General features: G+C 41.3%; 1 protein-coding gene, 1 non-coding gene and 1 pseudogene across 7 annotated transcripts; 1 reads left to right on the forward strand and 2 right to left on the reverse strand.

The window, feature by feature from the left end:
- Positions 1-48,182: 48,182 nt before the first annotated feature.
- On the forward strand, positions 48,183-48,285 carry LOC116583802. The gene has a single exon (XR_004282907.1). It is a non-coding gene; the product is annotated as a U6 spliceosomal RNA (small nuclear RNA).
- A 21,110-nt stretch (positions 48,286-69,395) lies between these two features.
- Positions 69,396-70,655, reverse strand: LOC116582325 (annotated as a pseudogene).
- Positions 70,656-95,960: 25,305 nt separating this feature from the next.
- On the reverse strand, positions 95,961-216,805 carry CHRDL1 (chordin like 1). Of its 6 annotated transcripts, none has more exons than XM_032331188.1 (12): positions 216,345-216,805; positions 212,678-212,826; positions 185,779-185,891; positions 183,058-183,151; positions 141,087-141,229; positions 139,288-139,381; positions 119,810-119,877; positions 112,689-112,857; positions 108,880-109,074; positions 103,573-103,740; positions 101,415-101,504; positions 95,961-98,353 (listed from the first exon to the last, which is right to left on the reverse strand). In XM_032331188.1, exons 1-12 carry the CDS (start codon positions 216,494-216,496, stop codon positions 98,223-98,225), a joined length of 1,566 nt encoding a protein of 521 aa, XP_032187079.1. In that variant the 5' UTR covers positions 216,497-216,805; the 3' UTR covers positions 95,961-98,222. The 6 variants fall into 6 exon arrangements, with proteins under 6 accessions (XP_032187079.1, XP_032187075.1, XP_032187077.1 ...); XM_032331184.1 differs by having other exon boundaries at positions 108,865-109,074; positions 141,087-141,232; XM_032331186.1 differs by having other exon boundaries at positions 212,678-212,829.
- Between the last annotated feature and the right edge of the window lie 9,884 nt (positions 216,806-226,689).

Genomic DNA, 226,689 nt, shown 5'->3' on the forward strand with positions numbered 1-226,689 from the left:
TCTTACAGCCCTGTGGCCTTATTTCCCAATTATTCATTTTGTTTTGCTTTATAATCTCATACCTCCAGTTCTACTTTGTCTGTATCTTCATGGGACAGGAATCCTGTCATAAATCCCAAACCCAATGGATGGGGCCCTGATATCTGCCAACATATTTCCTGGATATTGACTTCTTATCTGGATTTCTAAGTGTTACCTACCTTTGGATAACAAGTTGTTATATTCCATTCAGTCTGGGGGTAAACATTATTTCATTTTATATTCCCCCAGTACCTACTGTTGGACCATTAAACAAATAATTACTGCATCCATGCTGAAGATTCCCTTTCTTATTCTTAGAAACCAATATTGATTCCATTTGGGAGTTTCTACCTCCCTGATGGTTCCCCCGGGCCTCCCCAAGGTGGCTTAGAGCCTTGGAGATCCAAGAACACCAACCTTGGCTGGGAAAAGTAGTATCATATAGTCAATGAAAGCTCATGGAAAATTTGACTGATCTGACCTTTTTGAGGCTAATGTGATTTTCATGGCTATTTTTTTGTTCTCCCTTGTTTACATTCTTAGTATCATTTTCATGTACTTTTCCCAATTTGTTTTTAGTCTGTGTCTTTTTCATAAATTTGTGCACCTTGCCTCTGATGACTGAGAAATTGTGTGAAGACTGCAGGGTGATGATTTACCCTCTAGGATGTGTTACCCTGGCATGAATTGTAAGGTTTTGATTTAGAGGCCCAAGGAGGTTAAACTATAGCCCTAACCTCCCCCAGCATTTCATCATGGCGTCTGGCAGAGGCAGTTTGAATGAGGGAGAGAGTCCTGGATGGAGATGGATGAAAGAACACTACTTTGTTACCTTCTCAAGAAGCACTTAGCATAATTCCTGATAAAGTATCTACTCATGAAAGCATTTGTTAAATGAATAACAGTGTGAGTTTTTTTTTTGTTTTTTGTTTTTTTTTTTTTAGTAAAAATTACCAACTTTATTAAGTTTTGACCCTTGGGAACAAATGTTTTTAATATCCTGTGTGACAAAATGAGAACTACTTAAATAATTTCTGCATTGTAAATATGAAGGTTGTCTTGAGGGGAAAAAGCACTCATGCAACCGAATTATGAGCTACACTCATTGTCTTCATGGAACATGTTATTTGAAAGAATGTCTGACAGAAAATGGCCATAGTTTTTGACAAATATTTTCTCCAAAATGAAGAAGTGAGTCCATCTCAGTGTGAGTTTTTTTAAAAATATTTTATTTATTTATTTGACAGAGATCATAGATAGGCAGAGAGACAGGTATAGAGGGAAGGGGGAAGCAGGCTCCCTGTTGGGCAGAGAGCCCGACGTGGGGCTTGATCCCAGGACCCTGAGATCATGACCTGAGTGAAGGCAGAGGCTTAACCCACTGAGCCACCCAGGGACCCCAACAGTGTGAGTTTTTAAAATGCTGGCTCAACCCATTCATTCAGTTAACATTGTCTTTAGGTTGTTAATAGTGGTTTTCCCGTGTGTGTGTGTGTGTGTGTGTGTGTGTGTGTGTACTCTTCTCTGACCAAAGTAATTCATCTTCATCCCTCTGTTTCCTCAGCACATAAACAGTGATAAAACACAGTTTGTGCAATTGAAGAGCATCTGAATTTTTCCCTAAAAGAGAAGTGTTTTAAGCAACACCAAACCTGAAAGCTCTGAGGTGGGGTAAGAGCTCATATTTATGACATTCAATAAAAGTCCTTGCTTGAAAAGAACATCCCCTTCCATGAGACTTGGATGACATGAGGGTGAACTGAAGATAGTGAGAAGTTAAACACTGGCTTGGGTTTCAACACAGCTTGGGTTCATAAGGCATGGTGTGCCTGGCCTTGTCAGATTAATGAACCCTATGGCAGCAGACTGTTCCTGATGCCTATCAGCTGCACTTGGTGGGCTCTAGCTGTGGTGCAGCCAGAACTGGTGGAGGAATTTTCCTGCTGTATGTTCAGACCATGTCTCAGCCAGTTTTAGGATGCAATGATTCTTTCTCATCTTACAGCCTTTTTTGGCTATTGGTCATATTTTTATATATAAGGAAACTCAGAATCAAAGAGATGAAGTGGCCAGTTCATCAACTGCCCAGGTAAGACTTGGGACTAAACTTGAACTTGGCTTTCCTGATTTCTCAGTTCAGGGTTGTTTTTTTTTTTAATCTCCCCCACTTTATCATCTTGACTGTGGTGACACTAATCATTCTTCTTGGATATCTTGGCTCTATTGTCAAACCACTGGGATTAAAAGTGTCTGATGTTATAACCACTGGTTGAAAATCAGGAAATAATAGTCCATAAACCCCAATCACTTAGTTGATTATCTGACCAAAATGACTGCATGTACAAATGGACAAATAAAACAGAAGTCTTCACCTTCCTTCAAAGTATCCACCTCTCTACAATTTCTCCATGTAGGGTGAACCAATTTAGCTAATTGTGCTAGGATGTGATTTATTAGTGATAGAAGCAATCTGTTATGTTTTGTTTCCTTCAGTTTTCCTCAGAACAACTCTGAGGCCTTTGTTCTCATTAAGAGCCTACCTACCTTCTTAAGACTCTCCAATGACCTCTACTGGCACATGGATAATTAATATTTACTGTCTGCTATGTACAAGATGCTCCTCTGGGCACTGTGTGTGCATAGAAGGGAAAGTAGTTCATGAGCAACAAGATCTTACAATCCAGTTAGGGAGGCAAGGTTAATACTTAAGAGACAGACATAGAGCAATACAAGAGATGTATAGCCAAATGCTGGTGTGGGTGCTACTGATTATGAAGAGGGACAGATATCCTTAGTCTGTGCAGTGAAAAATTTTCTGAGAATATGGGACTTGATCTAGACCTCAAAAACTTATTAGGATTTTGAATTTTTAAAAAAGATTTTATTTAATTATTTGACAGAGAGAGAAAAAGAGGGGGGGAGAACAAGCTGGCAGAGCAGCCGGCAGAAGGAGGGAGAAGCAGGCTACTGAGCAGAGAGCCAAACTTGGGGCTCAATCCCAGGACCCCGGGATCATGACTTGAGCCAAAGGCAGATGCTTAACCGACTGAGCCACCCAGATGCCCCTTATTAGGATTTGGATAGACAAAATCCAGGTAGAGAAATAGCCTAGAAAATATAAGGGTGAGAAACATTGGAGTTGGGGCAACAATAAGATAATCAGTATAAATGGAGTAGAGAGTATGTCTGGGAGGGGTAAACTCAGCCCAAACTCCTTTGCCTAATCCTCAAACCCTGCATCATCTGCCCTCATGCAGTCATGCTACAATCCAGAGACATTTCTTCTTCCCAAAGAATAGCCTAAAAGAACATTATCTTGATAAAGTCTAATGCCCTAGTAGTTTTACCTTACTCCACACCCAATTGGTACCAAAACCAATTGCATTTCAAAACTGAGTAGCGGGTCACCTGGGTGGCTCAGTGGGTTGAGCTGCTGCCTTCGGCTCGGGTCATGATCCCAGGGTCCTGGGATCGAGTCCCACATCGGGCTCTCTGCTCAACAGGGAGCCTGCTTCCTCCTCTTCTCTCTCTGCTTTCCTCTCTGCCTACATGTAATCTCTCTCTGTCAAATAAATAAAACTGAGTAGCAACTCCACCAAAGCCTATTAAACCAGTGTGAGCACCCAAAGAGCAGATGTAGGACATTGCTCCTTAAATGAATGTTTTGTCCTAGAATGAGCAATGTTGTTAGGGATGATAGGGAAGGTCATGGAAACAGTTTTGGAAACTTTGTATGCTGGAATTAATCGCCTTCAGTTTTGAAAGGGCCTATTTATCTTTCTCATTTACAGTAAAAATTCGGTGAAAGGGAAAAGTTGCTTCTAAATAATGGCAGGAAAATACCCAGTCTTTTAGAAAATTAGCTGGCTCTTGGTGGAACTGATCCACCTCTTGAGCAAGCTGTGTGGTGTAAGGTCTGAGACATTCCCTAGTGCTCCCATTACTGTTTCAGATCTTTGTCATGCCAACTGCTTGGGGGTTTCTTCGAACAAGCCTCCAGTGCTTACTCACGAAAAAGCCCTAACTCAGCTGCATGGTCTTTCACCTCAAGGTGACACATCTCACCTGTGTGTAAATGTATTTTCCCATAATTACTCCAATAGCTGTATTTTGATGATATCCCTGGGGAATAATTGTCAATGGCTAAAACACAGTCAGCTCATCTCACCAGTGAATAATGCGCTTCCTGGATTCCACCAAGTTAAAACGAACCTCTCAGATCCTTCGTGTCTGGAATGATTTCTAGGGAAGAACGAGTGACTGAGACTGCTGACACTTTTCAGAACAAACACTTGATGACTTTGACACTTGCTCCAATGTACTTGTCTTGGGATAATCTTGCACACCATGTAAGGTGATCCAACTGTTTCCTTGTCCTCCTGTTTGCACACATCAGTGTTTGTGTTTGAATGAAAGCTCCTAGCAGGCAAGGACCATGCTCCTCAGAACTCTGCTCTTTAGAGCTCCCAAGACAGAACAAAATATCTTCCCTCATTTAAAAATGTCTGTAAAGTTGCTTGGAGAGAGATTTGGGGCAATGTTGTTGGCTGTGTCAGGCTCCAAGTTCCAGACAGATATTGGAATAGGTTAGCTAAATAAGAGATGAGGTCAAATGAGTAGCAAATGTCCAGATATTTCTTTTTATTAGTTTATTTGCCTAATTCTACCCATGACCAATTAGGAAAATGGTGACCTTTCTTGATGCAATTAGATGTGGATTTGGAGAGCAGTTGTGTTTCAAACACAAGTAGTCCTTATATCCAATGGCAAAATGGTATTTATGTATTTAGGCATAGGAGTTAAGCTTGCTTTTCCTCTAAAATAAGGATTCATAACTTCTTTCAGAGGAGGAATTACATGGATAGAATCTTTAATCTCTTCTGTGCCTATAGGAGTGTTGAAGGTGTCCTTCTCAGGGTTCTTATCGGGTAGATATTTTGGAAACAAGTCATACGTGAGACATGTCCTTGGGAAATCCATTTTTGAAACTCTAAGACATGCATATATTTCATCAATTCAATTTCACTTATTCAGGGAGGAAGTTCATTGCTGACTGGCTGAGGCAGCTTGGAAAGAATCCTTCTCTTGTCCTTTCCTGGTTACAAATTACTCAGTTCATCTGTTCATTACAACCATTCTCTTCCATTTCTGTAATTGACCTCTGGGAGTTGTGGTGTAGTAAGGCACCTAATTAGTTCATATCTTCCTGTTGCATGCCCTCATAAAATCTCCTTCCACACTCACTCTGGGGTTGGTTGTGTGATTTGCTTTGGCCATTTGGGCAGTAGCACATGCAATACAAGCAGAGACTTGAAAATTCTTCCCATGTGGGGCTTCCTTGTTTTCACTGCCTATAAGAATCTATCAAGAACACTAGATGAAGAAGCTTGTGCCAGCCTGCTGAATAAAGTTGTATATGGAAGCCCAGTACACCCACAGCTTTGCCGCAGTCATGAGCCTACAAAATGTTAGACACGTGAGTGAGGTTGTCCTTGATCATTAAGCTGTTAGTTGACTCATGACCTCATCACTATAGCATAGCATAAAAGAACACAACAGAGATCACCCCAATTGCTTAGTTCAGAAGAATCATCAAAACTAGCACCAGGATGAGGCAAGTGAAGTGCCTAGGACATAAAATTTAAGGAGGCACTCACTCTCAGAATCATACATGTACAGGGTTGACAGTTGCATTACCCCAAGAGTGAGTGGCTCCTTAAATTTTGTGCCCTAGGCACATTGCTTGCCTTACTCTAATCCCAGTCCAGTGAGCCACCAGGAGACCCACAGAATTATGAGCCAAATAAATGCTGGTGGTTTTAAATCATGAAGGTTTTGTATGATTTGTTACACAGCAATAGATAACTGGTATCTGTTGACTATTTCCAACATCCCCCCCCCCCCCCCCCCCCCCCCCCCGCTTTGTTTAGAATGACAGAACAAGCCTGCTAGGAACTGAACTGCAAATCCAATCAGGTCGTTTAGCTCCTCCAGAGAAGAACCCCTGATGCAGTGGATGAACAAAAGGTTTTCCACATGAGCTATGGATCCAAGTTGTCACTTGTTGTTAGAATCCTTAGTCTAGGGGTTGATGGTGCACCATTTTCATAAAGCTGGTATCCACTGAGCTAATGGCAGGATGTAGCTGGTTCTTTTTTCTTTTTTTTCCCTATACCTAGCTATGTCTAATGAGCCCACACCCACACCCTTAGTCTCCTCAGTAACAATCATTAACCTAAGCCATCTTGAAGGCTTTGTGCATTTAGACCCTCCCCACAGTCATCTTCTGAGGTGAAACTAAAAGAAGCTAGATTAACATGACCTAACCTCTCTTTACCCTATGAAAGAAAACCTTTTTTTGAAATAACAGCATCAATTGTTGTCTTTCAATATTCTGTGTCTTCTTAAGAAGAGGTAATATGAAGTAGGGTTTAAGGAAACATACATTCAGAGATATATTCAGTTCCTTTTATCACAATAAACTGCAAATAATCTACCCTAGATAGTACTTATTCTGTGTTATACAGAATCTTTCTCACACACATCAGATGTCAGTTCCCTGTTTGTGTATTTCAAGCAGTTCGAGCAACTTCTGTGCTCTAATGGTTTTGTCCTGCTGGCAATTCATCAAGTGCTTTGCTTTTATTTCTAATTGCATTAGTGGAAGTTTCTAGTGAGTGACCACATCATACTAATTTCTGGAACTTAACATTTTCTCACCTTTTTTTTTTTTTCTTAAGAAAAGGAAGATTGTGCTCTTTTCACATGGCTTTCTTCATCTTTTCCTCCTTTAGGAACTTTCCTATATCTTATAATTTCTAGATCTAACTAAAATGCTTAAGAAATCAGGATCTGTAGGGCACCTGGGTGGCTCAGTGGGTTAAGCCTCTGCCTTCAGCTCAGGTCATGATCTCAGGGTCCTGGGATTGAGTCCCGCATGGGCTCTCTGCTCAGCAGGGAGCCTGCTTCCTCGCCCCCCTGCTTTCCTCTCGTTCTACTTGTGATCCCTCTCTGTCAAATAAATAACTAAAATCTTTAAAAAATAAATCAGAATCTATGACAGACCTTTAGACATGTTGAGATGGTCTCTTTCCAAACAAGTCTTCTCTGGACCTAAAACAGCTGTCTTCCCTTGCTGCCAGTCAGGACTGGAGTTTTCTCATACATGCTCCCAAGCATCCCTGGCTCCTGGTATATATTATGTTGTCCTGCTACATTACACTTGTGGCTGCTTATTTATATCCTACAATGTAATGTAAGTTTCTCAAGGATGAGAATACTATCTCATCTTTCTCTGTATCTTCAGCACAGTGCCTTACACATAGTAGGTGCTCATTAAATTCAGTAGGACTATTCTATGAAATAATGGATGAATCAAGAAATAAATAGGACCAAGAGCTGAAGCTGAAGAACCACTTTGGCTCTTTAGGGCTTATAACAAAGAGCTTAAGAACAAAGGGCTTTTGAATCAGACTGGTTTCAGTCTCTAGCTCCAAATCATACTAGCCTTGTGGCCTTAGGCAACTTACTTAAGATCTTGGTGAGATGATTTTGTTGCCACCTGACACAATGTCTGGCACATAGTAAAGAGGCACTCAAAAATGGTGGCCTCTCTCAGTAGTGTGGGTAGTAGAAACAGGCATGACAGCATCTTTTGAGCTTTCCATATAAGGTCAATTTTCACTGTGCAGGGCTCAGGACCCTGAGAATGCTTGTACCAACGGGATAACTCTCCATTATGTCACCAGAAACAGTTGAAGCCATTCCCTTCAAGGTGGAGATAAAAGTATAAATATCCAGGGTTAGGTATTTATTGCACTGAGAATTGGTGTGCCCATAAAATGAGAATGCATTTAGTGCTTTTTATATCAAGACAGCAGAACACTTTAACACCAACAGATGAGAATGACTTTGAAGTGGTTGAGTATTGACATTTTAAGTCATGACCTTACTTGATTACCCACCTACACCAGAGTAGCTGCTACTGTTCAAACATTTTAGACTTCCTTTTTGGGAAATGTCATTAGAGCTGGTTTTGAGACACATAAGAAACCAGTTTTTGTCTGTGTGTGCGTGTGTGTGTTTTAAATCATTCAGTTGCAGTCACACAACCCGTGCCATGAACATACACCCTGTCATCTGTCCATGGACATTAGCACTGGCCTTTGACCTGGATTCCACAACATAGTTTCCCAAGAGCCCAGCTTCCACTGTGACAGACTTTCTAATCAGTGGGGAGAAAGGATTCTTTCTCTTGGATTTGCACAGAATGGTTCTAAGAGTGGGTAATTGCCATCTGTTGTTTCCTAATAGACCTTGGGGTATTAAATGTGGAACAAGCCTTTAAGTATTTTTAATTTCTGCTGACCAAAAAAAGGTGATCTTTCCTCCATATTAAATAGAAACACTGATTTTTTTTTTACTTCAAAAACATAATGTGTTTCATTGTAACAAAAAGTAAAGTGGTATATGAAGGGAAAAAAGAGTTATTTCCCATCTTCTTCTTCCTCCAAATTTCCAATTATCCTCCTAATGAGGTCATGATGTGTGCATTTCCATACTGTTCTATCTACACACACACATAAACACACAGGCTTCCCCCCTTTTGTGGTTTGCAAAAATGAGACCACACTATATACATTATTCTAACAATCAATGTCTACTTGCCAATACCTTATGGACATTTCTCCTCTGGTCAGTACTATAGATATAATGCATTAAAAAAAATCTACAGAGTATTCTGTTAAATGGATGTACTTTACTTTATTTTACCATCACCTTATTGATGGATATTATGTTGTTTCCATCTTTTATGCCATTATACATAATGCTGCTTTATAGTCCATATAAGCTTGTACTTGCAATTCTACAAATTATATTACCTGCCATGAAAATGCTGAGCTAAAGGGCATGTGTATTTAAGATTTTTTGAACCACTTCCATAATACAAAAAGTTTGATCAATTCACATTCCCACCAGCAATGTGTGAGGGTACTCACCAATACTGAATACTAACAATCTCTTAAGTTTTTATTTTTATTTATTTATTTATTTGACAGACAGAGATCACATGCAGGCAGAGAGGCAGGCAGAGAGAGAGAGAGAGAGGGAAGCAGGCTCCCTGCTGAGCAGAGAGCCCGATATGGGGCTCGATCCCAAGACCCCGGGATCACCACCCGAGCCGAAGGCAGAGGCTTTAACCCACTGAGCCACCCAGGTGCCCCTTAAGTTTTTATTTTTATACTCAAAGGTAAAAAGTATTTCCTTGTGATATTAAGTGAAGTCACTTTGCATTGTCACATGTGGCTTTGCCATATGCATTCTGGTACACTTTCTGTTGATAATCTCAATAAGCAAGTTGAGATTTTCTGCTATGATTCACCTGTTCATAATCTTTGCTCCTTTTCTATTACATGAGTCATCTTTTTCATATCAAGTTGTAAAAGCCTTTAAAAATAGGAGGGATATCAACTCAGCCTGTTGTATGCATTGCAAATATTTTTCTCCCAGTTTGTTTCTCTACTGAAAATTTTCCATTGTCTTCTGCTTGTGAAATTCCTTTCAAGGAGCCATTTGGACATCTCTTTATGGTTGGAAAACTTTCCCTTTTAACCTCATTCTTTGTGTTGCAATTCACCTCTCTTTCCCTGGGTTCTGTGCTTCATTATTGCTCTTCATGTCCCCAAAGACAACTGAGCTGTGTCTTTTGGAGCTTTTCTCCTGACAGAATGCAGTGAATTGACTGACCAGTTTAGTCAAGTACATCCTTTGACTTACTTTTTTTCTTTCCGTTATGTTGACTGGTTCACTGAATTGACCTTGTTAGCCAGTCTTTTTGGCACTATAAATCTGTGTGTGCACCTGTGTGTGCATGGGTACGTGTGTGCACACATGCAATAGCAGAATCACTACACTGTGGTTCCAGTTGTTGCCTTCATTTGAACTGGCCTTCCTTGGTCCATTTCCCTGGCATTGCAATCAGCAGCCTCATGGTGGATATATTCTACTTCAGTTACCTCAGTGGGTAGAGAGAAGATGAGTTTGATTGAGAATTCTGTTATGATTCTTCCTCTGAGCATATAGAGCATATAGAGCAAAACTGTGAAAAAGGTCTATTTGGTTGTTGATATCCCCCTGTCTTATCTTTCAGGGCTGTGCCTCTGGTTACTTTCCTGGCACCGTGTTCATGCTCTCTACACCTTTCTTTCTCTCCCTGTAGCCAAATATCTGTCTTATTTTCCAGCTAGGTTCTTGGCACAGTGACTGAAAGTAACACCTTTTCTGGGTGATTCTGGGTGTTGAGAGCTGAGGCAGTAAGAATAAGGTGAGGTTATGGTTAAGAGATTGGTGAATGGGGAAATTACATTCCCCAGATGGATTCTTCAAAAGGCTAGTTCTGTGGGGGTATAAAGAGGGCTTGTAGGGAGAAAATTTCAGTAGATAAATATTGCATAGAGTCAGACAGCTGGATTTAAGAGCTTCCTTGGTTGTGTGTCTACTATGTAAACTTCAGAAAGTCATTTTATCTCCCTGGGCCTCGGTCTCATCATTGATAAAATGGGGACAAGCACAACACAAAGATCCTAAGAATGGTTAGTGGATAGAATAAGCTACTATTGGTAAAATACTAAGCATGAGGCCTGATACTGTAAATACTCAATGTGCACTCTTCTTATTCATAAATATCTTTTGGAAACCCTGGGTTATATAGATCACATCTCTGAATCTCTAATATGCTGATTTTCCTAGTGTATCAACATAAAAGAAGTAGAAAAAGAAGTAAATGATTTATTAGATCATAGATCCCTCTTTCTATTAACATAATTCTCAATCAACTTGTGCTCTGTGGAGAATGTTTTGGGAAATATCAACGTAGAAAGAAGGCATGATTTTGAGAAAGAACACTTGAGTTCCAGATAGCTCTCTTGTTTATGTGATTTTGAGCAAGTCATTTAATTTCTCTGGGCCGCAGGTTACCTCTTTGTACAATGAGGAGCATGAGACTGTCTGTTTTTACCTGCCTTACATGAGACTGTCTGTTTTTACCTGCCTTACAAGTTACAAGGAGGGAGCTTTATAAGCTTTCACCCACTATACCAACCTCAGGGACCAGGAGCAGGAGTGATTGTCCTGAAGCCATGTGCAGAAAGAGATAAATGGAGGACTCCTTGTGTGTCAAGTTCAAGGGCATGATTAGTGAGACCTTTTGATGGCAGTGATTAGGAGTGAGGTGTGCACACAGCCTAGCTTCCTGAACTTGCAATATGAATTGATAGACCCTCTGGAAATCAAATATATACACAATACATACTAAAATTTTAGGGGTTGGAAACAGTCTCCAGTATTTTCTCTTCAGGGCTTTTTAAAAGGCAGCCTTCAAGAAAGGCGATACTTACCTGAAATAGCAGCCTGAAGGGGAAGATCATCTGGGACAGAAGAGCCTCCTCAGTACCCTTCAAATCAGATCTCAGAGGCAACGGTCTCCTTCCTCTACAAAGTGGAGCAGGCACAGGTTCAAATTAATTTTTCCTCTGCCTGTTGTTCCCAGACTCATGCAACCCAATGGAAAGACTATACAAGAAAACATATGACTGACCCTTGTCTGTAACATTTTGGCTGGATGTTAAGCTTCCCTGCCTTGGATCCACCCACTCTTTCCTTAATCAGTAACTTTCAGCATTCTCCCAACTGGTCTGAAGGCTTGATGAGTATTCTGGAAAGAGCACTGGGCTGGGAGTTGAGACCTGGAGGTCCTATCTGTGCTACTGACTCACTCTGTGACATAAGGCAAGCCATGACCCCTCCTTGAACCTCAGTTTTCTCATCTGTTACACAAGGCATTTGAACCGGGGTGATCTTAAAGTTCCCTTGCAGTTCAGTCTACAGTTTCACTTGTCTATACCCTCAGATCAGAGTCACTTGCATTCCATCTTCCTGTGTGGAGCATATCCATTTAAGGCTAATTGCAGGATGTTGGAGATCTGTCCAGGAACATATGAAGCATTGGAATATTCATTTGAAATTAATCAGACACAACCAAACATGCAGGTGGCTGCTCTTCCCCTTCGACTCCTGGCTCTTGGGATCTATCCTCCTGGAAGGTGTTCATGGTTTACAGCTGCAGAGGACAGCCTGTGGATTATTGCCCAGAAGAGCAACTTCTGTGAATGGGAGGGGTGAAGGCAAGACCACTCACTGGGCTTCTTCTCTGGTGGATAGGGGTAAGAATGTTGCAGGATGGGGTGCAGAACAGGAGTCAAGAAATGCAGTCCTACCAATAATAAGAACTGAGGTTACAGTCCTCATTTTTTGGCCCTTTGTCTTTCTATCTGGGAATTGGCTGGGACTGGTATCATGAAGGAGACTATCTCATGCTGGCCCACTCCAAACCTTTTCAAATATACTGATGCCTGGTATCACATAGGTCACATAGTGGTCTGGAATTTTTCATATCTCACCAGTGCTTGAATCCCTATGGACCTCCCCCAACCCTTTTGCCTTCTGTTCTTCAGCTATATTCAACTTGAGTTCTCTCATTTGGGGGGCCTTTGCATATACTGCCCTCAAGGTGACTCACTGTCTCTTGTGGGGAATCTTTTTCCCCTTCAGTACTCAGCTCGAACGTTAGAGTCTATGTGATATCTTCTGCTATTATTCTTGACCAAGTTGATCATTCCTTCTTCTGTTTCCCTAGGACTCCGGACATTCCTCTGTTGTATACCCACTAGAGGCAAAAACTTGGGATTGATATAATTCTAGTTTCAGTAAGAGACAAATCCCCAAATCTCAGTCTCAATAGTTTAAGGAAGTAGTCCATTTCTCATTCATATAAAGTCCAGTTGATGTTGGTAGGGTGGGTATTAGTATTATGTATTCTGTTTCATGAAATCATTCAGGACCCAGGCTGACAGAGGTGCTAGCATCTTTAACATGTGGCTTCCAATGTCCTCTTGAGAGTCCATATCCAGCCCACTAATGGTGGAGGAGAAAGAAGAAAGAAGATCATACACCTCAGGTGCTTTTCATAGGTTAAGTTGGTTAAGTGGCACATATTAACTTCTGTTCACTTTCTATTTGCTGGAACTCAATCATATCACCACCTCTAACTATAAAGAAGGGGACTGTAGTCTAGTTATGTGCATGAGAAAAAGAAGGAAAGGCTTTTGGCAAACACATAGCTATCTTTAGAGACCATAATACTTTATTCACTGCGAAATCCCCAGGACTGAACACAGTGACTGGGAGTTGGTGACTACATTGGATTGTGATTGAAATTCCACCTCTGGATCATGACTTCATGGTCTAGTATCTTATTACCCCAATCAAGCATGGACATATAGTAGGAGCTCACTAAATAATGGCTGGTCGTTATTTAAATTGCAGTACCCCAGGGGTATTTCTTCTCTAGAAGAATTTTTGTATAATTCACCTCCTAAGGACAACTCATGCTGTAGAAGATTGTTCCTCATCAGGTTGGTTTATTTTTCACTTGACCTTTGAGCCAACATTCTCCAATCACCGAATTCATCTGTTACTCAAACTTTTTGGAAACTAGGTGTCAATTCCTGTCTAGCAAAAGGCAATGTCTTAAGCCCTGAGCCTCTTCCTGTTTGATGGCCTGTCATTCTCTCTATTTTTTTCCCCTTTTCCCAAAAACACACACTTCATTTTTGCATCTTATCTTTTTCTTGGCCAACTCCAAGTGTATTTTAGCTACCTTCTGCCCATTATTTTCATATTTGGAGGGATAGAGGTGAATGGAATGAAGGAGATGATGATATCCTAGCCAACGTTAGTGTTATGAATACCTTATAATGCTTATCTCTGCTCTAGTCTAATCTAATCCAGCCCAGCCCGGCCTAGTCCAGACTAGTCATTGTGCTTCAGGCATCAGCACTTGGAGACACATTTCTGTGTCTCCAACAATAAATTTCTGTGTCTTCCAGCAATAAAGAGGATATTGACTAATGGTGACTGGGAAATGTGTTCTTGTCTTTCAAAATGTCCTGGCAGTTAAAGGTCCACTCAATCACATATTGCTGTTCCATAGAGACCTCTTCTCTGTGATAGAAATATAATCTATAGTAGTCATGTAGGCCAGGAAATGCCAATACTTCTAAACAGGTTTGGAGAATCAGGGGCGCCTGGGTGGCTCAGATGTTAAGTGTCTGCCTTTGGTTCAGGTCATGATCCCAGAGTCCTGGTCAGGCTTCTTGCTCCATGGGAGCCTGCTTCTCCCTCTCCCACTCCCCCTCCCCCTGCTAGTGTTCTCTCTCTTGTTGTCTTAAAGAAAAAAAAAAAAACAGGTCTGGAGAATCATCTGTACCTGGCAAGCAGTAGCATTTGACCAAGGAGGACACAATATTTGGGATTAGAGACTGCGTAAAGTAAGCCTGAATCAATTTTGTAATATGGTCACAGTAGCCTTTGAAAGGCCTCAGGCTCTTCCTTCCCTGAGGTCTTCCTCTTGCTACAAGGTGATTTTTTTTTAACAAGGTGATTTTTGATGGATCCCTTTCATAGGCTCAAAATCCTGTGCCCCTAAAATCTCTCCCCTACTCCCCTTGGCCATACCTGCTCAGGTCGTTTCCACTCCTAGGAAAATGACAGTCAATGTGCTTTTCCATTTCCCCCAAATTTCCTTGTCCACCCTTTGTAACTGAGAGAAAAAAGGATCTAAAGTCTGACTCAATGAGTAAGTAGGAGAAAGGGGGATCTAAATTCTGACTTGATGAGTAAGTAGGAGAGGTGGTTATTAGTCTCTGAAAGGCAGCTCTTTGCTTTGCCAATGCTTAATGGTAGCTCTGGCCTTCCCCAATTATTTTTTCCAGAAAAGGGTCCTTTTTCTTCCATAGAATTTGGATCACAGACAACTGGATACTGGAGCATGATTTATTTATTTTTCTTACTTCTCCTTTAGGTAAACATATGGTAGCTTATTCAACTGGCTAAGGCCCTCAGATGCAAATTTTCCTTGGCCCTCAGATAGTTCAAGGAAAATCTCTCAGGCTTTGGGTTTACTGAAGGGAAAAACCAAAAAATGACCCCCCTTTTCTGACCCTTGAAGGTGAAATGACCACATACTGCTATTGAATTGGTGGAGGTCAGAGCTTTTGAGGAGAAGGAAGGTAAGTACAAAATTTTAAGCTACTGAGCAATATAGCACAAATCATAGTCATTAGAGGCATTTTTGGGAGAAGAAGAACTGGAGAAGCTGAAATGTGGCTTTCTCTGAAGTTAAAAAGAAAACTCCTCTGAGTTAGGGAAGGAGAACTTGTGAGATTCCGGAGGTAGGGGTCAGAGGTTGGGAAAAGAGAGAAAAAAGAGAGGGAGAGGGAGTGGGAAGGAGGAAGAGAGACTGAGATTGAAAGGGACAGAGAGAGAAAGATTGAGAGACAGAATATAAAAACTTTGGCCCCAGACACTTTTTTCCTTTAAAAGAGGAGAGAAATGTTTATTTGGATTAACCAAGAAAACAAAAGGAAATCTAATAAACACTGTAAATTCTGTTCCCAAAGTGTTTGTGTCAAATGGCTTTCTTGTCTGTGGTATAGTAATAACGAGATTAGAGAAAAAAAAAATCCTGGGGTTGTTTACTCGAGAAAAAAAATGAAAAAAAAAAAAAAAAAACAAGAAACCCCAAACCAGGGAAAGATGTTTAATTTAATCATTTGGAGAAAGAAATTGCATGAAGTTGCTTTTCTCACTCTGCTGTGAAAATCCCGTCGGAGTCACCAGAGAGTCCATAAGTCACTAAAGGAGAATGTCAGATGGATTTTGCATACACATTAATACTTTTAAGGGCAGCTTGATAGGCAGTATCATTTCTGGGGTGGGAGGCTCTGACAGCCACCCTTACAATGCTGATCTTGGAACTTAGAAAAATTGGACTTAATCATTATTATCTCCTGCTACCCTCACCCACCCCATGGTTCCCAAGAAGGCATTTCTAAGAACTTTGGCCCTGATTCAACACTAGTTTTGATGACTTACAGAAAAAAGAACATTGTTCAAATTTAAGAACATGAAAGTAGAGAGAGGATCCTTATCTTAAAAGCCTACTTAGTATAGTCAAGTTCTCCTGTTTATTTACACAATGGTGGAAGCTCATATGCTAAGGAATTTCTGATCAACACCTATAGGGAGGTGAGAAGACTGAGAGTACAGAAGAAATGGTATGAACCAGTCCTGGGTTCAATTCCCCAATTTGCCCCAAGTCATTTAACTTCTCTGAGCTTATTTTTCTATGTGTACAATCAGGCTGATACTAATAGTATCTGTTCCACATGACTGTTGCAAGGTTTAAATGAGATAAGGATGTAAGTGTTCAATAGCTATTAGGCATAATAATCATAAAATAACTACATTCAAAATCAATCTGTACAGTCCACCATGTCAGCAACCCAAAGAAGAAAAATCATACGATCCTGCCAATTGATGCAGAAAAAGCATTTGACAAAGTCCAACAAATTTCATGGCAAAAACTTTCAGCAAGTTAAGAATGAAAGAGAATTACCTCAGCCTGATAAGGAGCATCCATAAAACAAAACAAAACAAAAACAAATAAAGAAAGCTACACATACACATAAAAACTACAACTAACATCATAATGGTGAAAGATTGAATGCTTTCTTTCTACGATTGGAAACAAAGCAAGGATTTTTAGTCTCAGCATGAAATTGCTATAGAAATATAAACATGGATGGAAATTAAGATGAACACACTAATGTTTTAGCAAGCCTTAACTTTAAACTACAAATTTTTCTTTTTCTCATTCTTGAAGCTCTCCCTTCCCTTCATTTGTTTTTCTGCAGAGTCTTTTGTTCCAAGAACTCCGTACCAATATCACTATCTTGCTGACCTCAAGGTATACTTAGTAACAAGGCTCAGATGGCTGGTGCCAGTGCCAGTCATGGGAATATCTTGACTACATGACATACTCAGTTGGCAACACATACCAGATTCTTGTTGAAACTGTCCAGATCCTATATTTTACTGTAAAACCATTTAGCTTTTTACCCTAGGCCAGCTTGCAGTCTTGGAGATACTAGCCTGCTGTAGCCTCCTTTGCCTGGCAAGGTAAGAAACTACCTTTCTTCCTTATACCAAAACTCTGTATTGGCATTATGTATTTTGGCTCTGGAGAACAGAAGCTAGTTTTCCACAATAAGCACTCTTGTTCACCATCATACTGGAAGTCCTAGCCACTGCAATAAAACAAGAAATAAAGAGCATACATATTGGGAAGGAAGAAATAAAATTGCCCTTATTTATAGATGACAGAATTGTCTTTGCAGAAAATCCCAAGTCTGCAAAAAAACTGTAGAACTAATAAGTGAGTTTGGAAAGGTTGCAGGATACAAAATCAACACCTATATATCAACTGCATTTCTCTATACTAACAAGTGAATGTGTAGAAAGTTAAATTAAAAAATAAAAACTATAGAGAGAAGGGGGTTGGGGTAAATTGGAAGGGGAGGTGAACCATGAGAGACTGGACTCTGAAAAACAATCTGAGGGTTTTGAAGGGGCAGGGGTGGGAGGTTGGGGTACCAGGTGGTGGGTATTATAGAGGGCACGGATTGCATGGAGCACTGGGGTGTGGTGCAAAAATAATGAATACTGTGTGTTGAAAATAAATAAAAAATAAATTAAAAAAAATAAAAACTATTTACAGTCACTCCAAATAAAATTAAATACTTAGCATAAACTTAAAACATGTACAAATTCATATGCTAAAATTACAAAACAGTAATGAAAAAAAGAAGACCTGCATAAATAGACATAGTATATTCAGGGATTGAAAGACTCAACAGAGTAAAAATGTCAATCCCCTTCAGATTTATCCATATGTTTTATGCAAATCTTATCAAAATTCCAACAAGATTTTTTTTGTAGACATAAACAAGCTTATTTTAAAATTTATATAGAAAGGTAGAGGCCCTAGAGTGGTTAAAACAATTTTTAAAAAGTGGAATAAAGGGGCGCCTAGGTGGCTCAGTGGGTTAAGCCGCTGCCTTCGGCTCGGGTCATGATCTCAGGGTCCTGGGATCGAGTCCCGCATCGGGCTCTCTGTTCAGCAGGGAGCCTGCTTCCCTCTCTCTCTCTCTGCCTGCCTCTCCATCTACTTGTAATTTCTCTCTGTCAAATAAATACATAAAATCTTTTTAAAAAAAGTGGAATAAAGTTGGAGGAATTATTCTATCCAAAATTAAGACTTTCTATATGGCCATAATAATCAAGATAGTGTGGTGCCAATGCATAGATATGTGGAATATAGACCAATGGAACAGAATAAGTAACCAACACAATTAAGCTCAATATACTGTTAACAAAGGTGCAAAAGTAGTTCAACTGAAGAAGAATAAATAGTCTTTTCGGCAAATGGTGCCAGAGCAACTGGACATCCATAGGCAAAAAACCCCCCCCAAAACAAAAAAACAAACAAAAAACCCCACCTTGACCTAAAACTTACTCCTTATACAAAAATTAACCTAAAACGGATCATAGTCTTAAAAATAAAACATAAAACTTTTAGGGGAAAAAAACCTTTAGGATCTAGGGCTAGGCAAAGTGTTCTCAGACTTGACACCAAAACATGATCCATAAAAAGGAAAATTGATTAATTGGACCTCATCAAAATTAAAAGTGTTTGTTCTGTGGAAGTACACATGAAGAGAATGAAAAGACAAGCAAGAGACTGGAAGAAAATAATTGTAAACCACAGTTGCCACAAAGGACTAGTGTCTAGAATATATAAAGTAGTCTTAAAAACTCAACATTTAAAAGCAGGCAATCCAATTGGAAAATGGGCAAAAGACGTGAAGAAACATTTCACCAAAGAAGAAATACAGATGTCAACTAAGTACATTAAAATATGTTCAATACCATTAGCCATAGGGCAATGCCAATTAGAACCACAATGAGATGTCACTACAAAAACCTACAAGAATTAAAAAAAAAAAACAAACAGTGAAAAAAATAGTGGAAGGATGTGGAGAAACTGGAGCATTTGTACAGTACTGGTGAAAATGTAAAAATGGTACAGCCACTCTTGAAAGCAGTTTGAAAGTTTCTTACAAAACCAAACATAAAATTACCAATGACCTACCAATTTCACTATTAGGTATTTATTCCAGGGAAATAAAAAAATCGTGTGAATATAAAAACTTGTACAAGAATCTGAATAGAACTTTTTATTTATTTATTTATTTATTTTTTTGTTTTTAGTCACCAAAAACTGAAATAATCTCAAACGTCTTTAATTAGGTGAATGATTAAGCAAACTGTGGTGTATTCATACCATGGACTACTACTACTCAGCAATATAAAGGAATGAACTATGTGCAACAACTTGGATGAATCTCCAGGGAATTGTGCTGAATGAATAAAGCCAATCCCCCAGAGTTACATAGTATGTGATTCCATTTACATAATATTTTGATGTGACAACTTTTAAAATGGAGGACAAATAGGAGGTTTCTGGGGGTTGAGGATACGGGGAGTGTTGAAGATAGGTATTGGGCATGGTTGTAAATAGGTACAGGGAGGGATCCTTGAAGTTTTAAAACTTGCACTATCTCAACTCTTATACATACGCTGAAATTGTATAGAACTTAATGCACCTGCATACACACATATACAAATATGAATGAGGGGAAATATAAATAATATTGGCTGATTGTACCAATGTCAATATCCTGGTTTTGATTTTATACTATAGGTTTTCAAGATGTTAACACTCAGGAAAACTGGGTAAAATGTACATGGGATCTCTCCACATTACGTCTTATAACTGCCTTATAACTGTAAGTCTACAATTATCTCAAAAATTTCATTTTAAAAAAATCAACATTTATGAATCTTAACGTTATTATTTATTCTCTAGGATATAGTGTCACCCAAAACCACATTGCTCATTTGTTGCAGTGCTGAGGGTTGAGAGCCTATTTAAATTGGACTGTAAGTATAAAACTTAACCGTTTTATGGTTGCCCATTGGGGAACTCCATAATGAAATTGTGGAGTCAAAACACTGGGTCTCAGCTTTGCCACTTATTAACTGGTGTGACCTCTAGCCAATCTGTCTCTTTTTCCTCATCATTAAAATGGAAGTTACAATTTTTTCCTTCCCAAAGAAAGAATAGGGAGGCCAAGTGTAAACATAGAAGGACTGGCTGCCCTCTGGCACCAATTAGCTCTTGAGAGCAATAATGGAATATTCACGTCAGAATACTCCCTATGCCCCAGCCTGGCACAGTATTTCTCCCTGGGAGTACTATGGACATTTTATGTAGTAGAGTTCCATTGTGTGGGATTAGCTCACACATTGCAGAATATTTAGCATTCCTGGTTCCCACCCACTAAATTCCAGTAGTGTCATTACCATCCCCCTTCCTTGCACCAAATGTCTATATGTTTCTGGTTGCCCTTTGGGGAACATGCTTGCTCCCTAGTTGAGAACCACAAGCAGGTATCTCATTAGTATACAGTAGGTGCCCAATAAATATTTGACTAACAGCTTGATTGATGGATTTTTTTTCTCTTGGCTATACCTTGGGCTCATCTTATCATTGGTCTCTAGAGCTAATGTAGGTTTGTTTGCTGTGCTCTGCCCAACACCCAGACAATTATTTGCATGGGAATAATTTCACTAAGATCTTAGCTGTGGAAATGAGTGGGTGATTCCCAAGCCTGGACCCCCTGGGAGATGTAACTGGAAGGTGAAGGTGAGGCATTCTCCCCTGTGCATTTTAGAGTCTATGTGGGTAAATCCTGCAGAGGGCTACAAGCCCGTCACCACATTGTTGAGCTAATGCATTCATTGCAGGTATAGTCAACTCTCAGTTACCCTCAGATGGAATATCCAAATGACAGTGAAATAATTAGGTACAGTTAGTAGATAATGAAGCACTTCAGGTGCCCTATTTACTAGTTTTTGCTTTTCTTTAGTCTCTCATGAGGACTAAATCTAGCCCCAAATGCTTAATTACCTCTTTCAACCCCACAAAGATATAAACTAGAAACTCAATAAGTTGAGAGAAAGAAGGACGGTTTTTTAAGAAGTTCCTGCCCTAGCCAACGCAACCTCTCCTTGTAGCCCCAAAAGCTAACAAACTTCCTTAGTTGCCCTGCAGGAAAGGGAGCATATCTAGGTGGACAACAAATATACCTCCAAACAACTCTCAAATCCCTCTCCTTCCTAATCCCTCACCATTTCCATTGTCTCCACCCTAACCCAAACCACAAATCTTTCTTGCTTGGACTGTTGCAGTAACCTCTGACAAGGTAAGTAAGTACTTTGCTCAGTGCCTTTCAGCATTCTGACTGCAACTTTATTATTATTGTCTAATATTTGCAGTTTTTCAAATTAAAACGTCCACTGTAATACAGGTAAGGAGTGGATAAGATTAGGAAAAGTTTAGAGAATATTTTGGACAGTTGAGATGCATTAATTATTTGTATAAAAATTGTTGCCATTAGATGTGTCATTTTCCTAATGCCTGAAACTCCTCTTATATTTTCCATATACTACTCACTAGCTTAGAAAAATCTGATTTTTACGTATTGCATGGAGCACTGGGTATGGTGCATAAACAATGAATGCTGGAACACTGAAAAGAAATAAAATAAAATAAAATGGAAAAAAATCTGTGATTTTTAGATGGAGGAAGGAGTAACCTACAATTTCTTCAAAAAGCTAGTGTTTCTTATCTCTTTCTTTTTGTGATAGAGCATCTTTTAAGAATGTAAATGCATACCACACTTCTCCCATCCTACCTGCCTTCTGGGCCATCACACTTGCTGTGTTCTTTACCTCTACAATGGACTGAATGTTTGTGCCTCCCCCCTTCTGATTCGTATGTTGAAATATAATGTCTGAGGTGATGTATTAAGAGGTGGAGTTTTGGAAGGTACTTTGATCATGAGGGTGGAGCTCCTACGAGCAGGACTGGTGCTTTTATAAAAGAGACCCCACAGAACTCCCTTGGTCTTTCCACCATAGAAGGACCTGGCAAAAAGTTGTTCAGGGAACACCTCCTCACCAGACACCAAATTTGTCAGTACCTTTGATCTTGTACTTCCCAGCCTCCAGAACCATGGGAAATGAGTGTTTTCTGTTTATAAGCCACCCAGTTTATCATATTTTTGTTATAGCAGCCTGAACAGGGTAAGACAGCTTGCAATTCACTGTGTTGAGTGCTGGAGATGCAGTGGTGCTTCAGGCTGCTGAAGCCATTATGAAGTTTAAAGTCTTACAGAGCAGTTAGCTAATAGTCAATCACTAATAAATATCTAATTACAAATTATCTTAAGTACCCAAAGAAAAAGGAAGAATGTTGTAAGTAAGAAGGTTCTTAACCCCACTGTACCTGGTTGGCTCCTTCTTTTCTTTTTTTAGCTTTTCATTTGAAAATAATTTTAGATTTATGGAATCGTATGCCCTTTATTCAGATTCCTCTCATGTTGCCATTTTGCCCCCATTTTATCATTTGCTTCTTTTATGTTTAATTTAAAAAAATCATTGCAAAGTAAGTTGTATACTTTATAGCTCTTTACCCCTAACTTTAGGGGTACATTTAGCATGTAGTTCCAAATTATTGGGATATTCTCTTATATAATCACATTACAGTTATTTTTTTAATGTGATTTCTTCCTTTCTTTCTTTGAGAGAGAGAGGGAAAGAGACAGTGCAGGAGTGGGAGGGGCAGAGAGAGAAGGAGAGAGAGAATCTCAAGCAGACTCCATGCCGAGTGTGGACCCTGATGTGATGCATGGTCTCAGGACCCTGAGATCACAACCTGAGCCAAAACCAAGAGTCAGGTGCTCAACCATACAGGTGACCCCACATTACAGTTATTAATCACAAGGATTTAACATTGATGCTATTCGTTAATCTGCTCTCTGTACTCAAATTTGTTGGTTGATCCAAAAATGTCCTTTATAGGATTTTCCCTCCTTCAGTACAAGATCCAGTCTACAATCACACACTGAATTCATTGCCATGCCTCTTTGATACTCTTAAATCATTTCTCAACCTTTCTCTGTCTTTTATGATATTGACAATTTTAAAGAATGTAGGCCTCCTGTTATGGACCGAATTGTGCCCCACTCTCAACAAATTCATATATACTGAAGCCCAAACCACCAATGTGATTGTATTTGAAGGTATCCTATAACAAGGTAATTAAGATTAAATGAGAGCACAAAGGCACAGCCCTAGTCCAATAGAATTAGTGTACTTATGAGAAGAGGAAGAGAATGTTCATACATGTACAATGAGTACAATAGTACTCATTGTAAGTAGTACTTACAATAGCCAAAATATGTAAACAACCTAGGTGTCCATAGATGGAAAAATGGATAAAGAAGATAGAACACACACACACACACACACATGCACACACACAGAGGAATATTACTCAGCCACAAAAAAGAACGGAATCTTGCCATTTACAACAACATGGATGGCCCTTGGAGAACTAAGTAAAATAAGTCAGACAGAGAGAGACAAATGCCATATGATTTCACTCATATGGGGAATCTAAAACCAAAACAAACAAATTAAAACAAAACAAACAAAATACCAAGTTCACGAATACAGAGAAAAGATTGGTGGTTACCAGAGGGGAATGGAGAGTGGAGCAGGGTGAAATGGGTGAAGGGGATCAAAAGGCACAAATTTCCAGGTGTAAATAAATAAGTCATGGGGAGATAACATACAGCATGGTGACTAGAGTTAACAATACTGTATTGCATATTTGAAAGTTGCTAAAAGAACAAATCTTAAAAGTTCTCTTCAAAAGAAAAGAATTTGGGACTATGTATGGTGATAATGGTACCTAGACTTATTGTGGTGATCATTTCACAGTGTATACAAATATCAAATCATTTTGTCATACAACTCAAGTTAATATATATAATTGATTACATTATACCTCATTTTTTTTTAAAGAAGAGCCAAGATGCCCTTCAACACACGAATGGATAAAGAAGATGTGGTCCATACATACAATGGAATATTACTCAGTTATCAGAAAGGATGAATACCCAACTTTTGCATCAACATGGGAAGGGACTGGAGATTATGCTGAGTGAAATAAGTCAAGCAGAGAGAGTCAATTATCATATGATTTCACTTATTTGTGGAGCATAAAGAATAGCATGGAGGACATTAGGAGAAGGAAGGGAAAAATGAAGGGGGAGAAACAGGAGTGGAAGACAAACCATGAGAGATTCTGGACTCCAGGAAACAAATGGAGGGCTTTAGAAGGGAGGGCAGTTGGAGGGATGGGTGAGCCTAGTGCCCCCCTCAAGGAGGGCACAGATTGCATGGAGCGCTGGGTGTTACATGCAAACAATGAGTCATGGAACACTACATCAAAAACTAATGTTGTACTGTATGGTGACTAACATAACACAATAAAAAAAAGAAGAAGAAGAGACACCAGAGAGTTCTGTCTCTATATGAGCACAGAAGAAAGCCAGGGTGAGGTCATAGCAAGAAAGTGGCCATCTATAAGCCAGGGAGAAAGGTCTCACCAGAAATCAACCCTGATGACACCTTGATCTTGAACTTCTAGCCTCTAGAACTGTGAGGAAATAAGTGTCTGCTGTTTAAGCTGCTAAGTCTGTGGCACTTTGTTATGGTAGTCTGAAGAGACTATTACACTCCCTTTCAAAAATAACATGTGCCTCATCTGGAGCTTGTTGGATATTTCTTCATAATCAAATTCAGATGTGCCAGAATACTATGTAAATGATGTTGTGTCCTTAGGATACCACATATGGGGACATACAATGTTAACCTGCTCCTCATTGGTGATGATGATTTTATCACCTGATCAAAATAATGTCTGGTTTCTCCACTGTAAAGTTACTACCTTTTCCTTAGCAACAAATATGCAATCTGTGGAGACATGATTTTTTAAATATTTTATTTATTTATTTGAGAGAGGGAGAGTGTGCATGTGAGAGAGAGCACAAGTTGGGGGCAGAGGGAGAGGGAGAAGCAGGTTCCCCGCTGACCAAAGAGTCTGACATGGGGCTCAATTCCAGGACCCTGGGATCATGACCTGAGCTGAACGCAGATGCTTAGCTGGTTGCACCACCCTGGCACCCTTACAGAGAGATATTTTAAGGCCACATAAATATCTTATTATTTATCATGTTGGTTCTTTCATATCCTTCAAATCTCTACCTAATGTTAGCTCTTCAAAGATGCCTTCTTTGACCACCCTTATCTAAATTGAACCCTCCCCTTTGGCTCTCATGTCACCTCTGTTTTCTTCACAGCACTCACCTTAACTTGTGATGATGTATCATTTGTGTGTTTGTTAATGTCTGTCCTCCACCAGCTCATTATTGTGCGGGTCAAGTCTTTTTGTGCTGGGAATGCAGTAGGTGCTCAATAAATATATGTCACATGAATGAATAAATGGAAGCATGCATGGTGTGGGATTTGTTAAACAGCTTAGTATATCTCACCGGTGCTGCCCTTTGAAGAGAAATTCTCCTCTTGATCTTTACTTACTTTACAATCCATGTTGGGTGTGTGTGTGTGTGTGTGTACGAGCGTGCATGCGTGTGTATGCACTCACACACCAGAATCAGATGTGTACTATCTTTATGGCTCTTAGACATCATTTTCTTACTGACTTATCAGCTATTCAGCACACAAAGCTAAAAGTCAGCCCATGTAATACATCCTGGCAGGATTTATAATTCAATAAATCCATAATCAAACAAGGGTGCCAGTAGCCCGTGGCAGGAGGCTGATTGATTAGCAGGCCAGATTGCACTAATAGGTGTCTTCTAGAAGAAACCTCTCCAGCTCCCAGGACATGGCTCTGGGAAACCAGATTATTTCCTCCCCTCATTTAGAAGAACACCACCCAATCTCAGGTGCAGAATAATAAAGAGTTGACTCAAGGAATAATTGTTAAGTAGGTCAAACCTGTGGTTGGGATTTCTTTTTTGGGTAGATTTCTCCTGTCCTGTGGGGTACAAACCATCCCTTCATCTCAAGCACCTGGTATCATGCTATTGTCCCCCTTCATTGTCCTCTCCAGGTGGCACCCTAAGTTCTGGACCTTCCCCCAGCACTCATTATCACTTTCTAGACAAACAGTTATGACCTTTGGCATTATCTTTAAACTGCTATATGCATAGCAATAAAGTGAGATATAGTGTGTTAAAGAGCCTGGCATAGTGCCTGCCATATAGGAGGTATTAAGTAAAATGTCTCAGGACTCTGATGCTCCCTGCTTCCAATAATAACAGCTTGCTGTGGTACAACTAATCTGAATACTATATTAATTTGATAGAAATCAGTGTGCTGTCCCACCTCAGGCATTTGTACTTTGACCACCCTGTGATTCCTGGAACTGTAATACTTTAACCCCAAGGAACGAGTCTTGAGTCATAGATTCTAAGGCTCAGTGGCCAGCTGGGTCAGTAGATAATTTCATGACAGCTACCAATACCTTTGTGTTCAGAGAGTACCTTTTATGCAGTCTATTCAAAGATTAACACATATTTATTGTGGCTTCTCTGGTAGACTCTCATATTGCACACCTGTATTTGGTGTCCCTCCCAGCACTCTCTCTACCTACAGAAGAATTATGTTTCCCCCATGCCTTTAAAATCAGGCATAAAATATGAACATTAGGGGTATGTGTTACCTCTAGGTAGAAACGTGGAGAACCAGTCACTTTCCCTTTTCCATATGATGTATTGATTGGCACAATCTAACATGGCTCCTTCTCTATCAGCTGGGATCCCAGAGTGAGGACAACTAAGATCTGCTAATGAGTAGAATTCTCCCCACTGCTCTCCTACAAACCTGTTTGGGACATGTAGTGTGAGCAAGAAAGAAATGTTTACTATAAGCCATTAACATTTTGAGATTGCTTCTTACTGCAGCATAATCTAGTTTATCCTAGCTTGTTTCACTGCCAGAGATGCCGGAAGAGGGACAATAAACAACTCATCCACCTTTGGTACATAACAATTGTTGAACTTGGGCTGAGAGACCAATTTGCTTTTTGCTTCAGTTATGGTATAAATATTGAAAAAATCCAAGTCACAGAGCTCAAGGAGTGCAGGTGTGAGAGGTGGCATTCTTAAAGACAAAGCCTGTTCTGTGACTAAACACTCTCTCCCTTTGCCCTCTCTCCCTGGATAATGAGGTAGAACCTTTGAGCTGCCCCCCAGAGGTCCAAGCTCAATGGCTGTCAAGATGTTATAAAAACATATTATAAATTTTCACTTTCTCTCATCATAAACCAGTGTGAGAGTGGACATCTGTGTTGCAAGTGGAGTTTTCTGCTTTTAGTGACTTGACACTTTAGCCCTTTTGTTACAAATCCAGTTTTAATTTTTTTTTTTTAACATAGTCCAGGCACCACACATAAACCTCTGTACCCAGGGGAGGCCTATGTGGTCAGTTCCATTAGGGGCCTAAGCTTTTGATTTTTCTTTATTTTGCTTGAATTGATTACAAGTGTTCCAACAAGTAGTCAGGTGATTTCCTTGTCTGGAAAGTTCAAGGGCAAGGGGGAAACCAAGCTGTTGAGGCACACATAGTAATTGATGAACTTGGGGAAAGCATATTAGTGACCACATGAGTGAAAACAGGGCACTGGTGGTCAGTGCTTTTTCTAGTTTTCAGGTTTGATATTTGCAGAGTCCTTTGTGTCCAGAAAATTGCAATTGAAAACTAGATATTCAATAAATATTCAATGGGCACTTGTCAGTCCTCATATTACTTGATCTCTCAGTCTTTGGCATTTCACACAGTTGACCTCCCCTCCTTGAAATACCCTCTTCTCTTGGTTTCTGACACTCCTCCTGGTTCTCACCATATCTCTCTAGTTCTTCCTTGATCTCTTTTGCTGGATATTCCACCTCTGCCTAGTTGCTGAATGTTGGTATCACAGTGGTTCTGTCTTTGTACCTATTCTGAATCTTCACACTATCCCAGAACAATTTCACCCATTTCCATTACTCTATCTACTACCTCAATATCTCCAACCAGAATCGCCTCCTAGAACAACAACATCTATATATCCAAATGCCTACTGAACATACTCATTTGGATGTCCCATGGGCATCTGAAAATCAACATGTCCAAAAGACTATCTGATCTCCTGCTCACTCTGCTCCTTCTCCTGTATGTTACTTACCTCACTGAAGGCACCATAATCTACCCAGTCGCCCAAAGAAGAACACAAATATTATTCATGATCACTCTCTCTCTCTCCCATCATATCTAGCTAATACCTATATACTGGTGACTGTCAAATCTCTCTATATTTATGTTCCCACTGGTTTATAACACTCAAAGAGAAGTTTCATAGGCATCTTAAAGTCAATAGTTTCCAAATATAATTCATCACTTCCCCTTTTTAGTCTATTTCATTCATATTAGTTCTGACCAAGCCTAAATATTATTTTCACCATACATGCCATGTGATTTTATGCCTCCATGAATTTACTTAATAGGGTTTCCTCTGTCTAAAATACTCTTCTTTTCTCCATCTCATTCCATGTCCAGCACTAATGTTGTTTCTCTGTGAAGTCTTTCATAACATCCCTTAGAATAAATTATCTATTCATCTGTGTTCCTTTGCCATATCATATCTGTCCCCAAACACCCACCATATTATAACACATTTATTTTTCATGTTTGTCTTTCTATTAGACTTGAAGTTTCTTGGTGGCAGAGACCATGCTTTACTAATCTTTGTTCCCCTAGTGCCTCATAGTGTGCCTTACACAAAGTCAGCTCTCAATTCATGTTTGTGAAATAAGGGAATTTATTAAATAATATTTTACCAATCTCCACATTTTCTGAGGAATATGGACAAGGTTAGAGACCAAGTAGGCTTGAAGGGCTACAGTGAAGAGATTGTTTCATATATTTCTTCAAATAACTATGAATCCCTTATATTTATAAAGCCCTTTAAGCAATCAAACAATAATAAGGCACATCATTTTATGCAATCCTGGGAGGTGGATAGGTAGGGTAGGAATTATCCTCTTTCAGAAGACACAAATTACTAAAAAAAAATTTACTAAAGGACACCTAGCCCACTTTTCTTGAGGCATTAGTACAAGGATGGTAAACTTGTTCCTCAGTTCTGTGATGGTCCAAGCTAGAGTAAATAAGCTTCATCATATAAAGAGAAAGCACTGAATTGGATAAGAAACTAGATCCTGGATTAAGTTACTAGGAGAAATTGTAGTTCTAGGTCCTTGAATTATTTGAGGACACATTTAGTTCCATAGGTCTCTGATGATAACAATAACTGCTAATATAGCTATGTGCAGATGCCATCTTATTTAATTCTTGCAGAAACCCTATGAGGTATCTTCATTTACAAAATAAGAAAACTGAAGCTCAAGGAACTTAAGCAAATTGTCCAAGGTTACACAGCTAGTATTTAACATAGCTGGAATTCTAGGCCTGTCTGACTTGAATGCTGTTCATTCTTTTTTCTGTATTTTTAAAGTTTTTAAAAAATAGACTTTATTTTTTAGAGCAACTTTAGGTTCACACCAAAATTGAGTGTTAGGAACAGAGAGTTCCCATATATCTCCTTCTCCCACGTACACATAGCTTCTTTCAGTATTAACTTTTTCCACCGGAGTGGTATATTTGTTACGATCAATAACTCTACATTGATGTATCATTATCACCCAAAGTCCAAACTCTATGACTTGGATTCTATGACTCTATGGTTTGTTGTGCATTCTGTGGGTTTGGATAAATGCATAATGTTATGAACACACCATTACAATATTATACAGAATAGTTCTACTGCCCAAAGAATATTCTATACCAATTCATCCCTCACTCTCTACAGCCACTGGCAATCATGGATCCTTTTACTGTGACCACAGTTTTGCCTTTTCTAGAATGTGATATAGTTAGAATCACATGGTATGTAGTCTTTTCATATTGGCTTCTTTCATTTAGTAATGTGCATTTGAGGTTTATCCATGTCTTTTCATGGGTTGGTCACTCATTTCTTTTTAGTGCTAAATAATATTCTATTGTCTGGGTATACCACAGTTTATTTATCCACACCCATATTGAGGGGCATCTTGGTTGCTTCCTTATTTTGGTAATTATGAATAAAGTTGCTATAAGCATCTATGTGTAGGTTTTTATGTGGATATAAGCTTTCAACCCATTTGGATAAATACCAAGAAGAATGACTGCTGGATTGAATTGTAAGAGTATGTTTAGTTTTGTAAGAAACAGACACACTGTCTTCCAAAATGGCTGCATCATTTTGTATTCCTTTCAGCAATGGATGAGTGTTCCTGTTGATTCACATTGTTACCAGCATAAACATTTTCCAGGTTTCAACAACAACAACAACAAATTATGAAGCATGCAAAGAAACAAGAAAATATGCCCATTCATAGGAAAAATAAAGAAAATAATAGAAACAGTCCCAGAGGAGGCCCATGCAAAAAAACTTAATAGACAAGGACCTCAAATCAACTTTTTTTAAGTTTAAAGTTTGATTAAGTTTAAAGAGCTAGAAGAAATAAAAGAAAAAGCACTAAAGAAAACCAGGAGAACAATGTCTCACCAAATAGAGAATATAGATAGAGATAGAAATTATATAGACATGGGGAGATGGAGAGGAGAAGGGAGTTCAGGGAAATTGGAGGGAGAGATGAACCATGAGAGACTATGGACTCTGAAAAACAATCTGAGGGTTTTGAAGGGGCAGGGGGTGGGAAGTTGGGTCAGCCTGGTCATGAGTATTATGGAGGGCATGTATTGCATGGAGCACTGGGTGTGGTGCATAAACAATGACTTCTGGTACATTGAAAAGAAATTTAAAAAAAAGTAGACCTAAAAATTCTCATTAAAAAAACAAAAAAATAAATAAATAAATCAAATCAACATTTAAAAGCTAAAAGGCTCAATAAAAGACATGAAAATTTTATTACAGGATTTCAACAGAAATTTTGAAAAGACAGAAGAAAGAATCAGCCAACTTGAAGATAGGCCAATTAAGATTATACAGTCTGAGGAAGAAAATGAAGAACAATGACTAGAGTCTAAGAGACCACTGGAATGCTATAAAGTATACCAATGCGTGCATAATAGAAGCCCTAGAAGGAAAAGATATAGAGAAATAGGCAGAAAGAATATTTAAAGAAATAAAGGCCAAAAACTTCCCAGATTTAATCAAATACATGAAGACACATATGGAAGACCTCAGTGAACTCCAGACAGGGTAAATTCAAAGAGATCCACACTAAAATGGATTATACTCAAATATATCAGTCCCACCCCCTACCTGTGGTTTTGCTTTCTGTGGTTTTAGTTACCCATGTCAAGTTTACTAAGGTAACAGGGAGATGATCCCGTTTCTGATGTGTTGTCAGAAGGTCAATAGTAGCCTAATGCTATATCACAATGCCTATGCCATTCACTTCTCTTATCACATAGGCATGTTACCATCTCATATCAACACAAGAAGGGTGAGTACAGTACAATAAGATGTTTTGAGAGAGAGAGACCATATGTACACAACTTTTACTAGAGTATATTGTTATAGTTGTTACATTTCATATCAGTAATTGTTTTTTGAACAAATGTTGCTGTGACAATTGGATATCCACATGCAAAATAATAAAGTTGGATCCCTACTTCAAAATACATACAAAAGTAACTCAACATAGCAGCCTAAGTACAAGAACTAAAACTTGAAAACTGTTAGAAGAAAACAAAATTTTATGACCTTAGATTTGGCAATGGATTATTAGATTATTAGATGACCTCCAAAGCACAAACAACAGAAGATATGAAGAAAAAGTAGATAAATTTTACTTGGTAAAATTAAACATTTTTGCGCATCAAAGGACATTAGCAAGAAAGTAAAAAGAGTTGATATCCAAGATCTATCAAGAACTTCTCAAACTCAATACTTAAAAAACAAATAATCCAGTCAAAAAATGGGCAGAAGACATGAACAAACACTTCTCCAAAGAAGACATACAAATGGTTAACAGACACATGAAGAAATGCTCAACAACACTAGCCATCAGGGAAACACAAATCAAAACCATAATGAGATACCACATTACACCAGTTAGAATGGTGAAAATTAACAAAACAGAAAACAAATGTTGGTGAGGATGTGGAGAAAGGGTAACTCTCTTACACTCTTACACTGCTGGTGGGAATGCAAGCTGGTACAGCCACTCTGGAAAACAGTATGGAGGTTCCTCAAGATGTTAAAAATAGAGCTACCATATGGCCCAGCAATTGCACTACTGGGTATTTACACCAAAGATAGAACTGTAGTGATCTGAAGGGGCACATGAACCCAATGTTCATAGCATCAACGTCCACAAGAGTCAAACTGTGGAAGGAGCTGAGATGCCCTTCAACAGATGAAAAGATAAAGAAGATGTGGTATATATATACAAGGGACTATTATTCAGCCATCAGAAAGGTGCACCATTTGTATCAACATGGATGGAACTGGAAGGGATTATGCTAAGTGAAGTAAGTCAAGTACAGAAAGACAATTATCATATGGTTTCAGTCGTATGTGGAACATAGCAATAGCATGGAGGACTATAAAGGAAAGGAGTGAAATCTGAAGGGGAAGAAATCAGAGAGGGAGACAAACCATGAGAGACTATGGATCTGGGGAAACAAACTGAGGGTTTCTGAAGAGAGTGGGTGCTGTGGTGGGGTAACATGGTGATGGGTATTAAGAAGGGCACGTGTTGTGATGAGCACTGGGTATTATACTCAACTAATGAATCGTTGAACACTACATCAAAAACTAATGATGTGCTATACGGTGGCTAACTGAGCATTAAAAAAACATGAAAAGACAATCTACAGAATGTTAGAAAATTTTTTAAGTCATACATCTGATGAGGGTTTAAGATCTAGAATATATGAAGAAATATATTTGAGCAACAGCAAAAATCCCAAACAACTCACTTAAAAACTGGGTAAAGGATTTGAATAGACATTTCTCCAAAGAAGATATACAAATGGCCAAAAACCACATGAAAAGTTAATATCATTAGCCATTAGAAAAACACAAATTGAAAACACTATGAGCGGGGCGCCTGGGTGGCTCAGTGGGTTAAAGCCTTTGCCTTCGGCTCAGGTCATGATCTCAGGGTCCTGGGATTGAGCCCCGCATTGGACTCTTTGCTCAGCGGGGAGCCTGCTTCCCCCCCTCCTCTCTCTCTACCTGCCTCTCTGCCTACTTGTGATCTCTGTCTGTCAAATAAATAAATATAAAATCTTTAAAAAAAACAACAACACTATGAGCTCTCTCTTCACACCTACTGAAGTCTATAATAAGAAAAAAGGAGGGAGGAATAGCAAGTGTTAACAAGACTTTGGAGAAAACTGGAACCCTTTCATATTGCTAGTGGGAATGCAAAATGGTGCATCCACTGTGGAAATCAGTTTGGTTCCTTACAAAGTCCAACACAGAATTACCACATGATCCAGAAATTCCATTCCTAGGTATATATTGAAAAGAATTTATAATTGGTACTCAAACAGTTGTACAGTTATGAATGTTCATAAGAGCACTATTTGAAATAGCCCAAAGGTGGAAACAACCATCAACTAATGAATGGATAAGCAAAAGTGGTATACCTACACAATGCAATAGTATTCATCCATAAAAAGGAATCAAAATGATACATGCTATACCATGGATGAACCTTGAAAACATTACGTGGATTGAAAGAAGCTAGACACAAAATGTCATAGATTATATGATTCCATATATATGAAATGTCAAGAATAGGTAAATACACGGAGTCAGAAAGTCAGTAAGTGGTTCTCAGGGGTCTGGTGGGAATAAGAGTGACTACTTAATGGGTATGGGGTTTCCTTTAGGGTTATGAAAATATTTTGGAGCTAGAATGAGGTTATAATTGCACAACTTTGCAATGTGTTTGTACACTTAAAACTGATTGGTTTTGGGGCTCTGGGTCTCTCAGGTGGTTAAATATCTGCCTCAGTGTTCTGGGATCAAGCCCTGTGCCAGGCTCCCTGCTCAGTGGGGAGCCTGCTTCTTCCTCTCTCTGCCACTTCCCCTGCTCATGCTCTCTCTCTCTCTCTCTCACATAAACACATAACATCTTTTTAAAAATGATTGTTTTATGTTACGTATATTTTACTTTAAAATTTAAAAAAATACTGTAATTGACATAATAGTGATATTGTTAGTTTCTACATTGTTTTTGAGATGTGTACACGTCGATATACACAGATCTAACTCATTCATTTTATTGTATGACTATACCACAATTCATACATATATTAATATATGATAAGATTTTTTCCTTATTTTTCACTATTTAAAAAGGTGCTGAGGGGTGCCTGGGTGGCTCAGTGGGTTAGGGCCTCTGTCTTTGGCTCAGGTCATGATCCCGGGGTTCTGGGATCAAGCCCCATATCGGGCTCTCTGCTCTGCTCTGCTTCCTCCTCTCTCTCTGCCTGCTTCTCTGCCTACTGGTGATCTCTGTCTGTCAAATAAATAAATAAATAAAATCTTTTAAAAAAAAGGTGCTGAAGTAGACATCCTTTTACATTTTTTTCTGGTGCATATGTACCAGAGTTTCTCTAGGTTATGTATGCAGAAAAGGAATTGCTGATTTGTATGGCATGCATATTTTAAAATTTTACTAGACAATGCCAAGTTGTACTTCAAAGTGGCTATACTGCCTTACATTCTCATCTTCTTTATATTACCAGATTTTTAAAGCTTTATCAATCTGATGGGTGTTAAATGACATCCAATTTATGCTTTTTTAAAGTGTATTTTATCTGATTACAAATAAATTTGAATCTCTCTCTTCTTTCTTGCCAGATTTTCTCTCCCATGAACTACCTATTCATAACATTTGTTCATCCTTTCTTTCTCTTGTGATACTTGTATTTTTCCTGTTGATCATAAATTCTTTATATATTATGGATACTAATTTGTTCATTACATATGTTGCAGATACCTTTTCTTGTTTTTTGCTTTCCTGTTTGTTCCTGTTTGTTACATTTTATTTAGTATGCACTACCTATTACTACATAGAAGTTTTAAGTTTGGTCAAACCTATCAATATTTCCTTAATCTTTGGAGTTTTTTTGTGTTTTAAGTAATCCTGAGGTCATAACAATATTCATCTTTTCATCCACTCATATTTTATTTTAATAAATTAAAATTTGTTTTTCTTTTTTTTTAAGTTTTTATTTTAGTCCCAGTTAGTTAACATTAAAATTTTGTCTTTCATATGTGGATTTTAAATATATCTAGAATTTACTTCCCTGTATGGTGAAAGGAGTCTAGTTGATTTTTTCCATATGTAAAGCCAATTATCTGAATCCCATTTAAAGTTTGTCCTTTCTCAGGTCTGTAAAGCCATCTGTATCATACAGAAAATTTTAGTATACACATGAATGTATTACTGGACTTTCTTTTCTGTCCTATTGATCTATTTGACTAATTCTGTGCCAAACTACTTTGGTTTTACAAAAATTCATGCTATTTTGTTGACAATGTCTTTGGTAGTCTAGGATTTTCTTGGCTGTTTTTGGACATTTATCTTTCCATACACATTTTAGAATAAATTTGTCAAGTGATACCAAAAAGTACTGTTGGAATTTTGTTTGGCATTGATTTATATTCATGGATGAGTCTTGAGAAGACTGTCATGTATACCCTGATTTATTTAGATCCTTTATGTCTTTCAAAAAAGTTTTTTAAGATTTTGCATAGAGATGTTCTACATACATACTGTGATATATTTATTGCTAAGATATCTATGCCCAGCCTCTGATGGGCACAAGCTGAAGGAGGAGTAATGACACAATCCTGGTTGTTGACATAGGGGTCTGCTCTGCCTGCTAATGAAGCTTAATTGTATCCTCTGGTTTTGTTTTGTCTCCATCCCCGAATACAATTTTGTCTTATGATGGGTGACTACTGGATCTTACTGACTTTATGACTTGGTGAACATGACAGAACTCAGTCAGCTCCTGAGCAGTTCTGAATACATTGTCACTTAATGTCCCATAGTTTAGCTTTCCATCTCTACCAGGGTCCAGCAAAATTCTAACAGATGTTTCTCAAAATATTTAATTAATGCGGGTAGTGTGGTCTTCCTCCAGAACCTTAGAGCCATGCACTGTGGTTTTGCCATTAACTTTTCCCACCATTGACATCTCCAGTAACATAGGGTCTTTCAGCCTTGACCTGTTGCAGAGCCCAATTTTTTTCCCTAGCTCCCCTCAAAGCTATCAGCCTTTTATGTCACCAACTGTATGGGCCACTGTGGAATGTGTTAACTCTAGAGCTCCCCCACCCCCCAAAAAAACTATCAAGTGTTGTACTTGCATTTCTATGATAAAGAAGGCAAAGTGTTACATATTCTCTTTTGCTATGGAAGGGATGTCTTGGCATGTTCTTTACCACTGAACCCCTAAAAACTGTAACAAATTGACAAGTCTCTGAATCTTTCTAGGATTTGTCTTTCATGGAATGCAGTACATGTGTCCTGACAAGTCCTTGAGTGTATTAGTCTCCTCTTTGCTTAGGTTGCCTAATCAGCATGATGTCCACAATGCCATATTTCTGTGTGATGTCCTGAAAGGTGCGTACACTCCAAGTATCTTCAAATTGTCTTAGGACAGAGACCAAAAGAGTTCACATAAACCTGTAAATATATATGTGCTATAAATATATGTTTTTGTCCATTCTACATGAGAGTTCTGTTTCTGATACTCTTTTCTGAATGGAACAGGGAAAAAACCACATTTTCTAAATTATTGGCCACATAATTTATACCTGAGGCCACATTAATCTGCTCTACTAGAGACAGCTGACCAACATGGGAACTGCAATGGTAAGTGCTCAGTGCATTTGTTAATGCAGAGACTTGATAGGTTTGCTAATGTCAAATTATCCTTGTATTCCTGGATAAACCTGGTCACGATGACTGTTGTTGTGTGTTTCAATTGGGAGATTTGATTTGTACATTTTTTTAAATTTAAGATTTTGCTTTTTACTTCTGTACATGACCTACACTTTCCTTACTCATTTTTGTTCATTTTTGGTATCAAGGTTATACCAACTAATAAAATGAAATGGGTATCTTTCTCTCTTTTTCTATTCCATAGAGGAGTTTCTAAAAGATGGGATTATCAGTTCCTTAAGGATTTAGTAAAACTCCCCTACAAAAACTGGACAGATTTTTTTTTCCTGAGGTATATTTTCAATTACAACTACAATTGCTTTCATGATTGTTGGTGTATTTATATTTTTCGTTTATATTTTTTATTTCTTCTGGAGTCAGTTGTTAGAATATATTTTTCTAGAAAAATTATCCATTCCTTCTAATCATTGGCATAAATCATTAGCATACATATTATTCTTTAGTGATTAAAAACTCTCTATATGTATGCATTTGTCCAATTTTACATTCCTAATACTGTCTATTTGTACCTTTTCTTTTTTCTTTATCAGTCTTACCAAATACTTGACCATTGAGGTGCCTGGGTGGCTCAGTTGTTAAGCATCTGCCTTCGGCTCAGGTCATGATCCCAAGGTCCTGGGTTTTGGCCTACATCGGGCTCCCTGCTCAGTGGGAAGCCTGCTTCTCCTTCTCCCATCCCCTCTGCTTGTGTTCTCCCTCTTTCTGTGTTTCTTTCTGTCAAATAAATAAAATCTTAAAAAATTTTTTTGACTATTACTTTAACCTTTGCCAAGAACCAGCTTTTTGTTTTGTTAATCATCTCAATAGTTTGTCTATTTGACATTTTATTAATTTCTGCTTTCACCGTCATTATTTTTTGCCTTCTACTTTCTTTGAATTTACCAGTGGTGTGCAGGAGCAGCTCATATCAGCTAATGAGAACTAATTGTTACATTTTCAGGAAATTTGCTATCTGGTTGTTAAAAATAGCCATTAAAAAATTAAATTATATAAAATTACAATTAAATAAATTATATTAAAATAAAGTTAATAAACATTCAAAACTTGTCATTTCTTAATTTTACTACATTTTACTATTATTTATGCTCTTGAGATTATTTACTTCTATCCTATGGGTATGAAGGAAATGCTGTATAATGGTGTGCTACTACTATGCATCTTTTCCCAGTGATGTTATATTGCCAGTTTGAAATTGGCCACAATTTAAAACACAGAAATTTGTATATATGCTGTAAATCAGAGTTTGACTTATTGTGTTGGTGATCGTCTAGACTGAAAAAAAGTAATGAAGAAAATATTAATAATGCAGGTTGAAATTAAATTTGTGCTGTGTCTGTAGCTATTGCATTTCCGAATTGCATAAAATATGATGGAAATATTCTTCCAGTATTTGAAAACTATTCTCTGAGTCAGCAAATAAGTTACTCATATTACTGACAAGTGAGTGAGGTTCCTATATCAGTTTCTGTTGTTTCATTTTTGTCTTACTAACAACAGATGAAAATATCAACCAACATTCATGGTGGAACCACTCTAAAAAATCTGATTGTTTAACATTTATCAGTATAGGTCTGCTTTATTCTCTTATTCTTTTACCTTCTTGAGTTGAACATTTTACTTATTAATTTTCAGAGTTTCTTGTTTTTGTATCTTTATATTTCTTTCAAATTACAACTTTAGCCAGTGGTGTGCTGGTAAACAGACTCTGAAAAAAAAAGAGAGAAGGGAAAAAAAAGAGAGAAGCCCTGATTTGTAACATTTGCTGATTTTCATAGTATAAATGCTCCCACCATGTTTGATTTCAAGCAATGTAACAACTGTCTGGCAAAATTCCTGAATACTTAAAATCAAGGTTTAGGAGCTCATGTAAAGCAGTTTTAGTCAACTGCTAATAAGCTATTTGCCACAGCTTCTGATACATGATATTTCTTCTATCAATCAATTATAAATATTGATAATTTTCAAAAATGTTTATTTGCTAACATATGAAAATTTAGAAGTGCATATTTATAGTTTTGAAGTCTATGCCTTTTTGAGGGGTTTCTTCTGGTTATTAATTTCTCATTTTATTGCATTATGGTTGATGAATGAGGTATGATATTCATATTTTGTTTTTTGATTTTTTTTTTGGCCTAGAATGTGTTCAGTTTTTGCAAGTTTCCCTTATGTGCTTAAATAGTATTTGTTTTTCATTTGTAGATGCAGGATTTTTTTTTAAATATATGTTTTATGTTTTATAGAAGTTTTAGGTTCACAGCAATTTAAGTAGAATGTACAGCGAGTTCCCATATACTGCCTCCTGCTGACACACACAGCCTCCCCCAACATCAACAACCTGCACCAGAGTGTTAAATTTGTTACAATCAGTGAATTGACTTTGACGCATTAGCACCCAAAGTCCATAGTTTATATTAGTGGTCACTCTTGGTGTCACAGTTTCTATGGGTTTTGACAATGTATAATAACATGTGTTCACCATTATAGTATTGTACAGAAAAGTTTCCCTGTCATAAAAATCCCTTGAGGTCCACCTATTCATTCCTCCTTTTCCTCAATCCCCTGGCAACAACTGATCTTTTTATGGTCTCCAGAGTTTTGTCTTTTCTAGGACGTTATGGTTGAAATCATACAGTATGTGGCCTTATCAGACTGGCCAGTGTTTTTTATATATCTACCTAATAGCTGAATTTTACTGTCTTATTCAAATTTTATGTTCGGATCCCTGGTAACTTTTGTCTACTTTGTCAGTTCCTGAATGAGATGTGTTAAAATCTCTCATGATGATTGTAGATTTGGTTATTTCTCATTTGAGTTCTGTCAACTTTCACTTCATACATTTTGGAGCTTTATTTTTAGATGCACCGAAATTGTTTTCTTTTAGTGGATGACCATTTGTTAATCATTAAGTGATGTGTCTCTTTGTCTTCATTAATGCTTTTCATCTTAAATTCCATTTTGCATATTGTGTCCTTTTCCACCCCCCATTTTTATTTTAACTTCTCCAATTCATGATGTTTTAGTTGCATTTCATATAGACAACATATAGCTGAATCTTTAGTATCTAATCTAAGTGTCTCTGTTCTCAAATAGGTGTTTCCAGTCCATTTATATTTATTGTGACTATTGATACACTACTTTTGTGTTTTCTGGTTTCCATATCTTTCCTTCACTTTTTTCCTTTTCTTTCATGTCACATTGTCCAGGGACATTGAGTTTTTCAGGTTGACTTTTTTTTCTATCTATTTTTCTCTATGAGTTGGAACAGGGACCACATAATTGCTATCCTCAGGCCAGTGATTAGGTTTTCTTTCAAAGAATGTACTTTTTCCATTTCTTTGCTTTTCATCTTCCCCAGTATTATATCACATCTAACTCAGCTATACCCAGAACTTGCAACCTTGACTTCTATCTTCTTTTGAGTATTAAAATTCCAGAGTCTAAGAACTATATCTGGTTCCCTCATCCCCTTGAGACACAAGTCTTCAAATCCTACCTACTACTTTGGGTGTTTTCTTTGTTTCTGATACAAAGATCTCGAGGTGGTGATTTCCTCTCTTCTTTTCAAGATCATGTATGCATTTATAGTTTCATATCTGGCATTTTTACATATCTGAAATTTATTAGTTTGTAGTGCATGTGTGTATGTCTGTGTCTGTGTGTATTGGTGAGATATTGGATTACTTCCTACATCAGCCTAGGCTTTGATCTTGACTGAAAAACAAGCTTATGCTCTTAACCACTAGACTCTACTGCCTCCCAGTGTTGTTTTTCCTCTTAGGCTTCCAGTATTATCCTTAATGCTTCTTTATATTTTATAAATAGAGACACAATTTGTGAGATGCACTTTCTCCATATAATATAAATAGACATATCTGTCACATTTGAAGTTATCAAGTATGGAGAACAAGTCAGCAAATTAATTATCCTTTGTTTACTTTCCAAATGAGCCAATTATTCCCTTCATTAGCTAACACTTTGGTTTTTTATTCAAGACCTTAATAAATAAAGACATTTCCTTCTTTTAGTTCTAAATCACCTTTCACTGGACACCAGGGGTCCAAACTGAGACAATTCCTTCTTACAAAAATAAAGCCTAAAGTTTGATAAAGAAACTAAAATTTGGCTCTTAAAATTGTAGTGTAAGCAGGATTCTATATAGATATGCTGACTGTTTTTTCCTGCTATGGACATTTTGCTTTGACTAATATATTTAGAAGATTGAAGATCAACACCTGTTCCTCTAGTGGTTCTCTTTTGTACAGTGACCTTTGCCTCACCCATATAAATATACACATGGTAATTAAGCTGTCAGATACCATAGGGGACTTTTTCAGGGGTGAGGACAATGAATCACTCCTGGAATTTCTCACTTATGGTCCCCCAGATGTCTGCCATCTACCTTGCCAGCTATTTCTTTGCCCACTCTTTTATTAAGCCAGAGTCTCCAAATGGGCCACTAATATTGTGATATTTGAGGATTCTCTATCACGTATAGGCTTAGGCTAGATGATCTCTTACTAAGAGCCCTCCCAATTCTGGCATTTAATGGTCTCATATTTCACTGCCAGTTTCCATGATTGAGGGCAGATATCACATGACATTAAGTTTGTGCTTAGGAAAGTATCAATGCTCATGTTTATTGCTACAACAGGACTTAACACAGAGTTATTTATCAGTAGAGAACTCACAGTACCCCAGAGCTTTTCCTGTTGGTGGAAGAAAAAGGAAGGAAGCTAACATTTACTGAGTTATCATATAACATGTATTGTCTCAGTTAAAACTTACTAGTTATTGGGACGCCTGGTTGGCTCAGTGGATTAAAGCCTCTGCCTTTGGCTCAGGCCATGATTCCAGGGTCCTGGGATTGAGCCCTACATCGGGATCTCTGTTCAGTAGGGAGCCTGCTTTCCCCTCTCTCTCTGCCTGCATCTCTGCCTACTTGTGATCTCTGTCTGTCAAATAAATAAATAAAATTAAAAAAATAAAAACAAAAAAAGTATTACTTATCAAGAAGATGCTATTTCTCCCTTTTATAAGAAAATGAGATTGATAGAATGAAGATAACTTGCTCGATACTGCTTATCTAGTAAGCAGTGGAGGTGAGATTTGAATCAAAGTCTTTCTGGTTTCCAAGTTCTTCCACAGCTCATGCTACCCATCTATCCATCCATCAGTTTATTTCTCATAATATAGTTATTGAGCACCTACTATGTATCAGGTAGGCACTGTGGATACAATGGGGAATAGCATAGACAAGATCCTTTCTGTCTACCAGGTTGTTTTTTTTTTTAACAGTATTAAATTTTCTTGAATATGGTAGACCACAGGACAATAAGCAAGGCTACAGTAAGATTGAAACAGATGACTTGGTTTTAAAGATCCTGGAGAGCAGAAGGCAAGATCTGGTTAACATTGGTCAGGAGAAGAACTAATCCTTTGATCCGTTCATCCTCTTCTTAGGACTCCCAAAATACTCCATCACATTTTGACCAAAACTAACATCAAAGTGTTATGGGAGGAGCTTAACCCTTCTCACGTGTTCATGCCTTTAAGAAAAACCTAATTGTGGTATAATATACATACCATAAAATTCACCCATTTAAAATATATAACCCAATGGTTTTTAGTATATTTCCAGGGTTGCACAACTATCACCACAACCCAATTTCAGAACACTTCCATCACCTCTGAAAGAAACCATATAAACATTATCAATCACTCTCTGTTCCTGTTGTTTTCCCCTTTCTGCTCCAGTCCCAGGAAACTATTCATCTATTGTCTGCCTCTATGGATTTGCCTATTCTGGGCCTTTTACATAAATGGAATCATGCAATATGCTTTGTGACTAGCTAGTTTGACTTAGCATAATGCTTGCAACATTTATCCACACTGCAGCATATATCGTACTTCATTCTGTTTTATGGCCAAATAAAATTCCACTGTCTGAGTGACCACATTTTATCTATCCATTCATCAGCTGATAGACATGGGGTTATTTCCACCTATTGTTAATAATGCTGTTGTGAGCATTTGTGTACCAGTTTTTGTTGGGAGAGTATTTTAATTCGCAGTTTTGAGTATATGTTTAGGAGAGGAATTGCTTGATTTATGTTAATTTTATGCTGAAAATATTAATGAACATCAGACTCCTTTTCCAGGGGCTCCACCATTTTACATTCCCAGCCACCATGTATGAAGGTTCAAGTTCCTCCACATTCTCACCATTTCATAAGCCCATTTCAAGTAGCCTTTATAGCACTTTAAGAACAACAATGGCATTAGTAGCCAACATCTACTTTGTGTCAGATACTCTTCCAAGCATTTTACATAAATGAAGTTATTGACTCTTCATAGGAACGCTATGACATAGGAACTCTTATTTCAGATGAATAAATTGAGTCCCAGAGAAGTAAATTGCCTAAGTTCACACAATTAAAGAGTGTCAGAGCCAAGACTTGAATCCAGAAATTTTGACCCCAAATTTGTACTCTTGACACAGAGACAACAGGCCTCTTTAGTAATAGATAATAGGTCACATTCTAAGGGCTTTATACCCATTTTCTCACTTCATCTCACAAAATGCCAATGAATTTGGTACTGTTTTTTCACCTCCTATCCCGTAGATGAAGTGACTAAGCCATAGAGAGGTTAAGTACTTACTCAAGGTCACATGGTTCGTATTTGTGAAACAAAGATGCAAATCCATATCAAGCATGCTTTGCCCCTTTGTTCTTTGGAACAGAGCTGAAGCTCAAGCAACTTTAGTGGTAAATGTAGAAAGGCAAACAATACTTTAAGTAGTCTGCACACTTAGAAATAAAAGGTGTAGGAAACAGAATCATCTTGACCCTACCGAATTCTCAGCGATGCTGGCAAATATTTGCAATTAAAAAATAAAATTAGCTGAGAGGTTTAGGTGGAACTTAATGACATGGGGGATGGGCTTTTTTGGTAGATAAGTGGAACATTGTCCAAATAAGAATGCATTTCCACTGGATTGTCATCAGCTGTCACTGGTGTTAAAGCAGAAGGAATGGTTCACTTTGAAAATGGTTTCCAATTACAATATTGTTTTAAAAAGCTAACAGTTACAGCTCAGTCAGTCCAAACATCCGACTCTTGATTCAGCTCAGGTCGTGATCCCAGAATCCTGAGACTGAGCTCTGCATCGGACTCCACGCCATGCATAGAGTCTGCTTGGGATTCTTTCTCCCACTCCCTCTGCCCCTCTCTCTCCAAAAAACATTAAAAAAAATCAACAGTTACATTTGATATTTTGTATTTTTCAGGTAAAAAATAAATGAAAGACTCCTTGGATAATGTGCTTGCTTTGATGAATGAAACGGTGAGAACGGATTTAGATAAAAATTGGGAAATACTTTACAACTATGGCTGTAGACTAGAACTTCAAATCTTAACATTGACTTTTGCTTTATCAAATTAACAAAGTCTATGTGGTGGTTAAGATTATAGGATATCATCTTTATGAATTCATTCTGGACCTTGCCACTTGTTAGCTTTAATCAAGTTACTTAATTTTTCTATCTCAGTTTCCCCATTTATAAAATGGGCATCATAATACCTAGCACATAGACTTGTACAGAGGATTGTAATAGGTGAATATGTATAAAATGCTTAAAGCTGTTTCTGGCATGTAGTAAGATCTAAATAAGTGCTTGCTGCTTGTCTAGTAGTAGCTGTAGTAATAATAAAAATCATGATACAGTAATACTGAATGTTGTCAGAGAAGAGATAACATCATAAGTATTAAAATGTACCTACCCTGAAACCCCACTTTTAGATAATTATCTTAAATAAACAATTACATTTTCAATTACAAGTATGTTCACTGCAACTATGTTTACATAACGAAAAACTGGAAGCCATAAATACTGTTGGCCTGCATGTCTCAACAAGGAATAATCCGTACAGTGTATGGTTGTGTGAAAAAACTCAGGCCATAAAATAGTACATTATAATTTCTTGTTTTGAAAAAGATGTGTATATTTATGCTTGAAGAAAGGCCTGGAATATCAGTTTATGAACATTAGCTTTCTCTGGGTTGTTGATCATTTTTATGCCCTCCTGGTTATTTATATTCTATTCATTTTGTTCTCAATGAGCAGGTATTATTTGTGTAATTTTAAACAGTCATTTTAAACTGTTGAAGCCTGCCAGTGTCTGGTCGTCCTCACCTAGCAGCGAGCTTAGACACTAATGGATTCAGCCCAGACTGTATATGAGGCACTTTACACTCTCCACAGCCTTCCAGGGACAGAATCTCAATTAAAACATCAAGGTCTGCCTTCTGTGACCCCTTGCTGTGTGGGTTCCACCTATGAGCTGCTGTGGATTTGCATAGTTTAAAGCTCACTGGATAGTTGCCATTGTCTTGAAAAATGGAATGTGATCAGCATGGGGGAGGGAAAGAAAGGGAAAATTTGCCTTTGTTTTATCACACCCTCTTCTTCATGACCTGAGCAGAAGGCAGATGCTTAACTGACTGAACCACACAAGCATCTTTCTTTGTAATTTTCTAAAATTTGTACATGCTTTAAAAACTTGAACCCCATATTTATAATGTTAAAAATGCTTCACCCTGGTGTATGTGCTCAGGATTGTCCACAATGCCATCACATGTAACAGGAATCATTGGTTTAAGCCATGCCTCCTTTCCCATAGCCATCCCGCTCATTCAGTTCATTATTTAGTCACTACCATGTTCCAGGGAATGTGCAAACTTACATGCCCTCCTGTGAAAAGAGAAGCTCTACAGATATGATGAATTAAGTCTGGGTTCATTGTGAATTAGATTCGTCCATCCATCCATCCATCCATCCATTCATTGAACAAATACTCCTTGAGCATCCATTATGTCCCAGCAATGCCCTAGTTTCTACAGGTACTAATAGTGAGCTGGAGCTTACATTCTAGTGGAGAGAGAGGCAATAAATGAATAATATAAAGCCAGGCAGTGATAAGTACTATGAAGAAAACAGAGCTGGGTTTGGGATGCTTCTTTAGATGGGTGGTTGGGGAAGGGTTTTCTCAGTGTTGCTGGGTGGACTGGCGAGACCCCAAGCTCTGGGGCCTCAAACCAGCCTGTCCTAAAGATATTGCTGAAGGTTCTTGGTCTTGTCAGGAGAAAGAATTCAAGGACAGACACAACAGAGTGGATGAGTAACCCAAGAGGGGAAGTTTATTAAAATGAAAGTATACTCTTGAGATGTGAGAGCAGGAGAGAATGCTGTATGCTCTGGGGATGGGTTTCTCTCTTTTACTGACAGTTGTTAACTAGGAATTGAAATATTCATTCCTTGGGGTGGAGATTTCTTGGAAGCAGGCTTTCCCATCTTTTCTTCCTTATTTGGTCAAGGTTTTCCCATCATGGCATCCTCCATCTTGGTTTGCTCCAGCTTCCTGTGAAGTGTTGTCTAAAGAGGACTCTGACTTTCTTGATACCTGGCCATGACTTCCTCTTTGCTGACCTCCAGGTATTCTATTACAACCTAACTAACTGCCTACTCTAATACCAGAAGTTGACATGTAAGCAGGTAACTGAATGGAAGAGACTAGAGCATGATCAGAGCCAATCCTAGGACTGAAATGTGTTTTAAATAGTTATCTAGTATCTATTTCCAGAATTTGTTACGACTCATGGCAGAAAGTTTCCCCGGACTCCAGAAGGAGAGATGACCGGATTTAGGCAAGCGACAGGAAGCTTTTCACAGTCTGTACCAGAATCTAAGCATCAGAACATTACTCAGGCCACAGTTAACAGATGAGAATTCAGAATGCCCATACCAAGATGGCCTGAGTCAGGAACAAAAAAATCAGCATTAGAACTCAACTCCTTTGGCTTTCAGGCTTTCTGCATCTATGATGGAAACCTCCTCTACTCTTCCTTCTTACCCTCACCCCACCCACCCAGTGCAGTGATAGAAGTGTCTGGAGGAGCTCCAGGTTACACAGAACAACATTTTAAAACCATCTAGACTAGAGACTTTCAAAAGCCTGCTCCAGGAAAGTTGCCAGGGCATTGAAGGAACATCTAAAGGAGAGGATGGGAGGAGCCAAGCAGAAGGCATTTCTGCTCTTGAGAGCCAAGGCACAAGCCAGTGGTGGGAAGAAAAGGAGAGAAACTAGGTAAAACCAGGGAAAATAGTACCAAGATAGAACTAGCTTTGAGCAAACAGGGATGTCAACAGTGACTGTGTTTGTAACCTCCCATCTTTCCTTTTGGTACCCCCTTTGTTTCTGGCACCCCTGATTTAGCTTCCACCCAGATGCTTAGTTTTTTCTTAATCAACGGTCTACTAATCTCACCAGAAAGAGTAACTTAAAACATCTCTAAGCACTGCATTGTAAACTGAGTTTCCCAGAGTCCCAGGGTTCTGGGATGGTACTTTGGGGGCCACTGTGGAAGATGAGTAGGGAAGGCTAAGCAGGTGGGCTTTGGGCTCCCTGGTTTTGCTAAACACATAAATTTTATTCCTATCTGTTATACACACAGGCTGCTATGAGAAGGTCTAGGTTCTTTATTTTTTAAAGATTTATTTATTTATTTTAGAGAGAGATGGAGAGAGAGAGAGACCATGAGAGTGAGGGCAGGGAGGGGCAGAGGGAGAAGGAGAGTGAAACTTCAGCAGCTTCACTGAGCTCCCAGCTTGACATGGGTCTCAATCTCACGACCCTGAGATCACGACCTGAGCTGAAATCAAGAGTCGATGCCTAACCAACGGAGCCACCCAGGGCCCTGGCCCAGCTTCTTAGAAAAAAAAAAAAAAAACACCACAACACAAAAATTAAACTAAAACTGTCACCCTAATGTGTCATTCCTTCTGGGAGGGAATGGAGTCTAAGAGTTACAAGTTAGGATCTGGGATGAGGCAGCCTGCATATAATTCCAATTTCATCACAGCAGTGGCCTTGGGCAGATGGCTACGTATTCTCTGGATTTGAGATTTCAGCAATTTTCAAATACAAGAAAATCCTCATTGCCTCCTAAGGCTGTCATGAAGATCAAATTCAGTGGTAGTATATGAAGGGCTTTGTACTATCCCTGCCATATAAAAAGGACAAGGTTAATGTTAGTTCTTACTAGGTACATTTATTAAGGTCTTCTAGAACCTTGCTACTCAAAGTGTGGTCCAGAGCTTGCTTCAGCAGCATGTGTACTAAAACTAAACCAATACAGGGAGGATCAGCACAGCTCCTCTGTAAGGATGGCATTCAAATTCATGAAGTATTCCATATGTAAAAAAAAAAAATTATAAAGTGTGTGTGGTCCATAGAACAACACCCCCAGCATTCTCTGGGAGCATGTTAGAAATGCAGAATCTCAGGCCCAACTACAGACTGACATCATCAGAATCTGTACCTTCATGACATTCACAGATGATTCCTATCCACATGACAGTTTGAGAAACACTGTTTTGGAACACACGCCAGACTAAAAGAATCGATCTTTAATAGTGGCATTCTAGAAGCTGTTTGCGAGGTGCTGGATGTGTTTGCTGGTACCCCTTGTGTGGAAAACTTGTTCATCTGTCAAGGCACAGCTCAAGCATTTACTCAGTGCAGCCTGCCTGACCCACCTATCCCACCACCCACGCCCTCCTGGAACGGAACACTTCTCCCTTTGTCCTCTCCTTGACTCCAAACTGATTCTATCTCATAGTGCCAAAACACATACAGCAGAGTTGGAATGCATACCCAGCAACTCAGATGTGCAAAAATGTTCTCTAGAACTGAGCTAAACTACCCCCAGGAGCTTCCCATCCTGCTGGGTGGGGTCGCGGGGTGGGGGGATTACAGACACACAATTCATTGTGTCAGTTGAAAGAATCTGCCTCTGGATGAATGCTGAGTCTTGCATATTTTAACTTCATTTTCCCTCCTCTTACAAAACTCATGGTGTCTGGGAGCAGGGGGGCTGAGGAGAAGAGAGCCTTGGATCCACGCTCATTCTTGCGGGTGCTTAGTGTTTTCTGCTACAGACTGGCTCGTCGAACAGTCCCTACACCGCTGTGCTCATATGTCTCCTGAAGTGCAGTGGGTCTTTTCTGGTCTTTTAGGGACTTCACTGGTTGTACCTGTTGTTAAATCTAGAGTCCTAGCTGTTTGCTCCCCTTTGGTTTTGTAACCTCTTCCTTCCCAGCCCAGGTCTCTGGTGGCCCACGAGGCCTCTTGGCTCCTTCAAATCTTGGATGTTCTACACGCCACATGCAGGCTCTGAACAAACAGAAATGGTACATCAGGCCCCTGAACTGAGAGATCTCCCTCCCCTGTGGCTGTCCTCCCATCAGGAGGCCAGATTCTTCCAGCACCAAGGGAATCGCAGGTCTTCTCCGAGGGGATCCACATCTTTGCAGTTTGCTCCAGCTGAGGAACACCACCCCCCACCGCCCCCACCGTTCACTGCTTTGGTGGTTTCTAACCGGTCCTTCTGGTATCTGCTCACTTGCTCCTCTCCTTGCCTACTTCAACAGTTCTGTATCTCTTCATTTGCCAGGCAGGTGGAAATGTCCCTTGCATCTTAGACTGCATTCTCTTTACTCACTGTGGCTTATAGCATAATCCCATGGTTTGCTTTGAATATGTAAAGGGAGCTGCTGGTATTTGAAACTTCTTTCCTTCCCTGTAGAAACCTCACCCTCAAGATGATTATCAATCAGAGCTTCTCCACCGTTTTGTGACCTTAGCTGTCTGATGGCCCCTTATGGACCCCTTCTCAGAATAATATGCTTCAGTAGATAAAATGAACTACAAAGGATTCCAATTAAAGCCAACCATACTGCAACATAGTTACAAAAATATTTTTAAAAGATTTTATTTACTTATTTGACAGACAGACAGAGGTCACAAGTAGGCAGAGAGGCAGGCGGAGGGAGAGGGGGAAGCAGGCTCCCTGCTGTGCAGAGAGCCCAACTCAGGGCTCAATCCCAGGAACCTGAGACCATGACCAGAGCGGAAGGCAGAGGCTTAAGCCACTGAACCACCCAGGTGCCCCTACAAAAATATTTTTTAAAAATCATGACAGAATAGTACCTGTGCCTCTTTGTTAATGGCTTAAAAGTTAATGGCTTAAATGATAAGGTCTTGTGGCAGATCAAGTAACTACCACAATTTCAAACTAATCATGAGGGTAAATAATGTTTTGAGAGAACTGTGGCAGTATTATTGTGACAAGAAAGTGTCCGTGATAGCTACTGACAGCCAAGTCACAGGTCTGGCTAATATTAGTGTGGTCTGTTGCTGGCATCCATAATGAAAGTTAAAGCTAATTTTTGGCAGGAGATTAGTAAAAATTAAGATAGACTTTGTCCTTTGGGTACTTTATTTAGCTGGGGATCTCATGTTTAAAAAAAAAAAGCCTTGTCTGTAGCCTGAAAATCTGAAGCCTAAACTGACAGTCAGAGCTAAATAACGACTTCTTGTTCCAGCTGGTATCCCCCTCACCCACAGATTTGGTGACCCCCCGGGCATCAAGATTTACAGAGAATGAATGATATTTCTGGGCAACACTTTTAAAATGGCTATAGCCTTTAAACTATTTTATTGGCATGGATTTGTTTTCATATCTCTTTCACCAGGACCATAAGTCCTATGAGAGTGGGGACTGTGTTTTAGTCATTGTTGTCTCCTAGGAGCTCACCTGACACATGGCTGGAGATCACTGTCTAACAGACTAACTAGCTTTGCTGGCAAATCTGCAGGACCTAGCAGCCTGCTTAGCCATTCATCCTTCACACTCTAACTGTTGCAAGCTCACCATCAAAGACTTGGTCACTCATCTCAATCCCAGGGCACTCCCAATACTCAGCTCTTGGTCTGTCTTCCCTTCAATGGTCATGCACAGGCAAGCACTCACATCACAGGAGCTGGATGAGTCCCTCAACCAACAACAATTTTCACAAGACTGGTACCTCCTATTCATTCCACATATGATTATGATACCCTTACTATGCACCGGGCACAGAACACACTCCTCCACCATGGAGCTTACAGTTAAGCACAGTGACCTTTGAATTATGTTCTTCACCCTCTTGGGTTCATGGGTAGTCCTCAGAGTCTGAGGTAGAGAGACAATGCTGTCAGAGCTTCTATCTAGGTCCCCCTTCCTACTTTATCCAGAGTGACTATACTTTCTATTTTATATATTGAGGTTCACTTTTAAAAACCATTTCACAGCTAAGAAATATTTAAAAACCACTGCCCTAGTAAAGTTTTTCTCATCCTTAAAGTCTTCAGGGAAGGAGATTCTAGAAGGCGAGTCTCTGTCCCCTTAGATATCCGGGCATCAGTACCTTTCTGCCTTTGATAAGGTAGGGAGAGGGGCTAAAAGGAAAGGGGCTGTGTGGCCTCTGTCCCTCTCTGTGGGCCCCAGCCACAAGACCTATAGGAAGGAGATGTAGATTTTTCAGAGAATGGAATTTCTGGAGTATTCATGCCACAGACGCCAAGCTGATGCCTTCTCCGTGGCACCCCACTTCCTTTCTCAGCCTTTATAAGTGAGATGGCAGAGAGAATCAGGAATGCAACCTTTCCAAGGCCAAAGTGTGGTTAATTCCATTGATGGCTGAAAATCAAGACCAAAATTTTTAATACAGAATGGTGCCCTTTTTAGGCTGCCTTGCTTGGATGGGGAGTGCAAATTGCAAAACATATGGGGCCTGTGGAGACTGTGTTTGGAAACATTTGAGGCACGTGGTAGGAAAACATTTTCCCAAGAGCTGCTTCTTCCAGGATTGCATTATCTTGTTCTCTCCACAAGGCAAATGTGGGAACAAAGAATTTGAATTCAATTTTAAGCAATTCGAATTCTAAGTAACCTCTTCCTTCCACGGCCATCCCACCCTAAGCCTTAAAAGGTCAGACAGGGATGGTGGCCCAGTTTGAGTGGTGAGGGATGAGACAGGTGAGGACCGGACAGAGGTGAATCATGATGGCTTACATGTCCTGTGACAAGAAGCTATTGTTTGCTCATTTTTTGCGTTCATTCAACTACTTCCTGAACATCAGCTGTATGTCAGGTTCCCTGTGAGTGCTAGAGATGCAGAGACACAGACAAAGTCTGCCTTACTGGAGCAGGGGCAAGTTACAGTAGCTAATACAGTACTACTACTAATACTACTACTACTAATAATAATAATAAGTACTACTACAGTACTTACTAATACAGTAAGTATTAGTTCACTCCTTTATAAAGCCAGGTTAATCGGAGTAGCTCCCTCATGGGGATGGTACAAGGTACAAAAGGAGTTAAAGCCCGGGTATGCTCAACTGAAATATTTTGTGGATTTCATATTAAAGAGAGATTTTTCTCTGTTCACTTACCTGCTTAAAAGTTTATAAATGTTCTAGGAAAAGACAGAATTTGGAATCTATCCATAGGAATTTACCTGTGAATTCGGTCAGCTGCCGACCAAGGATTTATTGCCTGGCTTTGTGAGAGGGCCTGAATTTCACAACTACAGCTACTTTTTCACAGTTAGTTGTTTATTTCCTGATTAACTTTTGTCCTTGGGGGCATCCTGTCTATCCAGAAACTCAGGTCCTGGCCTTCCCCGGAAGTTATAATATTAGTGGTATTATTCCTAAGAGTATGGATATTCTGCTCCTAAGGCCTATGGGTCTTTCCTTAGAGTTCAATTTAGGGTTTGCCTGGTGAGCATTCTTGCTTTAGGGTCCCCTCTTTCTTGAGTATAAATAGGACACACCCTGAAGGCAGGCTTAGGTGAGCCCACGCAGTTGGGGGCTTATTTCTAGCCTAGGAAAGGGGAAAGTTAGATTACGTGCTGTGCTTAATTCCAAGACTGGCAGCAATTTTTATAAATATAAATATATATTTATATACATGTTATATATATATATAATAAGTATATTATATATATGCCATATATATATGTCATGTCATATATGTCATATATATATGCCATATATATGTCATAGCCTTTGGTATAGTTTAATAACCTATTGAAAACACTCATTTTGGGCTAGGGCTAAAGAGGAGTGCCCATGGGTTTGGTGAGAAGCCCAATGTAAATGCAGTAATATGGTGTTTAAAAGCAAAGGCTCTGGAGTCAGACTGGCTGGGTTCTAAATCCCAACTTGGCTACTACTCAACTGTGTGACCTTCAAGAAAGTCATGAACTCTGAGCCTTCATTTCTTCATCTCTAAAATGGGGTAATTATAGTACCTACCTTATAAGGTTGTAAACATAGATAAAGAGAGCCTTGCACATAGTAAGCATGGTAGATTATAGTACTGTTCGCCTATATTTCTTATCCCTTCTTGAAGTGCCTCTCTCTGTGGAATGATTATACATCTCTGTCCAGTTGAATTCAGGCATGGCCATATGGCTTACTTTGGCTGATAAAATATGAGTAAAAACAGCATGAGTCACATACAGGCAGATATTTGAAGAGCCAGGGTACACTTTATCATATTGCCTTTACTCTGTGCTGTTAACTGCAACGCTCCAGATAGAGGCTGATCTATTAGCTTGGGTCCCAAGAATGAAAATAATATGGAGCAGACTCAACTGAGCCATAATGGGCACATAGCATGAATGAAAAATAACCCTTTGTGGTTAACAACTAAGGTTGTGGAATTATCTGTTACTGCAACAAACCTCCTCTATTCTGACTGATGTAAGAAGGGATAAATAAATGTTAACTCTTATTATTAAGCAGAATCTTCCTCTCTTTCATTTACATAAAATCTCAACACATTATGATACTGACAAATTTAGTAATTCAACTAGCTACCTCATTTCCACCAATGGTTTTCAAACCTTTTTATTAGTGAAGCTTTCGCTCTGAAACAAAATTAAAAATTAGTTAAATTAATTAAATTGAAATTAAATAATTTTTTTAAAAAAGGAAGCTACCTTTACAAATAAAATTTTATACAGGTCTTCAATATATTAAAACAGAGAAAAGCAGTATTTTATTAACATAAATGTATTTGATAAACCAAATACACACTTACTTTTATAAGGAAAAATTAATCAAGCTAACACTGTTATGATAAACACAAACATTTGAAATTAAAATTTATGATGTAGTTGTATCAATCCAAATCTGTAATTGGTTTTGGTTGCATAGTAGTAAGAATATTTTGACCCACAAAGTTAAGTATTTGCAAACGGTAGTAGTATTTTTTTAAAGAGTTGATTTTTAGCTAATCTCCATACCTGATGTGGGGCTCAAACTCAACAACCCCAAGATCAAGAGTTGCATGCTCCACTGACTGAGCCAGCCAAGTGCCTACAAATGGTAATAGTTTTTATTCTCTTATCCAACCACATGCTGTTGAGTTACATTATATTCTTTGATTAAACTGAATGGCAAACGAAGTTTATCTTGACTTGTACATGGAAAGTTCATTTGTACATGAAAAATCAATCTATGGAGCTGCTCAAGTTAATGCATCGTTGGCCTTCAATATGTAAAAATTTGGCATGTATAACGTTCTTTAGTGTATGCATTGTTTTTAGTTACTTTTTTTAGTTATAAATTTTAAGCCATTTCCAAGTATCTTTAAATAATAATCAAATTAGCTGTAGTACTCCTGGGTCATTTCTTAAGAAATGACCTTGGGAAGGAAACAAAAACATCTAATTACATCAGTATTTTCCAAGTATTGCTCATTTACATATGACCTTCACTATTTTTGCTGTATCTGAAAACCACCTGTCCTATTCACTTAATACTTGTCACCTAATATTTTTCATCAAATTGACTCACTTTTTCATTAAATTCACTCATCCTAAGCAATGATATTTCTGAAATAATGAATCTGATATAATAGTTACATTTTTCTAACATGTGTTAAAATAAATACATACTTTTTAGAAAAAGATTTTATTTATTTTATGGAGAGGGCACAAGCAGGGGGAGAAGCAGAGGGAGAGGGAGAAACAGGGTCTCCTCTAAGCAGAAAGTCCAATGCAGGGCTAGATCCTAGGACCCTGGGGGTGTGACCTGAGCCAAAGGCAGATGCTTAACCAACTGAGCCATCCAGACACCACTAAATACATACATTTTTTTAAACAAAAAATTTAAAGTGAGTTTGTTTACCAGCTCTAATTTTGCATTTGTTGTTCATAATAAACATCACACTTACGAGAATTGTTGAACACAGTCCAGTAATCCCTTTCAACCATGGTTTTTTTTTTTGTATGATTATGTGACAATTTTTACAAACAATACTTGATTTTGTATCATGTAGAAACAGCTTAACTTTCTCTGAGAAAGAACTGGACTGTGGAGCAGGAAACAGATTTTGTGTGTGGAATGGGGCATGTAACTTGTTAGGGTAACTGAGGATGCCTGCTTGGTTTCAGGCTACATACCTACAAGCAATTCACAGAGAAAGTATGTAGGTAGCAGTAATATGACTTATTAACAGGTAGTACTTAATCTAAGAATGTAAAGATGTCTGTAAGAGTTTAAATTGTAAGTTTTTCAGATGCATATGTTGCATCCAGGGATCCAGGGATGCCATATGTAGACAAAAGAATTGTGGTGGTTCTTTGGGTTTTTATGGACAATGGCATCAGACACTTATGAAATAATGGGTGTCATGAACAGAGGTTCAGACATGGTCCATGCTTCTCTGCCATGGAGCTTACAGGTAAGGGCAAACAGAACATGAACAGAAGCAAAAGGGTAGAAAGTATCTCTATTATATCCTGATAATAAAGTGATAATATCAATTGATGTTTCAAAACTCCTTTTCCCCTTTTCTATCAGACCCTGACAATTGACAGTCTCTATCAGCAGCTCTATGAAGGGAGTAAATGTGAACACACTGAGGAACAGAAAATCTTCAGGAAATGTTCTACGAAAAACAACAACAACAACAACAACAATCCACATTAATGTCAAAACTGTTGAGATTCTCACTGACTTATAACGTGAGTCCTTTTGGTAGAAAACCATAAACATCAGATACTTTTTTGTCCAGCTCTGTGGAGCAACAGCAGGAAACACCTGGAGAACAACTTGGAAATCCAGGGGGTGGCTGGCTATTCAGTTACCTTCTGCCTTTGTACCCTAAGACATTCTAGGTTTGACTCCACAATCTGGAAGCCTCCTGCCACATGTGATACTTGACAGAAGACATTGCAACCCGATTCTTCTTGGCCACTGAAGTCTCCCTCCATCATGGACACACGTGAATCCAGGCCCGAAGAGTCTGTGACCAAACAAAAATATTTTGCTTTGACACTCCAGATCCAAGATTCTGAACTGAGAGTCAAAGGAGAAGGTGACCTTGACTTTGTCACTTTCGCTTCTCCTGGCTTGGTCATTTTCATTTAGGTTGAAACTCTTTACCCAACTGCAGTGAGATAAGAGGTTCAGAAGGCCTTTTCATGTTTTGTTTCCGGAGGGCACTTTATATTTCTACATATGCCATTGTTACACAGAATGAGGTTCCATGGACATTGGGGGGAGAACTCAGAAAAATAACAGCACTTCATCTCTCAAATATGGTATCAGGAGATTAAACCAAAATGTTCACTGTGGCATTTTTTGAAATAGTATAAAACTGGAGTCAGCCTAAGAAATCATTGATGGGCGAATGGTATATTCTTACAATAGAAGAGTTTAACTTAGTGCCAATGAATGCACTTTAAGTGTATGTATCAATTATGGATCAAACTTGAAAACGTATTTGCACTATTATATCACTGATACAAAAGTTGTCAGCATTCAAAGCAATACTATATATTGTTTAGGGATGCATTCATATGTATACATTCATAAATTGGAAACCTTTAACAATTTATAACTGGATTAGGTAGTCACCCGGCAGGACCCTGAGAAGAATAGGACCTGGGTTGTGTTAGTTGCCTTGTGGGAGACAGAAGACAATTCTAGAGCAGTGGCCAGTAACATTTTCTCCTAAGGTCATAAGGGTAAATTCAGGAAAAATTAAAATGCTTACAAATCACCTTTCCTTCCCCTTATTTGAAGTGAAGGGAGTTTTGAGTCCCAACTTGGATTAGTCCCTTTATAGAGTAAAAAAAAAAAAATGCCAATGAGACCATTGGTTCTGCCACTAAAACATTAATATACAGCCATATTTGAGAGATAGCCCCCCAGAGATACCTCTGGGTATCTCTGAGAGATACCTCTCCTGATATTTCATCCTGAAGTTTGGTTGTAAGTGTGTTACAAGGTTGAGTGGGCAAGTGAGACCTATATTTTTGTGGGTAGCTCTTCACAGGTCTAGGGCAGGGGATTACAAACTACAGCTCATGAGTCAAAGCAGGTCAGGGCTGCTTTTGAAAATAGGATTTTATTGGGCTACAGCCATACTCATTGACATACATATTGTCTATGAGTGCTTTTGCATTGCAGTGGCAGAGTTGAGTAACTACAGTGGTGCCCAACTGGCTCTCAAAGCCTAAAGTCTTTACTCTCTGTATCTTTACAGAAAACTTATCATCCCCAAGACTATGCATGAGGGACTGACCAAGCAGGATGGAGCTGAGTGAGCCTGTGGAAGCACCAGATTCCAGGCAGGAGAAGGGAGAGGTGGAAGAAGAGCAGCTCGTGTCCAGCTGGGTCCGTTTCCCCAAATCTCCACCAACTAGCTCTACCTGAAGCTATAATGAGGTTTGTTTCAATCTATCTTTCACTGTGACTCATCCAGTTTGGCTGCCAGTGGCTACCTTTTTTCTAGTACCTTTAGATCTGTGCAAACTCAAGTCTGTTAATTAACAGACTCAGATGTTCTTTCACCTCTCAAATCTGTTCCTCTACTTGTCCATCCCATCTTGTTGCTGACAATTTGATCCTTCCAATGGGTTAGGTCGAAATCCTTGCAGTCCTTCTTGACCTCTTTCTTTACATCATCCATATCCAATCCATCAGCAAATTCAGTCAGCTCTACTTTTCAAGTAAATCAGTGTTTAACCACTTCTCATCTTTCTAACACTGCTTCACTGGCCCAAATCACCATACTCTCTTGCCCAGATGACTACAATTCCTTTCGAAAGGTCTTCCCATTTCCACCCTTCCTTCCTTATAGTCTATCCTCCGAACAGCAGCCAGAATGTTTTTTTTTAAAACCAGAAATAATATTGTGTTACTTCTTTACTGAAAACCTTCTAATGACCTCCCATCTCACCCATAATAAAATTAAAATTCTTAATTTACAAGCCATTGCATTGCATTGCATCTACTATTTGGCCCTGCTATCTCTTGAACCACAGCTCTTATCATTTCATTCCTCCCTTGTATCAGTTCAACCACACTAGCCTCCTTGTTGTTCTTCAACTATGCCAGACCTCTTAGAGCACATGATCTTCCCTCTGCCTGGAACAATCTTCTCACAGATATTCTCATGAATCTTTCTTTCACTTCCTTTAAAATTTTTTTTATTTAAATTCAATTTAGCTAACATATAGTATATTACTTTTGGGGTAGAATTTAGTGATTTATCAGTTCCATATAAGACCCAGTGCTCATCACATCACGTGCCTTCCTTAATGCCCATCACCCAATTTCCCTGTCCCCTCAACTCCCCTCCAGCAACCCTCAGTTTGTTTCCTAGAGTTAAGGGTCTCTTATGGCTTGTCTCCCTCTCTTGTTTTCATCTTGTTTTATTTTTCCTTCCCTTCCCCTATGTTCATCTGTTTTGTTTCTTAAATTCCACATATGAATGAAACCGTATGATAATTGTCTTTCTCTGACTGACTTATTTTGCTTAGGGTAATACCCTCTGGTTCTATTCATATTGCAAATGGCAAGATCTCAGTTTTTTGATGGTTGAGTAATATTCCATTATCACATCTTCTTTATCCATTTATCTGTTGATGGACATATCTTTCCATAGTTTGGCTATTGTGGAAATTACTGCTATAAACACTGGGGGTGCATGTGCTCCTTCCAATTACTATGTTTGTATCTTTTGGATAAATACCTAATATTATAATTGCTGAGTCATAGGGTAGCTCTATTTTTAACTTTTTGAGGAACGTCCATACTGTCTTCCAGAGTGGCTGTGCCAGTTTGCATTCCCACCAACAGTGTAAGAGTGTTCCCCTTTTTCCGTGTCCTCACCAACATCTGTTGTTTCCTGTCTTGTCAATTTTAGCCATTCTGACTGGTGTGAGGTGGTATCTCATTGTGGTTTTGATTTGTATTTCCCTGATTCTGAGTGATGTGGAGCATTTTTTCATTTGTTTGTTGGCCATTTGCATGTCTTCTTTGGAGAAATGTTGTTCATGTCTTCTGCCTATTTCTTAACTGAATTTTTTGTTTTTTTGGGTGTTGAGTTTGATAAGTTCTTTATAGATTTTAGATACTAGCCCTTTATTTGATATGTCCGATGTGAATATCTTCTCCCATCCCACTTGTTGCCTTTTAGTTTTGTTGACTGTTTCCTGTGGTGTGCAAAAGGTTTTTATCCTGATCCTTCACTTCCTTTAAGCCTCTGCTCGAATATCCCCATCTCCATGAGATCTTCCTTGACCTATTAAATTTCTGAATCCCTACCACCAAGCTTGTACTTCCCATTCTTTCCAACTCTGATTTTCTTTTCTTCATAGCATTCATCATCATTTGACACTATTTAATAAATTATCTTGTTTATGGACTGTCACCCTTATTAGGGTATAAGCTCTGTGAGGGTAAAGATGTCTGTCTGATTTGTTCACTGTTATATCAATTGATCTAGGACAGCTCCTGGGATATAGTAGACATTCAAAGAATTATTGCCAAATGACTTATTAGAAGCTAGGTTCTAGTGGTGACCACTGGTCCTTGAAAATCTCTTTGAAGCCTCACTGATGTAATTACCACGTTTTTCCCAAGGTAGCTACTTGTTCTACACACCTCTAAAAAGGAGCGTCTAAGAAGAAAAACCTAGGACTTTACGTCTCTGAGCATAAGGCATGGTGTTCTCCCGGTCAAATGTGATGCTTTGCTTACCTTTATTCTGGAATGATCCATTAGCCCCTAGAGGGGCCCTGTCTTTCTCACTCTCCACTCTTCTTCCCTCCGAACAAGGAGGTTAGGGCATAGTTTTCTTACTTCACCTTACTCAGAGTAGTAAGGGCACTTGATTTCTTTTTGATTCCATGGGAGAGTGCCCCATCCAGTCAGCTGCCTGAGAACAGGAGCGGCAGTCAGTGACAACAGCACCACAGGCAGCTCATTAGGCTTATTAGGCCCAACAAACCCTTCAATCCCCTCCCCCCTCTAAACTCATCTCTCATCCCCAGGCCCTCCTCCCTCTAAAGGAGCAACCTCTTTTGTTCAGCCCAAGCCACAGTTCCTGGGGGATAAAAGAATCTGTGGCCGCTTGAATTTGAGGCCAGCATCAAGCAATGGAACAGGCTTAAAATAGATCCATGAGGCCATAAACTCTTAATGATCCCATCTCTCAGCAGCTCTGGGACACTGGAGAAAATCCAACTCCAAGCCCCTGTTCATTGGTTGCCAACCCCACCTACAGTGGTCTCTTTGTTCCTTATCAGCCTGGAAAATTATGCTGTGGCAAGTGGGCCCTTTCACTATTTCCTCCCTTTATAAGGCTCCTCAGAGAATGAGTAGGCCAGATGGACACAAAGGGTACACTTGCTCTTTTCCACCTCAGAGCTGGCCTTGCTCTTCAGGGATGATTGATTTCCAAGAGGCTCTGCTCAGGAGATTCTCCAGAGGCACTGGTCTCTCTCCACTGAGCTTTTCTACCTCCAGCCTTATCGCTGCCACTTGCCTCAGAGACAGGTTAAGAAGACTGCTATCTTAGAACCCTGGGAACCAAAGGAGACATCAAAATGCCATTCTGACCAGTGTGAAGTGGTATTTCAGTGTGGTTTTAATTTGCATTTTCCTGATGCCAAATGATGTGGAACATTTTTTCATGTGTCTGTAGGCCATTTGCATGTCTTCTTTGGAGAAATGTTGTTTCTGTCTTCTGCCCATTTCTTGACTGGATTATTTGTCTTTTGAGTGTTGACTTTGATAAATTTTTTATAGATTTTGGATACAAGGTCTTTATCTAATATGTCATTTGCAAATGCCTTCTCCCATTCTGTAGGTTACCTTTTAGTATTGTTGAATGTTTCCTTTGCTGTGCCGAAGTTTTTATCTTGATGAAGTCCCAATAGTTCATTTTTGCTTTTGTTTCCCTTGCTTTTGGAGATGTGTCTAGCAAGAAGTTGCTACGACCAAGGTCGAAAACATTGCTGCTTATATTCTCCTCTAGGATTTTGATGGATTCTTGTCTCAGATTTAGGTCTTTCTTTCATTTCGAGGTTTTTTTGTGCATATGCTGTGAGAAAATGGTCCAGTTTCATTCTTCTACATGTGGCTCTCCAATTTTCCAAGATGCCACCTCATACCAATCAGAATGGCTAAAATTAGCAAGACAGGAAACAAGTGTTGAGGATGCAGAGAAAGGGGAACCCTCTTACACTGTTGGTGAGAATGCCAGCTGGTACAGCAACTCTGGAAAACAGTATGGAATTTCCTCAAGAAGTTAAAAATAGAGCTACACTCTAACCCAGCAACTGCACACCAAGGATACAGATGTAGTGACTTGAAGGGGCACCTGTACCTCAGTGTTCATAGCAGCAATATCCACAATAGCCAAACTGTGGAAGGAGCCCAGATGTCCATTGACAGATGCATGGATAAAGAAAATGTGGTTCATAAATACAATAGAACATTACTCAGCCACCAGAAAGGATGGATACTTACCATTTAAATCCATGTGGTTGGAACTGGAGGGTATTATGCTGAGCGAAATAAGTCCATCAGAGAAAGACAGTTACCATATGGCTTCACTCGTATGTGGAATATAAGAAACAGGGAAGAGGAACATAGGGGAAGGGAGGGAAAACAGAATGGGAAGTCATCAGAGAGGAGGAAAACCATGAGAGGCTCTTAACTATAGGAAATGAACTGAGGGTTGCTGGAGCAGAGGTGGGTGGGGAGAAGGGGTAATTCAGTGATGGGCATTAAGGAGGACATGTGATGTGATGAGCAATCGCTGTCATATGAAACTGATAAATTATTGAATGCTGTATCTTATAAGTTGGTTAATTGAATTTAAATTTAAAAAAAAGATGCCACGCTGACCATTCTCCTGCTTCTAGACCAAGGCAAGACAGAGGGGGTAAGAATGTCTGCTACTTAGTATTAAAAAGAAAATGTTTCAAAAATAGTGATTGGGGTACCTGGGTGGCTCAGTGGGTTAAGCCTCTGCATTTGGCTCAGGTCATGATCTCAGGGTCCTGGGATCGAACCCTGTGTTGGGCTCTCTGCTCATTGGAGAGCCTGCTTCCACCCTCTCTCTGCCTGCCTCTCTGCCTACTTGTGATCTCTCTCTTTCTGTGTCAAATAATAAATAAAATCTTTAAAAAAATAGTGTTTGTATAACTTACATCTGTGTTGAGCATCAAAATGATGTTTCTCTCCATGAACAAGAATTTCAAGTCCCTTAGATAAGTTTGTCAATTTCACTGTCCACGCTTCACAAACGAAGTCAAGAGTAACATCACTTTCAAGCATGTGAACACCTTTTTTTTTTCCCTGATGAAATTTATTATTTATTATTTCCTCCCAGCTTAATTGAGATAGAATGGACATGTAACATTGTACAAGTTTAAGGTGTACACCATAGTTATTTGATATATTTATATATTACAAAATGATCACCACAATAAATTTAGTTAACATGCATTACCTCACAGGATTACACATTTTTTCTTCTATTTTTCTTCTATTTTAAAGATCTATTTTCTCAACAACATTCAAATATGTAATCTAGTATTTGTTTACCGTAGTCACCATGGTGTACATTATATCCCCAGAGCTTATATTCTCTGACTGAAAATTTTTACCCTTTGACCAACTTCACCTATTTCCTTTTGCCACCTCTGGCAATCACTAATCTCTTCTCTGTTTTGATAAGTTTGGTTTTTTGAGATTCTAGATATAACTGAGATCACACAGTATTTATCTTTCTCTGTCTGACTTGTTTCATTTAGCATGATGCTCCCTGAGTTCATCCATGTTGTCACAGATGGCAAGATCCCCTTCTTCCTATGGCTGAATAATATTCATATGTAGATACTATATACATCACATACATGTCACATTTTGTTTATCCATCCATCTGTTGATGGGCACTTAGGTTGTTTCTATATCTTGGCTATTGTACATCATGCTGCTGTGAACATGGAGGTGCAGGTATCTCTTTAGGGTAGTGATTTCATTTCCTTTACAAATATACCCAGAAATGGAATTGCCAGATCACATTGTAGTTCTAGTTTTAATATTTTTTGAGGATCCTCCATACTGTTGCTCAGAGAGGCTGCACCCATTTACATTCCCACCAATGCTGCTTAAGAGTTCTCTTTTCTCCACATCCTTGCCAACACTTGTCTCTTGTCTTTTGATGACAGCCATTTGAACAAAGGTGAGGCAATACCTCATTGTTTTGATGTGCATTTCCTTGATGATGAGCACCTTTTCATGTATCTATTGATCATCTGGATGTCCACTTTGGAAAAATGTCTATTCAGATCATTTGCCCATTTTAAAATTGGGTTATTTGTTTTTTGCTACTGAGTTGTATGGCTTCCTCATATATTTTGGCTATAAATCTCTTGTTAGATATATGACTTGTCAATATTTTCTCACATTCTAATTGTTGTCTCATGAGGGACCCTGAGCCAGAATCACTCAGATAAGCTTCTCCTGGACTCCTGACCCCCCAGAGATTGTGATGCAATACAAGTTTGTTTGCAGCCCTTAAGTTTTGGAATAACGTGTTACCTAGCAATAGGTAACTAATACAGGAGTTCAACAGGCAAGGTCTCATATAGGTAATGATAAGAAGTTGTTATCTAGAGATAAGGCTGTAAGTATTGCCTCTGGTTCCTAAATAAGGAATGTCCAAATTTGGCTGATAGTAAGGTGGGGGTATCATCTGTGTTCTGGCTCCTCTTGACTTTAGGTTGGTATAGTAAATATTTGTAGTATCAATAGGGAGTCATATGGTCAAGAGGCAATAGCTCGTCTAGGCACAGGAAACTTGGAATGTGTGTGTTAGGTTTGGGAGGGCAGCACATTGTTCCAAACTTCTCAGTCTTTTTTTAAAAAGTTCTTTTTTTCTTTATTTGAGAGAGAGAGAGAGCACACGAGAGAGGAGAGGGTCAGAGGGAGAAGTATATACCCTGCTGAGCAGGGAGCCCAATGCGGGACTCAGGGATCATGACCTGAGCTGAAGGCAGTCGCTGAGCCAACTGAGCCACACAGGCTCCCACTACTTAGACTTTTAAACTATTCCTTCTGGATAGTCCTCAAGCTTTGTAGATGTCTTCATCAGATAAGGCAGACATATCATCTTTTCAATAAACACATGGTTATTTGATTTCCTTTTATTTCAATTAAATAAGATGATTAAATTAATAAGAACTATGTCATTAGTAAAGCCTTTCTATGAAATCTGTGTATAGCCATATAGCTCTACATTTCATATCAAGGTTCTTGCTTTAGGCCATTCTGAGGTAACTTTAACATCCTTTGGGTCTGAGAGGAGATGAAAACCAAGGCACAGAACATGAAAATGACTTGCAAAGGGACACAGACCACATCCATAACCATATTGCAAAACTAGAATTCTCTCCCTACCCAGAACTCTGTTCTTATTCTTATCGTTGTTATTTTCTCTGCTTCTTCTAAATTCTTTACCAAAGAGTATACTTTAAGACATGCGGATGGCCGGGGCGCCTGGGTGGCTCAGTGGTTTGGGCCTCTGCCTTGGGCTCAGGTCATGATCTCAGGGTCGGTCCTGGGATCGAGCCCCACGTGGAGCTCTCTGCTCAGCGGGGAGCCTGCTTCCCCCCCTCTCTCTGCCTGCCTCTCCGCCTACTTGTGATTTCTATCAAATAAATAAATAACAATTTAAAAAAATGACATGCGGATGGCCAAAAAAACACATGAAAAGATTCTCACCTTCACTCATCACCAGGGAAATAAGAATCAAAACGACAATGAGATACACCTCACACCTGTCAGAATGGCTAATATCAAAAAGACAAAACAACAAGTGTTAGTGAGGATGTGAGGAAAGGAAATCCTTGTGCACTGTTGATGGGAATGTAAATTGCTGCAGCCACTCTGCAACCTCTGTCTATTGATAAATGGATGGATAAAGAAAATGTGATCTATCTATATCTATATCTATCTATCACTTAGTACTCAGCTGTTAAAAAAAAGAAATCTTGCCATTTGTGACAACAAGGATAGACCTAGTAAGTATTATGGCTAAGTGAAATTAATCAGATAGCAAAAGAAAAATACCATATGATTTCATTTATGTGTGAAAGGTAAAAAATAAAACAAAAGGCAAACAAAAAGAAACAAACTCATAAAAGCAAAGAACAAACCGGTGGTTACCAGAAAGTGGGGTGTTGGGGAGGTGGGTGGAATAGGTAAAGTGGATTAAGAAATGCAAACTTCCAGTTATAAAATAAGTCACAGCAGTATAAAGTACAGCATATATAGTCAATATATATACATATATACAATAGTCAGTATATATACAGAATATAGTCAATAATATTGTAAGAGTTTTGTATGATGACAGGTGGTAACTACACTTATTGCAAGCACTGCATAATGTATATAAATTTAAAATCACTATGTTGTACACCTGAAACTAATATAATATTGTATGTTAGCTATACTTCAATTAAAAGTAAATAAAAAAAATTCTAAGTGTATCTTAAACTAGTAGGAAATAAAACACAAGGTTGGTTTAATAATATAAAATCACTGTTAAAAATGATTTTAAAAAATACTTTCTTCAAAAGCAATATAAAGTTTCAATGCAATCCCAACAATATTGTATGTGTGTCCATAAATAGAAAATCCCATCCTAAAATTCATATAGAATCTCATGCTAAATAGTCAAAATAATTTTTAAAAAGACAAAGTTAGATGTCTCATACTTGATTTCAAAACTTACTACAAAGCTATGGTGATTTATCAATGTGGTACTAGAACAAGAATGAGCATACAGACCAATACCATCCAATAGCTCAGAAGTAAACATTGGGATATGTGATCAAATGATTTTTGATAAAGGTATCAAGACCATTTAATGGGGAAAGGATGGTCTCTTCAACTAATGGTGCTGCTAAAACTGGACATCCATATGCTGAAAAATGAAGATGAAGGTTTACCTTACACCATATACAAAAACTGAAATGTATCAAAAACTAAACTTAAGAGCTAAAACTATAAAACTCTTAGAAGAATACATAGGGAAAAAGCTTCAGGACATTGGATATGACAATGATTTCTTGGCTATAACATCAAAAGCACAGACAACAAAAGAAAAACTAGATAAATTGGATTTCACCAAATTAAAAATTTTGTGCTACAAAGTATGCTAAATAGAATAAGAAAGTAACTTATGAATAGAGAGAAAATATTTGCAAATTTTATATCTGAAAAGGTATTATTATTCAGAACATATAAAAAACATCCCCAACTCAACAACAAAAAATAAGGAACCCAACTCAAAAGTAGGCAAAGGAGGGGCGCCTGGGTGGCTCCATTGGTTAAATGTCTGACTCTTGGTTTCAGCTTAGGTCATGAGATTGAGCCCTGCATCAGGCTCCACACTCAGTGTAGGGTCTGCTTGAGACTCTCCCTCCCTCTCTGTCTCCCCCTCCTGCTTGTTCTCTCTCTCCTCCTTCTCTCTTAAAAATAAAACAAATTTTGGGTGCTTGGGTGGCTCAGTGGGTTAAGCCTCTGCCTTCCGCTCAGGTCATGATCTCAGGGTCCTGGGATCGAGTCCCACATCCGGCTCTCTGCTTGGCAGGGAGCCTCCTTCCTCCTCTCTCTCTCTGCCTGCCTCTCTGCCTACTTGTGATCTCTGTCTGTCAAATAAATAAATAAGTAAATAAAATCTTTAAAAAAAATAAATAAAACAAATCTTAAAAAAAAAAAACAGGAAAGGAATTCAATGGGTATTTCTCTAAAGAATTTATACAGATGTCCAATAAGCACATGAAAAGATTCCCAATATCACTAATCATTAGGGAAATGTGAGCCAAATCATAATGAGATTCCACTTCACATTTATTAGAATGACTATTTAAAAGAAAAAAAAAACAGAAAATGACAAGTGTTGGCAAGAATGTGGAGAGAGTGTACTGGTGGCGAAAATGTAAAATGGCAGCCATTGTGGAAAATAGTATAGTGGTTCTTCAAAAAAAAAAAATAGTATTATTGTATGATTCCACAATTCCACTTCTATGTATATACCCCAAAGAATTGAAAGCAAGAATCTGATCAGATATCTGTACATCAATGTTCACAGCAGGCAAAATGTGGAAAGTGCTCAAGTGTCAATCAGTGGATGAATGGATAAGTAAAATGTGGTAGATACATACAATGGGATTTTTTTTTTTTTTTTTTTTTTTTTTTAATATTTTATTTATTTATTTGACAGAGAGAGATCACAAGTAGGCAGAGAGGCAGGCAGAGAGAGAGGAAGGGAAGCAGGCCCCCTGCTGAGCAGAGAGCCCGATGTGGGACTCGATCCCAGGACCCTGAGATCATGACCTGAGCCGAAGGCAGCGGCTTAACCCACTGAGCCACCCAGGCGCCCTACAATGGGATTTTTTTCAGCCTTAAAAGGGAATGAGAATTGGACACATGTTATGTAATGGATGAAACTTGAAGACATTATACTGAGTGAAATAAACAAGATACAAAAGGACAAACGCTATTTGATTCCACTTATGTGAGGTTCTTAGAATAGTCAAATTCATAGATACAGAAAGTAGGATAGTGGTTTTCAGAGGCAGGGGAGAGGAGGCAATGAAGAGTTAATTATTTAATGAATACAGGGTTTCAGTTTAGGATAATGAAAAAGTTCTGGAGTTGGATATTGGTGATGGTTACCCAGCAATGTGAATGTACTTAATGCCACTGAAATGTATACTTAAAAATGGCTAAAATGGTAAATTTTATGTTATGTATATTTTACCACAATAAAAAAATGTTTAAATGCTCCCTGTCTGCAAAAATATTTCCCAGCCTGCCACATTTACATTGGCTCCAGCCCAATTTCCCACTGCCCGTGATTAGGCAGACTTCCTCCAAATCCCCTACTTTTGGCTCAAGTCAGTTAAATCGCCATGACACCAAGCCACTGGAAATAATTTCTTTGTAGGGATAAGTTTCCCAGAAATTGGAAAGTCCCTGGGTGATGCCACCATGAATCAGACAAAGCTCTGTACTTTTTCTTCAGGCCAAAGAATTCCTGAATGTCCCCTGACAACTCTCCCCTCCTCCTTACATTTATTTTGTTCCCCATGAAAATACTTATTACCATTTTGGGGGGATTATGAATATATTTCTTCATTAAGATGCTCACAAGAATGACACACTAGCACTGTTCTGATGTGATAAAGAATATATACATCTGACGCATATCGTGGCAGGAAACGGGGTTATGGGCTCTCAAAGCTGATACCAAGTATCTGCTGAAGACATCTCCATTCACCAGAGAGGATGTCTTCTCAGATTCTGGCATCTCTGCCCTTGTTTCCAGTCAGGTCTCCATGACTTGCCCAGACTTCTTCATTCCAGCATCAGTTGACCCTCTTTTTTCTTGCCACTCTGGACTCCTTCAAGACCTAGGTCAACAACCTCATGTCTAACTCGTCCAGACAGCCTCTAGAATTGTACAGCACATCCCTTTGCTGCTGCACTACCCTGCCCCCCTCAGAGGCATGGTTGGGATTTGGGGATTGTGGGGGGAATAACATCCCATCATTAAAGCAAACAGCAGGGGTATAATGGCAAATGACCCTTGGACATACACCTCATAACCTTACTGAATACCTGCTTTCTCCCTCAGTGATACATAATTCCCTGGCTAGTAGACACGTATGGAATGAATTTGGAGGGGAGGCACAACGGCTACAAAGTGAATGTTGTTGACTCCCTTCATACCCTCCACAAAACAGGAAGTTAGTTCCTGAAAGCTGGAACTTGATCTCCATCCTGGCTGGCTCTCCCCTGCCTTTGAATGGTGTCACCATTCAATAGGCCTCCACCTGTTGGGGCCTGAATTCGTTGTTTCAAAAGAGATATAGGATGGCCGAGGGAGAGGAGGATGGGGGGTTGGGGTAGGGTCGGGGACTACTGTATGGATAACAGCCTGTAAAACCAAATGAAAACAATACAAACGTGCAGAAACCAGATTCAGTACTAGAATCTATGCAGAGACAGTAGCTGAAGAAACTACATGCCAATAATATCACACACAACCCAGGGGGAGAACTCAAGGCCACGTCAGCAGAGGTCACCTGGTTAGCCTAAGAGCCTTTCAATGGACTGCTGAGTGGATGGGATCTGCTGCTTCAGGTGGGAGCCTTCTCTGATGGCGCAGGATGATCTCCAGGGGCTCAGCACCTGCAGCCGTCATCACCAACTCAGAGATGCCTCCGTTGGGGAGTTTGGTGGTGCTTTGAAGGTGCTTGTAATTGCATGACTGCTGGACGAGGTCCAGTGGTTTCTTGGTGAGGTGGGTGTCTGTTGGGGGTAGGCCTTCGGATTTAGAGCAGCCTCAGTCACGTCTGCAATGGCACGGGTCTCACCATTCCTCAGGGAGTACAGCTGAGGTCAGAGCCAGAGCTCATACCTCTGCCAACAAGAAGCAGGGCAGGACCTGAGGAATGGAAATGGTGGGGCGCATACGTTTTATGATTTATGTGGCATTTTAGAATGTCCATACCACTTTCTGGCACAAATTCTTGTATTTGATGTGAACCAACAACATGATGAAGCTGAATATTTTTAGCCCATTTTACAGATGAGAAAACAGGCTCATGGAGGTGGAACTGCTAAGCAGTGGAACTGGGACTTTTTGAACTGCAGACCTCTTTCCTGTGAGTCCTCCCAACTCGACTCTTTCAGGAGCCTGGGTCAATCCACATATTCAGAAATGAGTTCATCAGATTCTCCCTGAACCTGCTTCTCCTCCTGTGATTCCCATCTCAGTGGATGGCACTGACCTTCAGTCCAAGACAGAAATCCTGGAGTCATCACTGATGCCTTTCACTCTCTCACCAACCCCTCAGAGACCATCTGCCATCAAGTCTGTGGATTCTATCTCCCAAATATTTTGTTAAGTATATTCACTTCTCTCTATCCTCACTGCCACCTGTCTAGCTCATCTCTCATCTGGATTCCTTCAGTAGCTTCCAAAGTTATTTCTTTCCCTCCAGTCTTTCCTCTTGACAATCCAGTCTCTGGATCTAGAGCAATCTTTCTAAAATCAAGCCCAATCATGATTCATCCAGGGATTTTGTTCATTTTTGTTGTCGTTGCTAGTGAAGCCTTGTTTTAAAAATGGAATATTTAAATAAAACATAATAAAGGATGGATAAAAGCAAATGTGTCTTATTTAAGTGAGGGTCAAAGGCTGGATCCCTGAATATTCTGTTTCTTAACTTCCCTGAGGCACCAAGGGTTCTGCAGAACAGGGAATAACAACCACTCATGCCACAAGTTAAACTTCTTAGCATGGCTTAAGAAGCAAATCATGATTAGGCCTGTGTTTACCTCCATGGCGCCATTCCTCACTCCTGCTACCCTTCCCTTCTGTATTAGTCAGGATAGGCTATGTTATGTTGTGATAACAAACTAACCCCAAATCTTAGTGATATACAATAACAGAAGTTTATTTCTCGCTCAGCTTCTTGCCAGTTGCAAGTCAGCAGAAACTTGGTGCCACTTCATCTTCATTCACAGATAAAGGTTCATGGAGTCTCCATCACCTGGACCACTGCCTATCACTATGGCAGAGGAAGAAAAGCCCAGTGGCTCTTACTCTGGCTGTGAAATGATCATACTGGAAATGACAGGCATCACTGCTGTTCACAATTCATTGACCATCCTTGGGTGCAAGGAGGGGGCAGGATTTGCTATCTTACAATGGACTCAGAACAATGGGGTGACTGAGAACTGGAATAATTAGCAAAAATGGCTACTGTCTACCATACCTTTCTCTCCTCATTTTAAGCCACAGTGAACTACCTGTAAGTTCTTGGAATGTGCATATACTGTTCTTTTCGAGTCTCACCCACCTAATCCTTCTGGTAAGCTTCTACTTGATCTTCTACTTTCAGTTCAACCAATATGCTTCTGCAGAACCTTTCTTCTATCTTATCCACTTCTGTTTCTCCTTTCCTGGACCAGGTCAAGTGACCTTCTGTTGTGGACTCCAATACCCTGTTCTTCCTTCCAGCATAAACCTTATCATAGTCTCTGAATGTAGTTGCTTATACAATATGACTCTTGGCCCACAAGATTGCACATTGCCTGAGGTCAGAGACTGGATCCCCAGGGCCTAGACAGCTCTCTGGCACATTGCAGAGTCTTAATAAAGGTGAAATAAGTGAACGTTTAGAACTTTGTCTCCTTGACCCTAAGCCTTGGCCCATTTGGCACACCAAGCTTCTTAGACCACAGAAAAAAAGATGAAGCTAAAACCTGCTCTCCACTATGGGCTGAGAGAATCTGGAACAGACTGAGAAAGCAGGGTATGGCATCTGCAAGTTGAGCTTCATATATGAATTAATCCTGGGATACCACTTCCTTGGGTGTGAATGAGAGAAAAAAAATTGGCTATCCCAACAGTTTTATGTTCATTAAGTGAAGCATGCTATGGAATTTTGACTTCTTCCACAGGTTCTATTGACGAGAATCCAGCAGCAAAAAGATCCATGATTTGGGAAGTAAAGTTGAAATTGATGTTCCAGATGCTTATTGTTTGGGGTTTTAGAGTACTCTTTGCAAATTGGATATTAAACATCCTGACTGCTTGCTTTTAGCTAAGGATATAGGTGCAGAGCTCGGGGCATTTCTCTAGGAATCTTTACTAGTACTTGATTTGCCTCTTTAGTAACAAGGAGCTTACTACCAAAGGCAGCGCATAGATAGAATGACATCCATGAGAAAGTGCTAAAGCTCATTAATAATTACAGAAACACAAGTTTCAGTAAGCAGATCTCAGATGAGTAAAAATTAAAAAGTGGATAATGTGCTGATGAGGATATGGGGATATAAGAAACCTTACATTCTGCGTGATGTAGATGGGATCAGCTATTCTGGAGAACAATTTGACACTACTTCATTCACTCTGTGAATATTTATGGCACACCATTCATGCATCAAGAACTGTTCTAGGTGCTTGGGATATAAGCAGTGAATGAAGCAGACACAAATCTGTTGGACTCATCTTGTGATAATTATAATAAGATAACAAAGATAATATATAGATATTTCATTTATTCAATAGTGATAAGTACTAAATAGAGAAACTAAAGCAGGAAAGGGAACTATAACATACGCCATAGGGGTTGAAATTGAAGAAAGAGTGGCCTAGGGAAGCTTCATTGTTCCGAGGGTTACACAATTAACATAATCACATTAAATATACACATGTACTTTCATCCAATGGTTCTGCCCCTGAATGTGTGGGAATATCCGAAAGCAAGTCCATAGGGGGCATGTATGAAGATGTTCATGGAAGTGTTATTTGTGCTGGTAGAAGTTTAGCAGAATTCCAGTGGTAATCCTTGACTTGAGAGATTGGCTAGATAAAATGTGGTGGATGTGTGCCATAGAGTATTATCCAACAGTTGGAAGTAACAGATTAAATATACACACAGCAACATGGAGTGATCTCAAAACATAATGCGGAATGAAAAAAGTAAGAAACAGAATGAAATACACAGCATAGTACTATTTATATAGATTGAGGATATATGCACACAAAACAACAATACAGAGTTTGAAAACACAGTTTAAGAAAAAAAGTTACATGTTAAACACACTAGAATGGCCTTGGGGATGTGGTGTAAGATGAAATAAAGACAACCCGACATATGGATTTGATGTTCTGAAAATCCAGATTTCTACAGCCTGAGAGTCAAGTGTCTCTAACACTACGCAATTGTGCACTTATCCAATTCACTTGACAGATCTGGGCTTCAGTTTCCTCTGCTATATGAGAATAATATATCCAGTGTTAGCTCCCTTCAAGGATTGTTGCAAGGCTCCAGTGTGTTAATGAACAGAAAAGGACTTCCAAAAGTTTAAAGTGAAAACACTTATCTAATATAAGCAATAGTTATTGTTGCACAGAGTGGGTGTATATTGTTTGCCTTCCCGCTGTGCATTTCCATTTTGTCCCTTCCCACGTGTTCTGGGGGATTGGGGATACATGCAGTTTTGAGGCAGCAGACTATCCAGGGGAGAACACATGACCTAAGCTAAGTCACTCATTTCATCCCCTGTCCACAGTGATGATTTTGGGGTGGAGACATGATCCAAGCTGTTTTGATCAGACCTAAATCTCAAGATATTGGCTAGCAGAACTGAGGAAAGTAAGCTACTTTCTTGTTTGATGTGAATGGGGTAGTAGATAACTCTGGAAATAGCAGCTAAGTCCCTCTTTGGACTGAGAAGGGAGACTGTACCTGAAAATAGAGCTCTAACCAAGAAAGTGGAGCTGAGAAATGGAGAGAGGGGAGTGAGAAAGCAACTGAGCAGAAAAAAAGCTCACCCAAAGCTGGGTTTACCCTTGAACTGTACGGTGACATTGACCAATACTTTCCCTTTTGGGGGGGCTAAGACCATTCAGATTGCGTCTTCAGTGGCTTACAAACAGAGTCCAGTCCTAACTGATGTTGTTGTTTATTTTTATCTGTTTATTTTATTGACAAGTAGACACCAAAACCTCTTAAAATACTGCAAAGCTGTAAGCACAACGGGTGGGTCCTGAGGTTGGATGGGTACAATCTATATACCGGATGGAAATGGATTGTTCAAGGTTTTCAACAGTTCCAGATTGCAAATGATGTCAGCTGCTCCACTTTTGGATGAGGAAAAAAGATATCTGCTTTCATGCATTTGTTTCCTGATCTGTCGTTGACAAGAGAAAGAATCCTGGAAATAAAATTGTTGCAGGTGCCTGATGACTCCGATCCTGTAGCCACATGTGATAAAATGGAGACTTCGGTTTGTAAAGAATGCCCCCCTAGAGGATCGTAGGCTTCAGAATTGAACACCACAGGGAAGCAAGAGGAGCCTCAGCCTACAGTCTCCTCTGATCAGCACAACTACTTAGATTCCCAGGACTGAGTCTGTGGAGTAAATGCTTGGGAAATAATACAGCAGCCAAAATGCTAACAAACAGAGTCTGCATTCGTCATTCAAACTGCTGCTTCCCTTCAGTGCCTTTGACTTCTTTCTAGAAAGACTGTCTTAACAACCTTCCTTCCAAACATTCTTTGCACAGTTGGTTTGTGAAGATTTTCCCAGATTGGAGGGGGCCGAGCAGGAGGGAAGAATAAGCCTCCAGAATGGCAGCACTTGTTTGTCACAAACATTATCAGACTTGTGTGCGCTGATCATGCTTACTGGGCATGATGGAGACTACGGAAGTTTAAGACTTGGGTCACGCCCTCCTCAAACAGAGTACTTAGCAAGACAGGAAGCAGAATCACTCATCATCCTCCTCCAAAAATATGGTTCTTGCCTAATTTACTCCTACTTATCCTCAGGTCAGATATCATTTCTTCAGAGATGCCTTCTCTGGTCAAATCCCCAAACACTCACAGCTCCATCTAAGCCTCCCTTGTAGTTTACATTTACTTGCATGCTTTTTGGGTTAAGGTCAGTTCTCCCACTGGACTCTAGGTTTCTTAGGGCTAGAGATGATCAAAGTCTTTGTCATTTAACAAACACATATATAACTTTCACTATGCCTCGGGCAATTTTCTCAGTAGTTTACAAATATTAAGTCATCTAATTCTCACAGCAATTCCATGAGGCATTATTATTGCCATTCATCTAGAAGAAAGTGAGACCCAGAGAGACAGAATAGCTTGCTCAAGCTCACAAAACTAAGACATGGCTTCGTCAGGATTCAAACCCAGAGAGGCTGGTTCCAGGCCATGCTGGCAACCATTATGCTCTGAGGTTTTGCTCACCATTGTATCTCCAGAACATACGACAATGCCTGACACGTAATCTATACTCACTAAACATTTTTTGGATGAATTAATGGATCTTGTCCCTTCTAAGCTAAGTCAAGCAAAAAGTTAGTGTAATAATCACACTTTGACTTATAAATCATGTCATTGAATTTACACATCATTTATCATAAAATCTTTATAATCTTTGTTTTTTTTATATTCTTGTAGGTTTTTTTCACTTCCTTCTACTTTAACTTTTTAAATTGAGTTATAATTGACTTACATTATATTAGTGTCAGCGTACAGCAAAATGATTATATATATATTTATATTATATATATATATATTCATTACAGTAAATCTAGTTAATGTCCATCACCGAAACTATAGTTTCCTCTCTTGCAGCAAGAAGTTTTAGCAACCTTTAGGTATACCATATGGTATTATAACTCAGTATTATTAACTATAGTCACCTTGCTATATATTTCTTCCTCACGACTTATTTATCTTATAACTTAAAGTTTGTACCTTTTGACCACTTTGACCCATGTCACCCACACCCACACCCACTTTAAATTTTATTACTTTGAATCTCTTTCTATTTAGACAATTAACATGGAATTATCCTAAAATGAATTTGCTAGTACAGAAAATATTTTATAGAAAATTTCAGCTACTGGTGTAGCCAAGTAAGCTCCTGTTGGATTTGACCCTCTTGCAAATAATAGGCTAAGGTTTGGCAAACTATGGCCCATATAGTCCAAGTCTAGCCAGCCACCTGTCTTTGTAGATAGTTTATTGGAACACAGCCACTGAAATTTGCTTATATAGTCTCTATTTCTGCTTTCAGGCTATAATGGCAGAATTGATTAGTTGTGACGAGCTATATGATCTGCAAAGCTCAAAATAGTTATTATCTGGCCCTTTATAGAAAAAGCTTGCCATCATCTGCTCTAGACAAAAAATAATGACACCAAGGCATTGGCGAGTGAACAAAGCATGTTGGCACTTGGAAAAAAGAAAAGTAGGGGATGTGTTTCCTACTTTTTATTCCTTTTAACTTGAGGGTAGGCCAAAGATGAGAGTGTGCGAGGCAGTTAATATCCTTTTTCTAATTTTTATTTTATTAAAAAAATTTTTAACTCCAGTAGAGTTAACATGCAGTGTTAAATTAGTTTCATGTGTACAATATAGTGATTCAACTATTCTATACATTACTCAGTGCTCATAATGATAATTGTACTCTTAATTCCCAACATCTATTTCACCCATCTCCAGTCCCCTTCCCTTCTGGCAACCATCAGTTTGTTCTCTATAATTAAGAGTATGTTTCTTACTTTGTCTCTTTTTTCCTTTGTTTATTTGTTTTGTTTATTAAATTCCACATATGAATGAAATTGTATGGTATTTCTCTTTCTCTGACCAACTTATTTCACTTAGCATTATACCCTCCAGATCTATCCCTGTTGTTGCAAAAGGCAAGATTTCAGTCTTTCCTATGGCTAATATTCCATATATGTATATGGGATATTATAATTATACATATAATACATATATATAGATATATACATATATATGTATATGTATCGTCTTCTGCATTCACCTATTGAAGGACATGGGACTGCTTCCATAATTTGGCTATTGTAAATAATATTGTATTTATTATTCCATAAATTGGTTATTGTAAATAATCCTGCAATAAACATAGGGGTGCATATATCCCTTTGAACTAGTGCTTTTGTATTCTTTGAGTAAATACCCAGCAGTAGAATTATTGGATTATATTGTAGCTCAATTTTTTATTTTTTGAGAAACCTCTATACTGTTTTCCAGGGTGGCTGTATGAGTTTCCTTCCCACCAACAGTGTAAGAGGGTCCCTTTTTCTCCACATCCTTGCCAACACCTGTTGTTTCTTGTGTTGTTGATTTTAGCCATTCTGACAAGTGTAAGTTGATATTTTATTGCGGTTTTGATTTGTATTTCCCCGATGATGAATGATGTTGTACATCTTTTCATGTGTCTGTTGGCCATCTGGATGTCTTCTTTGGAGAGATGTCTGTTTATCTCTTCTGCCAGTATTTTGATTGTATTATTTGGGTGGGGTGTGTGTGTGTGTGTGTGTGTGTGTGTGTGTGTGTGCGCGCGCATGTGTGTGTTGAGCTGCATAAGTGTTTTCCTTTTTTTTTTTTTTTTTCTTTAGAAAGAGAGAGAGAGGATCTTAAGCAGACTCCATGCCTGGCTCAGAGCCTGACATGGGCTTGATCTCACAACCATGAGATCATGACCCAAGCTGAATCAGGAGTCAGACACTTAACTGAGTCACCCGGTTGCCCCAGCATAAGTTTTTTTTCCCCATATTTTGGATACTAACCCTTTATCAGAGATATGTCATTTGCAGCATCTTCACCTATTCAGTAGGTTGTCTTTTAGTTTTGTTGAGTGTTTCCTTTCCTGTAGAGAAGTTTTTATTTTGATGAGGTCCAATACTTTATTTTTGTTTTTGTTTCCCTTGCCTCAGGAGGCATTGTTAGAAAAAAGTTTCTATGGTCGATGTCAGGGAAATGACTGCCTGTGCTCTCTTCTAGGACGTTTATGGTTTCATGACTCACATAGAGCTCCTTAAACCATTTGGGGTTTATTTTTATATATGGTGTAAGAAAGTGGTCCAGTTTCATTCTTTTGCATGTAGCTGTTCAGTTTTCCCAACATCATTTGTTGAAAAGACTGTCTTTTTCCCATTGCATATTCTTACATCCTTTGTGGAAGGTTAATGGACCAAATAATCATGGGTTTATTTCTGAGTTCTCTATTCTGTTTTTTTGATCTCTGTGTCTATTCTTGTGCCAATACCATACTGGTTTGAGTACTACAGCTTTGTAGTATATCTTAAAATCTGGGATTTCCATACCTCTAGTTTTGTTCTTTTTCATCATTGCTTTAGCTATTTGGGGTCTTTTGTGGTTCTATACAAATTTAAGGGTTATTTGTTCTAGTTCTTTGAAAAACACTATTTGTATTTTGATAGGGATTGCATTAACTCTGAAAATTGCTTTGGGTAGTATGGATATTTTAACTATATTTGTTCCTCCAATCTATGAGCATGGACTATCTTTCCATTTGTTTGTGTTGTCTTCAATTTCTTTCATCAGTGTTTTATAGTATTCAGAGTTTAGGTCTCCCATCTCCTTGTTTAAGTTTATTCCTGGGTATTTTATTATTTTTGGTGCAATTGTAAATAGGATTGTTTTCTCTTTCTGCTGCTTCATTATTAGTGTATAGAAATGCAATAGATTTCTGCATATTGATTTTGTATTCTGCAACCTTACAGAATTCATTATCAGTTTTACTAGTTTTTTTTGTGGAGTCTTTCATGTTTTCTCTATGTATTACCATGTCATCTTCAAATAGTGAAAGTTTTACTTTTCCTTACCAGTTGGATGCCTTCTATTACTTTTTGTTGTCTGATTGTTGTGGCTAGGGCTTCCAGTACTGTGTTGAATAAAAGTGGTGGGAGTGGACATTCTATCTTGTTGCTGATCTTCAAAGAAAAGCTCCCAGTTTGTCACCGTGGAGTATGATGTTAGCTGTGATATTTTTATAAATGGCCTTTGTGATGTTGAGGTATGTTCCCTCTGAACCATAAATGGATGTCGTACTTTGTCAAATTCTTTTTGCATCTATTGAAAGGATCATATAGTAATTAACTTTTCATTTATTAACATCATATATCACAGTGCCTGATTTGTGAATATCAAACCATCCTTGCAACCCAGGAATAATTCCCACATGATTGTGGTGAATGATTTTTTTAAATGTATTATTGGATTAGGTTTTCTAATGTTTTGCTGAGGATTTTTGCCTCTATGTTCATCAGACATATTCTATAGTTCTCTTTCAGGGGGAGTTTCTTTGTCTGGTTTTGGTATCAAAGTAATGTTGGCCTCATAGAATGAATTTGGAAGTTTTCTTTCCTTTTCTATTTTTTGTGATACTTTGAGAAAAATAGGTATTAATTTTTCTTTAAAAATGTGGTAGAATTCACCTGTGAAACTTTCTGGTCCTTGACTTTTGTTTGTTGGGAGTTTTTGATTACTGATTCAATTTCATTGGTGGTAATTGATCTGCTCAAATTTTGTATTTCTTCCTGATTGAATTTTGGGAGGTTATATGTTTCTAGGAATTTATCCATCTCTTCTACATTGTCCAATTTGTTTGCATATAATTTTTCATAATATTATCTTATAATCTTTTTTATTTCTGTGGTGTTGGTATTTCTCCTCATTGGCTTGATACCATTTATTTAGGTCCTCTCTCTCTTTTTCTTGATGAGTCTGGCAAAGATTTTCTTGATCTTTTCAAAGAAACAGCTCCTGGTTTCATTGATCTCTTCTATTGTTTTTTAGATTCTCTTTTGTTTATTTCTGGTCTAATCTTTATTATATCCTTCCTTCTACTTTTTTTTTTTGTTACTTTTTCCTTTTCTAGTTGTTTTAGGCATAAGATTAGGTTGTTTATTTGAGATTTTCTTGTTTCTTGAGGTAGGCTTGTATTGCTATAAACTTCCCTCTTAGAACAGCTTTTGCTGTATCCCAAAGATTTTGGAACATTGTGTTTTCATATTCCCTGGACTCCATGTATTTTTTAGTTTTTTCTTTGATTTCTTGGTTGACCCATTTATAGTTTAGTAGCATGTTATTTTACCTCGATGTTTTTGTGTTTTTTCCCAGATTTTTTCTTGTGGCTGACTTCTAGTTTTATAGCATTGTGGTCAGAAAAGATGTATGGTATGACTTCATTCTTTTTTAATTTGTTGAAACTTGTTTTGTGGGCTAGCATGTGATCTACTCTGAAAAAATTTTCCATGTGCACTTGAAAAGAATGTGTATTCTGCTGTTTTAGGATAGAATTTTCTGCATATATCCACTAAGTCCATATGGACCTGTGTGTCATTCAGAGCCACTGTTTTCTTGTTGATTTTCTGTTTGGAGGATCTATCCACTGGTGTAAGTGGGATGCTAGAGTCACCAGACTATTATTGTATTACTATCAATAATATCCTTTACATTTGTTATTAGCTGCCTTATATATATGGCTGCTCCCATGTTGGGTGCATATCTTCTTGTTGGATTTTTCCCTTTATGATAATATAGTGTCCTTCTTTGTCTCTTGTTACAGTCTTGTTTTAAATTCTATTTTGTTCAGGGTGCCTGGGTGGCTCATTGGGTTAAGCCTCTGCCTTCAGCTCAGGTCATGATCTCAGGGTCCTGAGAGTGAATCCCGCATCGGGCTCTCTGCTCAGTGGAGAGCCTGCTTCCCCCCTTCTCTCTCTGCCTGCTTCTGCCTACTTGTGACCTCTGTCTGTCAAATAAATAAATAAAATATTTAAAAAGGGTCTATTTCATTCAATATAAATATTGCTACCCTGGTTTCCTTTTTACTTCCATTTGCATGATAAATGCTTTTTCATCCCTTCACTTTCAACCTGCATGTGCTTTTGGGTCTGAAATTAGTCTCTTGTAAATAGAATATAGATGGATCTTGCTTTTTTAAAATCCATTTAATCATTTTATGTCTTTTGATTTGAGCATTTAGCCTATTTACATTCAAAGTAATTTTTTCAAGTTTTTATTAAAATTCCAATTAGTTGGGGTATCTGGGTGGCTCATTCAGTTAAACATCTGCCTTCAGCTCAGGTCATGATCTCAGGGTCCTGTGATCCAGCCCTGTATTCGGGTCCCTGCTCAGCCAGGAGTCTGTTTCTCTCTCTCTCTCCCTCTGCCCCTTCCTGCTTGGAGAGTAGAGAGTGTTGTCACTATGCTAGTTCCCACAGGGGTCCATGTATCTAGGCTGGACAGCAGGGTAGGGAAATGACACCTGCCAGTTCTTTTGTTCTTGGAGAAGTCTCCCAAAGATCCCTGCCCTCCCAGCATATGTTCTGAGATTAATAAATAACTTTCTCCCCTATATCCCAGGCATTTTTCAAACTGCTGTTTCTATGCTGTATCTCCATGGGGCTGTTTGTTGTGTTGTCTTTTAAGGATCAGGTTTCAGTTTCTTATGTTCCTCGTGGCTCTTTCAGGGCCAAGCCTGCTGATTTTTAAAGTTCCAGGTATTAAGCCATGCTGATTGTAAGTACTTGTGAAATTAAGCCCCTCTAGTTTTCAAAGCCAAATGTTACAGGGATTCATCTTCCCCATGTGAATTCTTTGTCTCTTGGGTACCTGGTGTGAGGGTCTGTTTTTCCCCTCTCTCTGTGCTTATGGCCCCTCTCCCTCCTGAGGAAGGTCCCACTGGTCTGTTTAACTCCCAACTGTGTCTCTGCCCTTCCTACCTCTTTGATGTGACCTCCCCTCTATATTTAACTGTGGGGAGTCTGTTCTGACAATCTTTGGTTCATTTTCTGGTTATTTACACTATGTGAGTGTTACCTACCTGTATCTATGGGAAGAGGAGAGCATAGGATCTTCCTACTTCACCCTCTTCCCTGGCACTGTGAGGCAGTTAATATTCTGATAGAAAGTTAGCAGTCCTTCTGGCCTAAGGAATTTGAGAACAAAGGTTTTGGTAACCATAGCCACTAGGAAGTGAGGGGGGAATTCCAGAAAGGACAGCACTGGAGATAAGGAGAATTAAATTCTGCCCAAGTTTCTATCTTACCACTGAACCATGCATTTATGAGAGAGATGCAAACCAGCCCATCTAAATGGTCAGAATTGGCCATAAAATACTAAAGCAAAAATATCAATATTCTTCAGGAGAAAATATGAGAATCTCAGAGGCTGCACAACCTAACATTCCAAATATTCCGATCATAATAAAAAACTGTTTAGCAAGTGAAGAAACAGGAAAATGTCACCCAGTCTCAAGAAAAAAGATACAGGAAAACAACCAAGAGATTACCATAATGTCAGAAATAGTGGACAAGGATTATAAAACAGCTATCTCAACTATGCTTAATGAAGTGAAGAAAAATATGCTTGTGATCAAAATGATAGAAAATATCAACAAAAAATATATATCATTATCTTTTTTATTATGTTCAGTTAGCCAACATATAGTACATCATTATCTTTAAAAACATAATGGAAGTGGTGATGCAACATGGGGGCTTAAGTAGGAGAAGAATCAATGAAACAAGATGGGATTGGGAGGGAGACAAACCATAAGTGACTCTTAATCTCACAAAACAAACTGAGGGTTGCTGGGGGGAGGGGGGTGGGGAGAAGGGGGATGGGGTTATGGACATTGGGGAGGGTATGTGCTTTGGTGAGTGCTGTGAAGTGTGTGGGCCTGGTGATTCACAGACCTGTACCCCTGGGGATAAAAATATATGTTTATAAAAAATAAAAAATTTTAAAAAAGAGAATGACTTGGAAAAAACAAACAACAAACAACAACAACAACAAGAAGTTGTTTATTTTTTAAATTTATTTTTTATTTATTTTCGGCATAACAGTATTCATTATTTTTTCACCACACCCAGTGCTCCATGCAATCCGTGCCCTCTATAATACCCACCACCTGGTACCCCAACCTCTCACCCCCCCCCCCGCCAATTCAAACCCCTCAGATTGTTTTTTAGAGTCCATAGTCTCTCATGGTTAAAGATATTTATTTTAATCCCTAGAGCAACCACTTGAAATTATTTAGAAATCTACTGAAAATTCAATAGGTAAGTTATAATGTAACACTAAAAATACTCAAATGATACAAAAGAAAGCAGGAGAGGAAAAAATATGGAAGCAAACATAAAAAGCTAATAAAATTGCAGAATTAAATCCATGTACACCAATAATTAAATTAAATGTAAGTGGTCCAAAAGACAGAGATTGACAGATCACATAAAATTTAACACAAACCTCAACTGTGATGGTTAATCTTTTGTGTTTATTTGATTGGCCAGAGAGGGTCCAGATCAAACATTTATTTCTGGATGTGTCTGTGAGGGTGTTTCCACCTGAGCTTAGTCTTTGAATCTAGGGACTCAGTAAGGTAAATCGTCCTTCCCAGTGTGGGTGGGCATCATCCAATCTGATAAGGGCCTGAATAGAACAAAAAGTGGAGAAAGGAAGAATATTCTTTTTTCCCCCTGCCTTATTGCTGAACTTGGAACATTTTATTTATTTTTTTAATTGAAGTACAGCTGACACACAAGAATCCATTAGTTTCTCGTATATAATATAGTGACTCAACAACTCTGTATGTTATGCTATGCTCACTACAAGTATAGATAAGCTCTTCCACCACAAAACACTATTACAATACCATAGACTATATTCCTTATGTTGTTTCTTTTATTCTTGTGACTTATTCATTCCAAAACTGGAAGTCTACATTTCCCACTCTCCTTCACTGATTTTAACTATCCCCCACTTCCCTCCCCTCTGGCAGCCATCAGTTTGTTCTCTGTAATTATGGGTATGTTTCTGCTTTTGTTTTTTATACATTTGCTTTGATTAGATTTCACATATAAGTGAAAGCATATGCTATTTGTCTTTCTCTGTCTGATTTATTTCACTTAGCCTAATACCCTCTAGGTCCATCCATGTTTTGCAAATGACAAGATTTTATCCTTTTAAATGGTTGAGTAATATTCCTGTGTGTGTGTGTGTGTGTGTGTGTGTGTATAGCACATCTTTATACATTCCTCTATTGATGGACAGTTGGGTTGCTTCCATATCTTGTTTATTGTAAATAATACTACAATAAACATAAGTGCATAAGTCTTTTAGAATTAGTGTATTTGTTTTCTTAGGTAAATACCCAATTATACACAACTAATGAATCATTGAACAGTACATCAAAAACTAATGATGTACTGTATGTTGTCTAGTTGAATTTAAATTAAAATAAATGAATTCTTAAAAATTAAAAAAATTAAGTGTGTGTCTAGCAAAAAAGCTTCAAATATTTGATCAAAAACTGATAAAAATAAGGAGAAATTGACAGATCCATAGTTACTGTTGAACACTTCAACACTCCTCACCCAGCAGCCAGTAGAACAATTATACAGAAAATCTATAAGGACACAAAAGACCAGAATACATTATCAACAATTTGATCTAATTTCCACTTATAGAACACTTAACCCAACAACAGGCTAATACATTCTTTTCAAGTGCATGTGGAACATACACCAAGAGAGAACATATTATGGAGCACAAAACAAACCTTAAGAACTTTAATAGAATAGAAATAATGCAATGATCCCAACAGAATCATGGTAAAATTCAGTAACAACAATATCTAGAAAATTTCCAAATACTCAGAAATGACAGAAAATACTACTATATAATTGATGGGTGAAAAGGAACTTTCAAGAGAAATTTTTAAAAATATTTTGAACTGAATGAGTGAAAATAAAAATACATCATAGCTGTGGGATGCCAGTGAAGCATCACTTAGAGGGAAATTCATGGCAGTTAATGCTTATCCTAGAAATAGGTAAGAACTAAAATCAGTAATTCCAACTTCCACTTTATGAAACTAGGAAAAAAAATCAAATTAAACCCAAAGGAAGCACAAGAATGAAATGATCAAACTGTAGGCCAGAAATCAATGAAATTAACAGAAAAGCACGAGAAAATCAATTAAACCAAAGCTAATTTATTGAAAAGATCAATAAAATTGACAGACCTCTGACCATATTGACCAATACAGAAAGACAAAAGACACAAATGGACAATACCAGTCATGAACAAGAGAATCTCACTACAGGACCTACAGGCATGAAAAAGAAAATGAATACTGTAAAGGACTTTGTGCTTTTGATTCTGCAACATAGTTAAAATGGACCTTGAGTAGTCCTATATTCATTAAAGAATTGAGTATATAGTTAGTGCATAATCTAGGCTGGTCAGAGGGAATTTATTAGAAAGGATTACACTATAGGGGTGACTACTACAAGTCCTTTCGCTATTCCTCTCTTATTCAAGAACTGACATTTTGTTAACTAGCAGGTTATACATTAAATCTTTTTTATTGGTGAAATTAATGCCATACATTTAGGATGAATGCTAGAAATGGGATTTTATTTGTAAAATTAAAAGTATTAAATATAGGGGCACCTGGGTGGCTCAGCTAGTTAAGCATCAGACTCGTGATTTTGGTTCAGGTCATGATCTCAGGGTTGTGAGATCGAGTCCCACGTTGGGCTTTGAGCTGGGCATGGAGTCTGCTTAGGATTCTCTCTCTCCCTCTCCCTTTCCCTGCCACCACTTACACGATCTCTCTGTCTCTAAAATAAATTTATTCAGGGGTGCCAGGTGGGGCTGAGTTGGTTGGACAGGTGCCTTCAGCTCAGGTCATGATCTCAGGCGTCCTGGGATTGAGGCCTGCATCAGGCTTCTTGTTTAGTAGGGAATCTGCTTCTCCTTCTCCATCTGCCCCTCTCCCTGCTTGTGCTCTCTCTCACTCAAATAAATAAAATAAAATAAAATAAAATAGTATTCAATATAAGTGGATTAGCTAAAATAGAAGACATTCCATATCTTCACATGAACAGGTTGTAAGAATACCCCAAGGGTTTTACCCTATACTCCATAGAATAACACTAGTGACTTGATCCCCAATGGGTCCTGTGCTCTGCTATTAGTTTAGGAGGATTTCTGACTGTATGAAGTCAATGAGAAAACTACATACTATATCTTCCATAAGGATGTGCTCAGAGCACTTAAAAGGACAGAGATCTGGGACTTCATCAAGCTTATAGAAGAGGTTTTATGATGAGCTGTACTTACTACACTAATGAATAATGTCTGTATGAGACAGAATTTTATTTAATTTTATTATTTTTTAACTTTTTAAAGATTTTACTTTTTTGAGAGAGAGCAAGGAAGCAAGAGAGAACAGGCAAGGGGAGAGGCAGGGGAGGAGGCACCCCTTGAGCAGGGAGCCCTATGTGGGGCTGGATCCCAGGACTCCTAGATCAAGAACCAAGCGGAAGGCCCGAAGGCCAACTCTTAAATGAGGGAGATACCCAGATGCCCCGAAGGCAGAATTTTATATAAGCCCTTGTTTTTATGGTAATCTTGTAGTGAGAATACAGAGGAGTAGCTGGAGCTCAGGGCCTCAGTTCTTTACCTGCCATCACTATATACCAAATCATACATGTACATTACCAACTGACTTAGGTCAGTATTAGCTCGATATTATGCTAAGCATTTTGTGTTTTGTAACTCATTTATTCCTAAAAGTGATGCCAGGGGATGGGAACAAGTCATATGATAAAATGGTAAGGTGAGTAAGGTAAGGCTCAGAAAGATGAAATGACTTACCCAAAATTATACAGCAAGGTCAGGGACCTAGGCTGTCTGATTTCAGTGCTCATGTTTTAATCACTCCACTCCATTCCACTACCTGCTGTTTTGTTCAAATTCTATTTATTTATTTATTCATTTATTTATGAGAGCCAGAGCGAGAGAGAGCGAGAGAGAGAACGCACGTGTGAGCAGGGTGATGGGCAGAGTGGGTGGGAGAGGGACAAGCAGATGCTAGGCTGAGCACAGAGCCTGATGCAGGGCTCAAACTCACAGCCCTGAGATCATGACCTGAGCCAAAACCAAGAGTTGATGCTTCACCAACCCAGCAACCCAGGAGCCCCCCAACTACCTGATGTTTTAATCATCTCCTCAGAATATACAAAGTTGGACAGATGATATCAATAGGAATCAGCCTTCTGTGGATCTGAGGACAGGTTAAATTTACATTCCTGGATATTAGAGGTGTGGGGGCTCAGTTATAGATAGCTTAATATGGCAACCTGATGACACTTGTGGTTGAGTTTTTTTTTAATAACACCTTTATTGAGATATCATTTACATACCATAAAATTTATCATTTTAAAGTGTGTGATTAAGTGGTTTTTAGGATATTCGGAGTTGTGTAGCACTTCTCCTTAAGCCCTGGTTGGGGAAATGGATTCTTTGGTATTTGAGACATTGGTCAAATTTTGATTAATGACCTATTGTTCAGCCATCTCCTCTGCAAAGAGTCAAACCCTGAATGTTCCACCAGCTTCCTCCAGCTTTGGTCTTTGTGGAAGTCATTCAAAGGAGCATTTAGGGTGGTTCCCTGAAACATGAGCATTTTTTCATTTTTCTTTTGTCAGCTATTAACTAGCCCTGCCCAGACCTCCTACAGAAAATACGTCTGGGAGGTACACGGAAGAGGCTCCGCCCTATCCTGCGGGCACTAAAGTATCTTCAGTATGGAACTTGCAAAGAGATTCAACTTTCTGTTTCAATCATTTCTTCTGGATAAAACAGTAGTTCCTCCTCTGAGGTCACAGCCAGGTTAACCAACAATTCACTATGAATGAGGCACTCTGTCCTACACATACAGTCACTACCGCTACTAAAACATGGTTGATGTGATGGATAAAGCACAAAGCCTTCTAACCGCTTGGCTAAATTCCTAGTAGCTTTTTTTTTTTTCATTATGTATTTTCTTAATTAGCAGATAAGAAAAAGTACAACTACTCTCATGGGATAATCAGAGACAGTTTTGATGGACCAAAGAAGTCATATTGACTCAAGAAAGTAGAGGGACCAGTGAGTTAAATACAGAATCTTCTTCACAGGGTATCAAATTTTCACTCGGTAGGGTGTCAACTGTTCATCAGTCGTTAACAACAATGGTCTTAATTCACCAGATTGCTTCCGGGTAGCCCATGAAATAATTCCATTCTAAAAACAGAGTGGGGGTCAGAAATGGCCCCAAGCAGGTTAAGGGGGCTAAGAAGTTCAGCATTTAGAGGGCCACGTGTGCTTGGGGGAAATCAATGTTTTTTGTATTGATGACAGTAGTCAGAGTCTGACAGATCAGTGTTTGGTTGGTACCACTCCAAAAAGCCAAACCCTAAATGTTCTTGCGTGTTGGAAGACACTTGAGGGGGAAAAAAAGAGGGTGCTGAGCATCAGGGATGGGGTCTAAAATGAAGGAGAGGGATCCCAAACGTGTGATCAAGACCACATTTCTTCATCTGTTGAGAGGGCAAGGAGATGGTAGTATCTACCCCCAAATGTTAGCAGATGACTTTAGACTTCCTTTTCTTTGGAGCTTCTCTCTTCCCTTTGTTCCTTCCCAGAAACTCCTCCCCTGACACTTGGTTGCAAACCTTCCCCATCCCATCCAACCCCGAGTCCCACTTTCTATCCAAAGCCATTCAATCAGCTCGAATTGTCTTCTGTTTTTCTGGAGGGGTTCCCTCTCCAAAGTTGCCAGAATGTCTCAATATTCTTGGAGCTTGTCCTCAGTTTCCAAAACTTTAGGGCGTCCCATCAGCCACAGTTCTGATTTCAAATGCACACTGACCTTTTCCTTTCAACCAAACACCCTCCCCCTTCCCCACTGCATTGCATCAGAGCCTTCTAGAGCTTGTTGTATTGCTTCAGGCATCCCCCAGCCTGTGGCTTGGGGTTAATATCTGGTCCTTTCCAATCCCACCCCATGTGATTGTGTCTTTGTTTCAGATCCAGGAGAGTAATCACACTCAGACTGGGTCTCTACTAGCCAAAGCAAAAAAGACATTTGAGGAAACAATTGGCCTGTCCCTGCAGAAGGGGGTTTTGGGTTGTCTGAAAACCGGCCGATTGCCTCAATTCTCCTCTCTACCTGACATGACCTCGGGGCCATAAGTGGCTGCTTTCCTTGGCACTAATATGGTCAGTGCACAATGACTTCAGTTGCTTGAGAAGAGGCCATGTCCCAAGAGAGAGCTAATTTTCTTACAGTGAATTTTCTTAGAATTGCAAGAGAAAAGGCTCCTGAGAACTGGGCTGCAAACTTCATTGTCTGCGTCTATCCAACATTTTTCTGAGGGCCACTTAATGGCATAGGCAGCGGGGAGGGGGATGCTGAGGTCCCCAGGCTATAGTCAGGTAAACAGGTATGGTGTTCCCAGGGAATGTAAAACCATAGAACTAACTACAGATTAGTCAGACCTTTATTATCACCATTTTCCAGTACTTCTGAACGGTGGCAGTAATCAAATTAATCCCTTGGGTGGCCCTCTGCGGGTCCCTTATCCCTTTGGGAGGGTCACATCTCAGGCTGAGCTTTCAGGAAAGTCTTCAGATTCATACTCATTTCCCCCATCAGTATTTCCACTTTGCGTTCCATCCTCTCAGGACTTTGCTCTCAACCTTCTTAGAGAGGAATTTGGAATTTGAAGGAATTTTTTTATAGGGGAGGACATGCAGTGGGTACCCAGCTCTCCCTTCCAGGAGTACCTAGCGTGGTAAGGGGAATCACCTGCAGAATCCATGCTTCAGTCCAATGCTTATTCAAACCCTTTCGAAGCAGGGATGCCCTGTTTGCCAACAAAATATAGTGTGGAATCCCAACTCCCAAGTCTTCTTCAAGCCTCTCCTTTAATGTCATTTCCTTGGGGATTTCTTCCTTGTCCTTCCATGATAAGGAAGATTCTTGATGACTTACACTGTTATGGCCCCCTTGGTCTTGCCCTTTCTTACCATCCTTGGGATTATTCTCTGGTAGATGATGAGCTCTGTACAGGCAAATGCCAGCTCTACCTTGTCTACTGCTAGAACCCCAGAACCAAGTGTAGTACATGGCCCTCTCTGGGTGTGCCAGACATGAGTGAATACCCGGAAGTGTTTCTGTTACTACAGCGTGTGAGTAAATGAACATTGGAAATAGCCGTGTCACATGTCACACTGTGGGATTTTAGTGAAATTATGGTCAACTACCCCCCTCCAGGTCATTTTTTCAGAACAACAGAAAAGGGGTCAGTCACGTTTTCCTACCCTGTGGTCATGTGGTGACATTTTAGAACGAATAGCCGTGGCCACCACTCCCAGATTCCGGTGGGAAGATTTCTTCCTCCTTTCCTTGGCACTAAAATCAGATTCTTGCTCTTAACTAAAGCCTGGTGGAAGTCCTGTGAGGATATCCCCTCTCCTTTTCTATACTAAGGCCCGCAGAAGTCTCCTTTTGGGTTATCACAGGTTGGCACTTATTTCAAAACCAGGCTCAGGATCTACTTTCTGCCTGAAGTAAGTCAAGCCTTGGCTGCCTTCCCTTTTCTTTGAATGACTGGAGTTCAAGGACAAATGTCTCACTGAATTTTTAAAAATGGACTTTACTGTGTACTTGCTTTGTGCCTATCACGATCATGAACACAGTACATTATCTCATTTAAGTCCCACACAAACCCTTCGAAGCTAGGACTATTCTTACCCATTTTACAGACAGAGAATCAGAGATTGAGAGATGTAATGGGGGGGCACCTGGTGGCTCAGTTGGTTAAGCATCTGACTCTTGATTTCAGCTCAGGTCATGATCTCATGGGTTTTGAGATTGAGCCCCGGGTTGGGGGGGTGCTCCATGCTTAGTGGGGAGTCTGAAAGATTCTCTCCCTCTGCCCACCCCTCTCTGTAAAATAAATACATCTTAAAAGAGAGAGAGAGATGTAGGGAATAGGGAGAAAGAGAAAGAAATGTGAATTGTTTGCATATGCTAATTCCCTGTGTTCTCTTGGTTCCCTGACGGGAGTGGACTCCTCAATAGGTTTGACTCCAAACTTCTGTGATTTTATTATTAACTGTGGTGATTCTTTGAACAGAGGTGAGCCTCTTGACTACAAGACTGCAGATGGCTTGAGCCCTTCTGCAGTGTTTCCTCCCCGACCCCTCCCTCCTGATGAAGCAATCGCTCTCCTCAGATACATTCCTGAATTTCAAAATTCCCTTCTAAGTGCCCCCTCTTTGGAGCAGCATATGGCCACAGCCCTGCAGTGCTAATGCACAGGCTGCATCACAGGGAGTTGTCAACAATGCTTTTAGAGGAGCAGCCCCTCACTCCTCCCCATGGAAGCTTGGAAGCTGCCACTTTCCACCATAAACAAACCAAAACCTGGGCATTTTAGAGAAGTAACAAGTTCAGAAGTAAAACGGAGATTAAAATAGAGAGGGAGGCAAACCATAAGAGATTCTTAACTCCAGGAAACAAACTGAGGGTCACTGGAGGGGGCAGAGTGGGAGGAGGAGATACCTGGGCAATGGGCAAGAAGGATGACACTTGAGTGTGAGATGCAATTGATGAATTACTAAATCCTACCCCTGAAACTAATAATAATAATAATAATAATAGAAGTAAAAGGAGAAAGCTGGAAAGCAGGAGAAATGACATAGGGTTATTATCAAGGGGAGGAGGTAGGGACTGTAGAGACTTAGGTGGAAACCTGTGTATGGCTTGCTTATTTGATCCTGCTTACTTCCTCTCGCCCCCTCACCCCCAACACACACACACACAACCCTCCCTCCTACTGTCTCCATTGCTGGGAGGTTTTCACTGACTCCAGCCCTCTGCTTATAATTTTATAATTGAGGAATTTATTTTGTGGGTAATAAAGAGTAATAAAGTCTTTAAAAGTGAGAAGGTATCTGAGGGTTGAGCATCTCTCTCTCTCACTCTCTTCACTCAGTGTTTCCTCTCTAAGGCCCAGACAGCTGCCCTGAAGGGATTCAGGTCTGATTGTCGAGGGAGGTCCTTAATGGTGGAGCCTGGGGTGGGGAGTGGTCCTCGCTAGGGCCAGGTGGGCCTGGGTCTGGGATAGCCGGACACAAAGGGCCAAATAACAGCGCCAGACTGGAGAGAGAGTGTGTGATGAAACAGGGGGCTGTCAGTACAAACAGAGTGTCTGATATTTTGCCTCCAGCCGGTTCCTCACCCCCTCTCCCCTGCCCCACCCAGACAGGTGAAACTCCTTGCTCCCTCTTCTCCACTCCTCACCACCCACCCTTGCCCCCAGGACTGAGCTTAAGCAGGTACTAATTAGTACTATATATATAACTTGCTTATGTTCAGGGTTCAAGAGGCTTGTGTGGACTGGCCCTGGAATCTAAGCGTCAAATAAAATGATGTTTCTATAAGAAAATGTTGGATTCTAACCTGTGGGCCGACACTTCACTGCCAGATTGGAAACTGCTTAAACAACCAGGAGGCAGTTCAGAACTCTTGTCTAGATAACTTGAAGCCGGGCCTTGAGTTTCTTGTATAGTCCATTTTGCCAAAGCTCCATACACACCACATTGGAGACTAATTATTCTCTCTCTCTCTCTCTCTCTCTCTCTCTCTCACACACACACACACACACACAGACATGAATAGAGATATAAGTATTGTAATATGCACGATGGCTATTCCAAATATTATATTTCAATATAGATAGTCTTTGTAGAAATAAAGATACTATTTGTCATGCACAACATTGAAACCTTAGCAAGAATCCTTCACAGCTGTCCACAAATGTGGACATATTGATTGAAGCACTAAAAACCAAAAACCAAAAACCAAAAACCAAAAAAAAAAAAACACCCCTATATGTAAATCTGTTATCTGTGAGTTATTTTAAGAGACACCTTATGGCAAATCATTTTTCAAGGCAAACAAGCACTTTTCCATTTGCATCTGTTAGCCAACATTTTATTCGTTTTTCTTAGACCGGGTGACAGAGAAGATGTTCTGAAGGATTGCGTAGCCCCTGGATATTTAAGTAATCTCTGGACTGCTTTCTTTCTCAACCAGAGAAAGAAACTCACTAGATTGGCCATGCACTTGGCAAATACTGATTGAATGTCTGAAAGTGCTGGCCACTGGGTCTCTGGCTTCTCGGTGCTCTCTACTCTAACCAGGGAGACTGGGGCTGAGAAATGTGATATTTTTATGCACGCAGTTGACTCTTGAACAACATGTGTCTGAACTGTGCAGGTCTGCTTCAACATGCAAATTTTGCATTGTACAGTACTGTGGATGTATTTTCTCCTCCTTAGGCTTTTCTTAATATCGTTTCCTTTTCCTTAGCTTCCTTTCTTGTAACAATCCAGTATATCTTACATATAACATACAAACTATGTGTTAATCGACTCTTGATGTTATTGGTAAGGCTTCTGGTCAACAGTAGGCTCTTAGTAGTTAAGTTATATGCCAATTTTTGACTGTAGTGGGGGGCTGTCCCCTGTAACCCCACGTTATTAAAGGGTCCACTGTAACTGCATAGAAAAGGTGAGTGCCCTTAATGTCCTCACCTCTAAAATAGGGCCAGTAATGTGACCTACCACACAGAGGATTAAGTAAGAAAATATACATGTCAACAGATCGTACTCCAGAGATTGGCATGAACTAAGTGCTTTGGTTGTTATTTCATAAGAGCATGGGGGGGGGGCCGCCTGGGTGGCTCAGTGGGTTAAGCCGCTGCCTTCGGCTCAGGTCATGATCTCAGGGTCCTGGGATCGAGTCCCGCATTGGACTCTCTGCTTGGCGGGGAGCCTGCTTCCCTCTCTCTCTCTCTGCCTGCCTCTCTGTCTACTTGTGATCTCTGTCTGTCAAATAAACAAATAAAATCTAAAAAAAAAAAACAAAACACAACCAACTGTGCCTGAAAGAGGTGGATAAGGTCTGAGATGAGCAATTTGAGTCTTAAAAGATGAGTAGGTGTTCATTGAATAGGGAGCTGGGTGCAAAGGCACAGAAGTACTAAGGACTTCTAAGTACTAAGTTTTTGTTAGTACTTCTTAGTACTAAGGACTTTATACTAAGTACTAAGTTCCAGAGAATGGAGTACGTATGGCGGGAGGATACAGTACACAAGGAGAAAGGATAAATGGTAGCAAATTAGGAAGGGAGCAGGTAATGCTCCACAGAGGAGGTGACATTTCGACTGGGTCTTGAAGGATGAGTAGGAGTCTGCCGGGCAAAGAAGAGGGAAGAACATTCTACCGGTGGAAGGGCATATACAAAAGCACAACACTGTACACATGTATGAACAATTTGGGAGACTGTGTACTGTCACTGAAGCTCTGCATTTAAGGACTCCTGTCCCCCACGGAAAGGTTTCATGGGTATCTGAGCTTGTTTGGCTGACCAGTGGGGTGGGCCTCCTGAAGTCAGTCTGTAGGAGGGATTCAGTGGGGAATGGAGGCTGTACACGGAACCATAAGGAAGAGCGACTAAGAGGACAATCTCACGTCAGTCTTAGAGGCTTATGCTCAGTACAGCCTCCATGTCTTGGCAACTAAAAGGCTGGAAATGGAACTTGAAGGATTCATTTCCATGCAAAAATCCAGGCGACCCTGAGGCACAAGAAGACCCCTGCCTTGGCCCACATAATACATACTCAAGAGCTATGTGTTAAACTGGTTTCATGGAAGGTGGCAACATAAAACACGGGTGGAGAGAGAGAGGGGCATTCTCTCCACTTGTGCCCAGGATAAGGTGCCACTGGGGAAGACTGAGGATTCCAAAGCACCACCACCACACGGCATGTCTAGGCCTGCAGAAGGAGCCCCCACCAGTCATATCCCTGCAGGCAGTGGTGGGGCCTATCAGAAGACTTATGGTGGTGGAAACAGTGGGTGGCCCACATGAAATGACTGGGACTTCCTGGGAATCACCCGGGTGTGGAGACTACAAAGAAGAAAAGATCCTGTAGGAGGAGAGAAGGACAAACACCAAGAAACATGGGCCACACCTAGAAGATCAAATTGCTAGGACTGAAATTCTGATGCAGGTGATCAGGGCAGGGGAAGAGGACCAAAGGGAGTCAGAGTGTCTGGTCTGAGTTCTGTGTGGTTCCCCCACCGGAGGTGGAGTAATGTGGGGATTTAGAGTCCATTGTAAGGTAATGGTGGGGTGGAGCAAGCTGACAGAGATGAGGGGAACTAGGTACAGCTAATGCACACAGTACGGGGTGGGCAACTAGAGGCCAAAATTCAGACCAAGCAGTAGGTCAAGGATTTGGGTTTCCAGGCTTGGCATGGGGAAATGGTTTCCCGAGCACCTCCTACACCAGGATAACACTGCTTTCCCCATTACCTTTAGTGTTTTCCTTTCTATAGGGTCTCTCCCTTCAGTACTCAGACATGGCTACATATCTCCCATATTCAAAACAAAAACTTTCCAGGGGTGCCTGGGTGGCTCAGTCAGTTGAGCATTTACTCTTGGTTTCCACTCAGATCCTGATCTTAAGGTGGGATCGTGTCCTTGCATTGGGCTCCGTGCTCGGTGGGAAGTCTACTTACCCTCTCCCTCTGCCCCTCCTCTTGCCTATGCACCCACTTTATCTCTCTCTCCCTGAAATACAGATATAAATCTTTAAAAAACAAAAACAAAAACCCAAAATTTTCCTTTGACCCCATATCCTCCTCCAGCTACTTCCTTCATGTAATCTCTCCACTGTCTACAATGAAGCTTCTCCAAAGAGTGACTCTAACTTCTGTCTCCAATTCCCCATCTCCTTATTCACTTCTGGCTTCTGCTCCTATCGTTCCCCCAGCACGATACCACCAATGACTTCTGTGTTGCTCACCCCAGGGCACACTTTTGTGTCCTTATATTATCTGATACTTCAGCTTTCTTGGCTTCTGCTACAGCACACACCTAACTGCTTTAGGGGTTTGAGGCAACTTGGTTTGGATCAACATAGATGACAAAACTCTCACCTTGCTCCCTGTGCAGCAGACTGAAATTGAGGCCCTCCTGAAACCCAAGTCAGTGGCCTTCTGTTCCCAATCTCTTCAGTTGTCTGGGCCATGGCTTTCCTGTGCATCTGTGGTCATAAATGAACGTTCACTAATCCCTTGACATGCACTGGCTAAATTAAGCCTCACTGCAGGATTGCAGGCAAAAGGCAATAGTATCATAATTATCTCTGTTTTATAGATGGGGAGACCGACACAGCTGGGAAGTATAGGGCTGGGATTAAAAGCATAGGCAGTTTGACCGCAAAGTCCCCACTCTTAGTGTCGTTGCCACAGTGGGAGAGAGAGAGCATTGAGCTGAGTGTGAAACAACCCCCTGATTGCCTGCTACAGGGTCCAAGGTCAACACCGACCAGGGACTCAATTACTCACACAGCATTCCTGCAGATGGTTTTTCAAAATTAACTTTTTTATTAATTTAAAAATCAAAAAATACGCAAAATACGCCAACTACATAAATAAGTACCCTATTTAGGTACATGTCTTGTGAGAAGAACGAAAGGCTAATACTGTTACATTAAGTTTACTCTTACTTGTTTACACGAGTTAACTATAAAATGGCTACAACTGCTAAATGGTGCTTATGGTCTTTGTTGTTCCAAGTGTTTATGATACAAATAAATACACAAGAAGAACCACATCCATTCCTCTCCTAACTACAGGTGGCTTGGCCTCTTCTCCTTATGCTCTATTGCCTACACCACACCAAACACTGGAAGGTTTCTGTGTTGGCCTAGCCCAGTTCCACAGCTCCTGCTTCAGAAAGCACTTTGGAAAGGTGTGTCCCAGCCCCTGGGGGCAGAAGTCTATCTAGGGAAGCTCTCTGGGTGTTCCCTTATGGTTGAGCTTTCAGAGAACACCTGGGTGGGAAGGCTTTGGGGTGAGTCATTCCAAAGGGGAAATCACCACTTGGCCTGAGGATCCAGTTACTTGTTTCCACACTATGGAAATGCTGCCACCTCTGGGAGGGAGGCAGCAGCTACTCAGCAGCCTCATCCCCAGTAATGCTCTCTGGCATCTGGGCCCCGGATGTTCTCCCTCCCTTTCCCGTAGAGCATATGTATGAAGCGTTGGTCCCAAGAAGGCCTGGCCACGACGCACCCCTGTATCTCTTCGAGAATAGACTCCTTTATGCCAGGTTGCCATAAAGATTTTTACATTTTTCCCTATTGGTGTCATCGACTGTAAGGAAAACAATGTTCCTCTCTCTTATGATCATGGAGTGGGAAATACATGACGTCTGCGTCCTTGATACTTCTGAGTACTCATTAGAGTTCATTCATGCCCAGCACAAGGGATGAATCTAGAAGGCAGGCTTGAGATCCTTGTGGAGAATTTATAGTTTTGCCACAAAGATGATGTCTAAAGCTAGGCCTCTGAACAGAGAAGTTCTGCTCTGGTATCAAGCTGCAAATAGACATTTTCTGAGCAGCCTTCTCCAGGATTCATGACTCAAATCCCCACTCGCTGGGTGAGATGAGAATGGCAGGAAGGTTTAGAACAAAGATCTTTGTCAGAATGTCTGCTTCCCCAAATGCGCAATAATTCTCCTAACTGAACAGCCAACCTTCAGAAGCTTGTGGGGACTGAGCCCCTTTGCAAAGTCAAAACCAACTCCTGTAATTGGAGAAGAAGGAAAACTGCCCCTTTAAGGAGCTTCTAGAATGTAATCATTTAGCCTAAATTTTTGGACTATAGAACTCTGACCTCAAGAAAATTAGTGAATATTGAGCTATTCGTCGGTGACTCCTATTGACTTGAAAACACAGAAGGTTGCCTTGTTGACTTTCAGTCACCATTTTTTTCAACAATTATTTTTCTTCTGCGGAGTCAGTTTTGGAAGATTTTACCCAGTTCTAACTTCTTTACGAGGGCTCAGGGAGAAAAGAGAAGTGCTATCACTAGGGAAAAGTTATTTACAGCTTCAAAGTCAATGTGGTCATGAAATGGTGTTCTTACTCTTCACCCTGCCACCATAGTTCGTGACTTCAGCAAACACACCACTGACCCAAGAGCAGAAGTTTCTGCTCGCAATTCCTTCTTTATCCTCCTGGGTACCCACAACTTCAAAGCTACTTGGGAGCCAGATGAAGGAAAGGAGGGGAGAGACTATGCTGGCTTTGACTACGAAGAAAGGCAGCAATTTAGTCTGTGTATGTGTGTGTGTGTGCAATGCGCACTCTTGCGCGTATGCATGCGTCTGTGTCAATGAGGATAGGGAGTTAATTTTTTTCTTAAAAACACAAGACATCCTAAAATTCAAAGAGTATAATATTTTCTCTGTACTACACAACTTCTACTAAGTCTTTTCTCTTTCATTGGAGTAACTTCCTAGATAGAAACCCTAGGGTTCTGTTTACTCTTTAACCTGTAAAGAAATGTGATTCTCCCAGAAACTAGAGCAGTGCTGTGGTGTTCTACCCCTCTTCCTCCCACAAACAATTCAAGACTCTTCTAGTCTGGCAGGAGGTGTCTGAGGACTGACGCACCACTCCACACAGAGGAGCGAGTTATGCTGTGCATGGCGTGAATAATGAACTGCATTTGAGTCTGGGGTTTTAGGACACTGTTGACTTAAGCAAAATCAGCCCACAGTCCAGCTGCAGCTTGAGTTTTCTTGCTTTACCCTCTCCAATACTGTTTGTTTCATCTAACAGTGGCCCTTTTCAGACCTCTCCAGGTATAAAACCTTGACCAAATCTTCAAGCTCTGTTCTGCACACACGACTTGAACACATCTGGCTGATCTGAGCTTCTCCTTCGGTGAAGATCTTCCACTGGCCTACAAAGCAAACACAGAGTGGCCCATACATGTAAGAGGAGGACAGAGCCAATGAAGAGTGTAACCAATCTAGCTTATCCTTACCCACTTTGTCCCCAGTGCGGGGGGGATCAGAATACAAACGTCAGGTGGTTTCAACAGAGCAATCCCCCAAAACATGTTTCTGGGACAGATACGAAAAAGGGCCATGGAGCATTCATTTCAACATGCAGGATTTGTAAGAATCCCAAGAATAATACCTAACGGCCTCAAGAGTCAAACCCAAGTATTATTCTTGGAGTTTTTGCAGTATATCTAGCATTTGAGAAATGCCCCACTATTAGGTTGTGAGCTAATTAGGTGGCTTACTTGGCACCACGTCAAATAAAGCAGTACCTGTATGTTACTGAGGTTTTGCTTTTCGGGGGGCAGATACTGGTTTAGGGAACTTGATTATTTACTGCTCTTTTCTCTGTTCACACCACCTTTTGCTAACAACTGCCCACCTCTGTTTTATTCTATGCTCACATGCTGTCCTTACACCCCCTTTAGCACCCCTCTGTCCCCTCCTTTGGCTATCCCTCCCATTCCCTGCTTTCTCCTCTCCCTCCACGGATGTGCCCATACTTCCAGGCTGTCCTTAACAACTTGCCCCTTCCCCAATCCATCATGCTAGTTGAGCAAATATTTTTGAGTTCACACCCTGTGCTGACCACTGGTAATTACTCTAGATCATCCCTCTCCTGGACCAGTCCTTCTCTGACTCTCCTGATCCTCAAGTGTCAAGATTTTCCTTCTTCCGCCGTCACTTTGCCATGGCAAATAATCTTCGTAACAAACTGCCCACACTGGATATCCTCCTTGGTCTTTCGATTCCTGTTCTTGTGGTGTTACAACCTAGGGAACTCCTGGTCCAAGGTCAGTGAGCTTCTCTTCATCCAGAATCTATTTTCAACCTCTTTTCTTTTCCTGGCCACAGGAGATCATGTCCCTCTTTCCTTACAGACTCAATGTCTCTGTTCCCTTTCTCGTCTGGATCCTTCACTTTTCTCTGTTCTCTCCAACTCAGTGGGAAAGGAGAGAAGGGTCAGGCAAGGAACCTGCTTCCCCCAAAGTCCTGCTGTGTGCCAGGATCTGATGGTCACATGACAGAAAGGGTCAGGCCTCTTTTTGATGATCCCCTGCTGGATCATCTCAGTGCCCACTTCCTTCAGTTGCACACAGCTGGAGGCACACACTGTCTACTTCCTCTATACACCCCAAATCCTGTTGTGGACAGAGAGTTCATTTAAATCATCTTTCAAGCCCCACCCCCATCACCGCAGCCCAGTGCTTGCTCATGGTGAAACAAAAATGTGTTCTTTGAAATTAATTGGTAATTTCAAAAATCACATCACTGGTACGAGATCCTAGTCTCTGCCCCTTTTATTCCTAACTCACATGTACGGACTCCCAACCTTCAGTCTGAATTCTCCTCCTTCCTGTTCAGTTTATCATCTGTAAGTTTCCTACATTAATAAACAAGTGACCTCATCAACCCTATTTCCAGCTGCCCATAGGATAGACTCTGCTCAAATGGCCTTTAAGCATCTTCAGCTAAACATGTTCCAAGTGAAACGTATTTTCCCCCCACTACCTGCTTATTCTCCATTGTTTCCCATTCGCGAATTAACACTATTCACCCTGTCTATAAAGCTATTATTGTTGGGAGTCATTCCAAACTTACTTCTTTGTAGGGATGCTCACAATTTAACCTCAGAGGTGTCCCTCACGGTGACCTCTCCTTCCCTGCTGACCAACCTAATATAATGTAAGAGTTGTTTGTTTGTTTGTTGTTGTTGTTTTATGGTATAAGGGCTTCCTAATTCAGAGTACCACCAACTACTTAATCACTGAGAGTTCACTTTTCACTCCACACAGTGGGCACTCCATTCTAAAAAACAGACCTGCATGCATTGCACACTTGCTTAAAACCCTCCCTTGGGGTTCTCACATCTGGAAAGCAAGTCCAACTTCTCAGCATGGTATGTTGGGCTCTTCAGAACATGGCTTCATCAAAGTATAAGTATCAGACAGATAAATCTGTCTAGCTAAGAGACATCTTCCTGAAGCACCATTTTCATCTCGCTAGGCCATTTGTGAGTCTACAGAGAAAGCCACTTGCCTTCTCTGTGAACCTCTCCCTGGCCTCTTCCAGGGCCGCCCCCTCACCACGTTTCTTGTTCACTCCTGTCCAAGTCTTCTCTTAGGCTGAACCCTCTCCCTGAATGAATTTCCTGACCTGTCGCCCCATCACACCTTTCTCTTTCAAAACACACCTCCTCCCCGAAGCCTTCCTTGACTAAGACCCTCTGGCTTCCTCACAGATTTCCCTGAGTACTTAAGTATTTAACTCTTCAGAACTAGACTGATTCATAGAGAAGGCATTTTCATGTTCTGTCTTGCCCATTGGCATTCCCTTTGGATAGGAATTCTGGGCCTTTTATTCCTTCAGAAGTACTCCCCCCTTCCCCAGTCCCTAGCAATATCTAGTCCTCAGGCTTCATCCTGCATAGAAAGGGGGAGAGCTGCAGGTATGCCCCAGTGAGTGCCTGGATGCTTTTAAAGAAACAGGACAATTCAGGGGCAGTTCTAAAGAGCTGAACAGCGCTTTGCTGCACTGGGATGTGTTCTCTTTCTCTCTGTCTCTCATCCCCACCACCAGAGGATTCATCCTTCCAGATGGTACGTCTCCACTAATGAACCAACCAACTCCGGAATCTTGTGAGCTTTCTCTGACCCTTTGGAGACTCCAGGGTTAGCAGTGTTCATTAAAGAGAGTCAGGAATCCTGAACTCAAGGAAGCTTATGCTCAGACCACATCTGGATTTGTCTTCACCAGGTCCAAGCTTTTCAGCTCACATTCAGAGACCCCCCTCTGCTGCTAAGTCCCCCAGAGAAGAGACAGAACATCTTCTGACATTGACCCTGAGCCTGCTGATAGTCACTGAGAATGAAAAGAGACTTTACTGGGGGCTCTGCTCCATGGAGGTCTGGAGGCATTTTCCAGGGGGGAGTAAAGAAACACAGGGTTACCACTTACTCAGGGTCGTCCTGGTCACCAGCTTGAAGTGATGGAGTTCCTCAAACATCCTTTTGGAGATCTTTTCAATATGGAAGTGCTGGAGGATGCCTGGGGCCAAGTGAAAAAGTGGGGCAGGTGGTCAGGCCCTCTCTATCTGGAGCTACCACCCCCTTCCTCTGCTTGGGTTGAGCATATCATCTCATTACTGGGGCTTAGGAGTATCGAGCTGGGCTGTGTAATGTGCTTAACCAGGAACTTGGATGGCTCAAGGGTTATAATTGACTCCATCTGTTTCCTTGGCTCACTGGCCTCTCCTAGGTTCTCCAGAGAATAGAGATATTGAAGATAGTGTTGCTGACCATGGGACCCCCTCCTAGGGAAAGCCACATGAATTGAGCATGGGTGCTGGTGGTAGCCTCTACCACCAAAGGCGGAATGAGAAATTCTGCCCTTGCCCCCACGTCCAGGTAGATTATGTCCCTGCCAAACCACTGGGCTGCCCTTCTGGCCAAGCAGCAAGAGCCAGCAGTGGGACTGTAGACAGGTTGTTTGTGTAAACGGAGAAGCCATCCCTGTTCCCAAACTCACTGAAAAGCATATTTTCTTTTGGGAAATATTCAGAGCTCCTTTAGGTTTCCTTGCAGAAAATGGGGAAAGTCAAAATAAGAGGCGGGGGTAGCAGGTACCCACAGTTTCAACTTTGCCTGAAAGCGTTTACTGGAATAACACCCAAAAGGAAAATGGCCTTGCAATGAAGGAGCAACATGTTACCAGCCTACATAATCCTCAAGAGGTCTAGAGAGGCCACACGTAATTGTAGCCTGGGTGTTTCTTTACTCACTAAGCACAGCCTTTGGCTTCCCAGCACTGAACAAGTGGTCACTGGGACATTATACCAGCATGCTGAAAAACATCCACATGCCTCCAGGGAGTGAGAGGTGTGGAGAAAAAATAGTGGGTCCACTGCAAGGAAAGCCAACAGAACAGGGCTTTAGACCTAGGTGACCAATTCTAGAGGAGTTAGGGAGTTAGAGCTGGAAAACCAACATTCCTTGGTATAGACCAAAAATAAACACGGGTGAGAAACATGTGTTCAGCATTTTTTCAGGGGTGGGGAGGAACTCACTCTTTCAGGCAAGAAAAGTTGGGAAAAGGAAGAGGAAGAAGCCCCACTAACACTCGGGCAATTGTTTTTCAAAGAATGGTCCAAGTGCCGAATTAGAATCACTGGCTGTTTGGGACACGCTGAGGTGCTACCTAAGGCCTACTGAAGTAACATCTCTTGGGTGGGGCTGGGTAGCTACATTGTAGACCAGATCCTTTGTATGATGCAAAAGCAGAATACAGTTTGAGTGCTCTCGAGCCTTAGGCAGGAGAGAGCAGAAAAAGGATGTGCATTATTTCCCAACTGAAATCTTACCTCTTCACTCAGATTCCTAGAAAAGCTGACCAGACTAGATCAACACTAGCCTTGTACCTGCGGGATGGCCTGAAGAGCTATATGATCACAAGGAACACAACGCAGCCCACTATGGCAGTCAGTGTGAGTAATCAGGAAAGGAACTGGATGAACATTATGACTGGGATTGTCCCTTCAGTGAGACTCTAAATCTTCTTGAGGGTGGGGACAATGTTTTCAATGTGTCTTACCCCAGAGTACGGACCATGATTTCAGAGATGTAGCTTCGCACCACATGAATGGATTTTCATGTTGGTTGAGCTTCATGTTGGAAAGAATGATAGGCTATAGTCTGGTTGGTCGTGACCTTAGCTGCACATTAGAATCACCTGTGGAGCCTTCAATACACTCACATCAAGGCCCCATTCCTGGCCGATCCATCAACGTCTCTGAGGGTAAGGCCCAGGCTTTTGGTATTTACAGAAACCTCTCCCAGAAGATTCTGATGTGCAGCTGGGGTGGAGAAACACTCCTTCAGCCTTTGTTGGTGTGAGAAAGACAACAAACCTTAAGGTCAATGCTTAGTTTTTTGGACAGGTCATGACAAATTTAAAGGCCATAATCACAGATGTGTTAGTCATGTTTCTGAGCAATCAGGAGAACTGAGCCAAACAGAGCAAAAAGTTGAAGCAAAACTAAGGTGAGTCTTCCCCTCCTTCCCTGTTCCCCCACCCCTTACAAAAGAAATTAACAAAGAATCAATATCATCTTGCTCACCCTTTCGAATGGTCCAAACGTGGACCTCTACCTGAGGTGGTCTCTCTGTTTCCAGGGCTATTTTTCTGGTGGTCTCCCCATCCTCCATGAACACAGACTCATACACAGGCATTGTTTCTTCTCCACAAAAGTAGCCCTTGCTGTCAAAGTTCTGGCCTGGAAGTTCTTCTGGAATCAGGAAGCAAGCAGAGGTTTTCCATGGCTTTCCAAAACCAGAAGTGAACTTCTAGGCATTCAGATATCTCGTTATTCATAACACCTCACACTCATCAAATGTGTACAGTCAACAAGAACATTCTCACAGAGATAAAAATCCCATCCATATCTCCTCAGCTCAGTTTAGGCTGCCCTGTAACAGCCACAATGTCACAAAAGGACACATGACCTTTTAGGTAAGTCCACATGGTGACAGAATGCATAGCTTCACAGAACACTGACCCACCAAGCAAACAAGATCCCCCCCACTGCCACAGAGGAGCAGACCTCATGAGGAGGAAGAATGTCGCCAGGTACAAATCTCTGAGGCACTTCAGGGTATATAGGATTTTCCAGGTTGGGTCCAGATCATTGTCTGTTTAGCTCATGTTACCAACAGAGACCCAGGAGATGGGCTGACAGAGCACCTTGGTTAACTTCTCTGACATCATTTAGGTATACTTAGAAAACATTCATGACCCTCACTTATGTGCATATACTTGCCCAAAGGATCTATCCAAATTGGCTTGACATTTCTGAATGCTCTTTGATTTGTTTGTAAGGGGAACGATAATACCAAATCAACACCAGTGCCAAAACCTAGATGTCAGATTAGTCATATGTACATTATGCCAAATGAACGGTTGGGAGATATACACACACAAAAAAACTGGTCAAATCCCTCAACTATGGATCATTTACTGTATAAACTAAACTGTTGTATTTCGGCTTCCAGGCATAAATATACCAGCCTCCTCATACTTCCTATTCTGCTCTGCCCTCCTCTTTCCTCAACTCCCAATAAACAAACAAACAAACAAAAAACACACAAAAAGAAAAAAAAAACCCAAACAAAACAAAACAACAAAAAAAGTCTCTCTTCTAGTTGGTTATCCTTGAGTTAGGTTTCCTTGCTGGCTTCGTGATCAGCATCCTCCTCAGCTGGGTTTTAAAATGTACATTCAAATCAGGAACAACAAAGAGAAGCCAGGGACAGCCTCAAAACTCAGGAGTATGTGCAGAGGTTCATCTGTAAGATTCTCTGATGAGAGCACTGAGTGCCAGGTGCTTTGGATCTGTGACTACAATTAGGGAGACTCGTTGTTAGCCAAATGGATGCATGTTATCCAGAGGTTGGAATCAAATTGCTATTGTGTGTCCCTTGCTGACCTGATTAGTTTCCCACCCCCACCACCACTTTGGCAGTATAAGGACAAAACCAATCTTTTCTTGATGATTCCAGGTTGGACTTTTCAGTTTGCAGGTCCTTCTAGAATCAAGCTTCCTTTCTCCTTTTGTCCCTTTGTCATTATTTAATTCTCAGTGGGGCCAGTCTTTTTTGGGGGATATATTAGTAATTAAGGGATGTGTGCTAGCATTTTTCAAGTGGGAGAAGTGGGTCTCTGGGTGTACAGAGACCTCTATGTTTTTTTCACCTTTAAAATGAGAACTGAGTTCAGTTGTTACATTTTTTGCACTGGGAGTGCCTGGATGGCTGAGTCTGCTAAGCACCCGACTCTTGATTTTGGCTCACGTCATGATCTTAGGGTCACGGGATGGAGTCCAAGCACAGAGTCTGCTTGTCCCTCTCCCTCTGCTGCTCCCCCTGCTCATGCTCTCTCTTTCTCTCTCTGTCAAATAAATAAATAAAACCTTAAAGAAACCTGTTTGCATCAAGTTAATACTGACTACATCTCTAACAGCCATGTGATCTCCATGATGGCACTGTAAATACCTGTGATGTGCTAAAAGTTCTCCCAGTGTCCCCAAGAGTCGTCTTGCACCACTCCCCTCCCCAAGAGCTTAATTTACTCAGCAGAAGGGCTCTACAAACAACAAAATCCATCAGTGACTCAACCCTGGTTGGCGTTTGAAAATACTAAGAGTAAACAAAGTATGACTTTCAAGCTACCCAGTGGACACCATCCTCCTCATTCCACACCCTCCACTTCAAGGTACTTTCTGATCTTCCATTTGCTTCAGGTTCCCCTCGTGTCATTTCCTTCCAAGGAAGCCTTCTATGCTCCAAATCATTTCTGTCCATTTCCGCTTCCCTTGAGAATGCTCGTATACAGAGATCTCCAGAACCAAGAAATTGAAAAAGCATTTCCTTATGGAGGTGGAAATGACTGGTGACATATTATTCCCAACCAGATAACTTTTAAGTCTCGACAGGGGCATTTTCTGCTGTAAACCAAACGGAGTGTGTAATTATGGGAATTCCAGATATTGGGGAGGTGCAGTGAGGGTGGAGAGGAGTTGGGGAAGTAGAAGTTCTCCACAATCCTGTAGGTGGCCACTGGTACACAAAGCTAGGCCAATCTCTACCAGAACAAGGGCAAGTGAGAGAAAGAAAACCCTCATCCTTTATTTTGGCCCTTAAGTATGACTGGAGGAGTCTGCAATCATTTGTCAGAATGAAGCTTTTGGCCGGATCATCAGTGAATTCTATTTATCTTTCTTCCCTTCTCAACACAAATAACTGAAGTTACTGTTCTTTTTTCCAACCATCTTCCCTCCTCACTCTTTGTCCCTTTTTTCTCTGTCATGTGGTGTTTTCTAAGAGGCTGAGGGTGTCGTGATCTTCCCCTTTCTCATTCCTTCAGGGCTCTACTCAAATATCACTTCTTCAGAGAAGCCTCCCCTGGCCACTTTTTTTTAAAATTTTTTAAATTTTTATTTATTTGACAGAGATCACAAGTAGGCAGAGAGGCAGGCAGAAAGAGAGGAGGAAGCAGGCTCCCCGCCGAGCAGAGAGCCGGATGTGGGGCTTGATCCCAGGACCCTGGGATCATGACCTGAGCCGAAGGCAGAGGCTTTGACCCACTGAGCCACCCAGGCACCCTTCCAGCCACTTTTTTGAAAGTCACCACCCTTCCCCTTCACTGGTCCTTGATCCTGCTTGGTCTTTCTTCACAATACCCATCCCAACCTAAAATCACCTCATTGCTTGTGTTCATTGTCTTTCCTCTTCCACTAGGTTGTAAGGATGATGCTGGCAAGTGGCCTTAGTCTAGCTTGTTCATCTCTTGGAGTGTCTGTAACCATGTCTTGCGACGATAGGCATGTAATACATATTTCCAGATCGAATGCCGGAGTGAGTACATGTTTCCTGATGCACTGAGGTTTCTGAGGAGCTGGAGCAGGTGCCCTGGCATCTGTGGCTAGTGACTCTCAGTAGGCAAAGTGACTATCAGGCATCACTCAATTTGCAGACACACCTGTTTGCCTCACTGAGACTGGTACAGAGAATGGGCCAGAGACTGTCTCCTGCCATGCTGCTCTGCAAGTTGCTCCACATCCCCAAGTGGAGTGGCAAAGCAGCTCTTCTAGAGAGACTGGTTTGGTCAATCACATTCTTCAATGTATTGTCTGTTGGCATTCTGGAGGACAGTTCTTTAAATAATAACTTCTTCTTCTAATTACTTAAATAATACATGTTGTCAAAAATTTGAAAAATGCAGATAAACCAAAAGAAGAAAATGAGAACCACCTATGGTTCAATCATCCAAAGACAGTCATTATTAATAGTCTGCCATATGCCCTTCCAGCCTTTTATTTTGGCCTAAGTGTATTATAAACACTTTCTAAAACACAAGTGAAATCATAATGTTGTTTTTTAGCGTGCTCTTTGTACTTAACCAATCTGTCACAAATATCTTTCCATGCCATTAAATCTTGGTCTACAATGATTTTTGCTGGCTATATAATATGGCACGTTATGGCTAGACCATCATTTATTTAACCATTCTTGTTCTGTGTTCAGTTGAACTGTTCACTTCTTAATTGAATCACCTGTATCACCAAAGGCTTAAGTATAGAATGAAATGGGATTTGGTCTGAAGGGCCAAGATCAAAATTGGAATGTTATATAGTGGGGATGCTCAAAAAAATATATGTTGGCTAAGTTCATGGTTGCCTGCTGAGCATGAGGAATTGCGTCAGCTCAAGGAATTTAGTTCTCTGCCTACTTTGAAAAAGTTTGGCTTTTCATCTGTGTTTACAAAACCACACATAGGTGTAAGAAATGGTAGATAAATTCATGTGCAAGGAACAGACTCAGTCATTCTCACCTAGAATACTGGAGCTGGAAAGGCCCTAAGAAATCATCTCCTCTAACCCTCTTGTTTTGCAAAGGAGGAACTGAAGCTCAGAAAGGTGCAGGGACTTTTTCTAGGTTACATAGGAAACCAGTGGCAGAGCCAAGATTAGACTGCTTGATTACCAATCCCCAATGTTGTCAATCGCAACACTACAGACTACATTTTTATCTATGTCATAGGCATTAAAGCCTCTATTTAATTTACTTTTTTTCTTATCAGTTCAATATTTTGTACTGGCCTGGAAAAGACAATGGACTGTAAATGACCTGAATTCGAAACCTTGGTTTTATTATCAATTTGTGTGACTCAGGGCCGGTCACTCAATATGCTTCAGTTTTATCTTTAATAGAGCAATAATATCATTATAAAATTGTAGTGTTGGGATGGGAGCTTTGAGATTAATTGTTCCAAGCTTTCCATTGTACAGATGGCTGATGAAGGTCAGGGTAGATTTGTCACATTTCCAAGGTCACACAGCAACTTCGCTCAGGCCCAGAACCCACGCTCCTTCCACTCTAACTCACCTGTCTCCAACCCTGTCTCAAAAGGTTCATGGATGCAATTGTGTTTGATGGGTTAAACAGTGACATCAGTGACAGGTTCTACTATTCTTCTGTACAATCCTCATAAACTACTATTATGAATAGTAGTAGTAGTACTACTACTACTACAGCTCTACTGTTCTTCTGTATAATCCTCATAATCCAATTTCTCTGCAATTTAGAAAAGCCAGGCTGAAGTCTGGCACTTAGGGCTACGTGGGCCCAAAGGTGTGGTAGACACAGGCACACCCCCAGTCTATTTCTGAGTAGTAAGTTTCTTCCAAGGAACCATCTTATCAGCCCTTCAAGAAAGGCGAGGATAGGTTCATTGTTAGAGCTGGTATCATTACGATGTTGTGGCAGATTGATTAGGTTTCTGGTGCTCCAAGAACACCGAGAAGGACTCTATGGGGATCTCAGTCAACCAAAGGCAGGGCTTCCAACCAACGCACCTTTTGCCTTTTTACCTGGACACACCTTGCAGCACTTCCCATCTATTTTTTGAGGATATTTGCAGGGGTATCGATTGGGGCAGTGGATTTTCTTACACTCTTGCTTGGTGACATTACAAGTGCACAGCACACACTCCACAATGCCAAATGCTCGGAGGTTTGGGTGCCAGGACTCGCCATGGGAGTAGGTCTTTCCATTGGAAACACACACTGGAAGAGAACACAGGACTGGAAATTAAAGGCTAGGGAGCTGAAACAGGTCCCTGTGCTCAGAACCCAAGATCTGAACCCCTTAAGACATCAGTCATCCTTTGTCCTTTTCATGGCTCAACGATGTATGTTGACAGAGCAGCTTCTGTAACCAAAAAAACAAACAAACAAACAAAAAAAACAAAAAAAAACACACCTCCAAAACAAACAAACAAAAAACCCCAGCTCAGTTCCTGTTCTCCTGTTAGTGACTATTCAGGTCCTTCAGCAGTAGCCTCTGATCCTCACAAGTGCCCGGCCCATGGTGAGCCATCAAGAAATATTTCTGAAACTGGAGGAATGTATCAATGGATGAAAGGAGAATTCCATCTGCCCTGGGTACCTGATGAAGAAACTCTAGTAGAATTTAGCCTTAATACCAGCAGTTTTACAAAAGATCTCTATGGCCCAAGTAGATAGGCTTCCTGGCATGAAAATTTCCCAGAGATGTTGGTTGCCCAGAAAGGCTAAATGCAGAAACTATTGCTCTTCTCAAAGGGCCAGTATTTCCAGATCCCAAAGCAAATCCTTCCAAAATATCCCAGGCTATGAGAGTCTGATCCACCAACACAGATGGGTATGGAGCTAATGGCACTGGCCTCCCATCTGGCATGAGAAGGAAGGCACTAATATAAGATCTAGAGGGAAAGGATCATGAAAGAAAGAGCCTTCTGTGCGTCTAATCTTCAGCAATATCCTCTGGTCCCCACCTCACAGTGGCTGTAGAGATTCCATGGCAGTGAATCACTGCCTAGCCTAGAGATAGCCTTTGGTGGTCTCACATTTGTTGGGCGGGAAGTGAAGTCACAGGCTCCATGTTTTCTAAGGTGCCTTGGGAGAGCTGTAGGCTGAGGGGCTGATGAAGGAAAGGGGCCACAGGAACATCCTTCCATGCAAACCAACGAAAACTAGTCCGGCTCCCACTGTAAGGCAGGGAGCTAGGCTCCAATATAAGAACTCTACTGGGCTTAAACAGGGAGGGCTGAGAATAAGTTCTCTCTCTTTTTAAAAGTGCTGAGACATTCTGGAGATTTTAAGCCATGACTGGGACTGGGTGTGTTTCTCATTATTCCCATCACCTCATTATACCCAGGGAGACCTGTCGGCATCCTGATCAACAACATCTCTAGTGTGGGTTGTATCACTTGAGGCGGGGCTAGGCTGGGAGAAAGAGCCCCACTTGGGGCGTTTCTAGGAACTGACTGATTTGGCCGCAAGACAATGGCCTCAGAAGGATGAATCATTGGGCTATTTCTTTCTCATCAAGTCCACTGGGTCACATTTGGAAATATGGATGATGTTGGCTGTCTTTTCCTGTCCTTTGCAAGTACTGCTAGAGTCCTAGGCACTCTAGCAGGTCAATCCATGTGAAGATTTTCAAGAACCTGAGAACCTAAACAAGAGAAGCTCCCAAACTTATACTGAGATAGGACAGGGAGTTGACACATGAACTGTGAGGCTCAGAGCTGGGGATGGAATCACCTGACAGCTGGCCAGATGTGTTTTCTTTCTCCTGTCTCCACCACTCCTCTCTCCATGGAAGACAGTGACCGTCCCTCCTAGACAATCTGATCAAGGTAGGCACGTAGTCTGCTTCAAGCAAATTTAGGCTGGAGTCAAGTTCAAAATAGCTGAGTCCTATCACTTCTCCTCTTTGACTTAGGCAGGGGACCAAGCAGATGCGTCCCAGAGGAGCACATCTGTTAGGAGGAAAGCTAAGGAGAATGACAAGCAGGACCTCCAGTGTTACATTACCAGCTTCCCTCTCCCCTAAGCATTTCGACTAAGGGAACAGTCTAGACAAGGTGAGAGCCTACACTCTAAGATGCAGGAGTGGGAGGTCAGTGCTCTAGAGGGAAATGCAGCCTTCTCCCCAAGAACGAACTCTTGATATGATTTTAAATCATCCAGCTGGGGCATTGAGAGTGGGGGCTGGGCACAAGTGATTCTGCAGTGAACTATAATAGAAAGGTCAGGAAAGAACCACTGCATCCAAATCAATGGGAGCAATAAAAAAATGTAAACCAGCTTGGCCTTTTGTAGGACACAGAATAAATCAAGGGATGAGCCTCTGCCCTAAAATGAAGAGGCCTGTGGAAATTATGGGATTTAGGATTTTCAAAGTCCATTACCCCACAGGTTTTTTTCTTTTTTCTTTTTTTTTAAGGCTTTGAAATACTTTCAGAGCAAATGGAATCTACTGAAGACAATTTTGGATTGACAATCAAACTGCATCTTTACCCCCTCCTCCCCCACATTTCATAAATTCATATTGGAATGCCTTGGAATTTAAAAATAATACATTTCAAATCAAAGCCAGATCGATAGTAAATATTTCCAATTCTTCTAATATATCACCATTTTCTATTAAGAGTTTTATTTTGCATGTTCTTCTTTTAAGCCTGTTAGTTTCAAAAGCGATTCAATGTTTTTTATCTGTAATCTGAAATTTACATCTAACTCGTAACAGATGTGATCAGCCAGCTTTGGTTTGACCAGCTTTGTTGAGATTTATAGTAGGAGCTCTTTGTAACGGATTGTTTTTCACCCGTGTTATTCAATCATTTGGTTTAATAATTTATTACTTTTAACCCATTCAGGGAACTGGCTTTGATTTGTTTCTCCTTTAAAGGAAACAAAACATGTTTGTGGTTTCGTAAAAGGGAACCAGCTGAGCTCTTGCTGTGAAGAGCTGGTTGACATGATGCCTAAAAAAGTAAGAAGCGGTCAATTGTTTGATTGAATTTCTCTTCCCCACTCCAACCCCCGCTACTGGGGTGGGGGTGGAGGCCGGGGAGCTCTGCGCAGGAAGGTCTGGGGCCACAGACATGTGTGGGTGCCTGTTTCAACCAGCTGGTTGGCTGAGTGGGACTGCATGTCCGTGTTAACTTGATCAGTCCTTCTGGTGCTTGGCCAGGATGTTTCTGGATTTCTTACTGGGTTACTCATTTCTAATGACAATCGCCTCATGTGAATTAGAATCTCTAAGCGTGGGGTCCGAGAATAGGTATCTTTAGCAAGGGGTCCGGGAAGAATCCTGGGTACCCTGAGGAATGAGAATCACTATTTCTAAGGTGCGGAGCTACGGGCTTCCAAAGCGTCTGGCGCTGAGTACCTGTGAATATCGGTACCTAATGGGAAAACAATCTCTCATTAAAACAATCTCATTAAAAATGCCTAATGGGAAAACAATCTCTCCTTCCTTTAAGGATCCAATCAACTTCCCCCAAAGACCTGCAACCCCCTAGGGCAACTGCAAAAAGGCTGGGGGCCGAGTCAGGCTCACTGCTTTCTTGCCTTTTGATCTAAATAAAGACAGATACACCAGAAGTAAAAACTAAGCTCTTCCGGGCTGTGTTTAAGGAAATCCTGACAGTTTCTTAGGGTCACTTGTCCACAGTCGCTTGGAGGCTTGATGATAAGTGATGCTCTTGTGACTGTCTGATATGCTTGGGACACAGTGCCCTTTCTAGGTCCAGCCCTCCAAAGATGGTGGGGAGAGGGGAGGTGGGGAGGTGGGGGTAAGGCATGGAAATCCTGCTGTGGATATGGTACCGAGGGAGTGTGTTCCTTACCCTGTCCGTGCTTGTGTTTGTTGTTGATGACAATCTGCACGATGGTGCCCGATGCTTGCTGAGAATCCATAAGAGCTCCTCGGTGGCTTCTGGCCCCAGGAAAGCGGGGCAGCCCTCCAGCCTGTCGGCTTGGTGGAGAGTCATAGTGAGAGCGGTGGTAGGAATGTCTCTGTAAAACGACAAGGACAAACTCAGTCCCCCAATGCCACCAGAGAGAAGGCAGGAAGGGCCTGACACACACGGCTGCAGCCCTTTCATGAACTGTAGTGATGACCTGAGCTCTGATCCTAAATTAACTATGTGTCCACCCACACCAGTAGCCACATGAGGATATGAGGGAGGAGTAGCTTTGACGACACGCTGAGATTTCTCTCTCTTCTTCCAGGAGACTGGGTGAGCATCACTGACAAACCTCGGAGGGAGCAAACAGCCAATTAAAGGGAAATAAAGTGTTCTTCTTGTCCCCAAGAATTTTATGTGTAACAAGTAAGGTACTAGCCTGCAACACAAGGTGGGACAGAGGCCACAGGGAAAGTATCAATTGCTGTGCAAAGTAAGAAGAGAAAGAGAACTGGTGGGGGAGGGTTTGTGACCTGGGCCATGAAGGGTGGACAGAATTTTTTTACAGGCAGAATTGGTGGGGAATATTCCAGGCAGCCATTTCCAAGTTGAGAATATGTAGCAGAGAACATAGAGTCCATAAAAGGGAACAGTTGAAGGATAACATTCCAAAAGTGGGTTGCAGCCAGATCATGAAGCACTTAAAATGACAGGCTAACAAGGGGACTTTATTCAGTAGGTGACAGAGGAGAAAGTGTGGAAGCCTTTGAGGTTTTTTTTTTTTTTTTTTTTGTAAAGCAGGGAAATAATCAGAACTGTGTTTCCAAACATTGATCCCTAATCATGTATACGGTGGACTGGAAAGGAAGAGATGGGACCTAAGGATAGTCCAGATAAAATGCACTGAGACTCTCAATGCAGCCAATGGCATGAGATCATAGGGCAGAGTACAGATACCCTGGACATTTTGTAGGATAACTGACAGTGTATGAGAGTACCAGGATGTTAGCTAGAGGTGAGGGTTTTGTTTTGCTGTCACTGCTAGATCTCCAGCCCGAAACAGTGATCAGCATGTAGAAGGGGCTCATTAAACACTCATCGGATGAATGAATGAATGAATGCTGTGGTCCCTAATGAATGCTTAGAGTCCTATAGTCTAAATTATAGAACCACTGCTCTCTCGGCAAGGGTTCTATACATGATGAACCCACCAAGCTCTTATCCACCCATCTCCCAGGAGCTGAGGGAACATGAAGGCAGAGGAAGTTGGAATGAATGAAGACTAGACCCTAAAGCGAAAAGCCAAATAAATAACACTGTGTTTTGGGGGCGACTGTTGGGGTAAAGGAAGGGTGACCCACTAAAAAATCTTTTGCAGGCTGTTAGATCCTTATATTCAGTGTTAGAAATGACAGGGGATCTTGGACACACATGTTGCAAACTGAGCTTTGGGAATCAGTATTGTTCTATTGGTGGGGGAGGTGTTGGTGGGAGAAGGGGAGAGAGAACAGGAGCTGGAGTAAGAGAAAAAGAACATAACTCTCTAAATCTAAGAAGAGTCCATGCTGGTACATCGCTAGAAAATCTCACACAAATAAGACTTTGCATCAGTTTATTATCATGTACACAGATGGGATTCTCAGTGCAAATATTTTTCATTCCCACAATGGCTTATATGTCCTTTTCACTCACATTCCACAAAGACCATTACAGATTGTTCTGTCCTTTCTGGAGTCTGGCAAAGTTTTGCCAAAGGAACACAGAGACGACAGTTTGGCTGGTGGGTGTCCTACCGATGATACTTAAGGGTGGGAGTTCAACGGGGCTAGAAATTGCAAGAGAAAAGGTCGCTGACCCAGGATGAGCAGCAAGTACAAGAAGTTCTCTGATTCGTGAGGGTGCGAACGAAGTGAAAAGCTCTTCTTTGGTACCAGGCCTGAGACCCTGGACATAGGGTAAGGGCAGAAAAAAAAGATTCAAAACCCAAACAAACAAACAAACAAACAAAACCCTCAAGGATTTTGATCGTCTGCCAGAATCTCACCTTGTTTAAGGCTTTTGTTTTATAGAAAGAGAAACCAAGGCCAAAGAGGAGCAGGGTTTTATTTAGGGTGACAGTGAAGATGGAGTTTTTGGAGATGGCAGGGGAGTAGGGACGGGCGTGCAGAGTGGAGAGGAAGATGAACAGGAGGAAAAAAAGGAAGGAGAGAGTGGGAGAGGGAATGTGTGGTCAAGCTCAGCGGGCTGCAAACAGCTGCTCTGAAGAAAATATCAAAGTCGGCTAAGACGGGGGTGCCTGGGTGGCTCAGTCGGCTAAGCATCCGACTCTTGGTTTCAGCTCAGGTCATGAACTCGGAGTTCTGGGATCGAGCCCCAGGTCAGGCTCTGCACTCAGCGGGGAGTCTGCCTGAGGGTTTCTACTTCTGCCCCTCCCCACCTCAAAGAAATAAAACTTGAAAGAAAAAAAAAAGTCTGTGAAAAGAACAAAGTCCAGGAGTGCCTGGGTGGCTCAGTTGGTTAAGCATCTGCCTTCAGCTCGAGTCCTGATCCCAGGATCCTGGGATCGAGTCCCGCATTGGGCTCTCTGCTTAGCAGGGAGCCGGCTTCCCTTCCTGTCTCTCTTCCTGCCTCTCTGCCAACTTGTGACAGTCTTGGGATAGAGCCCTGTGTTGGGCTCTCTGCTCAGTGGGGAGCCTGCTTCTCTCTCTCCCTCTGCCCCTCCTGTGCTTTCTCTCTCTCCCTTTTTCTCTCTGTGAAATAAATACATAAAATCTTTAAAAAAAGATAAAAAGTCCACTACAGTGTTCACAACCTGGGGGTGGGGGTGGCAATGTGTGATCTGGATTTGAGGGTAATGGCTCTTTTAAAAGTTGTTCTCCTAAACAAAGGAACGGAAGAGGTTACCAGAGACCATTCTGACCTTTTTCAGGGAGAAAGAGAAAAAGACATTAACAAACTGGAGCTTATCTTCAAACCCAGCTGTGAAGAGCCTGCTTGAGAGAGCAGGTCAAGTGTAGTCAGGTAGAAGTGGCCATGTAGCTAGGCTTTGTTTTATTCTGTTCTGTATTTTGGCATTATTTGATTTCCCGACTTGACGTGCTGATAATTCTCTCAGGCTTTTTTTTTTTTTTTAAAGATTGGTCTGTTTGTCTCTCTGTCTGTCTGTCTATCTTACTGAAGACCTTTGTACACACAACGTGGGGCTCAAACTCACAACCCGGAGATCAAGGGTCACAAGCTCCTCCAATTGAACTAGCCAGTCGCCCTTCTCTCAGGATTTTTAGGTGGTTCTCACACATTTTTTTTCTGATGGTTGGACAGCCCCCATAACTGCAGAAAGTTCTCCAGGAATTTCTTCCTTACTTGTCCTAAGAGGGAAGGGTTATACTGGCAGAGACAGGAAAACAGGACAGTTCAGGAAAAGTCTTTGAAGTGACTTCATGGCTGTGAATTTGAAGTTATCACAAAATAAAATTTAAAAAAATTTAATTAAAAAAATGTCTTCAGAGAGGCACCCAGGTCGCTTAAGTTCCTGTCTTCAGCCCAGGTCATGATCCCGGGGTCCTGGGATCGAGCCCTGAATCGGGCTCCCTGCTCAGCACTTGGCTGCTCCCCCTGCTTGTACTCTCTCTCTCTCTGTCAAACAAATAAATAAAACCTTTAAAAAAATGTCTTCAGAATGTGTAGTAATTCACACGGCCGTAAGTCTGTTATAGCTTCATCACTGGCCCCCTGGGACCATTCCTGTCTGGGAGACACTTGGGCCAGTTTCCTTTCCAAACTATTGTTCTGACAATGTGAATGAGACACGGATTTCTGTTTCCTATTGTTTCTATCCTTAAAGCTTTCGCTTTTCTAATGGTTAATCTCTGAGTAATCTTTTGGGGACAAAATCAGAGTTTGGCTGTCATCCAAAACAAAATTCTGCTTGCTTTCATGTTTTGGCTTTCCACCCTGTGTCTACTTCTCCCTCCCTACAACACACACACACACACACACACACACACACACCCCCATGGTACCAGGACCAGTAAATGTGAAATTATGATCTGGAAACCGAACAGAAACCTGTTTAGGATTTTCCAAAGGAGCCATAATTAAGCCACTGGTTCTCCCTCGTGTACACTTCATAAAATTTGGTAAAATGGATGGTTTTCAACCCACTTGCTGAAATAGAGCCATTACCTGTGTTCCTATCGAACTGAGGTTTTCCATGGTTCCCTGTAAGTAGGAATGCTCTATTAAAGTGACAGGCTACCGAATTGGCAATGTGTTGTTAAGGTTGCCTTTTTTGATCCCATACAGACAGTTGGGCCTGCAAAGGATATCCCGAAGGGCTTCTCCTACCTTCTAATTTTTGGCTGGTCAAGAGGCAGCAATGAGTTCGAAGTACCTCTCTCTTATATGGGACAAATTCCCAAAGCACATTAACATTCATGAGAAGCCCCTCACACACATTTCACTCCACCTTCCACATCCCTTTCTTCAACACGTATTTCTTGGGTGCCTACTATGTGCCAGGTACATATTTTTCTATTACTACAGATACTATTTATTATTCAAATCACATCCCACAACATTTACCCTTTTGGAACAAAGGAAAATATTTATTTATCATAAAGTGGAACCATCTGGATATTTTTGTCTACCGGGCCCCAATGTTTGTTTCTAAAGATAGGTCTTGAATTCCTTTGAAAATCAATAACTATTTCAAGGCATTCTGAATTTGACCTCTTTTGCTACAGGAAGTATGGGATTAAGTTCAGCCCAATCTCCAGCAGTTTTGGAAGAAGGACAAGATGGAAGGACAAAGGTGGAGTTGGAGGCAGCATAAAATGAAGTCAAGAAGAAAGGCACATTAATAGCCTTACCAGCAGGACCTCCGAGCTTGCCGCAACACTTAACATTGGGATCCAAGCACCCAGCTTAAGGTGTCTGAGACCCAAATTCAGGGAGAATGGCATGTGGTTGGTGGCCATGAATTTAGTCATTCTCAATGTCCTCCCACAATAAAAAATGAGGGTGGATTAAAGGAGGAAATTGACAACACAGAAGATGGAGACTGGCATCATCTGTTAAGATCTGGAAGGCATCTCACTTCCTATAAAGCAGATAGAGGTAGATGGAGAAAAGCTTCTTAAAATTTTTTTACATTTTTATTCAAATTCCAGTGGATGAACCTACAGTGACATATGAGTTACAGGTGTACAATGTAGTGATTCCACACTTCCATACAACACCTGGCACTCATGCCCTCCTGAATCCCCACCACTTACTTTCCCCACCCTCGGGATCCACATGAACTTGCAAACTGGGGAGCCCACCCTCTCTTGCAGGAGTGCTGCTTGTTTTGAGATATCCATAGTGTTGTTCTCTACCTGACCCACAGGTAGAGAAACAGAAACAGCAGTGTCAAAATGACAGGACCAGAGAAGAAAGCACATAGATATTGCTTCAACTTGCACAGAAGGCAGAAGAAACACTGGGAAGTTTATATTGGCCATTTTATTAGGGTCCCACAAACACCTTCCTCACACTTTCTTATCTTTGAGTTTGCCCCATAATTCCTTAGGCTCTGGACTTCTACACAATGCTTGTTGAGAACTAATTCCAGAAGATAAAAAAATTTTAAATGTTATATACTGCAAAATTAATCGATGCTCATTGAAAAACATCCGATGGAGGTACCTGGGTGGTTTAGTCATTAAGCATCTGCCTTCAGCTCAGGTCACGGTCCTGGAGTCCCAGGATCGAGTCCTACATCAGGCTCTGCTTCTCCCTCTGATCCTCACCCCATTTGTGCTCTTTCTCTCAAATAAATAAAATATTTTTTTAAAGAAAAATATCCAATGATACAGAATAGATAGAGTAAAAAATCACGCTCTCTCCTTCCCCTGCCCATTTCCACCCCTTTGAGATTACCACTCGTAATGTGTTGTTATATGATCTTCCAGATCTTTCCATAAGTACTCATTCATGCACACGCACACACTTGCAATTTTTACATAAGTAAATGATAGTAGAAGTTGTCTCTTGCACCTTGCTTTGTTTACATAATAAATCTTGGGGATCCCTCCACTCAAGTTCCCTTCAATGTTTTGCATTCTTTTTAACAACAGCACCGTGTCCCACAAATTGGGTGTATTCAACCAAGTCCCTATTGCTTACGTTTGGGTTCCTTCCATTTGTTTTGCTCTTAGGAAAATAATGCTGCACTGAATGCCCTATACATTTTTTTTTGGTACCAGGGTCCAATGAATGTCCATGTATGTACCATGAGCACCTTCATACATTTTGTACACTTTCATAAATCCTTCTGTATGATAGTTTCCCTGAACTGGAACATCTCCTTTTCAGATTTTAAGAAGTTTGAGGTATGGCTGTATTTTGACATATGTTTTTGATAAAAGGATGGCATTTTGTCAATTACTTTGAAATACACAGGGACGAGAGATGCTGTTGTATACACAGAGAGGCTTTCTATGAGGTTAGCACTAACAATGGAAATGAGATGCTGCAGAGTGGAGAAGGAGTATGCGACCTGCTTCTTTTTCTCTCTTGCAGCTGTGTGACTGAGAGCCTAAGGCTTAGGAAAGGCTTTATGGAGACATGTCCATGGTACCTCTGTCACACTTGATCTTAGCCAAAAGGCCGAGAAGCGATCATAGTACCTCTGCCAAAAGGATGGACAGACCTACCTTACAGTCCTACAGAAGGTCCTCACTACTGAGGACAGACATAGTCACCTGCTTTCCTTCCAGAAGACAAAAATTTGGCAAACCATCCCGAAAGGCTACCAACTTTGGATCTAGACGGCAAGTACTTAAGGGCTGGGGCTGTGATTTCTGTGTGTTCACGTCCTGGCCCTAGTAACCAACTATACAGTGTACTTAAATGGCTAGAGTTTGGTGATAATGCTGTCTAATTTTCCGAGGAAAGGGAAAGAGCAGTGGTGTTAGAAATGGGCCCTTTTATGGAGTTGCTGGGATAATAGCCATGGAGAGAGGAAAGTCTGGCCTGGTGCTGGGGAGGGTTGAATTATTTGAGCTATTCACACTTACTGCTTCTCTGTTGGCAGGTTGCCGGAAGATATCACCATCAGAATGTTCCCACGACAATTCTCCATCCCCTGTTTATTACAAAATAAAGACAGAGTCATACATACTTAGAAGGGAAAACCATCACCCTTGTGACCTAGCCACATTTTTGGTTCTATGATCCCAAATTTCTCCAGACATTTTAAATGTAGTTAAAATGGCCATCCTTCCGGGCACCCTGGTGTCTCAGTCAGTTGGGGGTCTGATTCTTGATTTTGGCACAGGTCATGATCTCAGGGTCACGGGATTAAGCCCCGCATCAGGCTCCATGCTGGGTATGAAGCTTGCTCAAGAGTCTGTCTCTCTGCCACTTCCCCCATCTCTCTCTGTCTCTGTCTCTCTCTCCTTTCTGAAAAAAAAAAAAATGGCTGTCCTTTATAAAGTGACCTGGAAAGATTTCTCTCTGTATCTGTCTCAATTTTTAAAAACAACTCTGAAGAAAGTTGTCACTTTTTAAAATTTTATTTTTTAAGATTTTTATTTACTTATTTGAGAGAGAGAGAGAGAGAGAGAGAGAGAAAGAGAGAGAGGGAGCAAGCACAAGCAACAGAAGGGGCAGAGGGAGAGGGAGAAGCATGTTGTCCACTGGGCAGAGAGCCGGATGTGGGACTCGATCCCTAGAACCCCAGGATCATGACCCGAGCTGAAGGCTGTCACTTAGCTGAGTAAACCACCCAGGAGCCCCATCCATTCACACTGTACAAAATTTGGGAAACAAAAGGGAGAATAATCACTTTCCATTGTGATATAGCCATCACCCTCACTTTTGCTTCCTTTATTCCAGTGTCAGTTCAGTATCTTGCAGTTCGTACTTAACTTGTGTTTAAACTACCCTTCTAAAATGAGAATTTCAAGGATTTGGTCTGTCATAATTTTTTAAATTAACCCTGATGTCTCTGAGAAGTTATGACCTGGTCTGAAAGTTAAGGTTAATCTCATGGTGGCTAGAATGTTGACCTAACCAATATCCAAGTTGTACTCCTCTGTTTTTGCCCGAGATACCTTCTTCTGGGTCTGTGTGTCCATTCTCTGAAGAGTGAACACTTATCATTGCCTCATTGCCAGAGTAACTTCTTTTGGGAGGAAGATCCTACCTTTAGCCTTGAGAACAACATACCACAGACAGAGATATTCCTCAACCAATTAAAGATCACAAACCACAGGACAATTTCCAAGGATATTACCTTGTGTTACTGATGACCAAGTGAGTCGATGGGAAGAGCTGGGTCTTACTCTCAGTATCAGTTAAGACATGTATTTCACAGGATAGCAGGAAATATCAGAAAGTAGCAGCATGAAGAATTTTCTATTTGAATTTACCCCATGAGCTTTCAAAACCCACTTGGACATAGTAACATGTTACTGGTTCAAGGGGATTGTAGTACTGAGGGAAAATTAGGTAATATCATTGGCTTTTAGGACTTACAAAGGACCTCAAAATTCCTTTGATAGCAATGTTATAAGGTAGTGATATATAATGGTGTTATGGCTTTAACCCTTCATGATTTAAAGATCATCTCATGGAAAAAAATATGAATCATCAAGATGCGCTTGGGAGAGAGGCACCGGGCGGCTCATTCGGCTAAGCATCTGCCTTCTGCTCAGGTCATGATCCTGGAGTTGCCAGATTGAGCCCCACATTGGGCTCCCCACTCAGTGTGGAGTCTGCTTCTCCCTCTGGCCCTCCCCGCTCTCATGTTCTCTCAGAGCTTTGGAAATGGCAAGGAACACACTGAAGACAGCCTGCAAGGTGTGGCTGGAGTAGAGAGTTCAGGTGTGAAACAAGAGAAATGGGGATGGTGGAAAGAAAGGAGGAGGGGTGAAGAGGAAAGGGAGTCAAGGAAAGAGAGAGGGAGGGGAGAAGCCTGGTCGTTGATGTAAATAAAGGTGGTAAATAATTGCTGTGTGACTTCAGAAAGAGGCTGAAGAATTCACATTTTATCCTGTAACCAATTTTTATGTAGAGGTTCCTACAGTAAAAGATGGTGATTTATGGCAGCTTCTCCTGGCGATGGAGTGTCTCCTACCTGGGGGGCAATTGGAATCTGGGAGGCTGTTTGTAGTAATATGTGACAGGCCCTGAGAATCTCTGAAATCATGGGGAAGGGGCAAATCAGACTACTTCAGATAAAAAGGCAATGATATGATCCTGATGGGAGATCTGATAAAAGAGGAGGATGGCAAAAGAGAAAATAGTGTAAAAGGATGCTATGGTCATGGGTGGAGGGGAGGACGCCTGGGTGGTGCAGTTGGTTAAATGTCTGACTCTTGATTTCAGCTCAGGTCACGATCTCAGGTTCCGGGAATTGAGCCCTGCATCTGTCAGGCTCCATGCTCAGAGGGGAGTTTCCTTGAGGATCCTCTCTCCCTCTCTTTCTGCCCCTTCCCTGTTCTCGCTCTCTTTCTAAAGTAAATACATAAATCTTAAAAAAAATTTTGCTAGGCTTGCAAATCTGAACAGCTGGGAAATGGCACTGCCCTTGAAGTGAATGAATAGGGATGAACTTAAATGTACTCAGTCCCTTTGCACTGGCAGCGTGGTGAGTCCAAGCTTTGTCATGAGCCAGATGAAAATAGGGGACCCAAGAGAAGACTGGAAACCAGAAGAGATTCACCAGCAAATGGCAGAACAAAATGGAAAAGCCATGGAATGTGTTTTGGGGCCCAATCTAAGTAGCCCAAAGAGAATAAATCACAAAGGAAAAATAAGAGAAGAGCTCTCATCACCAAACACGTCCTTCACAAACATAGATTTAATGGTTGGTACTGACATGGAAGGTTTACTTAGCATGACCTTTTGAGAAGTTCCATTTATTGCATTAAGACCCTAGAGTCTTGAAAGGGCTTTTAGATAGTGTCCTGAAATACTTTACTTTTTTTTTTCCACGTAGAACTCTGAAGCAAGTAGTCCCTGTTAAGTGAACAGAGAGATCAGATGGCATGGGAGCAGAGGACTAATGTCCTATAACCCAAGTTCAGAGAAATGTGTCACAACACCTAAGCATTTGCAGGCACACGTGCGTGCCTCAGTTGAAATCATTTCACTTCAGTTAAAAGCTCCTGGAACCATTACTCGTGTACATATCCTCTCAAGTAGAAATGACTGAGCTTCTGATGCCATCGAAATGGCATTCTCTAAGCTGGAGTGTTCTGTATGTAAGGAGTCATTCTTTATCATTTAAACGATAGTTAAATTGGAAGAATCTTCTTTGGTATTCACATTTTGTTCAGCTGTGACCTGGGCCAAATCCATCTGGATTGCTGATAATAGGTCTGTCTGTTTAGCATCTTAGGTACTATAGTTTAGATATATCTCAGATATATCTATGGGACAAAATACATCAAAGAAAATATTAGCAGCAGTGCCCTAAAACCTATTCTGTTGCTTTTTTTTTTTTTTTTCTCCCTGATTTGCTGGGCAAATTGTCTTGAGTAAGAGGAAATTTTTTTTTCAGCCAGGGCTTTATCTAAAAAAAAAAAAAAAGAAAGAAAGAAAAGAAAAGAAAAAAACAAAACAAAACAACAACAAAAAAACGCACTGATTCTAATGGAGACAGATGGATTCTAGTTAATTCCGAGAAGCAACAAGATGTAATTTTAACCAATTTTTAAAACCAAAATGAAAAACAACTCTAGTGTACTGTATGTCAAACAATATTCATTTAACCTTAAAAGCCACATGTGTTGTTTATTCAAACCTCAATTATATTCTGAGTGGTACCCTATGGAGCTAAAATGGCTTGGCTTTCTGGTAATGAAAGAAATGAAGAACAAGCATTTGAAAAATGGTCAAAAGCTGGGCTACAATTCAGACTGTTTATAACTCCCATTGCTTCCATTAATCTCTGGTTAGCCTGAGTAGGTCACAGAAGTAAACCCTCTCCTTTCGAGAGGACTAAGTGTACAATGAGATTATTAGAAACCCATGAAGATAAGCCTCAGAAAGCAAAACTACGCCAGCATGTGGTCACAACTGAACCACACACAACATCATACATAACATGTCCCATAGGTCCTGATGCATGCGGGACAGCCCACTTTCATGCCTTTTTCTGGCAGACATAATTACTAAGATGGCCCTCTCACTTTCAAAAGTGTCTTGGTTTGGATGGGAAGATATGTAGTCACTCTAATCATAAGGCACATGGCAATGAAATGAATCCCTGAGACCAGGGCGGGCGGGGACATGATCCCTGAGACAAGGGAAAGTGATCTCTATACTTTGAGAGAAACGCGTTGAAATCAGCAGAATCAGGGCAAATAGTTAAAGGGCTTTTGAGGGAAATCAGGGGAGAGTGGAGAGGAAGAAAGTGATCGTGACATCTCCACCTACTACGTGCCAGGTTCTGGGATGGGCCACTTGATAGCAGGGACAGAATACCCAAGCTGGAGATGAAAGACAGAGTAGAAGCAGATGACTCGATGCGGGTCCTCTGCCAAACATCTAATTCTCTAAATACTGTTGAGAGGGAGCAGGCATGCTGAAATTTGAGTGAAGCTTTGAAGAACTCTGGTAAAATAATTCCCCACTAGTAGCCCTTTCAGCTAACAACGATATATAGTACTACAAGAAGTCCTCCAGTGTTTTGTAGATGGTCATGTGTTCTAGAAAATACTCTGCTGTCAAATAAAGCACTTTATTGTTTGGGCTGTCAATACAAGCTCTTAGCATTTTCAACAAACTATCTGCTTGAGAAACACAGAGACACAGACAACGGGGAACTCCTGCCAAGAGTAGCTAGCCAAATCTGAAGAGGAGTACAAAAGCATTTATCCAGGAAAGTCAGAAATACATACTTTTTAAAAAGAGCATTATGGGAGTGGCCAGTGCTTGTGAGAGCCAATCATGAGGGAGGCCAAAGAGAAGCTATTAGCTGGATGATACCCACAAGCCACACTCTGCTCTTTCAATGGTTATGGAGATCCAAGCTGATAGTTAGAAATGGGGTCTTTGAGTCATCCCAATAACTCTAATGGAAGCATTACCATATCCGGCCCTGGGGAGCAGAGTTGTCACGAAGTCTGCTCCTTCCAGTAGCCTCAGAGTTCAGAGTCCCCACAGTTGCTCCACATCCCCAAGTTGAGAGGCAACAGAACAGTCATGGCTAAGAGAACAGTCCACACCAGCCAGACTGCCTGGGTCCAAAACCTGGCTCTGTCCCTTTTTGCCTGTGTGACTTCGGGCAAGTGATGAACCTCTCTGAGCCTCAGTTTCCTTATTGCTAAAATGGGGACAATACAACCTAGCCCGGAGAGCGGTGGGGAGGAAATGGATTAGTGTGCGCAAAGAGCTTAGAACAGGGCCTGGCCCACCAAGTGTTATTCCCCCTCTTCTTCCCATCCTTTCCCTCTGCTTCTTCCTCTTTCTCCTCAAGAGTAGCTCAACCCTGGGGAAAACCCAACTTAAGGAGTTCCATGAGCATGCGTGGTAGCTATCAAGGAAAGGCTCTGGATTAAACAAACAAATGAAGCCCAGCAGTAACAAAAACATTTATGCCTGCACGTAGGAAAGGGAATCCTTTCATTTCGAAATCATTCCATTTTGAAAGCCAGGATCTTGGATGCAGGAAAAAAAAAAAAAAAGGCCACAGGGATGTTTTCAGCTGGTTCCTTCTGAACTGGCTAAGATTCTCTCCTAGTCATCTCCTTATTTTCCTCTTTGTCAAACAGGCATTTGAGTTTTAACGAAATCTGTTATTTTTTCTTGGCTTAAAATGAGGACAGATATCTGCTTCATTGGGAGAGAGTGCAATTTTATGGTCCTAACGTGGAGTGGTCAAAGTCCAAGTACCCCCTCCCCCCAAAAAAAAGAGAGAATCCTGAGCTACCACATCCATACGTGGAAAAATAACAAGCGGATGGAGAAGAGGAGCTCAGAGATCTAGCAACGTTTACTGCTGGTCAACCTAGGAATGAATGGCAAGCAGTCAGAAAGCAGTTTAAGGTCCTTCTATCCACAGATACTGCATTAGCTACCTGGCCTTATATCCAAAAAAAGACCTGGATGTCTGGAGGGAGTAGGGAACATGGGGCTGGTTTTAATGGCTAAAGCCAAGGTGTAAATGGATATAGTCATTCCAGTAATTTGCTAGAATAACTGGATCCTGGTATCCACTGTCTGCTTGCCCAGGCTATGGAGACTTGGAATTGGTAAGTTCTTAAAGTTATAATGTAGGTAATATTGAAATCTGACTTCCCCTGCATAACATAGCTCCTTTTGCTCGCATTTCTTTTTTCTCTCTTTATGCTGTCAGTTGACAATTCGGACTAAGTCCTAGAAATACTGGGGTCTAGGCTCATGAAGACTATTCCAATGAGAATAATGGACACAGGCAGTGTTTCTGGGCAGTCATGGCACCCCTTGGAGTAGTTAGAAGGACAGGGCTGAAGGAAGAGTGACTTTACCTGTGAAGAAATATTTGCTCTGACGTGCTCGCTGGAAATTCCTTATTTTTATGGTAGAACCAGACGCCTATAAACATGAAAAATGCTCCAACCCCAGAACAGGATGGGGGCATTTATTCCACACGGCCAGTTAAGATTTGGGTTTATTCATTTGTTAAACTCAGTATGAAAGTCAATGCTGTCTCATCCATGGTCTGAAGGGCTTTCTATGAAGAAACATGTTAGATATAAGAGACATGCCCAGAAGGAACACAATGACCACCAAGGTTGGGAGTTCTGGGAGTATTAGCAAGCACGTGAAGATGAATTCTGAGCACAGGGGAGAGAGAACAAAAACAAGCTGGAAAGTTTCCATGGAAAAAGACAGCCCTTAGTGGGGATTTAGAAGAAGAGAGGAAGGCCAAGGGTGGGATATCTCTCAGATGATCCTTTCTTCATGAACATGAATGGTTCACCCAAGAACAGGGCTCATTAACAGTGGTCAGACTCTTCTGTCACTCTGAAAAGATCAGAGTGTTTCAGCACAGTTTGAAGTTTAGGGAGGAGCACAGCAACTCAAAAACCATAAACGATGGAGTTCATTTTTTTTTTTTTGAGAAATGTGTCTCATTAATGATATTTCCTTCCTTATCATTATGACCCACTGATGGTAGTGTTTCTGCAGAAAATGCGGACCAAACCAAAAACAACGCTAGACCAATACATGAGTGTCTATATTTGGAGGTGCTGTTATTTTCTCCAGTTTTGTTTGATTTTGAGAACTTTGAAAACTTGGGTAGATTTTTATGATGTTAAAAATAAAATGAACTACCTTGTGCATCACTTCCCTCATGATCTCTGCATTCCAGCCAAGATAGCATCACAGGTGTAATTTTGCTGTTTTGCAAAGATAAATCACGAGTCTTAGGTACAATGGCACTTCTCTTGAGTACTGACAAACTGCTTTTAAACAGTTGCTTCTGCTTTCAGTTACCTCGTGGAAGTTCATAGAAATACCTCAATTTCATGAAATGAGATTCAGTTTTCTCCTTTGGCTCTTTGCAAATGTGTTGGATAAATGAGCTTGGGTTGAGTATGTTGGGAGTTCAGTCATCTCTCCTGCCTCCCTAGCTAGGACTACACATGGAGTGCTGTCAAGAGCTTTTCATGGCTGTAGCTTTTTCTATTTAATAAATCAACCACAAGAAATGCTTAACTCTGTGCTACAGGACGTAGAGGAAGAAGGTGTTCCTTTTCCAGTTAAGGAAGCAAGATCCATGAAACAATGGAAAATATAAGAAAATATTTAAATGTTGGACTCTATAAACCAGACTAAGCCCTGAAAGTGGTCCAAGAAGGAGCTCAAGGAGGACTCGAGTTATCGGGTCAGGCTCTTTGGAAGGGGTACAACTCAGCCTGGGCTCTTGAAAGATGGGTAAGGGTCAAAATCCGTAAGAAGAGAGGAGGGAAGCTATTCCAAGCTTGTGAGAGCTAATAGAGGCACATAACAGGAATGAAAGTGGGAAGGAACTTGGCATATTTTAGGACAAAGAGAATAGCCAGCCTGGAGTAGAAGGTGTGTGTGGGTTGGTGTCAGAGAAACAAGGATGAGTAGTAGGTTCAGGGAGCGTCAGCTTGCCTAATAGAGTGTCTTTAAAAACAATCTGCGGACATTGGATAATGTGCTAAGACATGGTGGGCACTGACCAACACGACCAAGTAGTTCTGTAAGAAGAAAAGCCTGGACTAGAGTAGTATGCACATGTACAATGGAGGAAAGACAGTTATAGACACTCCTACAGCCCGAGGTGGCCAGTTTCACAGGGAAAGCAGAAATCAAGGATCCTGGGAGTTTAAGACTGCCATTAGCTATGTCCCTAAACTTCGAGTCCCTCCTCTCTCACAGGCAATGAAAAGGAATGTGGTGTGTGTTGAGGCTGGAGAGACAGTCCGAGGAGTCTTCCTTCACCTCCCTCACAAGGTCGACCCCTCTTCATTACTAGCTTTTCCAACCCCTTTTTCTATAGCACGTGGCACAGTTGCCGTTTTGTATCTACTTGATATTTGATATTATTTGATATTATCTATTTGATAAACGTGTCTTCTGTACTACAATCCACTAGGCGAAGTCCCCTGTTCGTTTCGTTCACCACTGTATCTCCAGCACCCACACAGCACTGGGTACTTGGTGGGTGCTCCAGAAGGGTGAAGAAGGGTGAAAGAAGGTAGGTATTTCTGGACAAAGATGTCCCCTGCTGGTTCTGAGCGGGTAGGCTGAGGCCATAATGGGAGGAGCTGGGCAGTGTGGTTACTCTTCTAAGATTAAGTGCCAACATGTCAAGCATGTTCTCTCTCCCCCTCTACTCACTTGCCTTAGGAAAGGTCCCTTGTTGCGTTCCCATGAATGGCTCCCACCAGGGAGTGTAAGAGTTTGGGACTCTAGAGCCAGGTTGACAAGGTTCAAATTCTAGCTCTGCCACTCACTGCCACATATCCTTGGGCCAATCACGTAACTTCCCTGCCTCAGTCCCCTTATCTGTAAAATGGGGTTAATAATTGTTCTAACTTTGTTGGGAGGATTAAGTGAGGTTATCACACACATCAGTGCTTAGACCACTGCCTGCCACAGAGTAAGTACTACGTATGTACACCGTCTAATCAGGTTTGGCTCTTAATACAGCCAAAAGCCTACCTCCCCCCAAAACCTCTCCTTTGTCTAGAGTCCAAGTACATAGCCTTTCCCTTTGCTTTGGCAAGATAGGCAGGAGACAGGAAACAGAAATGATAAGGAGGGGGGTGGGTTCGGGTTTAAGGCCTGCCTGCCCAGAATGTGGCAGTCATACAAGATTTTTCTTCTGATCAAGTTTCCCTTCAGGTTCCAGCGGCTGTTTGCATGCCACTTCCAGTCCAGATGAGATTTGCTCAAGTTCCAGCAAGGACATGCCCCTTGTCAATGCCCTCTTGACCTGCCTCAAGCCTCAAGGACAGGCCGAAATCCCTGAGGCTGGGGTTGAGATCCAGTTCGCAGCTAATGTTGCCACATGACCCAGGAAGAGAGACATGTACTGTGTCTGGGGAAGGCACAGAGAGCCTGTTTCCATGCGGCCCTTTATGTGAACATCTGCAAATTCAGCACTCAAAAGGTTATTTCTTCTGCAGTATTTTTTCTGCAGTTAGGGTGGTCAGCATAGGGGAGAAGGGTGTCTGCATTCCCTGCTGTGTGAGTAATATGCTTATGCAAGACAGACCTTTGTAAAAACATCGTTTCAGCAGGAAAAAAAATAACGAGGTGCTTCCAAAATTAGCACTTCAAAGGACATTCAATCACATTCTACACAACTGAAAGATGTAAAGAAATTAGGGGCAGAGAGAAAAGCATCAGTTTTATGAAAGCGGAGGACTGGGCCTTCACAGGGAAAGATGAAAGTGAAGGATTTATTTCGGCTGGAGGAGAGATCGCGGGGAAAGAACTTCGCGAATTGGCAGGTGTGTGAAGGGACCGCGCATGATCGGCCGGAGCTTGCTTTTATCTGTCACTTCTGAGGGCATCATAAAAGGAAAGAAATTTAAATTGTGACAAGGGTCGTGTTGAGAAGATGACGAGTCCGAGGATCTGTTAACGCAAGAGGGATGAGAAATGAAATTCTATGTGTGGAGATTAAGTAAAGAAAAAAAAGGCAAGACTCTCAGACATAGAGGAGACCATGCAATCGTATTAACCCTGGGCTAATAAATACAATAATATTATATATGAAATATAATCATTGTCTCAAATGAAGCAGTAAGTCTGTATAAGACTTTCCACTAGGTCTCCACATCATCTCGGTTAATTTTTACAACCTTTCCATGGGTGACACTTACTATAATCTCCATTTTCAGGGCTGAAAAGAAGCAAAAAACCGAAGTTCTATGGGGACAAGCAGATCGCCCAAGGTAACATCACTAGTAGGCTGGAGCTCCATAACATCAAATCTGAGTCCTTGTGGCTTCAGGGTCTATGTCTGCTGCCCCACACATGTCTCCCAGAGGCAATAACATGTCTTTTGGCAGTTGCCTTTGTCTTATGAATTGTTCTTCAGTTTAGATTTCTCACCGTATCCTTTTCCCCAAACAAGGTAACCTCAGCCCGACAACTGGATTATAGGAACTGGATTGTTATGCAAGCAACTATGAACACCTCGGCTCCATACAGACTCTCTTCCCTTTGGAGCAGACTCAAATGACATTGGGGCAAAGATGGGTAGGGAGATGAGGAACAAAATACCCATCTTTTCTGGCTTAAATGTCATAGCTGTACTGGTGTACAGACACACACACTGTGAGAAAGCAGGAGAGGAAGATCCAGGGTCTTCTTGGAGCACAAACCAAATCAGGCTGTGGCTAAATCCACACTGGCTTGTGAGGACCTCTGGAAAGAGCATAGGAAAAGGGATGAGCATACAATGGTACTCAGAACAAGGTCATTTCTTCCTTTTTTTTTTTTTAAAGATTTTATTTATTTATTTGGCAGAGAGAGAGAGAGAGAGAGAGCGAGCGCTGGCACACGCAAGCAAAGGGAGCAGCAGGCAGAGGGAGAGGGAGAAGAAGGCTTCCAGCTGAGCAGGGAGTCCAATGTGGGGCTCGATCCCAGGACCCTGGGATCATGACTTAAGCCAAAGGCAGAAGTTTAACCGATTGAGCCACTAAGGTGCCCCAAATTCATTTCTTCCTAGAAGAAATATTACTTACAGTGTCCTGAAGGGCAATGGGGGAGGAAAAACCAGTTAGGGATCAGAAATGACACAGTGTAATTTCCTACTGACCATGAACCAATGGACAGCAAGTAGCACCCCTACCACAGTCTATTGGTAATTCAGAGGCAGAAAACACAGGAATAATATCATATGTTAGTTGTATCTAATTCAAACTATAACTTTGGCAGTATTTCCAAGCTAGCATGCATTCATTCAAAGAGTGCTTACTCTGTACCTAGAGCAGGGAGGGGGAAGAAAAGATGAACCAGGAATAGTTCCTGCCTTAAGGAGCTCAGAATTGCTATGGAGAGTAAGACATGAGTACACATAATAAATTAAAAAAAAAAGGTAACAAAGTGATTAATGCTACAGGAGCAGCACCCAGTAAAGGCTGAGGAGTCTCGGAAAGGAAGGAGGTTTACTCCTAACTTATAGGATTAAAAAAACAAAACACTTTCGGAGGAGGTGGCAGATGGGCTAGTCTTTGGATAAGCAGGATAAACAGGAATTTGGGCTGGAGAAACGAGGGATGGCAGACAGAAAGCAGAGAAGAGAGAAAGGCCTTCCATCTAGTATTTATCATAATGCACCCAGAGGACCACCTGTGTCAGAATCTATGGAGGCAGTGTTTGAGCTACGTCTTGAGAAACCTGTAGGATTTCCAAAGGCAGAGATGGAAGGGAAAGGCTTTTCCAGAAAGAGGCAATCTTCTCTCCTCTAAGGTCTAGCTGTACATGTGCAGTTCTTATATAGGCAGCCATTTTGTTCTTTTGACCTCCCAGTTCCTTCCCATGAAATGGCTGTCATACATTTGTCTCAAAGTTGGTTACCCAATGGTTGGAAGTAGATACTCTGACCATTCAGAGAGTGACATTTGTTACTTTTCTATTGCTTCCAGGATTCAGACTTTTAATATGCTAAATTTAAGTGCACTAAAATCAAATAGAAACCACTATTCGGGGCTGCCTCCAGTCATCTATTTGGTCTCAGGAATGGATTCTCAAAGAGGAATCTATGGACCACCAGCCTCTGAGTGGACAGTGGGGCCTGCTGACATGCACATCCCAGGACCCTACCCCAAAGCTGTTGAATCACGCAACTGTTGTCTGAGGATCTGAAAGTTCTCCAGGTGATTTTGAAGCACACTACAGTTGGAGAAATCTTGAGGGGGTAGAGTGAAGACACAAAGACACAAAGAGCACAGGGACACTGGGAGTGGAACCCAAGGTGTGTGAATCGAAGAATGTGGGCCTAGAAAGCTAAGTTGAAGCTACTGGATAGAAGACCTTCACTGTCTGAGGCAGGGGTTGGTGTGTACCCCTGGCAACAGGGAGCCATTCTTTTCAGCAGCAGAGTAAAGTGGGGAAGAGCCTGGCATCTGGACTCACTAGCTACATAACCTTAAACAAGGCTATTAACTTCTCTCTGCCTCAGTTTCATCATCATACTCATCACATAGGGTCATTATGGGAGTAAATGATTTAATGTCGATAAAGTATTTAGAACTGTGACTGGTGGGGTGCCCAGGTGGCTCATTCGGCTGAATGCCCTAATCTTGATTTCGGCTCAGGTTATGATCTCAGGGTCATGAGATCAAGCTCCACATTGGGCTCCACACTGAGCGTGGAGTCTGCTTAGGATCCCCTCTCTCTCCCCCTCTGCCCCTCCCTGTACCTATCCCACTTGCATGCTCACACACTCTCTCTCTCTTTCAAGAAAAAAAAAATGACTGGCCTTAGTTAGTACAGTATGTATCAGCACAAATACTTTTTTTTTAAAAGTAAGCTCTATCCCAACATGGGGATTGAACTCATGACCCCAAGATCAAGAGTTACATGCTCTAGCAACTGAGTCAGCCAGGTGCCCCAGCACAAAGACTTCTGAGTAGAGGTATAGTATGGTTAAGGCTATCTTTCTGCAAGATGAAGCTAGTAGTAGTGTACAGGAGTCATCTACCAATCCCCTCTCAGTAAATCCTATCATTTCCCCCCGCCACCTCTAACTCAGTGCTTCTCAACTTTGGCTGCACATTGAAATCACCTCCCTCACCCTCCACCCCCAGCCTGAACATAAATCTATCAAGGTAATTCCAATAAGCACCCATGGTCAAAAAACAATGTACTAAATATATTTCAGATTGGTCTGTTTCTCATTCTGGAGTCCTCACCCTATACAAGACGTGGTGCTAGGTCATTTTCCTGCATAATCTCACTGAAACCTCATAAGCACTTGGAAGTAGGTGCTAACAACATTCTCCCTGTAAAGATTGTTAGAAAGACTGAACGCACTGCTCATGATTATCCAGCTAGAAAGTAGCAGGACTGGGCTTAGAGCCAAGGCAGCCTGGTTCCAGAGGCTCCTGTCTGAACCACTATTCTCTACTCTGTCCCCAAAACAGGCACCTGCCCTCTCACATTAGGACAGGCTACTGCACTCCCCTTCTTCCTGGCCTCTCCCCTTGCTTTGCTGCCTCCCTCCAATCAAGTATAGATGCAACAGCCAATGAGGTCTTTTAAAACATCCACTGGTTCATGTTATGCCCAGCTCACAACTTTCCAGCGGCTTCCCAAGGTACTTAGAAACTGAATACAAACTCCAGCCCACAGCTTTGAAGGTCATATATGGTCTGAGCCCGGTTCCCTTCTCCAGCCTCATCTCCAGCCAGGGTTGACTACTATCACTACAGGCCAGCTACAGATCCTCAGATGCCTCGAATGTTCTGAGCTCTTCCTTGTGTAAGGCCCCTGAATTTTTTCTTCTGCCCAGAATGCTCTCCCTTCAGGAGTTTTGCATGGATGGCTGTTTTTCATCTTCCAAGTCTGAGCATAAATGTCACTCAGAGAGGCCTTCCCAACCACCTGATCTAAATGCTGTCCTTATTTCCTATCTTGTTTCTTATCTTAGTCCTTTATTTTCTTCATAGTACTGAAATTGTTCCAATTTTTATTTCTTTGTTTATCATTGCCCTTCTCTGGTAGAATTTGAGTTCCATAAGAGCAAAGAAACAATCTTTGCTGCTATGCATGCCATGTACGGTTGTAGAGGGTACTGCACAAATTTGCTGCACTGAAAGGAGTGCATTCACAAGAATTTTCTGGCAAATGGTGGTAAAGTCTCTTAAGTAAAAGGATTCTCTTTGTAACTTGCATAAAGATGCAATATAGTCTGACAGTGCCCTGTATCCTTTTATTAATTTATTTATTTTCAGCATAACAGTATTCATTATTTTTTCGCCACACCCAGTGCTCCATGCAATCCGTGCCCACTATAATACCCACCACCTGGTACCCAACCTCCCAACCCCCCGCCACGTCAAACCCCTCAGATTGTTTTTAGAGTCCATAGTTTCTCATGATTCACCTCCCCTTCCAATTTACCCCAACTCCCTTCTCCTCTCTAACTCCCCATGTCTTCCATGCTATTTGTTATGCTCCACAAATAAGTGAATCCATATGATAATTGACTCTCTCTGCTTGACTTATTTCACTCAGCATAATCTCTTCGAGTCCCGTCCATGTTGCTACAACAGTTGGGTATTCATCCTTTCTGATGGAGGCATAATACTCCATAGTGTATATGGACCACATTTTCCTTATCCATTCATCCGTTGAAGGGCACCTTGGTTCTTTCCATAGTTTGGCGACCATTGCTGCTATAAACATTGGAGTACAGATGGCCCTTCTTTTCACGACATCTGTATCTTTGGGGTAAATACCCAGGAGTGCAATTGCAGGGTCATAGGGAAGTTCTATTTTTAATTTCTTGAGGAATCTCCACACTGTTCTCCAAAGTGGCTGCACCAACTTGCATTCCCACCAACAGTGGAAGACGGTTCCCCTTTCTCCACATCCTCTCTAACACATGCTGTTTCCTGTCTTGTTAATTTTGGCCACTCTAACTGGTGTAAGGTGATATCTCAATGTGGTTTTAATTTGAATCTCCCTGAGGACTAGTGATGATGAACATTTTTTCATGTGTCTGATAGCCATTTATATGTCTTGATTGGAGAAGTGTCTGTTCATATCTTCTGCCCATTTTTTGATATGATTGCCTGTTTTGTGTGTGTTGAGTTTGAGGAGTTCATTACAGATCCTGGATATCAAACTTTTGTCTGTACTGTCATTTGCAAATATCTTCTCCCATTCTGTGGGTTGCTTCTTTGTTTTTTTGACTGTTTCCTTTGCTGTTCAGAAGCTTTTGATTTTGATGAAGTCCCAAAAGTTTATTTTTGCTTTTGTTTCCTTTGCCTTTGGAGACGTATCTTGAAAGAAGTTGCTGTGGCTGATATCGAAGAAGTTACTGCCTATGTTCTCCTCTAGGATTCTGATGGATTCCTGTCTCATGTTGAGGTCTTTTATCCATTTTGAGTTTATCTTTGTGTACGGTGTAAGAGAATGCTCGAGTTTATTCTTCTACATATAGCTGTCCAGTTTTTGCAGCACCATTTATTGAAGAGACTTTTTTCCACTGTATATTTTTTCCTGTTTTGTCGGAGATTAATTGACCGTAGAGTTGAGGGTCCATATCTGGGCTCTCTACTCTGTTCCACTGGTCTATGTGTCTGTTTTTATGCCAGTACCATGCTGTCTTGGTGATCACAGCTTTGTAATAAAGCTTGAAATCTGGTAACGTGATGCCCCCAGTTTTATTTTTGTTTTTCAACATTTCCTTAGTGATTCGGGGTCTCTTCTGATTCCATACAAATTTTTGGATTATTTGCTCCAGCTCTTTGAAGAATACGGTGGAATTTTGATTGTAATGGCATTAAAAGTATAGATTGCTCTAGGCAGTATAGACATTTTAACGTTTATTCTTCGGATCCAAGAGCATGGAATGGTCTTCCATCTTTTTGTGTCTTCTTCAATTTCTTTCATGAGTGTTCTGTAGTTCCTCAAGTACAGATCCTTTACCTCTTTGGTTAGGTTTATTCCCAGGTATCTTATGGTTCTTGGTGCTATAGTAAATGGAATCGATTCTCTAATTTCCCTTTCTGTATTTTCATTGTTAGTGTATAAGAAAGCCACTGATTTCTGCACATTGACTTTGTATCCTGCCACGTTGCTGAATTGCTGTATGAGTTCTAGTAGTTTGGGGGTGGAGTCTTTTGGGTTTTCCATATAAAGAATCATGTCATCTGCAAATAGAGTTTGACTTCTTCATTGCCAATTTGGATACCTTTTCTTTCTCTTTGTTGTCTGATTGCTGTTGCTAGGACTTCTAATACTATGTTGAACAAGAGTGGTGAAAGTGGGCATCCTTGTCTTGTTCCTGATCTCAACGGGAAGGCTGCAAGCTTTTTCCCATTGAGGATGATATTTGCTGTGGGTCTTTCATAGATAGATTTGATGAAGTTCAGGAATGTTCCCTCTATCCCTGTACTTTGAAGCGTTTTAATCAGGAATGGATGCTGGATTTTGTCAAATGCTTTTTCTGCATCAATTGAGAGGACCATGTGGTTCTTCTCTCTTCTCATATTAATTTGTTGTATCACATTGATTGATTTGCAAATGTTGAACCATCCTTGTAGCCCAGGGATGAATCCCACCTGGTCATGGTGGATAATCTTTTCAATGTGCTGTTGGATCCTGTTTGCTAGGATCTTGTTGAGAATCTTAGCATCCATATTCATCAGTGATATTGGTCTGAAATTCTCCTTTTTGGTAGGGTCTTTGCCTAGTTTGGGGATCAGGGTAATGCTGGCTTCATAGAAAGAGTCTGGAAGTTTTCCTTCTGCTTCAATTTTTTGAAACAGCTTTAGGAGAATAGGTGTTATTTCTTCTTTGAAAGTTTGGTAGAATTCCCCAGGGAATCCGTCAGGTCCTGGGCTCTTGTTTTTTGGGAGGTTTTTGATCACTGCTTCAATCTCGTTACTAGACATTGGTCTATTCAGGTTGTCGATTTCTTCCTGGTTCAATTTTGGGAGTTTATAGTTTCCCAGGAATGCATCCATTTCATCTAGGTTGCTAAGCTTATGACATATAACTGTTGATAATAACTTCTGATGATTGTTTCTACTTCCTTGGTGTTAGTTGTGTTCTCTCCCTTTTCATTCATAATTTTATGAATTTGGGCTTTCTCTCTTCTTTTGGATTAGTGTGGCCAATGGTTTATCGATCTTATTGATTCTTTCAAAAAATCAGCTTCTAGTTTCATTGATACGTTCTACTGTATCTCTGGTTTCTACCTCATTGATCTCAGCTCTAATCTTGATGATTTCCCTTCTTATGTGTGGAGTTGGTTTGATTTGTTGTTGATTCTCCAGCTCTTTAAGGTGTAGAGACAGCTTCTGTGTTCTGGATTTTTCAATTTTTTTGAGGGAGGCTTGGATGGCTATGTATTTCCCCCTTAGGACCACCTTTGCTGTATCCCATAGGTTTTGGACTGAAGTGTCTTCATTCTCATTGGTTTCCATGAATTGTTTCAGTTCTTCTTTGATCTCCTGGTTGATCCAAGCATTCTTAAGCAAGGTGGCCTTTAGCTTCCAGGTGTTTGAGTTTCTTCTGAACTTTTCCTTGTGGTTGAGCTCCAGTTTCAAGGCATTGTGATCTGAGAATATGCAGGGAATAATCTCAGTCTTTTGGTATCTGTTGAGTCCTGATTTGTGACCCAGTATGTGGTCTATTCTTGAGAAGGTTCCGTGTGCACTTGAGAAGAATGAGTATTGTGTTGTTTTAGGGTGGAATGTTCTGTATATATCTATGAGGTCCATCTGGTCCAATGTGTCATTCAATGCTCTTGTTTCTTTATTGATTTTCTGCTTCGATGATCTGTCTATTTCTGAGAGAGGCGTGTTAAGATCTCCTACGATTAGTGTATTCATATCAATATGACTCTTTATCTTGATTAACTGTTTTCTTAAGTAAATGGCTGCTCTCATATTGGGAGCTAGATATTTACAATTGTTAGATCATCTTGGTGGATAGTCCCTTTAAGGATTATGTAGTGTCCTTCTGTATCTCTGACTACAGTCTTTAGTTTAAAATCTAACTTATCTGATATGAGAACACTACCCCAGTCTTCTTTTGAGGCCCATTGGCATGAAAAATGCTTCTCCATCCCTTCACTTTCAGTCTGGGTGTATCTTTAGGTTCAAAATGGGTCTCTTGTAGACAACATATGGATGGGTCCTGTCATTTTATCCAATCTGCAACCCTGTGCCATTTTATGGGCACATTTTGGCCATTCACATTGAGAGTGATTATTGATAGATACATTTTTATTGACATCGTGTTACCTTCGAAGTCTTTCTTTCTGTAGATTGTCTCTATATTTCTGTTCAATGCTATTCTTAGGATTTTTCCTCTTTTATAGAACCCCCCTTAATATTTCCTGCAGTGTCGGCTTGGTGGTTGCATAATCTTTTAAGCCTTGTCGGTCTTGGAATCTCTTTATCTCTCCATCCATTTTGAATGTCAGTCTTGCTGGATAAAGTATTCTTGGCTGCATGTTCTTCTCATTTAGTGCCCTGAATATATCTTTGACAGTGCCCTGTATCTTTACTCTACTTGCCAGTATGTATCTAGCTTCTGGCACAGAGCTGAACTTAGAGTAGATGCTCAATAAATATGTTGATTGGATGGAAGGAAAGAAGACGAAATTAGAATACTGCTAGAGGGCAAGCCAGAAAGGAGAGGCATATAGAAGACAACTGATAGATTTAGTAATTTGAGAAGAAGAAATAAAAGAGAAATGAAAGGTGATTATTCTTGATCTTAGAGAGAAAACAAATGGCACCATTATTAAAGATAAGGGAAACTAAATAAGAGAACACTAACTTGAGAAAACATCGGTGACATTTTGGCTATAATTTGAGAAGATGATGCCTTTGCCTTCCATTTTGCTTTTCCTGAGTTTGTCACTCTTTGACTGTGGGGCTTTAAAGAATCTATCTAAATTTTAGGTTTTAAAGACTTTACCTAATTTGCCCTGCGCAGTCTCCAAAACGTCAGGGCTTTGCAAAACCCACTCTTCCTGCTAAGGTTGTGCATGGAAATGGCTTGTGTTTCACATGACGTAACATGGAGGCCTGGCTAGAAGGGATTAAGGCAGAAGTGACACAGGCACTCACTTTTCTCCATAAATGATGCTCACTCTTTCTCTCCTGCCACACACCAGGGCAATTTCTTTCAGATAGTGGCCCTTAAAATCAGTGTTTCCTTCCTCCCTTTGGTGAATGGACTTAGCTTCCCCCCAACTCTGGCTAAAATCTAAGGTGACCATGGGAAAATTCCCTTGCTTATGACACTGGCCAGGAATTTCCTTCTCCTTTAAGTCCTACTATCCAGTATGGCAACATCCCTCTGTCGTGGGATCTGGGACACATACCTCTGCATAGCCGGCAACAGGAATCAGGAACGGAGACGGGGAATGCACAGGTTAACTTGGGGCAAGTCTTGAGACCACAGTACACATTCCCCTCCTGCCAAGGAGAAACAGAATCAAAGGTCAGGGGGACATGCGAATAAGCGTAAAGGCTTCTTAGCTCGGGACCTGGGATGAGTAGGGACTCGAAACATGGCACTCCTTCCCAGTGTTCTCCCATGGTTAGTTCTAGATACTTCCTAAATGTTACTACGCTTTATTTTCTTCTGTTTACTATTTCTTCATGCCAGAGACTATGTTACTGAAGAGCTGGCCCTCCTTGTTGGGCTTCCTCATCTAAGATGGTACAAAGTGGTCCATGTAAGGGCCACCATTGGCCTGCCAACCCCCCCAAAAGGTCTTTTTCCTCTCTTTTCTGTTCATTGTATCCCCTAGTCCCCAACACACCCCAGCTGGACATTGGGATCTCAGGGAATGCAGATCTGCATGAGAGTCACCTTTTATAATGCTCCAAACCAGGAAGATGAGCTCTCTGGGGTAATACAAAACTATACAAGATGATCTGAATGGACAGTTCCATTCAGCATAAGGCAAGGGAGAAGAGCAGATCTACCTGCTATGTCTGTCTTTACATAGTTTCCACTCCCTAAAGTTCTATGTTCCAAACATCATTCCTTAAATCTTGTTTTTTTAATATCTTGTTCATTTATTTGAGAGAGAGAGAGAGAGAGAGAGAAAGAGAGAGAGCACGAACAGGCAGAAGGGCAGAAGGAGAGGAAGAAGCAGGCTTCCTGCTGAGCAGGGATCCCAACGCCATGGGGCTGGATGCCAGGACCCTGAGATCAGGACCTGAGCCAAATGCAGATGCTTAACCATCAAAGCCACCCAGGTGCCCCTAAACCTTGTTCTTAGAAAGATATTATCTGGGGCTAGAAAGGTCCCTGAAAAGTCATTAGTAAGGGAAGGCCACAACCAAATTCTCCCAAACTACCGAGATACCATACTTTTACTAAGTCACCAAGGGAAGAGATTCTAGAACTTCCCTCTGCATGAAATCCAGTGTATAATGCCTTTACAAGCAAAAAATTCCTACATTGAACTTCATTTCCTCACACTTCAGTTGAAACAGCCATTTTCTTCCATTTTCTGGTTCCACCTCTTACATTTTCTGGACTGCACAATTCCATGAAGATATAATCAATATACTTTATTCCTAAGGTATATAAGGTTCTTCTGACAGATTAGGTCAGAGGAATAATAATGTTTTGCTGAGAGAGTTCTCACTGCAGGGCATCAGGGGCAAACTGATTGGGAGAATACATCAGATGGGAACCAAGAGATAGCTCCATTTTTTTTGTGAACTGGACTGAGTGGCCTTAGATGGCACCAATGACTTTTCTGCCCCTAGCATTCCCAAGGCTTCAAACAGTTGAGTTCTTCTGACGAAGGCTTTGCTGGGGTCACCGTTGTTAAAAGGAGGACAGAGCAAGACCATCAGCTCATGTTTGTGCATTTAAACAGTCCTAACGTTTTAATAAAGACCAGGATATGACTATGTCTGATTTCTTTCACATAGGTCAGGATTGTTAAAGGCTCTTGAAAATCAGGGAGTCTGGATTTACAGGATTAGGATTTAAATTGGGATTTAAATGCAATTCACCTTGGGGTGTCCTGGGTGGCTGAGTCAGTTGAGCGTCCAACTCTTGCTTTCGGCTCAGGTCATGATCTCACAGTTTGTAAGTACAGGAGGAGCTCTGGTGTTGGGGTAGGGCTAGCAGGGACATTAAGACACCAGGTCTTACCGAACAGCTGCACTGGGTACACTGATTGGGTTGCCGGTTCTGAAAGAGCCCTTCAGCCACGAACAGCTCACCATGTTGGTAAGTGGTCCCGTTGTACTCACACGACTTGCTGGTCACCTTATTGTTCGTTGGTGGTAGGGAATCTTCTGGGACAGGGTGGAGAAAAACCATACCAAGTATTGGCTTCACTGCAAAGAATTTCATAAATCCCAACAGCAGATGGGGCTGTACCACACAGAGGGAGTTAAAAGATAATCCCTGATTCAGTGGCTGAATGGCAATGGGCATGACCATCCATCTATTCTTTCATTTGCTGAGCATTTATTGAGCACCTATTGTGTTCCAGGTACTGTGATAGACATGAGAGAGAAATCAGAGAAGGACAAGGACCCTGCATTCACAGAGCTAAGAGACCAGGCGAATGACATGTTAACTTGCCCGCAAGGACGGAGTCCTTTCAGAAGAGGAAACATCTATTATAACAGCCTTTGTAACTTTACCCCCTGTCATGTTTCATATTGCTTGGCATGTGCTTGTATGCTTATTCTGGCCTCTGGAGTCCTTGCTTTTTTTTTTTTTAATGAAATATAGTTGACATACATAGTCTTTGCTTATTTTTAATTCCATCACTAAGCTCACCCTCTCCTTCCACTCTTTTCCACCTGCTGAAGTCCTGTCTGATTTTGAAGGCTCAGGGAAAGTCCCTTTTCCTCTATGAAGTATTTTCTAACAGCTCCAGCCCACGACCTGGCCCTCTCCAAACATGTGATTTCTGAAATACACAATCCAGCACTCGAGTGTTACTCTAACTCCCATTTGTGACTTAGAGTCACCTAGCCAACACTTTACAAAGAGATTTCACATACATTTTTATAAGGGAGCCTCATAACAACCCTATCAACCAAGTAAATCATATCCTTAACTCCATTTTTCACTTGAGGATAACAAGACGCAGAGGTTGACTTTTCTGAAGTCCCAGATGTAGTAAGTGATGACCCCAAATTCCATCTTTTTCTGTCAACCTAGGTACACCTGTGTGTGTCCTGCTTTTTAAGGACTGGGTTGCTGCCTTATAGAGTTCCTGTTCTCTGTGGTGTCTAAAGCAGGGTTGTCATGGAGCAAAATATTAATGCACCAATGCATTTGATGAGTTGATTCTAATCAATGGTCTCAAGATGTCTTTTTACACACTCACGGGTGCACACACACACACACCCAGCAATGAACAAGCCCCCAGATTAAACTCATCGCTGATGTACAAACTAACAATAGATGTAAATGGGGCTTGGAAAGTGCCCTCTGTAGAATAGCACAAAAAGAGAAATCAAGGGAGTTGTGTGTTTCATTAGGGGAAGGCTTAGACAGTTAGACCATCCTTTCTTTCCCATCAGTCGAAAGTATAATGCAAATGAGTCCATCTTATGGGTTAGTTATAACTCAATACAACCATTTAAAACAGCAGAATGATGATCTGGTTTCTCTTGAGATCATATAAATCTTTCATTTTTTGAAAAAAACAGAATGAAATTATTGTTAGGATATAGGTGAAAATTATAAAGGCTAATGGTAATAGCAGTAATAATAGCTCAGATTTACTGAGCCCTAATTAATATACAGGGTACAATGGTGAATGCTTTTCCATACGTGATTACATTGGCTTTTACTAGTACCATTCTGAAATGGACACGATTATGCCCATTTTGCTGATGGGGAAACTAAAGCTTAAGAAACTAACTGTCTTGCCCCAGGTCTCACAATTAGCGAGCTTTGGTAACACCAACATATGAACTGATGTCTGACTGATTCTAGAATCTTCCATCCTTCCTACTACCAAGGAGGATGTTAATCATATCAAACCTGTAACAAGGGAGGGACAGTTTAATTTAAAAACCAAAACTGGGGTGCCTGGGTGGTTCAGTGGGTTAAGCCGCTGCCTTCGGCTCAGATCATGATCTCAGGGTCCTGGGATCGAGTTCCACATCGGGCTCTCTGCTCAGCAGGAGGCCTGCTTCCTTTCCTCTCTCTGCCTGCCTCTCGACCTACTTGTGATTTCTCTCTGTCAAATAAATAAATAAAATCTTAAAAAAAATAAAAAATAAAAACCAAAACAAATGGAACATGAAGGCTGAGTTGTCCCCCTAGAATGTTTTGGTCTACAATACCCAGGAAACTGGTATCACATTTACTCTGGCTCCAGCAATTTGCGTAACTAACTCAATTCTATACTTTGCTATGTAACTTGACCTATGAGTTCTGAGTAACTCATTCCTTGGGTGTTAACTAATTATTAATGACTCCTCACAGAATACAAAAGTAGTTCCTTAAAAAGAAGACTTAGGGGCACCTGGGTGGTTCCATCGGTTAAGAGTCTGACTCTTGATTTCAGCTCAGGTTATAATCTCAGGGTGGTGAGATCTAGCCCCACACTCAGCAGGAAGTCTGCTTGAGATTCTCTCTCTCTCTCTCTCTCCCTCTGCCACTCCCCTCACTTGCATGTTCTCTCTCAAATAAATAAATCCTAAACAAAAGAAAAAAAGAAGTCTTAGCTTCTAGAGCATGTTTAACTCATACCAGTTGACCCTAAGTGCCTGCTCCGGCCCACAGGTACACACAACCAGACAGCTGCAGCTGGTACACAGGAGTAAAATTCACTGGAAAAAAGACAGAGGCAGGCCCATTCACCCCTCTGGGCTCTAATTATACCAAATCTCAATATTTTGTGGTGAAGGAAAACTGGGATGACCTACAAAAGAATATCAACCATGACTCTTACAGGAGTTGACAGATCTTTGGAATGCCAAAAGAAAAAAAGAAGGTTGGAATTATTTTGCTACAGAAGAATGTGGATTGATTTTTGAAATGGGCCTTCTACCAAGGGATTGATGGGGAAGCAACTGCAGGGTGAGGTTTTCCAGTGGAATCATGACCTTGAGAGTCTTTCTTGCAACAGTCTTCAGAGTAGCCTGGCATAGAGTCTATTAATCTACCCAACAAGAGATGGGGAGAAAGCAAAAGAGAGAAACACAAAACAGAATCAAAGAAAAAGAAACCAATTATGAGCATACTTACTGCTAGTTTTACACAATACATTTATCTTAATATCTTTCCATTTACTCTTATTTCATACTTTTAATAACCCTAATAGAGTGGTGAGAGAATTACAGAAATGAGGCTATTGATATCCCAAAAGATTTGGCCCATGTCACCCAGATATTAACAGGAAAGCCAACTCAGAAATAGTTTTCCTGTCTTGAAGTTTGTGCTCTTTTTATAGAGTGGGTGTTAAACACTGGCAGATGGAAAGGAAATGAAATCCATACCTGGAAGAGAGATCTGTGTTTCCATGTTTACTACATCCCATGCTCATTGCAGCATTATTCACAATAGCCAAAGTAAAGAAACAGCCTAAGTGTCAGTCAGTCAATGAGTAGATAAAGAAAAAGCGGTACATACATACAAGGGAATATTATTCAACCTTAAAAAAGACATCTCACCACTTACAACAACATGACTGAACCTGGAGGACATTATGCTAAGTGAAATAAGGCAGATACAGAAAGGAAAAAAATTGTATGGTCACATTTTTTGTGAAACCTAAAAACACGTTGAATATATAGAAGCAGAGAGTAGACTGTTTCCTTTGCTGTGCAAAAGCTTTTGATCTTAATAAAACCAAAAGACAACTGACAGAATGGGAGAAGATACTTGCAAACAACATATCAGATAAAGGGCTAGTATCCAAAATCTATAAAGAACTTATCAAACTCAACACCCAAAGAACAAATAATCCAATCAAGAAATGGGCAGAGGACATGAACAGAAGTTTCTGCAAAGAAGACATCCAGATGGCCAATAGACACATGAAAAAGTGCCCCACATCACTCGGTATCAGGGAACTACAAATCAAAACCACAATGAGATACCACCTCACACCAGTCAGAATGGCTAAAATCAACAAGTCAGGAAATGACAGATGCTGGCGAGGATGCGAAGAAAGGGGATCCCTCCTACACTGTTGGTGGGAATGAAAGCTGGTGCAACCACTCTGGAAAACGCATGGAGGTTCCTCAAAATGTTGAAAATAGTTGAAAAGCTACCCTACAACCCAGCAATCACACTACTGGGTACTTACCCTAAAGATACAAGTGTAGTGATCTGAAGCGGCACGTACACCCGAATGTTTATAGCAGCAATGTCCACAATAGCCAAACTATGGAAAGGACCTAGATGTCCATCAACAGATGAACGGATAAAGAAGATGGGGTATATATATACAATGGAATACTATGCAGCCATTAAAAGAAATGAAATCTTGTCATTTGCAACGACATGATTGGAACTAGAGGGTATTATGCTTAGCAAAATAAGTCAATCAGAGAAAGACAACTATCATATGATCTCCCTGATATGAGGAAGTGGAGATGCAACATGGGGGGTTAAGTGGGTAGAAGAAGAATCAATGAAACAAGATGGAATTGGGAGGGAGACAAACCATAAGTGACTCTTAATCTCACAAAACAAACTGAGGGTTGCTGGGGGGAGGGGGGTTGGGAGAAGGGGGGTGGGGTTATGGACATTGGGGAGGGTATGTGCTTTGGTGAGTGCTGTGAAGTGTGTAAACCTGGCGATTCACAGACCTGTACCCCTGAGGCTAGTAATTCATTATATGTTAATGAAAAATAAAAAAGATTATATTAAAAAAAATAGAAGCAGAGAGTAGAACGGTGGTTACACTGGGGGTGGGGGAAATGGGGGAGATGTTGTTCAAAGTGTATAAAGTTGCAGTTACATAAGATGAATACGTCTAGAGATCTAATGTATAGCATGATGAGTATAATTAATAATACTAGATTGTATCCCGGACATTTGCTAAGAGAGATTTCAGGTGTTCTCCCCACAAAGTAAATGGTAACTACGTGAGGAGATGATGCTAATTAGCTTGACTTTAATAATCATCTCAATATATATAAATATGTATATCAAATCAGTATGTTTTATACCTTAGACATATACAATTTTTACTAAAGAAAAGATTGTTTTCTTAAACTTGGAGGTAGGATCATGGAGTCAAAAACCCCAGGGTGGGTAACCACTTTCTCTAACCTTGCCAAGTCACTTTACCCCTTTGGGCCCCAGTTTTTCTATCTAAGAATGGGATGTATGGAATTGTTGAATCATTATATTGTACACCTGAAACTAATATAGCACTGTATGTTAATTATAGTAGAATTAAACATACACATACATGAAAAAAGGCACCCCCAAACTTAGTGGATAAAAACCATAAAACCCCCAAATCACCATAATAATAAATTAATTAAATGGGCAGGGACACAAATGCTAGCTGTTCAGTAAAGTCGAACAGCAAGGCCCTTCCATTCCTAATTTAGAACACAAAGTAAAGAATGCACACTCCTGGAAATAAATAAGAAATAAGTAATTAAATTGGAGAAGTGACTTGTAATCTGCAGTTTTACTGAATAAAAATGGGACTCAAATCTCCTCTTGCATCTTTAGAATGGGCCAACAGAGCATGCAGGGTGCCATCAAAGCAAAGAAGGCCACCTGGTACTCTCCACTCTCCCTTCCTAGATTTTCCAAGGTGGCTGGGCTTCTAACCAACTATTCCTGGAACACATTCGATGTTCCTGGCCAAATACTGGAAGAAAATCAGTCCAAGAAAAGCTAACCTCAGGGCCCCTCGTGGCAATGGTACTCTGAGGAGGAGTGGGACGAGGACATGATGGGGTCAGCAGACAAGGGCGAAGCCATGTGACTACAGTTGTGCTGGGAAAAAAACTGTTCCTTCAATGCTCCCCCTCCTCATTAGGGATGGTCTCACATGTAGCAGAACTATGGCTTCCGTGGGGCTTGGAAAAATGCTCCCCTATCCTCTGTATCTCTCCCTTCCTTTGAACTCACTGGTGCCTAAAATGCCATCACTGGAAGTCCATTCCTTTGGGATAAATGGTTGCCTTTTGCAATCAGATTTTTATAATCCCAGTATTTCTGTGAGAGGTTACACATGGTCCAGAACATCTCAGTATGAATAACTTTGCCACAAGTTTGTTTTGCTTTGTTTTTTTGCTCTTCAGAGAAACTGGCAAATTTTACCAAGAAGTCTGTGGTCCTATCCCACTTCCTTTGGTACACCATTCTCTCCCCTCCTGGCACTGGCCTTCTTCCCACCCTCCAGAACCCAAAATCCTCATGCTGGCTGCTGACTTCTCTACTCTCTCTCCCCTCAAATTTCTATTTTCTTAGCAGGCCACTTCTTGGCAAGTCAGGAAGGCTGCTTGTATGTCAGGAGACAAATCAGCTCCCAGTGTTTATGAGAGAAATGCAAACCTCTCCAGAGCTTCAAGGGATCAGTTGCCAATCTCCTGGACTCCAAGTCCCTCCCTTCTCTTGCCCATCACTACTGTTACTTGGGTTCCTACTTGACACTTGATGGCTGAGCCTGGTGCTAATGTTTCCAGTCTGGTTCTCTGTCATTCTACTGGTGTGGTCCCAGCACATCTGCAGACCATGTTGGAGGTGTGGTGGAGAGGGAATTTAGAGATGGCGATAGAAGGCTTAAAGTAAGAGTTTGTCTTCCCTTTAATTATGATGATACACACACACAACATAGAACCATATAGTTCAAAGGGTTTGACCCTAGATCTGAGAAACATGAGAAGGAACACGCCAAAGGAAGGGGCAAGGAAAGAAGTCCTGAAATAGGGTGTTGTTTGTAGGCAGTGTTTTCTGCTCTATCTCACATCAGTGCAAACAAAAAGAATCGAACCTGGTCTCTGGGGTCTGTGAACATTGGGCACAAAACCCAGCTTTGGCATGTCTTTGATCTGTGACCTTGGGAAGGTTACTTGATCTCTTTGTGCCTTGGTTTCTTTGTCTTCAAAATGAGAATGTCCTCTACCTTACAAGACTATGAAGTTTAGAGATCACTTATTTTAAAAAGCCCCAAAGTATCCAGTACATAATAATGCCCACAAATGCCCATAAATGGTAAATGGTGTTGGTATAGAAATAAGGACCACAGAAGAACATAGAAGGATTTCCTTGCTTCCATGGATAACTGGACAGTTAATTAAATGGCGATTGCTTTGTGCTTATGTGTACGGTAAGTGCTCTGGGGTTAACAACAGTTAAGAGACTATTTTCCTTTTCTCCCCCCTTCTTCATTTAACATCTGCTTATGGGGGATTTGACTATACCCAGCACAAACAGGTCCTCAAGCTTACCATGAAAATAATTGGTACCTTGCTGGGTTGGAGCTGCAGAGGTAAATAAGACTTGACCCCGACTTCAAGGAGAATCCTGCTTTCATTGGAGGGGCTGGCATTAAAAGATGTTAGTTGCTAACATACTTTATGATAACTCATAAACATTGAGGCTGGGAGGCCAGATTAGAACCAATTGCCAAACTATGTCAAATGGGAAAAAATGTCATCTGCATCATGAACAATTTAGGTTGGACACTAGAAAGTAATCCTTAACCATATTTCTCATTCCAAAATTCAGTTTGGGGAGTTTCTGTTGGAAAATAATAATTCTACTTGAAGGCCAAAGGCTAGACTAGGTGAATATTTTGAGCCCCTTCCAACCATAGAAAATCAATCCTACCAAGCTGGTCACAGTTCTCTACTCCTACTTGTGGGACAGAGCCTAGCTAGGACTCTGTGTTCCCAGTCTGAACACTATGAGATGGTTCTCTCCTCCCAACACTATTCAACACCTCTGGACAGTGGTAGCTAGTACAGCACTTTCTAAAACAAATTATTTTAAAGTGTATAAATTTGGGTTGCCTTTTGGCCTTGGCCCAGATGGGAAGAAAGCAGATGACTAAGGGTGCCATGGGAAACCACTAAGCTCCTGCAAGAAGTGCTGCCATAGCTGACGGAGGGACAGCTGGGTGCTGCATAAAGCAAGGACAAAATAAATCCTGCAGAATGAATGCATCCCAAACAGTGGCTGTGTCTAGTCCCCTTCAAAATAGGAACAGGTGTTCAGCCTCTGAGGCCATGTGGGTTCAGGTGAGTTGTTCTCTGGAATGCTAAGAGCAAAGGTACTGATTCAAATGGGTCCATCAGCCACAACTGCGATGCCTACTATTTAGATTTCTTCCTTTCATTGCTCCAACCCCTCTTACCTCTCTTTGCCCTGGGCCTCTCCAAGGGGCAGCTTAACTGCACCTGCTTTCCTGGGGCAGAGACTTAAGATTTCCAGATCTTTCTTCAACTGTCCTCTGTGGAAACCCAACTCTTCTCTGGCCCATCACATTGAGGTCTTGGTAGGGAGGATTGGGACTCATCTTCTTAATTCATACCAAGGTGCCAAGGGAAGACAACTTTTGGAAACACGTTGTTTTTCTAGATAATGAAATCATTATGTGGGCTTCTGGTGCTTTATCCATAATGAAGCTGTAGAGCATGAGGCAAGAGATACAGAACCTTCCAGAACTTAGGGCTTATGTGGAAGAGATGACTGAATACAGCCTCCAAGGTCTGTCCTACTAGGAGGAGAGACCTGACTTCAGTTTCCCATTTGGATCCAAATTCCAGCTCCACTATTAATTAGTTGCCACAGATAAGCTGAGCAAATCATTTCATGTTACTGAGTCTCAGTTCCCTCATCTAGAAAATGGAACTGATAATAAGATCTACTTCAAACGTTGTGAAGCACCAACAAGATAATGTGCTAGCCATAGAACTGGGTGAGTATTAATGCTTAGTAAATGCTGCTACTGTTATATTACTATTAGCTATAAAAGATAGAATTTCTGGAAGGCAGGAAGTAGGTTGCTAAGGGAAGAGATGTGGGGCTGCCTAATCTTTACGGCAGGTGTTTGCATTAGACTGAATGTCTATGTCCTCCCTGCCCCACAGATTCATATGTTAAAAACCTAATCTCCAGTATGATGGTATTAGGAGGTGGGGCCTTTGCAGAGGACAGGAATAGACACTTTTCCGAAGAAGAAGGTGCTTGCGTGGCTCAGTCAGTTAAGCATCTGACTCTTGATTTTGACTCAGGTCATGATCTTAGAGTCGTGAGACTGAACCCCACATTAGGCTCTGTGCTCAGCATGGAATCTTCTTGAGATTCTCTCTCTCGCTCTCCCCCTCCTTGCACTCTCCTCCTCTCTGTCTCTCTCTCTAATAAAAAAAAAATAAAATCTTAAAAAAAAAAGAAGATGGGGCACCTGGGTGGCTCAGTTGGTTAAGTGTCTGCCTTAGGCTCAGGAGCCCCCATGTTGGGCTCCCTGCTCAGCGGAGAGTCTGCTTCCTCCTCTTCCTCTTCTCCTTCTCCTGCTCATGTGTGTGATCTCTTAAATAAATAAAATCTTTAAAAAAAAGAAGACCTACAGATGGCTAACAGATACATGAAAAATGCTCAATATCACGCATCATCAGGGAAATACCAATCAAAACTACAATGAGATAATCACCTCACACCAGTCAGAACGGCTAGATTGAACAACACGGAAAACAACAGATGTTGGCGAAGATCCAGAGAAAATGGAATCCTCCTACACTGTTGGTGGTAATGCAAGCTGGTGTAGCCACTCTGAAAAATGGTATGGAGGTTCCTCACAAAGTTAAAAATAGAGCTACCCCATGATCTGGCAATTGTGCCACTAGATATTTACCAAAGGATACAAAAATACTGATTCAAAGGGATACATGAACCCTGATGTTTATAGCAACAATGTCCACAATAACCAAACTATGGAAAGAACCCCAATGTCCATCAACTGATGAAGGGATAAAGAAGTGGTACGTATATGCAGTGGAATACTACTCAGCTACCAAAATGAACAAACTCTTCCCATTTGCAACGATGTGGATGGAGCTAGAGAATATAATGTTAAGTGATATCAGTTAGTCAGAGACAAGTATCATATGATTTCATTCCGATGTGAAATTTCAGAAACAAAACAAAAGAGTGAGAGAGGAAAACCAAGAAACAGAGTCTTAACTACAGGGAGCCTGCTGATGGTTTCCAGAAGGGAGGTGGATGGGGGTAAGGGGGGAATAGGTGATGAGGAGGAAGGAGTACACTTGTTGTGATGAGCACTAGGTGCTGTATGGAAGTGTTGAATCAGTAAATTGTATATGTGAAGCTAATAATACACTGCGTGTTAACTAACTGGAATTTAAATACAAACTTGAAAGAGAAGACAAAAAAGGAGGTGGGACCTTTGGGACGGAATTAGGTCAAGATGGCAAAACCCTCCCAAATGGGATTAGTGCCCTTATCAGAAGAGACCAGAAGGAAGGGAGGTGATCTCTGTTTTCAGCATGAAGGTGGCTACCTGTAAGCCATGAACTTGGGTCTCACCAGATACCACATATGCTGGCCATTTGATCTTAGACTTCCCAGCCACCAGAACTGTGAGACCTAAATGTTTATGTTGAAGCTACTCAATCTCTGGTATTTTTGTTCCAGAGGCCCAAGCTAGTACAGTTGTTTTCCACTGCCCCTTAGAACTTCTTGAAAATGGCCAGATTCTGCGTGGTGACTAGAAAGTCACCTCTGAGCCATCACATTCACCAAGAATCCTCTTATGCCCATGCTCTGGGCTGACTGGCCCTTCCCGCTAAGGCAGAGCTCCCAAAGGTGGCAAGCCCACTCTGTCCCTAAACTCTCTTCCACTTTGCTCCACCAGAATGCCTGACACGGCCCCAGGTTCAAGCATTAGTCAAAAAAGGGCTTTACCTTTTCCAGAGGTTTAATGAGTTCACACTAGAGTACTAAAGACTGGAAAGGAGTCCCCTGATGAAGAGCACACCCATCATCACACCCACAGTGTGCTACCACTTCGCACCCACCAAGGATGGCTATCATTAAAAAAGAAAAAACATCAATTGTTGGCGAGGACATGGAGAAATCAGAAGCCTCATCCACTGCTGGTGGGAGCATAACAGTATAAAGTGGTGTAAAATGGAAAACAGTCTGGCAGTTCCTCCAAGTTCAATACAGAGTTACCACCTGAACCAGTAATTTCACTGCTGGGCATGTACCCAAGAGGAGTCAAAGTTGGGACTCAGAGAAGGTATGCAAATCTTCACAGCAGCGATATTCATAATGGCCGAAAAGTGAAAACAACACAAGTGTCTATCAATACATAAAACGATCAGTATATCCACAACAGTGCAATACTATTCAGTTAGAATAGATCACTCTCGAAAACATTAGGCTGAGGAATAAAGCTAGTCACATAATGTCTGTTTCCGCTTATATGAAAAGGCCAGAACAAGCAAATCCAGAGAGACAGAAAGTAGATCAGTGGATGCCAGGAGCTATGGGGAGGGTTGGGGGGGGATGACTGCCAGTGGGTATGAGGTTTCTTTTGCGGGTGAAGAAAATATTCTGGAACTGGACAGTGGTGACAGTGGTACCTTGTGATGACACTAAACCCAACTAAACCGTACACTTTAAGAGCGTAAATGGTATGTGAATTATATCTCAATAAAGTTGTTAGCAACAAAACGAAACCACTAAACAGCCTACAACACGGACACCAGGGCTAAGTATGGGCGTGGGGCGGGGCCTGGACAAAATGAAGGTGCTGCTCAAGGTGACAGGGAGGCAGGCAAAGAGGGAAAGGTAAACGAAAAAGGAAAGGAGAGCCCACAAGGGGGCAGGGCTGGCGTGCGGTGGGGTGGCGAGCTCAATCCCAAATCTTAGTTTTGTCTGGTGTTCCGTGGCCATGCCACAGGGTACCCACCTTGGGAGACCCGGCAGGTCCGCCAGACTGCCGAGCGAAAGGAGGGGTGGGGTGATGCCAGGGAGGATTTCCCTGCTCGGAATCTTCAAGAAGACTGGGTTCAGACCCACAACTTCTGCAAGATTAGTGGCCTCCCTACTCACTCTCCCCAGCCCAAACCCCAACACCCACCCCCCAACCCCATGGGGGCCCAGGCCAGGAAATTCTTGCTGCAGATTCAGATCACTTTGCAGCTCAACACACAGACACAACACCCTGTCCCAAGCAAGAAGGTGCCGAGTGAGAAGAAACAGTCATCTGCTGGTCCAGCTGGAGAGCAGAGTGGAAGAAAGTGCTGAAAGCCCACGCCCTGGTATAATCCGCGGCTTTCCTTCTCACCCGGAACCCATCTGTGGGCTGTTTTTCATCCCACTTCCCTTAATGTTTCAGCTGTTGGCAGTCAGTAGCTGACCCTGCCTGGATATGCCCTCTTATCAGACAGATGCCAGGAAGGATGGCTTGAGGAGAGGGTCTGGGCCAGAGAAGACGATGTCTCTCTGCCGCAAACATTGCTGGCAGCCTGGGCACCAGATCGGGGGGGATGGGGGGGGAAACATGCTTTCTTGGCTGGCTGGTACCACTGACTTGCTCCACTCAGTCTGCTTCTCTGGGCCTCAGTTTTGAAAGAACCTGCTTGCATTTGTGAGTAGGTGTAAATATTCATCAGGGGCAAGCTTTTCATTCGCTTCTACTTCACAGGGCAGGAGTCAAAATACACAAGATTACATTTTTTTGAAACGGCCCAGGGAGACAAGAAGCTATACCCAACATGGCCCATCGATGAAGATTATCTCCGGTTTACCAAGAGCATTCCACGGAAGGCAAAAAGACAATTATCCCTGAGTCTGCTCCCATGGTCCAGGGTCCAGAGCTTACTATAGCTCATAATGGTTTGGCCAACTCCAAAAAGGTCCCTCGGTGTGTGATTTGCCGCCTCTCAGATAGCAATTCTAGCCTTGAGGTGTCAGTCACCTGCCTGTTGACAAGCTCTACATGGGCAGCAGCCCCGTGGCAAGGACCTAGCCCGGGGAACGAAGCACATCTCAAAGATCCATCCCCTTGGCTCAAGAGCGCTCTACTTCAGACCACCTGGGTCTTGGCCCCGCTGTGCTCCTCAGCAAATGTGCACTGGCTCACACTAGACCCCACCACCTCCCCCGGACTACACTTTGCTTCCTCATATTTTATCTAGCCCTTGCTGTTCATCCCACATGCTCTGATTTCCTGTAGCAGCTCCAGTAGTTTGTCTGTACTTTACAGTCTAACCCCCGCTAACAAGGGTACTGTTTGCTAAGTGATCCAGAAGGATAAAGGAGGCAAGCCTTACGTCTTGACTTCTCTGTCTCCTGCTGGCTCCAGCGCTGGAACAGCAGAACAAAAGTTCACATAGTAATATAAGCTCACAGGTTGCGAGTCTATTCTTAATTCCCTTAAGTCATATATGCATCCAACCAGGAGCAAGTTTATTCTTCATTTAAGTCCCAGAGAACCAGAGAGCTAGAAGCAGGACTCTTGAAAGGGCTTCTGAAGGGAGTTACAAAATTTTGTGTATGAGGGTATGTGCATTCTATCAAGAAGAGGGTCCATGGGTTCCATCAGCTTCTCTGACCCCTAAGAGGCGCCTCTGTTAGTTTAAGATAAAGGGAAGAGCCTTTGGGGTTCACCTCAGCAGCACGGGAACTCTGTTGCCAATTCAGTCCCCGTTCTTGGGTTCCAGAGCTCCACATGCTCATTTTTAGCTTTCTGTGTGCTGTGGAAAGCTTCCCATAATCCAATCTTTAGAAGGAACCACTATGTTCTGTCCTGTCAAAATGTCTTCTGCTTTACTGAACAGCTTTATTATCAGCTCCATTATTCAGCTCATGGACCATTCCAGTCTCATTACATAAGCCTTCTGGAGTTGCCTGTGTGTATCACCACAAGGCAAGCGGAAATGGCCTCCTCTCTCAACAGATGCTGATGAAGCCCAGAGTTGCCAAAGGGACCCTCCCTGTTAAGTAGAGCCAAAGCAAGGACTCAGGCTTAATTTTACCTTGAGCCACAAAATGTGAAGGCAAAAGAAACCTGCTAAAATCCAGTCCAACTGGGGGAAAGGGAAAACAAGTTCTTCTATTTTCAGGGGCTAACTCTCAAATCCCAAGTCTTCATCTGAATTTGGGATTATGCAGTCCAACAATAAGAAGCCCCTTCTTCAGTGGCTCTGATAAGTTGTTATCATTCCTATGCTACTCTACTATGGATTCTTACATTTTTTTTCTAATTACCCAATGGTGTAATAAGTGGACTCATAGTTGAAATGGGAATAGGAAATCAACTAGGCCACATGACACCTAATTGTTAATGACAGGTTTTGTGGTAACACGTCACTCCCTGCCGTCCCCCTCTTTCCCCTAAATAAATTAAGAACGAGTTCTACTATTACTCTGTTAGTTCTAATCCTTTGGGAATAAGTCTTTTTTTTTTTGAAGGTCAATGACCCTTTGAAATGAACAAATTAGTCACTACCCTCAAGCAGCATTTACAGAAACAATGTGAGGCATCTGGCTGAGACAGTGGGGAGCGTAGTCAAGCATTCCTTTGTATTGCCTACACCAGCATTTCCCAAGTCCGCTCTGCAGAGCACTCCTAGTCCGCAAGATGTCCTGTGCAAACAAAATTCTGTGCTTCAATAAAGTTGAGAAAAGATTCATAGTCTAGGTTCACAATATCCCTTTCAGCGCATTGATGGATATCCCAAGTCCCATAGTAAAGGACCCTGTTTCCTTACAAAACCACATTGTCTCTAACTGAATTTACCGAAACACTTCAATATTATTTTTTCCTCGATGGAATAGCTATGAACATCCTGGGAAGACTCATAACTAGTTATTTTGGGGATCTGGATATCTGCCATCTTGTGGACACCAGACACCACTGAATTCAGGACCCTGCTCCCACTCAGTCTCTCAACCTTTGGCTAAGACCTAACGTGTTTCTCCCTAGGCAGCTGTGTCACATTCCCTAAGCCTTTTCTTTTTCCTTCCCCTTCCTTCCTTTCTTTCATTAGTGAGTCCTGTAAAACAAGAGAAAATGCCCCCTAATGAAATACTGTTAACTTGAACCATACAGTTTGGCACTTGTGACAATGGCCCAGTGACATCCTCCCTGGCTCGGGCACCAGGGAGGATGGAAGTCAAGCCCAAGAGTTTGGATTTTTTCTTGTAGAGGTAAAGAAGCCAGTGAAGTGATTTCAGCAATGAAGTGAGCTGGTGAGATTAATATTTCTGAGAGGCCGGTCTAGGATGACTGGAGGAGAGACCTTAGGGTGGGAGGCAGAACATGTCAGGAGGCTAGAGAAAGGACCCATTGTTATCACATTACATACTCAGGGAAGAAAAGAGGCATTCAGTACTTGAGGATTAACTGAGAAAACGTATCCCCAAACATGCGTTTGTTGTGTTTGGAAAAGTGTTAGTGGCAGGCTTCAGAAAGTGGTCCCTGGAGGCCATTGGCAGAGGCTGAGGCAGACAAAGGTTCCAGGCTGCTGGAGAAAGTCGGAATGCTCTGAGGAAAAGTCAGTCCACCTCTTCCTGGAAACCAAAAGAGGCAGTTCATCCGCCTTGTCATGGAACTACCAGAGGAAAAGACAGGGTATCCTGTTTCCCCCTTCAAAGGAGACCCTTTCAGTATGGAAGCTGAAGTCCCTATTGGGCCAAGGGTACACAAGAGTGTACAATATGGAGAATGAAAAGGAAGTGATTAGGGAACCTATGTTCAAAAGAACTGCACTCCTGCTTACCATGGGTTGACAACTCTTCCTCAGGAAATGGATGTGTGAATGGTGAAGAAATGTCAAAGATCCCTTGCAAATTTCCAGTTGGAAACTCTTGACAGCCAGATGTCCACAGGATGTGCCCTGCCCCCACCCCATTTTCGAGTGAAGTGATTATGGGCAATGGTGGTTTTAGGGGTCAGAGGCTAAGCAAGTTAAGGTTTGCTGCCATCTTTGCATTTACCAGGACTGGAAAGTTATTTACCAGATTGGATCACTGCTTTGAGTCACTGATTCTCAAAAGTGCGGGGGAGGGGGGTGAGTCCCTTCATTCTCAAGAGGATCAGGGTCTCTGGTGGGAGTGGTTTCAAGGTTCACAGCCTGGCCCAGCCCAACTTGGGAACCACTCAGCATCATGACAGATGTCACCAATGGGAGTGTGGTATGAGCAGACACTTCAGAGGTGGAAACAGACCTACCAGCCATGGTTCCAATAACTATAGCATCAGTATCATTCACAACTGGAAATTTACTGATGCATGCTTCCCCTGATCAGGCTCTGTGTTCAGCACCATATAGGTTTGTGTGCATTTAACTCTGTTCTCTGGAATGCCACCCCAGGAGGAGGTAGGTGCTGGTATTATCTCCCTTTACAGGTGAGGATGCTAAAGTAAGGAAGTGATTGAACTGGAACTGGAAGTAAGGTGGTGTCTGGCCCCAGAAGTGGAGCTACACTCTATTGCTTTCCAGATCCATGCTGCATTGTTTGAAAGCACAGCTTGGCTAAAATAGCCACCCACACAAAACCCTGTCTGATACTCGAATTGCTTCTCTGAAGTTCCCCTGTCTGAAAAGAACCCCTTGCCTCACTCATGCTGGCTCTCACACACTCTCTCTGGCACAGAGGAGGTCTAACAAAATATAAGGATCGAAAGGAAGCACATGACCACCTCATCTCCAGCGAACCTCAAAGGCTTAGGGCCGGTGTGCAGAAGTCGGTGGGGGAGGCTACAACCCTGGGTTGTGCTTTCTTAAGAATGGTAGAAAAATTTTAAAAAACTGCAAACTGATTACTTTCTTAGTCACCTGGCCAATGAAATAATCTGGGAACAGAACAGTTCCTTCTACAGAATCGGAAAATGGCATCAATGGCCAGCTCTGCTTCTCAGAGACCACCCACCCTCTACTCAAATTGTGGTGGGGGACCAGCAGCATTAGGGTCACCGGGTAGCCCGTTAGAAATGCAGAATCTCAGACCCCCACCCAGCCCTATCAACTCTGCATTTATGTTTCAACAAGAGGGCCAGTGATTCCCAAGCATGTGAAAGTTGGAGAGGCGCTGCTGCAGGGCTTCAGGTTCTAGAATCCATCTTCTTTTGAACTTTCGATAATACCCTAGAAATGGAGTCAGCTGCTCATAGGTTCATGAGGACTGAGAAGGCTTTTTCTCTTCCAGTTCTGGACATATACACGTGACATTCGTTCCACACTGTTTCATTCTCTGCCCCATGGGAGCAGAAGTGCAGGTGATCTTAAAACTGTGCTCCCTGCCACCCCAAATCTTTGTCTCTAACTGCCCTCTCTATGAGAAATGGCAAAATACATTTAATTAAACACCAGGATCCTGCGGGAAGTTTGGGTATGCATGCAAGGTCACCAATACTTTCAGACTACAGCAATGATTCTCAACCGAGGGCAGTTTCCCCCAGAGGACCTACCTATCTGGCAGTGTCTAGAGACATTTTTGTTGTTGTTGTTGTTGTTACGAATAGGGGACAGTGCCATAAGCTTCATAGTGGGTGAAAGTCAGGGGTGCCACTAACCAACCTCCAGTGCACAGGACAGTGACTGACAACAAAGAATTCCCTGACCCCCGAAGAGGTTGAGGATCTCTGGATTGGAAGAAATCATAAAAACAAATGATCTGACCCATAAATATTCAATATAAAGCCAGGAAGAAATGGAACTTGAAAGGGCTTTTTCCATTCTGACCAAGAGCTGTGGGTTGGACCCAAAAGCTCTAGCTGCCCTCGAAAGAGTGATGTCCTCCTTTGGCTTACAGAGTTGACCCCTTTTTCAACCAGAGGTTCTTCTCCAAAACCACCATGTAATAGCAACAGCTCCAAGGCTGAAAATCTCTTTCACAAATATTACTCTTCAAACTCAACATTAAAGGAAATGAAAAAAAAATACCTTTACCTATTTTCTTTCTACAAGAAAAGGCAAATACCATGAAATAGTTAAAAAACTCAAATAGAAAAAACATGAACCAAGAAGTAACTATAAGAAATACCAACCAGGGTCAGCTGGGTGACTCAGTCATTTAAGTGTCTGCCTTTGGCTCAGGTCATGATCCTGGGGTCTTGGGATTGAGCTCCATGTCATGCTCCCTGCTCAGCAGGGATTCTGCCTCTTCCTCTCCCTCTGCTCATGCTCTCTCTCTCTCTCTCTCTCTCTCACTTAATCAAATAAATAAATAAACTTAAAACGTCTTTTAAAAAAAGAAACACCAAGCCATAGAGTTAATATAATTATTGAATGTGAGCATTAAAAGGATTGAGTACCCTGGTAGCCAGGGCAAAAAGTCCCCCTTTAAATGTCTGCCTTTTAGTTTTTTTAAAGTGATTTATGACCAGTCAGAAGGATTTGCCTGAAGTCACTGATCATCATTTCACTGAATATCATTTTTTTTAACCTTTCTTCCACTAGGACACACATTCCAAACCTCTGTACCAGCAAGAATATAACTACCTTCACCTACAAGTTGAGGCCATGTGAAATACAGTACAAAATATGAGATCTGGGGGGGGGCGGTTGGCCTTTACCTTTATTTATAATACATTCTCTGAGGGCAACATTATTCTCCCACTCCACCAAAGCCTGTGATGCTCTGTGAGTGGCCAGCATTTCATTACGAGCAGGGTGTTAGTCAAGACTCCAATCGGATACTTGGCAGCTCAAGCCCTTCCTAGGAAAAGTCACCCTTGCTTAAGACAAATATACAGTAGTATACACATGTTGTGTATACATATGCTTAAGATAAGTACACAGTAGTAGACACATGTTGTGTATACACCCTTGCTTAAGACAAGTATATCGTAGTATACACATGTTGTGTATACACATATTGTGCCCATCAAACCCACATTCTTTCTCTCCACCCCATCTCTGCCCCCAACACCCAGCTACACTTCATTTCGCAGCCTCGTGTGCGGATAGTGGGGTGAATGGAATGCACTCTAGTCAACAGAATGTGGTGAGAAATGACACCCATGTCGTTGAAGCCTGACCTGCAAGCCTAGTTCACAACCCTCCCTTTTTTTCCCCTGGGCTGAGGGTCACATACAGACGATCCCATGGAAGACTCCAAGATCCTAAAGGATGGCCAGTCCCCTACCCTGAAAAGGGCCTAGATGCCTGAAGGACTATATGGAGCAGAGCCCTCCATCCCCACAGCCTGCCTCTGTGGTATTTAGCCACTGAGATATTGGGATTTGAGAGCAGTTAGCTCATCCTGACTAATTTTTTGGTCCTCACAAATACATTCCTTCCTCCAAAGCTATGGGCTCTAAGTTTTGCTTTAGCCTAAATTATTGCATTAATATCACTCTCTACCATTCACTTTTTACCTCCCACTTCCATCTCGACAACTTCCCTCCATAGCTCTAAGGGCAGGAACCTCCTAGAGTCAATGTGCTTTAAACTTCCACTCTGATTCAAATTCCCATTAAAAGCAAACCAAAGTGAAATCAAACCCAAAATCATGGGAAGTCCAGCTGTTCTCTGGCCTGCTGCTCAGTGACAGTCGATCCTTGTATCCAATGGCATGTAGGATCTAGTTGGAAGGCCTGTCTTTATGTTCAGAGTTGGTCAACATAGCATTTTAAGGAATAAGTACTGTCCCAATACTTCTACTTCCTAGGATATACCCTTATGTGTCAATGTCAACTACCAGCGGGAATAAGAAAGCCAGTCAGGCTTGGGCAAACTGGTAAACCAGCCAGAAACCTAAGGGCTGGGCAAGAACGGATATGAAGAAGAAACCTGAAAAAAAAAAAAAAAGTTCTTATAATGTGTGGTAATAAAAAAATAAAATAAAATAAAAAGAACGTGTGGTAGTCATTAGGGCTATTCATCAATATTCTCGTTCTGCTCCTTTCAGACACATGAAAAAACACTGTGCTTCCCTGTCCCCTGAAAGTCAAAACATGGCTGTGTGACTTGCTCCAGCCAGTGACACATGAGCAGAAGTAATCTGTGTCACTTCTGGGCAGAAGTCTTTAAGAGCCAGGGCCAAATTTTCTATGTTCCCTTCCCATGCCATTGGAACTAAATTCCAGATGGTAATGCTCGGTCAGCCCCAGGTCCCCAGATGAGAAAGTTATGTGCCAATCTGAGGTGCACATGCACTTTGAAGCCACTGAGATTGTAGGTAGGGATGGCATCATAATGTAGCCTATTCTGATTGTTATAGGGTGTCCGATATTTGACAAAGAATGGGCGTTCATATTCAAAATGGGAAAGATGAAATATACTCCCACAATTTTTAACATCTCTTCCCGCAAAATGAATTCGGGGGAAGAGTCGTCCCTTCCTCAAAGTGATGGTCAAACACCCTAACATGTCTTACCTACCAGTTTGACTCGGCCTGTTATGTCTAGAAGAGGGTTCATGGGCTGAATCTGACCTGTAGTTTGTTTCTATAAATAAAGTTTTATTAGAACACAGACATGACTGCTCATTGACATCTTGTCTATGGCTGCTTTCAACACAACAATGGAGGAGTTGTTGGAACAGAGGCTTGCAAAGCCTAAAATATCTGCTCCCTGGACCTTTACAGAAAAAAGAAAATTCCTAATCCCTGGTCTGGAAGAAGCCAACTGGAAAGAGATCCATGGAGTGTCTGGAAAAGAAATCCTTCACACTGCCACTCAGAGTAAAGAGTACCCATGCCTGGTACCTCTGTAGCCAAGGGCACACACCAATCAAGAGTTGGTCCTAGCAGGACTGATTCGGTGCTTCAGGCCTTTTCAGAGATAGGCAGAGGGAGCCCTGCCACCAATGAATTTCAGTAAGCACAGCTTTAAAGCTCTGTTGTTTACCAACCCCTCTCTCTCAGTATTAGGAAGAGGACAGGATCTGAACAAAGGATATACACAGTATATTTCAGGATTAGTGAACCTGACAGTCCTCAGGATGACTCAGTGGAAAGTTGCTTAAGTGCTTGCTCAAAATGATTCACTGCCTGGAGATTCCATGGCAAATGAGATTTTTAGGCTAAACGGGGTGGTACGGTCCATCCACATCCCTGAACTTAGCACAGAGCAAGCAGGCCGGCCCTATGCAGGGGAGCAGGCCCTCAGAGGGTCTGATGAGGGTCTCAGCCTGCTGGATGAATGTTAGCCTCTGCCGTGGCCACTGGCTGCCCTCTGGGGGGGGTGAGGGTGTATATGGCGTGGCTGGAATGCTAGGAATCCTGGACGGGCTTAGCAGGGACTCCAATTGGCTTGGCCCTTCTACATGCTCCAAAGATTTTCTCCAGTGTCCTTGGCATCCAATGACTATACTTGGGCTTAAGATTTTAAGGTTGGGCGGGTCCTTGGAAGCCTTCTATCTCAATACCAGATCGTTCCTTCATTAGTGGGTACCAACAAACAGGCTGGCCATTCCCCTGCAGATGGGACGCAGGCCATTTGCTTCCTTGCTTCAGCCTGGCTCTTGGCAGGTCTGCCTGGAGGAACCAGCTGCTTGGCCACAACTCAGCCTTTGGTGGCTGTTAACAGGTTTTGCTTCAATTCAGCTATTTTTGGGTTATTGTTGGTTGGCTCTGGGTTGGGGACAAAGGCCTGGGGTGGGAAAAAGAGAGAGAGGAAAAGAAAGAGGAAAATGCACACTCTTCTTGGACCTATGAGTTGAACTTTCTCCTTGTAGCCGTCGATTCTGAAGTCAGCACTGTGGACTGGCTCTCTCCTCTCAGTTTCTAAGGTGACCAGTTAAGATACAGTTCCCAAGTCCTGCTAGTGGTCCCTGGAGTTCTAGGTGATTGTGTTTTGCCAGAGAAAAGTGGAGAAGGGAGAGAGTTATGGGCTTGATGTTCCTGGTTACCATCAGGTCTAGCGAATTTGGAAAGCAGATGGGTCCCAGAGCACAAGTGCTACAGGATTTTCATCGGCCTGCCAGGCATGTTCCAAAGGTTCTCTGGTCTATAAGGGAGTACCTGCATGGGCCATGGCCAAGTCCACAGAGCAGAGGCCCCGCCTCCCTGGGCTAAAACTGCACGAGCACTAGCTGACTTCAACACCCTGAAGGAGAGAGAAACAGATTTTTCTTGGAAAATACAAGTTGAAAAAGAACAGACACCAGGAAGACCTAGAGAATTAATTTGTTCCATCGACATTTGATTTGTCCAGAGCCTGCATTGTGCCTTGGCAAATCAGGAAATATAGACTCAGGGTCCAAATGATGTCCAAATATCAGGGCATTAATCTCTGTCATCAACAGTGAAGAGAGTGGAAAGGAAGAGGGATATTTCCTATTTTTGAAACTCATCTGCAAGGGAGATGAGGCAGAAGCACAGCCCAGGAAGCAGGGAGCCCCGGGTTCCAGGCTCGCCTACTTGGAACCTACGCTGTGGTTTCAGGTAAATTATAGAGTCTTTCTCCATCTCTCCATTTGACAAATGTGAGTGGAAGGAACAGGACAAAAAAAAAATCTGTTCAAGACATGATTTTCTGTGGTTGTAGAGTATATCATTGTTGTCCTCAAGAAGTTTATGACCTAAATGCAAGACACTGAGCTGATGGGTGAAGGGACAAAATTAAAATTCAGTGCAACAGGAAAGTATCCAGTGAAAGATACAGAGCCATGCTATCCACAACAGTAGCCACTAATTCGTGTGCCTGTGTGCATTTAAAATTAATGGACATTACAGAAAATTTTCAATGCAGTTCCTCAATCATACCAGTCACACTTCAAGAGCCCAACGGCCAAATGGGCTGCCATCCTGGACAGGGCAGATAGAGACTAAGTTCCATCATCGCAGCAAGTTCTACTGGACAGCACCAGTATAGACAACTTTGAGGCAAAGATAACCAGAGAACACAGGACTTCCCCTCTGCGCCTTCTAGGCCTGAGCTCATCATGGCCATCTAGCTGTGACCGAGGCTGTCATTCCCAGATGGCGGGCTGTGCTCTGGCCCCCATTATTGCCTTGTTCAGAGAACTCAGCTGCTTCACGCTTCCTCCCCTGACTCCACTCCTTTGATCTTTTCCCAGGGCCTTTAGGAAAGCCAATAGCCATCCAGTCCTTTCATGAAAAATTCCCTTTCAAACAATAATAATAATTAATAATAATAATAATAATAATCAATAATAATAATTAATGAATAATCTAGACAATTCAACAATGTGTGCATCTTTTAGAGGTCCCTGGGCTATGGGCCCAAGAGGGATGGGGTGCAAAGCCTGACAAGGACCAGTTTGATTGATCCATCAGAATTGTATTTATTATTTGTATTTATTATTTGGCCAGGATGGAAGATAAAGTCCTTACATGCTCCTTCCACAGCACTATTAATAACATGAAAAAAAAATTATCCCATGTAATCCCAAAGACTGATTTCAAATCAAAACAAAGCAAATGAAGGAAAGCAAAACAAAAGAAGAGCAAGACAGGCACAAGGGCTCCCCAGGGTCATCCTCTGGCGCATGGGATGGGTGTGGGTATGAGTGCAAGGGTGGTGAGACTATGGTTGTGAGGGTCACATGTGTGTGAGTGGGGATGGTTGGGGAGGTGGGGGGCTGGGCTGGCTTGGAGGCTTGCAGATTGAGGGCTCTTCAGCAATCCTCTGACTCACAGGAGGAGTCTCCACTTCTGTTGGTGGAGAGAGGAGAATTTAACGTTTTTCCAACAACCTCATGCCCCATTCCCCTAAAAGAGGGGCAGGGAGGACAGTGTCCTCACACAGATAGTGGGAACAGCTGCTATTTTAACAATCATATTTGCTGCCCGCCCCCACCCCGCACCAGGGTGCCAGGAGAAAATGGAACGGTCTTAACTGCAAAGGGTGCAATTAAAAAAAAAATCAAATAAATAGCTGAAGGCACACTTGCATTGAACTTGTGCCCAACGCGGTGACAATCAACAAATTTCCACTGAACGCTGGACAAGCCAACGCATCTTCAAAAGAGAACACAGAAAACATTGCAAGTTCAGTTTGGGGGCAGCTGGATGATCTTTATGTATCCTGTCTCAGTTTTTTTTCCCCCCTTTTGCTGCTTCCCTTCTCCAGCTAAGACTTTTGTTTCTTCATCCAGCCCCTCCCAAGTTAATTTCTTTCTAATGCATCTCTCTGGCTCTGCCCCTAAGTGCTGTGGTTCTTCCATTTTGTGCTCCCACACATGAGGACAGACCGTGGCCCCGGGCCTCCAAGGCAGGTCTGCACCACCTGTGAAAGGCCAGTTTCCCACCTGCCTGTGCAAAGAGGAGAGATGAAGAAGGTAAATCCAAACATACACCGAATAACGCTATGGCTTCCCTCGAGAAAATTTACATTTTGGGAAGCCCTGTCCTAAGACATTACCCGGTGCCTGGGGCAAGGACATAGCCTAGCTAAGGCACAACTTTGAAACCAGCTGGATAGAGCCACTAAGGTTCACATCAAATTCTCGTCTCCATCCGGGCCAGCACGTTCTCCCCTCCCCAGACTGAACGGTGCGGCCCTGCCTGCACTCAAAAATAACAAAAGAAGCTGGCATTTGTTGAAAGCAGGCTATGGGCCTAGCTCGGAGCTAAGGCACTTAATCCTCGTGCGGGTCCTTCGAGAACCATGACCCTCACAGCAGCTCACGCACATATCATCTCACCCGCTCACACACGCTCCTCACGCGCTTTCACATTCATCACGAGTGTGTGTCCACCGAGTGAAGGCCCGCTGCACTATCTCCTCAGGGCTTCCCTCTTCAAAGTCCTTCCCAGAAGTCTCTCCCCGACATCTGGAATTCTATGACTCGTGAGTTATTTTACAGAACTATGAGCCTCTCTGCTGCTGCAGGGCGAGTGCCCCTGGAAAGGGTCACTCAGCCTTGTTCTCCTCAGGTGTTAGTGACTCTCTGAGCTCTATGACAGCCGAGGGGTGGGGACAGATGTGAGGAGGTCTGGAACTGAGAGAGAGAGGAAAGGGGGTGCAAAAAGATGCCTGGGGACACTAGAGACAAACTTCATCCACCCCTGATGTTTGCAGTGGGCTGGTGTCTAACTATAAGACATGCGAAGCCCTTGGAGACTGGGTCACCACCAACCTGACCTTTCAAGCCTCCTCCCTCCCTCACGGCCCACACCCACTCCAGACCCTGTCCCACATGTGCCTTCACACATGCCCTTCCCTTCCTTTTCCTCCATCTGGAAGACCTCCATTTGTCTGTCAGAACTTAGCCTGAGTACTGACTTCTCTCTGAGGAGCATGCCTCCTGGCTCTTGGAGAGTGTCTCTCTTCCTCTCCTCTCTGCCACCCAGCCCTGCCCACACCTCCACGCAAGTACTCATCACATTGTGTTGTAGGCAACTCAGTAGGCCTGTCTCCTCAACTAGCCTGTGGGTTCTTGGAGGCAGGGACTGAAACCTCAGCACCATTCATGGGACCTGGCCCAAAGCCTGTATTCAGTAAACGTTTGTGAAAGGAACGAACGAGTGAGTGAGTGAGTGAGTGGACACAAACCACCAGCTTCTGACTGGGAGGAGTTTCCCTTCCCTGGGCTTCTCTGAATAAGGTTACTGTCCAGTGTTTCTCGATGGGGTCACCACTGCAATTCAGACGGGACATGTCTCCGCTGTACTGTGTTCCAGCACACTGTGGAACATTTAGCATGCCTGGTTCCTGCCTACTAAATGCCAAGGACATTCCCCAATCACTCTCATGACCAAAATAGTTCCCCAAGGTTTCCAAAGCTCTGGGAGAAGGGCAGGGAGACGCTGATCCTCCTGGGTTGGGAAGCGACACTATGGTGATAGGTCTCTTCTCTGATTCTGGTGGTCTGAAAGGCCCCCTGCAATAAGGTCATGCTGTGCTCCAGCCAGAACATGAATTTATAAAAGAGTAGGGACTGGCGCACCCATGGCCTGCTAACAAGAATTATGATAGCCTAATCAGCACTAGATATTACAGAGCAAAGAAACCTCCTCTATGTAGTTTACAACTGAAGGCAGGGGGCAAGGTCAGGCCTAGCCAAAAGGAAAACAAACAAACAAAAAAGACACAACCTAGTCAAGCTTTCAGGGCAGCCCAGGGATTGTTACCTTGTGTCTCAATGCATTCTGGGCCTGACCCCATGTTTCTGCTAAATGCCCACTCTGCCTTGAGAACACCAGCATCACTAAGCAGCACGCTCACTCGGGGCACCTCTGAAAAGAGAATCAGAAAGAAATAGAAAGGAAAAGCAGAGGGGCACCTAGGTTGGTTAAGAGGTTAACTTGGATTTGGGTTTCGGTTGCGATCCCGGGGTCCTGGGATCAAGCCCTACATTGGAGCTTGAAGATTCTCTGCCTCTCCCTCTGCCCCTAGCCCCTGTGACTCAGTAGGTTAAGCCTCTGCCTTCAGCTCGGGTCATGGTCTCAGGGTCCTGGGATCGAGCCCCACATCGGGCTCTCTACTCATGCGGAGCCTGCTTCCCTCTCTCCCTCTCTGCCTACTTGTGATCTCACTCTCTGTCAAATAAATAAAATCTTTGAAAAAAAATAGCAGAAACGGTGCCACTTATTTTACACTTCTGCCAGACACTCATTAAACCCATCACCAATTTCCCTTAGACTCCCCACAACTTTTCCCTAAGGCTGGAGACATATAGTCAGTGCCTGCTTATGCCACTGCTGTCACTGCTTATGCCACTTCCTGATACAATCTGGGGACCTGGGGTTCAAATTCCTTCTTTTCCCTGCCAGACACCACCTTGCTTATACATGCACCTCTCTCAGCTCTCTATACTTTCCAAAGTAGTCTCCCACATCAACTTTGTCTTCACTGTCAATGTGAACCTTAGTGGAAGGGAGGAATTATCACTCTCATTTTACAAGTTAAGTAAATGGGCGCCAAGAGGTCAGTCACCCCTGTGCACGTTCCACAGTGAACTGGGGAAAAGGCAGGGTAAGACCCCATCTCCTTTCTGGCCCTGTGCCTTCCTCCCCCCATGATAGCACAAAACAGCCTCATGGGGTGGGGGGAAGGGAATGTGGACCCCACAAAACCAAAGCTCTTCCTCCTTCCCAAATATGGTTTTGATTCTGAAAGCCAGATGGGTCCTCTGGTCAGTGACACAGACCTGAAGCCAGATGGCTTCATGTAGATGCCTCCATATCGCCACACTACACGGTTCAGAAGACAAAGTCCCAAATGCCCGCAAATCCCTTCTGATTAATTCCAAGGGCCTACCGAGAGGACAGAGAGCACACTCTTTGTCCAGGCTTCAGGACTGAACTGCTTTGGGGGCGGGGGGAGGAGAAAAGACTGGACCGGACCAAAGGAAACCAAACCCAACACCAAGCAGATCAAAATAATGTACATAATGGAACAAAAATCACAGATCCCAAACAGTCATATGCGTAAACACAATCCTATGCTTAACTGTAACATTTAAAGGCTTTTGGGTCACTGTTTGCCTCCTATCATAATCATCCAAAAGAAAATGAAATGGTAATGTCATTTAAAAATACAAGATGCTAGGAAATACAACTTCTGTTGCTAAAACCTAAGTATACAGTTGAATTGGTGGCTTATAAGGCAAACAACCTTGTAACTACCATGCGGGTCAAGAAAGACAGTATTGGGAACACACTAGAAAACCCGTTCTCTCCCCACTGGCAGTAACCACAGTCCTGAATTTTGGGACAATCATTGCCTTGTTGTTGGTGATAGTTTTATCACATGTATGTACCTCCTTAAGGAATATAGTTTAATTTTCCCTGTTTTGAACTTCATATTAATCGAAATGCATTGTACGCACTAGTATATGTACATGTGTATGGCTTTTACTCAATGTTAAGCTTGAGTTGTTCTATGTTGACTTTTAAAAGACTTCTGCTCCTGAGGTAACTGGAGCCCTGCCTTCGCCTCCGGTCATGATTCTGGGGCCCTGAGATCAAGCCCCAAGTTGGGCTCCCTGCTCAGCAGGGAGTCTGATTCTCCCTTGCCCTCTGCAACTCCTTCTTGCTTGTACTCCCACTCTCTTGCTCATGCGCTCTCTCTCTCGAATAAATAAATAAAATCTTAAAAAAATACTTCTGGAGGCTCCCCTTATCCATGCCTAGAAGTAGAGTTGACCTTTGAACAACACTGGTTCAAACTATGAGGTCCACTTATCCACAGATATTTTTCTAATAAATATGGTAGAGCACCATACATGCATTTTCTTTTCCTTCTGATTTTTTGTGAAGTAGACTCCACACCCAGCATGGAGCCCAACATGGGGCTTGAACTCACATCCCCAGATCAAGGCCCGAGCTGAGATCAAGTGCCGGATGCTTAACCAACTGAAATACTCAGGTGTCCCCTTATGATTTTCTTAATAAATGTTTTCTTTTCTCTGGCTTCCTGTATTGCAAGAATACAGTATATAATACATGTGACACACAAATATATATCAGTTGACTGTTCTGTTCTCAGTAAGGCTTCCAGTCAACAGCAGGCTCTTTGTAGTTCAGTCTTGCACGGAGTCGAAAGTTATACACAGATTTTCAACTGTGGGGCATCAGCACCTCTAGCCCATGTTCAAGTTCATTGTTCCATAGTCAGCTGTACTTCTTGGGACTTGACTTTCTTATGCTAAAGCCCATTTCTGCCCACTCCCCACCTTTGGAGGTAGAAGGAGAAAGCTGATCAGCATCCTTAGGACCCATTTCTCTTTCAGAAGATTGTTGAAGTCCCTTCGGTCTTTCTTTCTTTCATGGGACTCAGTAATTACCCTTTTTCTCCAACATTGCCTCTCAGGTTTGATGCTCTGATCCTTTAATAATCTTTCTAATAAAATCATACTGAATGGCTCCAGACGTGATTTCCCTCAGAGAGCAATCTCAGAGGACATCCTTTTGGAAAGGCACTTCTCCAGATAAAGAGAAACAGGGACACAGTTCTACCCCTATGGATTTCTCCAAAAGATGACAAAAATTGCCTGTCTTCAGCTGCTAACAGATAACATGCTCTGAAGTTCCCTAGGAAACGTTAATAAGGAATACTTCTGTCTTTCAAAACCCCAGGCATTCACAGAGTCATTACCGCCAGTTCCTGCTTGTCATGGCTGTCATTGCTCAAGACTGTGTGGTCTCTGGAGTCTTCCTCAGCTGAGGAAAAGTACTCTAAAAACTGACATCTGCTGGATGCTTCTTGGTTGTCTCCTGACTTCAGCTGCTCCTCTGTACCACCAGCCACTTCTGAAATTTCTTCTCAGCCTACTTCCCCACTTGGAAAAGGAGACACACCGCAATATGGACGGACCCTGAAGACACTGCCCTAAGTGAAAAGCGACAATCCCAGGAGGAAATACACTGTATGATTCCACTTACAGGAGCTACTTGGAGCAGCTAAATTCACAGAGACAGACAAGAGAATGATGGTTGCCAGGGACTGAGGGAGGGGGAAATGCAGATTGGTTTCATGCCGACAGAGTTTCCATCCAGGAAGACAGAAACATCCCTGAGATGGGTAGGATGATGGATGCATAGCAACATAAATGTACATAATGCCACAAAACCGTACACTTGAAAGTGGTTAAAATAGTAGGGGGACTTGGGTGGCTCAGTCAGTTCAGTGTCCGACTCTGGATTTCAGCTCAGGTCATGATCTCAAGGTCCTGAGATCAAGGCCCAAATTGAGCTTCTGTGCTCAGCAGGGGAGTCTCCTTGAGATTCTCCCTCTCTGTCTTCCTCTGCCCCCTCCCCCTACTTGTCCTCTCTCAAAAATAAATAAATCTTTTTTTTAAAAAAACAAGTAGGCAGAGAGGCAGGCAGAGAGAGGGAGGCGGAAGCAGGCTCCCTGCTGAGCAGAGAGCCCGATGAGGGGCTCGATCCCAGGACCCTGAGATCATGACCTGAGCCCAAGGCAGAGGCTTAACCCACTGAGCCACCCGGGTGCCTCCCAAATAAATAAATCTTAAAGAAGTGGTTAAAATGGTAAATTGTTATGTATATTTTACTACAACAAAAATTTTAAAGATTTATTTATTTGAGAGAGAGAGAGAGAGAGAGAGATTTGAGAGAGAGAGAGACAGAGAGACAGAGACAGCAATTGAGACCATGAGCGGGGAAGGGAGGGGGCAGAGGCAGGCAGACCCCAACACAGGGCTCAATCCCAGGACCCTGAGATCATGACCTGAGCCAAAATCAGGCAACCTTAACTTAACTGACTGAGTCAACCAGGCTATAATAAATTTTTTAAAAAATAAAAAGACATTAAGAAAGAAGAAAGGAAAGAAGGGAAGGAGGGAGAGAAGCAGGGCAGAGAGAGGGAAATAAAGAAAAAGCTAGGAAGAAAGCAAGCCAAATTTCCCTGCTCCTCTTTCTCAACCCCCATTTTTGTCCTATTAGAATAAAGGAATACACCAGAGAAAAGTGAGTGTGGACTCTGATTTGGCCTAAGACCCCTGAGGGCATGATCTTGGGAATGTGAAATAAAATCAAAGCTGCAGGAATTTGCTAAAGGAAAGAAAAATCAGGCTTGCGGGGACATTTACCTTATCTTGATGTTTTAAAAATAATCTCTACTCCCAAGTTTGATGTTTTACCCTTTCTCTCCAATTAAAAAAAAAATCTAACCGACCTTCTTCCACCCTGGCCTGTCCACAACTTTATTTATCCCTTTCTTTAAAGACACAGTACATATACTTCATAGTTTCTCTCTTGTTCAGGGAGCACAACCCTAAAAACAAAACAAAACAAAACAAAACAAAAAACCTGTCTCAGCAGCCACATATCCATTGCTGAACCACCTCCCACTCTCTGGGTCTCAGCATATAGGTGGCAAATACAAGAGATGACACATCAAGACATTTATACAATAGCCTGTTTTGATGGCCAAAAATGGAGTCCTGTGAGGAGGTGGATTTTGGAACGGATTTCAATAACTGACACCCTAAGTCTGCCAGTTTCTAAAATCACTTTTAGGGAATAGCTGACAGTGTAAAACTTTAAATACAAAAATCAGATGAAAATCATTCCTATAAAGACTGTTATTTATCTTAGTGGCTGCAAATAATCTGGTAAACCTTCTGGGTTATAGTTATTTTGCATCCAAAACCCTGGAGTGAAACCCTTTGGCTCTAGGCAACAGATAGCAAGGATATTTGGTGACTTCTAGAACATATTGGTTTTACATTAACAACCCTAAAGTGAAAAACTTGAGAGCTGGCAACTCATCCTAGAAACTACTGTGTCCTCTGCCACAAATAAAGAATTTATCCTTGATATTACAGAGAGGCTTGGCATCCCACGGGACTGTGGAAAACATAGAGGCTGACTCTTTAGCCTCCCGCTTCGACCTCCACACCCCAAAATTCCTCTGGGTGCCTAGGCTAGTGGCCTCGGGAATCTCCCCCCAACCCTTCCCCACTCTTTACCATCAAATTCTGCCCTCTAGTTCCTCTGTGCAGATGAAGTTGAAAAGGTTAGTAAGAGTTAAGTCACCACTTTCAAAGACTGAAAAACTTAGCAGGGATCAAAGCCTGAATTAAGAAGATGAAACGGGGCGCCTGGGTGATTCAGCCCATTAAGCATCTGACTCTTGAATTCAGCTCAGATCATGACCTCAGGGTTGTGAGTTTGAACCCCACGTCAGGCTCCACACTGGGCTTGTGGCCTGCTTAAGATTCTCTCTCTCTCCCCCTCTGTACCACCCCACCTCTTTCTCTCTCTCTCTAAAATACATAAATTAAACTTTAAAAAAAAACTTAAAAAAATTAAGAAGATGAAGCTGTAACAATGATAGCATTTTTGGTGTCAGGCAACTTGGCAAGGAAATGGGGAAGGAGAGGCAGAGGCTGTCGCTGCACTGGCCAGACAGGACTTGGAATTGCAGGTGACAGGAAATTGAAGTAATAATCACTCAGAAAGCATGCTCTGGTTTAAGAAGGCAGCCCTGCCACCAGTAAGAGGGCTCACTAAAGGCCATTTCCCTAAGCCTTCCCTTAAAATACCCTGGATGTGACTCTGATTTCAAACGAAGTTGAAAACAGACTAAGCTTGAAAACACTGATTTTATTTCAAACTATGCTGATTGCTTTTCCCTTTGAGAGTTTCATTTGTTTATCAGCAGAAATTCCTGGGCTAATTCCGAGAAATGCCATTCATTTCTTGCCAACAACAAGTCATGGACAATGGGTGGGGTGGGGGGTGGTAGCTCCCTACGGAGGGTCCTTCTTGCTGGACGGAAGAGCCAGGGGCTCTGAATGTGGAAGGCTGCAGAAGAGGAAGGCTTGAGGTGGGAGCTCTGGGAAAGCAGGGGGGCTGGCCAGGCGGAACAGTATGCACATGTAACTTTAGGGCTGGTCGTGGGAAAGTGTCATGCAGACAAAGTACATTTCTGGGGTACTTGTGCTCCCCATTATCAAAGACAATGTTGTATTGCTCCTGGCCCTGTGCCTATTAATAGAGTACTCTCTTCCAAGATCTTGCCCAGCACTGCTCTCTGTAGGCAGTGCTCTTGATCTCCTTTATCAAGACCTTCCCTGGGACCTAACGGCAGTCCCTAGTCCATCTGCATCAGAATGGACTAAGGTGCTTATTTAAAGTGCAGAATACCAACTGAATCAGAATTTTTAGTGTAAGGCCTGGGAATCTGCATTTTATCAAATCGCCCAAGGTAGTCCTTTACACAAAAGTTTGAGTAACACTAGCTTGGGGTCTTGTTCTAAAAGGGTTTGATACCTTTAATGAACTCCAAACTGAGATACTCTATATACTAATAACTTATTGCTTGAATAAATACCTTCTGTAAACTAAATGGCATAATCCAAGACTTCTTAAAACATATACTAAAAAACACTAACCCTTCAAAGTGCCTTACAGAAATAAAGCTGAATGAGTTTGAAAAATATTGCATCCCATACACCTGTCTTATAGAGTCATAATATATATTAACATATTAAAGGTTCTGAGAAGTCCTGCATTACAAGCAAGCTATTTAACTTTCCCTCATTCATGAACTCTCATTTATCTGCCTATATCAATGTTTTCCTTAATAAACTCTATTATCATCCCATTAAACTGTGTTCTTTGCAACAAACTTCGGAAAACACTACTTTAATCCAGAGGAGTGATTATAATCATGGAGGTTTCTTTCTTCTTCTTTTCTTTTCTTTTCTTTTCTTATTTATTTATTTATTTATTTATTTCTTGAGAGAAACAGACATAGTGAGACAAAGCATGAGTAGGAAGAAAGGGGAGAAGCAGATTCTCTGCCAAGCAGGAGGAGTCCGATGCAGGCTCGATCCCAGGACCCTGGAATCATGACCTGAGCCAAAGGTAGATGCTTAACAAACTGAGCCACCCAGGAGCTCCAATGGTGGATGTTTCTTAAATATAGAAAATAAATGAAAATTTATTTGGGACAGTGGGGCTTCTTGGTATCCCTCGATGAAGTGTCACCTTCTTCTTTTTTTTTTTATTTCCAGCATAACAGTATTCATTATTTTTGCACCACACCCCGTGCTCCATGCAATCCGTGCCCTCTATAATACCCACCACCTGGTACCCCAACCTCCCACCCCCCGTCCCTTCAAAACCCTCAGATTGTTTTTCAGAGTCCATAGTCTCTCATGGTTCACCTCCCCTTCCAATTTCCCCCAACTCCCTTCTCCACTCTAAGTCCCCATGTCCTCCATGCTATTTGTGAAGGAAGTGTCACCTTCTTTACCTTTATGTGGGGCCAGCATAGCTTAATGTCCATTGAAAAAAAAATAGAGGGGTTCTACCCTACCATGAAGCAAAGGCATAGTTTTCCTAAAAGTCTTGTTCTTACATGCTAACAGGAAATCACATTCTTTTTCTATTTATTTATATATTTATTTATTTGAGAGAAAAAGAGAGACATAGAGCATGGGAGTGGGGAGAGGAGCAGAAGGAGATGGACAGACAGACTCTGTATAAGCGCAGAGCCCAGTTTGGGGCTCAATCTCACGACCCTGAGATCATGACCTAAGCTGAAATCAAAAGTTGGGTGCTTAACCGACTGAGCCACCCAGATGCCATACTGTTGAGTGTTCAAGGACCAAGTGTACATGGAGAATAATAGAAATAAAACATGAAACATAGTGAAAGGGTCTAAGATGTAAGAGAGCAGACAGTATAGACATGGAGGAGCTAGTGATCCACAGTGAATATTTCTATGGATAACTCTTAACAGCTGGTGTGAGAATACGAACAATAAAATAATAAAGTACAACTCCTGCTATCTGAAGGCCAATGTTCTAGAATCCTCAGTGTTTTGGATAGCTCTGGAGCCAGAAAGAGTTTTTTGAAAATGCTTCAATTTTGAGATGGCCCCCCACTGCTCACCTTGCACACTATCATCATCATAGCTGCGGTTAAGGAGAAAGAGCATGATAGTTGGCCATGAACTTTATTGTTTAAAAGGAACTGACCCTTTTCAATAAAATCGAAGGGAGAGGTGAATAGAGAATTCATAAAAGAACAAAAGTGAAGAGAGAGGGGCACCTGGGTGGCTCAGTTGGTCAAGGGTCTGCCTTGGGCTCAGGTTGTGATCCCAGGGTCTTGGGATCAAGCCCTGAGTGGGGCACCCCACACTGTTGGGAACCTGCTTCTCCCTCTCCCTCCACCCCTCCCCCATGCATGCACACTATCAAATAAATCAATAAAATCTTTTTAAAAAGAGAGAGAAGAGAGAACAATGGAGATCAGACACAGATGGCACGAGCCTCACTCAATAGCTATGAGGACGGCCATCAGCAGTTACTCAAAGAGATGAACCAAAAGACAACGGGGTGGCTCTAAACTCAGGACAAGATTCCTCAGTCAGTTACATGCATAATTACCACATGACTCAGAAATGCCACTCCTGGGTATATGCCCCAAATACCTAAAAACTTATGCCACAGAAAAACCTGTGGAGTGATGTTCACAGCAACGCTATTACCAACGGCCAAAGGGTGGAAGCAACCCAAATGTCTGTGAGCTGCTGAATGAATAAACAAACTGTGGCAGATCCACACACTGGAATATTACACAGCCCCCAAAAAGAAAAAAAGAATGAGGTACCCATACACCCTACACCATGACTAAATCTTAAAAACATTATGCTGACTGAAAGCAGCCAAATGCAAAAGGCCATACACCATATGATTCCATTTCCGTGAAAAGTCCAGAAGAGGGTAGATCCATAGAAACAGAAAGCAGATTAGTGGTAAGCAGGGGCTGCTGGAGGGAGGGGATACTGACAGTTTAGAGTGTTTCCTTTTGGGGTGGTGAAAAACTTCAAGAACTACATTAGTGGAGATGATTGCACAACACTGTGAATGTTCTTAATGCCACAGAGGCGTACACTCTAAAATCAGAAATGTTAGGTTATGTGTACTTTACCACCATAGAAATTAAAGAAATCTTACCCCTCCTGAACTTTTGCTCTTAAAAAAATTCAGAGAGAGCAAAACAGGACCGTTAACTTGATTGTTGTAACAGTGGAAGTCATAGACATGGACAAAAAGTCATAGAACAGGAAGAGGTACACAACATGTAGGTAGGTCAACAACTAAAGACCAAAAAAAAAAAAAACAAAAAAAAAACAAAAAAAAAAACAAACCCAGAATTGGAGTGATCGAGTGACCAGCAACCATCACTGGGAACTGTCAAAGGCTAAATGCCATAAGCTTACCTCATCTTATAAAGGCTATTTCCACTGTGGTATAGATTTGTGTAATCCTAGCTTGTTTGGATGCATGTGGTAAATAAGAGAATGTTATTGGCATAAAGTAGAAACTGCACTGGTTCCTACATGAGTTTCTCTGCACATTAATACACTGCACCACGGAGGGACAGCAGCTGAAGGCCAAGTACGTGAACACAGCTGAAATCAGCAAACCATGAAAAAATACAATACTTTCTCCAATTCCCATTCATCCCACATTCTCCAACTTGGCTCAGTTTGGCCATATGCTCTGCCTCTAAGTGCTTGTAACATGATTCTCTCTGATCTCTGGGCATTTTTCTCCTCTCTCTATAACTCAGCAGCTTCAACCCCTCCTTAGTCCCTCTTCCCTCAAGCTAGTGTCATCACTTAAAAAGGTGAAGTCTGTACTTACTGTAATTTTCTTTTATTTATTAGGAATCTAATGTGCCTTTTTAAATCATGCTAGTTTTTTATTAGTATAGTTCTTTTTTAAAAAAGATTTTATTATTTATTTTAAATGAGAGAACAGCAAGAGAGAGCACAAGTTGGGAGGAGCAGAGGAAGAGGGAGCAACAGGCTCCTTGCTGAGCAGGAAGCCAGACTCAGGGCTCCATCCCAGGACCTGGGGATCATGACCTGAGCTGAAGGCAGATGCTTAACCGACTGAGTCACCCACATGCCCTTTTATTAGGATAGTTCTTTTGTTAGTACTCTGGTTACAAAGTTGTGTAAGTTTCCAGTTATTTTCTCCAATCTCATTTGTTCCTTAAGCCTTGTTATTTTTCAGTGTCTAGTTTTACAGAACGTGAAGATTTTCAGAAATGAATATATAGTAGACATTCTGGAAAACAGTATGAAGTTTCCTTGAAAAGTTAAAAACAGAACTTCCCTACCATGCAGCAATTGTACTATTATGTATTTACCCAAAGGTTATGAAAATACAGAATTGAGGGGGCAATATGCACCCCGATGTTTATAGCCACACTATCAACAATAGCCAAACTATGGAAAGAGCCCAAATGGAAGAGAGGCAGACCAAGAAACAGACTCTTAGCTACAGAGAACAAACTGATGGTCACCAGAGGGGAGGTGGGTGGGAGTATCATTTAAATGGGTGATGAGGATGGAGGAGGACATTTTGTATATGTGCTGCCGAAAACATCACAAGGAGGAAACTTTTGATAAGCATGGGGTGCTTTATGTGTTAAATCACCATATTGTACACCTGAAACTCATATTATACCATGTGTCAACTAACTGGAATTTAAATAAAAATTTACAAAAAAAATTCTTTGAAATTAAGAAATGCATATAGCGTATTAGAGCAGACATGTGTGTATATGCCAGCTAGCTCACAACCCAACTTCTGTCCAGACACAAATGGCATTGGGCTTCCAGCTTCTCCCTATAGGAACATACAGACTAGGGTGCATCACTGGAGAGGTCGTTTCTTTAACTTCCCTTGAATTTAAAAGACTATGGTAAGGGGTGCCTCTCTTGGCAAAACCACACCATCACTGTCCCTTAAAACCATTTCATAGAACTAAATTTGTTCACACCTAGCCAAAAGGGAATGCTGTGGATTAGGTTGCTGGTAAGAGACCAAATCAGATATTTTGGCAATTTTATAACAGCACTTTAATGACCCAAGAATGCTGGAATACCCCCAAGGGAACTCAAATTTATGAATTCTGAGTAAAAAATTCATTACGAATGGCCATTAAAAAAATCTTAGGTAGGTAGGGGCACCTAATTGGCTCAGTTGGCTGAGCATCCGACTCTTGATCTCAGCTCAGTTCTTGATCTTGGGGTCATGAGTTTGAGCCCCATGTTGGGCTCCATGCTGGATGTGGAGCCTACTTTAAAAAACAACTTAGGTAATATCATGATTTAAGCTCCTGGTCACTATGAGTCTTCTTTTCATAAAATTATATATAAAGAACAAAAGGAAAGCAGTCATGTTTTCTCTTCTCCACCCTTCTTTCACTCCGCTTCCCAAACAAAGTATGGAATTTCATTCCATAAATCTCCCCTTATCACAACTTTAGAGGATCCTGCTCATAGATTGGGATGGATTTAGTGACCCTTTTAACTTCTGTGCAGTCTTGACTTTGCCATTAAAAATGTTCTAACCTTCATGGAGCACCAGCCTCTTTGGGCTTAGTAGAGCACCCTGTCATATGGGACCAAGACCCTACTTCTGCCATGAAACTCGAGGAAGTGCTGATGAAGAAATTTTCATTTTCTCTTAATGGGAGTCAGTATGGATTTCTCTCTGGTAATTCTGGAAAAGTAGTCTGCAAACTTTGATTGCCATAGTTCAACAGGAGCTGTAGGAGACAACCTCAGTTACAAGTGGGAACTTTGTAAATTTTTGGAGTGGTAAGTTTAGAGAACAAAACCAGGAGAAACACAGAAGTAAATGGCGGGGGGGGGGGTCCTCTATCTCTTCCAATGGAAGATGAGCTGTAGGTATGTCCCACAGGATCCTCCCACTGAATCCATCTCTAGCCATGTGAATTCTCCCTGAAGTCAACCCTGCTATAGGACAGTATCGAGAGCCCACATCTTGGGCATATGGCTTCCTTGCCTGTTTTCTCTTTTTGATACAGAACCCGCTCATCATCTTGGCTATAGATCTCCTATTTTTAAATGAGGACATTTTCATCATGGTGTCTCCCCTTGGGTTAAGACAGAAAATCAAAGCCCCTTCCTTCGACCAAACATTCCAGTGGCCCTGAAGGCATGAGTTTCCTCATGCCTAATAATCACTGGGGTGGAAGGAGTACAGAGGAGTCATCACAACCATTGCCCAGTCTCAAAGCACAACTGTGACAACTCTCAGATGGTTGGGGACCTTTTTACTTACAGAAATATGCTGTATAGAGGTTAAAATTCTTTTTAGTGCTTTATACTAGGATTAAACAGCTAATGTGTCCCAAAGTTCATTATTTTACCAAACTCCATTCTTCTCTGCTATGGTTGAAGTTTTAACCTTCAACCTATTTACTCTTGTTTTATCTTCAATATAAAAAGCTGATCTGCATTCCAGTTCAATATGGCAGGGAGAGACCAGGTGAGAACTCCTTGCTCTTTTCCCACCAAATAGTAAGGGGAGAAATGGAAAACTCACAGTTTTATTTAAAAAAAAAATAAGTAAATAAACAGGTGGGTGAGTGAGTAAATAAATAAATACAACTTTAAAACTGCAAAATCAGGCTCAGAAAAAAAAGGAAACTCCTTGAAAAATAAAACACAGAAGGAAAAATAAAGAGATAAACAGGGGCCAAAGCCATGTGGTCCACTGGCACCTGGGCCTGGATACAGATAGCCGGGCAAGAACTATGGACTCCAAGTGGCTTCTCATGTAAAGGTGAGGACTAGGACCACACTCCTCACATGTAAATAGGGGCTGACATAACTCTGCCCACCTGCAGCTGAGATCCCAGTCCAAGACCATTATCAGGGACTAACACTGTACAAGAAAACAGAGGTAGAAATTGACCATCCAAGCAAGAGGGAGCCCAAGCTGAGACACTAATACATGACCTGGATAAGAGCTAAGTGATCTACATGGCTTGGAACAAATTTCCCCCTAAGAAGGAAGGACATATGCAAGAGAGCCCCCCACTACACACAAAGACAATGAGCTTTTAAACAAAGATTTTAAAAAAGAAGGAGAAATTAACAACTAGAAAAACTGTCAAGAAACCAGTAAAAGTGAGAATGCACACCTGAAAAATATATAGACATGGAAACAATCTAAAATGGACTCTAAATAAATAATTCAATACCTTAAAGAAATAAAGAAAAGGTTTATAAAATAGAAATACAGAGATTTAAAAATGTATCAAAAAACATGGGGGGAAATACAGTTATTGAAAATAAAAGAAGAAACAGAACAAAACAGATGGCCTAAATAGGAGGTGTGAAAAAGCTTGAGAAAAAACTCATGAATTGGAGGACAGAACTAAAGTAATATATCATTATGGGGAGTGTACCAAGATGGAAAATACAAAGGAGGCATTTAGAGACACAGGATATAGGTGCCTGGGTGGCCATCAGCTAAGCATCTGATGCTTGGTTTCAGCTCAGGTCAGGAGATCAAGCCCCACATCAGGTTCATATTCAGCATGGAATCTGCTTAAGTTTCTCTCTCCCTCTCTCTATGCCCCTCCCTGCCATGCTCTCTCTCTCTCTCTTTCTAAAATAGATCTTTAAAAAAAGAGAGACACAGAGGATAAATTAAATGAGCTGCAAAAACATATACCAAAGGCAACTTTAAGAACGAAGAAAAAAGAGGGGTAAGATTTAGTTTTCAGAAAAATAATGAGTAAAACTGAAGAGAAATTAGTCCATTGGCTGAAAAAAATCATGTACTAAGCAGGCTAAATGAAAATAAATTACACATCTATTTACTTCATCATGTGCACCAAAGAAAAAGAGGAAAAGTTAAAAGCTAGAAGAAGGAGAAAACAAGATACCTACAAAGGAACTACCATCAAACAGTAGATTTCTTATCCGCAAATGGAGGAAGTCCACAGACTTATTTGTTAGTTTCTTCTAAGTGCTAAGGGCAAACAAGCATGTACCTATAATTTTATACCCAGCCAAATTATCACTCAAGGATGGGGGCAAAATAAAGACATTTTGCATACAAGGATTAGGAAACTTTGGTACCATTGCTCACAGAAAGAACTGGCAAAAGTTATAGTTAACAAGAAGGAAAATGAACTCACAAGGAAGTCACTTTCAAGAACAAGAAGGAGAAGAAAATGAATGGTTATTTCTATACTCCATAAAATGGGGTTTCTAAGTCTTACAACTTTCTCTTTTCTGCTATTTCTGATCTCAATTCCTTTAACACTTTTTTTTTTCACTCAAAGGAACTGCTGGCTTATAATTTCTCTTTTTCTCAATACTTGCTTCCTATTCTGTAGCTGGTATAGGTGATGGCTGTATTGCACTCTACACTCTTCCATTCTGTGCTTTGGGTCTGGGTCATGCCTCAACTTCCTCCACATGCAACAACAATGTCTACATAGTTTAGATAAATTCCTATGCCATTAGACCACTGTTGGAGATTTCCAGGGGGTAAAGAAGTGGAAAAAATCTCCAGATTGGCCTTTTAAACCAGAAATTTCTCTCCCACCTACCAAACCCTTCCTTTGTAATCCAGTTTAAGTAGAAGAAGCAAAGAAACACATATAACAATAGCCAGCCTCATTTGGGGATTTATTCCAGAAGCCAACTTTCAGTTAAATCTTGTGCCACATCAGCCTCTTACATCTGAAGCATATATTATCATTACCAACATTCAAAATGATAAACGTGTGACATGACATGATCTTTTGTCATCTGGGAAAGACTCCCCTGTGTTCATCAGAGTGTATATACTGAGGTAGGAAAGTATAGTTCACAAAGATAGTGACCAAAATGGTTTGGGGCTTCTTCATTAAATACCTCCATTCCTGTAACTGAAGTGTTAACTGAATTTTCACTGAACCACATTCCTAGCTCCATTCTTACCATTGCTGCCCGGACACTTTTGGTTACTCTCTTCGAAGTTCCGAAGGTTCCTTACTACTTAAAAAAAAAGCACCACCTATGCCCTAGACTAGTGGTTTTTCATGTTTTTGGGGTCATGTACGCCCCCTTTACAAATATCAATAAAACTATGGATTCTCTCTAAAGGAATTTACATGTATACATAGTTACACCAGAAAGAAAACAATTTTAAAGGTTCACTGACCCCATAAAGCCCACCCACAGACTCGTACTGCAGAACGTCCATCCTAGAGGGAAATAGGATCAGCTTATAGGACTATGAAGCTTCTAATGCCCAGAACCCGAGGCTGTCACTTAGTTTTCTCTAGGACTGCTGTCCAGCCCACAGGCATTCTCTTAATCATTCCATGCTTGTATGCCTCTGGTGTGGGAGCCAGGCCCCAGTCAGACGTGAACAAAGTGTCACTGAGGGAGCCCCTGCCTCAGAAAAACACCCTAGCTGCAAACCCTCAAAGTAGACATCCTAACAGCCTCGTGAAACAGTCTCCGCCCGCCTTCACCTTAGATTAGCTCTTAATAATGTGTACATAATAACTGTGCAGTCTGGAGGAGATGACTTTTTAGCGGGCAGGCAGCTTTATATTGTCATAAACCTCACTGGTTCAGCTCCTTTGATTTATGCAATCCCAGCACTAATTGCTTGAGACACGTGCCGCCATGCTACAACTCCCCTGGTGCCCACTGCCCATGGTATGAAGAGGCTGTTTATGGCACAAACTCTCTGGGCCATGATGCCCTTCCCCCAACTGACAGCCACCTTCAAATGATTAAAAGCCCAATGAAAACCTGTTACTGGGTACCCCGTAACTTATTAGAACCTAGAATGGGCCTCGCTTGGGCTATAAACAGTATTTAGGGGCCAGTGTGGGCTGCCTGAAAGTGTCCTATTGTTATTCCTGTCTGGAAGTTTCCCTTCTGGGGAATTAGGCAGATGGAGTGTGTTGGGGGGAAGAGGGAGGAAGGAAAGCCCCAGCTAGGAAAGAAAGAGGCGATCTGGTTTACCTGGGCAGCGCGGGCAGCACAGATGAGGAATATGCACGGGGGAAAGGCAATGGAGGCTTGGACATCTGACTCGGCTGCAGAGCACATTCCCATTCTGGAAGAAAAGGCAAACTATGAAAAAAAAAATTAAGTTCTTTCAGAAGTTACCTGCACCCTTGCCAGTTTGGGGAACAGTCATGCAGAGACTTACCCAGACAGTGAATGATGCATTCCCAACAAGCTGAAAGAAATCAGCATTTTCTTCCCTTTTCTCATCACTAGGACCTCTGCTGGGGTGGTTGATAGCTTACTGGCATATTTTTCTAAACCTGGGGTCACTCTTGCTCCAGTTTTCAAAGCCTCCCTCCAACTGTGGAAGGCCCTTCCTGGCCCACCTTTGTGGTGTTTCCACCATTTCTGGCTCCAGCCACACATCCACAGGAGCCTGGTCTAATTACATGATCACCTGCCCAAGGCCACAGAAGGGAAGAGATAATGAGCAATGGGTCCCCTGAGCTGCTAGCCACCCCTGGGCAAGGAGACATTGCTGGCACATGGGTCCTGGATTCCATATAACTCTGTCTTGGTCCAGCAGGCTGGGTGCCTTCTCTCCTCACTTCCTGTTTCTGTCGTAGGCTTTCTGAACACAAGCTTGGCTTTGGAATTGAGCTGATTACCTAGCATGCCTGGGTGGGATGACTGGGTCCCTGCCCAACTTACAATTAAAAGAATCCTAGCTCTGACAGCTCTCAACCATGGCTAGATCAAAGGAAAGCTTTGGAAATCAACGTTGCATTAGCATTTCCATGCATAATTCATTCCAAGCAAGAGTGACTTGTATCTATCATGCTTTTGTGGGGGAAGAGGGCGACAAAGAGGATGGGGAAAGAGAAGATGCTTAACAATGGAGCTGTCGACCTTGGGATCTTATTAACATTCTCATTGCCCCGCAGACAGCAAAGCTTAGCCCCCAAGGATTAGCTCTCCATTTCCAATGTGTTGGCTCAAGAATCTGACAAAACCATGTCATACCAGACAGCTAATCAGTCCCCAGATGCTCTATTTAATACCTGCCCTAGCCATTTAAAGATGCAGGCTTCTTTTATCCAAGGCTGAATAACCTTACCATAAACCTCTTTCTTTTCTCATGGACTTTCTAGAATATGTTTTCAGAGTTTTGCATTTGGAAACACCACAAAGCCTCCTTCTTTGTCACACTCCTCAGAGCCAAGTGGTATCATCTTGAAGTGAAATCACCAAGCATATGAGAAACCACTCCTTCTGGCTGAGGCCTACCCTGATGCCTCCTTAGTGCCTTAAACTGAATTCTGTTCTAGACTTAACAGATGAATAAAAATAGCTGTAATCATAGCACAGATGAAGCTGCGGACAGCAGTTAATATCTCTTTAAGGGTGGCTGTGACCAAGCACAGTTTTTGGTGATTGAAACGTATTAGTGAATTTAATCCTTACCACAATCCTATGAAATACATAGTATCATTATCCCATTTTAAAGAAAAAGAAGCTGAAGAGATCTCAGAGAATTTAGGTAACTTGTCCAGAGTAACATGGCTCCTAGGCAGCAGATCCAGGGTCAGAAACATGGTCTGCCTTGACTCCAGAGCCCAGTAGCCTTTTAACATTACTTCCTACTGCCTGAAGGTTAAGTTTCCACATGCTTCAAATTCGAAAAGTCCTATTTTTTACTTAACTGGCAAAAGAATCTGCATGCAAGTGACTGCTTCTGTACTACCTTGGGCACTCAGGAAGAGTTACAATTCTTCAACAAGGTCTCAAGTGAGAGGCTGGTCTTGAAGATTCTTTCCATATGCTGGGAGTTCTCTATTCTCAAGGCCTGGTACAAGCCTTCCTTACTCAATTGGTTCTCTACCAGGGGTTCATTTGTTCCCCAAGCAACTTTGGCCATGTCTTGGGACATTTTTGGTCATCACAACTGGGACAGGTGCTATTGGTTTCTAGAGGGCAGAGGCCAGGGGTGCTGCTAAAGATCCTACAATGTATGTGACAGTTCCCACAACAAGGAATAATCTGTTCCTGAATGTCAATAGAGCGAAGGCTGAAAAACCCTGGCCTAATACAAGATGGTAGAGGCTTTTTCAGAAAGATGGACCACAGCTGTGTTCCTAAATCAAGGCCATGGAAAGAAGATGAGAGCACTTCCTTTTGCCTATTGCAAAGATGACAATAAGTGTCCAAACACCCTTCTGACTGTCTAGTCAGGAGCCAAGGCCAAGTCAAGAGAATGCTAATGGTCACCAGGTACAAGCCAATGTTCTGCAGCCTCGATCCTAATTACTGCTACTGGCCCAGACAACATCAAATATGCTCTCCCAATGAACTGGCATATGATCTGTCCTAATCTCTTTTCTAAAGACAAGCCTTGAAAATGATCTTCAAAAATGATTTTGTCATATAACCCAGGCATTACATTGAGTTCTATTTCCCCTCTCACGCTATCAAACTATTATTCTATCTTCTCCCACCACAGCCCATATCTTTTGGCTAGAAGACCATAAATATCTGTCCATAGCAAATACCTAAAGATCCCACAAAAAATCCAGCCAATCGGCAACAAGAGGAAAAAGTCAGGAGACCTTTATTTATCCTTACGAGCTGCTTCTCCCTAACTTCTTTTAGGCTTTCACCACCCCTGATTCCTGGCCATCCAGACACTGGAAGGACCTCTTCATGCTAAGGAGCAAACTGGGTATCACACTGTACCTCTGAGCAGATGCAGTTGACACAGTAAACCAACCCATAAGGTTCCAGGTAAGGATGCCATCTCTCGCCCACTCTGTACTTCTTGTCTTGAAACACACAGTATGTCTCTGAATCTGTGAGGAAGGAGATGGAGAATATGCCTGTTAGACACCATGGACAAAGTCATAAAATCCAGAGGCAATCGCACTTTCCATCTGTTTTTGTGTTACGTCAAGAGCAGAGGCATAGAGAGTGTTTCCAGAACCCCTCCTATGGGCTCAGTGTTTCACATGCTGCTCTTATTAAATCCTACGATAATCTGGTACGGTTAGGCACCACTGTTAGTCTCATTTCACAGATGAGGGAAATCAAGTCACACAACCAGTAAGTAACTGACAGGAGATTCAAAACCCAGCTTTGCCCATGTGAAGCCAAGATCTGGGTTACTGCTCTGTTACAATGGTAAGATAAGAGGGCATGCTGTGTGTCCTTCTGGAAAAGGCTGTGCTCCCTTGCTGAGGAAAAGCAAGCTCAGGTCTGAAATGCTGATCTAACTTTCTCAGAGCAGCCCGGAGATGGTGTAGGAGTCATGAACTAAGCTTATTGTATTAAGTTCTTATAAATGGCTTTTGCCCATGCATGCTAATATCATCCAATCATGAAGCAAATGTTGGGGCACCCAACTCTTGGTCAGGCCCTCCACTGACTGCTGGGAATAGAATGGTGAGCTAAAAGACCCACAGTCTTTGCTCTCCTTCAACTTACAGATTTTTCTTACTTAAACTACTTTCAATTTACTCAAAAGCAATGCCTCCTGCCCCTTTGATAAGGAGCAAGGTTGATAGGCACAGCTTATCTTGTGCTAAAATTCCTTGAGCACACTATGTTACTTGCATGTCTTTACACGTCTCATTTCTCCATTAAAGTAAAAGTTCCTCAAAATCTCAGCTTATCACTCAGTTCAGCACACCGTGACCAATAAATGTAATCAATTAGCAAATGACTGGTCAATGAATTTCCAAACTATGTGATTTGCCTTCGAATCCCATCCGCATCTCACCTGCTTCCCATCACACAAGGTCTAAGCAAACTAAGACTCATCTTGTAGCAAACGAGTTCATTCTCTCCACTCTCCAGTGCACATTTCTCTGATGACCAAAATTTTAAAATAAAGAAAAGGCAGCTAAGTAAGAAACTGGGAGAAGATGTATTTTTAAAAGATTTTATTTATTTATCTGAGAGAGAGAGAATGAGAGTGGGAGGGGCAGAGGGAGAAGCAGACTCCCCACTAAGGAGGGAGCCTGATGTAGGGCTCGATCCCAGGACTCTGGGATCATGATCCCAGCCAAAGGCTGACACTTAACTGACTGAACCACCCAGGCGCCCCAAGGGAGAAGATATTTCCAACAAATAAAGAATTAATATTGGGAACACTTTCTCATCATTTAAATTAATAAGTAAAGGACCAACCAATCCAGCAGAAAAATGATCTATTCCTCCAGGACATGAATAACAATTTGGGAGAAGAAGAAATGGCAAGCAGGCAATAAACATGAAAAGATGTTCAACCTCACTAGTAATCAGAGATTCAGATTAAAACTGCATTAAGGTCATTGTCTCAAGTCACTTACTGCTTTAAAGACCCTCAATGATTTTTTTTTTCAGCTACCTACAAGATAAATTCCAATTTACTTTTCAAATCTTGATTTCCAACTTCTTCAGAATGATGAGCTGGGAGTCAGAAAATCTGGATTTGAATTCCTTTTTTTTTTTATTGTGTTATGTTAGTCACCATATAGTACATCATTAGTTTTTGACGTAGTGCTCCATGATTCATGGGTTGCATATAATACCCAGTGCTCCATGCAATCTGTGCTCTCCTTAATACCCACTACCAGGCTCACCCCATCCCCCACCACCCTCCCTTCTAAAACCCTTAGTTGGTTTCCCAGTGTCCATGGTCTCTCATGGTTCGTCTCCCACTCTGATGTCTCCCCCTTCATTTTTCCCTTCTCCTAATGTCCTCCATGTTATTCTTTATGTACCACAAATAAGTGAAACTCTAACCAGCTCTAGCTGTGTGACATTGGGCAAGTCATTGAAACTGTCAATCTTAAAAAATAAAATAAAATAAAAATAGGGGTGCAGAGTGGCTCAGTTTGTTAAGAAACCGACTCCTAATTTTGGCTCAGGTCATGATCTCAAGGTCATAGTATCAAGCCCCACATGGAGCTCTGCACTCAGCATGGAGTCTGCTTAAGATTCTCTCTCTCCTTCTCCCTCAGCCTTCCCCCCACTTCAAAAAACCATAATAAAAAAATTAAAACATAAAAAATAAAAATAAAAAAATAAACTGTCAATCTTAACTTTCAATTCCTATGAAATACAGATTATCTATTTCTCAAGGAGAGTTTGGAGGATTAAATTAAATTCTCCGTAAATTATAGAGTACTGCAAAGGGGAACCTAGGTGGTTCAATCATTAAGCATCTGCTTTCAGATTGGGTCATGGGATCGAGCCCCACATCAGGCTCCCTGCTCAGTGGAAAGCCTGTTTCTACCTCTCCCACTGTCCCTGCTTGTGTTCCCTCTCTCTGTGTGTCACTCTTTGTCAACTAACTAAATAAAATCTTTAAAAAAATAAAGTACTGTAAAATGTAGAGCATTATTTTGTATTAATTATTTTCTTTTTAGAAAAGAAATACATATGTAATGTAGAAAACTGGAAAACATTCACAAAGTTCCAAAAAGAACAAAATAAAAATATAAATGTATATATATATATATGAAAATCATTATACACAATTCCAGCAGGAGACAACCACTTGTAATGTACTGGTAACTTACAAATTGCCTGTGGGTTGAAGAAAAAAATCAAAAGGGAAATTAAAAAATAGTTTGATTTAATGAAAATAAAAACACAGCATATCAAAACCATTGGGATTCAGCTAAAGAAGTACATAAAAGGAAATTTTTATTACTAAAGTACCTATGTTAGAAAGGATGGAAAGTCTCAAACCAAGAAACTAGAAAATGTAGAGCAAAATGAACCAAAAGCAAACAGAAGAAAGTAATAATAAAGAAGTCAGTGAAATTGAAGATAGAAAATCAATGGAAAAAAATCAGTGAGACCAAATCTGTTTTCAATAAAAACCAATAAAATTGATTAACTTCTTACAAAAGTAGCAAGGATAAGAAGAGAGAAGATGCAAACTCCCAATATTAGAGACAACAGAGAGCATTTTAAAGAATAACAATAAAGGAATATTATGAATAACTTTATGCCACTTAAGTTAGCAACCTATATGAAACAGATGAATTCTTTGAATGACACAAATTAGCAAAGCTCAATATAGAAGATATAGATAACCTGAATATTCCTATCTACATTTATTTATTTGTTTGTTTGTTTGTTTGTTTGAGAGAGAGAGACCGCACAGAGGGAGGAGCAGAGAGAAAGAATCTAAAGCAGACTCCCTACTGAGTGCATAGCCCAAAATGAGGCTCGATCTCATGACCCGGAGATCATGACCTGAGCTGAAATCAAGGGTTAGAGGCTAAATGACTAAGCCATCCAGATGCCCCTTTTATATCTTTTAAATAACTTGAATTTGTAGTTAAAATTTGGTCACAAAGAAAACTCCAGAGCCAGATGGCTTCACTGGTGAATTCTATCAAATATTCTACCATACATTTCAGAAAAAAAAAAACAAGAGGAGGGATTACTTCCCGACTAAATCATTGATGTAGGCATGACACTGACATGAAAACAAGATAAAAGTTATTACAAAGACAAAAATAGTACTATAGACCAAAACCTCACCTGAATATAGATGCAAACATTCTCGATAAAATTCCAGTTAATTAAACCCAAATATATATATATATATATATATATATATATATATATATATATGATCTGTCCATGTTGATAAAAAAGTTGGGTATTCATCCTTTCTGATGGAGGCATAATACTCCATAGAATATATGGATCACATCTTCTTTATCCATTTGTCCATTGAAGGGCATCTTGGTTCTTTCCACAGTTTGGCAACCATAGCCATTGCTGCTATGAACATTGGGGTACAGATGGCCCTTCTTTTCACTACATCTGTATCTTTGGGGTCAATACCCAGTAGTACAATTGCAGGGTCATAGGGTAGCTCTATTTTAAATTTCTCAAGGACTCTCCCCACTGTTTTCCAAAGTGGCTGTGCCAACTTGCATTCCCACCAACAGTGTAAGAGGGTTCACTGTTGGGAACTGGGGAATATGGAAGGGGAGTTGAATCACGAGAGACTGTGGACTCTGAGGAACTAACTGAGGGTTTTGGAGGGCAGGGGAGTGGAAGGTTGGGTGAGCCTAGTGGTGGGTATTGCGGAGGGCACATACTGTATGGAGCACTGGGTGTGGTGCATAAACAATGAATTCTGGAACACTAAAAAGAAATTTAAAAAATTAAAAAAATTAAAAAGTATGATACTTTATGGGCAAGTGGGATTTATCCTGAAAGCTAAAGGTTAATTCAACATTCACAGTTCAGTCAACTGAACTCATATATCAACAAACTGGATAAGAAAAATCATATAATCATTACAAGAGATGCCAAAAAAGCATCTGACAAAATTCTACATCCATTTGTGACAGAAACTCTCAACAAAGCAGAAAAGGACCTTCCTTAACCTAATAAGGACATTTTTTTAAAAAAGCCCTACAGTTAGCACCATACTTCATGGAAAAAGACAATGCTTTCTCCCTAAGATCAGGAGTTATGGAAGGATATCTTCCACCACTTTGGAGATCCTACTCAGTGAAATTAGGTAAGAAATAGAAGGAAAAGGCATACATACTAGAGAATAAAACACAAAACTGTTATAGATGGTATGACTGTCTACAAAAAAAAAATCCCAAAGAACAGATTTAGAGCTACTATAAATAGTAACAGAATTTAAGCAAGATTACAGATTACAAGGCCAATATAAAAAAGTCTGTCACATTTATATATTCTATAAAGAACAATTACAAATTGAAATTTGAAAAAGTACCATTTGCAATAGCTCCCCCTAAACATAGAAATACCAAAGTATCTAATAAAATGTGTGCCAGGTCCCTAATCAGAAACCTACAAAACAATGATAAAAGAAACAAAAGAAGGCCTTAAAAAATGGAGAGGTATGCCTTGTTTGTGGACTGGAAGTCACAATATTGTGGAAATGTCAATTCCCCCCAAAGTGACATAGATTTAATGAAACCCCAAACCAAATATTATCAGGATATTTTTGTAAAAATTCGTACTCTCATTCAAAATTTATATGGAAAGGTAAAGTAGTAGAATAGCCAAAACAATTCTGACAAAGTAAGATTTGGGAGGATATATATGGTGTGATTTCATGACTTAACGTAAAATTATATTTTTCAAGGCAATATGTTTTTGGCAAATTTTAGACAAATATATCAATAGAATAAAATGATGAGTCAAAAAATAGACCCACACTTAACACAGTCAATTGATTTTCAACAAAGGTGCAAAGACCATTCAATGAAGAAACAATATTCTTTTCAACAAATGCTTCTGGAACATTTGGACAGTCATATACAAAACAAGAACTAAAATAAATCTGTAACTCAGACCATATACAAAAATTAATCCCGGATGGGTCATAGACTTCCATGTAAACTTTAATATCTTTAAACATCTAGAAGAATATGCTGAAGGCTATCTTGGTGTTATTGGGTTAGGCAAAGACTTCTGAGATATGACACCAAAACCATAATCCATAAAAGAAATTTAAAATAGGACCTCGTCAAAATTAAGAACTTCTGCCTTTAAAAGAGTGGTAAGGGATGCTTGGGTGGCTCAATCGGTTAAGCGTCTGACTTTGGCTCAGGTCATGACCTCAGGGTCATGGGATCCAGTGCCATGTAGGCTCCCTGCTCAGCAGGGAATCTGCTTGTCTTTTTCTCTCTGTCCCTCCCCCTGATTGTGCTCTCTCTCTCTCAAATAAAATCTTTTATGGGGCACCTGGGGGGCTCAGTGGGTTAAAGCCTCTGCCTTCGGCTCAGGTCATGATCCCAGGATCCTGGGATCAAGTCCGACATCCAGCTCTGCTCAGCAGGTTGCCTGCTTCCCTCTCTCTCACTGCATGCCTCTCTGCCTACTTGTGATCTGTCTCTCTGTCAAAAACAAATAAAATCTTTAAAAAAAAATCTTTTAAAAAACAGTGTAGAGAACAGAAAGTAAAGCCATGGGATGAGAGAAATTATTTACAAATAATATTTCTGATAAAAGACTTTTATCCAGAATACATAAAGAAATCTCAAAACTTGAAGATAAAGAAGAATCCAATTTTTACAAAATGGGAATATAATTTGAACAGACACTTTACCAAAGAAGATTTACAGGTATCAAACATATAATTAACCAGCAGAAAAACGCAAATTGAAACCATTTTCATGGTTTCATCATGAAGCCATCACAATGGCTAAACTCAAGAAAACCTAACCATAATAAGTGCTGGTGAGGATGTGAAGCAACTGGAATTCCCCTTTGGTGGAAACGCAAAAGAGTACAGCCATGCTGGAAACAAGTTGACAGTTTCTTATAAAGTTACGCAGAATACTTACTATACAGCCCAACAGTCCACTCCTAGGTGTTTTTCCCAAGTGAAATGAGAACCTACACGCAGTTCACGAGAACTCTGGCCCTTTCATCTGCTGATGCAGGTTTAATAAAGTTGTTGGTGAAATATTATTGATCAAATGTCATTACCCTGCATGTAAATTGTCCCCAAACCCTGCTAACATCTACATCAATAAAATGTTCATCATAACTGAATAAAAAAACATATTCACACAAAACCCCGTTCCTACATGTTTAGAATGGCTCTTTTCATGGTCCCCCAAACCTAAAACCACCTCAAATGTCCTCCAACTGATGAATTTATAAATATCCACACAATGGAATATTAGCAATAAAAAGAAATGAACATAGATGAATCTCAAAGGCATTATGCCAGACTCAAAGTCCCATATGGTATAATTCCACTTCTTTTCATTCTGGAAAAGGCAAAACTATAGGGACAGAAAAAAGATCCATAGTTACCAAGGACTAGGGTGGGGGAAGAATTTTAACTGCAAAGGGACACAGAGGACATCTGTTGGGTGATGCAGTCATTTTTCTATCTTGATTACAGTGGTGCTTACATGGCAGAATGCTTGTGTCAAAACTCACAAAACTGTACCCTACAGAAAGGGTGAGTTTTGTTGCATGTAAACTATACCTTAATAAAACAATTTAAAAAATAGAGAAAAGAAAAATCACATATAATTCCCCTACCAGAAGATAACCACTTTTTTTTAATTTTTTTATTTTTTATAAACATATATTTTTATCCCCAGGGGTACAGGTCTGTGAATCGCCAGGTTTACACACTTCACAGCACTCACCAAAGCACATACCCTCCCCAATATCCATAACCTCACCTCCCTTCTCCCAACCCCCCTCCCCCCAGCAACCCTCAGTTTGTTTCCAGAAAGGTCATGCCCATTTTTTTTCCTTTTTCAAATTAACAGACTTTGTTTCTTATAGCTGTTTGAGGTTTATCAAAACACTGAGCAGGAAGGAAGTACAGGGTTCCCATATATCCTCTCTTGACCCCACCCACAAATATCTTGTTATTGACATCTTCAGTTAACTGTGGTACATTTGTTACAATTAATGGACCGCTAGTGAGATATTAACATTAACTAAAGCACATCAACATGTACTTTGTTTTGCACCTTGTTATGTGTTATGACAAATGTATAATAATACATATCCACAAAGGAATAATTTCAGCACCCTAAATATCCCCTGTATTTTGCTTTCTCATCTCCTCCCTCTTCTGCCCCCCGTCCTGAAAAATCACCAATTCTTTTTTTTTTTTTTTTACTGTCTTTATAGTTTTGTCTTTTCAAGATGTCATATAGTTAGAATCATAGGGTGTGACGTCTCTTTAAACTTGCTTCTTTCACTTAGAACTATGCATTTAAAGTTCCTCCCTATCTTTTCATTCCTTGACAGCTCATTTATTCTGTCACTGACCAATATTCTGTTATATGAACGTACAGCTCATTTATCAATTCACCTATTGGAGGACATCTTGGTGACTTCCCATTATTGGAAATGGTGAATAAATCTGCTATAAATGCTTCTGTGCAAGTTTCATGTGGACATGTTTTCAACTCACTTAGATAACGCCTAGGAGTATGGCTGCTGGATCACATAGTATGGCAATGTTTAGCTTTGTAGGAAACTGCCCAATGGTCTCCCAACATGACTATACCATTTTACATTCCCACCAGCAGCAAAAGATAGTTCCTGTTGTTCCACACCTTCACCAGGATTTGGTGTCCTCTGTATGTCTGGGATCAGCCATTCTAATAGGTGGGTTGATTTAATTGGTAATTTCCTAATGACATACCATGTGGAGCATCTATTCACGCACTTATTTGCCACCTGTATGTCTTCTTTGGTGAGGTGTCTGGTTAACTCTTGGCCTATCTGTTAATTGCGTAGGTCATTTCCTTTTCTTTCTTGTGTGAGATTTAAAGAGTTCTTTGTATATTTTGGATACAAGTCCTCTATCAGATACGTGTTTTGCAAATATTTCCCCTCAGTCTGCGGCTTGTCATTTCAAGCCCTCAACAGTGTCTCTTGCAGAGCAGAAGTTTTTACTTCTAATGAAGTCCGATTTATCAATTTTTTCTTTCATGGAGTATGTTTTTTCTGTTGTATCTAAAAGCTCACTACCAAACCTGAGGTCACCTAGATTTTCTCCTATGTTATCTTTTAGAAGTTTTATACTTAATGTATTTTATATTTAGACCTTTGATCCATTTCAAGTTATTTTTGTGAAAGGTTTAAGGTCAGTGTCTACATTCCTTTTTTTTTTTTTTTTTTTGCATGTGGATGTCTTGTTGTCCTGACACAATTTGTTGAAAAGATTGTCCTTTTTCCAATGAAATGTCACTGCTCCTTTCATCAGAGATCGGTTTGCTATGCTTGTGTGGGTCTTTTTCTGGGCTCTCTATTATGTTCCATTGATCTATTTGTCTCTTCTTTCAACAACATGATGCTGTCATAATTATTGTAGATTTATAGCAAGTCTCAAATTTGGGTAGTGGCAGTCCTCCAACTTTATTGTTCTTCAGTGTTGTGTTAGAAATTCCGGGTCTTTTGCCTTTTCAAGGAAAATTTAGAGTCACTTTATTTCCACGGAGTAAGTTGCTGGGATTTTGATTGGTATTATACTGAATCTATGGATCAAGTTGGACATACTGGTATCTTGATAATATTGGGTCTTCTTATCCATGAGCATGGAATATCTTTCCATTTATTTGATTCCTTTCCTGAGAATTTTGAAGTTTTCCTTAGAGAGATCTTGTACACATTTTGCCAAATTTATACCTAAGTACTTTCATTTCTTGGTATTAATGTAAATGGCACTGTGTTTTTTAATTACAAATTCCAATTGTTCATTGTTGGTATAAAAGAAAGCAATTGATTTTTATATATTAACCTTGTGTCCTTCAACCTTGCTATAATCGCTTATTAATTTGGGGAGGGGTTTTTAAAATTGATTCTTTAGGACTTTTTACACAGGTAATCATGTCATCTGTAAACAAAGGTAGTTTTATTTCTTCCTTTCAAACATTTACACCCTTTGTTTCCATTTCCCATTTTAATGCATTAGCTATGACTGCAAGTACAATGTTTAATTAGAGTGGTCAAAGGAGACATCATTGCCTTGTTCCTGATCTTAGGGGGAAAACACCTAGTTTCTCTCCATTGAGTGTGGTGTTAACTATAGTTTTTTTTTGTAGATATTCTTTATGAAGTTGATGAAATTCCCCTCTATTCCTAGTTTGCTGGATGGTGGTGGATTTTGTCAAATGTTTCTATGCATCTAGTGCTATAATCATGTGATTTTTCTTCTTTAGCCTGTTGGTGTGATGGATTACATTAATTGATTTTTTAAAAATATTTTATTTATTCATTTGACAGACAGAGATCACAAGCAGGCAGAGAGGCAGGCAGAGGGAGAGAGAGAGGGAAGCAGGCTCCCCGGTGAGCAGAGAGCCCGATGCGGGGCTCAATCCCAGGACCCTGGGATCATGACCTGAGCCGAAGGCAGAGGCTTTAACCAACTGAGCCACCCAGGCGCCCCACATTAATTGATTTTTGAATGCTGGAACAGACTTGCATGCCTGGAATAAATTCTGCATCTTGTGGATTTTTCATACATTGTTGAATTTTACTTGCTAACATTTTGCAGAGGATTTTTGCATAAGAGATATTGATCTGTAGTTTTCCTTTCTTGTAACCTCTCTTCCTGGTTTTGATATCAGGGTAATGTTGGTTAGGTAGTATTCTTTCTGCTTCTATCTTCTTTTTTTTTTTAAGATTTTATTTATTTATTTGACAGAGAGAGATCACAAGCAGGCAGAGAGGGAGGCAGAGAGAGAGAGGGAAGCAGGCTCCTCGCTGAGCAGAGAGCCTGATGTGGGGCTCGATCCCAGGACCCTGAGATCATGACCTGAGCTGAAGGCAGAGGCTTTAACCCACTGAGCCACCCAGGCGCCCCTGCTTCTATCTTCTAAAACAGACTGACGAGTGTCAGTATTACTTCTTCCTTAAATGTTTGGTCAAGTTCCCCAGTTTATCATCTCGGCCTGGTACTTTCTGTTTTGGAAGATTATGAATTATTGATTCAATTTCTTTAATAGATATAAGCTATTCAGACTATTCCTCCTTTAGTGAGTTTCATTGAACTGTATCTTCTAAGGTATTGGTCCACCGTTTCTAAGTCATCAAATTTGCGGACACAAAGTTGTTCATTATATTCCTTTATTATCCTTTTGATATCAATGCATCAATAGTGATGATGGCCTTTCTTCCATTTCTGATGTAGTAGTTTGTCTCTTCTCCCTTTTTTCTTAATTAACCTGGTTAGAGGTTTGTTTTATGGGTCTCTTCAAAGAACCAGTTTTGGTGTCATTTATTTTTCTCTATTATTTCCCTGGTTTCACTTTCATTGATTTCTGCTTTAATTTTAAAAAATTTATTTTCTTTTGATTACTTTGGATTTGATTTGCTCCTATTTTTCTGATTTCCTTTTTTTAATATTATTTATTTGACAGAGAGAGAGAGGGAACACAAGCAGGGGGAGCAGTGAGGAAGAAGGAGAAGCAAGCTTTCTGCTGAGCAGGGAGCCAGATGCAGGGCTCCAACCCAGGGCCGTGGAATCATGACCTGAACCGAAAGCAGACCCTTAACCAACTGAGCCGCCCAGGTGCCCCTATTTTTCTAGTTTCTTTTTTTTTTTTTTTTAAGATTTTATTTATTTATTTGACAGATGGAGATCACAAGTAGGCAGAAAAGCAGGCAAAGAGAAAGGCGGAAGCAGGCTCTCTGCTGAGCAGAGAGCCCAATGTGGGGCTCGATCCCAGGACCCTGACATCATGACCAGAGCCGAAGGCAGAAGCTTTAACCCACTGAGCCACCCAGGCGCCCCTATTTTTCTAGTTTCTTAAGGTGAAAGTCAAATTATTGCCATTAGATCTTTCTTTTTCTAATATACTGATACTATACTATATATTTCCCCTAAGCACTGCTTTTGCTGCACCCTGTGAATTTTGATAAGTTCTATCTTGACTTTCATATAATTCAAAATATTTTAAAATTTCTCTTATTTCTTGGACTCATATGTTATTTTTTAAAGATTTTATTTATTTATCTACTTGAGAGAGAAAGAGTACACACGCAGAGAGGAGCAGAGGGTGAGGGAATGGCGGAGAGAGAATCTGAAGTAGACTGCTTTGAACACAGAGCCTGACACGGGGCTCAATCCCATGACCAGGAAATCATGACCTGGACCAAACCCAAGAGTCAGAAGCTCGACTGACTGAGCCACCCAGGCACCCTGATCCATGTGCTTTTTCAAACTGTATTATTTAATCTTTAAATATTTGGGGATTTTACAGCTATCTTTCTGTTATTGAATTCTAGTTTCATTCCAGTGTGAACTAAGAGGATATTTTGCATAATGTTTATTACTTTTAATTTTGTAAGGTGTGTTTTATGACCCATGAATGTGGTCCATCTTGGTAGATGGTTCATGTGAGCTTGAGAAGAATGTGTATTCTACTGTTGTTGGATAAAATATTCTATAGAAGTCAATGAGATTTGGTTGATGGATGGTGCTGTTCAGTTTAATTACATCCTTACTGATTTTCTGTCTTCAGGACCTGTTAATTATTAATAGAGAGGTATAAAAGTTCCAACTATAATAGTAGATTTGTCTGTTTCTCCTTGTAGCTCTAATAGTTTTTGCCTCACATACTTTGGGATACCCTGTTGGATGCATACACATGTTTCCTTGCTCTGAAAGTCTGCTTTGTCTGAAATTAATCTAGCTACTCCCACTTACTTTTGATTAGTGTCAGCATGCTATAACTTTCTCTGTCCCTTTACTTCTAATCTATATGGACTTTTGTATTCTTTTAAATGACTTTATTTATTTATTTATTTGACACAGAGAGACACACAGCGAGGGAGGGAACACAAACAGGGAGAGTGGGAGAGGGAAAAGCAGGTTTCCTGCCAAGCAGGAAGCCAGATGCGGGGTTTGATCCCAGGACACTGGGATCATGACCAAGCCAAAAGCAGATGCTTAATGACTGAGCCACCCAGGCACCCCTCTGTTATGGTGTTTCTGACTTCTCACATTTCCTTTTGTTCCTTTCTTAAGAGTTTCCATCTCCTGTTCCATCTAATTTTGAATATTATCCACTTTCCCTAGTAAAGTCCTAATCAGACTACTCACTGTTATTCCAAATTCCCAGTCCGATAATTCCAAAATATTTTCTATAACTGAATCTGGTTGATGCTTGATTTGTGTCTTCAGACTCTGTTTTTTTGCCTTTCAGCCTACCTTTTATTTTTTGTTGAATGTTGGACATGAGGCACTGGATAAAAGAAACTAAGGTAAATAAGCTTTTAGCATGAGGTTTTATGTTAACCTACCTGGAATTTAGGCTACTTGTACTCTTTGCCGTAGCTGTGATGTCAGAGCTAAAATTTGCTCTAATGTCCTTGTTTATTTCCCTGCCTATTGTTCTGGGCTTCCCTAGATTTAATAGTGTCTGAGGTGTGTAGTTTTCTCACCTGTAATCTCCTGTTATTACACAAGGGCCCTATCGATGTCGTAGTAAATCATGGCAGGGGTTGGAGGGAGAAGCATTCTATAAATCATGCGATTAGTTCTCAGTCTTTTAGTGAGTCTTTGCCTCTGAGCTGTGACCTTCAAACGTGCTAATTGCATCTGCTCTCCTCCACCTGTATAGATAAGACAAGAAGGCTAGTGGAGTTGGGTATTTCCCTTCTTTCCAGTTCATTAGACTCTGATAAAATGCAAATCAGGGAGGCTCTGGTAAAATCATCTTCCTTGAGGGGGGCCTTAATTTAGGAGAACAAAGAGCTTTGGGCTTATTTCAGGATACTTTCCCCCTCCTATGCCTGGAGCCGGAAGAAATTTCTCTCCAATCTTCATCCTGAGAACCTCATAAAACTCACACAAAAAAAGTTCTCTCTCAAGCTAGACATACTCCTTGTCCAGCAATACCCTTGTTCCTACCAGGACTCAGAAGTGGTGATTATATTCACCAAGCTTTCCAGATTTCAGAGCAAAGAATATAAGGCAGTTTGCCCTGTGACCTCAATTTTCTAACTGATTGAAGAGGAGTTGATCCTTCAGCTTTTTTGTGTGTGACAACGGGAGTGACACCTTCTAAGCTCTTTACATGTCAGACCAGAAACCAGAAACTCTTTCCAGTTTTTTTCTGTGCATTGTATGTATAAAAGTTTTATCACAAAATTAACAACATATAGGTCATATGTTTTATAAACTATATTCTAAACTTAACATATCATGGATGTTTTTGTGCCATTAAATATTCCCTTATACTCCATGCTTAGTGTCGTGATTCTAAACCAACGCTGTGGAACCATAATTCATTAACCAATCACCCATTTGGGGGGTATTAGGATTTTGCATTTCCTTTTCTTAAAACAAATTCCATGATAAATACCTGTTAAATAAATTTTTATATGCAACAGGGGTTATTTTCTTAATATAAATTCTTAGAAGTAGATTGATTAGTCAAAGGTTTTGAATGCATTCAAATTCTTGACCTGTACTGTCAAACAGCCTTCCAGAAAAGCTATACTAATTTACCTTCCCATTTGCAGTAGGTGAGAATGCCCAACACTGGATAATTCAATTGTATAAAACTTTGCCAATTTGGACACTCGGGATGCTTCCATAATGTGGCTACTGTAAGTAACTCTGAAATAAACTAATGGGTGCATGTATCCCTATGAATTAGTGTTGTTATACTATTTGGGTAAATACCCAGTAGTGTGATTACCAGATGGTAGGGTAGTTCTATTTTTAACTTTTTGAGGAATCTCCATATTGTTTTCCACAGTGGCTGCACGAGTTTGCATTCCCAACAACAACACATGAGGGTTCTTTTTTTCCACATCCTTGCCAAGAGTTGTTTCTTGTGTTTTTGATTTTTGCCATTCTGACAAGTATGAGGTGCCATTGTAGTTCTGATTTGTATTTTCCTGATGCCAAGTGATGCTGAGCATTATTTCATGTGTCTGTTGGCCATGTGGATGTCTTCTCTGGAGAAATGTCTGTTCATGTCTTCTGCCCACTTTTTAATTAAATTATTTGTTTTTCGGGTATTCAGTTGTATCAGTTCTTTATATATTTTGAAAACGAAACCTTTATCAGATATGTCATTTGCAAATGTCTTCCCCCATTCAGTAGGTTGTCTTTAGTTTTGCTGATTGTTTCCTTCACTGTGCAGAAGATTTTTATTTGGTGTAGGTCCAAGAATTTGGATTTATTTTCAGCCATAACGAAGAATGAAATTTTGCCATTTACAACAACATGTATGGAGCTAGAAAGTGTAATGCTAAGCAAAATAAGTCAATCAGAGAAAGACAATTACCATGTGATTTCACTAATACCTGAAATTTAAGAAACAAAACAATGAGAAAAGGGGGAAAAAAGAGAGAGTGAGTCACACCAAGAAACACTGTTACTATAGAGAAGAAACTGATGGTCACCAGAGGGGAATGGGTGAAATGGGCGAAGGGGATTAAACGTATCATGATGAGCACTGAGTAATGTACAGAATTGTTGAATCACTATATTACATACCTGAAACTAATACTGTACGTAACTATATTGGAATTATAAATAAAAATTTAATAAAAAAATAAAATAAAACTGCCAATTTGTTAGTGGAAAACAGAACCAGTCTTTTTCTTTATCAGGAAGGTTGAATATATATTCAATTTTAATAAGTATTTTTATTTCCCCACTTGTGATATTCCTATTTTTGATATCATTGTTGTATTAATCTATACTTCTAAGCTCAGAGTAGGTGCTCAAAATCATGTGTTAGCTGAAAGAATTCAGAAAATCAAAATTACTTTCCAGGCAGAACTTGTGTGCTTCTCAGCCAAGTCTTAGAAATACAATTTTCTTGGTATAGACACCAATTAAGACTCTTGATCCACAATAGTCTAGAAGGGAGTAGGAAATATTTTAAATATTTTAACAATCCCAGGATCTTTAACCAATAAGGAATGATCCTAAACTTCCCAAAACAAACATTTAAATGAGGCACCTTTTGTTACTTTCAAAAGGGGAGTGAGTGACTGTTTTTCTACAGTAACTTTATAATCTCACTCTCAAATACCTAGGTGATTTGCATTTCACATATATGACTTATCTAGACACTTCAGAAAGAATCTGGGTATATACTTAGAAGCAAATCCATGAAGGGGGCTATTCAAGTGTCATTATTAGGCTAACATAAATAATTCTACTCGTCTAAGTCTGCAGCCACTAAGACATAAATGTAGCTAAGCTAAAAGTTAGTTTGCTGATTTAAATCCACATTAAAAAAATGGAACCTTGTGTATTATGCATTTGACTACAGATTACTGTACTTGCTTGAATTAGCTCCCTCAGACTTTGACATTAAATCTACTTACTTAAAATATGAAGTTGGATGAGCTTTCACTATCAGCTCTGCCGTATGCATGGTCAGGTGATTTACTTCTTACCAGATTAAAAAAAAAATGTGATAAGTCCAAGATTAAGACCCCTGAAAGACTAAGGAACCACGAAAATAAGACAAGCTGTCAAAGTGTAGGTTTCAAATGCCTTTACATATTTTTTAAACTCACATCCAAATTACTAAAAGGTTTTAACTTGCAAGAAAAGAAACAATATACATTTATGCCACAAGGAGGGTATCATTTACATATTGATATTAAGGAAACTGCCCCCTCATTTCTGAAATAACTTTAAGGTAGGTTATTTCACAGGCACTATTATTAAATGGGTCTTTTCGATACAACTGAGCACCCCGTATTCATGAAATCCACACATCTACCAAAAATAACTTGTTTCAGTCAATAAATTCCATTTCCCCCAAAGTCAGTCTCTAAGAGTGTTGTTGGACAGCATATGAAAACTAAACAATCTGAATTTTCCTGCTCTAAATGTGGCTGAAAGTTTAACATAGCTGGTAAACGTAGAAAGCGACTAGGGCCTAAACAACAGCCAGAGGAGAATGGTCATAGCATTCGCAACAATAACAAAACAACCACTAGTATTTGCCAGGCTAGGTTCTAAGGTTTCACATACACGAATTTACTAAATGCCCACAACAGCCACATAAGGTAGGTTCTATTATTAGTCCCATTTTACAGATAAGGAATCTGAGGTAAAGGAAGATTTGGTACCACACCCAAGTTGATGTGACTGGTCAGGCTATAGAGCTGGGATTCAAACCTAAGTACCCTGACTTCAGACCCAAGGGCTGTAACCACTAGAGGATTCTAGCTTTTCCAGCTACACAGTTGCAAGGTACACGTCACCCACTTGAAGAAACTGGAAAAGAAAAGGCTTCCGCACATTCTTGCCTATTTCTCAAGTTACTCTTCCATAAGACCTTTGAAACAGCTTTGATCACCTTCAAAAGAATCAGGTGTTGTCCACAATAAAGTCAAGTCATAACCTAACAGACTGTATAAAATGGTACATCTGGGAAGCTTCGTTCTGCATTTTTTGTACCTATCACTATGATAAAGGCACAAAGTATAAAATAATATCTACCCTTGTTTTGTTTTTTAGCACATAAGAGTGAAATCACATGATGTTTGTCTTTCTCTGTCTGACTTATTTCACTTAGTATAATATCCTCTAATTCCATCCACGTTGTTGCAAATGGCAAGATCTCATTCCTTTTTATGGATGAGTAATATTCCACTGTGTATGCTTGTGCATGCAAGCGTGTGTGTGTGTGCGTGTGTGTGCGTGCGTGTGTGTATCCCACATCTTCTTTATCTATACATCTACACTTGGGTTGCTTCCATATCTTGACAATTGTAAATAATGCTGCAATAAACATAAGCATACATATATCTTTTTGAGTTAATGTTATCATTTTCTTTGGATAAATATCCAGTAGCGAAATTACTGAATCATAGGGTAATTCTATTTTTAATTTTTTGAGGAAAATTCATAATTTTTTTGACAGTGGTTATTAAATAAATATGTTATACAACAGAAACAAAACATTGTATGTTAATTATTCTTCAATAATTTTTAAATGGGGATGCCTGGGATGCTCAGTAGGTTAAACGTCTGCCTTCAGCTCAAGTCATGATCCCAGGGTCCTGAGATTGAGTCCTGAATCAGGCTCAGCAGGGAGCCTGCATCTCCCCCTGCCTGTCTCTCTCTCTCTCTATCTCTATCTCTCTCTTCCTCTCTGACAAACAGATAAATAAAAATCTTTATAATATAATTTTTAAAATGTGTTTACAAGACAAAAAAAAAAAAAATAGTACCCATGCTGTCAAGGGGTTTAAAATCTAATTGCGAAGCTAGATTAGCCAAGCTGGAAGTTCTTTTTCATTCTCTCTAAACTTAATAATACTCACACAGCATTTCTTCTATATTATGGTACCAGAGTCTGGCAAACTATGCTTCTTGATGAAAATCTTACTCAAACACTAACTTCTGATGCAAACTGCAAACATAATAGTGTATCATCATCTCAACAATATAGGATTTGGCCAATTATGCCCCAGATAGAAATCCACAAACCCCTGGAACTGGAGGCAGACATGGAATGGAACAGTAATGCCACTAGAGTTACTAAACAATTACTGACTCTAATTTTTTTCAAGCACATAACAAAAGTAAACACTATAAACCTTAAGACTCGTTTTACCATGGGAGTCTGGGATTAACACAATTACCACTGATGGCTCGATGAGTACACTGAACAATAATCAGTTTTAAGAAACTATGGCAAAGTCAATTTTAGCACATGCTTAGAAGTCTTAACTTTTACAAAGTTTTTGGCATTAACCCAAGGGAGAATTTAATGAGTTGCACAGCATAATCAACCACACCTAAAGCCCAGTATATCATCTTGGACAAGAAGCATATGTGAGCTGATTTTATTAAAACAACGATGACTCGCCAACTTTTAGAAGATATAGGCAAGAAAAAGTAAGCTTATCACTTGCCAGTAGCTGACAGATACCAGCTGGAGAATGCATGGCTTACCACTAACTAATGCTATCTGTGAGCAGAACTTGCTCCCAAAGTAACTGCAACTGACATTTGAGATGGACATTCAACCTGCATTGTCATAGCTAATTTTCAAATGGTGCATCTGGCCCTAATTAAAAGTGGCGATCCCTGCTACTTTAGGGGCCCCTGTTAACAAAAATAATGATAATTAAAAGTAAACAACGGGAGCACCTGGGTGACTCAGTCCTTAAGTGTCTGCCTTCAGCTCAGGTCAGGATCCCAGTGTCCTGGGATCGAGCCCCGAATCAGGCTCCCTGCTCAGAGGGAAACCTGCTTCTCCTTCTCCCACTCTCCCTGCATTTGTTCCCTCTCTTGTTGTGCCACTCTCTGTCAAATAAATAAATAAAATCTTTTAAAAAAGATAAAAGTAAAGTAAACAACAGAGATATGTGACTATGCCATTGATGTTTTGCCCAATCATTACCATCTAGCACCCAGGACTGGGTCAAAAGGTCAATAACTTAATCGTCAGTCTAAAAGCAAGAAAACATTCTTAGGAACTGTTTTTGATAAGAGCTATTACTGTAGACACATCATCCTGCAAGTATTACAATAATATTTATTTTATTATAACACATACAGTCAGTGAAAAGAGCAATGAATCTTTTCTGTTCATTATATGAGTGGACAAATCAAGTACACAAGTTCCTTTTTTTAATTATTTTTTAAAAGGCTACTTTAGACTATAATAAAGCAGAGGGGGAAAAAAAAAGCATAAATACTTCAGTCGTTTATCAAACTTGAAGCCAAGTGCAGAAAGGGCAAAACAAGATATAGTAGTTACACATGAAAAAGTGTCCTATTTCTCTGGCAATTGAAGTCTCTATCAGATTTCCTCCGGGCTTTAAGACTTCACTTCCAGGTTATGGAATCCAGGAAAAAGCCAAAGTCTCCATCTCGCATATTCAGCTTATTACTGTGCATCTGGGGTTAGTTACCTTATTCCTACTTAGATCATTTGCCCCAAATTAACTCAAATTCATATATATTGAGCAGCCTCTACCATCATGGCCTTTTCACTACCTGAGCCTTGGTGGCTATTTCAATTTTCTACTAGCAGGTGGGCAAACTCAATGAGAAGAAAAGAGTCCACATTTCAAAGCATTTTGACAGCGAGTAAGGCCACACCACTGACTCGGATAAGAACTGGAGAAATCTCAATTTATTGTGCTTTTCTAGCCCCCCACTAGCACAGGTAACTGGTAGTTGGTGGTATTCTCCTCAGTCTTTACTATGAGGCCACATGGAGATCCTGTCACAGAAAGGCTGCTTGGCTGGTAAGACCTGACCTGAGTATTTTTCTGGCTAAAATCATCTCTTGTCATCTGGCACAGGACTTTGGGTAAAAATCAAAGCTTTTGTTTGAACAAACAAGTTGTTCTTCCTATCAGCACCTCGGCAGCACAAGTCTCTGCTAAAGGAGTTTTGCTTTCCATTTGGTCAAGAGCTCAAGATGTGGGGCGCCTGGGTGGCTCAGTGGGTTAAGCCTCTGCCTTTGGCTCAGGTCATGATCTCAGAGTCCTGGGTTCAAGCCCCACACTGGGCTCTCTGCTCAGCGGGGAGCCTGTTTCCCCCTCTCTCTCTGCCTGCCTCTCTGCCTGCTTGTGATCTCTGTCTGTCAAATAAATAAATAAAATCTTTTAAAAAAAGAGCTCAAGATGTGCTCTTGAGCTTTTTTCACAGTGAGATCACCTTTGCATGCCCTGCGACAGATATATATATATATATATATAAAAAATCCAGCTTTCGCTTCAAACAACATGGGATCTATCACCATTGCAGGTGCATTTTTAAGAATCTATTGTGAACTGACATAATAAACTAAACTGGTTATGAGGCAGGGCTTCATTTTTGTGAAATAATGTATATGTATGATACTACATATTCATAGCCGAGCATGGGGAAAAAAAAAAAAAAAAGCACTAGGGAGCAAGAGCAGGAGGAAGGGCAGAGCTAGAGAGACAGAGACAGAGAGAGAGAGAAGCATGTCCCCGCTGAGCAGGGAGCCGGATGCGGGACTCAATCCCAGGACCCTGGGATCATGACCTGAGCGGAAGGCAGATGCTTAACCCACTGAGCCACCCAGGTGTCCCCATTTTCTTTATATTTTATGTGTCTTCTGAATGTTTAAATGAGCATCTATTTTATTTTATTATTATTTTTTGGAGGCACCTTAGCGTTTTATTTTGGCATCTATTTTAAAATCAGAAAAAAACCATGTTGATGTAAATTAGATTATACTGACGATCTAATCTACGTGTAGACCATTCGAAGTCAAAAGGAACTAGACCACACTGCCTTCACACTTACAGAAAGACTTTTATTGAGTTACACTTTATTACTTGCCCTCTTCTTTTACAGAGTCAATAAAGAAAGGCTATTCTTCTTTCTTCTCTGAAACCCAGGTTACAGATGGTATCCTTGTATGCCACCCAAATGTGCCTTATTCAAGCATCCCATGATCAATACTGACCAAATGGGCGGGAGGTAAGAATGATATCTGTAAACGAAACTGGAATTTTCTCTTGCCAGCCACTCCAGACTCCCTCTTTTTATTTTTTCAGAAGCACAAGCCAAATTCGGAGGGGGAATGCTGCAGTGCACCAAAGCAGGTATTCAAAACATCTCTGCTTTCTACTTTCTTCAGAGGTGCTCTATTTCATTTCATCTTTAAAAATGTTAGCTTGCGGGCGCCTGGGTGGCTCAGTGGGTTAAGCCGCTGCCTTCAGCTGAGGTCATGATCTGAGGTCCTGGGATCGAGTCCCGCATCGGGCTCTCTGCTCAGCAGGGAGCCTGCTTTCCTCTCTCTCTCTGCCTGCCTCTCTGACTACTTGTGATTTCTCTCTGTCAAATAAATAAATAAAATCTTAAAAAAAATATTAGCTTGCAGCTATTCTTTCATATATAGCCTGTACCTAATCTTTTTTTAGAAGAAGCCAGGCTATAAATCTTAAAGGAATAACACTCTTTTCAATGACCTTGGGACAGTGATAAAAGTCCAGGTGTGCTTCAAGGTCCCCAAGCCAGAACCTCATTTTCCCTCGTCCCACCTCCTCAGTGCCTACTCTGGCATCCTTTACTTTGCCGTCCAGTGAGCAAGAATTCTCAGCTTACATAGAGAGAATCCTTCATTCAGAGAGCATGAATGACTCAACCGATACCACATAGCAAGCAACAGAACTGACCAGAAACCAGGTCTCCTGCCTTAAAGCACAGTACTCTTTCCATTAGACTCTGAGGACATTCCAATCCTACTGAGAAGTCAGGGAAATCTAAGAAGCATGGACACAGAGGCACATATTTTTAACCTTCCTCACAAATTTCCTTTGGCTTAGCTTCTTCAGGTTCCTGAATAACGTTCATGCTAGTCCCTTTTAACTCCCCAGTAGTATACCGCCTCTCCTAGGAATTCTGGTTACAAAGTTCTTTATTCATTCACTTGGATCACCCCTTATGTGGTAAGTGGCTGCCCTAAGCAAAGGAATGGGCTTAGGGCCCATTCAAGAGCATGAACTTGCTTCCCTTAGAGAACTGCTAGAAGCAAACTAGTGTCATGAACAGAACACTGAATTTGAGGACCTGGGGTTTGGATCTAAGCTGACTCCAGAGCCTCCACTCCCAACCCCACATAAAAAAAAAAATCATTAAGATTGACTTTGTGGGGCACCTGGGTGGCTAGTGGGTTAAATGTCTGCTTTAGCTCAGGTCATGATCTCAGGGTCCTGGGATTGAGTCCTGTATCAGGTTCCCCATTCAGCAGAGAGCCTGCTTCTCCCTCTCCCTCTGCTTCTCTCCCCGCTCATACTCTCTCTCAAATAAATAAAATCTTTTTTAAAAAAGAAGAATGTACTTTACAAAACATAAAGGTGTCCAAAGTTGAGGTGTTCTCCCTTTCATCTACTTCCACCTACAAGAGCCTCTAAGACGTAAAGCAATCTATTCTTTTGCTTGCAATTCTTTCTGCCATCCAATAATCACCTCAAATGTCCAAGCAAGAAGCTAGAAGAGGAAAACTCAAGCCTGTCTGGTTTGTTTGCGTGACAGAAGCTCAGTGTAGGCTCCGTAACAGGTTTGTTTTCAGCCAGATACTGGAAGCTTTTCTCCTGAGAAAAAATAAGTGAAAAAATAAGATTCTAGTCTCCTGGAAGATCCAGCTAACACGTTGTCCAGCAGGAACAGATTCCACGAAATACACGGACAATCCCTCTCCCCAGAACCTTTTCCAGACCTGGCCCAGCCTGGTCCTTTGGAAATACATAACTGAATATTCCTCACAACTCACTTGTTCCACCTCACTTTAATCCATCATTCATTAACCACGTTAGAACTGCCAAAAGAGGCAAACTCTTCAGTGTGCCTGTCCCATATTTGCATGAATTATCATGCACTGAATGTTACGCTCCTTTGAACTTCAAAAGAGCTTCCTGGCCTCTTTGACTACAACTTCAACAACAAAGCATAATGGAGTTCCTGAAAGAATCCCCCTCCTCCCCAACCCCCCAGCCACCTCCGCTTCGGACTTCAAACCTTGTTGCTTCTGGACAGTAACAGACTTTTCTATAAGCCACACATGGCTCTGTCATCCATTGCAATGCGCCATCAGGACTCCCTAGGTTCCAGAAGCCCACTTGTCTCCTGGGAGAGCAACATAACTAACAGCTAACTGGCTACTAGCAAGTGGCAGCCCTTCCTTTCCTTGTGAAAACAGCCTTCTGCAAATATGGCCTTTTCTCCAGACCTCTGCATATACCACACCATCTGAGTGAGCCTCTTTGACCAAATGGCATGCCCACCTCCTTCTACCCTGACGCCCAAGACAGGAGAGCGAACAGACTGCAGTGTGTGCATTGATAGAGGAGCTTCTACTGAAATCAACCCATAAAGGGTCAAACCCTTGTGTAAAATGGCATCAGACAGCAAGGAGAGACATGACAGTGTATTACCTTTACACTTCTAGGTTTCCCGGAGTTTTCCCAGATTTTTATCCCCGTCATAAAAGTCATACTTGCCAAATGTGGAAACTCCAGAATAAACAAGCACAGAGATGAGCAAAAAGAAGTCATGAGCCTATCATCCACAGATTAAAAAAAAAAATTAGCTCCCCAATGAACACTATTCATGACTATAAATTTTAGATGGAATAGAGAACTCTGGGTAAAACCCCACATTATGGAAGCAGTAGAAAAAAATATTACAGAGTGAGCGGTAAGGACCTCCCTGGGAAGAAGAAATTTCGGAGCCATAAGGGAAATAAATAACTGATCTGACGACACCAACACTTAAAACCTCCCCATGGGCAAATCCATCTTAAAGTTTAAAGCAAAGCACAGATGGGAAAAATAGTATTTTAAATACAAAAGGTCACTAACAAGTTTCGATATAACAAAATGTTCATAAGTAAGTTCTTACCGACCACAAAGGCAAGCAACCTAACTGCAAAATGGGCCAGTCACTGAAGAAATTCAATTGGATCAAAACGAATTGCAAAGATATGCCAGTAGTAGGAAAATACCACAGCAAAGCTGTAGCATGATTTCCCCCCATTAAATGGGCCACAAGATACAAAGATTAATTATACTTTTAGTAAAGGAGGTTGAGAAGGACCCTCAGACAGTGGAAGTATAAATGGATGCAACACATTCTGGAGGATAATTTGACAGTGCTCACCAAGGTGAAAACCCAACATCCACTCTGACCAAATGATTCCTCAAAAATACTTGCCTAATTGCCCAAAAGGTATTCGTCAACACCTTATTTTTCATAGCAAAAACTGGAAACAACCTCAATATAAATAACTAGCGACCGGTTAATTAAGTCATGGCACACTTATACGACGGGAAGCTATACAGGCATGAGAAAGAATATGGCACAGTTATACAGCAGGTCTGTGACATGAAGGAGGCCCCAGACACACATCTGAATAAAAGTTATAGAAAATACATGTCGTACCCCATCTTCGTAAAAGAAAAAAAAAATACGTGTGTTTTTGGACACAGAGAAAAGAGTTTAGAAGATCACATAGCAAACTATTAGTAATGGCTACTGCCCCTGGGAAGGGGATGGGTAGCTGAGGGACGAACTTTCTTTATAAAGCCCAGATACTTTCAGATTGTTTTGGACCACGAGTATAATAAATTTTAAAATTTAAGAAAATTAAAAAGGACTTAATTAAGCATTTCATGGGGCTCTCAAACTTATGATATGCACTGTTTTTAAAGGTAGCATGAGAGTATGTTACATACATCGTTTATGTAACCAACCCCAAGTGGACGGGCATTTCTACTGCTTCTGACTTTTCCCTATTAGAGCTGCAGTATACATCTCCGTGCATACCTTGTATGTATGCATGTGTGTGTGTGCATCTGTATGTATCAAGGCAACATACAGAGGGCATATGCTTTGAGATTTCCCCTTGAGTGGAGATAACTTAGCACATGTCCTCAAGACAGTTAGCTTGGGCATGGCCACACAGAATGACCCTGAACCGCTCATTCGGAGAACAACCATACCCTTAGCCTCATCATCTGACTATATCCCAGAAACACTAGAAGAGAACTGGGGGGGTCTAGGCCATCTACTATATAATCATTTTGACACCAACAGAATATTAAAAGGGCTTGGGACAAATTCATGGGCAGGAAGGGCCTGTAAATATTTTTGAAGTCCTATTTTTCTTTGGTTTGTCAATTAAGCTCAAGATTGCGTGGACAGTAATCTTCCAGTCTTCATACCTATGGAAGACTTCCCAGAAGAGATGGTCTTCCAAGAGTTGCAAGCTTTCCCTTATCAAGCCATCAGTAACAGTTTCTTCCTAAGAGAGCAAGGATCTTGGGCCCAGCTGGGTTGTAACAGGAGCTGAGGATGAATGGACAACTTTCCTATCACAGCCACTCAAAGGAGAGTTTTCTGGCAGAAGGAGGTCATTTGAGGGAAACAGGAGAGAGAGAGAGAGAGAGAGAGAGACTGATTCAGAGTTTCTTTGCTGAAACCTGGGCCCTGTGAGACTTCTTCTCATGTCCCCATCAAGCTAGATATCACCACAGGTCACTTGTGCTCAGAAGCCTAATCAAAAGCACCCTTTCTCCCGGGAAGAAGACAGAGAGGACTATGAAAAGCACAGGGGGACAGAAACACACGTCATGGTGGAATGGATTTGGCACCGTTCTCCTGTCAGCAAGCCTCACGCCGGCTATAGTCGACTTCCGCTGATCAAGGAGATAAATGTTTCCGTGATGGGCTTCAGATGCTGCTGCAGCTCCTACCAAGAAGATTTTCACAGTTCCTCCTCATGAATAAGTTCAGTGGAGCAGAGAATGCCCTTCTTGGCCTGTCTCCATTTTGTGCTTCTTTTGATGCAGCCCAAGAGGGGAACCCGAGCAATGGCTTTTCCTTCCAATTGAGAGCAAGCGTGCATCCCAGAGAGGCCTACAAGCGGCCCCAAGAAGGTGAGGCTCGTACTTTCAGCAGAAAGCTCCTAACAAGAGCAGCGATGTCAACAGTTACACATCAATCTCCCAAACGTGGGTAATTATACCCCCTTCCTGTCACTCGGCTTTCTCCAATGTGTTAGCCCATCACACGGATCGCTGACTTTCTAGAAATATTCCCTGGCTTTGCGGGGACGTTCTTTCAATAAACAGCATCCAATTTGCTCATGGTCCCTGGAATCTCAATTTCCTCAAAGGATTTTTCATCTGAATCCAGTTCATGTGAAGGTTTTTTCCTTCTTCGTTTTGTGGCATAAGGGAATAGGCAGAGCCTGCCTTACTTTTTTTTCTTTTTTTTTTTTCTTTTCTGTGTTATTCTTTTTCATAAACTGAAAACCTCTGCTGAAGAGTCTGAAATTTGGGAAAAAATCCAGCTCATCTGTCAGATATTTCTAGAGTTACGTAAAATGGAATGAGATTTGTACAGTTTAGAACAGGAAAGGGAAAATAGGCTAATGTGTCATGTGTTCTAGGAGATGAAAACTATATGAAAATCAGAAAAACAACCCTAAATTTAGTTGGCCCGATGCAGAGCTCCCATTCTTTTATCAACTCACGCATAAGTCAGTAACATTCACTTTCTTCTCTTAGAACAATTGTATGGCCACATTTGGACTAAATCACAATCCCTACAGATTATAAGCACATTTGCAAAGAAATTACAAGAAAGTATCATGTTTTTTAATCTCAAGACACTTACGTTTTACTTGCTCTGTTTTGCTTCCTTCTAGGAAAAGAAAGAACAGCAACAAGGAGAAGATATATTTCACACCTCCCATTTTCCACTTCTTTCTCATCTTCGCCACTGCAAAAGGCCACTCAAAACTTTCAGGGCCTGGTGTATTGAAGCTGCTGAGAAGAAAGCAGAAAAAAAAAAAGACGTAGGTTCTCAGAAACTGATGGAGATCACCCATGCCTAAACTTTTGACTCACCAGGGGGGAAAAATGCTGGAGAATTTATGTTAAGTGTAGGCACTGTTTTCCTGTGTGAGAAAGAGCACTTGCCTCTCCTGTCTTGCAAAGATTGCGGTGGCGGGGGGGTGGGTGGGAATTCAAGCAGATGAGCATGCATTCCTATCCAATGCTAAGGCCAAAATCCTTATAGACATATCATAGGAAAATAAAAAATTTTGAAATCATCCTTTCTAACAGAATTAGAGTTGATTTCTCAAGAGATTTTTCTTCAGGAGAAAAGGGAAATGGGTTTGCAAAATGGGTCCTTTGACAACAAAGATAAAAATAATAGGCATGGGACCCAAACAATTTCTTTCTTTCTTTTTTAAAGATTTTACTTATTTATTTGACAGACAGAGATCACAAGGAGGCAGAGAGGCAGGCAGAGACAGAGGAGGAAGCAGGCTCCCCGCCGAGCAGAGAGCCTGATACGGGGCTCAATCCCAGGACCCTGAGATCATGACCTGAGCCAAAGGCGGAGGCTTTAACCCACTGAGCCACCCAGGCGCCCACAAACAATTTCTGAAATGCAAGTTAACTCATCTTAGCTTCAAGACTACTGCTACTATTAATCCTTCAGGGAGGAGGGGTAAATCAGTCAATGTTTCTCCTGCATCTTCTAAGAGATCTATAAAGATCTACAGTTCAGTTACTTTTGTTGGAAAACATGGATGTAGTTAGCAAATGGATACAATTAAACACCTTGACGGGTCAGACATATTGCTCTCACATGAAGTCCACTGCAAAACGGAAGGGACATTAGGCCAATTTATATAGACAATGTTTTCGCACTGCACCACCATGCAGAAGACCATCAAAGCAACTACAATTCTTTAAAGTGTGAGACTTGCATTTCTTGTCTAAGGAGTGGAAATCTTAAGCCGTTTGAGCCTTAGAACACAGAAGGTTTGCTATCGCTCAGGACCAGCTGCAGGTCATTTCCATAGACTTTAGAATTTGTAAAACCCATCCAGTGGATGGCTAGAAAACATTTAAATGTTCAAGACACTTCAAATTTCAATCTAGGGTTAACCCCAAATGGGAACTGAGCACATTGATGGTTTCTGAAGGGCCAACCTAAATATTGAGTATAAAGAGCTGCCAAAAAGGCAAGATGATCCTTCCTGCTCCTTAAACAAGGGCCAAATTTCGTAGGACACGTTCCTAGCCTCCTGAAAGCATCGTTCTGACATCTTGGTCCCCGCTGTAAGCTTGTGGTCCAGCTTTAATCGCTCAGCACGTCTCTGTCCTCTGAGAGCTACCAGGTCCCCCTGAAGCAAACCAACAGAGCTACTCACCCCAGCGAGGTTCTATCTGAGCCTACTTTAATAAGCTTATCCCCCAAGCCTTCGAGTGAGAAAGACTTTCTAACTGCTGAAATCCAATTTATCACAATCACATACGGATCTCAGGGGGTATTTTTTGAAACCACAGTTTTCGGGTCTCCCCATGCAAGAACCAACAGGGCTGTTTTTCTTGTACAATGGTTGGGCGATTCGGTGAACAGTAGCATTGCTTCATAACTCAAGCTGGCAAGAAAACGGCTCTCAGAATTTTTTTGCTTTTCTTGGGTCCCAACTGATGTTATGAGCAAATAGAAAAGTTGGTGACGAGAGAGCAATTAATCTCTTTTGGCGTTTCTGTCGTCTGCGTGGCCTCCCAGGCTGTGATGGAGAACATCAGAAAATGAATCGCTTTACAAATATTCACTTTTGATTTACAAGATCTGAAGTCCTGTCTTTGTATTCTGTGCAGAAATATAAACTGAGAAGAATTCCCTCCCCAGGACTCCTCCCCGTTCAATGTCGCCTGATCCCTGTAACTTTTTCTTTTGGGGGAGGGAGGTGGTTTCAAGGCATTTGTTCGGACGGCATCAAAAAACCTAAGCAAGCATTGCTCAGCAAACATGCCGACTCTTATACTTGCAAAGAGCCAAACTGTCCTTAATTTTTCAAATTATACTTTGACCCAGTTAACTGGAGTTATTTCTGCATTAACTCTCTGCTTCACTCGGGCTGTTGTGCTATTGAACTTGCACTGACTCTCTTACAGGTTACTTAGAAAAGTAGCCCACAGACATGTTTTGGGGGATCTAGCCCCCACCCAAGAAAGCAAGTAAGAACACAAAATCCTGCAACTAACACTGGGAGGGGGCCGGGGGGCCTTACAGAAGAACAAGAAACATGTCAGAACCTAAAGAAGTATATCCATTAAGGAACCTCTATGAAACAAGCATTCACAGAGTTCATTTGCAGCAAGCAAAGGGACTGAAGTCTCCTTGCCCGGCTGGAATCACAAGGTAATCTGGGCCATCAAGTGTCAGAAGTCCGGACCTTCTCAGAAGAGGTCTCCTGGGTAGAAGAGAACCAAAGAGACATTCCCAAAGGCTGGCTAAGGGATGAGCACAGCAGCCAGTTCTTCACTGCCCACAATGTCTCTTTAATCCTCCCAAGAGGCTTGACTGCCCTTGTAAACTCACATTTGCTGTCTTCTGTGGGTCAGCCCCGGGGGTAGTGATTCTCTCTGGGCCAAACAACAAGAAGACACTGGGGTCTCAGGCACACGCCCATCCACTGAGATCCACTCCTCACTCCACCACCCAACAAGAAAAGCTCCGTTCACTGGTGGTGGGTGGCTACTGAGAAAATGGCAGTTCTAGCCAGGGGTGTCTCTAATCAGAGTCAGTGCTTTCACTGCCGCTTATGAGTGACAAACAATGCCTTACATTTGGCTTACAAAACACCTTGCTAGCCATCATTTCGTTTTATTCCCCACAACTGCACCTTCAAAACGGGCACCCTGGAGCCCCGAGAACTCAACTGCCCATTCTCACAGTGGCAGGGCCAGCCGGGAGGGTCTGAAAGGCAGGCTTTCCAGGCCCTAAGCTCTGGCAGTACGGTGCTGCTTCCTGAGTCCAGCATCACAAGCTCTGACCCCAGTGGTCTGGGCCGGAAAAGGAGACAGATGTCCAGAGGGTAGAGGAGCCTCTTGCCTCGGCTACCCTGTTTCATTAACTTAGCACAGATTAATCACCCGCAGGTCCAGGGCACTTCAGCAAGCGAGAAAAAAAAGCCTCTCGGGACACAGGCAGTAACTAAGGGGACTGCAGAAGCTAGCCAAGTGGCCTCCCCCGGGCGCTAGAGCCTGGAGATAAGCAAGCCCAGCAGGGAGTGGCAAGTGGTGAGTTCAAATCCAAGGTCCCTAACCTGCCCGGGTAGGGCGCCTGGCAGCCCACCTCCAACCTGGCCCCTGGCAGCTGGACCCGAGAGCAGCGAGTTGGGGTGGCAGGTCTGGGGAGAGCGGGGCGCGGGGGGGGGCGTTCAGGGGCGGCTGGAGCCAACAGAAGACACCCCACCTGTGCAAAAGCTGGAAAGGAAGGTAGGGGGATCGGACATCGGGCACTGCTCACTGACCTGGCCACTGGCCCGCTCCGTCTTCCACGCGTGCACGCGCTCCAAGCTCCCCGGGGCGCTCCTCCGAGGTCTGGGGCTCGCAGGTTGTGGCGAGAGCTAGAGTGCGCGCGAGGGGGGAGGGAGGACTCAAAAGTGGGTGGGAGGAAAAACATCACCGCCCTCACACCACGAGGGAGCAGTGGCTCGCTAAGCTCCCGGGGGCAGAGCTTAGGCGCGGGCGCGGCGGCCCGGGGCCACCTGCCCGCCCGCTGCCCGCCGCCCGCCGTCCGCTCCCCACTTGGCCGGAGAGGCCAGCCGCCCGGCGCAGGCGGGAAGTCCGCGGGCACGCAGCAGCCGCCAGCCCGCAGCCCGGTCTCCGCCCCGGCACAGCGGCTTTCCTCCTGCTCTGCGGGCCCCAAAGTTAAGAAATCGGGAGAAAGTGTGAGGCTCAGCCGGCGACTTTCCCATCACGCAGCGCCCCCACTGCACCCCCCTCCTCTGGCTAAGCCGGCGTTGGGGTCTTAAAGGGACCGCACCTCTCCTCCAGCCCCTCCTCCCCCTCAGCGCTGGAATGCACCTAGGAGCTCCCCATCCCTCGGGCGGGAGCTGGAAACCCCGGCTACCCTCTGACCTCCCTGTCTGGAAGCCCGCAACCCTTTTCCTCCTGCGCAGGGCCCCTCTGAGTGCACCTGGTCCGGTCCTGAGCCGCTGCGCTGAACGCAGGAGGAGCTGGTCTCTAAAACTATGCCCCAGCAAGCTGCTTATCATTTCGGGGACGTTTCCCAAATCTACACCGGGGCTTGAAAAGTGGCAAAGTGTTGGTGTCCTTACACGCGGGGGGGTTGGGGGGAGGACATGGGTGTCTGTATGAAGGGAGAAGGGGTGATTTAGAAATCTGCTTCCTCCCTGTGCCCCCATGAAAAGGGCATTTACCTTTAAGGGTCTTGAAGAAAACTTGGAGTGCCCCACCACAGCCGACACTGTTCTAGCAGTCTCTGGGATTCTGAGTTGGACCAGGAACCCAGCCTTAAAATCACAATAGCACTGCGTCTAGTGCAAAGGTGTTTATTCGATGGACAGCAGTTACAAAGAATTCTCAGAATCCTCTAAGAGCCCCAAAGTGCTGCCTTGGCAGACATTACCCATTTATATTTTAAGCCCGTAAATTTGGAGGAGAGCTACAGGGATTTTTTTTTTTTAAAAAAAACATGGAACTGGACCATATTGATATTACTAACATCTATATATCTTTATGGCTTGCAGAGTACTTTTGTATACTTCATCATTACTTTTTAACCCCTTACTACCAACTTTGAACTATTTGTGGCCTCAAGTGTCAGAGTCAGTAGGGATCTTCTGAACCATGGAGCTCAACATCTTCATGTACAGAAGAGGAAATGGATAGGGTGGAGGGAAGTGATATGCCCAAGGTCATGCAGCTAGTAAATGACAGATTTGAGATTCCATGTCAGGTTTCCTGACTTTCAACCCACTACTGTCTGATTGTTAACCTCCAGCCTAGAGAAGAGGAAATGGATGCTCAGGGAAATTGTAGCTTGCCCCAAAATCATATATCAGGAAAGTAAAACCAGAAAAATTGTCCCTGGAAATTACCTCCTTTTTCTTTCTTCAGAAGTGTTAATATCATCCAACCAACCCCTGCATTTGCTGGAGATGTTTATTTCACTGTTAACAAAGGAAAAAGGGCCCTTTCTAAAGTGTTGCCTTCAGGGTCCAAAATGTCTAGCTCCATCCCGCTGTTTGGGTAGCCATACATTGCCACATGCATTCAATTTGTGCCATAGTATATTAGTTTGAACTTGCTGATTTGTTGCCTTATAACTGTTCTCATGCCATTTAATGTGCTGATGTTTTGTCTCAGGAGACTCTGAGTTCTTCTAGGCAAGGATTGGTTGTTCAATTTCCTTTGTATCTGTGTTCCCCAACTCCCATCATCAATGCCAACATGCCTAGAGAGTATATATTCAGGAAAATGGGTTTCAGGAACAACAAACATGGATCCTAACATGGAAAATCAGTAGACTCGCTGAAATTTATAACTTGTCTGTTTGGCTACAACTACTCACTCCCTGTGCTTGATGTAATATTCTGATTACAGTGTAATAAACCATCCCAAAACCGAGTGGCTTAAAAACTTAAAACAATTTTTTTAAAAAGCTTAAAACAACTTATTGTGATCAAATGGCTCTTTTCAACTCGGCAGTTTTTGCTCAGGATCTCTTCTATGCTTAGAAACTATATAAGAAAACTGCCAGAATTTTCTGAAAGGTTCTTCATTCGTGTAAATGCTGGTGGTCCTTGTATTAGTTGGTCTTGATTTCTGAATTGCAAACTCCAATTTGGGTGAGTCAAACCTAGACTTCCTATCAGGTCTTATTTAAACTAAACCAAGGATTATTTCCATGCCTTATTTTTTCCTATTAAATGGGGATTAGAGCACAGAGCATGTCATACTCCCTTCTTAAACTTTTTTATTTGAAGATAATTGTAGATTTACAATTTTAATTATTCGGAGGGATCCCAAATACCCTTCACCCCCCTCAATGGTAACATCACACATAGCTGTAGTACAATACCTAGACAACCCATCCACCTTATTCCAATTTTATCAGTTTTACACCACCCATTTGCCTGTGTGTATATTTCTATGAAATTTTATCATGTGCTGGTTCATGTGGCTAATGTCACAGTCATAATACTAAATAATGCCAGCACCATAAAGATTCCCAGTATTGCTCTTTTACTGTCCCTCCTAGTTTCTCTCCCCATCTACTCACGGGCAACCTCTAAGCTGTTCTCCATCTCTGTAATCTTGTATTTATGAGTATGAGAAATCCAGTTTCTCTGCATTCTTGTCAACATTATTGTTGCCATTATTTTTTAATTTTAGCCTTTCCAATAGGTATATAGAGATATCTCATTGTGATTGCGTTTCACATTGTCCTGATATCTAATAGTATCTCCCATTTTTTCATTTATTTATTTGACATTTATGTATCCTCTTCAGGGAATTGTCTTTTTGTTGCATTTTGGACATTTTTCATTGGAATGTTCTCTCACAGTTGAATTTTGAAAGTTCTTTATATATTCTAGATACTAGTTCTTTCTTGCATACATGATGTGAAACTATTTCCCGGTCTACAGTTACTCTTCTCATTCTCCTCCAGTGGGCTTTCATAGAAGAGGTTTTAATTTCAATGAGGTTCAATTTATTAATTTTTCTTTTTATGAAATCGTGTTTTGATGTGAAGTCTAAGAACTCTTTGCACAGCCCTACATCTCAAACAAAAATATTTTTCTTCTAAAAGTGTTATCGTTTTAAGTTTTACATTTTTTGAAAAAAGTTTATTCCTTTAATCTCTACTCTTAACGTAGGACTCGAACTCACAACCCCCAGATCAAGAGGTGCATGCCCTTCTGCCTGAGCCAGCCAGGTGCCCCTTAAGTTTTACATTTAAATCTACAATCTTTTTTGTGTTAATTTTTACACAGGTGTGAGACTTAGATCAAGGTTCACTCTTTTGCCTATGGATATCCAATTGCTCTAGCATGATTTGTTGAAAAAATATCTTCCTGCCATTGAATTACTTTTATACCTTAGTCGAACATCAGTTTGGCATATTGGTGTGGCTTTATTTCTGGTTTCTCTATTCTGTTCCATTGATCTATGCATCTGTGCTCCACCAACAACACATGGCCTTAATTATTGTAGTCACATAGAGGCTTTAATATCAACTAGAGTGGTTTCTTCCACTTTTTTCTTCTTTGTGAAGGCTGTTTTAGCTCTTCTGAGTCCTGTACTTTCCTGTATAATTTTAGAATAAGCTTATCTACGTCTATAAAAATGTGTTCATATTTGGATCAAAATTGCATTATATTCATAGATGAATTTGGTGAGAACTGACAACTTCCATGTGTTCCATCTTTCCAATCCATGGACACAGTATGTCTCTCCATTTCTTAGGTCTTCTTTGATTTCATCCATCATGCTTTGTAGTTTCGAGCATATAGACCCTATACATGTTTTGTTTGGTTCATACCTACCTATTTTATTTTCTTTGGAGCAATCAGAAATGTTATTGTGGTTTTTAAAAATTTCTTGATTGAAGTAGAGTTGACAGAAAATGTCACATGATTTTCAGGTGTATAACATAATGTTATTGTGTTTTGATTTTGGTTTCCAGCATTTGTTGCTAGTGTATGTTAATGCAATTGCCTGTCTCTTGTGTCACAGTACTGTGTATTGCAGAATTTGTACTCATTTGATTTTTTCTAGCTTTATTGAGATATAATTGACATATAACACTGTATAAGTTTAAGGTGGGCAAGAAGAGAATTTGATATATTTATGTATTGTGAAGTGATTATCATAATAATGTTAACACATCTGTCCGCTCACATAATTACAAATTTTTCTATGTGGTAAGAACATTCAAGAGCTACTTTCAAGTATATCATATGATATCATTAACTAGAGTCACCATGATGTACAATACACACTCAGAACTTGTTCATCTTATAACTGGAAGTTTGTACCCTTTAACCAACATCTACCCATTTCCCCCACCCCTCAGTCCCTGACAACCACCATTCTACTCTGTGTCTGAGTTTGGCTCTTTTTTTTTTTTTTCTAGATTCCACATAGAATTGAGATCATACAGCATTTGTCTTTCTCTCTCTGACTTATTTCACTTAGCATAATGCTCTCAAGGTCCATCCATGTTGTCACAAATGGCAAAAATGAATGTGAAAGTAGACATATTGAGAATGCTGAATACTGAACACTGTTTTGATAATACAAATTTCCACCTTTCAAATGCTTCTTGTTCCATTCGAACTTGGACAAGTCAAGTTTTGATTACCTTTCCAAACAGCGGTAAGACCCATAAAGATTGATGAGGAGTGTATTATGGTATAGGTTTGTGTCTTTATACAGAAAATCAGACTGACCTTGAGTTTGTATTAATCGGATACTTGATTCAATATTTAAAAGGGGACAAATCACTGTATAGACCTTTATAGGGCCCTGAAGCTATATTTTAATATGAACCTCTTTATTACTTGCCTATGTGCTTGTGTGTTACTTAATTTTTGTCTCTTTATTGTATTTTCTTCCTGCTTGTCATTTATAAAAAGTACAATAATACAGAATTTGTTGTCATTGGTGTGGTTCATCTGATATTTCCAGCTTTCCTCCTTTCAGGTTCATGGTCGAACTTTACCCCTCTTTCCTATTCTGGGTTGAGTGTGGTCATCTGATTTGCTTTGGCCATTGAAATCAACAAAAATGATGTGTCACTTCTGGGTAGAAACTTTAAGAACCAATCCATCATGTACCCCATTCCCTTCTTACCACCGCAGGAATCCTGAATACATATATTCAAATGAGGCCTGAATTTTTGAATGACTAAGATGAATATAGCCCACAGCAGACTCATTTTGGATATCCAAAGTGAGTAGTAAATGGAACTTTATGTTGGGTACCTGGGTGGCTCAGTCGGTTAACCATCTGCCTTTGGCTCAGGTTGTGATCTGAGGGTCATGGGATGGGGTCCTGCATCAGGATCCCTGCTCCTCGGGGAGCCCGCTTCTCCCTCTGCCTCTGCTACTCTCTCTCATGAATAAATAAATAAAAGTATTCTTTTTTTAAAACGGAACTTCGTGAATTAAGCTTCTGGGAGTTGAAGGTTACTTATTTTTTCAACATAATGTGGTCAATTCTGACTGATTTCACCAATAAAAACAATTCTGTTTCCTAGAACTTTATGAAAACCACAGAAGTGAGCAGAGAGAGTAGCTTATAGAATTTCAGAAACCAAGTTAATAGAAGCAGGTGGGTTTTTTTTTTTTTTTGGCTCAATGTATTCTTCCTAGTTAAGCTGTCATTTTCCATTTATGCTTATATCCCACAAAAAGAACCCGAGGTACTTTTTTAAAAATTTGTGCTTTGTACTGTATCTGACAGTGTTTTGATAGAAATGATTTTCCTTTTAAGTGATTTTAACATATTTGTGGAAATATTTTAAGTGAAACACTTCCAAGGAACACATAGGTTTATCATAAAGGCCATCAAAAAGGCAAGATTTGGCTTTTAGAATTGTGGAAAATATTTATTTTGAAACCCAAGGTAAGGGGCATATGGGTGGCTCAGTCAGTTAAGCATCTGCCTTCGGCTCAGGTCATGATCCTAGGGTCCTCGAATAGAGCCACAAGTTGGGCTCTTTGCTCAGCAGGGAGCCTGCTTCTCCCTCTCCCTGTCCTTCCTCCTGCTTATGCGCTCGCTCTCTCTCTCTCTCTCTCTCAAATAGATAAATAAAATCTTACAAATATAAAATAAAACCCAAGGTAACTTCATCTCAGTGTGCAGGATGATAGTAAATATCCAAAAAAATGAAAGGCGGTACATTGCTTCATCCAAAATTATAGGGTGCCCACAGTTACCAAAAGGACAGAGAATAACATACACCCACTTCTGATTGAAGATTTGTTTCATATCATTTAACTGCATTTTTGAGTAGTCTTAGAAAGGTGTGTAAAACTTGTTAATCAGACATGTCATTAAAACAAACTGGAGTTATAATGTGTCCAAGTGTTATATTGTGCATAGAAAAATGCAACCCAGAGGGATAGAAACTGCCTTTCTGGAAGCTCTATTGCTATGGAACCTTAGTCGCTTTCAACTGCCTTGGATGAGATAACTTACTGTAGGACCCCCCCCCCCCCATGTTCCCACAGTTCCCCAGAACAACCAGGAACATCCCAGGATATCTGTCTTTATTCTAAAGCAGGGTAGCAGAGCTATCCACTAGCATTTTCTCAGGAGAACAAACAGAAGTGACTATCTCATTTTCTTGACCACAGCATCTAGCCCTCCTCGGGGAGATGGCACAATGCACTCAATCAAGAACCAAAGCTTTAGAATCAAGGGTACCTGAATTTGAGTCCCACCAAGTCACATACCTTTTTGGAGTCTGCCTCCTTATGTGTCAAAAAGGGAGGCCAAGAACGTTGCCATGGAGAATCAGTGCCTGACACAATGCCTGACATACAGTAGGCACTCATCGCTTCCATCCTTCCTCTTCCCTTCCCACCCCCCATCCACTGAGTCCAAATATGAGAGTCAGTCCCCATTCACTAAAGTCCTTTCCTAGCTACTCAAGCTTCAGTTTGCCTGTCTTTAGAAGAGAGTGGGGATAAAAACTGGAAAAGAAAACCAATAATTAGCCCAAATTCCCACCCCATTCTAGGCAGGGAGTGAGTTGGAGAGTAGGGTGCCAACATGCCTTCCAGTGGAAGAGTTAAGAAGCTGATGCCAAAATGGAAGACACACTCTCCTCACACACAGGTGCATGAGCACCAGGCATTGTCATAAAACGTGCCAGCAAAATATCGTCAAATGTTAGATGCACATTTGGGCCTGACATCCTCTTCTCTAGCTTCATGGCACATGGACTAGAAAACAACACACAAGTCCAAGTGGAATCACAAAAAGCCATTGGATAGTCTCAGATCCGAAATTCCCTTGTTCTTTCAGTTCACGAGGAACACATGCTTGCTTTTCATTCAGTTAGGATACTGGCCACTCAGCATCAGAGCTCTAACCCACAGAATACGAGTAGGAAAAAGAGGGTCCAGGGAGCTAAAATGGCAAACTGCTGACCCCCAGGTGGAGGAGAGCCAGCCGGCAGGTTTTGCCTGGATTGAAGAGGGATTTTTAAAAAATTTTTTTCAATATCTGAATTGGCTCCAAATTACTTTTAATTTTCATCATTCGGAGATTTCACACAAAAACCTCTATTTATGTTCCTCTTGAAAAATTAGAACTGCTGGCAACATGGGGTTGACCTCCCTGCCCTCTAACATAGGCTGGAATTAGAGTATTGCCTGCTACTTTTACACAACATAGGTGCTCACCAATTTTCATGGTCCCCGTGGCTCCTATGTTCCTCTTGTTACCGGAAGGCCTGTCCTAGTCACTCAGATGACCTTTCTAGGCCCTCAAGGCACTTGGGTTTGAACCCCACTGTACACTGTACAGTGATAACTGGGTAACAACTGGCTCCCTGGGGAGGAAAAAAATCCTGATTTGTAGCAATTTCTGATTTCTGTTATGTAAATATCCCCAACATGGCCGATCTCAAACTACTGAAGTGTTGTCCTTGAGTGCGGAGTCAGTGAGAGAGATGTGCCCAATGGCTTCTCGCAAGCTTGTGAGAGCTGGCGCCAGAACACCACTGGCTGGGATCCACTCAGGAAAGCTTCAGTGGGTAAATGGGATGGTCAGGAGCTGAAGCCAGGAGCTCTTGTTCACAGGCTAAAAGTCAGAAATCAACCAGATTCAGATTCAACACCTGACAGGGGACCCATCATTAAGTCAACACTACTTCCTTGTTCCCTACCTCTTTTTAAAAATCACACAGGCCAGTTATGCAGGGTTTGGGCATGGGTGATCTGGGAGGGAGGTGTGGGATGATGAAGGGTTGACGCTAGCCTGATGAGGTCAGATGACAAAATACAGGCCCTCTTGACAGGACTGCTGAGTCCTTCCTGTCAACTGAATACTGGACTCCTTTTCTCTTTAGGGGAAGGAGCTGGAGGGAGGGGACCAGGGAAAGCAGTGAGCTGCCAGTTTAGAAGCCACATTGGGAGTGAAATGAAAATAGGCTGGGGAATTATATCCTGAAAGCTCTTCTCACCCTAGAAATGCAAGGCTGCTGACCTCACGTAGATATGCAGCTGACAAAGACCACAAGCAGGGACCTCATCCTCTCCCATTCCATACTGGAAAATGACTGAGTATGGATACAATAGTACCCTTGAAGATGAAAATTGCAAGGCGTCTTAGAGACAATTTAGTCCTAATCTGATTAATTTACAAAGGGAGAAACTGAGGCCCCGGACTTGGGGAGGTGGGAACGGGTTCTTGCGTAAGTGACTGTACTGGGTCTGGAAGCCAGGTTTTCTGCCAGCCAGTCTAGGGCTTTTCCTTCTACCCCATACTGTCTCTCAAGGAGTTAATAAGGAAAAGATTCAGTCCACCAACTGCTTGTATTTGCCAAACCAGCAACATGAATAATATTTTTTGACTGAATCAACTGTCTGTTTAGGCATCATGTAGACAGAGTCGAACACTCATCTCCGGTTTTCTCTGTGTTTAGATGATTTTAAAACCTAGCAAGGAATCTGCACATCCAGAGAGTTTTGCCAAGACAATCTGAAAATCTAAACAGCCACTCGCACTTTGGCCCTATACCCGAGTGTCCACACCTTTTCCCCCCTTTTCATATTGGAGACAATATGATGTTCTTGACATAAGAGGAGGAGCAGCAGAATCAGGCATGATCCTTAAACTGAGAACTAGGACTCTCAGCTCTAATTCTGTCTCTTCCTTCTGAGAGACGGTCCCAGCCTCCTGCCTCCTATGGGCCTCAGTTTTCCCATCTGTAAAATTCAAGAGCAGGACTCTCTGATCTCTCAGACTCCTTCAAATTCAAGCATTCCTTATCAGATAGTATTCCAGGTGCATATTCACTCAGCCTATTGGTCCCTTCCAACCTGTGTTTCTCTGGCTGCAGGACATTCTAGAACCCAAGTGTCCGAGACATCACTGAGACTCTGGAAGCTAGAAAGACTTGGTAGTTGGAGCAGTTAACTTACACAGGCAGCCCCAAATGTCTGTTCTCATTAGGGACCCCTCTTCTCACTGCTTTTGAATTTCCTCGGTAACCTCTCAGTCATAAAAGCCGCCTGTAATGGGGGAAACAATAATCTCCAAGAATCATATCTTTAAAAATAAAAAGCCGAAACCCAAATGAACCTTTTGCTAGATTATGGGCTCCAGTGCTTATTCCTCAAGGGACTCTTGTGAAATCAGAGACAAAACCTCAAGAACAATCAGACAAAGAGAAATGTCAAACTAAGGTTTGGGTTTATTTAATTTTATTGTTTTCAATTCCAGCATGAGTTGGGGGAGGGTTTAAAGAACACAGAGAAACCCACTCCCAGCTACAAAGTCCGAGTTCTCAACCATGTTTTTCTGTCACTTAGAGTTCAGCTTTCCCCAATATTAATGGAACTTTAACCAAACAAAAGTTTCTTTTATGCTTTCGGCCCCCACTCCCTGCTTGCTAAGTCCTGTGCAAACTTGCAGCAGTTTCCAAAGCACACGGCTGTGAAATTAGCAGGGCTGGACTAATGCCAGTACAAACCAATTTATTGGGGTCCTGAAATTAACTAAAACCTAGAAAGCTTGATTAATTATGGCACAGCACAGCAAGGAGCATTGGCGGGGGTGGCAGGCATCAGGCCAGAGCATACACTCGGCGACTCTGTCCTGCCCCTCAAT

This window comes from Mustela erminea, chromosome X, assembly GCF_009829155.1.
Source record: "Mustela erminea isolate mMusErm1 chromosome X, mMusErm1.Pri, whole genome shotgun sequence".
Classification (NCBI taxonomy): domain Eukaryota; kingdom Metazoa; phylum Chordata; class Mammalia; order Carnivora; family Mustelidae; genus Mustela; species Mustela erminea.

Bases quoted from the DNA above. Each gene is read 5' to 3' on its own strand.
- CHRDL1 (XM_032331182.1), bottom strand. From the start codon at position 216,496: ATGTTTTTCCTCCCACCCACTTTTGAGTCCTCCCTCCCCCCTCGCGCG. The intron at 183,152-185,778 runs GTACAGTGTGAT...CTTTTCTTCCAG, and splicing joins TCAACTGCATCTGCTCAGAG to AATGGGAATGTGCTCTGCAG. The intron at 101,505-103,572 runs GTGAGCAAGATG...ACTTGGCCCCAG, and splicing joins CGTTTGGACCATTCGAAAGG to GCATCCTCCAGCACTTCCAT.